This window comes from Aotus nancymaae, unplaced genomic scaffold, assembly GCF_030222135.1.
Source record: "Aotus nancymaae isolate 86718 unplaced genomic scaffold, 86718_ANA_hifiasm-v0.15.2.pri h1tg000051l, whole genome shotgun sequence".
Taxonomy (NCBI): Eukaryota; Metazoa; Chordata; class Mammalia; order Primates; family Aotidae; genus Aotus; species Aotus nancymaae.
Genome location: NW_026988465.1, coordinates 22,730,819 through 22,950,693, shown reverse-complemented (window position 1 = coordinate 22,950,693; position 219,875 = coordinate 22,730,819). Strand labels below are relative to the sequence as shown.

Genomic DNA, 219,875 nt, shown 5'->3' with positions numbered 1-219,875 from the left:
ATGAACTAAGATATAATTATATATATATGTAGGGAAATATTCTTTAGGCACACATACTATGAACTATTATATGATTATATACAGAGGATTATATAAAAGGAAATAACTGAGTAATAATACTACAAACTGAGATAATCTTCAAGCCCTAATTCTATAAACTAATTTATGATTATATAAAGGATTATATAAAAGGAAATAACTGAGTAGTGACACTATAAACTGAGATATTCTTCAGGCCTTAATTGTGCCAAGGTTCTGCTTAGCTCTCCTTCCCTGGTGCCTATATGCAGTGCTACTCACACCTTTGCTTGTGATCCATTGTAAATAAAGAAACACCTTGATAAAGGTGTAACTGCAATACATTACGTCTCAATTGCTGTTTAAGAGAGTATGGAGATCAAAGAGCCAATTAAACATCTCAAAAGGGGGAAAAACCCTCCAGAATGTGGGACATTTGAGACAATCACTTTGTTCAAAAAGCCGCCAACAAAAGACTGAAGGAGACTAAAGTAACGCAGCAACTAAACAATGTGTTCATTGCATTCTGTCTCTAAAGATGTTTCAAAGGGCATTTTGGAGACAATCAAGGAAACGTGAGTGTGGACTGGATAATAGGTCATTTTAGTAAGTTTTTTTTTTTTTTTTTTTTTAAAGACGGGGTTTCACTGTGTTGGTCAGGCTGGTCTTGAACTTCCTACCTCAGGTGATCCGCCCACCTTGGTCTCCAAAGTGCTTGGATTACAAGCATGAGCCACCATGTCCGGCCAATTTAGTAAGTTTTTTTTTTTTTTTTTTTTTTTTTTGAGATGGAGTTTTGCTCTTGTTACCCAGGCTGGAGTGCAATGGCGCAATCTCGGCCCACCGCAACCTCTACCTCCTGGGTTCAAGCAATTCTCCTGCCTCAGCCTCCCGAGTAGCTGGGACTACAGGCGTGCGCCACCATGCCCAGCTAATTTTTGTATTTTTAGTAGAGATGGAGTTTCACCTTGTTGACCAGGATGGTCTCGATCTCTTGACCTCATGATCCACCCGCCTCGGCCTTTAGTAAGTTTTTAAAGAAAAATTTGATATATTGAGATTACATGTGATTTCCCTTATTTTTAGCAATTAGATGCTGAAGTATATAGGTTTAAAGTCTCATGAGTCTGTCATTTACTCTCAGATGGTGGTAAAGAACACTGTTGAATCTAGGTGGTGGATGATTGATAAACACATCTTTTATCATGTATTTTTTCTGCATATTTTTATAAAAAAAATTCGGGATACATTAGCAGAAAACAAAACTGCTAAAAACTCTGGCATCATCAGGAGAGAGGCCTCTGAACAGGTGAGAGTAAAAGACCTATCTGCAGAAGAGGATCAAGTAGCAGGACACCCAGCTGCATGACACTTGTCATAAGCATGCACATTTATTTCTGTTGCTCTGACTCTGATCAGCAGTTAGCCAGATGGGAATGACAGGGAACCAGGGCATTTCAAGTAATGTTGGCAGTATAGGTCTCCAGTAGTGTGCAGACACGAGTGGCAATAAGTAGTTTGATGCCATGGACACTGGGAATGCATATATGAACAAAATGCAGGCCTGGCAGTTGACTGAGTGACATGGACTTCCTCTTGCAAACGGAGAAAATGAGAATTAACTTTATGCTGTTGGAAGCATGTTAACAAGGTGTGACAGAGAAATTTGCATTTAAGTTACATCAATTCTTCTGGATATAGCGGCCATAAACTTTGCGCTGTGTAGTGAAAACATTGCATTCTGTTAAGGTCAAGACCTGAAACAGTCTACTCACAGGGGATAATATGAGGAGGATTTCTTAGCAAATTGAGGGCAGGATACAGAAACCTAAAAACATAGTGTCTCCATCCAGGTATAGTAAGGATCACTTACAACCCTGAAGGGGTATGGGAAGCAGTCATTACAGCTGCACAGAGGGTGTCCCTGACAGGACATGTGGCCTGGAGAGAGGGATGCAGCAGCCTATTGTGACACCCGAAAGGGAAACTGGTGAATAAATACCCCATCTGATTTTCTTTCTTCCCTCCAGTCTCCTGCATGGGGTTTCCACTGGCTGAATCCTACCAGCAGGAGGAGGTCCAGGTAGCACAATGATAAGATGCATACAGTTAGTCTCTCAAAGCCCAGAGCTTGGAGGAGAAAGTGGAAATAAGTCTGGAGGTCTGACTGGAAGATACTTTATGAGTAAATGCCACCACTTCCATGTTTCCTAAAATAAATGTTGTGAAAAGTTCTGTGTTTCCAAAGTGCATGACACTCTGCTACCCTTATCACTTCTCTGATTCTGACCCTCCTGGCTTCTACTCTATAAGGATCCTTGTCATTACAATGGCACCACTCAGGTAATCAAGAATCATCCAATCTCTCTCTTTTTTTTATTACTTTGTATCGTCCAATCTCAAAATCCTTAATTTGGTAACATTGAACAGTTCCCTTTTATAGTTTATTTTAATTTTATTTTTTTACCATTTAAGGAAACATATTCGTATGCTTTGGGATTAAGATGTGGGCATGGGGGGGGAGGGGAGGCATTATTGTCCACCGGAAGTATAGTAAGGCCTAAGACCTTTCAATAGAGTTGTAAAACGACTCCAAATTCCTAAAATGCACAAAACTCCATTAGAAAATGGTTAAAACCCTTTTTGTTTGAAACTCTAAATTCTTAGTTGCCAGCTGACTGGTTAATCGCATGTTAACTGTTATGTTTAAAGGGATATTAGATAGATATTAGCATTCTTGGGAGGGCTATAGAATAATGCCTGATGACACTTCCAGGGACAAATCCCAAAGCTGAGCTGCAGAAAGGGCCAGGTGGTGCTGTGTCACACCTGTCACTTCTGAACCAAAACTCAACTCACCTGGAACCTATGGCTGCTGCTACTACCAAAAGTTGGGCCATCTGACATCTGTCACAGCAGAAACAGCAGCTTTAGGCAGTCTCTTCTCTCCTGTGTCCTATTTCTGAAGAGAAGTCTTTTAAACCTGTGACTGATTGGTGAAGCCTAAGGTTACACATCTGCATGCTAGCTGCAAATGAGGCTCAGCATTGAAGTTCTGAAACCTAGGGAAGTGAGACAATGTTCTAACCTGATAATTTCACAAATTTATAAGTGAAATAAATGGACCAGTATTTTTTGACATTTTTCTCCTTCAAGTGCCAAAGTAAAAGCAAAAGCACATCTATTTGAAACTAAAATTTTATGACACAATATTTTTATTTATTACATGAGATTATACTTTGATAATTGCTCCTTTTTATATTGGCTTCTACTTATGTTTTATATGCTGGTTGAGACCCATTGAATTATTTTCATTACCGTGACTGTATCTCAATCTGCATTTTAAGAAGTTCGTAATATAAACTGTTGGCAGCCATGAATACTGACATTTGTGTAAAGGCAAATAGAGAAAATGGTTCTGGGGGAGTAGAGATACTTCTTAAAGGGGAATGATTTTTATAACGGTATATTGGTGATGGCCCAAATAGCTTAATTTCATTTATTCCATCAGTCATTGCACAAACATTTATGAAGTGAATACTATGGATATTAAATGTAAGACATTATTCAAGGCCTGAAAAATCTTGGGAAGAGGGCAAGAATTATCGCCCACTATTTAAGTGTGCAGTAGCTCCTAAGTCATGTAGGGAATTCTGAAGTAGGGCTAGGGACATGTGTGGAGTGTACTTCGTGAATTAAATGGAAACCCCCATACTGATTTTGCCCATGGAATCAGGTAAAGGTCTCTTGAATGGATTCTTGAAGAGGAAACCCCAAGTTGAAGGTTTTTGTGGAGCAGTGTATGTAATGAATTACCATTGACAGATGAGGAGCCACTATTTTAGTGTGGTGAAAAAATGAAAATGTTCGGAAGCAGAATCACAGGTGATACCCGATAGGTTGACAAAGCACACGGAGAAACACTTTAGGAGGTTATAAATTATCAGTACTAGAGAAATAAAGCAGTAAGATTATCAATGACCTGTAATCAGTTAATTGCCCCCAAGAAAGAATTCGCTGAGTAAGGCAAAAACTTGAGCTTTTTTTTTTTTTTTTTTTTTTAACTGAGGCTTTGCTCTGTGCCCCAGGCTGGAGTGCCGTGGCACGACCTCGACCTCGCCTCACTGCGACCTCCGTCTCCCGGGTTCAAGCGATTCTCCTGTCTCAGCCTCCTGAGTGGCTGGGATTACAGGCGCTTGCTACCACGTAGACGGGGTTTTGCAATGTTGGCTAGGGTGGTCACGAACTCCTTGAGCCACGGAGCTCGGCGGGGAAACGGCTCTTTCCCTCCCTCCTTCCTTCCTTCTTTCTTTTCTTTCTTTCGTCTTTGAGACAGTCTCCCTGTCGCCCAGGCTGGAGCGCAGTGGCGCCATCTCGCAATCACTGAAACCTCCGCCTCCCCTGCTGAAGCGATTCTCCTGCCTCAGCCGTTGCAGAGTAGCTGCGACTGCAGGCGTGCGCCACCACGCCGGGCTAATCTTAGCATTTTCAGTAGACAGGGTTTCACCATTTTTGTGCCCAGGCTAGTCTGGAACTTCTGAACTTTAGTAATCCGCCCGCCTCTGTCTCCCAAGGTGCTGGGATTACAGGCGAGGCACGCTGCCCCGCCACAAATACTGGATTTTTAAGTTTACCAGTGATTGATCTGTCCCCAACCGATGAGATCATTCAGATACTACGGCTAATAAAATAACACGTAATGCTAGTGTAATAAAACCCAGCCACCTAGTACAGAACCAGTTAAATTTTAGAAACCCGAGAATAAAACACATCACATACGTCACAAAATTGCTGGTATTCTTAAATCATTTCCACCATCTTTTTCCGTGGAGGCTTGAGATAGAAATACCCAAGTTCCTAATGTTTTTTCGCCTTCCCTTTGTCCAGAGCACACCCGACACCCGCCATCTTGGCGGGATCGCCAAAAATGGCTTGCTTTAACTCTGCTACAACCCCAGAAAGTTTACAAAAGCAAACTCAGATCGCCTACGTCTTCGTGGTAAGCAGTTACGGCCCTTCGTGTGAGGAAGGAGGTGGCCCTGAAAAGGGCCTTTTGCGGGAGAGCTGTCAATAGCAAGCCAGAATGAGGCTCAGCCGCCGAAGCCGTAGAGGGTGCGGCCCTGGCGCTTGAGCGCGTACACCACGTCCATGGCGGTGACCGTCTTGCGCTTGGCGTGCTCCGTGTAGGTCACGGCGTCCCGGATCACGTTCTCCAGGAACACCTTGAGCACCCCGCGGGTCTCCTCATAAATAAGGCCCGAGATACGTTTCACGCCGCCGCGCCGGGCCAGGCGCCGGATGGCGGGCTTGGTAATGCCCTGGATGTTGTCGCGCAGCACCTTCCGGTGGCGCTTGGCGCCTCCTTTTCCCAAGCCTTTACCTCCTTTCCCTCTGCCAGACATGACCACAAGCAAATAGCAACCCTACCTCTGCAGCTTCAGTACTCCTTGAAGCCCCTTATATATCAACAATGCGGACCTTTTTGGAGACTGAAATGGAGGGGCGGGAACGAAACCTGTGTCTCCGCCTTTTCCCTACCTTACTAGGCGTCGCCTACACTATTGTCTAAGGAACGAAGCGGGCGGGGAAATGCAACTCGGTTTGACTCCTTTCTGTTTCCTTGCTTTGGTCTTGCGTGCAGGTTTCTGTGTCCTCCAGTCTAGTGCCTGTTGGCTCTCAAAGAACTGATTATGTTTGTCTCCTAACAGCCTTAACATTTGTAAAAAGGAGGCAGTAACGCTGCATACACTTGTCTACAAAATGGATAGACAAGAAAATAACGTAACTATTTCTTTTAAGACAGTCTCGCTCTGTTGCCCAGGTTGGAGTGCAGTGGCGGGTTCTCGGCTCACTGCAACCCCCGCCTCCCGGGTTCAAGCGATTCTTCTGCCTCAGCCCTCGGAGTAGCTGCGACTACAGGCGCGCGCCACCACGCCTGGATAAAATTTTGTATTTTTAGTAGAAACGGGGTTTCGTCATATTGACAAGGCTGGTCGGAACTGACCTCAGGTGATCGGCCCCCCCTTGGCCTCCCAAAGTGCTGGGATTACAGGCATGAGCCATCACGCCCGGCCTTAATTTTTAAACGTTAAGATTCCTTTAAAATGTATTTTTATTAATTTTAAAAATATAGCAAGCAATACTTATTAAATTTGGCAGATTATGAGACTTTGCGTTTGACAGAGAAATATACATTCCCATCGTTTCAGCATTCCTAATGAAGGATCTGTAAGAAGGGAAACCAATATTAATTGATTTTACATTCTTAGTTTCCCAATGTATAATGCAATATCTGAGGCTTGAAGATATAATCATCTAATAAGTGGTATTGTATTGTTGGGCTCGATTTTGTAGTCTCACTGTTTTGCTATCTACCACTGCTTTCCTGCCAGTAAAGCATACATGGGAAATCATGGCAAATAAAGGTTTGCAAATTAACAAAAATACTAATCCATTCTGTGAAATACTGTCCTAATAAAAGATTCCTGAATAAATGTTTACACACAGATCATAGATGAAGTGTAGTAGAAAAATTCCAACATTAACTTCTATTCTACACCTTCACATTCATTGCCTCCGATATACTGCAGTGGTAACTTAAAAATTCCTTCTCTGCTGATACCTAAAGGCGTGAGAACACTATTCATTTTGAGGTTAAGAGTCTTCTTAAATTTTAGCTTAGGTTCATTTGCCTGTAGGCATAGACACAGAGATCCCTAATGCTCTCCTTTTTGAGGTACGCACCAAAGCATCATTCATTCATTCATTCATTCATTCAGCGATTTAATGTCCTCTAAATACCAAGAATGGTGTACAAATACCAAGTTTATGAAGATGATCACATTTATTCTCTTAAAAAACTTAAAAGTTTAGAAAAGGGAAAAGTAAACTCAGGGTTAAGGGACAGACATCAAGCCGCATACTTTTTTTTTTTTTAATGAGATGGAGTTTCGCTCTTTTTGCCCAGGATATAGTGCAATGGCCTAGTCTCGGCAGAGATTAGTTAGCCCAAATACCTTTTTACTTATTGAGACCCTAAGAAGCCATGGGAGCCAGTTAGTGTTGCACAAGAATGAAATGGTGGTATCGCATCTGTTAATTCGCTATATCTAATATGGTGAACAAATCCAAAAATTATTCAACAACTATTATTAAGACTACAATAATAATCAAAATAATAAATAGTAAACAATCTGAGTATTTTTTTTTTTTTTTGAGACGGAGACTTACTCTGTTGCCCAGGCTGGAGTGCTGTGGCCTGATCTCGGCTTACTGCAACCTCTGCCTCCCGGGTTCAAGCGATTCTCCTGCTTCAGTTTCCCTAGTAGCTGGGACTACAGGCACCCACCACTATGGTCGGCTAATTGTGTGTGTATGTTCTAGTAGAGACGGGGTTTCACGGTGTTAGCCAGGATAGGCTTGATCTCTTGATGTCTTGATCTCATGATCCACCCACCTCGGCCTCCCAAAGTGCTGGGATTACAGGCGTTGAGTCACCATGTCCGGCCAGCAATTTAATTTTAATTCTATCTCTGTGTCTAGACATTATAAAGCTATGGACTGGAAAAAGAAATGCTTATGCCTGTGACTGTCACTGTTGAAAATGATATCCATAATGTTGCACAGCCCCTTCCTCCAGAAACCCATAAAATGCCTCCCTACAGGAATTACTAATTTTGACAAATCCAAGTCTATAAGTTTTCCTCTTTTATAAACCATATTTATATTTTTGTGGTATAGTATATAACATGGTCTTAAGTCCTAGAGACTTGTTTCCAATCTGTGCAAGAGAGTAAATAATTACTTAAGACAATTTAAGTAATTTTAATGAAATTAGTTGAATGAGAAGAGATGACATCTTCAAAGTTGATTATTTTATCTAGGATTTTTTTTCCTCAAATTCTTTGGGAAAGAATTTATCTAGGATTTACATGAAAAAGTCCTCTAATCACTATTGAGTGTAGGCCAGAATAACTTGATTTTCTGAAATATGAGTATTTTTGTCAGTAGAAGCAGAACATCAAATTACTCTTGTTTATTTAACAAACATAGGAGTTCATTTCAGCATCCAATTATTTGATGGAGAATATTAATTTTATGCTTAATTATCCAATAATAACCTAATTCCATCATCTGCATTGCAAACTGAAAGATAAGGAATAGTGAAGTTACTCATGTTTGCTGTGAAATGTTTGTTTAGCTCCTTAGGTGGACATATTCAACCAATTAATTTTGGGTGTGACAGCTAAGTTTATATTTTGTGAGTAAAAAGTCCAAGGAGAATGATGAAAATTTTGAAAGTGATTTTAATGATATTTTTTCTCTCTAATCCTCAATGTCCACACTTGTAATGTTGAAATTTGTATTTTATTTTAGTAAATAGTGATTTTTACCATTTATTCAACCAGGTTGCAGGGGGGAGAGAGAGAGAGAGAGAGAGAAAGAGAGAGAGAGGAAGCAAAATTTGTATTTGAAATATGATTTTAAAGTATAAAAATATGTACAAAATTCTATGGTGAATATTGCCAAAAAAATAGTGTCTTCCATTAAATTATTTACAACTTTAAAGTGATGGGACAGGAACATGTGAACTGTTAATGCTCAGAAGCTCTCGCTCTCATTGCTCATAGTTGGTAACATGATGTTGGCCTGCCATTCTATTATTTCTTGATTCAGTTTTCTTTGTGGAGATGTGGTAGTTGATCTTTAATGCCTATTTTAGGTCTGAAAAATCCAAGATCCTAACTTTTAAGAGAAGATTGGTCACTGTTCAGGACTTTTTTTTTTTTTTTTTTTTTTTTTTTTTTGAGACGGAGTTTCGCTCTTGTTACCCAGGCTGGAGTGCAATGGCGCGATCTTGGCTCACCGCAACCTCCGCCTCCTGGGTTCAAGCAATTCTCCTGCCTCAGCCTCCCGAGTAGCTGGGACTACAGGCATGCGCCACCATGCCCAGCTAATTTTTGTATTTTTAGTAGGGACGGGGTTTCACCATGTTGACCAGGATGGTCTCGATCTCTTGACCTCGTGATCCAGCCGTCTCGGCCTCCCAAAGTGCTGGGATTATAGGCGTGAGCCACCGCGCCCGGCCAGGACTTTTTTCTATAAGAATGATGTAACCTCACCCTAATCTTTCTGGAAATTTTTAAACCACGAAAATATTGAGATCAAATCCAGCTTACACACTAGTAACTTGAATGCTATTTAAAAACAAAAAACAAACAAAAAAACAAAAAAAACCCTATCTTTTCTAAAATAATCACCCCTCTTGTACATAGAACTTTCTACCCCAGTGCCAATTCCTAGAACTTGATGCAAACAGCTCACCAGAGAGCCTGTGCTATTGTTCCTGCGAAAAAAAACAATTTTCCTACACATTTGAGTAAAAATGAGTTTATCTGTATAAAGTCGAGAAGATAAGAATGCAGGGAACAATGTCCTGGAATAGACATTTGCAAATGAAAGAGAGAGAAATAGTATTTTTAAGGAAAACCTGAAAGTTGTCTCGATTTGACCGAAGTTTGAAAGAGAGTTGGGGGAATAACGAAAGTTTCAAGATGCCGGTTTTAAAACTATGCACAGAAAATAAGGCAGGAAGGAAGCCCAAAGTCTCTCGGATCAGTTTCCCCCAAATCCCTAATTATTTCCTGCCCAGATTTCTTATATTTTTACTCTTTTTTAAGGGGCAACAAACACAGCAGCGCAGTAGAGCCGAGGAGTCCTTTTCCAGCAGGGCCGCGCATGGAGCAGGGAACCAATCATCGCTTAGCGTCTCTCTATATAAACCCTCAGTCTCCGCCGGAGAGGACAAGCCGCTCTGACACTTTGAGCTTACTTTTGTCTTTGGAAAGACAACAACATGTCGGAGACTGCTCCAGTTGCTCCTGCCACTCCTGCACCCGCAGAAAAAACACCTGTGAAGAAGAAAGTGAAGAAAGCAGGCGCAGCGGCCGGAAAACGCAAGACATCGGGACCCCCAGTGTCTGAGCTCATCACCAAGGCAGTGGCAGCTTCCAAGGAGCGCAGTGGCGTTTCTCTGGCCGCGCTTAAAAAAGCACTTGCGGTTGCTGGATACGATGTAGAGAAAAACAACAGCCGCATCAAGCTTGGCCTCAAAAGCTTGGTGAGCAAAGGCACCCTGGTGCAGACTAAAGGCACCGGTGCTTCTGGCTCCTTCAAACTCAACAAGAAGGCGGCTTCCGGCGAAGCTAAGCCTAAAGCTAAGAAGGCGGGCGCTGTTAAGCCTAAGAAGCCCGCAGGGGCAGCCAAGAAACCCAAGAAGGCGATCGGTGCCGTTACCCCCAAGAAAAGCGTCAAGAAGACTCCTAAGAAAGCAAGAAAGGGGGCAACAGCTGCTGGGACCAAGAAAGTGGCCAAGAGTGCGAAAAAGGTGAAAGCATCCCAGCCGAAGAAAGCTGCCAAGAGTCCAGCCAAGGCCAAAGTTTCTAAACCCAAGGCATCCAAGCCTAAAGCGGCGAAGCCGAAAGTTACAAAGGCGAAGAAGGCGGCTCCGAAGAAAAAGTGAAACTGGCGGGACGTCCCTCTTTGAAAATTTAAACGGCTCTTTTCAGAGCCACCTAGAGATATCAGTCAAAAGAGCTGTAACTTGTTTTCTTGGAGGGAGGGGGTGGTGTGGGAATGACGGACGGGTCTATCCTGGTCAATGCAAGTTGGGGTTCAAGTAAGCTCACCGCTCCCTGCAGCTTGGGTGCGAAGATCCTGCCGCTTCAGCCACAGCCACCGGAGTAGCTAAGGCTACTTGAGCCTTCACCCCCGGGGTTTTCTTTAAGTTCCCGCCTTAGTGTGTGATTGGCTAGCTGGTTTCTCTTAAAGCGAGGCGCCTAAAAGAGGCTCTGAAACGATTTTACTCTTAGTACAGGCATATAGTTTAAAAGCTTTCCTTCAGTATGGAGATTACTTTTTGAGCTACAGCCCTTGCTGGTTTTGAGCAGGACGTTGCCTGCGAAGGGTTCCTGCGGTCCACCATCTTGTGTAACCAATCGTTGGCGATGGTCAGCTGTAGGTGCCGCGGAATGCCCGTCTTTTCGCAGGCTTTGTTACCCGCTTCGTTCTGGGGTACCGGCCGTCAGGTACATTGCTGGAAACTGGCATTTTGGGGCCGGGCGCGGTAGCTCACGCCTGTAATCACAGCACTTTGGGAAGCCAAGACAGGTAGATCATGAGATCAGGAGTTTGAGACCAGCCTGACCAACATGGTGAAACCGTCTTTAGTAAAAAATACAAAAAAATCGCCGGGGTGTGGTGACGCGCGCCTGTAATCCCAGCTACTAAGCGGAGCCTGAGGCATGAGAGTCGCTTGAACTCGGGAAACAGAGGTTGCAGTGAACCGAGATCGCGCCGCTGCATTCCAGCCTGGACAACAGAGCAAGACTTCCTCTGGTGGGGGGGAAAAATGGCAGTGTGGTTATTGTGTTTCTTTTCTGTTAGTGGCCAGCGTCTCCAGGACTTACTTGCCCAGGGTCTCTCTTGGCTGTTAACTTATTTCTGCCTACTCTAACTTTGTAGGACTGCCTCCAGGTAACACTAGCGTGCTAGCCCAACCAGCTCGAAGTAGCTGTCTTTGCGGAGGACGCGGTATATTAACCCTACTGGCAACTGTAGGCCAGCGTGGGAAGAGCAGGTCTTATTTCCCGCGCCCATATAATGTTAGGAAAAGAATGAAATTCTAGTATTAAGCCAATCGGAGGAAGAGGTCATCATAGTCTCTGTCTCAGTTTTGTAAAACATGCTTTCCCATTGGTTTGCACAGCCTGCTGAATTAACCAATCAGAACGTATTTTTAGATTTTTATTTGCGTGGTTTTTCCTAGAGGAAATTTTTCACCAGAGCGCGATATTAAAATTTGTGATACGCAAATTTAATAAGTATTGGATGTAAGTATTGCTATCACCCTGAGGCTAAGGGATAGTGAAAAGTACGAAAGGAAAAACCTTGGGGAAGGCAGCAAGGAGCCTGAAATTGGGGTTACCATGACAAAGAAAATGAGCCATAGGAAGGTGGGCTGACCTGTATGTACTACTATTTCCATTTTATCTGGGAGGATGAGGTAGTGTTTGATTTTGTTTTTGATTTTAGGAAAGCCCACTTAACTACTGAGAACTCTGGACATAATCTGATTTCTACAGATGTTTATGGGACTTTAGATGGGAAAAGATTACATCATTTTCACAAATCCTAAATGCAATTTGGTATTTCCTTTGTGAATACAGGCAGCTAATCACTGAATTTCACATCAATGATAATCATAGATATTTTTATATCACTTTGTACTTATAGTTTACACTAATTGTGAACCTTTCAAACTAACATTATTACACTTACTGCTAGATCTTATTTGATGTGTAACTAAAGTATATACAGACTTTAAGAAAAAAACTTTGTGTCACTACCTTTCTTACCCTGTATATTTTTTTAAAAAACATGGTTTTGAGAAGGTGTCTATAGATTTCCAGAATCTAGAGTACATAGCACAAAACAAGTCATAAACTGTTTTTGTTTGTTTGTTTGTGACTGAGTTTCACTCTTGTTGCCCAGGCTGGAGTGCAGTTGTGTGATCTTGGCTCACCACAACCTCCGCCTCCTGGGTTCAAGGAATTCTCCTGCCTCAGCCTCCCGAGTAGCTAATTTTTGTATTTTTTGTAGAGATGGAATTTCACCATGTTGGCCAGGATGGTCTTGATCTCTTGACTTCCCTCCTGCCTTGGCCTCCCAAAGTCCTGAGATTACAGGCGTGAACAACCGTACTCGGTCCATGTCATGAATTCTTAAATAAGTTTGCAGTGGGACAAAATATAAATCTTTATAATACCTCTTAATCTTACTTGTTTACATTATGTTTATTTGTTAATATTTTATATTTTACATTATTTGCCTCCCCCCCCCCAAAAAAAATCAGATGTAGCCTAGTTATAAGCAGGAATTTAATTTTTTTAGGAACAACAGGTACATCACACAATTTCTTATTTGTAGAGAAAGCCAAAATACCTCCCTGTATGAGAGTGGCTTGATTGAGAAGGGAATCTGAATAAATGGAAGGATGTGATCTTTTTTTTTTTTTTAGATGGAGTTTTGCTCTGTAGCCCAGACTGGAGTGCCGTGGTGCGACATTGGCTCATTGCAACCTCTGCCTCCCAGGTCCCGGTTCAAGCAATTCTGCGTCAGCCTCCCGGGTAGCTGGGATTACAGGCACGCACCACAGTGCCTAGCTAATTTTTGTATTTCTAGTACAGACAGGGTTTCACCGTGTTGGCCAGGCTCATCTTGAACTCCTGACCTCGTGATCTGCCCGCTTCGGCCACCCAAAGTACTAGGATGACAGGTGTGAGCCACTGTGCCCGCTCGTGAAATATTTATTCAAAATAATCTTTTTGAAAATAATAGATTGTGTCATCGAGTGGGAAAGACAGGAATGAGGGGTGAGCCAAACTTCTTCACCCTCTGAAAGTTCAATGAAAATCAACAGAAAAAAGACTGATTAATAGAAAAGTCATACTTCATCATAGGCTTTTATGACATGGGAATTTGCAGAATGGAGGCCCAGAAGTACAGGGGAAACTCCATTTTGATGCTTAGGTTCAACAAAGTAGCCACTGCCATGTATAACTGTGATTGGCCAGAGTGTTTCATCTAATGCTAATAGACTGGGGAAACACAGCAAGGCCTCTGTGTCTGGACTCTTCTTGGCCTCTGCTGAGATTCTTTCTGGGTATGGGGCAGGACCCTCTCTGGAATGAGGGAGGGTCTTACAACCTACAGCCGAACAACATATGTACTTCTTTATGGCTAGCTTTCCCACAGAAACAAGGGGGAAACAGTACAGTAAGATTTTTAGGTTTTATGGCTTTATGGTTTTATTAAGAAAAAGGGGTTCTGGTTTCTGTAACCACCTTGGGGAAGAGGGGTTCTAGTTTTTATGTGTAGCCTCAATGAGAAGCCAAAGGAGAGCAGGAGGTCAGAGACAAACTTCTGCTTCTGAGGGTACTTCTAAGGCCTTCATTTTGGGTTATTATTTCCCAATCCCCAATGGGGAGAAGCGATGTGGGAAGTCTTTAACACCCAAAATGACAAGATTTCGGCTTTTGATGGAAAGTGATAAGGAATAAGAGAATTAGGTGGGGAATGTAGCATTCCTTAAGAACAATCCAAATGAGTATAATATACCTCTAGTTCCTTACTTTTACAAAGCAGTTATTTAACTGCCTCACTTGGGCAGTTATAATGCATTTATATTAGGTATAGCTAAAATGCTTGTTTTACCGTTAGGAAACTTGGGGCTTAGAAAAGAGAAATGACAGGAAATGACAATTTGCTGTCAGTAAATGGTGGACGTAGGTCTCAAACAAGTTTCTTGATTCCTAGTATCATTCTTACACTGCTTCATTTCTGTTATATCGACTGGAAAAGGAGTGGTATTGAGAAAAAACCAGAATTTATGTATTTCTATTTCAAGCCCCTTGTGAAGTACCCATTTCACAATGTGTTTGAAATGCAACAGAAGCAATTAAAGATGATGATTCAATCAAGGATCTTCTAGAGTTGCTCTGATTTATATAAATTCATATTCATTTGCCACAGAGGACACACACTTGATTTCAAGGAAATCTGGAGTTATTTAAATCTTTCTCCATATCTTACATTTTGGTAGCAGTTGTAATATATATCTTGAGATTTGTAAAGAAGATTAACAATGTCTTAGCATGGAAGTTGTGGAGGGCATTTTTATATTATTTTAGCTGTTGGAGAGTATTTATGCTTATGGCATAGGTTTGACACAAAAGTAATTTTTAGTATCAGCCTGAAGTCACTACTTTCTTTTACCTGGAGGAAGCAGATTTTCATGGTGTTGTGTGTAGGTCTCAAATATCCCTGTTGCACAGTCATTAAATCTGGTTTATTTTTATTTTTTTAGAAGGAATCTTGATTTGTAGCCCAGGCTGGAGTGCAGTGGCCTGATCTCGCTCACTGCAACCTCTGCCTCCCTGGTCTCAGTTCAAGCAATTCTCTTACCTCTGCCTCCCAAGTAGTTAGGATTACAGGCGGGAGTCACCATGCCCAGCTAATTTTTGTATGTTTTAGTAGAGACAGTGTTTCACCATGTTGGTCAGTCTAGTCTCGAACTCCTGACCTTGTGATCCTCCCTCCTCAGGCTCCGAAAGTGCTGGGATTATAGGCATAAGCCACCACACCCAGCCTAAATCTGGTTGATTTTTAAAGAAGTCTCAATAATTCTAACATTTTCTCCCTTCTACATCTCTCTGCATTCTCTCATAGTTGGGGTGATTCCATTGCTCACTAACTGGTTCCCTAATTTCTCTAGCCTCCAATTTCTAAATTCTTAACCTTTTTTTTTTTTTTTTTACGACATAGGCTCACGCTGTTGACCAGGCTGAAGTGCTGTGGCACAGTCTTGGGTCCCTGTAGCCTCCACCTCCAGGGTTCCAGCGATTCCCCTGCCTCAGCCTCCCAGGTAGCTGGTCTTACAGGCAGCACACGGTACCATATCTGGCTAATTTTTTTTTTTTTGGCGTTTTTACTAGAGATGGGGTCTCTAACTCTTGATCTCAGGTGATTCATCTACCTCAGCCTCCCAAAGTGCTAGGTTGATAGGTGTGAACCAGCACGCCCAGACCATTTTCAACAACAAAAACCAAATACACCTTATTAAAAAGGTCATTGACTTCTAGGTTCAAGGGAAAGCCCTATAGCCTCTTGTCATAATACTGTCTGCTCACATTCACAGACACTAATAACAATGCAACCTTTTTATTTCTTTTTCTTTCTTTCTTTTTTTTTTTTTTTAACAACTTTGTTCAGGAGAAATTCCCTGTGACAATCTTTCCAATACTTCCAATTCTTTCTGAAATTACATCTCCATGCAAAACTTCCTTTAATTTAAAACATAAACTTATCTCTGAAAATGTGCTTTCATGACATTTAAGAGTTGAGAATAATTATTATCAGTAGAAAAATTTTAATGCATCTATTATTTTCTCCCATTAAGTAAACTGAACTCTAGAACATTTGTCTTATTTTCCACTACTCTAGGGGTGTGTGTGTGTGTGTGTGTGTGTGTGTCTGAATTAAAAAATTCAATCAAATGGGTTAATTATTGTCAGATAGTCATTAAATTCAGTGATTTTATTTTCTATTTTCCTGTGTGGGAAACCAAAGGTAACAAATTTCTCTAGCCCTTTCATGACCCTTGTTTCCATTGCCTGATTTACAGACAATCTTCCTTATCTTCTGAAGTATACCATTTTATGTATACAATTTTTAGTTGGGGCAACTACAAAATAAAAACTAAGAAACAAAAAATTTCACCTTTACAGTGCAAATTCCAGTGTGTTACATACCAGTATTTGCTGCTGACAGGTGGAGGAGGGAGGGTATGGAGAAATAATAAAATGGGATTTCTGAATTGTCTTGAGTTTTAGTTATTATTTTTGTAATATGAAGCTACTGGTTATTCAGAGATTACATACTTTTCAAAAAAATCATAAGTACTTGCAGGCAACTATGTAACTGAAATGGAGATACAATACAGTGTGCCAACAGGAACATAGAAAATACGATCTGACACATGAGTCAGACTTTTGATCTTCCCCACATAAAACCACAATTTATTTTAAAAACATCTGGTACTATTTACTACTATCTCAGTGTATGCCTTAAAAAACAGTTGTGTGTATATGTGTGGCTAAATCAAGGCTATTATTTGAATAGTATGCAGAAAGGCTAAGATTTGTCAATGTTAATGTCATATTGCAATGTATATATATCAGCTACTTTTCTGTAGTTTGCAGTATTAATTATAGTATAATAGAACTTCACAATCATATAAGACCCTGTACATTTCATTTTATTGTTATTATTATTTTTTAAGATGGAATCTTGCTTTGACACCCAGCCTAGAGTGCAGTAGCATGGTCTTGGCTCACTGCAGCCTCTGCCTCCCAGGTTTGATTCTCCTAGCCTCAGCCTCCCAAGTAGCTGGGATTACAGCGAATGCCACCACACCTGGCTAATTTTTACTTTTTTTTTTTTTTGTAGTAGAGACAAAGGTTTCACCATGTTGGCCAAGCTGCTATTGAACTCCTGACCTTAGGTGATCTGCCTGTCTAGGCCTCCGAAAGTGCTGGGATTACAGGTGTCAGCCACCATGGCTAGCTTAAGACCGTGTAAATTTTAAAACATTCATTTATTTTATTGTATAAGAAAACTTTAAACATGTTAGTATTTCTTTGGTAGCTCTTTCAGATGATAAAGCCCTCAGGATTAACTGACAAAAATTCTGGTGAGTGGGTTTATTTAAAACATTAATGCCTAGTGGGGAAAGTTTTGGCTCCAGCACTATCTGATATTTTCTTAGTTTCAGTTTCTTAATTTGTTTTAGGTAATTGATAACCATTGATAATACATTTTTGGAGGCTTCATAAATTACTCTGACATCTGGCCCATTGCAGCCACTAAGTAACTGTGGATTTTTTTTTCCTATTTAGAAAAACTACATATTAAAATTACATAAACTTTATCTTTTATTTTTGTAACCAGGAATGCACTAAATGGTAAATTCTGTTCAGTAATCTTTTACTTTAAATCTCAACTTGACTACATTTCCTGAGGCTTTGTTTTAGGTAAATGACCATGCTAGGTGTTCCGGAGGATTAAATGATATAAAAAGATGCATTCTGTGCCCACCACCTCCAAGTCCCCATGTACTGAAGTCCAACAGCTATAAGAGAAATACAGGTTAAAACTTGCTGAGCTAGGACCTTAAAGAAAGTACAGGATACAGGAAACAACATTCACATAGAGAATGCTTTTATCCAGAATAATAGCATGTGTACTATATTACAAACACCTGACTGCAGTTACCTTAATTATGGAGTTACGCTGTTTTCCTCATGCGCTGAATCCAATTCCGTAGGACCCAAGTCTTTATGTTGGACAGGCTTCCATGAACAAAGATTTCTTGCATAAACTCTCCAGGAGTTCTTACTATGGCTATCTTGGTCTGCATAGCTATTTACAGCTTCGTCACAATTAATTTTACCACATGACTAACCTCTTAGAGCTACTTAAGGGAAAACATCTCATTGAAAAAAAAAACAGAAACTTCTCAATAAAAGTTAACGATACTCCACCCCATTTCAAAACTGAAGAATTTGCTGAAATGTTTAAATAAACAAAATTCTTCCAAATGGCATGTAGTGTCTCATATAGTATATACACCCTTCTACATTTCCAAATAACAGCCTGTATGATTTCAGAAGTATTTATTTCCCTTGCCTTCAGCTACCAGTTTACAAGTTGTGAGGAAAGTTTTCATGGGAAGAAAATGTCTATTTAGTATGGTATAGTCATAACTGTACCTTTGCATGGAAAGGAATGGCAGATATTTTCTGAAAGAATTCAAGCCATCAAAGGATTTTCGTTTTGATGATTAATATGGGGTACCCTTAATGAGATTTTAGACAGGGTAATTAGCAGTTGAAGAGTTCTTTTAAGGTACCAGCTGGAAAGTTGAAAAGGCTCATGATCTCTGCATTTTCCTTTGGCACTGGCGTATATCTGAGACACACCCATCTGCGCCTTTGTTTTGACTCCTGCAGTTTATAACCTAAGCAAGGCTGCCAACTCGGCAAGAGCTTCCTGTTAATGCCACGGGCCTGGGTTCCAGCTTTGGACCACTTTGGACCACCTTTGCTTTGGACCGGTATCAGGCGCACACAGAGGGTAACCTTGACCGGCCCAAGGCGCTGGCAGTCGCTGACATGTAGCTGGGCTTCAAAACACTAGTGGAACAAGGCGGCCTGATTCAGACCAAAAGTGCCCGAAGAGGAGGAGCCGCAGGCGAAACCTGAGAAAACGCTTAAATTTGGGAATTCAAGTGAAGTAAATTGAGCGGAGTGGAGATTAGAATTTCAAAGGTCTATTTAAATTAGTACAGTCTCGGGGTCTAGTGAGTTTTAAAAAGGTTGCAGCTTTTTTCATGGATAAAGTGGTTGGCTCTGAAAAGAGCCTTTGGATTTAAGGTTGGTGCTCAAGACAATTTATGCTCTCTCACCACGAATGCGGCGGGCAAGCTGGATGTCCTTGGGCATGATGGTGACGCGTTTGGCATGGATGGCGCACAGGTTAGTGTCCTCAAAGAGCCCCACCAAGTAGGCCTCGCAGGCCTCCTGCAGCGCCATCACCGCTGAGCTCTGGAAGCGCAGGTCAGTCTTGAAGTCTTGAGCGATTTCTCGCACCAGGCGCTGAAACGGCAACTTCCGAATTAGCAGCTCGGTGGACTTCTGGTAGCGGCGGATCTCGCGCAGGGCCACGGTACCGGGGCGGTAGCGGTGGGGCTTCTTCACGCCGCCGGTGGCCGGAGCGCTCTTACGCGCCGCCTTGGTAGCCAACTGCTTGCGCGGCGCTTTGCCGCCAGTAGATTTACGGGCAGTCTGCTTAGTACGCGCCATGACTGACCCGAGAAGCAAAGCGGTTAGGAAAACTAGCTTAGCCCTCTATTTATAAAGGAACAGAATCACTCTGATTGGATTGTGGACAATCCTTGTTAGTGATAGGCTGCTAAATTCCGGAAGTGCTCGGAGCCGTTTTCCATTGGTTTATTTTTTCAGAGCAAGATTCTGATTGGTAAATTTGGGTAGAGAACTGGCTCCTTTAAACAAGTCGTTTTTGTTACAGGTTTCTTTGATATTTCACATAGAGCATAACCTGCAAACACATTGATCATTTAACTTAACAGATTGAACCTTTATCCTGTTTAGTTATAAAAAATAGAATGTATTTGAATTAGAAAGTTCTTTAGAATTTTTTTCAAAACCATGTTTTTTTCTGCTTAATTGTCCTTAAGTTTTTCCCTTCCCTATTAACTCATCTAAAATCCATTGTCTAAGTATCTCTCACTGAGTCCTGGTTTCATTATAGAGTACATAGGTAATTCACTCAAATATGGTTTTCTAAGATAAACTGTTTAAACATAAGGAACTTTGTGTTTTATTTTTGTTAGAGTAAAATTCTAACATCCCCAAATCCCTGCCCCTTTAATACCGGATTTGACTCAAAGGATTTAACGCTATTATTTTGTCTTGTGGAAATAAAAATGTCAAAGCATAATGGCAATAGCTGTCAAGAAAACTATTTTCAATATAGAATATTGAAAAAGATGGCGGCGAAGAGAGTCCCAGAAGGTTGTTTCTTTATAAGACAACCGTGGCGCAGCTTCTCCGGATTCCTCCTGGAGAGAGCTGAGTTGCGCTGAACAATTTAACAGACACCCAACAGAACTTTTGTAGGAACTGCACTCACCAAAAAAAAAAAAAAAAAAAACCTAAACAAAACAGGCCTTCTTAACTTGGTTTTCGCTTCAAAACTCAACAGTTCTCAATTACTTTGAAAATGAAAATTGGTTTACTGGAAAAGATTCTTAGGGAATGATACTATAGCCTAACATGGTATTGTAAACCCACCTATCGGATTCCCTGTAAGATGTTCTTTTCTCAGCCAATAACAAGAGCAGTTTGTGAATTCTTAAGTTACACACCTTTAAGCTATTGGCTACTTTGGTCCAGGCAGAGTTTAGATTTACAAGTTCGCGTTTGTGTAAGCGTAGTATAAATATTTCGGAAGGGGATACTGCGCGTGCGTGTCTGTTGAACGGTCTAGTTTCCTTTTGTTTTTGTTTTTCAATAGGGTTTCTTTCTTTTGGAAAGCTATTTCGTAAGGTGTCGAGGCAGGTCGGCAATGACGCTGGCATATAGACCAAGGCGATTGACGTTAAGGATTCGTTGGAGCCGTCGCCCTCTAGGGAGGGAAGACGACCAAACCAAATTCATCTCTGCCCACAAATGCCGGCGGATGTCTACAAGCTGAAGGGGGAGGAGACAAACAATGTTTTGTGCCTGCCTGCTCATTCTCTGAATTCTGTTAAAAGCCTGCCCTATTTTAGGGCATTCATAAAAATTCTGTTAACTACAGGATTGATACAATTGCATCTTTCAAATTAGTGTCGATTTAGCAAATTTGATTTATATTAGGACTCGTGGGCAAATCAAGACCGAATTTACACATTGTCATGCGTTTCAATCTCATATTTCAAATACATGAGTCCCTTGCTTTTCTCCATTTCAGAAAAGAAAATTCTGAACACTAAATCAAGGTAAAACGCTTAGACATGTTGGCAAAATGGTTTTATAGGGAGCAGGAAAAGAACTGAAATCCTTTTGTACAATATGATCACGTATCTGTGGGCTGGGCTGTTGTCAATGACAGCTATGCCCCGGTTGCTTTTCCTCTCCACACTCCCTACATTTCATCTTCCGAGGCCCAAGACCTGTTTTGTGATACTCTGTTTTCTCATGTTAATTTTAGTTTATTCATTTCTAGAATTAGAATGTTAACATCTACCTGAAAAAAAATTTCCAAAATCAAAAGATAAACTTTAGGTCAAAGGTTCAAGACAGTGTCAGTGAGAAATTCCATCTTTATGCCCCATAGTTTGATTTCTTCCCCAGTGTTCTTAAATCTGTCAATCCGGTGTTTTGCCATCTGAACCTACCTTAAGTTCCTTTCATAATCCTCATCTCTAAATATGTGTAAACCTTTGATTTTAGAAGTCACTGCAAAATTTACAAGATTACATAAGAACTTACCAGCTCACTGGCATTAATCAGTAGTTTCTATCTCTATCTCCATACCTGAACACAACTTAAGGTAAGATCTGCATTGTGTAATAAAATAGTGGAAAACTGCTTGTGGCCACTAAGCATTTGAAATGTGGCTGTTGAAGCTGAGGACTTTTTTTTTTTTTTTTTTAGAAGGAGGCTTACCTTGTCACCCAGGATGGAGTGCAGTGGCAAGATCTCAGCTCGGTGTAACCGCAACCTCTCTGGTTAAAGCGATTTCCCTGGCTCAGTCTCCACAGTAGCTGGAATTTCAGGTGCTCACCACCACACCCAGCTAATTTTTTAAAATGTATTTTTAATAGAGACAAGGTTTCACCATGTTGTCCTGGCTGGTATGCAGCTCCTCTCCTTAAATAATCTGTCTGCTCTGACCTCCCAAAGTGTTGGGATTACAGGCGTGAGCCACCTCGCCCAAACTGAATTTTTATTTTACCTAATTTTAATTAATTTAATTTAAAAGCTGATACTCCAGTTACTGAAAAATGTTAGACATGTTTTGAACAATCAGATATTAGAATTTAATTTTTTAGCAGTGAAGTTTATCAAATCAAAATGAAAATCCAGTTATTTCCCACAAAAATGTAATGCCAAATTGAATAGAATGTCAATAATATTTAGAAGACTTAAAAAGAATGTGAAATCTTGCATTAATATTGATTTTATATTGAGTATATTTTGAAATAATGATTTTGTATTTTGGGCTAAATATAATACTTATTACTTTACCTACTTCTTATTAGTTGTTTCAAATGTGCTTACTCAAAAATTCAAAATTACATATGTGGCTTGCATTATTCTTTTTTTTTTTTTTTTTTTTTTTGAGATGGAGTCTCTCTCTCTGTAGCCCAGGCTGGAGTGCAGATTTGTGATCTACGCTCACTGCAACCTCCGCCTCCTGGGTCTTGGTTCAAGCAATTCTCCTATTTTACCCTCCAAAGTAGCTGGGATTACAGGCAGGAGCCACCATGCCCAGCTAATTTTTGTATTTTTATTAGAGACGGGGTTTCACCATTTTGGCCAGGCTGATCTCGAACTCCTGACCACAGGTGATCTGCCCACCTCGGCCTCCCATAGTACTGGGATTACAAGCATGAGCCACCGAACCCGGTCGTGGCTTGCATTATTCTTTATATATAGCATTGTGCCAGGATCATCCATTTCTCTTCTCTGTTTCTTGATTCTTTACCAAATCTTGACAGCATAGGCTTTGAAATAGTGTGGACTTTCAATATATTTCTATGAACCCAGTTATAGCATCTGGACTTAGTCTACAACAAAACAATATCTTTATTTATATCTACATCTACACCTATATATTTATACAGTTGTGTTAGTGAGCTAAGGGGGCTTGTTAAACCATTACTTATTGAAGCAAGAAGAGGTGAGCAACCAGCAAAATTATTGACATTTGAATTTTTCCATGGCAACTATCAGTAAGTGGAGACTATTTGAAATTCTGTTAGCCAGGCACAGTGGCTCAGGCCTATAATGCCAGTGACCCAGGGGCTGAAGTAGGAGGGTTGCTGGAGGATAGAAATTTGACGATGCAGTGAGCCATAATTGCAACACTGCACCCCAGTTTGGGTAACAGAGCAAGACTCAAAAATGAGAAAAAAAAAAAAAAAGAAGAGGAAAGAAAGAAAGAAAGAAATAAAGAAGTGTTATAGGAATATTTTTCCTGATATTATATTTTTGAAAAAAACATGTTTTGTACAAACACCTACAACTGCTAATTCTTAAAGGAATTAGTATCCCCAAAACTTAACTTTCTATGTATGTATAATAGAATGTACATTCTGGTGTTTAAAAAAAGAAGAGGAATCACTGGGAGCACAATGCCATTTCATGAAAAGAAGAAAGTTCAGAAAATAATTTGCTATTCCTGGAAGCTACGTAAACACCAAGAAAGACTCAGATAACATCAGGTAAATTACTTTGAAGTCCAAAAATAATAAAAAAGTTAAAGTGTTGATTATTTTATAGGAGCCAAGGGGAGCTCTGAAGGTTTGCTGAAAGATTAGCTTGCAAAAGGCAGATTAATTGGAAAATAGTTACACAAATTTATTACTGTGTTCAAGGGAGCCTTCAGAATGAAGACATAAAGATACAGGAAAAATTGTCCACATTTATGCTTAGGTTCAACAAAATATGGACCTTTTAGAAATCTGATTGAACAAAAAAGGTATGATGTAACCCAGCAAGGCCTGTCTGTCTAGATTCTTCTTCATCTCTGTCAACTGAAGAATGACAAGGTTCATACATTTGGAAAGGATAGCTTTATTTCTCATAAAGGATTGCAGCCTGCAAGGTGACCATTCTGACAGGCTAGGTAGGGTAGCCTTGCTTTGCTGAGAGACAGGCACTTGGAGGGAAGGAGGGAGGGATAAAACAGTAAGTTTCGAGGAATGTGTTGGCCAAGTATACATATTGAATAGGTTAAAGGAGGAGCTATGATTATTTATGAATAAGACCCAAGCACATGGGTATTAGTTGTTTGTGTATGTAACATATGTCCTTGATCACTTTGGGGTGGAGATTTAACATGTAAATGAGCCTTAATTAGGTCCTATACATAAAACTGAAATGTAGGGCAGAAGCCCATGATCAGCCTTCTCAGGAGACTGGTCACAGCCAGTTCGGGGCCTGCAGTCATTTATCAAGAAACTCTATGGTCCTTAATACCTGTCTTGTCTGGAACACATTTGAGAAGGGTGGAAGGGTCAGATAAAGTAAGTGGGGAAGGGGCTTTCTGGCGTTTTATTCCCTCAAACCAGACTTCGAGAAAATCCAGCAGCGATTAGAAAGGGAAAGAGTAGTAGACACAAACAGAATGTGACCAGCCTCCACCTTGTCGTGGCTGGGAATTTAAACTTTTGAGGTCTTTTAGCCAAAGGAGGGTACATTATTCTGTTGAAGGGACTTAAAGAATTTTTATTTCATTCCTCATCTCTTTGAACATGCACTCCTTCCTTCTTGGTATGTGACAGCTCCACCTCTGTAATGGGGTCTTATGATCTGCAATTAAACTAGGTAGGTCATGTAATTTCTCTGTGGCCAGTTTTTACACAAAAAGGTGGAGGGGAAGTTAGAGTAATATTTTTAGTTTCTATGGATGGCTTTGAGGAAAAAGGATTCTGGTTGTGATGAGCCACACTGGGAAAGAGGAATTCTAGTTTTTATGTCTAGCCTCAGAGGAGAATGGTACTCAGACACAGGAGGGCAGGAGACACATAAAAATTTTGCTTCTGAGGTAGATTCTTTGGCCTTCATTTTTGGGTATTGTTTCCGAGCCCCAATTTGATTAATCAATAAAGGATGTCAAGGTTTTATACTGTGGGGCTTCATAGACATTAATCTTGCAATTGCTATATTTTTATCTTTTTTTAAGAGGAAATTTAGTTTAAGAAAATTTGCAAGACTTGTCAGTAAGAGAAAAGGGAGGGGCCCTAATGTGTCCTACTATAAAAAATTTAAAGTTTACACAAAGTTTGCAGGGAACTGTGCTTTCACCATCTCAAAATTTACTATTGATTAAAGGTATCAAACTTACTGAAGGTACTTCTTAGATCTTTTTGTCTGCCAATGCAAATAATTTCGGATTCAAGCGATTCTCCTGCCTTAGCCTCCTAAGTAGCTGGGACTACAGGCGCCTGCCATCACACCTGGCTAATTTTTGTATTTTTAGTAGAGATGGGTTTTTATTATGTTGGCCTTGCTGGTCTCGAACTCCAGACCTTGTGGTCCGCCCATGTTTTTAGTAAAGACATGGTTTCATCATTTTGACCAGGCTAGTCTCGAACTCCTGACCTTGTGATCCACCCGCCTTGGCCTACCAAAGTGCTGGGATCACAGCCGACAGCCACCGAGCCCAGCGAGAACGTAGTCATCTTTAAAACTTAAAAAACCCGCCCTGAAATGCTAATGGGCGGCTATCCTTTGTTCTCTCATTTCTGCATTAATATTTTAGCCTTTTCTGACAAGTGGACCTTAAGAAACAGCCTGTGTATAATAAACTTGGATATATGTGTCCAAATAAAATAATGGACTTTGTGATGCAAATAATTTGTTCAGTGGAACAGATACAATTCCAATCGTATTGTGTACCTTTATAAAACGCATTTTTGCTTCGAAGAAACATCACTAAGATAATTTCGTGTATAAAACGTGAGTAAAGATTTGAACTATGAACTGAGAAAACAGTAAATAAGAATTCATTTTTAAATAAATTTTAAGGTGTCAGTGACGTTAGAAACGTTTGTAGAATTAGCACAGCGTTAATCATTTAGGTTTCAAGAACCATGTGTATTCCAGCGCTTTACGGAAAACGTGGGTGGCTCTGAAAAGAGCCTTTGGTTTCAGGGACTCGGGATCACTGATGGATTTAACTAGTTATCATTTTACTTGCCCTTGGCCTTATGGTGACTCTCCGTTTTCTTAGGGAGCAGTACGGCTTGTATGTTGGGCAGAACACCGCCCTGTGCGATAGTCACGCGACCTAGAAGCTTATTAAGCTCCTCGTCGTTGCGGATAGCCAGCTGCAGGTGGCGCGGGATGATGCGGGTTTTCTTATTGTCGCGAGCTGCGTTGCCAGCGAGTTCCAAGATCTCTGCAGTCAGATACTCCAACACCGCCGCCAGGTACACCGGCGCGCCAGCCCCGACTCGTTCCGAATAGTTGCCCTTACGGAGCAAACGGTGCACACGGCCAACGGGAAACTGAAGCCCAGCCCTGGAAGAACGCGTTTTAGCTTTTGCCCGGGCTTTGCCGCCTTGCTTTCCACGTCCAGACATTGCGGCTTCCTAACAGAAGAGACAACAATCTACAGAATAAAGAAAAAAAATGTGCTAGATGGAGGAATAAGAAGCTAATTATAGTCATAGGTAGAATTGTAAACGGCGCAGTTTGATTGGTTAAAATTATTATTAGACAAGCCAACCAATTGGAAAGGAAATAGAGTGGAAACTACTTTAAATATTTGCATCACTAATATACTGGCCAATCAGAGCTGGATGTTTTCAATTCTTTATTTGCATAAAAGGCCTATAAAAGGAGAGCCTCTGGACACTAGTGATTACTTACAAGTTTTCTTTCTAATTGTTCTTGTTTTCTGACAGCATGCCTGAGCCAGCTAAGTCAGCTCCTGCTCCAAAAAAAGGGTCCAAGAAGGCGGTAACTAAGGCGCAGAAGAAGGACGGCAAGAAGCGCAAGCGCAGCCGCAAGGAGAGCTACTCCGTATATGTGTACAAGGTGCTGAAGCAGGTGCACCCCGACACCGGCATCTCCTCCAAAGCCATGGGCATCATGAACTCCTTCGTCAACGACATCTTCGAGCGCATCGCGGGCGAGGCTTCCCGCCTGGCGCATTACAACAAGCGCTCGACCATCACTTCCAGGGAGATCCAGACGGCCGTGCGCCTGCTGCTTCCCGGGGAGCTGGCCAAGCACGCCGTGTCGGAGGGCACCAAGGCCGTCACCAAGTATACCAGCTCCAAGTAAATGCCTGTGTAGGCACTTTCAAACCCAAAGGCTCTTTTAAGAGCCACTCAAAAATATCATATATGGAGCTTTAATACTAAATTCCACCGTTTTCTAATTTGTAATCCATGACATTTTTGCGGCCGAGGCGGGCGGATCGCCTGAAGTTAGACGTTCGAGGACATCTTGACCAACAGGTTAAAACCTCATCTCTACTACAATTACAAAAATGAGACTGGTCTGTTGATGGGCCCCTGTACTCAGAGCTACTGGTTTTGGAGGGGCTGAGGGAGGAAAAATTGATTTAACGCGGGAGGCGGAGTTTGCAGTGAGCGGGGATCTCACTATTGCATTCCATTCTGGGCCACAAGACAGATTTCGGCTAAAAAAAAAGTTGATCAGGAGATTGTGTTTGCTGGTGCAAGGTCCTGTAATCCTAGCACTTTGGGAGGCCGATGCTTGAGCTTCGCTTTAGCCCAGGAGTTACGGATTATTCGGGCAACACAGAACTCGTCTCTGCAAAAAGTAAAACTAACCTGGTGTCACGGCTTGCTTCTGTACTAGCAGTCACTTGGTAGGTAGAGGCTGCGGGAAGATGTGAACGCGCCACTGCATTCCAGTCTGCGCGACATCGGAAGGGGTAGGAAATGTGTAGTCTTTAGGTCCCTGAAGATCACCTGACAACAAGTTTGACTTTTCTGAGCACTGTTGGGGACTGTTGTGGAGGGAATACCATGAGTATTGAGCTAAAGATTCTCGTTTTGGGACGGGCACGGTGGCTCACGCCTGTAATCCCAGTACTTTGGGAGGCCAAGGCCAGTGAATCACTAGGTCAGGAAATCGAGATCATCCTGGCTAACAGTGAAACTCAGTCTCTACTAAAAAAAAAAAAAAAAAGCCGGGCGTGGTGGAAGGCGACTGTAGTCCCGGTTAGTTGGGAAGCTGAGACTACTAACTGTTAGTAGTTTAACAAGTAAGCTGAGACAGGGGAATCCCTTGAGCCCGGGAGGCAGTGGTTGCAATGATCCGAAACCGCGCCACTGCACTCCTGCCTGAGCGACAGAGCAAGACACCCGCTCAAAAACATCTCGTTCTGGCTGGGCGCAGTGTTTTACGCTTGTAATTCTAGCACTTTGGGAGACGGAGGTGGGTGGATCACTTGAGATCATGAGTTCGAAAACAGTCTGAACAACTTAGCCAGGTGTGGTGGCGTAAGCCTGTATTTCCAGCTACTGGGGAGGTGGAGGCAGGAGAATCGCTTGTACCGGGGAGGCAGAGGTTGTAATGAGCCGAGATCATGCTGTTTCACTCCAGCCTGGGCAATTAGAGCGAAATCCGTCTCAAAACCAAACAAACAAAAAGTAATAAAAGTAAGTAAAAACCCTGGGTTTATACTCATTAGCCAATTTTCTTAACTAGGACAAAAAAAAAAAAAAAAAAGTCACTATTCCATAAGCAATCTCAGGTTTCTGAAAACAACAACATAGTACTCCAAAATATGGCACCTTGACATACTGAATATTCTAAGGAATTAGTAGAACAACATAGACAGGAATGTCCTTATGACCTTCCTCTGAAACAGGTCGTAAGACCCTCACGTGAGTCTTGCAGAGTATGAGATGAATCTGAACAAACAGACCTTGCTAGAGTTCTCCTTGTTTCTTACTCATATTATTTTCGTCTTATATTTCTGCATGACGCTCTACTCTTCGTCAAACCTAGTGTAAAAACATCAGGTTTAACCCCTTCTTCAGGTCTTTATTTCCTTATGTCATGTAAAACTTTATATTAAATGTTATGGTTTTTTCTTGTTAATCTGTATTTTGTTTCAGGGCCCCAGCCAATGAACATTAAGATTGGTAAAAGGAAAAGCTCTTTCCTCCCCTACAACATACACTAGGGGTGGGTGTGCATCTGTGTTTCGTGTGTTTGTCTTTGTGGAGTATAGAAGCCATTATAACATGGAAAAGAGGTGGAGAAAAGTAATCCCAGAATGAAAATGTTTGAGAAGTGTGTTTGCTAGGCCTGCCCCCCCCCAAAAAAATCTACCAAAGACTGTGTGGCTTAAAGAAATCAATTCTGTCACATTTCTGAAGACTACAAGTTCAAGATCAACCTAGTGAGCAGGATTGATTTTTTCTGAGGCCACTCTCCTTGAGTTTTCCCCTCCCTTCTCTTTCCTCTGTGTGTGGTCTGTGTTTTAATAACCTCTCATAAGGACACCAGTCAGATTATATTAGGACCCACCCCTAAAACCTCATTTTATAGCTTTAAAGACCTTATCTCCAAAAAAAGTCACATGTTCAGGCAGTTGATATTGGACTTCAACATTCAAATTGTGGTCTGGGACAGGTAATTCAGCCCATATCAAAAATTATGGTTATTAGGCTTCTAAATAGTACATGAAATAAGTATTTCAAAGGCATCTCAAACTCAGCGCAACCAAGACAGACCTTATTATACTCTACTCAGCTTCACTTATTCATCCAAGTTTGAGATCCAGTCTTCATTCCAGAGTACTTCCTTTTCTTTTCTGCACATACTTAAAAATATACAAAGTCTTATTGATTCTATCTTCTAATTTTATGTTAATATTGTCCATATTTTTGTTTACTGTAGCTAAAAACTGGAATATTCATGTTGAAGAGTAGGACTTTGCCTAATGCTAGGTTTTATCCCTAATGAAATATTATGCAGCTGTTAAAAATAATGTTTAAAAAATAAACAACATAAAATATGCTCATGGCATTATATGGGGTAAATCCAAGTTGCCAAATAGCGTATTCTTATTTATATCACATCACTCACACACACACACACACACACACACACACACAATAAAGTTGTAAGTAAAAAGGGTGACTAGAAGGGTCAATGCCAAAACATTAACAGTGCTGTTACATTCTTTTTGGTGTAAGAGACAGCCCCTCTGAAGAGAACTGTCTCTATTTGTCTCCAAAACTCTCAATGGTGTGGTTAAGAAATAGGAAACTCCCCTTAGGCCCTTTCCTTTCCAAGTCTCCCTGCCCTATGTTAAGAAAAAGTAATTTATTCCACAAGCAATTATTGAGCACCAACTATGTACCAGCTATCATGCTATGCAATACAAATAAACGAATAGAATAAATTTTAAAATACACTTACTAAGAAAATTGAAAAACAAGAGAATATTCTATCATAAAAGGAAAAAACAGAAAAAAATAGACTAAGAATTATTTGTGAACCACCTAATAATCTGTGTGACTCTGAGCATATGTTCATGTTTGTGAAATAATATCCTAATGACTTCAAAGAGGATCAAATGGAAAAGTTAATTTAAAAACTGCAAAATGACTAAGGACCAGAGGAACAAGGGGGATTAAGGTAAGAAAGTGACATAATTTAGGGTCATGGTTACCTCTGGAGGCAGTAGCAGGAAGATGAGAGATGAGGTCAAAGCAGTTCTTGGTAATGTAACAGATGTAACAGATATATCTGATTGACAATTGTGTTCGAGTATGGCCATCATATTATTCTTTATAACTTGTATATTGATTTGATATATTTTTAAATTTATCTAGAAGTACAAACTTCAAAGCAAATAAAGAAAAAATAATGTATAAATATGTTTGTGGAAAAGTCACTTCAACTTCTATAAAAAGAACTTATATAAATTATGAAATATTGCTCATATAAATTTGGTTATGAAAAAGGAAATCTCCCCTTGTATTCCAAATGTTTGTAGACGCTCAAAAAAGAGTTGGCACTTAACAAAAATCTCTGCTACTATGTAAGCCTTTTTTAACACTTTTTTCCTTTTTTTAATTTTTTTAAGACAATCATCCAAGCTGGAGTGCAGTGGCGCAATCTTGCCTCACTGCAACCTGCACCTCCTGGGTTCAAGTGATTTTCCTGCCTCAGCCTCCTAAGTACCTGGGACTACAGGTGTGTGCCACCATGCCTGGCTAATGTTTGTATTTTTAGTAGAAATGGGGTTTCACCATGTTGGCCAGGCTGGCCTCAAACTACTTACCTGAGGTGATCCACCTGCCTCGGCCTCCCAAAGTGCTGGGATTATAGGCATGAGCCACTGTATGCCCAGACAGAAAGACTTGTTTTGTAAGGGATTCTTCACATGTACACTGAAGTATTTCATTTTATCAATTGTAAATTCATTTAGATTTTTGTTTATTTTATTCATATCCATTCATCCAGGCACTTATTCAGATAAACACATAATTTGAGTTCAATATGCTCAGTGCAAGAACTAGTTTTGTAAAAGATATGAGAATTGTTTCACATAATCGAAACAGTTGGGGGTGAGGAAAGGGATTTTGTGTGGTTCCCTGTTGTTTAGAATAAAGTCCACATTCCTTTCATTGGCCTAACAGGCTTCCAAATCTGGCACAAAGCCACTTGTCTAAGCATCAACCATCACTTTCAACACTAACATTATTTATACTCTTTTCTGACATTCTATTTTCTTTTTTGGTTTGAGATGGAGTCTTGCTCTTGCTGCCCAGGCTGGAGTGGAATGGTGTGATCTCTGTTCACTTCAGCCTCTGCCTCCTGAGTTCAGCCAATTCTCCTGCCTCAGCCTCCCAGGTAACTGGGATAACAGGCACGTGCCATCACGCCCAGCTAACTTTGTATTTTTAGTAGAGACAGGGTTTCACCATGTTGTTCAGGCTGGTCTTGAACTGCTGATTTCATGTGATCCACCCAAGCTGGCCTCCTAAATAGCTGAGATTATAGGCGTGAGCCACCATGCCCAGCTTCTTTTTTGAAATTCTGTCTAGTATTTAATTCCTGCTCTGCTTCCCATGGGGCATGTTTTCACTGCTTAAATAGACTAGAAGCTCCTCAAGGGCAGGAAAAAAATTAACAGGGAGGTAGTGAGGAAGGATTGTAATGCTAAACATTGTTGTTACGGTCAGCCTCAAGAAGACTATGATATTTGAACACAAACCTGAAGGAAGTGAGGAAACAACACCTACAGAGACCTAAAAGCTGAGTGGACCACACAAGGGGAACCATCAGTACATAATTCCTGAGAGTGATGAGTACTTCTAGCAAGTTCCAGGAACTACTGGAGTTGGCTTGGAAGTAGAGGAAGGGTAGCAGGGTTTGAGGTCAAAGATGTAATGAAGATCAGACAGTGAAGCGTGTAACCCACTGAAAGGACCTTGGGTATTTCTTTAAGTGACATGAGAGTCATTGGAGGGTTTTTAGCAGAGAAGTAACGTGATCTGAATTGCCCTTTATTGGCATTCCTCTGGGAGAACCAGGTGATAAGCGTGCTGCAATAATAAAGGTAGGAGATGGCAGTGGCTTGATCAGAGCAGTAGCAGTGGGAATGAGAAATGGTTGGATTCTCTTTGCGATTTCAAGGAAGTGTTCATAGAACTTACTGATGGATTGTTATGTAGGATGTGAAAGAAAAAGACAAAAATGGTTTCAACTAGAAGAGCAGAAATGCCATTCACCAATTTCAAGGTGGCGAGACGAGATATTTTGGCAGAAATAATGAAATTCTGTTTAAATTGGAAGTACACATTAATTGGACTTTGAATTAGCAACGTCAAGTAAATAGCAGGGTCTGAGTATGGAGTACAAGTAAATAGCAGGGTCTCTGAGTATGGAGTATGGACTGGTCATTTAGTGTTCACAACATAAATATGTGTATAGTGTCTCCACAGCAACAAGGAAACATCAGTTCAAAAGAATCAGATGGAGATTTTCATTCTCCAGGTCCATCTTCTCAGAGTGATTGGAAGTGGCAGAGCTAAGGGAAGAGAAAAGGCAGCATCAGATAGAGCTCTGAAGCCGATTCCACAAATAGGCTTCATGATGCCTGCGAACACCTAGAATTCCATCAGGGGACTCAAATGTCCCAAAATATGTGGTGAGAGGGTGTGTATTTTGGAAAAACTGAACATATGGCTCTAACGTTAATAGATTCGATTGAGGATTCCAATGTTATTGCATACTATTATTACTAAGGGCATTTTTCCACATCTGTAAAATGGGGATAATATTCATTGTTTATTCTGAAAATTACAGGAGAAAAGGAAAATTACTGAAGAAAGAACTCATAAAACTGTAAGCTAGGATTTCACATCATGAATACAAAACAAACACGCTTTACTTCTTGGACCACAAGCTCAGTCCTTGAACCATTTCTCTTTATTATTTACCTTCTTTCTTAAGAGATTTAAACTTTTCTTGTGGCTTTTTTATTCTTATGGCAATTATGCTTTGATAACTGAATTATGTTTCCATGTTTGTTTTAATCATCCATTTTGTCTGTCTTTCATACTCTACACATTCAGTAGCTCAGAAAAGAACTATCATTCTTACTTCAAAATATATATAGAATCCAACCACTCTTCACAGCCTCTACCACTAACATACTGGCCCAAGCCACCGCGATCTCAACTACATTACTGTAGTACCCTCCTAAATGGTCTCCATGCTCCTACCCTGGTACCATTACAATTTATTCTTCATAAGCATCCAGATAGCTCATTAAAAAGTATAAATCAGACTGGGCGTGGTGGCTCATGTCTGTAATCCCAGCACTTTGTAAGGCCAAGGCAGGCAGATCATGAGGTCAGGAAATCAAGACGATACTTGCTAACACGGTGAAACCCTGTCTCTACTAAAAATACAAAAAATTAGCCAGGCATGGTGGCAGGTGCCTGTAGTCCCAGCTACTCAGGAGGCTGAGGCAGGAGAATCTCTTGAACCCAGGAAGCAGAGGTTGCAGTGAGCTGAGAGTGCGCCACTGCACTCCAGCCTCGGAAACACAGTAAGACTCTGTCTCAAAAAAAAAAAAAAAAAAAGGTCTTACAAGGTGGCTCACACTTGTAATCCAAGCACTTTGGGAGCCTCAGGTGGGTGGATCACCTGAGGTCAGGAGTTCGAGACCAGCCTCACCAACATGGAGAAGCCTCCTCTCTACTAATAAAGTTCAAAAAATTAGCCAGGCATGGCGGAATGCATCTGTAGTCCCAGCTACTTGGGAGGCTGAGGCAGGAGAATTGCTTGCACCTGGGAAGCAGAGGTTGTAGTGAGCTGAGATTGTGCCACTGCACTCCAGTCTGAGCAACATGAGTGAAACTCTGAATATATGTATGTGTGTGTGTATATATATAAAATGTCAGATATGTCAGTGCTCTGCTCAAAAGCTTACAGTGGCTCCCACCTCACACAGAGTAAAGGTAGTCACATTCATCTACAAGGCCATATAGAGACTTGCCTCCATTTACCTCACAGATCTTTCCTGGTTTTCCTTTGCGCACTCTCCGATACTGGCAGTGGGTTCTTGACCCTCAGATAATAGAAATCGACCAATAATCTAAGATGGATTTGAGCAAGGCAGTTTATTAGGGCTTTCAGCTTGAGCAGAAAAGAAGACAGCAACCAGAAGAAAACTAGCAGCTGGCTCCTCAAAAGGAAGCTAGTCTACAGGTGTTATTCTCTGGGCTTCTTCCAGGTGACATCATGGCATGTTTGGGGTGGTCTGTTGGGTGCACCTTTGCAGTCCCTTGTCATGCTTCTTCCTGTGTCTCAGGTCTCACTGACATCTTAAATCTCCACTCAGGGGTGTGATTTTTACCATAACATGAAGCAAAATTAGGTTAGGATAATCTAAGATCCTATAGTGCATGTTCACTTGGGGAAGGTCTTTTGGAAAGTCCATATGCTAATGGCCAGGATGTTTGTGATTACAGTGTTCTATTTCTTTTATGTCTAATTGGTTGGTTTTATCAGTGGAAGCTTCAGTGGCTGCCAGGTTATGAAGCTGGGTGCCACTGCAGTCAGCGCAGCATATAAAGAAGTGTGGGGTGGTCCCTTGTCCTGCCTTCCCTTATCTGCCTCACCTCTCCCCCTTTTTCCAGCCAAAATACCTGCTTGTTACCTCCCAGTCTTTCCTACTTGGTCTTCTATTTGGAATACTCTCACTTTCTCAGTGTATTTTTTTCTCTCTCACTTCATGAGTAAAATTTTCCAAGACCATATCATTAAAATATCACCTCTCCCCACCACATGCAGTGACTTTTCCTGCTTCAGTGATCTTCATAGTAGATAGCACTCTGACAGACTATGCCTTACTTATTTTGTGTACCCACATCCAATAAATATAAATTCCATGAACGTAGACACATTGTTTTATTCTTTGTCATTCACTGATCTAATTCCCAGAGCACAGAAGAACAATGTGTGGCACATGCTATGTGCTCCTTTTTGTTGCTGTTGTTACATTAACATCCTCATGTAAGTTTTTCTGCTCAAACCACTGCCTTAGCTCCAATAACATGATTGTTTTCATACATATGAGTTCACACTTTTTAAAAATGACATTTAAAATACCTCCATTTGGCCGGGCGCAGTGGCTCACGCCTGTAATCCCAGCACTTTGGGAGGCCGAGGCGGGTGGATCGCGAGGTGAAGAGATCAAGACCATCCTGGTCAACATGGTGAAACCCTGTCTCTACTAAAAATACAAAAAATTAGCTGGGCATGGTGGTGTCTGCCTGTAATCCCAGCTACTCAGGAGGCTGAGGCAGGAGAATTGCCTGAACTCAAGAGGCGGAGGTTGCGGTGAGCCGAGATCGCGCCATTGCACTCCAGCGTGGGTAACAAAAGCGAAACTCCGTCTCAAAAAAAACAAACAAACAAATAAAAAAACCTCCATTTATTTTCCTGATATCAAACTATCACCCTAAAGATTAGTTGCTGGCTAGAAGAAAAATCTGATTTTCAATGGAACTATCACTGTAAACCAGCGATTTCTTTTTTTTTTTTTTTTGGCAGTGTTTCTCTGTTGCCCAGGCTGGAGTGCAGTGGTGCCACCTTGGCTCACAGACTCTGCCTCCCCAGTTCAAGCGATACTCTTGCCTCAGCCTCTCTAGTAGCTGGGATTACATGTGCTGGCCACTGTGCCCAGCTAATTTTTGTACTTTTAGTAGAGTCAGGTTTTCACCATGTTGGCCAGGCTACTCTTGAACTTCTTACCTCAGGTGATCAGCCCTCTTCCGCCTCCCAAAGTGGTGGGATTAGAGGCATGAGCCACTGTGCCCAGCCTAAACCAGTGATTTTTCTATACCTTGAATTTACATGAACCAGATATCATGCGCCTTTTAGTGCAGTAGTTTGTACATTAAATCTATAAACTGTTTCTGACAGGTATATTAACCTGATTTCAATTAAATGTATGGAAGTCTAGAAGTCACTTGTACTTAACAGGACATAAGAAAAGCCAAGCAAAATGATTAAGAATCAAGCCAATACAAAACAAACAAACAAAAACCCACAACCATTCTATAAGTCTGGTCTCCAACAAATCAATGTCCAAAAATGGTGAAGTAGGGGAGAGGAGTCTGTTTTATATAAGAAAAATGGAGACACAACCAGTTATGGCTGGATCCTTCTATGAACAAACCAGATCCCTAAGACATTCAGGGCATAACTGGGATGTTTTGAGTACATGTCTTTTGTGAGCAAAAGACCATGAGATCAAGTAGGAAGTAATAAAGCCTTTATTTTCAGAAGAGAAGCAATCCCAGGATGGGGTGAGCACTCTGTGGCAGCGAAGGGGTGCTGGAATATATATATGCCTTACAGAGTAATCTTACATGCAAGTTGAGTAGGGTTGGGAAAATTCTATGAATATTCATGAGGAAAGTCAGGCAGTTGTACTTTGGGAAAACATGTAACATACATTTCATGTTACTATGGGGAGAATATTTAGCATTAAAATGAGGTGGAATTCAGCTCTGTATCAAAAGGTGAACTGTAGGGCACAAAGGCAGTTTGAGCAGTCTCTACAAGCTGGTTGAAACTGGCTGGGGGTCTATGTCCACTTACCAACAACGAATACCGATAAAACTGGCTCTGTAATTGCAGTTGTGGCAGGAGTGCAAAGCAGGGGAAAGGGGTTTTTGGCTGGTCAATCAGAATCCGTTGGAAAATTTTTTAACTATAGTTGTTTCTATAACGCTTTCTAGCAGTTGGTTTCTGCTTACAGGAAAAAAACCATGTGGTAATTAATAACGCTAGGATAACCAATCCATTTTTTTTCTGCTAGCCATGCGACTCGATTATGTGGGAGTTTTAAGTACTGTAGACGTAGTAATTTGGAGTATAGCGTCCTGATGGCTGTATGTATGCTATAAAAACTATCTTTCCTATTGTTATGTTTCTATACTGTTCACTAAAATAACATCCTACCTACTTTTTAAATGTTCTCGTTAACTCCGGGGTTCAGTCTAGGTTCCGCTGCTCTCCAGAGAATGTCAATTACTTTAGAGGAAGTACGGCTTTAAGCCGGTGCTGCCGCTTAGGAGAGGAAATTACAAGTCCGTCTGCCCGACCAAAATTGGGTCGTTTATGTAAAACGAAGAGCGAGAAAACAGGAATCAGGGAAGCATAAGGAAGCAATCATGCAGCCAGCAATCTGCTGTTTCAGTTCCTTGCCTGAGTCAAGTACGAGTTCCTAAACTTAATATTTGGCTCATGAGACAAATGTTAAATTTCAAACTGCAAGGTTTAAAGAGGGCCAAATTTGTTTATTGAATAAACGGTAGACATTGGGACTAATAAGGGACAACTGGGCTGGCTTCAATTTAAGACCAAAATACATACTTGCAACGTCTCCTCACGAGAGCTTATTTGCCCCAGAGGCTTCTACACACCAGAAACTTGGTCGTTAAATCGAGTATTTAAGGGCTGCGCTCCTCAGCAAAACAATTCGCTGCGATAATTCGTGAGTCCAGCCCATTGCCAGGCGCGGCTTTGTTCCTCGCTGTCCGCCATTTTGAGCGGCTACGTATAAGTTTGCCAACTTTCTCTGTGGAGAACCATGGAGTTAACTACTTAAAAGCCTAAGGGAATCGTATTTGAGACACTGCTACTCTAGTCTTTTCAGTGCAGCTAAGACATCAGCAGCTCGTGAAAAGGCTACAGCTAACATAGCAACTGCAATCATGACGGACCTTAGCGCAAAAAATCCTGTTAACTTTAAATGTGTCCTAGGACACACACAGACAGAAAAACGAACTAACAGCAAACGCACACGTACCTGTTTACAAAAACAGCAACATAGGAACAAGCGATAATCGGAGAAGTCACTAGCTCTTTTACGGAGAGGTGTGGGCGGCCCTGAAAAGGGCCTTTGGTTTGGGAAGTCGCGATGTTGAGGCGTCTGACTGGGAGCCTTAGCCGCCGAAGCCGTACAGAGTGCGTCCCTGCCGCTTGAGAGCGTAGACCACGTCCATCGCTGTCACGGTCTTGCGCTTGGCGTGCTCTGTGTAAGTTACCGCGTCACGGATCACATTCTCCAGAAACACCTTCAGAACGCCGCGAGTCTCCTCATAGATGAGGCCAGAAATACGCTTGACGCCGCCGCGACGAGCAAGGCGCCGGATGGCCGGCTTAGTGATGCCCTGGATGTTATCTCGCAGGACCTTACGGTGACGCTTTGCGCCGCCTTTACCCAGGCCTTTTCCACCTTTGCCACGACCAGACATGACCGCTACAAGGAAAGAAGTTGGAAAAAAGCTGAAAGGCAAGTGAAGGCGGTACCCTTATATGCCCGGAAGGCGGACCTAATTGGAAACTGAACACGCACATACGGGAACTTTGGTACCGCCTGCTGGCCCCATCCCTCACAGCGCAGACCCGTATAACGTCACCAACGGCTACAGTCCCCGTCAGCACTCCGTGAAGGCGTCTGTGCAATTCTTGCATCCCCAAAGAGGAAATTTAGGGCTGTTTTAACAACTAAATGAGATTAAGTACATTAACATGTTTAAGTTAATATCATTTGCTGCTTGGGATCCTCTAGGACGTTTGAATCGGAGTCTCGGCTGTCACAAGCGGAACTGCAGCAATCTTCCTTGTGTTCAGCTTTGTACCCCCGGTCACATTTCTACTGCTTGCTCTCTTGGTGACCGAAACCCCCTTAGGAAGTGTTTGAAAACTACAAGACCTCACCCTCTTCACCATCAAGCCAAGGAAAATCTGACCAAAATGGTTTTCTTCCCAAAGAGAAAAGCATGGATATTTGTGATTTGATTGCGGAATTCTGGTCCTCGCTGTGGAGGCCTGTATTACATTTCTGGCTGCTTTTGCTACCTTCACTGTTTATTAGAATTTATAATTCTCATTTAAATATGTAGCTAACTCGCAAATGTAAACACAGTAACTTGTCCGGGCGCGGTGACTCTCGCCTGTAATCTCAGCACTCTGGGAGGCCAGGGCGGGCGGATCACCAGGTCAGGAGTTCGAGACCTCTGGCCAAAATGAAAAACCGTTTATACTAAAAATACAAAAAGAAACAAAAACAAAATAGCTTGGCGTGCTTCTGCTCGCCTGTAATCCTAGCTCCTCAGGAGGCTGAGGTAGGAGAATTGCATGAACCAGGGAGACGGAGGTTGCAGTCAGATAAGATCGCCCCACTGCACTGCAGCCTGGGCGACAGAGCAAGACTCTATCTCAGAAAAACAAAACAAGACAAGGAAGCAAACAACAAAACAGTAATTCACTGGTGTGTTGTTTGCTTCTTTATTCCTGCTTTTCTCTTTGATGCTGGTAGCAGCCTTTATCACAACAGAATTGGCAATGTGTAGTAGTCCTAGGTATTAAACAGTTGACTGCCCACAGGCTTTTAGAAGAAAAAGTGGTGCTGGGACTCAGAAAAGAGTACTACAAAATGAAGGCCTCAGCAGTAATTTTTTCTCTTTCTTCTGCCTTCCTGTCTCTCCCTCCCATTCTGCCCAGAAGCTAGCTGTAGGAACTGGACTCCTTCCTCCCCAAGATGGAACATATAAACCAAAGTTAGTCCCAAAGCTAGCCATAAAACATAAAAAATAATCACTCCAATTTTCCTTCTGTTTTTTTGTGTACAAACTTGCCATAAAGAAGTTATCTGGACTACCTTGGTTGACTATAAGTCATAAGACCGTGTTTCCAGAGAGGGTCCTATCCCATGCACATGGGGAGAGAATGCTGCCTACAAAGCCCAAGAATCTAGACAGACAGACCTTGCTGGGTTTCTCCACTTAGTCTAGCATTAGCTCATACCCTTTGTGTCTAAATCATATTTCTACACAGCTGTCCATACTTCGTTGAACCTAAGCATAAAAATGCATGATTTCACCTGTATCTTTCGGTCTTCAGTCTGAAGCCTCTTGTGTACATGTTAGTTAATTCGTATGCCCTTTTTGCAAATAATCTGCCTCTAGTCAGTGATTTTCAGCAAATTTTTAAAGGGCAAAAGGAAAACTTCCCCTTTATTTACGAGGTTGTGTTTTTTTTTTGGCCATCTGGATGCCATTCGGCTAGGAAAATTGGGAACATGGGAGATGCTAAAAGGAAAGAGATTACAGAACTCTGTTCCTGTCAGTATTATTCCGGCAATGGACTTTGACAGTGGCATCAGCAATTTGTTCCAGTTCCCGACTTTCCCCCTACACTCCCAGAATCATCTTCATTGCCCCACTCCTCACCCTGATCTCACAGAGTTCTGAGCCCCGTCTCCCCATGCCTGCCCTCCAAACTTCTAGGTTGTAATAGTAGCACATTTTCTTTTTGCCACCTCCTTCATTTGTCTCCTGATTCTGTTAGTTGTCTCTAGAATACCATGTGTATGCTTTTGTTTTTCAGTCTTTCAGTACCTGTGTAACTTTTGTTAACTTATCTTTATAAAAACGATACAATTGTTTTTGTCTTCTTGACTGGATATTGACTGATATGTGGCACTGAGCATCCTTTAATTTAAAGGGCCTTTTCTACTTTACATATTAATATCTTAGCTAACTGAGCTTCCTCTTTATCATCAGGGACTTTGATAATCATACAAAACATTTTCCCTGACCACAAAAAGCTAAGTCTGGGGAGGGTTTATCACTGTCTGTAATATACTCGTGATATCACTATCCCAGATAGAATAAATGTGTATGAAAAATTAATTGAGAGAGCCTGAAGTGAGGTAAATTTGACTGCACCTTATAGGCCTTCTTTTCCTCTCCTAGCCAAAGTAAGCCGCACTTTTCGACTGACTCAGTACACTTCAAGATGAATAAGGAATCCACCAGGAAAAGGGATGTAGCCTAGTGCCTAGGAAAGAAGGTAATCTGTGTAAAAGTACTGAGAAATCTGTAGTAGTGATTTTTTTTAATTCTATCAAGGCATTTTGTTTTTAATTTTTTGAGACAGAGTCTCCTTCTGTCACCCAGGCTAGAGTACAGTGGCATGATGTCATCTCACTGCAACCTCCCAGGCTCAAGAGATGCTCTTACCTCAGTCTCCCAAGTAGCTGGGACTACAAGCGCATACCACCACACCTGCCACATATTTTTTGTATTTTTATTACAGATGGGGTTTGGCTATGTTGGCCAGATTGGTCTTGGACACCTGGCCTCAAGTAATCTACCACCCTTGGCCTCCCAATGTGCTGGGATTATAGGAGTAAGCCACCATGCCCAGCCCCATCTAGACATCTTAAAAGAACTTTTTTTTAATATTTAATTTTTGTGGGTATATAGTAGGTGTTATGTATTTATGTGGTACATAGAATAGAAAAATTGTGGCGTTTGTAACTAGAGTCACAGATTATTTTTCATTTAAAAATTGGAACTTTTGCCAATTAGAATAAAAATGAACACATGATGTCCACCCTGAAGGACAAAAAGTCACAAACTTTAAAAAGTAGCAAGAAAATGTTTTAGGGTTAGAGGTGTTTATTTCCTGGACTTCCAATCACTACTCCCAAATGGCATTTTGCCAGTGGCCAAACTAAACCAAGAATAACTTTAATTGTTAGTGTTGCATCCAGGTACCGGTGTTCATATTTTCAATTTTCATGCACATCACTTGTCTTGGTTTCCTTGTATTTTGAATTTGATTATTTTAAGCAGATAAATTTACCAGTGCTGTAATGACTAAACTGGAATCAATACTTTTTTCCCCTCACACAATAGCAAAAGAAACATTACCTAATTTCCAAGGTTCTTTCCACTTCTTATAAAACCAATTTGACAAGGGACACATCACAACACAAAATAAGAAAAATGTGCAAATAGACACAATGGGCTACCCTTGTGTTCAGCACTTGGGATCAAACATGTACCACTAACCTACAATTAAGCACAGCACTTTGTGTTCAATCAGTCAATCCAGACACACACCAGCAAACCACAAGAAAGGATAAAAGCAAACCTTTTGGTAAACACAGAAACTACGCAGGTAATTACAACTCCATAGCTGAAAAAGTGGGTGGCTCTTAAAAGAGCCTTTGGGATTGTGTATGAAGACGTTAAAATTACTTAGAACTGGTGTACTTGGTGACGGCCTTGGTGCCCTCCGACACGGCGTGCTTGGCCAGCTCCCCGGGAAGCAGCAGGCGCACGGCCGTCTGGATCTCCCTGGAAGTGATGGTCGAGCGCTTGTTGTAATGCGCTAGACGGGAAGCCTCGCCCGCGATGCGCTCGAAGATGTCGTTGACGAAAGAGTTCATGATGCCCATGGCCTTGGAGGAGATGCCGGTGTCGGGGTGCACCTGCTTCAGCACCTTGTACACGTACACGGAGTAGCTCTCCTTACGGCTGCGCTTGCGCTTCTTGCCGTCCTTCTTCTGTGCCTTGGTCACCGCCTTCTTGGAGCCCTTCTTCGGGGCGGGAGCGGACTTAGCGGGTTCAGGCATAATAGACAAACACTTAGACAATCTAAGAATAAATGTGTCCTCTACTGCTGGTAATATTTGTAGAACTCTTATGCAAAACTGGTCTTTAAAAACATAGACATTGATTGGCTAAACTGTCTCTCGGTGCCCTGTGATATGCAAATTAGGTGTTTAACACCGTTCTTTGCAATTGGTTGATTGTTTTAGCCAATAAAACAGCATTATTTACAATGCGACCTACAAGTATAATAGTTTCTCACCTGCTAACAAAATTCAATTTCACATTTTTCTTTTCACTATTGAACATCTTTACTGAGGCATCAAAATGTCCGGTCGTGGAAAGCAAGGTGGAAAAGCCCGAGCTAAGGCTAAGACTCGCTCTTCTCGGGCCGGTCTGCAGTTTCCCGTGGGTCGCGTACATCGCCTGCTCCGCAAAGGGAACTACTCTGAGCGTGTCGGTGCCGGTGCGCCGGTCTACCTGGCAGCGGTGCTGGAGTACCTGACCGCCGAGATCCTGGAGCTGGCGGGCAACGCGGCCCGCGATAACAAGAAGACCCGCATCATCCCGCGCCACCTGCAGCTGGCCATCCGCAACGACGAGGAGCTCAACAAGCTGCTGGGCAAGGTCACCATCGCACAGGGCGGCGTTCTGCCCAACATCCAGGCCGTGCTGCTGCCTAAGAAGACTGAGAGCCACCACAAGGCCAAGGGCAAGTAAAACCAGAACGCCTATTGGATCTTTTCGGAGGCAGTCTTAACCAAAGGCTCTTTTCAGAGCCACTCATTTATTCGTTAAAAGGGCTCACATGTTCTGTTAAGTACCTTTCCGTTTTCTTTAGTAATTTTTTCACGTACGTAAGTGGGTGTTCTTAACACTGTCAACCATGAAGTTAACGATCCATTTTAAAGTTGCCCTTAACATGCTTAAGCCTACTGGCCTGGCTCTGTGGCTCCAGCCCCAGCACTTTGGGAGGCCTAGGCGTGCTAATCACGAGGTCAGTAGTGCGAGACTAGTCTGACCAACGTGGTGAAACCCTGTCTAGTTACTTAAAGCTACAGAAATATTCTTAATGAGACAAACTCATCTGCAGTTTGTAGTGATTTTTTGGGTCTGTTTTTTCTTTTTGTATGCCAGGTTCAGCTCACTTTAGCTAACACTAATTGTAATAATAATACAAACCTACATCCCTTGGAGTCAGATGGCCCTTAAATGGAGCTTCTTTGCACAGTGTTCAGCATGACTAAAAGCGTACACTGACCTTTTCGTGCCATTTATAAATTTGGCTGTTTTTCTTTTAACGCAGGTTACACAAATACCAACTGAACTTGTGAAAGAGTGCTTTCGTAGAAGGATGTCACAGCTTAACATCAGGTTTAAAAATTGTTACTTCTGAGTTAACAGTCTTGGTGCATTTGGGATAAATTATTGTAAAACGTCTGCACACTCCAAGTATAAATAGACAAATTGAAACATGAAATTAGCCTTTCTAAACTTAAGAGGGTAAAAAGAAATCCCTTGGCCAATCACAACTAGAGCGCGTCTTTTCAAAACATTGATCAAAGAAGCCAGTTTCAGGCGCCAACGTTTTTTAAAAATTGTCAAGATACGTCAGCCCAGTAGCTAGATAAAATTTTGCGGAGGAAAATCAAGGTACATCTTAAATAAAAGTGATAAAGATGGCACAGAGAGGAAAAGGTTGAAAACACTAGCAGTTAAAGGGAACGGACGGAGGAAAGTTAATAGTTGGTCTACAGGCAGGAGATGTTCTGTTCGGGTAGTGGGCGTCTCCACCAATCGAGCCTAAGGAGAAAGACTGCCTTGTCCAATTTGTCCAATCAGAACAGGACTGTCTTTATATATATGAGTAGAAAAGGCTAAGCTTTCGTTTTTTCGTCACTTAGACGGTTTCAGAAGTTCGCAATGGCTCGTACCAAGCAGACAGCTCGCAAGTCCACCGGCGGGAAGGCGCCGCGTAAGCAGCTGGCCACCAAGGCTGCTCGCAAGAGCGCTCCGGCCACCGGCGGCGTGAAGAAGCCGCACCGCTACCGGCCCGGCACCGTGGCTCTGCGCGAGATCCGCCGCTACCAGAAGTCGACCGAGCTACTGATTCGCAAGCTGCCATTCCAGCGTCTGGTCCGTGAAATCGCGCAGGATTTCAAGACCGACCTGCGTTTCCAGAGCTCCGCGGTGATGGCGCTTCAGGAGGCCTGCGAGGCCTACCTGGTGGGGCTCTTTGAGGACACCAACCTGTGCGCCATCCACGCCAAGCGGGTGACTATCATGCCCAAGGACATCCAGCTCGCTCGCCGCATTCGCGGAGAGAGGGCATAAATTGTCTTGCGGATGTGTGTTAACGAAAACCCAAAGGCTCTTTTCAGAGCCAACAACCTTTTCTATAAAAGATGCTGTGTACTGCTGCTGTTCGTAAACTGGAACCTCTGTTAAGTCGAGGTAAGTAGGCATTCTATCCGTTTCCCCTCCACTCACGGAATTGGTGTAAAATGCTCTATAATAATTGGGCAGCTCTTAAAATAGCCTTTAAGCTACTCTAGTTTTAATTACTTTGTTTTGGGTGGCTGCTTTCTCAGGCTTGGATGTCTCATGCTTGGGAACTTTGGATTTAGTAAGATTCTTGGCCATCTTCTATCAACTTAAACCTTTTTCTTCAGCAGCGTTCACCCGCAAAAGCCTTCTTTGGGGTCTGCTTAACACTGCGTTAAGGGTGCCCCACGCTTTCTTGAGCCTCTCGGCTGCCGGGACAGCTGTCTTGGGCATGATTGCTGCTGCTCTTTTTGCCTTGGTTTTAGTTTTCTCAGACCGCCTTGTTTAGCTGGAACGAACCCGAGGCGCTGCTCTCCTTAGCACGAAACTACCCTCGTTCATTTTCAAGGCCCACCTTTATTCAAATAATTTTAAAGTTTATTTTTAGGTATGGGGTCGCTCACTGTTATCCACATTGGTCTCAACTAGTCAGCTTGGCCGGGCGCGGTGGCTCACGCCTGTAATTCCAGCACTTTGGGATGCGGAGGCGGGTGGATCACGTAAGGTCAAGAGTTCGAGACCGGCGTGCCCAAGACACTGAACCTTCGTCTCTTCTAAGAATACAAAAATTAGCCGGGTGTGGTGGCAAGCGCCTGTAGTCCCAGCTACTCGGAATGCTAAGGCAGGAGAAGGGCTTGAACCTGGGAGGCGGAGGTTGCAGTGAACTGAGATCGTGCCACTGCACCCTAATCTGGGCAGCAGAGCTAGACTCCAACAAAACGAAAAACAAAAAACACCGCTAAAAACAATTCCTCAGCTTAAGTGATCCTCCCGCCTTGGTCTCCCAAAATGCTGGGATTACAGGCGTAGGCCACCGCGCCTGGCAAGGCCCGGTTTAATGCGGCCGCTTTTCACATTGTAACCGCCAACACCTTGAGTGAGGCCACAGACCGGCGTCTGCGCTTCTTGGAGGCAGCTAAGTCAATAGTGATGGGCTCAGATACCGGTGGCCTGGACGTCTTGCGCTTCACTGCACCTTCGGATTTGCAAACCTTTTTCTTTACTTCAGTCTTTGACTTGGGAGATAGACCAGAAATCACGGCATATATAGTTTCGGACATGATTGTAGGTTTGGATATCTAACAGTTAAAAAAAATAAAATCAGGCTGCAAGTGTGTCAGTGATTACGTGTAAGTCACACACAGACACGCTGGGCGCTGATTGGTTCCCAGCTCAGTCTTTCAGCTTGGTAGCAACGTAGCCTCAACCCTGTCTCTGAATTGTGTTTTGGAATTCAGAAAAGCAAAATAGTTTAAATTTCCTGAGGAGGAATTACACCAATTCTATTCTACAATGAACCTGGACGGCTAAGGCTTTATGATCTTTACATTTTTCTTTCTCTAGTTTTTATCAAGGCAGCCTCAGCCTTTATCGAAAGCTCTGACTTTCAGAAATTTCACAGTTCAGAGAGACAACTTACTGATTTTAATTTAAAATATAAATTCTTCCATTTGTGTCTCCAATTGCTTGCTGTCTCGTAATAGCCTACACATTTTTGACTTTTCATACATGAAACAACTGCTTGATTTTCATTGAGATTTAACCAGAAAATCTGGTTTTTATGAGAAGGGAAGTAACTGGGTTTTTTTGTTTGTTTGTTTGTTTGTTTAATTTTTGTACAACAGCAATAAGGATGCTTAGAACAACAGCTCTTTCTGATAAAATTAGTTGGGGCTGAAATGTTTTATGATGCCTTCTTATGACTATTTGGAGGTTTAGTTAATTTGGGAGGATTCAAGTGAATGTTCAACAATTCCCTGGGAAAATGGGAAATACAATGATCAGTGATTTTCCTGGCATTGGGACTGTTTGCATAGCTGCACTCAGGAGAGATCCAAGAAAGGGCATAAAAGAGAGAACTGGACTTGTTTATGAGTAAAAACACTTTAAAAAAATTTTTCTGGGGGAAATTAGTTATTGAAATGTTCTTAGGACTTTGTGTTCAGAGGTCTGTCATGCTTAAGGACAGAGGAAGATAGACTTTCGCAAAGTATTCAAGTACCAGGATCAAGAAATATACACACAAACACCACACAAAAAATTTCTTAAGAGAAATTTAAAAAACAACCATGTTTTATATTCAGTACTACATGGTTTAAAGTGAAAGAAGTACACCTTATGTTCAGTATAAGAAGAAAATGGAATGATGGCAAAAAGTGATTTAACTGATTTTTCTTCACTCCTCAGTGTCTTGAACATCTGTTGGGAGCATGTACAATTCTATGTCTTACTAAGATTATGAAGGAGAAAAATGCGGAGAACAGAGCAAAGCACAAAAGTTGAGGGTTTCGCACTTTTTTATCCCATCAAAATTAACAAATAACTTCATGTAGCAAATTCAACTAGGACATGAACAAATTAATAAATGTCAATAAAAATTAAAATCAGGTCAAATGGTTGGGATGAGATGAGAAATGAGCTAAATATGAATCACATTTACTCTGAGTGTGTATTCACTTTTTCTGGAGCCCATGTATTTCTAATCTTAAAATGACTTTGACCCACCATATTTGATTTTCCTGAGCACCAACAAAGGAAGAAGTGACTTCTAGCCTTCCAACTGCAGGAATTTTCTAAGGCACTATCCTATTTGCCTTCATGGGTTTTTGAGTTAGTTTCATGCAAGTAACTGAAGTCTCTCCTTTTCAGGCCTGTCCTCTTGCTTAAGCATCAAACTTGCATTTCAGAATGATTGCTGGATATCTGCTTGTTCATCTTCTATACCAGACTCTCAGTAGAACCATCCTCATCTAAGTAGCTTCTGTCTAAGATTGCAGAATATTGGCTTGATTGTTCACCTGTATCACACCCTGAACATATCCAACCACATAAAGGAGGCAACCTTTCAAGTGACATCCTTATACATTCTATTCATAACACTATTCTTTTGTTAACCAACACTTCAATTATTCTATTTCTTTTGTTCCCAAATCCAATCTGTTACTAATTCTTCCTAAATCCATCTTTCCTTCTTTATTTTCCTTTTCATGGTTGTAATTCTTACTCTTCTATTTCTTCTTTGGACAGGCTATTTTTATAGCCTTCTTATGGGTCATTTTCTTCTCTCATCTCTCTGTGCTGTCATTCATCCTCTTCATTGCTCTGGGTGAAATATTCTTCATATGAGCTTTAAATTTACATGCCCCATCTCCTTGTAGCTTTATGGTTTTTTTTTTTTTTTTTCACTTAAAAACTGTTTTTCTCTATTCTTATAAGCCATGAAGAAAAAGCTGGATTCATACAGCTTTAGAATTTAAGAATAACCTTAGTATGGCAATCAAACTCTTTAATATGGTCTTTAAATCAACGATCTGGCAGTGTGGTTTAGTAGAAGCATGGAATTGCAAACATTATGATGTTTATTTGAGTCATGCTTTGTCCTTAGGAGACACGTGATCTTGGTCTAATTATATTACTTTTCAGAGTATCTTTTTTTCATTTTTTATTCTTCCTTTTTCTCACTCCCCAACCCTGTTTTAAACTTCAAACTAATCTAATGGCATGCTTTGAAATGTTTCTATTTTTCATTCCCCATATCTCAAACTGGATGAGCTGTCTCCCTGTTTTGACTTCCTACATCAATTTCTTTTTTTTTCTTTTCTTTTCTTTCTTTTTTTTGAGATGTAATCTCGCTCTATTGCCCAGGCTGGAGTGCCGCGGAGCGATCTCAGCTCAGTGCAACCTCCGCCTTCCAGGTTCAAGGGATTCTTCTGCCTCAGCCTACCAAGTAGCTGGGATTACAGGCATGCGCTACCACACCCAGCCCTACATGGATTTCTTCAAAGTCCATGATAATATGTTTCATATTATCTGTATATTTGTCCACTTTCAAATTTTCCTAGTAGTTTACAAATAACTAGAAAGTATACATTGGTATTGTAGGTATGGCATACAAATATTTATGTAAAAAAAACTTGCAGAAATACATACAGGGAGTTGTGTGGAAGCACAACAGAACTCAAGTGTCCTTAACCTTCCATTTCTTTATTTTGCCTTTAGGGCCACTGCCCAAATGCTTGTTTTCTGCAGCAGTATGTCCTATGCAATACTGTTGACATGGTTTATCATTTTAAATTGAATGACTGGGTGAGGCCTTATACACCACTGAAGATGCAGAGCAATTATGAAATAGGTAACTTGTTCAAGTTTTTACCGTTTAGCTCTAAGTGGCCCATACATACTATGCCTCTCCTAAGAAGGATTTTAATACTAATTTTGATCTAGACAGAGAATTCATATTTAGCCACCATATTCCTAATTAGGATAAAACAAAGAAATGAAATCACTATGGGGCTTTTTGTTCTTTACACATGTTGTAGAAATAAAACAATTCTAGCAGTAAAATGACCTTTCTATAGCAATATAAAATAAAGAAAAAAGGGTAAGGTATGGTGGCTCACGCCTGTAATCTCAGAACTCTGGGAAGTTGAGGTATGCAGATCACTTATGGTCAGGAGTTCAAGACCAGCTTGGCCAACATGGTAAAACTCAATCTCTACAAAAAATACAGAAATTAGCCGGGCATGGTAGCAGGCCCTTGTAATCCCAGCTACTTGGGAGGCTGAGGCAGGATAATTTTTGAATCTGGAAATAGGAGGTTGCAACCAGCAGAGATAACCACGGCACTCCAGCCTGGACGTTAGAGTGAGACTCATTTTCTTAATAAATAAATAAATAGATAAAACACCAGGTATTATTGACTAAACACTAAAAGATTTACATACATGTAAATGTTTCCAAAACGAGTACAAAATTAGGACAAACTCTCACACATACAGCATAACAGAGGAAAGAGCAATAACTTATTTTGTTTTCTCAAGAGACGGGCTATATCTCAAGACAACTCCTGTATCTCTTGTGAGACTTCTAAATCAATTCCAGAAGTATATTTAATCCTACATAAAGGTTATCTGACCCTTGACCTGGGCCAGGCTGGTCTCAAACTCCTGACCTCAGGTGATCCACCCACCTCCTACTCAAAGTGCTGGGATTACAGGAGTGAACCACTTCGCTCCACCCAGAATAGTTTTAAATGCATTAGATAATATTTAGGATTATAAAGTGAAACAATTATATTAATATGCCATTATCAAATTATAAAAAATCTGAATTGGTAAAATAGTAACATGTGCTTTTAAATTTTTAATTTATTTGCTGATTGATTTTGGGACAGAGTCTCACTCTGTTGGCCAGGCTGGAATGCATTTGTGCTATCTTGGGTCAATACAGACTCTACTTCCCAGGTTCAAGCAATTAGCCACCTGAGTAGCTGGTATTACAGGCCTGCACCACCATGCCTGACAAATTTTTGTCTTTTTAGTGGAGACAGAGTTTTGCCATGTTGGCCAGGCTGGTGTCAAACTCTTGGCCTCAAGTGATCCTGACATCTGGGCCTTTCAAAAAGCTAAGATTTATAGGCAGAAGCCACAACCGGCCATGTGTGCTTTTTAAATGAATACATTAAATAATAATCTACCCAGATGAAAGACTTAATACAGTTTAGGAGGATTGAGATTTTTAAATGACATTTTGAGATATTGGCAATAGCAATGTGATACTCATAAAAGCACTTTTCTGCCAGTTCTCCCAATTACATGGTTTTTTTCTGATTTCATAAACAGAGAACTGCTAAGTTTCCTTTGGAGAATGGTTAAAAAAAAAAATTTATTTTTTTTAACTCATTCCCAGATCCCCTGAAGCCTATCTATGCATCCCAGGTTTAGAACCTTACTCTGCAAGTTGTTCCGATGTACCATGTACTAATTGTATTTTTAGTAAAGACGGGGTTTCACCCTGTTGACCAGGATGGTTTTGATCTCTTGACCTCGTGATCCACCCTCCTCGGCCTCCCAAAGTGCTGGGATTATAGGCGTGAGCCACCACACCCGGCCACCATGTACTAATTGAACAGCTGTGATACAACTTGTTCTCTTTACAAGTCATGAAGAAAAAGGCAAATATTCCACTCAAAGCACCTGGACCTTTTTATGGGGATTAATTATGAGTTAAGTCTTTAATTATTTATTTTGAGAAGTTCCCGAAATTAGATTTTAGCAAATTAGGATACTCTCCCTCATCCCTTTAGAAAGCTGAACCTTAGGATAGGAATTGAGAGCAGCTACAGTTTTGTAATATACCATAATGTTTGGAATCTAGATGTGATCCTAAGCATTTTAATAGGAGTATCTCTTTTCAACTTATCAAATACTTACAAATTCGCCTTTTAAAATACATTTAAAACAAACTAACTATAGCTTGCCCAAGGTCACCCCACAGCATGTATGTGAAGCAGGCTGTCTCAATAGTTTCACTGGATTCTGTGATGCCAATTTGCTGCCGTAATAGAATGTGGTGAATGATAGATACAATGCTAGCTACAATTTGTCCAGGATTAAAGATCTCTAAATGTGTAACTTTCATATACTTTTAGTTCCCTCAGTAGCACTATCTAGCCTGCATGCCAAAGAGTCCTACTTGGTTAACTAGGCATTGATAAATCAATAAAAATAATCTCAGATAATAAAGATACGGTTTGCTTAATATACTTTGAAAGCACCTCGTAAGGGACAACAGTGTGTACTATTTCATATTCTGGGAAAAGGGGGGGACAACTGTCAAGCATCTTTATCAAAAGTTTATGAACTGGTGACTCAATGGCTGCAAGTATAGTGTGCAAATACATACACGTATATACCTAGGAGTATTTATTAAATCCCAATCAGGCTCTACTGTTGCCTCAGGCCCCTCCCGGTCTCCTCCAGTCTCTGAGCAAGGGAGAATTGCGCAGAAGGGCGGGAACTGCCTGTGGTTCCCGCCCCTGCTCTTCAGGTTTTCAAACAGGTCCGTCATGCTATTATAAATACTGCTGAGTGGCTCTGAGAGAGTTATCCTGTTACGAGCTTAACAGCCTTGCTCTCACCATGTCTGGCCGCGGTAAGGGCGGAAAGGGCTTGGGCAAGGGTGGCGCCAAGCGCCATCGTAAGGTATTGCGTGACAACATCCAGGGAATCACCAAACCCGCCATCCGGCGCTTGGCTCGCCGCGGCGGCGTCAAGCGTATTTCTGGTCTCATCTATGAGGAGACTCGTGGAGTGCTGAAGGTTTTCCTGGAAAATGTTATCCGCGATGCTGTCACGTACACGGAACATGCCAAACGCAAGACGGTCACAGCCATGGACGTGGTCTACGCGCTCAAGCGCCAGGGACGCACTCTGTATGGCTTCGGGGGCTGAGTTTAGCGCGACAGTTTTCTACCGCAAAACCAACGGCCCTTTTCAGGGCCACCTACCCACTCAGGAGAAAGAGTAGTAGTCACTGCTTAAAACATTAATATATTTTCACCCTTAGTGGCTTCGTATTTTAAGTTTAATTGTTTTATTTCCTCTTAGTTTCATATCTTACTGGCCAGTGAGGATGATCCAAGTGTTTTCTGTTTTTTTATTTTCAGACCGTCTCGCTCTGTCGACTTGGCTGGAGTGCGATGGCGCAATCTCGTCACACTGCAGTCTTAGCCTTCCGGGTTCAAAAGATTTTTGTTGCTCAGCCACTTGGCGTAGCTGGGTCAACCAGCTTGCGACACCAACGCCGGCTAGTTTTTGTATTTTTTGTAGAGATGGGTTTTCACCACGATACCAGGCTGATCTTGAACTCAAGCTCAGATATTCCCTCGCCTTGGCCTCCGAAAGTGCTAGGATTACAGGCGTGAGCCACGGCTCTTCGCCTGTTTTCTCTGTGTAAGAAAAGGCCGGTGGATCACGAGGTCAAGAGATCGAGACCATCCTGGTCAACGTGGTGAAACCCTGTCTCTACTAAAAAATACAAAAATTAGCTGGACATAGTGGCGCGTGCCTGTAATCCCAGCTACTCAGGAGGCTGAAGCAGGAGAATTGCCTGAATCCAGGAGGCGGAGGTTGCGGTGAGCCGAGATCGCGCCATTGTACTCCAGCCTGGGTAACAAGAGCGAAACTCCGTCTCAAAAAAAAGAAAGAAAGAAAACTGACGGCAAACTGCCGTTCACATTCTGCATGGCTATCAGAAACAAAGTAGCAAAGACTAGCTGAGAAACAAGGTAGCAAAAGCTGTACCTCAGAAGGCAAGTAGTAAAAGGCTGATGATGCTGTGAATAGCGAAGAAAATGGACGTAGTTACTAGTTCCTACCAAGGTATTTATTGTTACATGAGAGGCCCCTTAATTTTGTCCTGACACTCTTTACGCTGTTCTTTTATTGGCCATCTGGGTAAATATATCTGATAAGGCCTAAGTATTTAGTGGAGGTCACCTATAAAGTCTTTAAGAATCATCTTCAATACACATTTTGAGGTTTGGGGAAACCCTGTACAAAAGAATGCTTACTTGAAATGTATAGTATCTTTGGTTAATTACCTACTTTGTGCCTCTGTTTCTTCATAATAGTACTACTACTTAACTTACAGATTTTGGGGTGAAGAAAGATCAAATGTTTGTTAAGCATTTTTGTTTTCCTTCAGAAAGTCCAGGTTCCAGGCTTATGTTAAGCATTTTTACAAGTTCATAACATGTGGCACTCTACATTTTGGCTATTTTTATTATTGCTAATACTATTATACTTATTTCTCATGACAGAGAGGCCCAGAGAAAAAGAAGGTGGTATTTGAACCATGAAAGTCTATACTTGATGATACTGCACTGCCATTTTCTGTCTTTGTGGTCTGCGGCAAGTTACTAATCACTCTTCCTTTATCTGTAATGTGTGGGAAACAATACTTTTGTGAGGACCGAGTGAGACAATGTATGATAAATGACAGTTTTATATATTCAACAAATAAAAGCTTACATGTATTTTTAAAATGTTGTGCTATAACAAGATATTTTAGAAAATAAAATAGATAATTTTTTAAAAGGTTGCAAGTGTATTACATTTTTTTTTAACATAAATATCAAAACTGAATTCCAGATAACAAAATAAAACACTGTTTTGAAAGGTCAATGACAACACTTAAAGTACTGATGAACACTCAGGCCTGTCCTCTTACTCCCCTTTCCACAACTCCTAGGAAAATGAATTTGCTTGATTCAGCTGGGCTGATTCCTGAATCAATCAAGAGTGATGGCGGAAGAGATAGCTGACAGCATAATGTGACTACTTGAGGCTCAGCCCTTAATGGGCTTTTCCCAGGAAAAAGAGAATTATCCTGCATCCAGAAGCTGTCCCGGATGGTCTCTGAGGTGCCTTCCACAACCATATTCCCAGTGATGTCCATTTGCCATATCCAAAACTCATGTTGTCTGTTCTCATTCTGCTATATAACAGACCTGGACACCACATTCTTTTTGTTTGTTTTTTTTGAGATGGAGTCTCTCTCCTGCCCAGGTTAGAGTGCAGTGGCACAATCTCTGCTTGCTGCAACCTCTGCTTCCTGGGTTCAAGCGGTTCTACTGCCTCAGCCTCCCTAGTAGCTTTCAGATTACAGGACTGCACCACAACGCCCAGCTAACTTGTATTTTTGGTAAAGATGTGGTTTTGCCATGTTGGCCAGGCTGGTCTCAAACTCCTAGCTGATTTCAAGTGATCTGCCTGCCTTGGCCTCCCAAAGTGATGGGATTACAGGTGTGAACCACCATGCCGGCCTCGACATCTTCTCTGAAACTATTTATTCTCTAGACTTCTGCTGGTTTTATTCCAAACTTACTCACCAGTATTTAGTTTGGGTGTTTGATTTTTTTTTTAGACTCAGTCTCTGTTTCCCAGGCTGGAGTGAAGTGGTGCGCTCTCGGCTCACTGCAACCTACGCCTCCTGAGTTTAAGAGATTCTATTCTTCTGCCTCAGCCTCCCAAGTAGGTGGGACTACAGGCCTGCGCCACTATACCCGGCTAATTTTTCTATTTTTAACAGAGGCGGGTTTTTGCCATGTTGGTCAGGACGGTCTTGAAATACTGACCACAGGTGATCCTCCCTTCTCGGCCTTCCAAAGTGCTGGAATTACAGGCATGAGCCACTATGCCCAATCCATTGTCTCTCTTCTTTCACTACCATATCAGCCTCAGGAGAGCAGTCTCCTCTTTCTTGCTCACTGAAGTATATCAATGCCTGGCAGAGGGAATGCAACCAGTCTCTAATTAAATACTGAATGAAATCCCTTCAAGTACTCTCTGATTTATTTTATAAAATCCATAGATTTTTTTATTTAACTATAAGAAACGAAGTTACCTTTTCATAGAGCAAAACTATCAAAAATTACTGTGGCCTCTTAGATACTATCAAGTGATACTTCATAAAATACTGAAACCAAAGTTTAATAAAGCCACCAGCCCATACAATGCCTTTTTAAGTTTCAAAACATGTCTATTTCAGCTGCAAGTTTGTAGTAACTTCATAGGTCCGTACATAGCTCTGATTGTGAAAAGGTTGAGTGGCTCTGAAAAGAGCCTTTGGGTTTCGTAAACTAACGTAGTCGGGAGGGCTACGTTTACTTGGAGCTGGTATACTTGGTGACGGCCTTGGTGCCCTCCGACACGGCGTGCTTGGCCAGCTCCCCGGGAAGCAGCAGGCGCACGGCCGTCTGGATCTCCCTGGAAGTGATGGTCGAGCGCTTGTTGTAATGCGCCAGGCGGGAAGCCTCGCCCGCGATGCGCTCGAAGATGTCGTTGACGAAGGAGTTCATGATGCCCATGGCCTTGGAGGAGATGCCGGTGTCGGGGTGCACCTGCTTCAGCACCTTGTACACGTACACGGAGTAGCTCTCCTTACGGCTGCGCTTGCGCTTCTTGCCGTCCTTCTGCGTCTTGGTCACCGCCTTCTTGGAGCCCTTCTCGGGGCGGGAGCGGACTTGGCTGGCTCAGGCATGTTAACGTCGCTGCACTGCAGCTAGGAACCAAAATGAAGCCTGCATCTCATGATCCTCGGTATTTGTAGTCAATATTATGTAAATGAAGATTGAGTTTCTCCATCTCTGATTCGTTCTTTAGTCGTGAAGTCTGCATGCAAATGAAGGAGCCTAGGTCTACTCTCCCATTGGTCATATCCTGAGAGCAGTTTTCGAGCACTGGCCACCTAGTTAGCATTTTATATAACAAGTTCCTATTATTACAAAGAATTCAGATTAGTAAACTATTCACTTTAATAACTGGAAGTTGCTATCTTCTGTGCTTTTAAATGCTAAGGAGGCAAAACTTGTGGCACAGTTACCTCTCTGAAATGTAAGGCCCCTTTAAAAGCTCCTGGAAAAGCGATGCCTTAACATTCAGATGTAGATTCTAGAGCTGAAGGGGAGACCAGAAGAAAAGCGAGCCAGGTGACAGGCAATCACCCACACAATCCCGAGAACAGTGTTTCTTTTTTACAGAGTGTACGAACACATCTTGAAAATAAAGGGCAGGCAATAAAGCTCCAGAGAGAGGCAATAACAACAAAAAAGTAAATAGCATCTCTTGAAGAGAGCTTGAACAAGACGGAAAAAATGGCATCCTTGAAGAAGAGGGGAAAGAATGTCGTAGCCAACAGGTCCACAGTCCTTAATGGAAAAGCGAGTCACACCTAGTTTAGCCTTACAGCAAGGTTTACAAATAAATATTCAGTCTAGTGAAACTATTTTTAAAAAAATATAAATGAAAGATCCTGCTATTTAACAAACAGCCCTACTTTGGTTAAAGCCCGCTGCCTAGCTAACTGTTCACTTTAAGCAACTGTCCTTCCTAAATTTCACTGTTCTTCTTAAGCCCTCCCTCCTTCACCCCATGCTCCCCAATCCCTCAGCCCCTCTCCACTCTTGCGACCGTTCCCACTTCTAGGGCCCTAAGTCTCCAGGCATGAAGGTGCTGCACAAAAAATATTGCACTCCATCGGTTAGCATCTGAAAAAAGTGTACTCTGAATTTATTGTGTTTTATCTTTGTTTCACAAAATAATTTGTTTTTCTCACTTCCTTGATGAGAAAATCTTAAGACCTGTTTAACACTGTTTAAAAATTTCCAATTTAGCTAATGTAGCAGTGTTCATAGAAATAGCTAATGTGCTCCATTTGTATTTATTTAATCCTAAAAATCTTAGGCCGGGTGCAATGACACAGGCCGGAAATCCCAGCACTTCAGGAGGCTGAGGCAGGTGGATCACGTGAAGTCAGGAGTTCGAGACCAGCCTGATCAACATGGTGAAACTCGTCTATTAAATATAAAAAAATTAGTTGGGTGTGGTGGTGCATGCCTGTAATCCCAGCTACTTGGGAGGCTGAGGCAGAAGAATGTCGTGAACCGGCAACGCAGAGGTTGCAGTGAGGAGAGATTGTGCCATTGCACTCCTCTCTAGCCTGGGCAACAAGAGCAAAACTCTGACTGAAAAGAAAAGAAAAGAAAAGAAAAAAACCATATGTGATGAAAATTTTTTTCCCATTTAAAAGAAAGGGAAATTAGAGCACCTGAGGTGCAGCATCTTCTCCCAAACCCCATCACTTGTAAGAGGTGGAACCAGAACGATGATTTAGGTAGAGTTTGGCTTGGATTTAGTCCGTTAGAAGACATTCCCGCCTACCTTGGTGGGCTGTTACCAAAAGAGAAAAATCCTTCTTGTTCTTCTCATGTTAAAAGCACGGAAAATGGAGCAGTTCTTCAATGACTAAAAGAGGTTGTTAAACAAAAAAACCAAAAACAGCTGATTCTATGGTATATCTAGTCAGTAGAGAAAGAGGAAAAAGACGAATGAGACAGAAAATTTAAACTGTATTAAAGGAAAAGTGGCAGAGGGAGAGAGAGAAAAAAAACAGACAAAATGGAAGGAGAGGCAGAGGTGAAGAGTAGCATAAAAAGATAAAGAAATTCACCTAAAGAGGATGAACTAGTATGTTGGAGAGTCACAAAATGTACATACACAAAGAAAACCACAGAGAGGAGTCCCGTGATACAATCTGCAACTACAAGAAGAAAAAGAAAGAAAAGTGCAGATGAAGCCCCTTAACTACATCTAAAATATGCCTGTTACTCAAGTGACTACATTGGATTGAGACTGTTAAATGATTTTAATGAGGAAGGTAACACTGCCATTTTCGATTTTTGAAATTCCTGCTAAAGACTACAATTTCTGAACTTTTATATGAATAAAATGGTGATGCAGCACATAAGAAAAAGATATACGAAATATTTAAAATGACAGCTGTTTATAGTGGCATTGAGATTTCTTGTTTCTGATTGAGATCTCAAGAGAGTTTTAAACTTATATATGTAGGAGGTCTAGTTAATTACTAATGACATAGATATATATATCTAACGACAAAAGATATATGTGTTTTTTTTAATTAAAAAAATTTTTACGCCAGGCACAGTGTCTCACATCTGTAATCCCAGCAATTTGGGAGGCCAAGGCAGGTGGATCACTTGAGACCAGGAGTTTGAGAGCAGAGTGGCCAATATAGTGATATATCCTGTCTTTCCTAAAAATACCAAAATACTAAAAATACCAGGCATGTTAACACATGTCTTCTACTATCAGCCACTTGGAGGTTGAGGCAGGAGAATCACTTGAACCAGGAGGTGGAAGTTGCAGTGAGCCGAGATCTCACCTCTTCACTCCTCCCTGGGAGACAGAGTGAGGACTATCTAAAAAAAAAAATGTTTTTAGAGAAGATCTCACTATATTGCCCAGGCTGGTCTCAAACTCCTGGCTGGAAGCAATCCTCCCATTTTATCCTCTGGTCAGTGAAATTATAGGTGTGAAACACCAAGCCTGGCCCTACATTTTGTTTGTCAATGTTTATTTTTGTTTTTTGTTTGGTTTTGGTTTTTCTTAAACATCTAAGAATGGATCTATAAAGTGTAAGTCATTTCATTTTGCCTATTTTTATCCTCACGTAAATGGAATCACAAACTGTATATAATTTTATGATGCTTTTTATCCAAATCAATATTTTTGAGATTCATTCATGTTCGTATGTTACTCCAATACCATCATTTTATTTTATATTGCTAAATATACAGTAACATTGGTATGCTCACTCAATTTATTGTAATAGACCTTCATATTGTGTCTATCTGGGATTATTGAGGTCATTACTTCTGTGAACTTCCTTGCACGTTTCCTGGTGTAGATGTGCACACATTTCTCTAGCATGTATGCACCAAGGTGAGAGGCTGGTTGAGACATGCACACAGGGCTGCTTAGGGTCAAGATACATCAATAGATCTAGAGCTCAAGGCTGAAGCCTGGCATAGAAAAATGGCAAGCCACCCTGCCACCCCCCCCAACACTTAATGTCTTTCCAAGGTTTAAGTAATTGTTTCTTACCATCATAAATACTGACCATAAAAACATGTGGATGGAGAGAACCATTTTCCATTTCCTATTTCTCACGAGGTAATATTTTCTTTCAATTTCTGAGTTCCTTTCTCCTTCTCCCCCTACTCTCCTCCCCTCCCCATCCCTCCCCTCCCCTTTTGTTTTCCTTCCCTTTCCTCCTTTCCATTTGTTATTTTTTGAGACAGTTTCTTGCTGTATTGCTCACACTGGAGTGCAGTGGTGTGATCATAGCTCACTGCAGCATTGAACACCTGGGGTCAAGAATCCTAGGCCTCAGCCTCCAAAATAGCTAGGACTGCAGGCATGTACCACCATGCCCTGCTTATGAGATATTTTCTTGTTAGAAATGTCTCCAGAGCTGTTGCCTGTAATCCCAGCACTTTGGGAGATGGAGACAGGCAGAACACCTCAGGTCAGCTGTTTGAGACCAGCCACTGGTCAACATGGCAAAACCCTGTCTCTACTAAAAATACAAAAATTAGCTAGGCGTGGTGGCGTGCGTCTGTAATTCCAGCTACTCAGGGGGTTGAGGCAGGAGAATCACTTGAACAATTATTTTTGAAAACACAGAGAGAGAGAGAGAGAGAGAGAGAGAGAGATCCAAGATGGCTGACCACTAGGAGCTCGGCATTGTAGCTCCCAGTGAAAGTGCAGAGAACGAGAGGACATCACACTTTCAGATGAATTTTTGTTGCTCACGGACCAGGAGATTCCCAGCAGAGGAGCCCCACGGGTCGCTAGCACGACTCTTGTGGCCGGCGCGGCGCTTTTGCTGGCGCCTCAGCGCGGCAGTTCTTGGTGCAGAGTGAGCGGGACTGGGTCCCCTTTTGGCCGATTCCCGGGCAGAAAAGCACCATCAATCTTAACACCGCTGTTTTGGCGGGCGCAGTGGATTGCTCAGATTTCGGCGCTGGGAATCAACAAGTTGGACGTACACTCAGAAACCTAATTTGAAAGTCGGAAATCACAAAGACGACAGGTGGATAAATTTACAATGATAGGAAGAAACCAGCGTAAAAAGGCTGAGAATACCCAAAATCAGAATGCCTCTCCCTCTACAGGGGATCAGAGTTCCTTATCAGCAACGGAACAAGGCCTGATGGAGAACAAGTGCGTTCCATTAACAGAAGTAGGCTTCAGAAGGTGTATAAGAAACTTCTGTTAATTAACAGAACTTGTTCTAACCCAATGCAAAGAAACTAAGAACTTTGAAAAAAGGTTTGACGAAATGCTAACGAGAATAGACAATTTGGAGAGGAATATAAGTGAATTAATGGAGCTGAAAAACAACACGAGAACTTCGCGATGTATGCACAAGTTTTAACAGTCGAATTGATCAAGCAGAAGAAAGGATATCAGAGTTCGAAGACCAACTTAACGAAATAAAACGAGAAGTCAAGATTAGAGAAAAAAGGATAAAAAAGAATGAGCAAAGTCTCCAAGAAATATGGGACTATGTCAAAAGACCTCATCTACGTTTGATAGGTGTACCTGAATGTGACGAAGAGAGTGAATCCAAGTTGGAAAATACTCTTCAGGAGATTATTCAGGAAAACTTTCCCAACCTAGTAAGACAGGACAATATTCAACTCCAGGTAATACAGAGAACACCACAAAGATATTCCTCAAGAAGACCAACCCCAAGGCACATAATCGTCAGATTCATTAGGGTTGAAATGAAGGAGAAAATACTAAGAGCAGCCAGAGATAAAGGTCAGGTTACCCACAAAGGGAAGCCTATCAGACTTACAGCAGATCTCTCAGCAGAAACCCTATAAGCCAGAAAAGAGTGGGGGGCAATATTCAACATCCTTAAAGAAAAGAACTTTCAACCCAGAATTTCATATCTAGTCAAACTGAGCTTCAAAAGCGAAGGAAAAATAAAATCTTTTGGGAACAAGCAAGTACTTAGAGACTTCACCATCACCAGGCCTGCTTTGCAGAAGCTTCTGAAAGAAGCACTATACAGATAAAGGAGCAACCAGTATCAGCCTTTCCAAAAATATATCTAGCTAGCATCAAACGGCAGTATTAAACTCATATATATTATTAACTGGATAAAAAGCCAAAACTCATCGGTACGCTGTATTCAGACCCATCTCACATGCAACGATACACAAAGACTCAAAACAAAGGGACAGAGGAAGATTTACCAACCAAACAGAGAGCAAACATAAACAAACAAATAAAAAGCAGGAGTTGCAATTCTCACCTCTGATCAAATAGACTTTAAAGCAACAAAGATCAAAAGAGGCAAAGAAGGACATTACATAATGGTAAAAGGATCAATGCAACAACAAGAGCTAACGATCCTATATATACACGCACTCAATACAGGAGCACCCAGATACATAAGACAAGTTCTTAATGACTTATAAAGAGACTTAGCCTCCCACACAATAATAATGGGAGACTGTAACATCATATTGTCAATATTAGACTGATCAATGAGATAGAAAATTAACAAGGATATCCAGGACTTGAACTCAGTCCCGGAACAAGTAAACTTAATAAACATTTATAGAACTCTCCACTTCAAATACACAAAACATACATTCTTATCAGTACCATATCACACCTATTCCAAAAGTGACTATATAATTGGAAGTAAATCACTCCTCAATAATTGCATAGCATTTCATAGGTTTAAATGAAATATTGGTTGGCTGCTTGTTATTTTCTTCCCTTATTCCTTCCTGTCTCCATTGTTAAGCACAATTATTGGCATAAAAGAGGTTTTCAATTCCCATTTTTAGACTGCATTCTAGCCTGGGCAATAAAGCAATACTCCCGTTCTCTCTCCCTCTTTCTCTTCCTTTTTCTTCCTCTTGTTCATTCTTTTTTTCTTTCTTTCTTTCTTCCTTATTTTTTCTTCAAAAAAAAAAAAAAGGTATCTGGCCAGGATGCAAGATTTCTGAATGCCTGTATCTTGTCCTACCGTTGCCTTACCTTTCCTTCCTTTCCCTTTCCTCCATCCAACCTCCAACCTACCCTCATCCTCCCTAGCCCCCGTACAAAACAAAATGCCCAAGGAATACACACACAGGGCCCAAAGCCAGGTAAATGTCCCGTTTTACCAAAAAAGAAAACACAGAGAGAGAGAGAGAAAATGTCACTGGAGCTTTATTGTGAAGCAAATTGGAATTGGAAGAGTGAACACTTATGGAGCCTGGGATGGTGAAACTTTTTTTCCCTTTTTTGTTTTCTTCTTTGAGACAGACAGAGCCTCGCTCTGTGGCCAGGCTGGAATTCAGTGGTGTGATCTCAGCTCACTGCAACCTCCTCCCGGGTTTAAGTGAGTCTCCTGCCTCAGCCTCCTGAGTAGCTGGGACTACAGGTGTGTGCCACCACACCCAGCTAATTTTTGTATTTTTAGTACAGACGGGGTTTCACCATGTTGGCCAAGATGGTCTCGATCTCTTTACTTCATGATCTGACTACTTCGGCCTCCCAAAGGGTAAACCTTTCTTATAGAAAAATCTCTGTGTTGGCTTACACCTGTAATCCTAGCACTTTGGGAGTTTAAAAAGCAACCTCTGACTCCCACGTTGAAGTGATTCTCCTGCCTCAGCCTCTCGAGTAGCTGGGATTACAGGCATGAGCCACCACGCCTGGCAGGGTTTTATTAATCTTTTAAAGTTAACTTGATTGTTATTGATTATAAGATCTTTTAAAAAATCCTATGAATTAAATCTGTTCATTTTCATGGAAATTATGTAGAGATGGATTAGTAAATTTAAAAAATCTTATTAGTTGCCTTTATTGATAAGATAAATTGCATGTAATTCTTTTTTAAATAATTAAATTAAGGCACAGATAAAGCATCAGTAATTAAAATTTTCGGCCAGGCGTGGTGGCTCATGCCTGTAATCCCAGCACTTTGGAAGGCAGAGAGACAGGTGGAGCACCTGAGGTCAGGAGTTCGACACTAGCCTGGCCAATGTGGTGAAACCCTGTCTCTACTAAAAAATCCAAAAATTAGCTGGACATGGTGGCACACGCCCATAGTCCCAGCTACTCAGGAGACTGAGGCAAGAGAATCACTTGAACCCTGGTAGCAGAGCTTGGCGGTGAGCCGAGATTGCACCACTGCACTCCAGCCTGGGTGACAGAGCGAGACTCTGTCTCTATTAAAAAAATAAATAAATTGTGCGCATTAAGGTAGGTTTTGGTTGTTTAAGAAATGAAGCAAAATGAATGACAGCCCTACAGAAATGTAAGACCTAATAGGGCAGGAATTTTTGCTTGTTTTGTCCATTGATGTATATCTAGCACTTAGCAGAGTGCCTGGCACATAGTACCTTCACATAAACAAGTAAAAGATGGCAGAATATTCCACATTAAAATATGCCATTTGGCATAAGTATTATTTTGAGCTAAAGGGACTTAAAAACAGCAGATACAAGAGGGGTGCTCTGATCTCCTGTTTTCCTTCTTAAAAGCAGGAGATAGAACCTCCCCATAGAAGATGTCTTCCCTATACCAGAAGTAAAGGAACATTCTCATTTCCAGAAATGGAGAGTCAAAGCCAAGAAAAACCTGTTTTAATAAACCTTATTAAACAAACCCTTACATTTTTAATTATTTTTCCAGCATTGACTGCCTTGGGCCAAATCCCTTTGTCTTGTCATGTTTTCATTATTTACTACTTTGTCCAATTCAGTACGTAAGTTTAATCACTTCTCTGGGTTTTTATTCTCTTTCAGTTATATACCTAAAGTAACAGAGGATGGATTTTTTATGTAATTAACACTGTGTTACCTCATCTTTCTAATTGACTAGAATCTTTCTAATATCTATTGCTATTAGTTTTTCAGCCCCCAAAGTTAGATGATAAGCACTTATTAATCTTTTGAGGGGCCCAACTCAGGCGTTTATCAGGAACCCAGTCTTGACATAATAGCATCAATTCTTTCATGACGGCAGAGCTCTCATGACTTAATCATCTCTTAAAGATCTCACCTCTCAATACTCTTGCACTGGGGATTAAGATTCCAGCACATGAACTTTTCAGACATATTTATAACATAGCAGCCTGTGTTTAGCATTGTTAGAGGTCAAAAAAGGGGAACCCATGAATCTTATTTAAATCATATATGATGGTGGGTGGTTTTTGCAGTAAGACATTTTCGGAACAAAAGAAGGTGGGAGAATTTCTTTAACCATTGCTGTTTTCTGATTACAGACCTCAGATAAAGGTCGATAAGCCATTGAACACTGCCTGTATTGGTAAAATTAAAATGAAAAACAGTAATGTCAATATTATCAGTTGCAATCAATGAGATATTATTTAAGTTTCACTAGGTCTGATGTTTAACCAAAATAAAAATGTAAAAGATTAGATACATTTGACTTTATTTTAATATAATCAGAAATAGTACTGACATATATTACTCAAAGCTGTATATATTGGATACCATAAAAATTCCCTGTGTAGTCTCACTTTCTGAATCCCAATTGCTCGAAACCTTTCTGAGGTAGTAATCATTTGATGATGAGCTGAAGGGTATTACCTGGACCACAGGATCATTAGTTTAAAAACAAAATTGGCAGCAGGGCGCAGTGGCTCACGCCTGTAATCCCAGCACTTTGGGAGGCCGAGGCGGGTGGATCACGAGGTCAAGAGATCGAGACCATCCTGGTCATCATGGTGAAACCCTGTCTCTACTAAAAATACAAAAAAAAAAAATTAGCTGGGCATGGTGGCGTGTGCCTGTAATCCCAGCTACTCAGGAGGCTGAGGCAGGAGAATTCCCTGAACCCAGGAGGCGGAGGCTGCAGTGAGCCGAGATCGCGCCATTGCACTCCAGCCTGGGTAACAAGAGTGAAACTCCGTCTCAAAAAATAAAAATAAAAAATAAATAAAAAATAAAAATAAAAAATTGGCTAATGTGCTTACAAATAAGTAATTTCCCTGATAGACATTTTACCCATAAAAATACTCTTTAGCTCCAAGAACAGTGATTTTCTTTTTCAGGTTTACATACAATAAAACTCCAAAATAATGCAAGTTATTAAATTAAATGGAATGCATTCCAAGGTATTTTGCTATATGCTTGTGATCTCATGGATGGTTTATCAGTTTTCTTTTGTCTTTCTAAAAAAAAAAAAAAAAAAAAGGGCACGTGTCAGTTTTTGAACATGAACAATATTTTATCTTTTTATAATATTTTTTTAATTGAAGCAAAGAATGTATGTAATAACATGCCTTAGAGACTGCTCCTGTTATTTGGGCCTAAAAACAAATCATATGTGGATTTTAAAAGATAATAATAATAAAAATAATAATAAAAGAAGATGAGGGACAAATATCCCTGAAAAATAAATGTTTACCAAGACAGTGCAAGTTTAGCAATATTATTATCAGACAAAATGTTAAAGTAAAGGTGTTCATAGGAATAGAGAGGGACACTGTAAGGACTTTTATGTGCAATGTGGAAAACCAGATATTCTGGAAAACTCTGCTGAAGCCAAACACCTAAGAACTAGAGCAACTACAACCAACAAACTCTTACTCAGTTAACCAATCAGCAACAAGGGGCTGGCGGGCGTGGTGGCTTATGCCTGTAATCCCAGAACTTTGGGAAATCAAGGCGGGTGAATCACTTGATGTCAAGAGTTTCAGATCGGCTTGGCCAACATGGTGAAACCCCATCCCTACTAAAAATACAAAAATTAGCCAGAGTGGTGATGTGCGCCTGTAATCTGAGCTACTCAGGAGGCTGAGGTAGGAGAATCACTTGAACCTGGGAAGTGGAGGTTGCAATGAGTCGAGATCATGCTATTGCAGTCCAGCCTGGGTGAGAGTAAGACTCTGTTTCAAACACACAGACATACACACACACACACACACACACCCCCAAAGAAAACAAAAGCAAAAACAAACAGAAAAATGAGGAATTCCCAGAAGCCCATCCAGAACAATGAAATTTAGAAGCTGAAACTAGAATGACAGCACATCTTTGATTCTCTGGAAGCAAATACCATTATCAGGATTCTGAGCTCTGGGAATTAATGTCTCCCCCTTGGGAAACAGAATTCTATGTTCTTAAACAAAAGCGAAGACACAGCATGTGGGAAGTAGAAAAATTAGCTCCTTTTTAAAGTTTTCTTTCTTGTTAAAGAGTAAGTGTGCTAATAACTTTTTAAGCCCTATCCTATGTAGCTGTTTAGCATGCCATGCTTACAGGCATGTAGTACATTCTACAGCCTTGTACTTTAACCAAGATATCTGTGCTGGACACGCTCTCAGGCATGTCCCAGTTTTCCACTGTTTTTACCTGTTTAGAAAAGTTTTAAGTTGTTAACCAATCAGGTTTTAGTTTAGATTGTGAGGTCTGGCTCCAGCGAATGGAGATCACACACAGCAGTAAGGAGAACCCCAAATGCATAAGTAATAAATTTGTGTATTCCCTTTGTTGTTTGACTCTGTTCTTTGTTCTTCCTTCCTGCAGTCCAGGAAGTAAAAATTGCGTTGCTGAAAGATCATTTGTCTCAGTGCTAATTTTTCTTTGCAGCATTGAGCATCCTTTTCCAATACAGCGTAAAGCCAGGAAGCTTTGAAAAAGGGTAGCATGGAGAAAAAAAGGAAAAAAAAAGAAAAAAACTAATAAACATCCCTGGGAAAAAAGACCTTGTTTATCTCCACAGGAATTTTGACTCTGAGGAGGTAGATGAAGAAAATTTGCCCCGAAGATTTAACCCTAAATATAAATGAAGTCTGGATTTCCAACGAAGGCGACCTGAAATTAAATTGACCAGGCTTATAGTGCCCCCTTGTGCCTGATGAAGGCAAAGACAAACCCCTTCAGGAGGAAACATCACGAATCCAAGTTCTCTACATCTACACACATTATCTATGTACAAAGCAATTATTTACTGAATACCAACTTTATGCTAAACACTGTCAGGAACTTTGAATGTTTAAGTATAAGGTCATAATAAATGTCACAAAATTAAAAAAAAATAGACACTATGGAGAGTTAGGTTTATAAGCAAACAAGAGCCTTCTATGTCCTTCTAGATCCCTAGGCAAAGGATTTCAGATATTGAAATTATTACAGACTATAAAAATCACTATTTACTAAAAGTTTAATGAAATAAAAAATAGAGTAATAAAACAATCAAGTTGCAAGGGACAATCAAAACCAGGCACATTCGAACAAAATAGAACAAAATAGAACTCTGCTAGACTCCATAATGATAAAATAAAAATCCAAAAATAAGATGTAACATTCAAAACCTTATATGCACTTGACTACAGAACCACTATTATGTCAATAAGTAACTGACAGAATTAGGAGAAGTTCAAATGTACAATTGTAGGGTAAACTTTCAATATTCTATGTGAGTGTCAAACACATATAACAAGCAAAGAAAAATGTTAACGGTTGTCTAGGATTTGAAGAAGAAAATAAGCAAATTTGATCTTTCTATGATTTCTTTCATTTGACACAAAAAGCATTCATTCTTTTTTTCAAAACACACATTGGACAATTTCAAAAAAAAAAATTAACCCTGGTTTCAGAAAAAGTCAAAATAGATACTAAAGGATAAATTTCATATACACTATGCTCTTTTATCATAACATAATTAAAAAGCAATATATAATTTCTCATACCTTAATAAGCATCAGAAACAAAAGTTTCATTCCTTTTTTAAGATAGTAAAAATAAGACAATCTCCTCATATGTTAGGAAACTATTAATCACATTCTTAAATACCACAGATTATACTGGAAATCATAAGGAAAAATATATAATATTATGAAATAAACTTGAATGATAACACATACGAAAATTTTAGGATGTACCTGAAGTGGTAATAAAAGAAAAAAATATATAATACTAAATGCATACATTAAGAAACAAAAAGGCCAGGCATGGTGGCTCACGTCTGTAATCCAAGCACTTTGGAGGCCAAGAAGGGCGGATCACCTGAGGTCGGGAGTTCAAGACCAGCCTGACCAACATGGTGAAACCCTGTTTTTAAAAAGAAAAAAAGAAACAAAAAATAAGATATATAAACTAGATATTCAACAAGAGAAGCTTAAAAGGAACAGAAGAGTAAATAAAAAGAAAGTAGAAAGTAGAGAAATTTTAAAAGAACAAAAATTAATTAAATGAACAAAGCGGAGATGACTTGTAGCCTAAAGCTCTGTGTTCTTTGAAAAAACAATTCAGAAAGACAGCACATATGTGTACAGCAAGAAGTTACAGAAATTAAGAAACATAACTACAAAAATGGAGATATAAAGAATGACAAGAGAATGCTATGTTTAACTTTTTTTTTTTTTTGCTATGTGTAACTTAAAAAAAAAATAACCGCAGTGGAAAATAATTTTTTTTTTTTTTTTAGACGTAGTCTAGCTCTGTCCCCGAGGCTGGAGTGCAGTGGCCCCATGTCAGCTCACTGCAACCTCTGCCTCCTGGGTTCAAGTGAGTCTCCTGCCTCAGCCTCCTCAGTAGCTTAGACTACAGGCACCTACCACCACACCAAGCGAATTTTTATATTTTCAGTAGAGATGGAGTTTCACATATTGGGCAGGGTGCTCTCGAACTCCTGACCTCAAGTGATCCACCCACCTTGGCCTCCCAGAGTGCTGGGCATACAAGTGTGAGCTACCGTACCCGGCCAGAAAATAATTTTTGAGAAAAAAAGAAAATTAAGTAATAGACAAGCTGAGTAAACAAATTACGATTAAGAAAATAAGGTAGGCAGTTAAAAAAAAATTCCTATGTCTTTCCACCCAAATGCTGCCAAACCCAGTCAGAGTTTTCAACTTTTAATGAATTTTAAGGAATGGATGATCTCTAATTTTTTTACTTTATTTTTTTCTGAGATGCCGTGACTATGCAGTGACTATATACAGGCATGATGGCAGCCTCCTACAGTCTCCAACTCCTGGGTTCAAGTGGTCGTTCTGCTTTACCTCCTGAGTAGCTGGGACTAAAGGGACATGCCACCTCGATTGGCATGATACCTATTTTACAGAGTCTGTTACAATAGAAAAATAGCTCTACTACTCACATTTTTCTTTGAAATTGTATAATATTATTAGCAAAACTAGAGAATACAAATTTTAAAAAGGAAGAAAGGGAGAAAGAAAGAAAAAAAGGAAAATTATAGTTTTGTGCCACTAATGAACATTCATGTTTTTAGGAAAAAAATCTCCTATTAGCAAAATGCAAACCAGGAGAAATTACAGAGACAATATTGTTAAAATAAATAGTATATGATACAGGGTTTATTCTAAGAATAGAAGGAAGTTTAGCATTATAAATCTGTCAGGTTAAGAGATTAATAAAGGAAGGCCCGGCACAGTGGCTCCTGCCTGTATTCCCAGCACTTTAGGAGGCCGATGCAGGTGGATCACTTGAGATTAGGAGTTTAAGGCCAGACTGGCCAATAGCAAAACCCCGGCTCTAATAAAAACACAAAAATTAGCCAGGCATGGTTGTGCGCACCTGTAGTGACAGCTATTTGGGAAGCTGAGACAGAAGAGTCGATTGAACCTGGAAGGTGCAGGTTGTGCTGAGCTGAGATCGGGGCACTGCACTCCAGTCTGGATGACAGAATAAGACTCCATCTGAAAAAAAAAACCAGAGAGATTAATAAAGAAAAACTACATGATCATCTCCAAAGATACCGAGAAAACACTTAACAAAATATAAAACTCTTTCATTATAAACATTTAACAGACTAGAATGAGAAGAGAACTTCATGAAGAAGTAGCTACAGTGAGTATATCACTTAATGGTGCAGTTTTGGAAGGATTCCCATAGAGTCAAAAGCCAGACAAGTGTGGTGTGGAACTACTCATATTCAATATGGCATCACAGGGTTTGGCCAATACCATTAGATAGGGACAGGTAGTCAGAAGGACAAGGATTCACTAAAAAAAGATCATTATCTTTGAAAATAACAAAATGGTTAAGGTGAAAGTCCACAGGATTCTATAAACAATTAGATCAGATAAGAACTGGAATTAGTGGGCATCGGCTGGGTACAGTGGCTCAAGCCTATAATCCCAGCACTTTTAGAGGATGCACAGTTCACGAGGTCAGGAGATCGAGACCATACTGGCTAACACAGTGAAACCCTGTCTCTACTAAAAAATACAAAAAAAATTAGCTGGCCATGGTGGCACGTGCTTGTAGTCCCAGCTACTTGGGAGGCTGAGGCAGGAGAATCACTTGAACTGGGAAGGCGGAGGTTGCAGTGAGCTGAGATCGCGCCACTGCACTCCAGCCTGGGTGATAGAGCGAATCTCTGTCTCAAAAAAAAAAAAAAACTAATTGGAATTAGTGGGCATAAGAACACCATACAGAAATTAATGGCCTTTCTATACACTAGCAACTACCTATCTGAAATCAAGATATTATAGAAAAGCCAGATATCACAACAGTACAACAGAATCTAAATCCAAGAGTAGATATCCCAGATGCATAGGATAAAAATTATGAAATATCATTGAAGTACATAAAACAAGAGCCACTTTAAAAAGAGGCAGGTATATAGTGTACTATATTTATGTTTTGTGATTATTCAATATACTAAAATGTTCATATATTCTAAAATATCCTAAAACGATAGTTTTCTAAACTATTGAAAAATTCAATGCCAAGCAAACCCTAATGAATATTTTGTAGAGCACTGTAAAATTCATATTAATGAATGAAAATTGTCAAGATGATTCTCAAAAAAGAAAAAGGAAAAGAAAGAACAGAGAGTGATGGACCTTGACTTAGTACTATATATGAAGACATACAAACCTACACTGATTAAAACAATGTGGCATTTGTTTCAGATTATAAACGGAAGGTGAGTAGAATAGTGAGGTATTTCTGCAGTTTTTTGGGAGCCTCTTTGCTGACATACTCTAACTGCCTAGAGATAGCTCTTCACTGGATGCTTTAAGTCTGAGTCTCAGCTTCTGTATCCTTGGGAATGAGGGGGTTGGAGAGGGTGAATAATGTTAGAATATTTATCTGATCCTAAACTCAACTCACAGTTTGCTATAGGAATTTGGTTGACTCAAGTTGGTGTTTTCATTGTGGAGAATGGAGACTTCATCTGCATACATGGTGTTGGGGTGCTGAAGCAAGATGAAGAGAGAAGCGTCCCTGAAGACCAGAGAGGTGTTAGTTGAGTGGGTGCATACTGTGATACGGGGATAGTATTATAAAAAAAGAGACAGATATATACTGTACTATATGTGCTGTACTATTATTGGCAGAGGGAAAAATGGAAATCTCATTGATCATTTGAAATGCAAGGTTTTGTTTTTACATGTTGTTAAATTTACTCCTTACAGTTGCCAAAAGATATTTTTAGTGTAAAGGGACCCTGTAGCTAACCTGCCTAGGTCAGAAAGCTCTCTGCCATGTATTAGATGTAGGACATTACACAAGTTATTATTATTATTTTATTTTTTTCCAGCTACATGGGGTCTGCATGGACAAGTTATTTTAAACTTCACTTGGTATATACTCATGGATAAAAGCGGGATAACAGGATATGCACAGTGGCTCACGCCGATAATCCCAGCACTTTGAAAGGCCGAGGCAGGTAGATCACGAGGTCAGTTCGAGACCAGCCTGACCATCAGAAACCCCCTCTCTACTAAAAATACAAAAATAGTCGGGTGTGCTGGCGTCCGCCTGTAATCCCAGCTACTCAGGGGGCTGAGGCAGAAGTATCACTTGAACCTTGGAGGCAGAGGTTGCGGTGAGCCGAGATCCCGCCACTGCACTCCAGCCTGGGCAGCAGAGCTAGATTCCATCTCAAAAAAAAAAAAAAAAAAAAAAAAGGTGGGTAACAGTGCACAGGTATGTATGTCTTAAGGCTGACATTAGTATCTGGAAATCACTTAGAAACGTGTGTGTAAAAAAAAGAAAAAAAACTCGTAAGAGTTGTCAGCTACGTGCACCAACGGCTGCAGTCTTTCTTGCACCTTAGGTGCTTCTGCCTCCGTAGGAACTTTTATTAAAATAGTCATAGGAAGATTAATATATAACGTCTTTTTGACTTAAATGTTCTTTTTTTTCCTTCTGACTTTAGAAGAAATTAAAATATTTTCATAAGCCTTTAAAAGTACTGTGGGCCCCAGGCACTGTGTCTGATGTTTAATGGAGGACGGCCCTGCGTGTACCCGAAGATGATTTAAAAATATATATACATATATTCAATTAGGACATAATTATTCGCACACATTCATATACACACATACCCTGATCCTCACACGAAGAGTCCTACAGGCGTGAGAACAGTAAGGGAGGTGCAAGAAAGGTCTCCTTGGAATTGGGAAGCGTTATTTTCAGCACTAAAGAAGAGGGGAAGTGGCAGCTCCCGGAGAAGAAAGCAGGAGGATGCTGAGAGACTGAAGTTGAAATTTTCTTCCTGCTTCCTCACTCTTCCCGTTGGTTTGAGCCGCCTGAAAAACCCTTGTGAGAGGGAAAGAGATCAAGGGAGGACTGCTGTCCGGCTTCTCAGTCTTTAAAATTTTCGGTCCTCAGTATTTTTGGTTTGTTTTGAGCCGGAGTCTCGCTCTGTTGCCCAGGCTGCAGTGCAGTGGGGCGATCTCGGCTCAAACGGCCGCCTCCCGGGTTCAAGCGATTCTCCTGCCTCAGCCTCCCGAGCAGTTGGGATTACAGGCGCGCGCCACCACGCCCGGCTAGTTTTTGGTATTTTTAGTAGAGACGGGGTTTCATTGTGTTAGGTAGGATGGTCTCGATTTCCTGACCTCGTGATTTGCTCGCCTCAGCCTCCCAAAGTGCTGGGATTACATGCGCGAGCCACTGCGCCCGGGCAGTCCTCTGTTTTCACACTGTAAAGGACTCAGCAGATTGTTCCAAGTCTCCAATGTCCAGCGGTCTGGTGGCTCCAGAAGAGAGCGGCCGGGTCGACTGGGACTGGGAACCACCAGTCGGCGGCCCAGAAGCAACCTTCCGGACGCGCCCGCCGCACTGACGTAAAAACTACGGGACGCCCTATGAGGGAGCCGGATGGGCGTAACGTGTGACTCTGTCGTCAGGGCACGGAGGGGCGTGGCCGGACGAGCCTACGCGGGGGCTGGCGTTTGGGGCGAGGGTGGACGAGATGACCTTAGAGGGAACCGGCGTGGAGCAGCACTACCCGTCCTAAGACTCCTTTTCGTGCCCGCGTAGCCGCACCGGGAGTAGGATGGCCGCTGCCATTTTCCAGGACCTCTCATCTTCGGTTTGAAATTCTGTGCGATCTTCCGGCTTTGTGCGGCCGTTTAGTATAAGCATTTTAGGGCAATTTCATGTCCTTTAAAATAAAGTTCTCCAAATGTGGTCTCCGGACCTGCAACATCAGCATGACCTGGATAATTTAGAAGTATAAATTATCAGGTCCTACTTCAGATCTAATACATCAGAAAAGTTTTGTGATTGCTTCAAAACATTGTTTACCTTAATAATTCAGATGCTAGAGAAGAGCTTTCAAATGGCAGCTTAGCATAAACTAACCTGTTTTTAACTTCATTACCAAAACCAAATTAGTGTTGAGTCCTTACCCACTCAGACCTTTATGCCGGAAAGTAAAGTGAAAATAGGTGGGTAGGTAGGTTGGTAGGTAAGTAGATGTCTATAAAGGGGAGGTCTTAGAAGAAAGATTGGGATCAACAATGAATGCAGAATTACAATTCGCAGATTTTATTAATTAGAACTTTTTTTTTTTTTACAAACTTACTGCCATCTTCTCATTCAGACTTTTCCTATCAAAGGTAGTCCTTGATAACTAATGAAGTCCCAGTAAACTAGGTTTGTAACTGAAGTAAATTCTATTTTTATTTTTATCAACTCAAAAAATAACATGAAGAAGTGAAAACACCTTGTTTAGTTTCTTCTCCTCGGTAATTGTTTGATGAACCAGTGTGTAGCAAACAAGGATGAGTTGGATTTGTGTAGAATATAGACACAGTCAATCATTTTCAGGTAGACAAGACTTCATAAGTTCTATTGATAGATTAGTATTGTCAGTCATTTTAAGTATTAATTTCTCTTCTGCCTTCATGTCTCTCCCCTGATTGAAGAAATAAGGAGGGTTTAGTTATCAGGTGCCATTTTGCCATCACCAGTATTTTCTATACAAAGAGGATTCTTTTTACATGTGCTTGTATAATGAACTATTGGGAATCTCTGCTTCAATTCTAGCTACACTTGAGTAGTATTAACATCTAATAAGTCATGCTTAGTCCAGAAATATTACTGACTAATGTGATCTTTGTTTCAAATTCTCCAACTATCCTTCTTGGGTGGGATTCAAATGTTCAAAAGCTCAAATTCTCTCCCTTTTATTTTTGACCTGAAAAGATTTGAACACTCTGATTTTTATTTTAACTTGGTGAAAAGGAAAATATGATAACTGTTAAATAGTGCTAAGTGCTTACTAAAGGTCCATCACTGTTTTAAGAGCTTTACATGAGCTATCTCAATCCTTAAAATAACTTTTAGAAGTGATCTACTATTATTACTCTTTGTATAGATGAGGAAAGTGAGACCCAGAAAATCTGAGTCACTCTTTCCGTTTTGTGACAACTCATTAGTGACCTCTCTTCCTGTGGTTATAGATATTTGTGCACTTTAATTACTTTAGAAATTATGTCATGCTGCAAATACTTTTTGAGAGTCTACCATGTTCCTGGAACAGCCTTAGGCATTAGGAAACCAGCAGCAAAAAAGGTAAACTCCCTGTTTTTATGGACCTTACAGTCTTCAGGATCAGAAGGGGAGGCCAACAATAAACAAATTTAAGTTAGTCAGTGCTAAATATAGTGAAGAGGAATGCAGACAGCAAGTTAAGAATGAGGATAGAAGGATGTCGTTTTATATTTGCTCGGCAGAGAAAACCTCTCAGATGTGGTGACATTTTCATCAATCTACTTAATCCAAAACCCATGAAGTGTAAGAAATATTTGAGTTATTATTTGACAGGTATTACCCACAACTGAGACACCAAGTATATGACAAGGTCTGTGTGCTCGTGGCCCCTTTTTGTTTTCTCTCTGCCTTTCTACCACATTCTGCTATAAGTTTCTGTTAGGTTTCCAAGCTCTTTTTCTCTTTTTTTGTAGCAGTCTGCTTCTTCCATTCCTTTTCTGAGTCCTTTTCAATTTCTCTCACCATTTTTCTCATGCTCTCCCCAGTCTCCTAAAAAGTAATTATAACTTGGCTGTAATATTTATAAAATATCGTTTGTATTTATAAATAATATTTTTAAATTTTAAAACAAAATAATATTTTATTTATTACTAAAAAATAGAGTATGTTTGCCTTGATGCAATGAATTTGGTAGTTCCTGTATGACCCAAGTTAATTGACTTTCTTGAATATTTCCAAAGTATGAGAAACACTTTTTTAGGCGTTAGTGAAAGAGAAAGGAAAATGAAACAATTAGCTGTAAGTCTCCTTAACTGATGGCTCCAGGAGATCAAGGGCCACCTTTTCTCTCTGTGTATCTGCAGTGCCCAAGCCAGTGCCTATGGAATGCGGCACACTTCATGAATTTCCTTACAAATCCTTCATGACCAATTTCTTCTATTTGATTTCTTTTCTTTATACCTCTCTCTGCTGAGTCTTAATCTGTTAATCTTATACATGGAACTTTTTTTTTTTTACTATTAATCATTAATCTTAAGTTTTATAAATTATTAACAACTTTAACTTCTTGTACAATTTAAATTTCATCAATTTGTTTTTTCCATTTTAAAAAATTTTTCATACTCTACAGTATTTTCTAGGATTTAAAATTTTTATTATAAGTACTAATTTTTCTGCTTTAATTTATTGTTTTGTTTTAAAAGGCCAAATCTGCTTGTTCAACATCCTAACAACAATCATGCACTAGAAAATTGCTTAACAGACTGCAGTTTAAGATTTCTCAGATGAATTAATACATTCAGTGCATATTTTTAGAAAAGTACCGGCTATGTGCTGGTCTAATATTTTATGTTTTATAATATATATTTTATATGTAATATTAGTGTCATATTTTATATACACTAATATTATATATACACTTTATCCTTTACAATATCAGGGAAAAGACCATCAGGATATTATGAGGGAATTTTATTGGGCTTTGTCTCTGTGGATAGTGGTCCATTGTAGTCTGAATTGTTGAAATTCTTAAAGGTTCTACCATTTATAAAGGTATTGGAGCCAGGTGATTGTATATTTGATTTCTATATAGTCTTTAAAGCACAAATGTTTTTTGCATTCAAGTATTTCAAACATTAAAAAAAAAAGATATAGTGGTTTTAAATTATGTTCAAAAAGTTTTTTATTTTTTCTGCCTTATCAAGTTTTTATTTTTACATACTTTTTATGTACTAAAAAGAAAAGCATAATTACCACAAATTATGAAGGACTAAAGCAGGACGAGAATAATAAATGAATCACTTAAGCCTGGAAAGCAGATACTCTCAATAATATTGTTATAACACAAGCTCCTTCAAGTATCATACCCTAGCCCATTGTAAAGATAATGTACTATGAGCGTAAGGTGGAGCATTCTCTGCAAAGCCAGATGACAAGTTTTTGTCTCTAGTGAGACATGCCTCTCAGTTATAACCTTCAGGATCAACATGCCTTAAGCAAGAGAAGGTGAGGGTTGGGGAACTCCAAGGACCATTCAGCATGGGAGGATTCCATTCAGAAGGGTGCCAGGTGATTCAGATTACTCTACCCAGGCTTTTTTAACAAAAACAATCCTCACCCTTTGTAGTCATCTTCCTTGGCCCTTCTTCTCACTTCCAGGGCCTTCTCATAAGCAACTTACTTACTTTTGTAAAATCAATCACCAGGAAACGGATTGATGGAACAAAACAAAAATGTTTAACAACTTTGACATAGGGGCTTAGCACCTCTATCTGATACCCTGGGGTCCAGGTTGGGGCAGGGCTGGATGGCCCTTCTCTAACTGATAGTGCATTTTTTTCCAGGTGCAAGACAGGGTAAAAGAGAAACCTGCCCCTTAACAGGACTGAGGCATACAGACCTTATGATGTTTAATGTCCAAATGTTGGATATGGGTGAACCTTGAATGAGATATGAGGAACAGAGGGATCAGGGCAGACTGTTGCTTTGTGTCTCAGGTCTTGGATCCCCATGGGAGGATGGTGGGTATGAAGTAGCTTAGCCCTGATGGCCCCTGCCACTTCTGGCATGCTTGTCACAGATATGTGGGTCCTAAATTCAAGTGCCTTCAGAAACTGAAGATGTAAACTACTCTTTGCAACATTAACTTCTATCATGATACAAAAAGAAAGAGAGAGAGAGAAAGAAAGAAAAAGAAAGAAGAAAGAAAGGAAAAGAAAGAAAAGAGAAAGAGAAAAAGAAAAGAAGAAGAGGCTGCGTACGTTGGCTCATGTCTGTAATCCCAGCAATAGGGTGGGAAGATCACCTGAGGTTAGGAGTTTGAGATTAGCCTGGCCAAGATGGTGAAACCCTGTCTCTACTAGAAATACAAAAATTAGCCAGGCATGGTGGCACATGCCTGTAGTCTCAAGTCTCAGCTACTTGGGGAGGCTGAGGCAAAAGAATGGCATGAACCCGGGAGGCGGAGGTTACAGTGAGCCAAAATCACACCATTGCACTCTAGCCTGGGTGACAGTGAAACGCCATTTCAAAAAAAAAAAAAAAACAGAAGTGTCTCCCTCTGCTGGCGCCAACCACCAGTCTATGTTGAGATGAAGTCCTTACCTTTCTGCCCCAAGGGGGTTCCTCTTTTGGGAATGTCTGTGGAGAAGATGGCAGCCCCCTGGCCTGTGAGTGTACTCCTGATAAGAACAGCGTTTCACCACACCCCAAGGCTTCTTTATGCCCCAGACACAGCAGAGGAAAAACGTTGAGATTTCTGTGATGCTGGATACAGTACATGGCTGCATGACCTGAAGGAAGGGAGGAATAAAGAGAAGGAGGAGGGCGTCCAGGAGTCCAATATCTGGTACAATGTGGAGCAGGCACCAGACAGGGCAGGGAAAGGCCTCAGATTCCACTGTCCTCGCAAAGACCAGATGCTTACACCTGGTTCAAGACATGGGCCACAGGAACTGAAATGGGTTTCCCACATACCAACCACTGGGAGGGCAACAGCGGGGAAGGGCACAAGCTAAAAGCAATGAGGTCCCTAAGGTAACAGGTAAGCCCTTGTTAGCCTGGGATACTGTCTCCTATTGCCAGCCTTTGGACTCAGTGGAGGAACCAGTTGAAAAGGAGGGTCAAAGGCATTGCAGTAAGTGAGCAACAAGACCACAAACTCCTCTGTGTTGCCTACATCCCACCAAGAGTGAACACAGAGTTATGACTGTACCCGACACATATCCCAGTCTGTGTGGTTCAGTCCTTCATCTTCCTCCCTAGCTTCTGATGGCAGCAGACTCCAGCCATTCCATTGCATATCATTCACAGCCAATCCAATCAGTGGCTGAAGAAAAGAAGTCATATATACTCTATGTCCACATATACTTTCCTGCCACAGGGCTTCACCAGCTGGCAGGGTTCCCCACAGCCGCCAGTTCCTTATCATCCCTTGTTATCAGTTGGAGTCAATTGGAGGGTGGGCAGGGATAGATGGTTTACAGAATGGGGATCCAAGTTGGGGAGACTCCACCAGACTCTAGGAGGAAAATGGCAACTTATTCCACTTTTTAAGAGCGGCAGTCTCCTTGAGGTCTCAGAAGATCTTTCAGGTCAACACAGGAAACATTTCCAAGCCTCAGCTGTAGGTGTTCACCTTTTCTCTCTGTGGTAGGGGAGATGTTCAAGCTGAGAACAATATGTTCCAGATGCAGGCCAAGTCTGTTCCCGCGAAGTTTGAAGCAAACTTGGCCTTGGGATTTCATGGATAGGATGAAATCATGGCAGGACAGGACCTGGCATGAGGCAATAGCAAGCAGAGCAAGGACACAACAGTGGCAGCTGTGTACAGACACAGGATGTCAGCTTCAAACATGCAACAGCGGGGAAATCTTGGGCATGGTTCTGATCCAAGCTACCTCCAACTTTTGCCTCCAGGACAGAGGCTGTGTACATATAGCAACGCAGAGAAAGATTGTAGGGAGTCTGAGACCAGGCACATCCAGAGAAGGTTGGAGTTTTTTGGTTTGGCTCCACTGAGGAAAATAGACATTTGGGTATTTCAGATTCCCGCTCCACAATAAGGCAACCTAAAAAAAAAAAAAAAATTCCAAAAACAAAAAACCCAAGGGGAGAGGATAAGACATCACTTTCTGTGGATTAGTTGGGGGGGTTTCTGATTTTTTGTTTGTTTTTTAATTGTTGATTTTTTTTTTTCATTTTCCCAGGGATGAAAACTTCAGAGGAAAATCAAATAAAAATCATCTTTCAATAGTCTTTCCTGGTATGAGCAGCATCTCTGTGGGCTGGGGAGTAAAGTATGTAGGGAGAGGGGAGTAAGGAGAGGCTAGAATCTTCCCCCGATCCTCAGTTTTAGATCCTTTGATTGCCTTCTCCCAGAAGATTGCAGAAGAGCATGGTTTGAACAGCAGGGAGAGAACATGGTGATGATAAACCCTGGAAGATCGAGGTACTGGTTCTCCTGAGGCCCAAGGGTACCACCAGAGCCTTCCATGGGATGCTGCTGGGCAATGGGCCTGCTGGGTCTCCTTGTGTGGAGGGGGAGCAGGAAGACGTCAGGTGTAGGGATGAGGGTGCAGCCTAGTGGCTACATATATATAATACATAATATATGGATTTTAAATATAAATATATAATATAGTTACAGATAATTATATATAATATATAATTATATAATATGTATCTATATATTATATATAGATTTAAAATACCTATATATTATATCTCTATATATGATATGTTAAAATCTATATATTATTTTTAATATATTTAAATAAATTATTAAATTTAAATATATTTAATATATTAATTATAACATATATATTAGATATATATATACTATATATATAAATATCCCCCTTTCTCTCCCCGCCTTAGAAGAAGCTAGGATGTAAAGAATCATGGAGATGAGGGGGAAGGGGATGTGGAGGCTCCTACCCAGGGGTACTTTGATAGCCCAAATAGTGTACATGTTGCTACTCAGCACAAAGGCCCATCCTAATAACTCCAGGCCTGTCCTTTTTTTGTCCCTTGTCCTGGGACTGAGCACCTCCATGGACTTTTGCCTACCCCATCCCTTTTCCTTGCCTCAAGCCCCAGGGCTAAAGGCCTTTTTTGTTTTGTTTTGTTTTGATGATGTAAAGGCAGACTTGCTTATAATGAATAATGTGCCAGATGCAGCGGCGCACACCAGTGGTCCCAGCTACATGGGAGTCTGAGGCAGGATTCCTTGAGCCGAGGAATTCCAAGGTACAGTGAGCTATGATCACATCACTGCATTCCAGCTTGGGTGATGCAGCAAGACACTGTCTCAAATAAATAAATAAACAAAGTTTAAAAAGTTCTTTTTTCAAATCTGTGTGGTCACTTTTGTATTTCCTTAAGACTCTCCTTTTTTCATAAAGACACTAAAGTTAGTCATTTCAAGTCTGTATCTTGTTAATCCTTTCTTTTTACTCCTTTTATTTCCATTGTCTGTTGCCTTTTTTTTTTCCAGAGGCAGGATCTCAAACTTTTGGTCTCAAGCGATCCTCCAGCCTTGGCCTCCAAAAGTGCTGGGATTACAGGCATGAGCCAGCACGCCCAGCTTCCATTGTCTGTTTCTTTTGTTTTCATTGGTCATACTTCTGGTTTAAAGGTGTTTGGTTAATTTTGATTGTGAAGCTGCTTGTGCATTTTTGGGGGGATATTTTAGTTGTGGCGATTTGTTGAGGTGTAAAATGAAGCTTGTTTTCCATAGGTGAATTGTATCTGTTTCTACCAGGTGCTCAGGGGCACAAAACCAGTCTGGAATGTGTCTAAATTAAATTATCAGCTTGTATGTTTGAATCCCTATGGTAGGAATACCAGGAACAAGTAAGCGTCAAGAATGGCTTATATTCCAAGCCTTAGTAGTGGAATCTATACTGCTTAAAACCCAGCTTCAGAGCTGACTTTGATTTGCATTCACCTGTGATGGGTTTGTGTGTTTATTTCCAGTTCATCCTCCTACCCCAAGGTGACAGATTTTGGTCTAGTGTCTCACATTCACCGAAAAAGATTTCTTTTCAGGCTCTACACCATGATCAGTTTCCATATAACACCCTACAAATGAAAGTTAAGGTTTGGGTAAAAGCCAGCTGTAGTGCTTGGGGTTTAACATGAGCCAAGTCCCTGAATTCTTTACTTTCTTAGACGCTCTTTGTTGTTTTTAAGAATTCGGAAAATATTATTCAGGCTTTTAGTTAACCGTCCAAGTACCAAGCTTGCCACACTATGGAAAACGTATCCCATAATCCATGATTTCATGTTTAGGAGGGCATGAGGTCATTAGAAATTCTAAATTCATTCCCCTTGTAGACAATGATCACCCACCACCACTCCATCTCAGCCACCACTTGACTCCAAACCTAGCCTCATCCATCTCATAATTTTGTCAGAAGTATTGTTCTTTTCCTTCTGGCCACTCCCTCCCCGTTCCCTCCTCTTTTCGGAGATCCTTTTTCTCCCACAATCATCCATTCCCAAAGCAGTGAAAACCTTTTGTCATCATCCTACCTTGTGCAGGAGAAGCTGCAGCCTTCCAGAAGGGGGTTTTCTTTCCCTGTCTACCTCCTTCAGTCCTCGGTACTCAGAGGCATCTAAAAAAGGGTAAATTGTACTGCAAAGGGGGCCGCAGTCCTGCAGTAACTTGCCTGTCTGCAGTCAGACACTTTAATGATTGACTATTTGGTTTCTCCCATTACCCAGAGGACTTTTAAGCTAATAGCTGCCAAAAGACTATAAATTAATGGCTTTCTGAAAAAGACGGTTTACCAAAAGAATTTTAAGGTGTCTCAGAAGCTACTTCCTTCCCTCCCCCGCCTCCTTCCCCCGCCCCCCCGCACCTCAGCCCCTTGGATACCCTTTCTCTCTCCGACTAGCCTAAGCTCAGACAGAAACTGCCCCAACTGCAAAGCAAGCAAACAAGAAATCTTTTTAATAGTTCCGTGTTCTTCCCAAGGGGGACTGATAAAAAAAATAAATAAAAATAAAAAGGAAAAAAAAATAGTTCCATGTTCAGCTCACATTGTCTTTAGCCTTTACTTGCAGTTATTACGTATCTGCATAGTAAAAATTTTACAAGAAAATGGGGGGCGGGGATGGTGGTGGAGAAAGCTCCAAATAGAAGGAAGTTGTCAGAGCGTGCTCTTTTGTGCTCAGGGCGGTCTGTCACCACACCAAGTCTCGGATCAACATCACGATCAACTTGGAAATCGCCACACGGAAACGAAAGGGCTGTACATTAACAATACTGTCAGTTTATGTTAGTGTTGTGTGATACTAATGACGTAATGATCTATTACATGTTCACAGTGAACACTCCATTTCTGGTAGCTATCGTTATTCCCCGTAATTTCGAAGTATTTCCTCTGCAGCGCCATTGGAAATATGGTGCTGAAAAATCGAGTAATTCCCCTTTTGAAATGAAAGCATTACAACTCATTTGTTGAAAACATGCGTGGCTCTTAAAAGAGCCTTTGGGGTTAGGTGGTAAGACGCTTACTTGGCAAAGTTACTTGGAGCTGGTGTACTTGGTGACGGCCTTGGTGCCCTCCGACACGGCGTGCTTGGCCAGCTCCCCGGGAAGCAGCAGGCGCACGGCCGTCTGGATCTCCCTGGAAGTGATGGTCGAGCGCTTGTTGTAATGCGCCAGGCGAGAAGCCTCGCCCGCGATGCGCTCGAAGATGTCGTTGACGAAGGAGTTCATGATGCCCATGGCCTTGGAGGAGATGCCGGTGTCGGGGTGCACCTGCTTCAGCACCTTGTACACGTACACGGAGTAGCTCTCCTTGCGGCTGCGCTTGCGCTTCTTGCCGTCCTTCTTCTGCGCCTTGGTCACCGCCTTCTTGGAGCCCTTCTTCGGGGCGGGAGCTGACTTGGTAGGTTCAGGCATTGTAGCATTAACTGCAACACTGTTGCAGACACCTGAGAAAATAGTCATTCCCACTGAGGCCCCGTTCATTTATAGATGCGGTATTCAAATGAGGTTAATCAGATTTCGTTTATGATTGGATTAATTTAAGTGTGTCGTCACAAATGCCAATGTAAACTACACTTAAAGGTCTACGTTTTCATTGGCTATTTCGTTACTTTACTTTTACCCAATCAGAAGGCCCATACTAGACTACCCGAGGCTACTATAAATAGACCTCTTCAGTCAAGACAGCTGTGTACTTCGCGTAGCGCAGTTATTTTGGAGAGCCGACTTTTTTTTTTTTGTTTTTTAATGTATCATTGTGGTGTCAGCGCTTACATTGGAACTACTCAGATTAGGAGAATTTACGTTGTCTCCCTCACTCCTGTAACAAATTATGGGAGTCGTTGCATACAGAAGACTTGCTAATTGGAACATCCCCCGAAGCCTGGCACAAGCCCTTTATCCAAGTACTACATTAAGGAACACATCTTTTATGTAGTGACAGCTTCTAACCTTTAGTTACATTGCAGTGGTCTCCAAGCATTTGACAAACAGCGCTTAGGCAATTGTGTCTGTACTACGCCCCTGGTGTTCTGAGACATATGCTTCTGCAGAGTGTAATACGTGGGAGTGGCATGTGTTCTACTCGTCATTTTCGGAGCAGTGGAGACCCAGTGAGGAAGCCCGAAAAACCCAAACTTACTTTTTTTAACCCATGCTATTATTTACTGGCCAGGTCCTGCTGGAGATACCGAGACGCGTTCGCTCCAGAACTCGAGAGCGCAATAAAACCACGATGACGCCACTACACTCGAGCTTGGACGACAGAACGCTCCAGACCTAGCATGCTCAAAGACTTCTCTCTCCCGACTATCTTCCCGGGAAGACCGCCCCTCCTTGGCGTCGTCTTTCTCCCAGCCACGCCCCCTAAGAGTGCAACAGCTCTTTTACTGATATGGGTGGGTGGCTCTGAAAAGAGCCTTTGGGTTGTGTTGAGCTTGAAAGCAATTGGCCAAAGTTAACTTCTTACTTTTTCTTGGCTGCCGCCTTCTTTGGCTTGGCTGCCTTAGGTTTGGCGGTCTTTGGTTTAGCCGCCTTGGGTTTCACCGCTTTGGCCTTCGCTGGGCTCTTAGGCGCCTTTTTTGGCTTGGCTGCTTTCGCCTTTTTCGGGCTTTTCGCTTTTTTGGTTCCAGCAGCCGCAGCCGGCTTCTTCGCCTTCTTTGGGGTCTTCTTGGCGCTCTTCTTAGGGGTTGCTGCACCCGTTGCCTTCTTAGGCTTCTTCGCCGCTCCCGCGGGCTTTTTGGCCTTAGCCGCGCCTGCCTTTTTAGCCTTAGGCTTGGCTTCCCCAGAGGCTGCCTTCTTGTTGAGTTTGAAAGAACCCGAAGCGCCGGTGCCCTTAGTCTGCACCAGGGTGCCCTTGCTCACCAGGCTCTTGAGACCTAGCTTGATACGGCTGTTGTTCTTCTCCACGTCATAGCCAGCTGCTGCCAGCGCTTTCTTGAGAGCGGCCAAAGACACGCCGCTGCGCTCCTTGGAGGCGGCGACAGCCTTGGTAATGAGCTCGGACACCGGGGGCCCAGAAGCTTTGCGCTTAGCCGCACCTGCGGACTTGCGGGCCTTCTTCTTGACGGGTGCCTTCTCGGCAGGGGCCGGAGCAGCGGGCGCGGCAGGCGCAGTCTCGGACATGTTGAAGGCAGGCGTGAGAGAGAGCAATTCGAGCCGGAAGCAGAGGCACTGGCCGGGACTCGGGCCGCGGCGCTGCGCCCGCCCGTTTATATAGGGCGGAGCTGCGCCGTGATTGGTGCGCTGTCCAGCCCGCCTCGCTGGCAGCCGCACAGTGTCCTCTCGGATCCCGAGTTGTGTTTGTTACACCTCAAAAAAAGCCAAAAATATAAAAATTGTCTACACCGAACTGCCAGATTTTTCTCAGATAATGATCCCCGAAGCCTCAGGCTTCGCGCAGATCTCAAATTATGAGGAAAGCACAAAGCCTTGTGCCAAAAACTTGCAATATTTCCCACCGTGCTTGGCAAATTTCAACTCAGAGAAACAAAACTTTCTATTTTCTTCGTAAATTATAAACCGATCTTTAACTGTGGAGTTTTCTGACCTCTCAAATATGATTCTCCAAGTGGTTAGCTTCTTATATGTCCAAAAAGCATGCCACTGGCATTAAGATTTTTATTACAAATCTGCACTTAAGTGAGGGAAGTAACACAGGCTCCTCGGAGAGTCCTGCCTATTGAGCCGAGGGCATTTGAGTTCATCAAACTGATTTAGTTTAATGCCAAACAAATTATTGCCCATTTGGGATTAAGTTTTGGACCCCTGGGACATCATTCTATGCAGCCATGGTTTTCTGTCCGCTATACCTGAGTTTTTAAACAATTCCTTTGGATAATTCTTTCCCTTTCTGCTCCCAAGGGTTGGGGGCGGGGCTGTTGCTTCTCTCTTCCTCTGGACAACTGCTCCATGGATTGAAATACCTTGAATTCGAGGTATTTGGGAACGAAGGGAAGTCCAAAATATACTCAGGGTACAGAGATGAAAAAGGATTAATTTTTAAATGTGATGTTCATAAAGTCACTAGAAGTGGAGGTGCACTTTAAGGAATTTGTCTGCAGCCTTGCTGAATGCTTTTGGCATATGCTTCAGAACCAAATTGCAATATAGTATTTTAGAGCTGAAATTCAAGCGTTGATGATAAGGGAAAATAAATAAGAAGAGTAGATTGAAACAGATCTACTCCCATTATTAGAGAAACCCAGCCCCTATTATTACTGAATAGTTGAGGAATGACCAGTCCACTCACCATGCATGGTTTCAATTCCCCTGAAGACTGTGTCCCAATGTTTCCCAGAGTGCCATAGAAAGAAAAATAAGTGACATGTAGTAATTAAATGACAAGTTCAAATTTCGATCTCAGAAGCAGAGCTTTGAGAACATCTAAGCTACTATAAATCATTGCCCTCTGAAAACATCCTTTGAACAATGTGTGAAAGAGTGAATTTCTTTAGGTAGTTGCCCAACCAAGAAAAGTGTCCGTACGTTGGCGATGAAAGCATCATCAAAAGAATTATTTCTGAAAAACGGTATGGCTGGAACAGTATGGGTGGAACTTCAAGCCACTTATCATGGAAACTAAATAAAATTTTGCCCACTGCTACAAGGTGATATGATACTATTCTGTGGATGTCGCTGCTTGTAACATGGTATTGGATATCACTTTGAATTTTAATTTCATTGCTCAAAATCTCCAGACACAAATTCTGCTGCTGAAATAAAGAGAATATAGAATTTTGATATAACATGAGTGAAATGTATTAAAATAGTACTGTTTAATGTTGAATTTGGTATAAAAGTGATGTAAATTATCAATGTGTTTAATATCTTAGTGTGTAAATATTTTCAATCTAATTAGTGCACAACAGTGCAAAAATAAATGTGCCCTTTGCTATTTATTTAAATAAAAAGGGAGATGGATAAATCTCTAAAACAGAATAGGGAAACTGATTATATGGGCATTTGATTACAGAATAGTAGAATTCTACCTTTTTAATGACAACAAAAACATTGTAAATGACTGAAACTTACACGTAACACACTGAAGCTTGCTTTCACTGCCTCACTTTATCCAGTGTATTCCTTATGGCTAGGAGGAAACTCTCCAAATTCTGTGGTCTTTGAGCTTTCATTGCTTGCCCCTCTAAGGTGTGGTGTGTTTTCTTTCTTTATTTTTTTTATTTTGAGATGGAGTCTCACTCTGCCTAGGCTGTAGTGCAATGACGCGATCTGCGCTTACTGCAGCCACCGCCTCCGCCTCCACATGCAAAGGCTGGGTGCGGTGGCTCACACATGCAATCCCAGCACTTTGGGAGGCTAAGGCAAATGGATTATTGGAGGTAAGGAATTTGATACCATCCTGACTAACATGGTGAAACGTCGTCTCAACTAAAAAAGAAAATAGAAAAAAAAAAAAAAAAAAAAAAAGGCTGGTGTTGTGGTGAGCGCCCGTGATCCCAGCTACTCGGGAGGCTGAGGCAGGAGAATCGCTTGAACCTGGGAGGCGAAGGTTGCAGTGAACGTGCCAGTGCCGTCGAGCCTGGGTGAGAGATTGAGGATTGGCTGCTAATTAAATCAAGCACCTATTTGACACTTTTCTGTGATGAAATAAGAGTAATACCAAAAGACCTCACTTTCTTCTTGATCAGAAGGCTGGCTATCTCAAAACTAGCCGTGTGCACATACACACATGTTCATGAGTGTCTTTATTTATTTTGAGACGGAGTTTCGTTCTTGTCGCCCAGGCTGTAGTGCAATGGCGCAATTTCGGCTCACTGCAAACTCGGCCTCCCAGATTCAAGCGATTCTCCTGTCTCAGCCTCCCAAGTATCTGGGATTACATGCGTCTGCCATCACACCCAGGTAATTCTTGTTTTTTTACCTGGTAACAGTGCAAGACTCTGTCTAAAAAAAGAAAAAAGAAAAGATATCCATGCTGAATATGACCATATATTGGGAAGATGGGGTCAGCACTAGTTCAATCTTGACTTTCTTTGATTCACACCTGGCTGGCCACTGTAGCGGGCTCAAGGAGAAAGGAGAGTAAAGTTCCGCATTCAATGAGTCATTATTTTCCAACCACAGAAGGCAGACTGGACCATGGCTGCCTGTAGACGACTGCAATCCTCTAGTACAGCATCTACATTCCTTATCCCTTTTTATCATGTTTAATCACAGTTATATTTTCCATTTTTTGGCTACTGTACTATGTACTATCTGCATCCCCCGACCCCGCCGCCACACACACACAACTGGGCTGCAGCCTGAGCTATCTGCATTCTTTAGTCAATGTAACAATCCTCTCTTATGGATAGTTATCTCCACTCTAGAAAGGAGAAAACGAGCATGCAGAGGTTAAGAAATTCTCTTGAGAAAACTGTTGCTAAGAGGCACTGTCCAGGTCGGGCTAGGTGGAGGCGGGCGGATTGCTTGAGCTCAGGAGATCACAACCAGCCTCGGTGAAACCCTGTCTCGACAAAAATACAAAAAATCGGCCGGGTATCGCGGAGTGCGCCTGTAGTCCCAGCTACTCGAGAGGCTGATGCAGGAGAATTGCTTGAATCCAGAAGGCAGAGGATTCATTGAGCCGAGATTGCGCCATTCCACTCCAGCCTGGGCAACAGAGTAAGACTCTGTCTCAAAAAAAAAAAAAAAAAAGGACATTCCAGATTCCAGTGCACATTGGTTTTATTTCAAAGCCTGTACTCTATTAAGCAGTGTTTTCTTAAGCTGCAGATCTGAACAAGCATGTAAAGTTGTGAAATCAATTTAGTTGTCAAGGCCAAAATATTTCTCTTTTCAGTGAATTAGAATCGAATATAAAATACCAGTTCTCACTGCATGTAGATTTAGTTATATACACAAATCTTTGTATTAGGCCCTTATGTAAAAGACATTTCTACTGTGCCTGTTCACATGTCCAGAGGGGTAGTATGTCTTTCTTATGCAATTTCATGAGCTTTTATGGTCATAAAATATTATCAAGTATGTTGTTCTTTAATGAGCTAAGAAAGTAACTTTTTATCATTGACATTTTTAAAGCCCCTAAGGAACCCTGAGTCGTGGAAAATGGGGGACACTCAGATCTTTTTTATTTTGAACATGATAGGAGTAATATGAAGCTACAAATATGATTATAAACTAAGGGGAAAAATGTGATTTGAGAAAAATTGAAAAAAAGAGAAGATTGTGCATGGTTGCTTTTACCTCACAGTTCTGTACTTAAAGAGTGTAATTCCGAATTTCTGTATTTTAGTATGATGTTACCATGATTGCTTTATTAAAGACAGAGTTTGGAAAAGAGGTGCTTTATACTAGATAGATATATTATCTTCAGCATTGTTTTTCTTTTTACTGAAGTCAATAATTAAAGCTCTGGGTTGCACACCCACAGTTATTCATCACAGCAATGTTTGGAATTGTAAAATATTTCAAACAACTTTAATGCTCCAACATAAGAGAATTGATGGATAAAGTAGGACACATTTACACAGTACAGTAATATGCAGCTACAAAAATGACTTTGATCTCCATAAAGTAGTATACAGTGAATTCCAGGATATACATTTAAGTGATAAGGCAAAGTACAAAAGAATATATACATAATACAATGAACTTTACATTGAAGAATCCTGGCAATCACTACCTTAACTAACTAAGGTAAACATCACAAAGTAAGGAGACATATGTGTATTATGAACTCATTGCATTGAGAAGGACATTTTATCGTTTTGGATGTATTTCCTGTGAAAAACACATAAACTCACTCCACTGGAAAAAAAGGGAAATTCATCCAGGGATATTCTTCAAAATAATTGATCAGCACTCTTCAAAAGTGTGAACATCATAAATATAAGAACAGACTGCAGAACTAATACAGACTTAAAGAGACTAAGAAACAAGTAATGACTAAATTCAATGTGAGATCCAGAATAGGATCCTGAGACAGAAAAAAAAAAATAGTGGGAAAATGTGTGATATCTGAATAGGTCTGATGTTTAGTTAATATTTTACCAACTTAGTTAATATTTTGCAACTTTTTGCAAAAAAAAAAAATTCTCTTACTATTTTACAATGTTAGAATACTTTTCATACATGGTAAAAAGAAAAAATACAAAATACCAAAATGTGATATAGATTCTCCATAGTGGTGGAAAAAAAAAACAACATAGTAACACTTAAGGGAGGGAAGAAGATAAAAGTTAAGTAATGTTGGAAAACAAAATTAATTGGATACTGGCTGGGCGGGTGCAGTGCCTCTCCTGTAATCCCAGCACTTTGGGAGGCTATGGCAGGCAGATTACCTGAGGTCAGGAGTTTGAGACCAGCCTGGCCAACATGGCGAAACCCTGTCTTTACTAAAAATACAAAAATCAGCTGGTTATGGTGGCAGGCATAAATCCTGCCTTTAAGGTCAAAACAATCTTATTATTTTAAATACATACTTACTATAATCCTGCCCTTAGGCAAATTCTCTATGGTCTTTCTGCCCTGAGGGTTGGGATGGGGTAAGGGTGAGTGGGCAGATTCACTAACTTGTCAGGAGACTTGGCTTCTGTTTATAAGTCCCTATTAAATGTTTCTTTCTGAGAAACTGGATTTGTCATCTTCCTTCTTATGCCTCTCAGTTTCCTTGGCCTTAGGAGGCAGATGTGCATAGAACTAGCAACGGAGGTACATGTTTTAAGTGTAATATACCTGTTTAATTTATGACAGTTACAATGTAAGTGTAGTGGATGACAATTAGACTATTGCAACATATTCATAAAGTTTACTATAGGCTACATTGGTTTTGGCGATATAAGCAACTTTTCTGTTCAGTTTAACATTGAACCTATAATCATTTTTAAAAACAATCTTTTCAGCATCTATTTATTCAAACTTCTGGCCACTGTCTTTGGAAGAGGTGGTTTAATGAATACATTGCATTTGGGCTTCTTGTGTATCTTCAGTTTTTCAGTTTCTCTCTTTATCTGTGATACTTACTGTTATTATTTCCTCAATATCTCTTTATTTTTCCTTCTCCATTCCCCTGATATTATATGAATTTGTTGGTTTATAAATGTAAGGATTTTTGATTTACACATAATCACTAATTTATATGCGGTAGCAGCTTTGCATAGTGTTTCAACAGATCGAATCTTGTGTAGACTCTATTGCTACATAACAAATTGTCCCAAAATTTAGTGGCTTAAAATAGTAGTAAATATTCATTACGTCACACAGCTTCGATGATTCAGGAATTTGAGGATGAGGGAACAGTAGTTTCAACATGGGATCTCTCATGAGGTTGGAGTAAAGATATTTGCTGGGACTTTAGTCATCTGCAGACTTACACTGAAGAATGGGACTGGAAGATTCCCAGATGGCTCACCTGGCTAGCAAGCTGGTGTTGGCTATCAACAGAAGACTTCCGTTCCTTGGCACATGACACCCTCTGTAGGGCTATACGAGGGCTCAGTATCTGGCAGCTGGCTGTCCCCAGAGTGATTTAAGAGAGAGCAAAACAGAAGTCAGAATACCATTTATGACTTTGGGAGTCACAGTGTTTGTTAGTTTCATAGGTCGGAGCTATCCAATTTGGGAGGGAGATACACAAGCCCGTGAATACCAGATGAGAATTTATTGAGATATCTTGGAGTCTGGGTATCAGAGTTCTGGAGACGTACTACTCCATTTCAATCTACTACTCCATTTCAATCTCAATTCTCTTTCATTTACTAGGTGACTTTAAGAAACTTACTACACTCTATTTCTCAATTTTATCATGCCTAAAATTTGGACAGGAATATTGCAGTAAATTGTACTATTGCTCCCATGTTTTTGCCTCCCTTTTTGGGAGTATTATATATTCCTGCCCATTGACATGGGTTTACAATATTCCTCTCCATATGAGGAGCACTCTGTCCTACTACCTGTATATCAGTCTTTACATGTGAGCTGCTTTGCTTCTACTCAATAAAATATGAGTAGAAGTAGAATGTGTCCACTTTCCTGCAAAATCTTTGAACATAATGAGATCCCTTTATGTCAATTTCTCTCAGCCTGGATCTCGCTATGAAGAAGATATGTTTCAGAGCCATTGCTGATCCAAACAGAAATAGAATTTGAGCCCAAAATAACCCTTCTTGTTATTATCCACCAAGATTTGAGGAGTTGTTATGTAATTTGACAAAAAACTTCATGACGACAACTATTACCTACTTTAGTAGGATTGTTGCTAGGATTAGATAATATTTTTGAAGTGCTTATAACAATGTCTGGCACATGGTAAGAATATTTATTACTATGATTATTCAAACCTAAATTCACATGAGAGAGGTTTATAAACCATACCATTACTTTATCAATTTATAATTAAAGAGACTTTTATATTAAAAATAAGTATCAGAGATGTTTTTATTGCATTACTTTCTGGTGTGGAGACAAAGATACAAATTAGAAGATAATTTCTGAGCATAGAGTTGTAATCAAAGACATTTTCATCAAGCAGTGGTCTCTGATCAGTCAGGTTTTCTATCCCGGGGACACTTGTGTACTGCATTCTGCTCTGTGGAAAAGATACAGTGAACAATTCACCATTCTATGAATTCTTCCTTTTCTAGGTGAGCTCCAGTCTTCCTTGTTCATAGTTGCTCTTACGTGAACTGTCCAAATTTGCTGTATGGAGACTAAAGTAATTCAGTCTTAGATGCTAATCTGCCATATTGACTCCTGAATAATCCCAGTTCTGGGAATGCCTCTAAGATTACTACTTTCACCTACTTACCATAAATAAAGTTTGTTAATCTGCATTGCTGTTTCATATTATGAATATGGCTCAGTGTATTTACTTATCTAGTCTAATCCTCACGGACATTCTCATGGTTGTATAACCTGGAGGAAATTTAATTTTCTTGACTCTTCAGGCTTGTGTCTCTAAACTGTCTCATAAGAAATTTGATGATTCTGAGGCCACCATGCTGTGTGAAAACCAAGATGCATGTGGAGACCATGTTTGGGCATTTCTCTCCTCACTTCTTCTCTGTTTCCCCCGCTTCTTCCCTCCCCTCTCTAATTTCAGTAAAGCTGAACACAACCTACTAACTTGACTTCATAAATAGCAATCAGAACACTGAAGAAATACTAGGTTATAGACATGATTTTTTTGTTTTGAAAAATGGTGGTGGCCAGTCACAGTGGCTCATGCCTGTAATCCCAGGACTTAGGGAGACCAAGTTGGGCAGATCACCTGAGGTCGGAGTTTAAGACCAGCCTGACCAACATGAAGAAACCTTGTCTCTACTAAAAATACAAAATTAGCCAGGCATGGTGGTGCACTCCTGTAATCCCAGCTACTCGGGAGGATGAGGCAGAATAACTTGAACATGGGAGGTGGGAGTTTGCTGTGAGCCGGGATCGCGCCACTGCACTCCAGCCTAGGCAACAAGAGTGAAATTCTGTCTCAAAAAGAAAAAAATAAACAAAAGAAAAATGGAGATAAGAGTATAAGGGTTATTATAAGGACTAAGTATTTGTCTTAATCCTTATAATAACCCTTATACTCTTATCGACATTTTTAGAGGTGGGTATGATTTTGTCTGTAGAGTACATACTATGTGCCTAGAATAGTACCTAGCTCATAGTATGTACTCCACAGACAAAATCATACACAAAGATGTTAATTGCCCATGTTCTTACAGCTAAGATAGCTGGCTCTCTTCCTGAGATTTTTCTAGTAATGAATTCTACTTTGTAAATTATTGTTATCGCAAGTACCAAAAAATTTTGTTTTCCTAATTGTTACCTTTATTCTTTTTTTTTGTCCTCTGAGACAGAGTCTCACTCCTGTTGCCCAGGCTGGTTTGCAGTGGCATAATCTCTGCTCATTGCAGCCTTTGCCCCTTGGGCTCAAGTAATCCTCCCACCCTAGGCTTCAGAGAAGCTGTGGCCACAGGTGAACGCCACCACGCCCCACTAATTTTTGTATTTTTTGAAGAGGCAGGATTTTGCTATGTTGCCCAGGCAAGAATTTTATTCCTAAGCACTCTTCCTTGATTTTGAGGTGAGGTAGAAAGCAGAGAGTGGACTAAAAAACACTAAGTGATTTGTAAGATAATGCACTTATTTTATGAAGTCATGGCATGATTCATGTCAGCTTTCCTCATAGTTTCTACCAGTGACACTCACCTTCTGGAATACGGACAATTCAGGCTTTTATGTTTTCTGTTTCTTTCTCTTCTTCCCACTTTAGTCACATAAAATGCTTCCACCACTTCCCAATCTGAATGCCGTTCCTAAACATTCCTTATGGAAAAATTCTAGAGTTCCCAATATGCAGAGATTTAAGGGACCACAGATATCACAAATCCTCCCACTTTACAAAACAAGAATCTTGAGCCCAGAGGGGTAAAGGTATATCCAGAAGAAGTGACCATCCTCTAGATTTCCAGCAGTATGAGGACCAAGTCAGATATTTAGGACTGGCAAAAACTCCCAACTGTGCTCTCTGCACATGAGTTGCTCAGGAAAGGGCAATGCTCATTCAATCCTACTATTTGTCAGGGCATAAGTACAGTCCACTCTAGAGATTTCATATAGAAGAAATTAAATCGATGTAATTTGATAAACAGGTGATGAAAGAGTGGAGAGACTCAAGAGAGGCGGTGAGGGCAACCCACAGATAAGTTGCAGCAGAAAGTCGCCACCTCTGTCCTCTAGAAACAAAGGGAAGAGGTGATGCTGGAGTCAAGCAGGAAGAGCACAGTCTGGTAAGGCAGGAACTGAGACCAACAGCAGAAAGGCTCTGTGGTAGCACTGGAGTGAAAGTACCAAGGAAGCTAGAGAAGCCTCAGGAAACAAAGAAAAAGAGATATACTCTGGCCCCACCATCATCTTTCATCAGTGCCACTCATTGGCCAATTCTACTGGAAACTAAAGAGCAAGGAAACCTGGGAAATGTAGTTTCCATTGAGGAACAGCAGCATCAGAGAGTAAATGGGCAAGTGATAGAAAAATCAGAAACTCAAACACAAATATTTCTACAATTTTCGATGTCTAGGCATGTGACCCTGTACCTGCACTTAGCAAAGTGCCCTAGAAAACACAGAGGTGCACTTCCATTTTTAAGGATATCGTGTTAAGAAGGCATTTTGCCTTGTTTTGAACAGGTTGTGATTTACCCAGTGTGGCAGGTATTCTCTAGGATGATCCCTGCCTCTGAGGGTTCATCCTCTGGCATTATCTCCTTTCCTGTGTGCTGTGCCTAGGAACTTGCTTCTAACAAATAGAATATGTCAAAAATGATGGTGTGTCATCTTTGAGATTAGGTTACACGAGGTTATGGCTTCTTTCTTGTGCCCTCCCATTTGTTCATTCTTTTGGAAGAAAGTCAGCCATGTGTGGTCCACTGTCCTATGGAGAGGCCCACATAGGGATCTGAGGCCTCTGGTCTAACAGCCCTGGAAAGAATTGAATCATGTGAAGGAGCTTAGAAATGGATCGATTACATGTAGTTTGGATAGCATAGTAAACCATAATAAATTTGGGCAACAAGGAATAGCGATCTCATCTTGAGGCACAGCTTCTGATCTAAAAGTTAGACCCAAGCAGTCTGGTTTCTAATCACAAAGACAGAGGACTGATCCACAAGTTCTGTAGCATGACACAAATGTGGGCCCACCAGAAACCAGAAGCTGAACTCTTAGGTCCTACACGACTGAGTGCCACTGTGGCATCTGTGGCATGTGGCAGTAGGGCCTCCACATATTTCAACACTACCCAGTGCAAAATAGGAAGGAAACTGTTCTAAAGTGCTCCTTTAAAAATAGCTAATGTTAAATGGAGAGGAAAGAGAGATAGTGGGCAAACAATGGATGACAGAAAGGGGGGCATAAATGGAAAATCACAGAGAGAGCTATTGGTTTGTGACTTTCATTAAGAGCATTTGAGAAGATGAGATACAAGGTGATTGGAATAATGGTTTAAAAGTTAAATCCTAGCCCCTTAATGAAAGCTTATATCCACTCATTTCCACTGTCCACCACCTTCCTCTGAATTTAATTCCTCTCATGGCTTCTGCCTGTCTTGTCAGCAGGCACAGCGTCACTTATGCCAGCTGGAAGTAGTGGGCAGAGGGTTGCAGATACACAGTGCCTGTTCTCCTGCAGCCTACGGAGCCCTGAGCCCAGGAAGTGGGTAGCCTGAAGCACAGAGGGGCTGTGCTCCAGAAAGGGACCCACACACAGCCTGGGCTGCTCCTTTTCATAGTGAAAGCATGAAAGCGGACTTGATAAAGAGAATAAACATTTTCTGTGTGGGTGTCAGCTGAGAAAGCCAGACTTCCAGCACCTGGGAACATTGGCTGATCCTCCCACGGGGAAAGAAGCATCCATTGTTCCCAGTTCATTGCCAGGCAACCCAGAGAAAGTCCCTGGGGTCATTGGTTGAAGAGCTCTGCTTGCATCTTTAGGGTGCCTTTGCTCACTGCATTCCTAGCTATGCTGTTGCTGACAGTTCACACTCCCAGCATCACCATCCATGAGACCACTTTCTCAGAAGGCCTCCCTGCCCCTCTGACAGTGGGAAAATGGTCATCCGTGGGCCTTACTGTGAAGGTGAAATTCAAACAGGTGAGTATCTGCAAAAAGAGTGTTCTAGGCTTCCTCATAAAACTGGGAGAGCAGACATGAAAACAGCTGAGGTGGGAAACAATATAGATATATATGCAGTGAGTACAGCTCCTAGGAAAGAGTATGGAAATTTAATCAGACCAGAAGCATAGGGATCACTTGAGAGAGGCCCCTTCTGGGTAGGAAAACAGCACAATAGAGAGACCCCATGTGCCTGTGCCGGATGGAGTTGGGGAGTGGGGAGACAGAGATGAGGTTATCATTACCAGGAAGAAGCAGAGAATATTTATGGCAGTGGTGTGCTGATATATGTTTACTGGTTCTCGAGGAACAAAACAAAAAAAACCCTGATATGCCATACGCTAGTTCCCATGGTACAAATACTGCCATTATGGCCAATTTGACTACCAATGTTACACTGGCCACAGAGTAGAAAGGAAGGAAAGCTTCAAAATGCCACTTAGATCTTTAATTGGAGATCAGAGAAAATGACAACGTGAAGGGCAGAAATGTAACTCGATGTGTGCATGTGGAAAAGCCACTGACTTGTTTCCGTCACCATGTCTAAGGCCAACCAATTCAGAACCCCAGCCTCTTCATCTTCAATATGAAGGAACTGTCCTAAAGGAAATGCAAGTTTCTTTCTGTGCTTTCATTGATTCTTTCCTCCTACAGGGCCAGTCTACCTAGGGCCTTCCTCATTCTTCTTTCCTATGCCAAGATTGCTCAGGGACCCAGTCAGGATGAATTCTCCATGTCCTCACTGAAGGTAGGAAGTCAAGTTGAACCAAAAGCAGAATGGGCAGAGTGGGGGGCATCCTGTTTGGAAAGCCTCTGCTTCTGGAAAGGTGGCTTAGCTGAGCTACAAACATGCATGCCCTCAACTGGGGCTGCTGCTTCCGAATCTGGAGTTTACTTGGTGGGAGGTGTGTGGTTACGTTCCACCACCATTCAACATTCCATGTGTATCAGGCTGACTCTTCTAAAAGCTTCATTTAGCCATGGGGGCAAACTGCAACCAGAAGCAGTTAGTATTTAGGCATAAGAATCCCTATTACTTCCATCTCTGCAGGTGGAAGCTAGCAAATCTCTGCCAGAAATCCCAACATCCTCTCCTGCGTTCACTTTTTCCACATTTGAAAATGATAGACAGATTAGATACTCTTTATATAAACTTGCACATATTTATGTCAGGTTTCACAAGGAACAAAGTGTTTTCTCATGTGCCATCTCATTTGATAGTTGTTCACAACTCTGGGAGGTACTATTATTTTACAGAAGAAAAATTCTGACATGGCATGTAACTAATCCCATCAGATACTTGGTGAGTGGCAGGGCTGGAACAAAAGCTCAAGTATTTTGGCTCTAGCTTCTTGTGTTTTTCCAGAACACCTGAGTGCATGTCTATGCAGGATTGTGTGTGTGTGTACACACAAAAAAACCCACTTTTTATAGGCTTATTGTATAGGCCTTTCTTGCTTTTTGAGACAATGTCTTGCTCTATTGCCCAGAGCTGGAATTTACTGCTGCAATCATGGCTCACTGCAGCCTTGACCTCCAGGGCTCAAGCAATCCTCCCATCTCAGCCCGAGTAGCTGAGACCAGAGTGCAGCCCCACCATACAGAGCTAAATTTTACATATTTTGCAGAGATGTGGTTTCGCCATGTTGTCCAGGCTGGTCTCAAACTCCTGGGGTCAAGCTATCTGCCTGCCTCAGCTTCCCCAAATGCTGGGATTACTGGCCTGAGCCACAGTGCCTGGCAAGGTATTTCTTAATAGATTGGGTGTCCCTTCTTCCAACTCAGCCCATGAGATTAAGGTGGCTGTCTGACCAGCTCCTGAAAATTCAGGGCCAGAATTGAAATTTCCATCCTGAGTGAGCCTCATGAATTCATGAGCCATTTATTGAGTGACTATTTGCCAATAAGGCATCCACTGCTGTATTCTCAGCTCTCAGCATGGGTTCTCAGCATTCAGAACCATGCTGGGAGCTGGGAATACAGCAGTGGACCATACAGGTGCCCAGCCACCAGTACACACAGATTTTTTAAGAGTAACAGAGACAGTCTTAAAACCAGACCTTGACTACAGATGAAAAAGAAGGCAAAAGAGGGCAGGCAGGTCAGGAGGATGTTTCCTAATTCCTAAGCAAGGAAGGCAGGAAATGGCAATTTAACCAGGGAGGTGTCCTAGGCAGAAAATTAATGACACATGCCTTCCTCTCCCTTTGCATTACACCTTTTATTTCCTTATGCCAGAGTGGAATTTGTGAAATCTGCTTCTATTACATATCATTGTATATATTACACATTAAGATCGTGAACATTACAAATAAAATTATTTCAAAATTAAGAAATTACACAGTACAATTAAAAGTAAATATAATTTCAAAATCAAATTATTTGTGCTAATCTTCAGAGCACCAAACAATTCATAAACATGATCTTCATTTTAGAGGTGAAGAAACTGAGGTTCGGAATAACTAAATGATGGTCATAGTTTTCTTTTTGTTTTTGTTTTTGAGACAGAGTCTCATCTAGGCTGGAACACAGTGAACTTGGCTAACTGCATCCTCCCGCTCCCAAGTTCAAGCAGTTCTCCTGCCTCAGCCTCCCAAGTAGCTGGGAATACAGGCACATGCCACCACGCCTGGCTAATTTTTTGTATTTTTAGTAGAGATGGAGATTTCACCATGTTAGTCAGGATAGTCTCCTGACCTCAAGTGAGCCGCCCACCTTGGCCTCCCAAAGTGCTGGGATTACAGAAGTAAGCCACAATGTCTGGCGCACGTAGTTTTTAGAAGAATCTTGAGCCTAACCCAAGAGTAACTGGAATTTTCAGTTCACTTACCACCATTCCAGCAGAATAGCACAGCAATTTCAATTCTGCAGTAAATCAGGGTTAATAATCCTAGAACTGTTTGATAGCAAAATACTGAAACAAATCAAGTGCCTACCAACAGGGGACAGGTTACATAAAATATAATGCATTTGCATGATGCAATACATGGAAGTTCCGCATGTTCTCATAGAGCTGGGAATACAGCAGTGGATGCCTTATTGGCAAATAGTCACTCAATAAATGGCTCATGAATTCATGAGGCTCACTCAGGATGGAAATTTCAATTCTGGCCCTGAATTTTCAGGAGCTGGTCAGACAGCCACCTTAATCTCATGGGCTGAGTTGGAAGAAGGGACACCCAATCTATTAAGAAATACCTTGCCAGGTACTGTGGCTCAGGCCAGTAATCCCAGCATTTGGGGAAGCTGAGGCAGGCAGATAGCTTGACCCCAGGAGTTTGAGACCAGCCTGGACAACATGGCGAAACCCCATCTCTGCAAAATACGTAAAATTTAGTTCTCCAAGATAGATTGTTATGAAAAGGGCTAGTGCAGAATAGTGTATGCAGTCTGCTACCTTACAAGAATGAAAAAAGTGAAGATCACACCTATCGTTCATTATTGACTGACATCAGCAGGAATGAATACCGGGCAGATACACAAGAAAAAGAAAGTAATCCCCTGGGATAAGTTGAGGTGTGGACTCTCTATATCTTTTTATTTCAAATTGTTTGAACCCTGTGGATGTACTACTTACTTTAAAAATTAAACACATTTTGTACTCAAAATAACTTTCCCTCGATAATATTCTTTCTCTATTTTACCCTCCTTATCCCCCCCAACATGATGTACAATGTTTTTAATATAAAAACTTGCAGATGCAGAATCAATCAATGATGCAGGAACATTGATGCCATCCATCCACTTATTCCTTAGAATTGGTAGGTTTCGCAGGCACTCAGGATCCTGGCATCTCTCTGAAATGAGAAGCTTTTGCAACCTAAGAAAGAAGAAAAAGTGAATATATCTGAATACTTCCTTCCTGGCCTTCCTTATACATACAGGAAATCTTACACATCCTTTTCTTCATAATGAGTTAGCTTCTTTACAGGTACCAACCCTTCTCAATTTCTCAAATAACTCCCTGTGGTGTCCTATCCTCCAGGCTAGACACTCCAATTTTGCTCTTCAAATAGGGTTGGCACATTAAAAATACTGAATGTCCAGTTAAATCTGAGTTTCAGATTAACAGCAGGTTTTTTTTTGTGTTATTTTAAAGTATAGGATGTCTCATGTAGTATCTGGGGTGGTGTAGCGAGGGGCATACTTAAACAATTATTTATTGCTTGTTTGAAATTCAAATATAATTGGGTATCCTGTATTTTATATGGCAAAGTTATACTCTGATTCCACCTGGAGGAAGCTAGTTATGTGCACTTGAACTCATTAGGCCAGAGGCACAAGAAGTACCAACCCCAGTGCAATTCAATAGAATTTTCTGTGATGATAGACATGTTCTATGCCTGCGTACCCAATACAGTAGACATAAGCAACTTTAAGTGTGGTGAGACTGAGAAACTGAATTTTTGATTTAATTATTTAAATTTAAAATGTCACATGTGGCTAATGGCTACTGTATTGGGGAGCACAGCTCTAAAAAGAATGCCCTTCAATTTAGCAACTGGGATTTAAGATCTAGTGATGGCTAAAATGACAGATAACTCAGGAATACACTCTTAAGTCTCTGCAGCTTAGATAGTGAGTACTCCATTTCTGCATGAACAGGTTTTGCTGTCAACATAATCATTCCATTTTTTTTTTCCCTGTATTTATTGAAGATCTATGGAAAGGATGTGAAGGCCCAGGGTACACGTACATGTGAAAAGCACAGGGAAGGTTAGGTAGAATTCTTCAACAGACTTATCATAGTAGATAAGAGTGTTAACTGAATAATCTCAGCATTAGAATATAAAAGCTGGGGCCAGGTGCAGTGGCTCAGTACTGTAATCCCAGCAATTTGGGAGGCCAAGGCAGGAGGATTACTTTAGGCCCGAATTTGGAGACCAGCCTGGCCAATGTTGGAAACACCATCTCTAGAAACACAAAAACTAGTCAGGCATGGCAGTACGTACCTGGAATCCTAGCTACTTGGGAGGCTGAGGCAGGAGAATCGCTTGAACCTGGGAGGCAGAGGTAGCAGTGAGCTGAGACTGTGCCACTGCACTCCAGCCTGGGCAACAGAGTGAGAATCTGTCTCAAAAAAAGAAAGAAAGAAAACATAAAAGATGGGAGGTTCCATTATCACAAAATAAACATTAAGTGGATGAAACAGCACAGATTTGATCACGCAAGCTGTGTGACCATTTTCTTTCCATGATTTTAAGTAAACATCTATTAACCCTAGACCCAGAGCATATTAAAGTGAATTATTTTCTGCATAATGCCATCTAGTAGAGAACAGGCCCTTAAAAGAATTAACAACAATCTAGATAACTTAGACTTATCAATATACATGAAGTCTGGAGAGGTTAGTGCAGAAACTAGGAAAATGGTAAGAGTGTGGAAAACAAATGGGGTATAATTCTAAACCTTACTCTGTTCCTGGTAGCTGGGTAAGGTGAGGAGGTAATGTATTAACAATGATTTATAGATATACATTTTTATATAGAAATTCAGATAATGACACTCTGGGCAGTGAAACAGCTTTCTGGGCTAAAAAATATCTATTCTCTGTTTTTTTTTTTTTTTACCAGATATTTGCGTTCCCACTAAGTGTCAGGCCCTCTGGTAGATGCTGGGACATAAAAGTGAATGAATAGACAGACCAAATCCTTAGTTACGGAGCAGAGTTTAATGGAAAGAGGCGAACAACAAAAATCTGATAAATAAAACTTCAAACTGCATTTTAAAGAATCTAAACACGATGAGTAATAGAACATAATTTGAGGTGGGAAGAGGAGAAAGCTTACTTTCTTGCATCTCTCTTTATACTTTAAGTTAAAAAAATAAATAAATATTTGGCCATGCGTGGTGGCTCACGCTTGTAATCCTAGCACTTTGGGAGGCCAAGGCAGTAGGATCACCTGAGGTCGGAAGTTCAAGACTAGCCTGACCAACATGAAGAAATCCCATCGCTACTAAAAATATAAAATTAGCTGGGTGTGGTGGTGCATGCCTGTAATCCCAGATACTTAGGAGGCTGAGGCAGGAGAATTACTTGAACCCAGGAGGCAGAGGTTGCAGTGAGCAGAGGTTGTGCCATTATACTCCAGCCTCGGCAACAAGAGCGAAACTGAAAAAAAAAAAAAAAAAAAAACTTGGTTATTTTAACAGTCCACACAGAGATGTTTATAAAGGTTAACCTCTCCTCACCCCATTCTATTAGGTTGTTGCAAAAGTAATTGCGGCTTTTGCCACTGAAAGTAATTATAAGAACCACAATTACTTTTGCACCAACTTAAGTTTCAGCTTTCTTAATTAATGTCATAGGTTTTCTTCCATACAGTTCTCTATTTACTCTTATCAGTTGTGTGTGTGATTCTGTTTCACTGGATTATTGTTTTGTGTAGCTGCATTAACATTCCATAGTGTAAATAGATGTCTCACTATGTCAATAGCATTCTTATTTATGGTTATTTAAATGTTTTACACGTACGATTAGGTTTTTTTTCCCCTCATTAGTTTTTATTTGTTTTGTTTTGAGACAGAGTCTTACTCTGTTACCCAGACTGGAGTGCAGTGGTGTGATCCTGGCTCACTGCAACCTCTGCCTCCTGAGCTCAAGATATTCTCCTGCCTCAGCCTCCTGAGTAGCTGGGATTACAGGCATGTGCCACCGTGCCTAGCTAATTTTTGTATTTTTAGTAGAGACAGGGTCTTGCCATGTTGGTCAGGCTGGTCTGGAACACCTGACCTCAAGTGATCCACCCACCTCAGACTCCCAAAATGCTAGGATTACAGGCATGATCCACCATGTGCGGTCTCTCATGACTTTCCTTACACATAACCTTACCTAGTGGGGCCTTCATTCTAGATTGTTCATTCTCCCTTTCCAAGTGTCTATTAATGAAATTTGCTAGATACTCCCAGGAAAAGTTCTCAGAAATTATATGACAATGGCAATTCTTCCTCATACTTGGCGGTCCTGAGTATTACTAGCTTTAGTGATTATCTATTCATGGGTAAGAAATAGTATCCCTTTGTTGTATTATTATGCATAATTTTGAACTACTAGGAAGGTTTTGTTTCTCGTTTTTCATTTGTAATGGCCATCTGAATTTAATACATGATATAAAATACCATTTAATCATTTTTTATATTATGTTGTTTGCCTTTTTACTAACATTTTGCAGTTCTTCTTTGTAAATTGAGGTTATTAACCCTATATATGTTTTTGAAATCCTTTATCCCACTTTATTGCTCCTTTTACAACTATCTTTATATATATTTTGCCTTAAGCTACTTTTTTGCCTACATAGTCTATGTCCTTTCCTATATGGCTTTTGTGTTTCCTTCTCACTTAGTAATGACACCCTCCCCCTGTTCCCCCCCACACACAATTAGCTATACAAAGGTTCTCCTAAAATGTCATCTGACATTTGTTATTTCATATTCTCAGATTTTTAATCCATTTATGTAGGTCCTTCTTGCTTAGTAATAACACCCTCCCACCCTCATTCCCAAATACACACACACACACACACACACACACACACACACACAATTAGGTATACATACAAAAGGTCTCCTAAAATGTCATCTGATATTTGTTATTTCATATTCTCAGATTTTTAATCCATTTTGGTGGTCTACTTTTTTTCTGAAAAAGAGCTGAGACCTGAGAGTGAAAAGGAGCTCACCAGAAGAAACATCAAAGAACAGGCATTTCAGAGACTGAGACCAAGAAGGTAAACGTCTTGAATCAGCTCAATCTGTGAAATGCCTGTTGTTGGTGGGAAGAAACCAGTGTGGCTGGAACAGCAAAGGAGAACAGCAGAAGAGATAAACAGAGGCCAGAGGTGGTCACTGAGTGGACCTTTAGGTCTTGGTAAGAAGTATGGAGAAAGAATTTAATTGCATGTATTGAACATGCAGGTGACCTGACTCACAGATACTTTGGGTTTGTAGAGATGAAGGAAATGCAGCAAGTACCACTATTAGAATGTTGATTTGAGTAAATGGTAGTGTCAGTTACTGAATTCAGACGAACTGGAAGGGATAACAGGCTTAAGGAGTACAATGTTTATTCTGATGTCTTTGAAGTATTCCGGGTAAAAGCCCTATTAGAGTTCTAAATGGAGACGTCAAGCAAAAATGTGGATACACACATTTGCATTTCAGAAAGAGACAGGCTAGAGATGTAAAATTGTAAGTTTTCTGCATATAGTCAGTCTTTGAAAAAGCCATTAATGAGACAAAACAGACTGGGGACCAGAATCAAGCTCCAAGTTTCTAAAATTTAGAGCACAGCTCAGTCTGGTCATTTTGAGGTGAATGCTTAATGACAGGATAATTTGTTGTAGTGTAAATTTAGAGCCATACACTTTTAGCTCTGATTATTAGCAAATACAACAAAAAATGGTTATGGTTATCTGCCAGTGTCTGTGAAATAATCTATAAGCCAGAAAGAAGTCCTCACCAGAAACTGAACAAGCTGGCAACTTGGATCTCAGACTTCCAGCCTGCAGAATTCTTAGAAAATAAATGTCTCTGGTTTAAGCTACCAATCTGTGGTATTTTGTTATGGCAGCCCAAGCTGTCTAACACAGATTTTAGTACCAAGGAGTGTGATGCTGCAGCAGCAAATACCTAAAAATGGGGAAGTGGCTTAGGAAATTGGTGATGTTTGGTAAAGTCTGGAAGAGTTTAAGGTTCACGATAGAAAAAGCTAGTTGTGAAGGGCCTATTGATAGAAATATGGACATTAAAGTCAATTCTGGCAAAGGCTCAGAAACGAAGCAAGCTGGAGAGAAAGCTTCCATTTTCTTAGAAACTTAGATGCATAATGATCATGAATAGAATGTTGGTTAAAATATGAACATTAAACAACTCTAGTGAGGTCTTAGATCAAAATGAGGGACAGGTTTTTGGACACTGCAGAAATTGGTCCTTGTTAGAATGTGTCAAGAACTTGGCTGAATTACAGTCTTGTGTTTACTGGATAGTAGAAATTATAAGCAATAAAACTGAATATTTAGCAGAAGAGATATGTAAGCAAAGTATTGAAGGTGTGGTTTACGTCCCCCTTATTGCTTATAGTAAAATGTGAGAGGAAAGAGACTAAATGAAGAAGCAATTTTTAAGCAAAACACAATCAGAAATTGGAGATTTGGAATAGATTTCTCAATCTATCCATATTGTAAAAATTGAGAAAGCTTTCCTTAAAGCTGTATGGTTGAACAATTATTTCTTTCTTTTTTTTTTTTTTTGGAGACAGAGTCTTGCTCTGTCATCTAGGCTGGAGTACAGTGGCACATTCTCATTTCACTGCAACCTCTGCCTCTTGGGCTCAAGCAATCCTCCCAAGTAGCTGGTACTACAGTTATGCACCATCACACCTTGGCTAATATTTTTGTTGTTGCTTAATGGGGTTTTGACACGTTGCCCAGGCAGTCTAACTCTGTCACCCAGGCTGTAGGGCAGTGGCAAAACGTCAGCTTATTGCAACCTCTGCCTTCCAGGTTCAAGTGATTCTCCTTCCTCAACCTCCTGAGTAGTGGGGATTACAGGAACCTGGCATCATGCTCAGCTAATTTTTGTATTTTTAGTAGAGACGGGTTTTCACCACGTTGGCCAGGCTAGTCTAGAACTCCTGACCTCCAGTGATCCACTGGACTCGGCCTCCCTAAGTGCTGGGATTATAGGCATGAGCCACCAGGGCTGCTACTTTCATCTTAGACTCAGAGTATGGATAGCATAGGGTGAGGGTAGAAACAGGTAGTTAAGGCTGACTCCAGCTAAGTTTCAAAGGATGCCCTGCAGAACTGTGTGGGAGAGTCCCTCACAGACAGCTGCCTGGGTGGGACCCCACCAAACTGAAAGAATGAGACCTCAGGCAGAGCAGATAGAGTAGACCACCCACAGAGTCAGAGGTGACGCTGCAACACAAGTGGGCCTGAAACTCAGGAATTCAAGCCAAAGAGGAGTTTTCTTAAAATCTAACCGAATTTGCGTTGCCAGGTTTTGGACTTGATTAGGACCCATTATGCCTTCCTTCTTTCCTATTTCTCCAATTTCAAATGGGAATGTCTATCCTATTCCTGTTTCACCACTACACCTTAGAAGCATGTTATGTTTCTGGTTTCACAGGTTCAAAGCTGGAAAAAAAATTTGTCTTCAGATGAATCACACATTGAGTAGCACCCATAACCTTATTTAGATGATTTTTAGGTAACACTTTTAACTTTAGAATTGATGCTAAAATGAGTTAAGACTTTCAGGGGGCTGTTGGGATGGAATACATTTATCTTGCATGGGAGGACACACATTTTGGCAGGCCAGGGACAGAATGTTATAGACTAAACCGTCTCCTGAAATTCATGTTAAAACCCTGAACCCCAATTTAACTGTATTTGGAGATAGGGCCTTTAGGAGGCACATGAAACCAAAGATCATAGGATAGGGCTCTAATCCCATTAGGGCTGGTGTCCTTATAGAAGATAAGGAGACATTTAGACCTCACTCTCCTCTCAGGCACCAAAGAAACACCATAAACACATAGTGAGATGGCAGCCATCTGTAAGACAGGAACTCACCAGAAACTATGTTGGCACCTTGATCTTAAACTTCCAGGCTCCAAAAGTATAAGAAAATAAATTTCTGTTCCAAGCCTCTTAGATCTGGGGGGAAAAAAAATTCTGTTGTTTAAACCATCCACTTTCTGGTATTCTGTTATGGCAGCCTAAGTAAGCTAAGACAATGAAGGATGTGGCAAAACTTTAGGTCCCAACATCATACCAAAGAGGCTGGAGTTTAACACACTTTCTTCTTTCAACTGTAGGCAATGTGTACAAGTTGTAAATTCTCAGACCTGTTGGCTACCTTACTTTACCCAAGCTACAACTCAAACAACTATAATAATAACGACCAATGAAGTTCTGACATTTCTTCCACATGACTATACTAATTCAATGGCTGATAATTCATTTTATGTTGAAATGTACATGCCATATTCCAATTTCTGTTGAAGGTGCAATGGTTATATTTACTCTTTTTAAAATAGATTTATCAGGTTAGGCAGGGTGGCTCATGCCTGTAATCCTAGCACTTTAGGAGGCTGAGGCAGGCAAATAATCTGAGGTCAGGAGATTGAGACCAGCCTGGCCAACATGGAGAAACCCTGTCTCTATCATAAATACAAAAATTAGCCAGGCGTGGTGGCACACACCTGTAGTCCTAGCTACTTGGGAGGCTGAGACAGGAGAATTGCTTGAACCTGCGAAAAGGAGGTTGCAGTGAGTGAAAATCACACCATTACACTCCAGTCTGGGTAACAGAGCAAGACTCCATCTTGAAAAAATAAATAAGGCCTGGGGTGATGACTCACGCCTATAATCCCAGCACTTTGAGAGGCCTAGACGAGTAAATCACGAGGTCAAGAGATCAAGACCTGCCTGGCCTACATGGTGAAAGCCCATCTCTACTAAAAATACAAAAGTTAGCAAGGCGTGGTGGCGCAGTCCCAGCTACTCAGGAGGCTGAGGCAGTAGAATCGCTTGAACCTTTCGTCTTTCCCTTAAATTCTTTAGAGATTAGGAAGCCATGGGTAACATTCTGGTATGTGGACAAAGTTTAGCCATTATGTATGGCTACTCATTCTAGTTTTCTGATAATAATCTCTTAGGGATATTGAAAATAGTCAGCAGTTTTAAGTACTTTTTTCCTGGCCTTGGAGCTTAAGACAGTTCTTTAAGCAGTTTTAGTTTACTCATCTCAAGATTCAGAATAAGGATAAAACCTATCTCTCAAATTGTTGCATTAAATGAATTAACACACTAGAAGCTCATTAAATGTACCTGGCACACAGTAAGTGCCTAATAAGCCATCTCTTTTATGCAGCCTGTGTTCTGATTTCAGAATCTACACTTACTGAGCCAGGCTCTTTTCATTTCAAGTAGCAAAAGTATACAAGGAAGAGATGGAGGCATGAAGAGGTTAAGCCCTAGGCCAAGGTTTCTCACCTATTGGGAGGTGGGATCAAAGGCAATTTGGCCTGGGAATAAAAATGATTCCAAGGCCCATATAAAGCAATTCCAACCTAAGGATCCAAGTTCTCAGACACACAAGAAATGCTTAGGGGAAGAATCCGGTCCTCACAGCACACTCTGGCCAACAGCCTTGTGAAACCAGACCTTCCTCAATTCTGATGATTCTTACCCCAGCTGCCCATCAGAATCCTTGTAATTTTAAATTATTCTCAGAAAATTCTAACATGTGACCATTAAAAGCGATCATTTGCTTTTATGCCACTTTGTTTTCACCCAAACGGTACCTTTTCCTTTGAGGGTAGTTGTAGGGAAAAAAGGGGGTAGAGGGAGGGAAGGGCGGAAAAGCCTGGACCCGCTCCAAACCGGTGCCAGTATCTGGGAAGTAGGAGGTCAGCAGTAAACAGCTTCTACTCGGATTATTATTAATATCATCTTCTGCCACACAGTCAGGTTTGGAGGCTGGAAACTATTTCATGCAAAACGCTTCAATGGAGTTCCAGAAGCATTTGACTAAACGACTGAGTCTGTTTGGCCAGTCTGAGCAGATGGGCGCTGAGGCATAAGTAAGACTTACCCTCCTAGACTTCCTTACCCACTTATTTCCGAACACAGTAGAAACTGGACGGGTGCAGTGGCTCACGCCTGTAATCCCAGCACTTTGGGAGGCCGAGGCAGGCTACCACTTGAGGTTAGGAGCTTGAGACCCTATCTCTACTATAAATACAAAAATTAGCCAGGTGTGGTGACATGCACCTGTAGTCCTAGCTACTCGGGAGGCTGAGACAGGAGAATTGCTTGAACTTACGAGAAGCCTGGCTAACATAGTGAAAGCCCATTTGTACTAAAAATACAAAAAATTAGCCAGGGATGATGGTGCACGACTCTAACAGGTACTCGGGAGGCTGAGGCAAGAGAATCGCTGAACCCGGGAGGCGGAGGTTGCATTGCAGTGAGGCGAGATCGCGCCACTACACTCCAGCCTAGGCAATAAGAGCAAAACTCCGTCTCAAAAATAAAGAAAAAAAGGCAGAAACCGAGATCTGGAAGAAAACCTCAGCGAGACTCACAGATTCCAGGAAAATAGGTCCCTAGAAATTTGTCTATGGTCCCTTAGAACTCCATATCCTGTGAGTGGCGCAGCTGTCACTAGATCCCTAGAAGCAAAGAGGCTTTTATGTTTTTGAGACTGTCTCACTGTCGCCTAGGCTGTTGTGCAGTAGCGCGATATCGGCTCACTGCAACCTCCGCCTCCCAGGTTCAAGCGATTCTCCTGCCTCAGCCTCCTGAGTAGCTGCAACTAGTTACGTGCTACGACGCCCAACTACTTTTTGTACATTTATTTTTTATTTTTTTTAGTTACGGGGATTTCACCATGTTGGCCAGGTTGACCTCAAATATCTCAAACTCCTGACCTCAGGCGATTCGCCCTCCTCGGTCTCCCAAAGTGCTACAGTCACAGACCTAAGCAGAAGCAAAGGTTTATTGAAAGGCCACAGGCCTCACTGTATCCCCTTTTCTGGCCGTACTGGAAATCTAGACGCTTGAGCCTCTTAAAATATTACTAACTTGATTTCGTTGAATGTCAAACGTTGTTCTAGATTAGGGACACCTTTCAACTCTCTGGTTAAGTATTTGACAGTATGCTCTGCACATTGGCAGGAACAGAACCTAGAAATCTTACAGAATTACGAAAGGCAGGCTGCCTGCAGCCTAAAATGAAAAAATAAAATGAGGACTAGTCAGAGGACCAAACAAGGTTACCATCACACTAGTGTTACCTTCAACTTTTTTTAAAAGTAATCAGAAGTTTTTAGACTACGAGGAATCTCTGCATATAAACTACAGTTAGACACTATGATCGATTTACAAAACCTTAACTAGAATATTTCGTTAGAATATGATAGTGCTTGACATTACATACATAGCTCACCTACTGTTACATACAAACAGACCAACCTTTAGTACCAGCGCTTCCCAAAAAACTTAAAAGCAGGAATACACTTCAGGGTAGGATAAATTAACTTACCTTAACACTTTTCCTAGCACCTACAAGCAGTGAGGTTAGCTCTTCCTTTGAAACGGTAGGGGGGGCTCTGAAAAGAGCCTTTGGGTTTGATAGCTTCCGGAAGCTCAGATGCCTATGAAATCACTTGCCCTTGGCCTTGTGGTGACTTTCTGTCTTCTTGGGCAGAAGCACCGCCTGGATGTTAGGAAGGACGCCGCCCTGAGCAATTGTCACCCGGCCCAGCAGTTTGTTGAGCTCCTCATCGTTGCGGATGGCCAGCTGCAGGTGGCGCGGGATGATGCGGGTCTTCTTGTTGTCGCGGGCCGCGTTGCCCGCCAGCTCCAGGATCTCAGCGGTCAGGTACTCCAGCACCGCCGCCAGGTAGACCGGCGCGCCGGCCCCGACCCGCTCGGCGTAGTTGCCCTTGCGGAGCAGGCGGTGCACGCGGCCCACGGGGAATTGTAGACCAGCGCGAGAAGAGCGGGATTTTGCTTTAGCGCGAGCTTTGCCGCCCTGCTTACCACGACCAGACATGGCAGTCAGGAAAAAAAAAAAAAAAAAAAAAAGCACCAAAACAAGAAAACTAGGCTCACGCGAAAACAAACAAGATCAGGAAATATGTAAAACATGGCTGCTTTTATAGCTATTTCCTGGGGAGTAAATACGACATTCTGATTGGCCGGTAGCAATTGCCAGTCAGGTGGCCAATAGAAAAGCAGCACTTTCATACCTTATTTGCATAGTTCGGCCCAAGGATGACAACTGTGCAGTTTGTCTTCCAATTAACTAAGAGGTGCTCTCCATCCCTCATTAGCATAAAAGCCCTATAAGTAGCAGAAATCAGCTCATTGCTTTCGACACGTTTCTGGTGTTTTAAGATGCCTGAGCCAGCGAAGTCCGCTCCCGCCCCGAAGAAAGGCTCCAAGAAGGCGGTGACCAAGGCGCAGAAGAAGGACGGCAAGAAGCGCAAGCGCAGCCGCAAGGAGAGCTACTCCGTGTACGTGTACAAGGTGCTGAAGCAGGTGCACCCCGACACCGGCATCTCCTCCAAGGCCATGGGCATCATGAACTCCTTCGTCAACGACATCTTCGAGCGCATCGCGGGCGAGGCTTCTCGCCTGGCGCATTACAACAAGCGCTCGACCATCACCTCCAGGGAGATCCAGACGGCCGTGCGCCTGCTGCTTCCCGGGGAGCTGGCCAAGCACGCCGTGTCGGAGGGCACTAAGGCCGTCACAAAGTACACCAGCTCCAAGTAAACTTACCAAGTAAGCGTCTTACCACCTAACCCCAAAGGCTCTTTTAAGAGCCACCCACCTAATCACTTAAGAGAGCTGTGGGCGGACGGTAAATTTTATTTGGCTGGGGAGGGGTATAGAAGGTACCGATTGCAGTGTGGGGTGGGGAGAAGCACTGCATCTTAGAGAGGGACAAAGGGGTCTGTACCCTGAAAAAGCCAACCGTTCAAAATGGGTTTGGGATCGGTTCGCTGCGCGTTAATTCAAAATGGTGACAAGCGGCCATTTTGCTGAACAGAGATCTCACACGTACTCCGTGTTCCCGGAAGAAACCTCAGCCTCGCGTAGGTTTGGGACCCAGCTGTCTCGCTGTTTACGACGCCAGCATCAATGGCTGTCTGAAAGTCAATTTCGCCACCGGGTTCTAGCCAATAGGCTGTGTCCTGCAGTCATTTTTTCACACTAGCCAATCGAGAGAAAGCTAGTTTGAGACCCATATTTACATAGCGGACCTGAGTGGGCACCTGGGCAGTCACTGTCTAAGGAAGGACCCCCCCACACACACACACCCAGTTTTCGTGGCGCACAACTTCGTAGTGTACCGAGGCTGTGTCTCCCGGGTTTCTTACTGCACCGGTAATAAGGTCTTTTAACCTAATACGTCTCAGTTTATTTGAATCCCAGTGCTTAGCCGTAAATAGTGTGTTGCCTGACTGGAATTTAAAATCTCCTTAGGGGGCTTGTAACCTGCACAAAAGGTTGAAAGTTGCTTTAGGGGAAGCCAACTCTAAGTGCTAGGTAAATGGACAAGCCTTCACTGAACATTGAACTGAAGGCGAGTAAGGACTAGGCGCTGAATGAGAGAATAAAGAGGAGACTCCATTAAACTTGGCATACACTGCGTCTCCTAGAGGACGTTCCCTTCCTAGACAACTGCAGGCCGCTTTATGGCCTGGGAAATTCCACATTTCCTTAAATATTTTACTCATGGTCTTTTCCAGGCAAAGATTTTAAGATGAAAGATTAGAAGTAGTTTACCTATCTGTTTTTATTCAAGTCTGGAACACATTTTTAACACCGAGAAGTGAAGTTTGCTTTCTCCATTAAAGACGCAATGGGCCGGGCGCGGTGGCTCACGCCTGTAATCCCAGCACTTTGGGAGGCTGAGGCGGGTGCATCACGAGATCAGGAGTTCGAGACCAGCCTGGCCAAGATGGTGAAACCCCTGTCTCTACTAAAAATATGAAAAGTAGTCGGGCGCAGTGGCGGACGCCTGTAATCCCAGCTACTCGGGAGGCTAAGGGAGGGTAATCGCTTGAACACGGGAGGCGGAGGTTGCAGTGAGCCAAAATCGGGCCACGGGCCACTGCACTCTACCTTGGGTGGCAGAGCAAGACTCCGTCTTATAAAAACAAAGAAACAAAAAAACCGACAATACTGAGAATATACAATAAATAAAAGTTATGTTACAGCAGATTTTTAAAAATTTAGATAAATATCAACTAATTTAGGTTACAGAGTCATTTAACATAAGGACTGTGTGATCATAAATCTGCAGTTTCTTTCACACCTGGAAAATAAACTAAGGCCAGTGTTTGGTGCCAGACAGGCCTTATAGTTGAACACTGCTGTAAGAAATCAAATTTCCAGAGTCTCTCACCAACTAAATTCTTCTATGCCTCTAACGGACCTGGTCAAAGCCTTATTTCCTTTCAGACTGACTTCTCTCCTACCTGCCGACAAACTAATCAGTGTAACCAAAATGTGCAAACAAAATTCAGTATTCCCAAACGGATTCCAAGTTCTTTCCTCGCCTTCTGCTCTTTCTCTTACATATGTTTTTGCCTTTGTTGGATGAAATAATTCTATTGCTTGTTCTGTCTTCCATACAAGAGCACAGAAAGCAAATCATTAACTCCTTGATCATTTATTTCTGAATTTTCCACCAAGACACTATATATATGAGTCACACAATAGGAAGCAACAGGAATGTGTGTCTTGGAAACATCTTATCCGGTCCTGGACCCTTTGAGTTTTCTGTTCACTTTCCTTTGGCTTTTGCATGCTGAAGGTTAACCACATTTGTTTCTTGTTTTTGTTATTCTGATTGTATTTGGCTGATTGGTTGCCTATTGGTAGCAGTGGTGGAATTTCAATTATGGTTTTCTGGTCACATCATTAAGTGATTAGTCAGTGGTGAGGACAGGAAATCTGGTTTATTTATTAATATTTTTTGAAGTGTTGGCATTGTAAGATGTTGATATTCTCTGTGAGAACACAGGGTTAGAGAGTTGGTGTTTTTCTTTCTGGCTTTTGATGGGATCCACTGTTTGATGTTTTATGCTTGCATACCTATTTCCACCTTCCAAAACTCTTTTTTGAGTCCAAATAGTTGTCAGTGTCTGCAAAACCAGCATTCCTGTGTTAAGATTATATGAATATTAAATGGCTGCCCTTTTGTAACTTTTGGCTTTAAAAAGGACTCCTTTTAAAGTCTGGGACTAACAAGAGACAGAAAGGCAATCAAGGAAACCAAATACCTGGTCTCAGTAATCGCTATGCAAAAGACTCGAAAGCTCATGATTAATATTTAGTAATATCAAATTATTGTCTCTTTGGGTACTTTAAGTAAGGGTAGAGAATAGAAGAAACATGTTATAAATTGGACTGAGTCAGGAAAAAAGAGTGCTTTCAATACCTGAATAAAACAAAGACTTAATATTTTCTAAACTTGAATGAGTTTACCAAAAAGATATAACACTGGAAACTAGAATTTTCTACTAAACTGAGAATCAGAATTATAGTCTCAGCAATGGTGCCACCTGAGGGACCGCTGATCTTAATTACATGCGTTTATTTCTTTAACTATCAACATGTTAGATAGATAACCTATGGCTCTGTTTTTACCTACTTTAAATTCGGTTCTATTCACACAGTTAGCTTTCCTAATTTGTAATAATATTGAGACTGTCTTTTTTTTTCTTTTGAGACAGAGCTCTGCTCTGTCACCCAGACTAGAGTACAGTGGCACCATCTTGGCTTATTGAAGCCTCTGCCTCCCAGGTTCAAGTGATTCTCCTGCCTCAGTCTCCCGAGTAGCTGATATTACAGGCTCACCATCACACCCGGTTAATTTTTTTATTCTTAGAAGAGATGGGGTTTTGCCATGTTGGCCAGGCTGGTCTGGAACTCCTGACCTGAAATAATCCACCTTGGCTTCCCAAGTGATGGGATTACAGGGGTGAGCCATCATGCCGGCAAAGACTGTTTTATTTTATGACTATAAATAATTGTGAGATTATCCTCCTCATCAGGGGATTAATAAGCTATAATGTAATCTTAAATTTTAGTTGGCTTTTTTTTTAAATCGGGCTGACTATATATAGCTTGTTTTTTTTTTTTAAATCAAGTTGGCTTTTAATAAGAATTAAAATACATCAATTTAAATAAAAACTCGTTTGTCTAAAAAACAATCAAAAATTTTCCTTGTGCTTTAAATGTGCTACCTCTTTAAATAGTAACTCAGAAAAAAAAACAGTTTAACTGAGTTTCATTAGTGGTCTTATTTAAACAGGTGAAAGTATTTTGTAAAAAAAAAAAAAGTACTCCACTATTTTTAAATAACTTAAAAATGTTAATACCTAGTATGCTCTTTTATAGAGAAAAACATCATATAATATTTCTAATCAAGATGATCTTTTGGACAAAGTGTCTGGCTTAATAATTACATTTTAAAGGTGGCTTTTTCTTCTTAATGTAAAAATAATGTTAGCCTAACATTATAGTTTACACAAGTCTAGGGTTCATTTTCTAAAAACAAAAACTAATTTAATTTGAATTTACTAAATTTCTTCCACTAGGTTTACTGGTTAGATGAGTTAACATCACTTGATTTATAATTTTAAAATTCTAAATTATTAATTGAACCAAATTAAATCATAATAGATAATGTCATTTTTTAAAATGGAATTAAATTTTATGTTACAAATTATAAGGATTCAATGTGTGAGCTTAAGTACTGAATTCACAATGTATGATAATTTTAAGAATTTAAGTGAACATTATTAAATTGAGTACATTAATGCTTAATCTTTGGATACCTGCACAATTTCTAAATTAGAGGGTACAAAATGCAAATCCCCAAAAACAGTTTACTTTATGCAAATAACATATTTTTACACAGTTTAGAATAACCATTGATTAACAGATGAGAGAGCATACGATTGCCTTAGAAAAGATACTCTCGCTTTTGCCACTTTAGATTTGTAAAAGGAGTATGAACTGTCTACGTGTGGGCCCAGAGGACCATGCAGGTTTTGGATGACTACCTCTGTTTTCTTCATGCCTATGAGGGAGCACAATTGCCTGCTTTGTTTAAGGGCTGTTGTTAATCCAAACAGCTCTGACTATCAAGTACTATAGCTAAGGAGAAACGTAAGGAAGCATTCAAGATAATAATGACTACCTAGAGCCTTTACTTATTTATAAAGTTGTTACTGGCTGGGTGAGGTGGCTCATACCTATAATTCCAGCAGTTTTGGTAGGCGGAGGCAGGCGGATCAGGAGGTCAGGAGATGTAGATCATTCTGGCCAACATGTTAAAACCCTGTCTCTACTGAAATCCACAAAATTATCCGGGCATGGTAGTGCGCGACTGTAGTCCCAGCTACTCGGGAGACTGAGGCAGGGGAATTGCTTGAATCCTGGAGGTTGAGGTTGCAGTGAGCCGAGATCCTGCCACTGCACTCAAGTCTGGTGATAGAGCAAGACTCAGTCTCGAAAAAAAAAAAAAAAAAGTTGTTACTATTTGTTAATGTAGCAAATTCAATTTACTATGGGTCATCACTCTAAAATAATATTTTATTTTATCAATCTTTTTTTTTCTTTAGTACCATTGTCACAGCCTTCATCATGGGTATGTGCTGTGATGGTGTAAGGTGAGTATGGGCACGTGGAAGGAGAGCTGTGGTTTCATCCAGCACAGTCCTTAAACTTGGTGCCACTTTAACAGTGTTTAAGAGAACAGAAAGCATTGTGATTACTAAGACTGCTGCATTTGAACCAACAGTGAAACTACTAAATACACTGTTGGAATATCAGAGGTCATACCTCGTCCGCAGGAAGGCCAAAGATTTGTGGAGAACATTCCCCTCATCAGCTAAACAGAGAGGACTGCCAAGTACTGCCTCTGCTGTGCCCACCCAACTACCATCAGGCAATGCTTCTAAGCAGATCTTTTTTTTTTTTTTTTTAACCCTCTGGGTTTCTGGGATAGTAGATTTTTCTTAAAACCTACCCAAATGTGACTCTGACTACTCTTGTGCAAAAGATGTACCAAAAGCCTCTTTGTTAAGTGAAACGATGGCCCTGTGTTATAGGTGTCAAGTGTGAGTCACAATTACAAACCCCTGAATTAGTCAAATGTGTGAACATCTGTCACAGAAACCCATATCTCTCTGCCAGACAAATGTGTCAGTCCACAGGTATGAAATGGGATTCCCTATTAAGCAAACCCTGAATTCATTTTTCCTCACTGGATTTAGATATGTAAAAAGCATAAAATAAGTTTTGCTTTTATTTGTCAAGAGGAAGGGGAAAATGCATTTTATAGTACTCCCAAGAAATGGACCTAGGTGTTTATTTGGGCACTTTTCTATTAGATACATTTCATTTGACTTCATTCATTTTGAAGGAAGGTGGAGGTGGGGGAGATGGGTGATGTTCTCTACCAGCAGTGCAGAGGGATGAGCCTGTGAGAGAAGGGAGGCTTCTAGAAACTGTTACAACTACCCATATGGGAATTGCCACCATGAATTCTTCAACCTGTCATTCAGTGACCTTCCATATCCCTCACTGGCAGTTCCACGGGGCTCACCATCAAGCAGATGTTCCCATCTTAGACAGTCCTCACTGCCTGGCCTTTGTCACTATGTCTTCTTTATGAAAAACACTAATTCTTTATCCTCACCGGAAAAATTCTTATCCTTCAAAGTTAGATCAAATGGAACCTCTAGGACACTAACTAGGTTACATTCATCCTTTAAGAGCATACAAAGATTCCAGGGCTAGAGGGTGCGGGTTTACCGCACAGGCTTACTATCTAACAGCTGCGCTACCTGGGAAACTCAACCCCTCTGTGCCTTAATTTCCTCATCTATAACACAGGGAGAATGACAGTAGATAACTCAAAAGGTTGTTGTAACAACTAAATGCATTGGTATCTATTATGTAAAGTTCTCAAAATACTACCTGGAACAGAGCAAACACCCAATGAACTTAAGCCATCATCATTAAATTGTTCTCAGAATCAAATACAATATTTCGTATCTGATAAATTACAGACGTGAATCAATCACTACAGACGTGAATCAATCATTCTCTCTCTTTTCTCTAGAAGAAGACAACAGCCTTTAGAAATATCTTCCAACACTCATCACTGCTGGAAACTGTTTCATCTTGCAAATAAACCAATGAAAATGAGTGATCCTAGAAGAATATAAACAGAGGTATTTTGAACAATCAAGGAAGGACCAATAAGAAAAATTAGCTTGGACCTGGCTAAGAAAAATCAGCTTGTGTTTTTCTAGGTATAAAACTATTAAACTATTCTTCATAGAAATTTATCAAATGAAAAACATAAAGACAAAATAAAAATGACTCCTAGTGTCATCTATTCTTTTTTTATGTATATCATATATATTCATATTCATATATACATATATCATGTATCATGTATGTAAAATAATTTTAGGTGTCATGCTGTGTATATGTTTAGATAATAAATATGCTTATAAACAGTTTTTATGGATGTATAATTTATGGGTATATTGATACTTATGTAATTAGTTCTTCAGTATTGACTATTTCAATTAATTCCCATTTCTATGCATTATAGATTATACAGCTCACACACCTTTGTGCATAAATCTTTGTTCAAATATTATTTCCTAAGAATAGACTTCATGGAGTGTAAATACTAAATCAAAAGTGAAAAACATTTTCTAAGGTTCTTAACATACACATTGCCAAATTGCCATTCAGGATCATGCCAATTTATATTCCCAACATAATATGGAAATTCCTGTTTTATAGCACTCATATTTACAATAAATTTTAAAAGCACTGTTGACCTAATAGGCCCCCCAAAAATTTGAAATTTCATTTCCTTATTTTAATGACTTTACTAGTGAGGGCCATTTTTCCCAATTTTTTAATTAGCCATGACCCTATAAGAAATAATTATTTGTTTTTATGGAAACTTTTTAGCTATCTAATTCAAAATATGCATCATTTTTTTTTTCTGGGTCTTAAATTATGGAATCTAACAATTTTCTAGATTCTCTAATCTTGTGTTGGTTTTAGCAATGGAATCTGTCAACTTGTAAATGTTAGGATCAACCTGATCCACAATCTGACCCCTACTCACTAACATTTAATGGTACAAACACTGAGAAATTATCAAAGGTCAGAGAAGCCAAACAGATGTAAAAACGTACAGGTGCTCAGAAAGATGCACCTGTAATCTCTCTAAAGAAAAATATCTTCCAAACTGAGTGACATGGTACTTTAGTGAGTTGTGAAATCAAACTCATGATTTCCAACCCAGTGTTCTTTTGGAAATGAACTAGTTTACAATAGAATATGTTGAAGTGCTGGCGCTCAGGATAGTACTGTTTTCTGAAAATAAATGAAATAAAAAATATATATTTTTTTTAATTTAGGCATTTGTCTAAATAAAGACATCCTCTGCAGTCTTTTGACAATTCCATTTTTTTTTGAAACAGGGTCTCACTCTGTTGCCCAGGCTGAAGTGCAGTGGCACAATCATGGTTCACTGCAGCCTTAACCTCCTGGGCCCAAGTGATTCTCCCACCTCAGCCTTTTGAGTAGGTGGGAACACAGGTACATGCCCCCATACCCAGCTAATTATTTAAATTTTTTGTAGAGACCCTGTTTTGCTATGTTGCCTAGGTTGGCCTTGAACTCCAGGGCTGTAGTGATTGACTAGCCTCAACCTTCCAAATTGCTGGGGTTATAGGCTTGAGCCACCTTACCTGGTCTGTTTTTTGAATTTTTTGCTTCAGGTGTTTGTGCATATGTGTGTGTGTATGGGTATAACACAGAGAGAGAGATTTTTCTGTCATTTTGCAATTAGAAGTTTGCAGTCTTATCTTTTGGCTTTTGCTTCAGAAATATTTCAAATGTAGACTCTCTCCTTTAACACACTGTCTCCTTAGGCAAGGTCTTTGCCATTTTTCTGAAACTACTGCAACAGACTCCCAACCTCTGACTGTGGGCCCTTCTCAATAATGATTGTTTCTGCAATAAATCTAAACCCAAGACAACTACAACAATACAACAAATTATTTGCTTAAACATTTCCAATGGTGGCCGGGCATGGGGGCTCTCACCTGTAATCTCAGCGCTTTGGAGGCAGAGGTGGGTGGATCACCTGAGGTTGGGAGTTTGAGACCAGCCTGGCCAACATGGTGAAACCCCATCTCTACTAAAAATACAAAAACTATTAGCCGGGTGTGGTGATAGGCACCTATAATCCCAGCTACTCGGGAGGCTGAGGCAGGAGAATCACCTGAATCTGGGAGGCAGAGGTTGCACTGAGCCAAGATGGCACCATTGCACTCCAGCCTGGACAATAAGAGTAAAACTCCATCTCAAAAAACAAAACAAAAAAAAACTTGCAATGTCTACCAAAATCACACTAGTATTTGTGGATCTTCACAAAACGGCCCTTACGGAGTTTTCCTTTTTCCTTTGTTGAGACCCTGTGCTATGAGCACACTTAACTCCATCAGCGTCACAGAAAGGACTTGCCCTTTGAGAGCAATCTCTTATCTCCAGACCTCTCACAAAGACCAGTTCCAGTACAAGCTCAGGGGAGCATACTTGACATTATTTCAATAACCATTTTCCCACAGCTCTGCAGCCAAATCTGCCAGCTGAGATAATTAATTAAGTAAATAATTCATAGATGGGTCTCACTTGTTGCCCAGGCTGGAATGCAATAGCTGCAACCTCAAACTTGTGGGCTCTAAGTGATCCTCTTCAGTCTGCCCTGTAGCTGGGACTGTAGGTATATGGCACCACACTATACCCAGCTATTTTTTTTTTTTTTTGAGACCAGGCCAGCCTAGTCTTGAACTCCTAGCCTCCAGCAGTCCTCTGACCTCAGCTTTTTAAAGCGCTGGGATTACAGGCATGAACCACTGCCGAATAAACCAGCCCAGTCCTGTTAGACATGAGGTCTGTAGTTTCCAGTCGGTTCTTGAGTCTAGGATTCCTACATCATGTTCTTCTGGTTTTGTTTGTTTGTTTTGAGACAGTCTTGCTCTGTTGCCAGGCTGGAGTGCAGTGGCCTGATATCTGCTCACTGCAACCTCTGCCTCCCGGGTTCAAGTGATTCTCCTGCCTTAGCCTCCAGAGTAGCTGGGATTACAGGCACGTGCCACCACACCCAGCTAATATTTGTATTTTTAGTAGAGACAGGGTTTCACCATGTTGGCCAGGATGGGCTGAATCTCTTGACCTCGTGATCCGCTCGTCTCGGCCTCACAAAGTGCTGGGATTACAGGTGAGAGCCACCGCACCCGCCCCTCTACCTCACGTTTTGAGGTAGGTGGGACCACAGGTACGTGCCACCACACCCAGCTAATTTTTTATAGTGAACGTTTTATAGGTAATTTGGGGGAGGGACTATGTCTGTTTATCTTGGGAGGTAGGAACCGGCAGGGAGATGGAGGGGAATTGAATTAATGAAACCAGAAGCAAACCTCAGTTGAGGACACCAGTCATGAGAATGGCCGGATTTTGGCCAATGTGACATAATGTGTGAGATCTTGATATAACCCCATCCTTGAGAGTCTTCTCTAAAGCTACAGGGACTTGGGAGCATCTTTAATCACAGACAACCCATGTTCCTGCGGATTATGGTTTATTAGATTGCACTTGCCTAAATAAAGACATCCTCTGCAGTCTTTGACAATTCTATAAGCATCTTCTGGGTCCGCAGTTAGACAGCTAAGAGGTCTGTGTTACTTCCTTCACATATATAAATAATTTTAAGTAAAAATCATGACGTGAATAATTTATTTCTTCTATCGATTTGAAGCTATCCATTTGGAAGATCATTCTGAAGAAATGAAATAAGTCTTCTGCCGAAAATTACTTATCAATTTACAAGGAAAGGGGGAAGTTTTGTTCTTCTCCTTAAATTTGACTGAAAATTGAGGGCTTTCTCAAATAGTTTTGGCAACCAGGGTCATTTTTCATTAAAAAGCGAAAAGTCATGTGAAATATGAATTTCCCCAGATCATTTAGTACGACACTCTGGGAGATCCTGTACAGAGGGGGTTTGTTATAGTCAACTTCTCTGGGTAAAACTAACACAAATGCTTCTCCTCCGAGGGACGGGGGCGGTGCCTAGGCGATGCACCAATCACAGCGCGCCCTGCCCTATATAAGGCCCGGAGGCCCCCTAGCGTTTTACGCTCCGGGGGTTACTACTTAGTGGCTTTGCTGTTATGTCTGAAACCGTATCTGCAGCTCCTGCCTGTTCTGTTCTAGCAGTTATGGAGACGTCTCTAGCCAAGAAGCGAGGGAAAAGGTCTGCTGCCTTGACGGTTGCAAGTCGCAAAGCGCCTAACCTCTCTGCGTCCAAGTTGATCACCGAGGCCCTTTCAATGTCAGAGGAAAGAGTAGGTATGTCACTGGTTGCGCTCAAGAGGTCATTGGCCGCTGCTGGCTACGACGTGGAGAAGAATAACAGCCGTATTAAACTGTCCCTCAAAAGCTTAGTGAACAAGGGAATCCTGGTGCAAACCAGGGGTACTGGTGCTTCCGGTTCCTTTAAGCTCGGTAAGAAGGTCGCTCCTACATCTATCAGGAGTAAGGCCAAAAAGTCTGCTTCTGCTAAGACCAGGAAGCTGGTTTTATCCAGGGATCCCAAGTCGCCAAAGACTGCTAAAACCAGTAAGCGAATCAAGAAGCCGAGGGCGACAGCTCCTAGAAAGGCTGTTAGAAACAGGGGAAAGCCTAAAGGAGTCAAGGGTAAGCAACAGCCGAAGAGCCCAGTGAATGCAAGGGCTGCAAAGCCAAAACTGACCCCACAACGTAAAACTAATATTAGAAAGGCCACATCTAAGAAGTAAAGAGCTTTTCAGGAAGCCGATTGAGAAAGAACCCAAAGGCTCTTTTAAGAGCCGCCTACATTATTTTAAGATGGCGTAACACTTAAGTTTTTAAGTTGTGATGGGCTGAGATGGAAAGTCTTGAGGTGGGAGAATTATTTCAGGCCAGACTTCGAGACCAGCCTGGGCAACACAGACCATCTATACCAGGGGTCCCCATGTCCCGGGCCACAGACCAGTACCAGTCCCTGTCCGTGGCTCGTCACGAAATGACCGCACAGCAGGAGGTGAGGGGTGAACGAGCATTATTCTGAGCTCCGCCACCTGTCGGGTTAGCAGCAGCATTAGATTCTCATAAGCGCAAACTATTCTGAACGGCACATGCAAGGGATCCAGGTTGCAGGTTCCTTGTGACAACCTCATGCCTGATCTGAGGTGGAACAGTTTTAGTCTGGAAATCACCGCCCCCAGCCCCTGCACTTTCTGGTCTGTGGTATAATTGTCCTAGACGAAACCAGTTCCTGGTGCCAAAAATGTTGGAGACTGCTGGTTTCACAAGAGTAAATTAGCTGAGCGTGGTTGGCACGCTCCTTTAGACCCTGTAACTCCGGAGGCTGAGAAGGGAAAATCACTTGAGCCCAGGAATTTGAGGATACAGTGAGCCGTGATCGTGCTACTTAACTCCAGCCTGGGTGACAGCAAATGAGACCTTGTCCAAAACTTAAAAAGTTAAAGAAAAAGGGCTTCTTGTCGGAGACGTGGTGTATACCTAAAGGTCCAAGAATTGAACAGTCTGATGTCCAATCCTGAAAAGCTTGATGGTGCACTCTATAGAGTAGGCTTTTACATATAAGAGCATCTAAGTTCTGAAAATGCCATTGTTTGCTGAGGAAGGGAGTGGAGAGCAATTCGGTATCCAAACAATGATATGCTGATTTTTTTTTTTTTTTTTTTTTTTGAGACGGAGTTTCACTCTTTGTTACCCAGGCTGGGGTGCAATGGCGCGATCTCGGCTCACCGCAACCTCTGCCTCCTCGGTTCAAGCAATTCTCCTGCCTCAGCCTCCCGAGTAGCTGAGATTACAGGCGTGCGCCACCATGCCCAGCTAATTTTTTGTATTTTAAGTAGAGACGGGGTTTCACCATGTTGACCAGGATGGTCTCGATCTCTTGACCTCGTGACCCACCCGCCTCGGCCTCCCAAAGTGCTGGGATTACAGGTGTGAGCCACCGAGCCCGGCCAATTTTTTTTTTTTTTTACACAAGTACTACATTCTAGTCTTTTCCTGTGGTGTCATTGTAACTATTGGTTCTTAATGTGTCCACCGACTTCAAGGGATCAATAAATAAGAATCAAGTTCTCCCAGAATATGGATTCAGAAGTACTACTGTTATTAGATATTTGATATATATCAACAAAAACACACATTACTGTCAAGTGGTTTGATCGTTATTTTAATATTATTGGCAAAACAATTGTAACCCTATGAATTACTTTAAGTATTTTCTTTATGAAGAGTCTGTAGGTTTCATCAGACTGCCAGAGCATTGTTCAGTCTGAAAAATTTTAAGAATCCAAAGCTTCATGGAAATGTTGGAGGCTGCCCAGTTAGGATCTGAATTCAACCTTCCTAAACCACAAAATTCTTCTAACTCTCGGGGTCTGAGCTAAAGTATCTTAGCTCACTTGCCTGACATAGCAGAGAGCTCTTTTGTCTAAATGCTGTGCCCAGCAGTGGACTGTCCCTAGATTCTCATCACAGACAGTGAGGATGAACAACTAACCTCTCCCTGCAGTTGGCCAGTCTCTCAACAATATGGGAATCCCTCTGGATGACTTCCTGCACCTTTGCTCCTCTGGCCTTCTAGTGCTTGGCATACATAAGGTTAAAAACAGTTAACCAGCTATGGTTCTTCCTCCAGTTCTGGGGACTATTAGACCACTTAGTTTTGGCCAACAGGACAATGGCCATAGAACCCAATCCTCCTGCAAATGAGAGCTTGTCCCTAAAGATGCTAGCCAAAGGGTGTTAACCTGTTCAACACGTGCCTCCAGCCACCGGGTTAAGTCCGAAGTATCATTCTTAGAATGCTTTCAAATGCATGCCTTTTGAGAGGGAGTCTCTGTCGCCCAGGCTGCAGCATAGTCGCTGCGATCTCGGCTCATTGCAACCTCTTCCTTCTGGGTTCAAGTGATTCTTCTGTCTCAGCCTCCCGAGTAGCTGGGATTAGAGACCCAGGCCACCATGCCCAGCTTTTCTGTTTTTGATAGAGATGGGGTTTCACCAAGTTGGCCAGGCTGGTCTAATTCCTGACCAAGTGATCCACCCGAATTAGCGTCTCTAAGTGCTGGGATTACAGGCATGAGACACAGCACACGAAAAAATTCTTTAGTGGAACCAATTACTGTTATTAGAGATTACCTGTCTAGACCTACTTTTTGCTTAAAAAGTGCTTGTCAAAATGTGCAGTCAGGTAAATAGACACAATACCAAATAAAACCTAATAAGCCCGTCAGCAGTCTTATGTAGGATGGCGCAGTGCACTCTGCTATCCAGACTTAAACGTTTTTGCAACGTATTTCAGCTCTTTTAAGTGACTTTGTGGGCGGCCCTGAAAAGGGCCTTTTTTGTTTAAAGTTTCCTGGAGACCGTCTCAGCCGCCGAAACCATAGAGAGTGCGCCCCTGACGTTTTAGAGCATATACGACATCCATGGCAGTGACAGTCTTGCGTTTCGCGTGCTCCGTGTAAGTGACAGCATCTCGAATAACGTTTTCCAAGAAAACCTTAAGCACACCTCGAGTCTCCTCATAGATGAGACCAGATATGCGCTTGACGCCACCGCGCCGCGCCAAACGGCGAATAGCCGGCTTTGTGATGCCCTGGATGTTGTCCCGAAGAACCTTACGATGGCGCTTAGCGCCACCCTTCCCCAAACCTTTACCGCCTTTGCCGCGACCAGACATGATTCTTATCGCAATGGAAAACCTGAACTGACCCAGTCCCTTAAATACAAACTCGGCGGACCTGATTGAAAACAACGAGTTGGCGCGGATTTTTTTCAAATTAGGTTACAGAGTGGGTGGAGCAAGAAAACTATTTCATTACGAGTTCATTGTTTTGATTGGCCAGTGAGACTTCGCTCTTCGTGGGAGGGGAAGGGTGTCACCAAGTTGAATGCACTGTATTCCTGTCAGCCTAATGACGCTAAACACAGCTCTATTCCACGTTTATTTTTATTTCCACGTAGTAACTAATAAATTAGGGACTAGTTTATTGGGGAAAGTACAAATAATGTTTAAAGGAGGTCAGATTTATAGGTCAAGGGACTTACCCTCTCAATCATTTTAATATTTTTATTTAAACGGTGACATTTTGATGGCCTTCTCTGTACTGAACAAAGTATAAGTTTAGTTATGAAGTTTCGCTCCTAAAGACCCGAGGTTTGGGAGGGCAAAAATGTAGCCAAAATAATTGCAAATTAAAACCTCATAAGTGCAAACTTCCTCCTCTTCACCTTCCCTATCTAGATTCAAATATTTATTGAATGGCTCATTTTTTAGCAAAAGTCTGTGAGAGAGGCAGGGAACATAAACATAAGTCTGGATAATGTTTTCTCTGGACACTCTTCCTGGCCTGCTGCGCCTCTCTGCTATACCTGCAATTCCACTCTTCCCTTCTGTCCATTATTAATCCCCTTTCAACTTGCTCCAGCTTCAGAGAAAAGAACATACGTTTTGTATAGTTGGGGATTAATTGAAGTGTAGGGCTAATACTTGATTAAGGTCATTACAGAGTCTACAGGTTCTTCCTCTGGGAGGTTTTGTGATAAGATTATTGGTGTTAAAATAAGACTAATCTTCTTTAAAAATAAACATAAATAGAATAGCAGAATTGGGTCTGAATGTGGTTTGAAGAGATCTCTCAATTCAAAATTTTCTTCTTAGCTTCCTGCTGCAGCTTTTGAAAATGCCCATAAGAATCACTTTTGTTTAAAAAATAAAAACTTACCCCCACCCACCACCCTCATTTTAATAAATAAATATCTATTGTGAATATTTAGAATAAGACTGTGGCCTGTGAGAGGCAATATATAGTAATCTCAGACTTGCTCACATGAAGATAAGAAATCCAGGAATGGAGGAAAAAGACTCAGGAAAGGCCAGAATGCTCTAAATGTCATTTGGTTTGTATCACTTCTGACATAATTGATTACATTCTTCTGCCCCAAATTGAGTTCTTAGGTATTTTTAACTGTCACTATCCACATGTGGCAACACATACCTTGTAAGTGGAGGCTTAGCTAGGAAGAAATGTCAAACTACAGAGAAAAAGTTCAGAGTCTGAGATCATAAGTAAAACTCTGAAATCTCAACATGCCTTTTAATTCATGAAAATTAAAAATATAGCAGCATATGCAATATGGTAATTCTCTGAAAACATAAATCATGTGAACTCCCCTGGAACACACCTCACCAAACGCCATCTTCATTTAAACCAGAGGTCTAGGATGCCTTTCCTTTATTTTGCCTATTATATCATTTATAAAACCCCATTTTTATTTTGATATTTTATTTACTTTCTATTTTCTACTCCTAATATCTCCTTTCTAAAATTTTCTCAATGACAGTGACTCAAAAACAATGAATGTCAGAACAGAAATATTTAAAGGATTTACACACACACACACACACACACACACACACACCCCTAAAATCGATTCCTCTACTCTGGGAAGAATTCAGGCATACTCAGTCTTATGGTTTGGGAAAGGGGAAGCTCACCTGCCTAATCTGTATGGCTTCCTGTTCACTTTCCATTTCACCTTTCTCTCACCCTTCAGGTGAACCTCATTCATTCAACATGAGACCCAAGCCCTTCAGATTAAAACTCTGCCAACAACTTGTGGTTAAGACGATATGTGAAAGTTTCCAACAAATAAACCTAGGATATTAATCAGAGGTCTTGCCCTGATGCAGTGGCTCACGCCTGTAATCTCAGCACTTTGGAGGGTGAGTTGGGAGAATTACTTGAGCTCAGAAGTTCCAGACCATTTTGGGCAACATAGCAATATTTCATGTATACTTAAAAAAAATAACCAGAGGTCTTTGAAAATATAAATTGGCCAGAAATACCCTCCACTAACTCTGTCAGAATATCCCAGTTGAGGAATGGAATATGGTGTGTGTGTGTGTGTGTGTGTGTGTGTGTGTGTGTGTGTGTGTGTGTACGCACCTATGTACAGCACCTGTATATTCAATAAATAATTCTGATATTTGGCCAGAGTTGAGAATGACCAGCAGTTCAGCATACACCGTCAATTTTAAGTATATAATTGCTCTTTAGTAAAACGTAAGGAAATTCCAGGTGAGAAAATGCATAAGTATAGTCTCACCCAACTTAGACTATGGGGGCTTTACAACATCACAACAGTTATTTCCAGATACTTGGGGACATCACCCCTGGTCTTGGGCAAACCGCTCCTTTAGCCAGTGGCTGATTTATCTCACTTCCATCTAAGGCTTCACTGCTTCTCTTTTTCAGAAACCTAAACTATTTATACATACCCATTTTGTTTCTGTATTAAATTATCATTGCCATTGATTCATTTTTTTCTGTATTAAACTATCAATGCCATTGGCACATCTTTGGTTCCGTAGCATAACCTATGTCTCTGCTGGTTTTCCTTACCTCCACTCCTTACTCTTCTAGGAAAATATCTCTGCTTTTTCTTTTCAGTTTAAATTATTTTACTAAAAGGTCTCTTATCTTGTACTTCGTAGGATTGCTGTACTTGCGTGGACACTCTCCCATGAACACTGTTAATACACTTTGACTTATTAAAAATAAACTTATTTGGACAGGAAACTCCTTTTCTTTTGTTTTTTTTTTTTTTTTTTTTTTTTTTTGAGACAGAGTGTGGCTCTGACGCGAAGGCTGGAGTGCAGTGTTACGATCTTGGCGGCTTACTGCAACCTCTACCTCCCCGGTTCAAGCAATTCTCTTGCCTCAGCCTCCTGAGTAGCTGGGACTACAGGCACCTACCACTACACCCAGCTAATTTTTGTATTTTTAGTAGAGATGAGGTTTCACATTGACCAGGCTGGTCTCGAACTCCCTACCTCAAGTGATTCACTGACTTATCCTCCCAAAGTGCTGGGATTGTGGGTGTGAGCCACCAAGCCCAGCCTTCTTTTTCTTTTCTGGTTCCTATTTTTTTTTGGCCCAGGCTGAAGTGCAGTAGCACCATGATGGCTCATGGTAGCCTCCACTTCTCAGACTCAAGTGATCCTCCCACCTCAGCCTCCCAAGTAGCTTGGACTACAGGTGCACACAACCACACCTAACTAATTTTGTATATTTTGTAGAGATGAGGCTTCCCTCTGTTGTCCAGACTGGTCTTAAACTCCTGGGCTTAAGCAATCTACCCACCGTGTCCTCCCAAAATGCTAGGATTATTGGTGTGAGCCACCAGGTCTGGCTGGAAAGAGAATTTCTAACAGTATCCTCTCTTAAACATTTGTTTCAAAAATTTTACAAACTTGATAGTAATTAAATTTGATTTTCAAAATTCCCTTGAATACTTTCTTAATAGCACACAGAAAGCACAAAGTATTTTACATTTGTTGTAATTATTAAATTGTGAATCCAAACTTACACAAAGAAAAACATGTAACATTACACCCATACTTATAACAGATGCCCTCATATACACAGTAAAGCTCTTGGGCAGTAATGAAATTGGTTATTCACTGTTTTATGAAAGTGCTGTTATGGCGACTCAGTTTAAGGAATAAATCAAGGATAATTAATAGACTAAAGTTAGCTAACGTGACTTCCACTGAAAGTTATACAATTATTGGTACTTATTCCCCTGCCCACAAATAATGAATTAAGACTCCAAAATTCTTTTTAGAATCTTCAGACCAAAATCCAGAATTTGATTTTTTAAAAAATAATTTAAAAATACTTTGCATCTAAAGCTGGTGGATAAAATAACTTGGTGGATGATGCTTCAGGGCTACCTATTCCAAAATTTCTCCCTGAATGAAAAAGAGAATAAATGAATATGTGAATTCAAAAGTTAGAAATTTGGCCAGGTACCATGGCTCATGCCTGATAATCCTTTTGAAGGCTGAGGCAGGTGGATTGCCTGAGCTCCAGAGTTCAAGACCAGCCTGGGCAACATAGCAAGAACCCGTTTCAACAAATAATCGAAAAAATGAGCAAGATTTGGTGGTTCAAGCTACTCGGGAGGCTGAGGTGGGAGGATTATCTGAGCTCAGAAGTTCAAGACTGCAGTAAGCCGTAATCACACTACTGCACACCAGCCTGGGTGTCAGAGTGAGACCCTGTTTTAACAATAAAAAACAAGTTAGAAATTTGGCCAGCTGCAGTGGCTCACGCCTGTGATCCCAGCACTTTGGGAGGCAGAGTGGGGCGGATCATTTGAGGTCAGGAGTTCAAGACCAGCCTCGAAAACATGGAGCAACTCCTTCTCTACTCAAAATACAAAAAAATTAGCCAGGCATGGTGGCATGCACCTTTAGTCCCAGCTACTTGGGAAGGCGAGGCAGGAAAATCACTTGAACCCAGGAGGTGGAGGTTGCAGTGAGTGGAGATCACGCCACTGCACTCCAGCCTAAGTAACAGTGTGAGACTCTGTCTCAAGAAGAAAAAAATATTCTGTATGAACAGAACAAAATATTCTTAAATTTTAAAATACACCTGAAAGATGTTTCAAAATATTTAGGAAAAAAGTTATAGGGATCAGGCAAATTCTGAGATTCCTTTTTCCCTGCAACAAACATCAGGGGTGCTGCTGTTCCCAAAAAGATGGTAACAACTGCCACACCATGTTTCCTTGGCTCAGACATAAGGTTATGTCATGGTTGTTCAAGAATGGCTGGAATAAAAATCCAGGACAATCATTTTCTTCACCAAGTTAACTAACCTCTCCGTGCCTTGGTTTCATAACAGCAACATAAGGATAACAGAATAGCAGCAATAGCTCCCACCTATCTCATAAGATACTTTGGAGGAATTAAATTAAGATTCAGAACAGAGCCTAATATCTAGTAAGTAATAATAATTGGCTGAAAAAATAGTTTTTTTAAAAAAATTATACATATTCATGAGGTAAAAGTACAATTTTGCTGCACTGATACATTGCATTGTGGTAAAAATCAGGGCCTTCAATCAATCTTGGAAAAAATTAGTTTTAGGAAAAAAATTATGTCATGAAAAACTTTTAATATACAAATTCATCCAGTCAAGAATTAAAAACTATAGAAGTATCAATTCTAAATCTGCCACATCTATCTCTTCTATACCTTGAACAATTACTCAGAAATAAAATGCTTGAGATGCCAAAATTCGTGCATATGAAGTAAGAAATATATGCAAGGTGTCAAGGCATTCCAGGTTTTCAAATAAAATTGTCACACAAAATAATACTGTATTAATGTTCTACATGTTAGAGTGGAAAAGTTAATCACTGATGCAAAAAAGGAAAAGAACACATTATCCAAAACGTCTATAGAGAGAATCACAATTACAAATATCAGCCTGCATGGGAAAATCTTTAATTGCAAAGTTAGAAATATTTGAGTGCTAGTCATCATTAAATCAGATTGTGGTTAGAAAAAAACGGTAGTTTAAAACCAATAGCTGTTAAGAAATTTGGGAATTTTAGAGACAGTGTTTTGTTTTTAAATATGTGTGTTTGTGAAGAATGTTTTATAAAATATAGACAGTACTATAAGTACTATATTTTAATTTTTCTGGCTTTATTAATAAATTCTTTATGGAATTAATTTGATGAATTTCTATATTCAGAATTTTCCATGGCATAATTTTTTTCTAAAACTAATTTTTTCCAGGATGGATTGAAGGCCCTGATTTCACCACAATGCAATGTTTCAATGTAGCAAAATTGAAATTTTACTCCCTGAATATACATAATTAAAAAAATTTTTTTCAGACAATTATTATGACTTGGCTGAAGAACTGAATACAACATAAGAATTTTGGCCTGTACCTCCCAGCCATCCTCAATCACCTGCTGTACTTGACTCAATGATTATCAGAGTTGTTTGTTTTCCTTCTGTTGAATTCCCAGTTCAGGCAACTCAGCAGTGGCCTGTGATTCCAGCAATTGAAATAGCTAGTAAGTAGTCTCTGGTTTGCTTTCTCAAATTTTTAGGGGCCTTCTCTACAAGTTATTTTCAGTGCATGCCCCTCCACCCATTGTTTATTCCTTTACCCTCAGGAAAACCCTCAGCCCTGCGTCTCTGGTCACCGGACCCCCGTGGTACGTTTACCTATGGCCACCAGGTGTCACCCTTCTCTCTACCACCATGCTTTGTGAATGGTTTTACCAGAGGTGAATGATGAAACACTGTCTCTACTAAAAATACACAAATTAACCGGGCGTGGTGGCGGGCACCTGTAATCCCAGCTACTCGGGAGGCTGACGCAGAGAATTGTTTGAACCCGGAAGGCAGAGGTTACAGTGAGCCGAGATCGCGTCACTAAACTCCAGCCTGGGAAACAGCAAGACTCCGTCTAAAAAAAAAAAAGGGAATTTAAAATGTAGGTCTTTGATTTTTCAAATGTAGTGGACCTTAAGAATTTATGAATAGGCAGGGTGCAGTGGCTCACGTCGTAATCCCAACACTTTGGGAGGCCGAGGAGGGCAGGTCACCTGAGGTCACAGTTCGAGATGAGCCTGACCAACTTGGAGAAACTCTGTCTCTACTAAAAATACAAAATTATCCGGACAAGGTGGCACATGCCTGTAATCCCAGCCACTTGGGAGACTGAGGCAGGAGAATCGCTTGAACCCAGGAGGCAGAGGTTGCTGGGAGCCAAGATCCTGCCATTGTACTCCAGCCTGGGCAACAAGAGGGAAACTCCATCTCAAAGAAAAAAAAAAAAAAAAAAGAATTTATGAATAAAACCAGAAAAATTGAGCTAAGAAAAAAAGAAAACAAAAATGAAGACTCATAATTTCTGTTAAAAAAAAATTAACAGGCCATAGTTTGTGATGCTTAGTAAATGTGTTACTGAAATGTGTTACTGTGAAGACTTGGGGGTTTCTTGAAATCTCACCTCATGTGAAATGAAACCAATATAAAACAAGTGATTACCTAATGAATTGTAACATATTATTTATGAAACAGAAGAGTAAGTGAAGCCTTACAGCAGTCTGCTTTGAGTATAGGACAATATTAAGAGACAAAGAATTTGTCCTATGCTTCCAGAATGGTTTGTTGGTAAAATAACTAATGTCTTACAACTTAGATGATAATGTCCCCAGAGTGAAGAAAAATAATTAATTTGGCTACCACAGTTTAATGAAAATATCTCATAAAAACAAAATGTAAAAAAAAAAATAGAAAAATAAATTCCTCCAAAATGATAAAGCAATTAAATATATACACAAAAGGAACAAGAACATCAATAAAATCATGCAGTATACAATATACATTTATTAAAATACATGCATTTTTAATGCAACAACAATACTAAGAGGTAACACACAAGTTGTTAATAATTTATCACTGGCTAATTAAATAACAGCATTATTTTATTCATTTTTCAGCTTTTCTACAATGAGCATAAATCACATTAACTTTTTTTTCTTCTTTTCCTTTTTTTGGAGACAGAGTCTCGCTCAGATGTTCAGGCTGGAGTGCAGTGGTAAGATCTCCCTCAATGCAACCACCGCCTCCTGGGTTCAAGTGATTCTCCCGTCTCAGCCTCTCAAGTAGCTGGGATTAGAGGCACCCACCATCATGATTGGCTAATTTTGGTATTTTAGTAGAGACATGGTTTCACCATGTCAGCCAGGCTGGTCTTGAACTCCTGACCTCAGGTGATCTGCCCGCCTCCACCTCCCAAAGAGCTAGGATTACAGGCATGAGCCACTGCACCTGGCCAACATTTACCATTTTCTACATAACTTTTCTAACCAGAAAAAAAGAAAATGGCTTAAAATAAGAGACAAGATATCCTTGCTAAAACATAATGCCTACAAAATAAACTTTTGAGCTATACATGGTATCCTGAAGCACCTGCCCTCCAAGACAGAATGCTTGTACCACATTTATGCAGCCAAATGCATGTGGCAACATAAACACATGCCATCTGGCTATCTATATTAAGACTCTTTTGAACATGGTCAGGTGAATTGATTTCCCAAAATCTAGCAATTCCTGAGTGTCCTGGTTAGATTTTTTTTTAATGTGCACCAGAACCCCAGTGACCCCAGGACAGGTCCTGGGCATCCTCTACACTGCTTGGTGGCTTCCATTGTGCCATCTCAAAATGAAATCGCTTACTACAGTTCATCAAGGGAAATACCACCAGGGTTCTGACTCCAGAGGCACTGGCCTAGGGAAGACACTGTGTATGAAGGCCCAGCAGGGCTATTAGCTGTCCCCACCAATCACAGTCCTTGTATAGGAGCCAAAGAAATGAATACCACAGAGAGCAAAAGAGGAGCAAGGGAGTTACATTCCAGCTCCTTCCCACAGGGATTTTGAAAGGAAACATGACAGCTGAGGATCAACTGGTTGTTTTCTGCTGTTTCCCTTCAATTTGATTTACGCTCACACAATGAGGTCGGGCATGGTGACTCGTGCCTGTAATCCCAGCACTTTGGGAGGCCGAGGTGGATGGATCACGATGTCAGGAGTTCAAGACCAGCCTGGCCAACGTGGTGAAACCTTGCCTCTTTCAAAAATACCAAATATTAGCCAGGCGTGGTAGCGGGCGCTTGTAATCCCAGCTATTCAGGAGGCTGAGGCAGGAGAATCGCTTGAACCCGGGAGGCAGAGGTTGTAGTGAGTGGAGATCGTGACACTGCACTTCAGCCTGGGCAACAGTGAGAGGCTCCATTTCAAAAAAAAAAAAAGAAAGAAACACAATGAGACAAGAGAAGAGCCATCTCCTTCCTTCTCTATTTACTACAGGCATCTACCTGAATGTAGTGGTGTATGAGATGTATCAAATAGTCAGATTGACTGAGTTTGAAACATGTTTCCATCACTGGCTAGCTATGAGATAACTCTATACTTCACTTTCTTTGTCTAAAAAAGAAATGTGGTAAATAAATAGTACCTATCTCATAGAATTATCATAAGAACTGCATGCAATAATGCATGTAAGTAGGTGCTCAGAAGAGTCAGACACCAAGTAAGTGCTTTTATCATCATCATCACCCTTATGATAATTTTCATTATCAGAACAAGGAGAGACAAGGTAGAAAATTATTTTGATACTTCAGGTCTGGAATACTAGAGTAGCATCCCAAATGCAGGCACCAATACACTTTGAACACCTGTAGGACGCCTTCATGCAAACTAGAAAAAGACACCTCTTCACAACCCCTTTAAAGGTATTTGCCTCCTACCTGCTAAAAACACCCATTGTAATACCCACAGACATCCATGATGCTTTTTCTGGGAAAGGTGCCTCTTCCAGTTGTGCAGTGTGCAGCCTTCATAGCTGTCCAACCCACAGCACAATCAGATGGAAGAGTCCCCATGGCTTGGTGACAGATGAGTTCCTGGGTAACACACAAAGGAAAAGTCGAGCGGGTCCAGAAAATACCTAGATACATATGTAAAATTCTGGTAAGATTATGACATCTATGTCCCAGGGTTCAAAGGTTTTCTCAGATGTTAAAATGAATCATGTAAGTCCCCAAAATTAAGCAGTCCTCTTCCAAAAATAGGAAATGAGATGACATAGGTGTATGTGCCTGAGGTGATGGAGAAAATGAGAAAGCCTCTAGATGCAGCTTGAGGTTCATGAGAGGCAGTTCCAGGGGAGAAGTAGTCACAGTGAGGGATCACTGGCATACAGAAACTCAAAAACCTAAATGGGGAAATCTTTTGGAGGAAATGAACAGAGAAGGCTAAAGCAAAGAGTTCTTCAGGCAGTTTCTATTTTTAGGTTCAACTCTGTCCTGAAACACGAAGAGCTCCATAAGTGCACTTCCTTTTTGAGTCTCTAGTTCTGTCTCCTTCCCACAATGAGTCTACAGGCTGTGTGTCACTCACATTCGGCTAAGACGTATTGCCCCATGGCTCCTCCTGTGGAGACAAGAGACCCAGGAGAGAGGCATCACAAACCTAGGCATCATCTTGACTCTTTTCTGTTCCTTACTTTCCTCATTCACCCAACTGAATTGAGACGACCCTTGTCCTGGGCACTGTTGGATTTCGAGAATCATTATCCCTCGTCTGGAATTGCTTAATTACTTTCTAACTGGCGTCCTCACCTCCCATCTAACTTCGTAACAACTCATTCACCATATAAGGGAGATTGTGGCTCTCCTTTCTTAGGATCTTTCAATGACACCCCAGTGATCATAACCCAGTGTCTCAAAAGACACTAGGACTCTGTATGAACTGGCTTCTATCTGCCTCTCTTTTCCCCACACCACACATGTTCGGGGGTAGAAATGCATAATTGGTGACTGACAGTTATGCAAACTCAGGGTCAAGGTACAGTCATTATTTCTAACCTCCCAGGATGCCTTACAGTCCTCCACTTGGCATGGTTGCTCCGTCTGTGTAGACCTTCCATCATCTTCAACCTCACCTAATGGAATCTCACTTCTTAAAGATCCAGAAGGCTTTCTCTATCCCCAGCTGAATGTGATTATTCTTTCCTTTGACACCCTAAGCATTTGCTCCCTGCCTGCGTTAGGACCTCATGGGGTCTCCTTTAGCTACATTTACTTGCCATCAATTTCACACCCTACCAGATTTGGGTTCTGAGAATAGCCACAGTCACTTCTCAACCTCAAAGCCCCTGCACTACCTTAAACAGCACTTGCAAAATAGTAGGTGTACTGAAGATGTTTGTTGAAAGTTGAGACTTTCATTCTGGGGAGAACCATTAATTTCTGTCTCCCAGGGAAGTGCTGGTGTTCCCAAAGACTATAAAAGAGAAGCCGGGCGCAGTGGCTTACGCCTGTAAACCCAGCACTTTGGGAGGCCAAGGCGGGTGGATCATGAGGTCAGGAGTTCGGGACCAGCCTGGCCAAAAAATTAGCTGGGTGTGGTAGCGTGTGCCTGTAATCCCAGCTACTCAGGAGGCTGAGGCAGGATAATTGCTTGCACCGGGAAGGCGGAGGTTGCAGTGAGCGGAGATTGCGCCACTTCACTACAGCCTGGACAAAAGAGTAAAATTCAGTCTCACCAAAAAAAAAAAAAGAATATAAAAGAGAAAAATGCTTCCCATGGATGCCAGATCCCCTCTGCCTTCCCTCTGCCCCTCTTCCTACTGTGCCCTGGGCAGATGCACTAAGAGACTTCCTCTTTGTTCCTACTCACTTGAAGCCTGCCTCTTCCTTAAGATTATGAACAAAATTCCAATTAACAAGATGATGACACAAACAGCAATTCCACTGATGACTCCAATGACGAGGGTGCCAGAGTGCGAGGGCTCTAAAACATATAAAGCAATTTAAAGCCTTTGAGAGCCACCCCCAGCCCACCCCCTAACAAAGAGCAGATCCTCATTTCACTCCCGTAATTATCACCTCGGGCATTCCTCCCAACACCCAACAGATTTTCTAAGCTCCTGGTTCTCGTCAGTCACATACCCCAGATGACAAGGAGGGGCTGATCCAGGCCTGGGTGCTCCACCTGGCATGTATATCTCTGCTCTTCCCCAGCGGGTACAGCCAAGGCTATCCAGCCCTGGTAGGTCCCATCTCCATTGGGCAATACGTCTTTGGGTTCAACCTCCTCAGCATTCAGTGGCTGCCTATCCTTTAGCCACTTCATGGTGATATTCCGGGGGTAGAAGTTCAGGGCCCGACATCGTAGAGTGGTCACTGAAGAGGTCACGTGATGTGTCACCTTCACCAAAGGAGGCACTTAACAGGAAAAAGGAAGGATAAGCAGAGGGGATCTTTTTACCCTTGCCAGGAAGGCCAGAACTTTCATTTCCTTTTCTAGGTTTGAGTAAGGAAATGCCCTTCTTAGGAAAAAAACAAGCTGCAGGAGAGACACCATTTTGTCCTACGACTGGGCTCTTACGCAGTGTCAGTTGGAGCACAGTCAGATAAGTCTGTTCTCTTGTCCAACACGTAAATATACATACCTGTTACCCATGTTCTCTGTTCTGACAAACAAAATTCCCCTTTATATGCATTGAAAATGATTGAATACGGATGGTCATTTTCACCTGAATAAACCTACTAGGCATATTTTAAAGAAGGGGTCTTGAGGCCGGGTGTGGTAACTCATGCCAGTAATCCCAGCACTTTGGGAGGCCGAGGTGGTCAGATCACTTGAGGTCAGGAGTTTGAGAAAAGCCTGGCCAACATGGTGAAACCCTGTCTATACTAAAAATACCAAAAAAAAACCCCACAAAAACAGAAAAAAATTAAACAGGCATGGTGGTGGGTGCCTGTAATCCCAGCTACTTGGGAGCCTGAGGCAGGAGAATTGCTTGAACCCAGGAGGTGGAGGTTGCAGTGAGCCAAGATTGCGCCACTGCACTCCAGCCTGGGTGACAGAGCGAGACTCTGTCTCAAAAAAAAAAAAAGAAAAAAGCAGGGTCTTGTAAAACAGACAGATAGCTTCAGTGATTATTGCTATGTTCTGTGAAAGAAACTTTTAACCTAAAGGATTCTGCTACTCTGATAGGTGGCCTCACTTAGTATTTTTTTGTCATGGTATTCATATGAGAGTTGACATCTCTAAATTCTTTTGTGTGTGTGTGTGTGTGTGTGTGTGTGTGTGTGTGTGTGTGTGTGTTTATTTTTGACATCTCTGAATTCTTAACAGGTAAAAATATACAAAGGATCATTGGTTAAATAAAAACAAGGGCTGCAGATACTTCCCTTTGAGCCATATGCATGGAAAAAAGAAATTAAATCCATTACTCGTAGCTGTCTCATACATCTCAATTATAAGGTAGAGACTCTAGGATTGGGAAAGTCCCTTCCCAGAACTTAGAGAGGCATATAACGTCAGCCACCTCTGAAACCCCAGCCAGGGATTCCATGCCCTGCATCCTCTTCCACTCTGCCACTAGAGTATGGGGGCAGATGGCTGTTTCCACCATACCTTGCTGGTCCAGAACACCTCTCCCCAGTTCTAGCAACTGCTGCAACTGTGCAGGGCAGTCCCTCTTGAGGTAGGCCCTGTTCTGCCTGGCCCGAATCTTGTGCGCTTCCCACTCCAGCTTGGTGGGCCAGGCTCCGGGCTCTGCTGCTCTCCAATCCAGCGTGTCAGAGCAGAATTCAAGGTGGTTCTGCCCATCATACCCATACTTCCAGAAGCCCTTGGTGCTGTTGTCCTCTTTCATTTCGCAGCCCAGGATCACCTGCAGGGTGTGGGACTCTGGAAAAACCCCCAGCCTTGTTACTACAACCAAAGGAGTAGGTCCCTATTTCCACCATCCCCAATGACCAAATGATCTCAGGAAGAAAATTCCTTCCCTCTTCCCTGCTCCCACAACACCTCAGACTTCCAGCTGTTTCCCTCAAGATGCATGAAAAGATGAAACACTCTGACAACCTCAGAAAGATGAGGCCACCTCTCCACATACCCTTGCTGTGGTTGTGATTGTCCATAATAGTCCAGAAGTCAACAGTGAACATGTGATCCCACCCTTTCAGACTTTGACTCAGCTGTAGCCACATCTGGCTTGAAGTTCTACTGGAAACCCATGGAGTCCGGGGCTCCACACGGCGACTCTCATGATCATAGAACACGAACAGCCGGTCATCCACGTAGCCCAAAGCTTCAAACAATGAAAGACCAAGGTCCTGCTCTGAGGCACCCATGAAGAGGTAGTGCAGAGAGTGTGAACCTGGAGACAGAGCAACAGGCCTTCACCATGTGCAGCAGGAGGTGGCCGGGAGGTTGAGGCTCCACACACCTGAATCAACTCATACCATCAGCTGTGTCTGGTTCTCATTTTGTGAAGGGTGAGATGCAGTCCTGTCTTTCCAGTCCTGGCTGCTCTCTCCTTGTGCACCTTTCTCTGCCACATGTGGCTGCCTCCCCTCACTGTCCCCAGACCCTTTGCCATTACTCATAATTGGACAGCCTCCACTAGAGCTGGTGGATTCTAGAAAATGCTAAGGTGTCTCTGGCCATGGAAATTGAACTAAGGAGTTGGTGTTCAGAGCAAATTTGACCCAAATCCTGAGGAATTCATTCATGTAGGTTTTTTTTTGTGTGTGTTTGTTTGTTTTTTTTAACCACCTTCATAGCTAAACCTTCTCATGTGCAAGTCTTTTCCTTGAAATGCTATAAGGATGTGCTGATAAATAGCTCAGAGTAACTTTTCAGGATCACAATGGGGCAAAATCAAATACAGAAGGAGTCCCCCAGAAAGATGAAAGGACAAGACCTCTCGGCAAGTGAGAGTTTCCCAACACCTTTCCTCAGTTACAGAACGAGGGGTTCTGGAATGTATCCCCAGTGCCTAGAGGGGCACCTGGCATGTAGTGGGTGCTTCAGAAATACTACCTAGAAGAATAAATGATGACACCTCGATTTTAAGATTTTAATCTTTTTTTTTTTTTTTGAGATGGAGTCTCTCTCTGTCACCCAGGCTGGAGTGCAGTGGCACAGTCTCAGTTCACTGTAACCTCCGCCTCCTGGGTTCAAGGGATTCTCCTGCCTAAGCCTTCTGAATAGCAGGGACTACAGGCACGCACCACCATGCTCAGCTAATTTTTATATTTTTAGTAGAGACGGAGTTTCACCATGTTGCCCAAGCTGGTCTCAAACTCATGACCTCAAGTGATCCACCTGCCTCGGCCTCCCAAAGTGCTGGGATTACAGGAGTGAGCCACCGCGCCCACCCTTGGCCCTGAACTCTTACACTGAACTGCCTGTATGGCCTCACCACCGGGAATACCTGACTGGAATCTCAAACTTAACATGTCCAAATCCAGATCCTTGATTTACCCTAAACTGCTCATTCCAGTGCATTCATCACCTCAAAAATGGCATTGCCAGTTACCCCACTGCTCAGGCCAATACAATTAAAATAAACAAAGTCAACTTTAACTCCTCTTTTTTTGGGGGGTCAGGGGAGAGAGGGTCTTGTTCCGTCACCCAGACTAGAGTACAGCGGCCTGGCTCACTGCAGCCCCAACTTCCTGGATTCAAGCAATCCCCCCACCTCAGCAACCCAAGTAGCTAGGACTACAGGTGCATGCCACCACACCTGGCTAATTTTTCTATTTTTTGTAGAGAAGGGGTTTCGCCATGTTGCCCAGGCTGGTCTTGAACTCCTGAGCTCAAGAATCTACCCTCCTTGGCCTCCCAAAGTGCAGGGATTATAGGCGTAAGCTACCAAACCCAGTCAATTCTTCTCTTTCTCTCACACAACATAGAACCCTTCTGCAATCCGTCTCTTGCCTGAACTGTGTCACAGCTTCCTGGCTGGGCTCCCTGCTTTTACCATTGCTCTCTTCATTTTGCTTTCCACGTATAAGCCAGAGCAGTCTTTGCAAAGCCTATGACGGATCACTGCTACTCCTCACTAGCATTCACACCACAGCCTACAGGCCCTGTACAAGTCATTAGTGGCTCCTCTTCTGATCCCATTACCTACTTCTTGGCCTCTAGCCCCCCGTATGCCTTATGATTCTTTCAACCCTAGCCTCCTAACTAGGAGATTGTCTCATAGGTGACATGTGGCAAAGATTACAGACATTTTTGGTTGTCAGGACTGGGGGAGGTTGGGTGCGGTGGCTCATGCCTGTAATCCCAGCACTTTGGGAGGCCGAGGTGGGCAGATCACAAGGTCAAGAGATCGAGACCAACCTGGCCAGCCTGGTGAAACCCCATCTCTACTAAAAATACAAAAATTAGCCGGGCATGGTGGCACGCGCCTGTGGTCCCAGCTACTTGGGAGGCTGAGGCGGAAGAGTCGCTTGAACCCAGGGGGCGGAAGTTTCAGTGAGCCGAGATCGCGCCACTGCACTCCAGCCTGGTGACAGAGCAAGACTCCGTCTCAAAAAAAAAAAAAAAAGACTGGGGAAGTGCCTAGCACCTAGTGAATAGGGAGGATGAATATCCCCAGCACTCAGTGAGTAGGGAGGATGAGTGCTCCTAGCACCTAGTGAGTAGGGAGGACAGGATGCTGCTAGACATGCTGCATGCAGATGGCAGTCCCCCCTCCCACCACACACACACACACACACCACATACACGTGAGTAGTGCTGAGAAAACCTGCTTTTCAATCCAACTTGCCAGGCCCACTCAGTTTGCCTGGGAAATACTGCTGGCAGTCAATATTCTAATTTCCTTCGTGTCTCTGCTCAAGTGTCAGAGTGACTTGCCCTGACTTCTCTGCTTCTCACCACACCCATCGTTTCCTGATATATATCTTTCTGCTCATTTGCTTATTGTCATCTCTCCCACTAGAATGTGAAATATCAAAGGATAAAGGCTTGTTTTCCTGCCCTCTCCCTTGGGCCTAGAACAGTGCAACACATGGTTGGGACTCATTTACACTTGTAAACAATGAATATTTCTGCTCAACAGCAAATTTTATTATTCAACCTCTAACGCAGTGTGATGTTTAAGAATCCTAGTTATGAAGTGGAGACATTAGCTCTGCCACCAAAGCCCAGTGTACCATTAAGCAAATGTGCCAGGAAGCAGGCCGTGCATGCCTTATTCTTGTCATGTGTAAAATGTGGATACATAGTACCAACCCTCAAAAAGTGCTGTGCTGAGGCCGGCACGTGACCCACAGAACACTGTGCCAGACTGCAGGGCAAAATCACCAGTAACTAAGCTTAGAAGCAGCTGTAGTACCTGAAATAACATCAGAAAACCGGATTACTTATGTTCTTGGTAACCTGAAAAGAGTTATTTAATCTCAAGTCCAATTAACTTCTAGTAAATTAAACTTATTAATAGCTCCTACCTCCCTATGCCTAGTGAACGTCAAATAAGATCAGATATGAATATGACTTACAACTGAGTGCATTGCTTACATGGTCACTATCAGTACTTTGATATTCTTTAGAGAAGGCCTCTTAATTACACAGCACATTGCAAATCAATAAAGCCTAGCTGGAAAGGAAACTGTTCGTTCAAACGTTCAAAACTAACATATACTTAATTTTCCAGGCTCAAGAACCATTGCCAAGAGTGGGGAAAGGCCCGAGGTAGGCCTCTCTCAGGAGCCTCCCACCCCAGAGACCTCCACCAGGTCTCACCAAAAGTGGGTGGAATGGGGACGAATTCAGAACCCCAACCCCACTCCTCCGCGCCCCCACCGCCCAGCGCCTTCGTTCTGAGGTGGAAACCCCGCGCGATCCCCTCTGTGGGTTCGCTCGGCCTTCTAGGCAGGCACGCAAGGAAGAACTTCCTGTTTGGAGAAGACTGGGGGAAAACCCCGCACAGCTGACACGAGAAACAATAAACCCGATATCCAGGTGCAAGGAGCCCCAGGCTTAGCTCAGCTCAAGTGAGAAACTACGAGATTGATTTAAAAGTATTCTGGTCTTGGGGAAGGGAGTGGGCGGTTCCGAAAGTCACTCCGAGGAGCCTGGACTGCCAGGGGAGGGGCAGTTCCCAGGACGAGGGACCCCCCATCTGCCCCTCAGGGGCAGGCATTCCCTCCCGGGATCTGGACGCAGAAAGTAGGGAGGGGGACGGCGGATAGGGCTGAGCAGGTCCCCCAAAGTGAGCAAACTCCCTAGCGCAAAGAAATTACACTTTCGATTTTTCCACCCCCGCCGCGCCCCCAGTTCGCCCGCCGCGCCCCCGGTTCGCCCGCAGCCCTCGGACTCACGCAGCAGGCGCCCCTGCGGGACCGCTGTCTGCAAAAGCATCAGGAGGAGAAGCTCCGGCCTGGCTCGCGGACTCATTTCTGCGGCTCTGACCGCGCGTCGCCGTAAATCTCCGCTTCTTTGCTGGGGCGGGGAAACGGCTGGCTCCAGAAGTCGCCCTATGGCTATTGCCTACGCTCAGGAGATGCCCTGTGAAACCTCCTAGTGAAAAGCAAGAGGTCTTCAGAACGTTAATTCCCTCTCCTACAGCAGAAGGTACCTGCCTGTGAAACACTCGGTGATCCAGCGGCCCCTTGGTTTTTAAATCCTGAAGGGGTGTTGCTGACTGGGGAAAGTATCTTCGCAATCTTCTCATGTGAACTTTCGATATTTAAATATTTAATAATTTCAAATTTCAATTACACATTTAAAAATATTATCTCAACCTCAGACCAACTTGTATATCTTGCCTGATTTACAAATATAAAGCTTTTTCATTGTTTTTTGATTCGAATTAATTAAATCGTAATATTAACCAATTAGATCCTACTGAAATACCTTCCACGGCCTTCATAATTGAATTATCTGACAAGTGTTTCACAAACTTGACAGCATTGGGATTACCTGGAGAATGATTAAACATACTGAGGCCTGATTTAATGGGTATTGTTAGGTAGTTAAACACTAGCATCTGGGAGGAGATGAGAGCCGAGAGTGGAAAAGCTGTCACGAAGACAGCCACTGGCCCACCTCAGTTCAGCCCCAAGACTGCCCGAATTCCACCCCAAGGGTTGGAGTTTGTGGTAGAGTCTGTGGCTAACACATCCTGGAGAAGGAAAAAGGAGGGCACAGGCAGAAATTCCCTAAAGTGGCACATGCAACAATAACATAAAACCCTGTCCTCACGTTCACCCCAAAGTTCATCCTACCATCATTTTAACAGAATTTATATACGGTTTTGCTCCCCATCCCTGGGAGGCTTTTCTTAACGAATTATAGGTAAGAACATGCACAGTTTAATTTTAGTTTACATAGCTATAAACTGCCAATCAAATAACATCATCCTGTCACTCAGACACAGCCAAAACCTCAACTCCTCCCACAAACCCCATAAAGGCACTTTGAGCTCCGTAAAGAGGTGCTGCTTTCACTTTGCAGAAATCAGCCCTCTGTCTCTCTGAGGGTGCATTACTGTGCTTCAGTAAAGTTTGCTTTAAGCTTGCATTTTGGTGTTAGTTTGCAATTCTTTCCTCACTAGACAATAACCAAGACTGCTGGTCCAGAGCTCTGGCTTTATTAATCTCCTCAGTTAAAGGATCCATCCCAAGGCAGAATTCTCAGTAACAGTATGGGATGCCACCTGGGCACTGGGATTTTAAAAGCTTTCCTCCTCCCTCAGCGAAGTTTGGGAATTATTACCTTAGACATTTCAAACCATATTAATAAATTTAATACACTCGATTTGCTCAAAACTTTACATACGTAGCAAATTCAACAGGCATTATTTTTATAAGCATGTGTGCAAATTTTGACAAGTTAAGAAAATCAAACTTAGGATATCAGGGTCTCAACGGTAGGTAAATAGATAAAATAACAAGGGAAAAACGTAGGATATTGATGGTGGGCACATTGGGGCTGATAGTACTGTTACTTTTTTCAATTTTTGGTAACATAATTTATATATCATATAATTCATCTATTTCAAATGCAAAAACTAATGGATTTTAGTATATTTACAGAGATATGCAACCATTACCAAAATTTTACATTTTTCTATCTCCCTGAAGAGAAATCATGTACCCTGAATTCGTCACGTCCCTGATTCCGCCATTCTCCCCTCCCCCTCTGCCAGTCCTAGGCAATCATTAATCTACTGTCTTTCTATTTGGACCATTTAGTATACATAGACCCATATACTATATTGCTTTGTTGTGACTGGCTTCTTTAATTTAGCATATGGTTTTTATGTATGTTTTTCATGGACCAATAATATCTATTATAAGGACATACCACAACATTTTATTTATTCATTCGTCGGCTGATGGACATTTGTTTCCACTTTGTGGCTATTGGGAATAGTGCTGCTATGAACATTTATGTACAAGTTTTTGTGTGGACTTATGTATTGATTTCTCTTGGTTATATATCTAGGAGTGGGTTGCTGGGTCCTATGGGAACTCTGTTTAACCTTTTGAGGAATCACCACACTGTTTTCCGAAGTAAGCATTTTATCCTCCCATCAGCAGTGTATGCAAGTCCTGATTTCTCTCCATCTTTGCCTGGGTCTTTGAATCAGGACCCCGGATAGAACAAAAATGTGGTTATTCAGTTGTTCCACCATCATTTGTTGAGAAAATTCTTTCTTAATTGAAGTGTTTGTCGGGCTGGTCTCGAACTCCCGACCTCAGATGATCCGCCTGCTCGGCCTCCGAAAGTGCTCTGATTACCGGAGTGAGCCACTGCACCAAGCTGACATACTGAACTTTTAAAGTATCCAATTAACTAATGAACAAAACTGCTCCAAGTTTTTCAATTCTTAAAAATCTTAAGACAATACTTAATATGGCTAATCTCAACTTCATAAACTTTGTAGGAATGCTTATCAGCTTAGATTGGTATGAAGTTGAGTTAAAAATTAGAATATACATCATCTCAGCTATAAGTTTTCATCAGTTGAATTCTTGCAATCATTTGAAATGCTTAGAATAGGAAATATGTATAAATTCTTTAACATAAAATATTGTTACAAGACCTCTGGGATGTCAGTTTTTCTGGCCAGGGTTGATGCTGCAGCACCTCTCCCCGAGTTCTTGTCCTGCATCTAGGAAGAACGAGGTACCAGGCAAGAGTCAAGAAGTTCCAATAGTTGCAGTAAGTTCCAAGAAGTTTCAGTAGTTCAGCTCACCTTGTCAACTCCTATTCGCAATCTTCAAAATTATCTGAAACCTGCAATCCTTTGAAGAGTCTTAAAACAAGACATTTGTCTATGAATGTTAAAATGTCCTAGGGTAGTCACAGTCAAAAACACAACTGGCAAAGAAATTTGGTCACCTCTGTGATTTACAATAAGCTAACACAATAACCCTAATTATGACTGATTACACAAACTCAGACATCAGAACTCTAGAAATTCCATATAATTTTGGGACACATATTAACATTTCTCACTAAAATATAACCTGAAGATCAAACACTGCCTTAGTTTGACAATGCTGTATAACCACATATGTCAAATGATCCTGTTTACCTCTCCTTTGGACACTCCAGGGGCTGCTACTCCTCTGTAGCATCCAAAAGTTAGGGGTTAGCAAAGATAATTTTGAAGCTGTATAGGCTCAAAACACTCAGCGGGTCTCTACTCATCTCTGGCCTCTACTCGCTAAATGCTAGTAGCAACTCTCATTTGTGGCTAAGGTGGGAGGATCTCATAAGCCTAGAAGTTTGGGGATGCAGTAAGCTATGATGATGCCACTGCACTCCAGCCTGGGCAACAAATCAAAATCCTGTCTCAAAAAACAAAAGCAAAAAACAAATCACCTACGCTGTGTTTATCTCACAATTAAAATTAATAAAAAAGAAAAAAAAAGTATGCAGTCTCTGTAGATCCCTGGGGTTTGTTGTAATTCAGAAAACGATACCCCAAAATAAAGGCCTCAGAAGCCAAAGTTTTTTTCTGACCCTCTCCTGCCCTCCTGCTTCTCAGTCCCATTCTCCCCGGAGTCTAGCCATAGAAATGAGAATTCCTATTCCTCAAGTTAGGCCATAGAAATCAAAACACCTTTTTCCCAGAGCCACCCATAAAACCTAAAAATATTACTCTACCTCTCCCTCTGTTGTTGTGTGTAAACTGGCCATAAAGAAATGATCTGAACTACCTTATTTGACCATAGATCCTAAGACTCCGTTCCAGAGAGGATCCAGAAGGAAGCAGTGCTGCATAGAGGGGCCAAGAGGAATCTAGACAGGCCCTGCTGGGTTTCCCTACTCGGTTTAGTAGCAATCCTGTTTCGACATGGCTGCCCATAGTTTGCTGAATCTAAAAAATAAAAATGGACAAATTCCCCTGTATCTGGGAGCCTTCACAATGAAGCTCCCGTGTACACATTAATAAATTGGATGCATTTTATCTGATTAATCTCCCTCTTGGTGGTGGTTTTCCACGAATCTGCAGAAGCCAAAGAGTAAGTTTCCCCTTGGCCCCTACAGGTTCTTCTGCTTAATTTGTTACTCTTATTTAAGACATAATTAAAGTGTTTTCTCCATAACATTATTTCTACATCCACTGTTTGGCGAGACAGGCCATTTTCTCCTTTGATCTCTACTTGGTACTGACACACATAAAACATCACTGCCTGTTTTTTCCCCATGTCTTTTCCCTTTTACCGTAAACTGTCAGCAATACCAGTGTAGTTATCATTTCTACTGCTTAATAATTGTTTTGGGCAAGTGAGTGAATCAACTCACATGAGTTTCTTGTCTATTTGATAATTCATTCTCTTTAGGAATAGTATTAAGTCCTAAGGTCCTGGGAGCCAGCCTCTGTACTTGACTGCTCCGGGGTCCTACTTCAGTTTCCTAGCTTCTCAGTGCTATCACTGTCAGTCGTGGGTAATAAATATTTTTGCCCATCAAAAGACTCTGTATGTGAATGAGTTTTTAGATCTGCTGAGTAATACAATGTCAACCCAGTTAATGATTTGCCAGGCGGCTGGATCAGCAGCTGTCCCTTTACCAGCATTTTCATTTGGAGAGTTATCCAGTATCTGCAAGCACAAACATCCTACATTGTAAATGCCTTTGGACACAGAGAGACTGAAGCCAAAGCAAACCTATTTTTTCCTTCCCATGTTCTTGCCAGGCTGTGCAATCCATGCAGTCTCATGGCCTGCCAGTTCCTCAGAATTATACTCTGTCAAACAAATATAGTAATTTCTCTGTCCACTGAAAGACACAGAAAACTAAGTGCATAGCTAGAGGTTAAAAATTTCTGGTCATGTGCTATGGCTCACACTTGTTAATCCAACACTTTGGGAGGCTGAGGCGGGCGGATACTCTGAGGTCAGGAATTCTAGACCAGACTGGCCAACACGGCGACCCCATCTCTATGAAATATTAGCCAGGTGTGGTGGCTCGCACCTGTTGCCCCAGCTACTCAGGAGGCTGAGGCAGGAGGATCGCTTGAGCTGGGGGAGATTGAGGCTGCAGAAAAAGGATTTACCCTCTTTCAAGAGTTCCTGGTTTAGGCTGCCACCTAGTGTCCATCAGAAAAACAGCATGACATTACAAATACCTGTGACTGAGGGGTAAGGTGAGAGGTTGGTGAAGAATGTATTTGGAGAGGACTTCCCTCTACTTACTAAATGTGTTAGTTAAGCAGTGGGGCATATTTTAATTTGTGCATTTTATAGCTAGACAAAATTTTTATTGTTTTATTTCAGTTGATACTTTAATATGTGTGTATTGATGCATGATTTGTAATCAGTCTACAGCACTTCTTAGAGAAGTCTGAATTCTCATTCTCCATTTCCTTATTGACGAAGTGCTAATGATTACAGTGGTGGTTGTCTCATACGATGTAGGGAGCCAGAATGAAAATAGTGCATATAATGCTTGGTGCAGAGGAAGTTTCCGTTAATTAACTGTATTAGTATTATTGACAACAGTCATGACAGCCCGATAATTTTTAGGAGTGTGCCCGATAATTTTTAGGAGTGTAAAGCAGTACTGAAATCTAAATGTTTAAGAATCACTGTTTTAGGCTGTTGTCTTATGTCTTATTTTCCCAAATGCATTGGTAAATACTTGAAGGCAAAGGTTTAACCAGAACATCAACATTTCTGTGTTTTTATTCTTTTGTTCTCTCAGTGGCTGTCTTTCGTATCAGATTTCTCACACCATATGATGGTTATATTTGTCTGTGTCTGTCCCATCAGGTGCAGTCCTGGAGAGGACACACTGCTTATCTGATCTTTGTTTTTATTATTTTTCTTGGTGTCCTGTGCTTAACAAGTGCTCATGAAGTATGTAAACACAGCACAGTGAAAAACTATACATTAAAAAATAATGCCAACCAATCTACTGAAATTTGAAGTTCCATGTTTCCTCCAAAATAGTCGTTGTGTCAGATTATGTACTTATTCTGATGAAGACTATTGCCTAATATATGTTTGCATCTTGTGCTTTATAATTGCCTTCATTATGGCCACAGATCAAGAAGGTGTAAAAATGTGCATATTCTCACAATTGACAAATTCTTATCCTTTAAGGGTAGGTTTGACTTTCTGAAATGTTTTGGCGTCATTTGAAAGAAGCTTGAAGAATAACTTACCTGTTAATGACCCAGTTTCCTACTCACTTATACAATTATAATGGCAATTTCAAAATGTTAGGTAAGTATATTTTGGAATGCATTGTTCCTTTTGTAATACTTTCTAAGTATTTATTTATATTTTTAAATTTTATATGGATTTATTTATTTTTCTGTGATGGAGTCTTGCTCTGTCGCCTAGGCTGGAGTGAAGTGGTGCGATCACAGCCCTCTGTAACCTCAAACTGCTGGGTACAAGCAATCCTCCTGCTTCGGCCTCATGAATAGAGTAGCTGGAACTACAGGCACATACCGTCACCCACTAAGCTATGTATTTATTATGCTCCCAATGGTGTGCTTTCGTGTATTTTCTTTTGGTTTCCCCAACCCATTTCGATGGCATGTTAGGGAATACAGATGCAGTAACTGTGCTCTCAACCCTTGAGATGACGAAGTATTTAGCCTCAGGTTTAATCTTTTAATTGTTGGCCATTTGCCTTCAAAAACTGAAAAACGAACAAAACTGTGGCTCTGGGTTATACGTTTAAAAAAGTTTGTTTCGCTGAAGCAAGGCAACAGACTAGAGCCCCTACAATCTTATTTAGGCTAAAAATATCCTGGAAGCCCTGTATTGTTGGTCTCAAGCAGACAGCAGCACTTACACTTACTCTTTGACGCATGCACTGCCAGTGGGGTGGCTGTTATGATTAGCCTCATTCAGTTGGTGATTCAGGAAAAAGCATATTTTAATTATTGAAAGTTCTGGCCTATACAGGATATATTAATATTAGGTTAGCTACATCCAAAAACTGACAGAACCCTACTCTAAGGCTAGGCTTGGTGGCTCACATCTGTAATGTCAAAACTTTGAGAGGCTGAGGCCAAGAGTTAGCCCATTCTTGATGCCAAAAGTTTCAGACCAGCCTGCGCAACATAGCGAGACCCCTGTCTCAACCAAAAACAAAGAACCCTAATTGGTAGAGTAGAAGGAGAAAGTTAAAAAGAAAACCAGCAGTTGGCCTCATTCCTTATACCTGTCCCAGCAACGTGTGTTACTCTCCTTTGAACGTATCTTGGCTATGTGAGTCGCTCTCTAGCCCCATTACTATTTTTGGACTTGACATTTTGCTCTGCATTTTTAACTTTGTCTACCATGTTCTCCAGAGCCTGAAGAGTGTGGCATGAAAGAAAACTAGTCAACTTATAATATTTATGATGTGTGTGTAAAGACAAGAATACACAATATATTGCATTACGGTAGTTTAACTCTGTCCTCAATTTGTTGGTGGCTTTCTTGAAGACATCAGTTTCGACTGGGATAACCACATCCTTAATCTGAACTTTCCCTTAGAGATCATTTCAATAGACTTTTTTTGTTGCCCACAGGCTTGTTCAATCTTATTTCAAAATTTGAGAAAAAAAATTTCCATGGAAAACCAACCAGATATCAGGTTGCTTTGGAGTTGACAGTCAAAAGCTTTGTATCTTCCAATTTTTCAGAATGGCTTCTAAAGGTTTTAATTCAGAACTCTTAGGCCAAATTGAACAACCAAGTGTCAAAGTACAATATTCAAGAAGTTAAAAATATGATGGACATACATGTACTATATGTAGTGAGCTTATGTATGGTCAAAGAATGATTTAACTCATTAACAAGGGAGGAAGCAGAATCACAATTAGGTCAAAGGAAGATACAGGAGAATAAAATATGTATTTAGTCAGAGAAAAAATGAAGACTGGAAAATCAGATACAAAGTTGGTTAATGTCTTTTTTTTTTTTTTTTTTTTTTGAGATGGAGTCTCCCTCTGTTGCTCAGGCTGGAATGCAGTGGTGCGATTCCGGCTCACTGCAACCTCCACCTCCCAGGTTCAAGCAATTCTACTGCCTCAGCCTCCCCAGTAGCTGAGACTACAGGCAGGCGCACCACCACGCCCAGCTAATTTTTGTATTTTTAGTAGAGACGAGGTTTCACCATGTTGGTCAGGATGATCTTGATCTTTTGACTTCGTGATCTGCCCACCTTGGCCTCCCAAAGTGCTGGGATTACAGGAGTGAGCCACAGCTCCTTACCAAAGTTGGTTAATGTCTTATTAGGCAATACAATAACAACTTTTGGGGTCATTTTTTTCTATATTAAAAATTCATTTCCATCTCCATGACAAAATCTGTAGTAATTTATTAAACTTCTACAACTAAATGTCTGGTTTTAAATAATCTGGGCTCAATAAAAAGTAAACATTAAGTCAGAGTTACTTTCACATAGAGCAGAGTTGTCCAATACAGTAGCACTAGCTACATGTGATCACTGACCTTTTGGACTGGAGCTAGTCTGATTTCAAATGTTCTAAAAATGTAAAATACACACCACATTCTGAAGATTTATTATATAAAAAAATATAAACTATCTCTTTTTTTAGAATATTGATTATATGAAGTCATCATAGTTTAGATACATTAAGTTAAATAAAATATATTATTAACATTAATTTTCCTTGTTTCTTTTCATTCTTTCAATGTGACCACTAGAAACTTAGAAAGTATGTATGTGATTCACATTCTAGTTTACTGTCTAGTATTGCCTTACATCATCAAATAACCCACAGGTAGGCTTTTTACAGAATTCTCTAATATAGCTTAGAAGGACATGGAGAAATATTTTTGTCCTGTTTTTAAGTTTTGCATAACTTTTTCAACACACTTTACAAGGTATCTAGTGAAAGATTGGTTACATGTTTCTCTGCCTTCTGGCCTCCAACATGTTGCCAGGAGGTTGGGGACAAGATTCTTGGTGGCTGGATGTCCTAATGGCTTGAGGTCTGGACTTCGGATTTGAATGTAAAGAGATGTGATTTGATTTAGTCAACTAGAATAATCATATTAGAAAACTGATTCACAGTGATCAAATTTACATGTTGATTTATAAACCAGGACACCAATTTACAGTGAAAGGAGGTCCAGTAACCCAATAATCAAGACTCCTCACAGTTATTTTCATGGTGGATACACTTAGCTGAGTTTTAAATGAGAAGTGGGCTCACTGCACATAGAATAAGATCTAAGTGATATGTACTTATTATTATTATTATTTTTGAGAGAGAGTTTTGCTTTTGTTGCCCAGGCTGAAGTGCAATGGTGTGATCTTGGCTCACTGCAACCTCTACCTCCTTCAAGTGATTCTCCTGCCTCAGCTTCCTGCATAGGTGGGATTGCAGGCATGTGCCACCACGCCCAGCTAATGTATTTTTAGTAGAGACGGGTTTTTCCGTATTGTTCAGGCTGGTCTCGAAATCCTGACCTCATGATCCTTCCGCCTCAGCCTCCCAAAGTGCTAGGATTACAGGCATGAGCCACCGCACTCAGCCTATTTCTTTCTCTTTTTTTTTGTTGACAGAGTCTTACTCTGTTGCCCAGGCTGGATTGTAGCGGTGCCATCTCCACTCATTGCAACCTCCACTTCCTGCGTTCAAGTGATTCTGTTGCCTCAGCCTCCCGAGTGCCACCACCCCAGCTAATTTTTGTATTTGTAATAGAGACGGAGTTTCACCATGTTGGCCAGGCTGATCTTGAACTCCTGGCCTTAGGTGATCCGTCCGCCTGTATTACAGGCATGATCCATGGGACCAGCTTTATATTATTTCTTTTACTACCATATATTAGTGTGATGCAGGTGCTTCAATTGTTTATATACTTTCCATAATTTTGTATGATTCCTATACCCTGTCACTCTGAGGAATGGCAGGTCTAAAGTGTTTTTCCACCACTGCTAATTCATCTGTCAGTAATCTCATCAGACTGTTAATTCCCAGAGGACATAAGCACACAAGTATACAATGTTTCCAAATGTTGGACAAATGTTATATAGGAAAACAATGGGGTCATCCTTAATCTAAAAGATGTTTCAGTTGTCATTTCTCACCGAACTCAATTTGTAGAATCCCTTTTGACTTTCCCACAATCTAAGGCTGTTGTCTTTAACACATATTTTCATGAAAACATGTATTTGAGCAGAAAATTTTGGTGAATTGTAATATTCCTTTTGTCCCTAAATAAAAATCTATAATTATACCAAATATATGGTCCAACAATTTATCTTGCCTTTAATCTCAAGAAAATAAAATAGCAATTACTTGGAGCCAAAGAGTAAAATACGAAGTAGTGACCCTCAAAGCAGCAAATTTTAGAACAGAATAGTTTCAGAGGGGTTGATGAGAAGAGGTGATTTTCAGCTCATCAACAACAGATCTTATAACAAATGTTACATGTTCTGGTGCTTTTCCTATCATACTGTGTAAAACTTTGCTATTTTTAAAAAATTTCAAATCTATTGTTCATCTTAAAACTCAAGACTGTGTTTTACTAAAGTCAGTTGCTTTATTTTCAACTCAAAGATATATTTGAGTTCCCAACTAGAGATTGTCCTATAAGCTGACTTGTCTAAGGTATGGTTACTGAAAGTAACCTAAAATTTTCATGGGTTGAAATTCATCTCTATATTGCAGCCTACGAAAATAAATAAATAAATAAATACATGTTTGTTTTCTTTGAAAACAGATTATCTCAGTGCCTCTGCCAAGTCTATTGGCTGTTCTTTGCAGGCTTAAGGGGTCTCCCTTCTTCCTTTATTATCTGTATCTTGAGGGCCAGACCTCCTGCTTTACACAACTCAGAGGGGGACCTCAGAGCTTTTTAAAAAGAGCCCAATTTCTCGCCTGTAGAGAAGTGAAAAGGATGCCCCGCCTCCATCTATGAAAAGAGGGATTTGATAGTTTCAATGTCTTCAAATCAAAGATTTAAGTCTCTATCCCCTCACCACCCCAGACCCCCCCAAGGCTTATGCACCCCCTCCCATCCCGCCCTAATTGCTTTAGACTGGCCCTGGAATCCTTGTCCCAGTCCACAGTTCCTGTGCGTCTGCACGAAGAATTCACAGAGGACCTGTGTTACTTCCCTTGTGAAGAAACAGAATTATCATGAAAATTTAGGTGGAAACCATTTCGTTTTTTCTTTCAAAAATAAGGGAAGCATGTGCCCAACCATCCCTGGGAAAAAGAACTTTCAGGGGCAAAGGAGTGAACAGGTAATTTATAAGAAAAACAGAAAGTGGTCTCTGACTGCCCCAGACTTCCTTCGGAGTTGGGAGAATTGGGGACTCCTGGACGCGTTGTCTTTGTGGCTGTGGAAAAAATAAATGAAGAACATGAGACCTGAGGCTTCTGCGATCCTTTCCTGACCAAACCCCGGTGATTTGGTGAGGGTAATTTTAATATTTTTCCCCTTTTGTGAGGTGGAACAAACACAACTTGGGAGCAGCGCAGCGGCTCAGAGCCTGCCAGCCAGGCGGGCGACCAGAGCACCAATCAGCGCGCGCCTGCGCTCTATATATACAGCGGCCCTGCCCAGGCGCTGCTCCATCGGCGTTTCGCCACTTGTCCCCGAGTTGTTGGTTCTCAATATGTCCGAGACTGCTCCTGCCGCTCCCGCCGCCGCACCCCCGGCGGAGAAGACCCCCGTAAAGAAGAAGGCGGCCAAGAAGTCTGGGGGAGCGCCTCGTAAGGCGTCTGGTCCTCCGGTGTCAGAGCTTATCACCAAGGCTGTGGCCGCTTCTAAAGAGCGCAGCGGGGTTTCTCTGGCTGCGCTGAAAAAAGCACTGGCCGCCGCCGGCTACGATGTGGAGAAGAACAACAGCCGCATCAAGCTTGGTCTCAAGAGCCTGGTGAGCAAGGGCACCCTGGTGCAGACCAAGGGCACCGGCGCTTCTGGCTCTTTCAAGCTCAACAAGAAGGCGGCCTCCGGGGAAGCCAAGCCCAAGGCCAAGAAGGCGGGCGCCGCCAAGCCTAAAAAGCCGGCGGGCGCAGCCAAGAAGCCCAAGAAGGCGACTGGCGGCGCTACCCCGAAGAAGAGCGCTAAGAAAACCCCGAAGAAGGCGAAGAAGCCGGCCGTGGCTTCTGTGACCAAGAAGGTGGCCAAGAGCCCAAAGAAAGCCAAGGTTGCCAAGCCCAAGAAAGCCGCTAAAAGCGCTGCTAAGGCCGTGAAGCCCAAGGCTGCCAAGCCTAAGGTTGTCAAGCCTAAGAAGGCGGCACCCAAGAAGAAATAGGTGAACGCCTGCTTCTAAAACCAAAAGGCTCTTTTCAGAGCCACCACTGATCTCAATTAAAGAGCTGGATATTTGTCTTTCCTACTGCCTTGTTTCGGTTTTTGTTCTGCTTTGCAACCATTTAAGGTTAGTCGTATGGGAGTTATTTAAGATTACCAAAGAGGAATTGGGGAACGGGGGTTGGAGAGTGGCGGTGGTGACGTTACAGCACTCAGACCTGTACTGTGGCTCCCGGTCTCCTGTTGTGAGGCATTTTCCGCTGGCGGATGTTTTCGGGATGGCAGTCGGCTCCGCCCCAGGCCTGTGAACGGCAGAAAATACCGCAAAACAAGAACCAGCTTCCTAAGTCAGAAGGGATGTCCGGTTTGGACTGAAAATAATTCAAAAGTCCCGCCCTGCCACCGGGTTGGTCCGTTCTTCCAGTCCATGACTTTCAATCTGCACTTAATTGGGTGGTGGCAGGCGTTGCTTACTGTATTTTGTTTTGCTTTACTGTGATTTAAAATTTCGCCCTCATTCTCTTGATAGAAGTGTCCGGGATTTCGAATGGGTTCCGTGTTGTCGGTAGGCAAGTTGTGTCCTGGAGGTAGTGGCAACATCCAGCCATGGGAGGAGAGTGTGTGCAGGTGACTTTGTCCTGCTTAAAAAATAACTACAATAGCCCTTTCCTCCACCCAAGGCAATCGGGGACCTAGGGAGCTTTTTGTTCCTCATGTAGAGTTCCGCTAAACTGATAGATTTGAGCGTATCGAAAGCGTAACTTTTAACCAAGCCATTTTGTCCTCGCATGACGCTTACTGATTTTCAGTTTAGACGGACAATCGAACTTCCTTTAAACGCATTTTGTTTTGCAGTCCAAATGTTTCTACGCGGAGAATAAAGTGTTTATACTATTAACTAAATTACTGTATGTATAAATGGGAGACATTTCTAATAAAGGCCTTCGTTAATGGTTCCCTCTATTTGACATGCATGGTGCTTCTGAACACAGAAAGCCTGGAGTCCTATATTCGCTTCTTTTAAAATCTGGTGGCCACATTTTCGTGAGACCTAAGTTACGGGGACCAGGGCTTCTGGAGATAAGCTGCTCAATTAGTCTACCATCTCCCGAATGATGAATGTAGTGAGTTAATTTCTCTATTGATGATGAGCACAGATTCATCCCAGGGAAGGGAGAAAGGCGAGGGAGGCAGACAGACAGCGAGGCAGAAGCAGGGAAGAAGGAAAAAACATTCTCCCGTGGTTTAAGTGATTTTGTGTTATTAATTTTACATTACAACATGGTTTACATGATAAACCCTCTTTTAGTGTAAGATTTAATATGTGGACATATTTTCTCCCAAGACCATTTATGAACTCATTTCTGCTTCCCCTTCTCGCTCCCGCACCACTGCCCCCGCCCCCCAACACACACACCTATCAATTTTGGCAATTTTTGTCACAGGATAATAGGATATAATGCCATGGACAGTTGGACTGTCTCTGGTTTCTCAGATTTCTATTTTGTTCCTTTGGTCATTCCTGCCATTCTTAAGGTAGGATTGTACTGTTTTAAATATCGTTTGCAGTGACATCCTCAGTGCTGGGACAAATACGTGACACATGGCAGGTGTTCAAATAGTACCAAAATATGTAGCACCTTATGGAGCCTAATCCTACTTCACAGTGCCTACTCCATTTGCCTTACTTCATCTGATCACAGACATTCACATTCTGTCGTCAAACATCATCACAAGTAGAACAGTAAGATATTTTGAGAGACATCACAGTCAAATAACTTTATTCACAAGACGGAGTTTCTGTCACCCAGGCTGCAGGGCAATGGCATGGTCTCGGCTCACTGCAATCTCCACTTCCTGAGTTCAAGCAATTATCCTGCCTCAGCCTCCCGCATAGCTGGGATTACAAGCGCCCATCAGCATGCCTGGCTAATTTTTGTAGTTTTAGTAGAGATGGGGTTTTACCATGTGGGCCAAGCTGGTCTCGAACTCCTGACTTCAGGTCATCTGCCCGCCTTGGCCTGCCAAAGTGCTGGGATTACAGGCATGAACCACTGCTCCCAGACTCATATAATTTTTATTACACTATATTGCTATAATTGTTATATTTTATTATCAGTTACTGTTAATCTCTTACTGTGCCTAATTCATAAATTAAATCCATCATTGCTATGTATGTATAGAAAACAAATGTTTATAGGGTTCAGTACTATCTGTGGTTTCAGGCATCCACTGGAGGTAGAGTTTATGAAACATGCTTTTACATTAAATTCTCCTTATATTTATCCCCAGGGGAGACTAATGTAAATGCAAGTTTAATAAACTGAGACGCTATAACATGGCTTTAATAGATGATAGAGCTTATTTCCTCTCATTACTCTTTTTCAGAATTCTTCCTGGTTATTCCATTTTTAATTTTTCCATATGTACATTAAGATCCTTTCTACCTCCTGTACCTCCATCTCACATCACACATTAAAAAACAAAACAAAACAAAAACGCTGAAAGCGGTGGCTCACGCCTGTAATCCCAGCACTTAGGGAGGCTGAGGCTGGCAGATCACCTGAGGTCAGGAGTTTGAGACCAGCCTGACCAAATTAGATGGGAGTGGTGGTGCACTTCTCTAATCCCAGCTACTCCGGAGGCTGAGACAGGAGAATCACTTGAACCCGGGAGTCAGAGGTTGCAGTGAGACAAGTTGATGCCACTGCACTTCAGCCTGGGTAACAGAGACTCCGTCTCAAATAAATAAATAAATAAAAATAAAGTGATGGTACATTGAACTTCTGTGTTTCTTTCTCTCTCAGATACTTTCATGGCTGCCCATTTAGTTGATTTTCACAACGCCAAGAGTTAGGAATGGAATCAACCCAAGCAAAAAGAGTTGATTTTCTAATTTTCCTTCAATGCCCTTTGTGGTCTTAATCTATTGGATTTATATACTTTTAATCCTAACTGCAAATGTCTTCTACAAACATGTTTCCACAGATGAAAGCCATAAAATGAAACACATTGCTTTAATTTACAGAGTTAAAAATTACAAAAATTTTCAGTTCAACCTGGATTTTTAGATTCAGTCTTCCACGTATTTTCTCAATTTTCTTCATGTTCTTTAGTTTTGTTTTATTCCATCACAATTGTTCACAGAGCTGTCTTCGGTCTAATGAACCATTCCTTTGTATCTAAAAATTGGCCATTTTAAGACGAGAAAGATTCTTTCTCATTTAGTTTTTGAAACTGTCAATGAGGAAACATTTTTTTCCTGAACTCTCAGGTTCACTAACTAGGGTCCTGCAAATTTAACTGATAAAGGACAGATTAACAAGGGGAAAAAAGCATACAATCTTATTAGTATATTACATGCACAAAATTCATGAAGAAAAAAAGTGAAACCTTAAAAGGGCAGTTAGACTCAGGGACTTATATACCATTCCAACAAAGGAAAGGGAGTTTGGGCTTCACAGGATGACAAATTGTGGGAATGTGACTAGGAAATACATGGGAAAAAAAAAAAACATGGAAGGTAAAATGAAAGAAGTTATTGTAGTAACGTTTGTTTTTGCAGATTCATCTCAGTGCCAACCTTCCATATCTAGTGATAAAAGAGTCGCTCTTTTTTTTCCTGGTGTAGAAGTTGGGGACACTTTTACAAGGGAAATTTCTGTCACCTTCACAAAGGGAAATACATGCCCTACTTTATTTAGGTAAGGAGAAGACAGAGAACTCTTTCTATATCTGTTGATTCTCAATTGCCTTCAGCTGAAAATAACTTACACCAAAGTGAAATCATTTTCGGTGATATTATGATATTCTTAAAAACATATACTCAATTTCACATTATTATATCATTTTTATTTTTAAATTAGTTTTATAAAATCATTTTGAAAAACAGTAATAATATTTAAATAATTCCAAGAACACTGCTGATTAGCCAAAAATGTCAATGAATACTGCCTAAAGAACTGACTGATAATTCAATCATGAATATTTATGACATTGTTCATGTATGATAAAAGTGTGAGTAACATAAAAACTAGACGCTAACTTCTTTTTTTTGTTTCAGACGGAGTCTAGCTCTGTCGCCCAGGTGTGAGTGCAATGGCTCAATCTCGGCTCACTGCAATCTCCACCTCCTGGGTTCTAGCGATTCTCCTGCTTCACACACACACTGACCCCATCCCCTTGGGTGGGTGGTGGTGCCCGGCACCACGCCTGGCTAATTTTTTGTATTTTAAGTAGAGATGGGGTTTTGCCACATTGGCCAGGCTAGTCTGGAATTCCTGACCTCAGGTGATCCACCTACCTCAGCCTCCCAAAGTGCTGAGATTACAGGTGTGGGCCACCGAGCCCAGCGCTTTATATCCCAATCATACACAGTCCTCTCCTGGCTAAAAATTTAAATATGATATTATACACCCCTAGGCAAAGCTCTGGATATTTTGGCTATATAAGCCTGAGAGAAATGTAGAAGGGGCCTTGTGGTTGAAATTCCTGCTAGAGATGAACAGGCCCAGGACAAGACAGAATTACATTGCTAAAGGATTTCAGAAGAGAATAGGGATTGAGGGTTCAGTGGCAACAACAGCTTTGGGAACTAGCATTACTTGTGCACTTATTTACAATATGCCAAGCACTGTTGCTGTTTATATTTATTTTCTTTCTTTTTCTTTTTTTTACAAGGCATTCATCCATTAGTACACAGTTGATATTTATTTTCAAACACATTCTTGTCACAGCACTTTGAGGTTGGTGCCTTTGTCATTCCCACTTCAGAGATGAAGAATTAAAGCTTGGTGGCATTCAAGATGTAGCTAGTTAGCTGTGTGTATGTGAACGGTTTTTGTTGTTGTTGTTTTTGTTTTTAAGTCAATAAATTTTTATTTATGGAATTTCACATCAAGGTCACCTTAGTTCCTCTAAAGAGCTGGAGTCAAAATACATCTTCAAAAGATTCATCGTCAAGTTAGCCCTCCTTGATACAACTGATGCTTAATCCACAGTTATCAGCCCACAATTCTTTTACTTTGCCTCTTTTATCTCCATTTGAAATTGAATGTACTGATGAAAATTTCAATATTCTTCACCAAGAATCTTTGAGATATAATTTCTTCAATCACTTTACCCTGGGGTCATTTTAAAATTAGGTGTATCTGCCTGGTTCTCAATTTGACACACTTTCTCTCTAAACATAAATGAGTTCAAATCATATTTATTCCTAAGCTATCATACTCAAGTATACTACAAAGCAGTGGAATATGCCAAAAGTTAAGGTAAAAAATTAAAATATTAGTTATTTACACTTTTGGCTAGTTTTTGATCTGTGAGTGAAGATAACTTATACTCTATGTTCTGGCACTGTTCCTCGGAAACATAGGGACCACATATTTAATTTTAAATGTTCTAGTAGCCACATTTTAAAAAGTTTTTTTAAAAAAACTGAAATGTACTTTAATGATTTTAATCTAGTGTAATCAAAAATTGTTTAAACAAGTTATCTAATATTAAAATATTGAGTTTTTACTTTGTTTTTTTGCTAAGTCTTTGAAATCTGGTGTGTATTTTACACGTAAAGCACATCTCGGTTTGGACTAGCCACAATTCAATGCTTAATAGCCACATATGGCTAGTGGCTGTCATCTTGGACAGGACAGCGTTTATACTCTGGGAAGACACAAGCAAATACTTGCTCTACAGCAGAATACAGATGTTTGCCAAGAAAAGAATTTTTCTGACCCATTTCTGAAACCCAGAGAGTGTCTCTAATACTTTGTATTTTATTGACTTTCCTATTGTAACTGCACAACGGGCTCTCCCTGTCCACTGCCTAGACACAGCCGAGTTATCAAGACAGGGCAATTGCGAGTAATTCACACGGAGCTGGCAGTATGGGAGACGAAAGTTTTATTATTACTCAAATCAGTCTCTTTGAGAATCTGGGAACCAGAGGTTTTTTTGTTGTTGTTGTTTGTTTTTGTTTGTTTTTTAGACAAAGTTTCACTCTTCTTGCCCAGGTTGGAGTGCAATGGTGCCATCTGGGCTCACCTCAACCTCTGCCTCCGGGGTTGAAGAGACTCTCCTGCCTCAGTCTCCCAAATAGCTGGGATTATAGGTGCGTGCCACCACACCCACCTAATTTTGTACTTTTGGTAGAGAATATGTTTCTCCATGTTGGTCAGGCTGGTGGTCTTCAACTCCTGGCCTCAAGTGATCTACCCACCTTGGCCTCCCAAAGTGCTGGGATTACAGGCGTGAGCAACCGTGCCTAGCGGGGACCACATTTTTACAGATAATTTGGTTGGAAGGAGACCAGTGAGTCAGGAGTGCTGGTGCGATCAGAGATGAAATCATAGGGAGTGTAAGCTGTCCTCGTGTTCTAAATCAGTTCCTGGGAGTGGTGGGGTGGGGGACATAAGACCAGATAATCCAGTTTATGTATCTGGGTGATGTCAGCTGATCCATTGAGTCCAGGGTCTGCAAAATAGCTCAAGCATTGATCTTAGGTTTTAAAATAGTGATTTTATCCCCAGGAGCAATTTGAGGAGGTTTAGAGTCTTGTAGCCTCCAGCCGTATGACTCCTAAATCATATTTATAATCTTGTGGCTAATTTGTTAGTCCTGCAAAAGCAGTCTGGTCGCCAGGCAGGAAGGGGATTTGCTTTTAAAAGGGCTGTAATCATTTTTGTTTCAAAGCTAAACTGAGTTCCTCCCAAAGTTAGTTAATCCCAAGCTCAGGAATCAACAAGGACAGCTTAAAGGTAAGAAGCAAGATGGAGTCGGTTAGATCAGATCACTGTAATAATTTTCTCAGTTACGGTTTTTGTAAAGGCAGTTTCACTATCCAAGCAAGATGGAGTCGGTTAGATCAGATCACTGAAATAATTTTCTCAGTTACGGTTTTTGTAAAGGCAGTTTCACTATCCACTTCACCTCACATCAGGCCTCTGACTAGAGGATTCCAACAAAACTTAGGCCAGGCCACCACCATGTCTCCCTGTCCACCCTGAAGCAGTCCACTTTCTGAAACAAAGGAAACTATATATGATAGTATAAAACTATATATGAGGAGGCAATTATATATGATAATCCATTCTAAGGTTATCTTATTGATTAGAAGATATTAAAGTATGGGTTGACACTGCCTGGCAAAATCTGCTGGTAGTATGAATTTGGTCAGTTCCTGAGACTGTAATTCCTGAGACTGAGCCTCTATTTCTATAATGGAGATAGTAAGACAATTTACATTACAGTGCTGAAGTAAGAATTTTACATAAATGATAAATTAAAAAATAAAAATAAAAAGAATTTTAAATAATAATTCAGATCAACCACTTCACGTGGTACTTGACCCATGGAAAACTCAGTACTTCTCAATTCATAGGGTCCTCCTGCAGAGATGTATTTGAATAGAGTAGTAGTATGATGAAGAAGGCCACATCACGGCCAGTGATCTGAGGCAGATTTATCATGAAACTAATGAAACTCAAGTGTCTGCACCTGTACTTCCAACATGCTCAGAGGGACCCTACAAATGTGTTACTTTCTCTTTTTAAAATCAGTGTTAACATATTTTAATCACAGATCGTTACGACTGTTATTTATTTCTGCTCAATCCTCCTTTGTTAAAATTCACCGTTGTCTGATTATGTTGGAATGCTGATGAAAATATTTGAAATTTGAGTAAGAGAAAATTCAGCTGAAGATGTATCCAGTATGGGGATAAGTTATGTGATTTGCATATGTGTTCATGTGTGGTTCAATCCTTACTGGTTAACACGATGTAAGAATGCCTTCAAGGAATGTTCCTACTGCTCACTGGAATAACTCACCTAAATTCCTGGCAAGATGCAGGTCTAGATAACATGTTATGACGTCTAAGTATTCAAAACACCTTCCCAGCACTGAGCGTGAGTATCTAGGGGAGAGTACAAATGTATGGAGCCAGAAGCTTGTCTGGAAATAATTCTTACAAAGTTTACAACTTATATATGAAAGGAGCTTGACAGAAGATTTTCCAAATTTGAAAACAATCCTAAAAACTTACTTGACATTACCAATGTGTTTTGAAATTGAAAATCTTCTAAGTTATCAGGAAAACAAATTATCAGCTACCCTGGAGGAACAATGGAATTCTCTATTACCTATAGACAATATTACAAAATAATTTCGATCTGAAGATGGAATCAGTATTCAGTCAAAACTACAGGAAAATACACATTGTAGTGTCATATTCAGAAGTTAATAAAATATGCTATTTTCAGAAATTTGTGATGGCTATTATTCCATCTGCTTTTACAAAATTGGAATTTGATTTTTTAAATTATAAATTAATATTTACTGTCTACAGTACTTTTGCATTTTTAGTTTTATATTATAGTTTTTAATAGTTAACAAGTTGTAAAGGCTTTGAGCACCAGGAAACCTTGATCTATCCCATCAGTTAAGTATACTAATATTTGGAAAATTTAAGAAATTAGCATTTAAATAAATTTTTAAGTATTAAAAGAGTACATTGGTAAGAGTTTTGCGGTTGCTTACACTTCATTATCTCAAGGCCCCCGGATTTTATAATCTTTGGTTGACTATAGGCAAATCTTGTGTATTTCTTGTTATATAAACCTATTTGGTGGACTTCGGGCAGTGTGTACTGAGGCCTCCGCCTGAGCTGACTCCACTTCTAGCATACCAATTCCAATAGTGGACATTGGAGTCAGACGTGGAAAAGGCTGTAAACTTGCCTGCACTGTTACTTAAAACTTCTGTAGTTTTCACTAATACTCCTTTAAAACCTTTACATGTCCTGGACATTGAGAGGGACAACCGAATTGGTTACAACTGTTTAAGTGAAATTTTAAGTGGCTCTGAAAAGAGCCTTTTCAATTAGATGGAAATGGGCAGATTTACGCCCTCTCCCCACGGATGCGACGTGCCAGTTGGATGTCTTTGGGCATGATGGTGACGCGTTTAGCGTGAATAGCACACAGGTTGGTGTCTTCGAAGAGCCCCACCAGGTAGGCCTCGCAGGCCTCCTGCAGCGCCATCACCGCAGAGCTCTGGAAGCGTAGGTCGGTCTTGAAATCCTGGGCGATTTCTCTCACGAGGCGCTGGAACGGCAGCTTCCGGATTAGCAGCTCGGTGGATTTCTGGTAGCGGCGAATTTCGCGCAGAGCAACGGTGCCGGGCCGGTAGCGGTGCGGCTTCTTCACTCCCCCGGTTGCCGGAGCGCTCTTGCGGGCCGCTTTGGTGGCAAGCTGCTTGCGCGGCGCTTTGCCGCCAGTGGATTTGCGAGCTGTCTGCTTCGTACGAGCCATTTGCAACGTAAGCCGGCTCAAAAATGCAGTGAGAGAAGAAAAAGTTGCCTTTAAATAGAGTTAGAAACATTCTGATTGGTCCTGTGATATTTCAAAATTCCCGCGATAAAATCATTGGCTGAAGAGTGGCCCTCACTGATTGGTTCATTAGTAGACAATCTTATTGGATGAATTGTGCACAGCCCGTCTGGTCCTTTTTCAGTTATCTGAAGCGATATTACCTTAAATTCTAGTTCATCCAGTACCCAAGAACAGTGTGCATAACAAAGCATCTAAGGATTGTTAAAATGTAAATTCCGACTCGGTAAGTTTGAGTCGGACTTGAAATTCTGCATTTCTGACTGTCTCGCAAGTTATCAATGCTGGTGAATACTCACTGCACTACCAGAAACGTTTACTGACTCACGTTTGAAAATGCTTCAATTCAGAGAATGAAAATTCTACGTTACTTAGTTACTAACCAACAGCAAGTGTCCTTGCCCTTTGTTATGTAAATCCAAGTCAAACATTCCCACCCTGCCTGTCCTCAAAATGTCTTCTTTTGGTTCGCCCTGAGTTTCACTTTGTATACTCTACACTGTAGTTTCTATGGTATTATTTTCTCGAAACTTTTTAATACCAGTAGGCTGGGGACGGAGGCTCACGCCTGTAATCCCAACATTTTTGGAGGGCCATGGGACAATGGGAGGAGTTCAAGACACCCTGGCATAGTGAAACCCCGTCTCTAAAAATGCAAAATTTAGCTAGGCGTGATAGCAGGCGCCTGTAATCCTAGCTACACAATGAGGGTAAGGCAGGAGAATCGCCTCCAGGAGGCGGAAATTGCAGAGCCGATTTCGCGCCGCTACATTCCAGCCTGGGTAACAGAGCGAAACTGTCTCAAAATAAATCAAACCCAAAAAATACCCACAAGATACCATCCTTTTTCGTGAAACTGCGGATGGCTCTGAAAAAAATCCGTTTCAAGTGTAAGGTTACGTTTTCTGGTTTGAGAGAACTTTACTTGTCCTCATCCTTCGTAGCAGTGTTTTTTGGAGCAACAGCAAGGCCTGAAAATTGGCCAGGACACAGCCCTGAGCGATAATGACTCTGCCCAACAGCTTGTTAAGCTCCCGGTCGCTGCAGATGGCCACCTGCAGGTAGCGCGAGATGATGCGGGTCTGGTTTTCACGTACGGCGTTGCCCGCCAGCTCCAGGATCTCGGCGGCCAGGTACTCCAGGTACACCGGCGCGCCGGCTCCTAGGAACTGCCCTTTCGAAAAAGACGACGGATTCTGCCTTACTGGAAACTGCAAGCTCGCTGGCGGGGAACAACATTCTGCTTTAGCTCAAGTTTTATCTCCCTGTTTTCCACGTCCGAATATAGCAACCTATGCAAACAGTGCAAAACTGTGAAAAACAAGCAAAATAATGTTAGCTCCTGAACAAATCCTTTTATATAAAGTAGAAGGCTGCAATAGGAAGCTATCCTATTGGTCAGTTACGTTCGTTTCTGTGTCCGTTAGAAAAAGAGAACGTAATTTCCGTATTTGCATAAACCCCACCCCTCTGTGAAATTGTTTCTTTATGTCCAATCAGACGTGACAAGTCTTAAACCATCATTTGAATTTCAGGACTATAAATACATGGGCTGAACCGTTCTCTCTACTATTCCGTCCGGGAGCGTGCTGTTTACGTTTTCTCTTCTACTTAAGGAAAGCAATGCCCGAGCCCTCTAAATCTGCTCCAGCTCCTAAAAAGGGCTCTAAGAAAGCCATCACCAAGGCGCAGAAGAAGGATGGTAAGAAGCGCAAGCGCAGCCGCAAGGAGAGCTACTCCATCTACGTGTACAAGGTGCTGAAGCAGGTGCACCCCGACACCGGCATCTCCTCCAAGGCCATGGGCATCATGAACTCCTTCGTCAACGACATCTTCGAGCGCATCGCCGGCGAGGCTTCCCGCCTGGCGCATTACAACAAGCGCTCCACCATCACCTCCAGGGAGATCCAGACGGCCGTGCGTCTGCTGCTTCCAGGGGAGCTGGCCAAGCACGCCGTGTCCGAGGGCACTAAGGCCGTCACCAAGTACACCAGCTCCAAATAAGTGCTTGTGTAGGCACCTCCAAATTCAAAGGCTCTTTTCAGAGCCACCTACTTTGTCGAAAAGAGAGCTATAACCATAACCCCTGTTAGAGTGATGCTGCTGCTGTTCTGTTTCAGTTCTACAGGATCAACTGGAAAGTTAGCGAAGGCAAGTTGTAGAGCCAAGGTTAAATTAGACAGGATCAGGCACGGAGGCACAACCCTTTAACTCCAGCACTTGAGGTCAGGAGTTTGAAACCAGCCTGACCAACATGGTAAATCTCCGTCTCTACTAAAAACACAAACGTTAGCCAGGCGTGATGGCGTACGCCTGTAATCCCAGCTATTCGGGAGGCTGAGGCAGGAGAATCGCTTGAACCCAGGAGGCGGAGATTGCAGTAAACCAAGATCGAGCTACTGCACTCTAGTCTGGGAAAGAGACACTTGGAGGATCCTTCGGCTTTAAGGAATACGCACGCCGAATAAGGCTTTCTCATCTTCATTTAACAAACTTTGTTCCCCCTCGGTAAGCCTTCGGGTAGACTAATTCCTTTCATACGGTCACTACTCCCTGCCTGTACTAGCACAGGAAACTAATTTCCTTCCTGAATAATGAAGCAGATAATGGAATTCAGGGTACAGTGTTTCTGTGAAGGTCATTAGTCGTTAACCCCTTGTGAGATACGGTGGGGGGGGGCAGAAAAGTCTAAGCAATAAGAGGGCATATAGGGATATTTGCTCCTGCAGCTTGCCTACGCTGTAAATTCTTAATCGAAGTCTGATTTCCCGACGTCCTTTATGAGGTATATTTCCAGCTCTACAAAATGAAATTGCAGTGGTTTTCCGTTATTATTGTTTTTTTGTTTGCTTATTTTGATACGGAGTCTCGCTCTCTCTTCAGGCTGGAGTGCAATGGCGCGTTCTCGGCTCACTGCAACCTCTGCCTCCCGGATTCAAGCGATTCTCCTTCCTCAGCCTCCCGAGTAGCTGGGACTACAGACTCGCGCAACCACGCCCAGCTAAATTTTTAGCAGAGAAGGGGTTTCACCATGTGGGCCAGACTGGTCTCCATCTCCTGACCTCGTGCCGCCCACCTCGGCCTCCCAAAGTGCTGAGATTACAGGCGTGAGCCACTGCGCCCGGCCCTTCCTTATAATTGTTTATCAATGACAACGGCTTATGTAGTGTGCGTATTTCATGCATCCCAGAAATCAAGATTTCCATTTCCTAAGCCGCTTAACTTTCAAATTTTCAGCTCTACGAGAGACAAAGGGGTTTAAATTTTGTGCCCTTCCACATCTGGCGCCCCTGCAAATCTTACTAGGAGGGCCCTACTTGGAGAGGCAAACTTTTTTCGAGGAATCTGGGATGCCAAAAACAAAATAGCTACAGAAAGGTAGGAAGGGCACTGGTTGAGGAGGAGGAGTCAATGGGCCCTGAATCTGGGGCTTGGAGAAGAAATGCAAGAAGAAAAGACACCTGTTGACTGCTCACTAAGTAGGAGTGGGTGGGGGAATCAGAGGGGAGTATTCTGAGGGAATTTATGGGCATTATATGTAGGTAACATTCAGCAGTGTCTTTGGAAGAAGAAAGAAAGTTTCTCAAACAGTTTTTGTTTTTGTTTTGAGACAGGATCTTGCTCTGTTGTCCAGGCGCCATCAGAGCTCACTGCAGCCTCGACTTCCCCAGCTCAAGCGATCCTCTTACCTCAGTCCCTTGAGTAGCAGGAACTATGGAAACGCACCACCACACCTGGTTAATTTTTTAACCTTTTGTGGAGACAGTGGGTCTTCCTATGTTGCCCAGGCTGGTCTTGAACTACTGGACTCAAGATATCCTCTGGCCTTAGCCTCCCAAAGTGCTGGGATGACAGGAATGAGTCACAACGCCTGGCCCAGATTTAATTTTTAAGAATGTTTTAGGGCCAGGCGCGGTGACTCACGCCTGTAATCCCAGCACTTTGGGAGGCTGGGGGCGGGAGGATGTGGATCACAAGATCAGGAGTTCAAGACCAGCCTGGCCAACACTGTGAAATCCCGTCTGTAGTACAAAAAAATACAAAAATTAGCTTGGCTTGGTGGCAGGCGCCTGCAATCCCAGCTACTTGGGAGGCTGAAGCAGAGAACTGCTTATACCCTGGAGGCAGACGTTGCAGAGAGCTGAGATCATGTCACTGCACTCCAGCCTGAGCTACAAAGCGAGACTCCGTCTCAAAAAAAAAAAAAAAAAGAATGTTTTAAAACAGGTTCTCAGCCGAGCGTGGTGCAGCTCATGCCTGTAATCCCTGCACCTTAGGAGGCCAAGGTGGGAGGACTGCTTGAGCCTAGGAGGCCAAGACCAGTCTAGGCTACTAAGTGAGACCTCGTCTCCACAAAAAATTTAAAAGTTAACCCAAGCATGGTGGCATGTTTCTGTAGTCCCAGCTACTGGGGAGACTGAGGTGGGAGGATCATTTGAGGCTGGAAGGCAGAGATTGCAGTGAGCTGTGATGGCGCTACTGCACTCCAGCCTGGGTGAGGAGCTAGACCCTGTCTCAAAAAAAAAAAAAAAAAAAAATCTGGATGTCACACAAACTCTCAGTGAACAACTGTATGTGAAGCACATCCTAGTACTGTATATGCAAACTATCATTGTGAAAGAGACAGACGCTTGGCTTAAATATCAATAATTTTTTTTTAAATTATAAAACAAACACCTTCCCCCAAAATATTAATAAGGAATTGAGACTGCATTTTAAGAAACTGATATTTAGGATCTTTCCCTGGAGGAGTGAGACCTGATAATATTAGCATTTTGAAAATGAACTTTTGGGCTAGGTGTGGTGCCTCACAGTGTCATCCCAGCACTTTGGGAGGCTGAAGCAGGCGGATCACTTGCGCTCAGCAGTTCAAGACCAGCGTGGGAAACAGGGCAAAAATCCCGTCTCTACAAAAAGATAAAAAAATTAGCTGGGCGTGGTGGCGTATGCCTATGGTTGTAGCTACTAAGGAGGCCGAGGTAGGATAATCGGTTGAGCCTGGGAGGCAGAGGTTGCAGCAAGCCAAGACAGTGCCACTGCACTCCAGCCTGAGCAACAGAATGAGAAAAAACCACCCCCCACAAAAAAAAACCCAGCATGACTCATTTAAAAAAAATAAATTTAAAAACTATGAACTTTTGAAGTCAAAATTGTTTTGTCATATGGTCTTTCATAAATTTTCTTGCCTGCCTGCCTTCTTCCTTTGTTACAGAACTCCAACACTTACCCAAAGGTAGCTATTGGGTCAGGATTTCTGCACTGCAGTCCCTTCTATGGTCACCAGAAATATGTTAGAGGAAAGAAGTCCCAATCCAGACCCCAAGAGAGGGTTCTTGGATCTCGCCCAAGAAAGAGTTCAGGACCTGTCTGCGATGCACTGTAAAAACAAGTTTACTAAGAGAGTAAAGTGGTGAAAGGACAGCTACTCCATAGATAGAGTAGGATGTTCCAGAAAGTAAGAGGAGGAAGGCATCCACCCTCAGTGCAATGCCTATATGTGTGCAGAGATGTGTTCTGCTACAAGCATTTGTGATAAAGGATTAATTTTCTTGGTTACTATATTTTGCAAGAATCGACATTATTATCTTTAAACAAAATTAGGAATGCCTTTGTTCTCCAGATATCAGGATATCCGGACACTCCCAAGTCTGGGTCTGTTTAGTAAACATTATTAATTTGTTCCCTTAACCATAAACATCTAGAGGCAAAGAATGCCTGACTTTCTGGGAATGCAGCCCAGCAAGGCCCAGCCTCGTTTTCCTAGCCCTCACCCAAAATGGAGTTGCTCTTGCTGGAATACCTCTGACACCCTTCTCCTCTTTTTTTCTTCTTTCTTTCCTTCTTTCCTTTTCTCTTTGAAATAAGAAATCAAGAATACTTTGTGTTTTATCTAAAACAGTACCTATAAATGACAACCAAAAACAAAAACCTAGGTCTTCTAAACTCAAAGCTAGGATGTTTTGCTATCTCTGCTAATACTTGGCTGATCTTTAATAAGTGAATAGGTACTTTAACAAAATCAGATTCTTGGACTCCATGGGGAGAGAAAATAAGGCAGAAATGCTCAAAAACCTTCCCAGTTGATTCTGAGAAGGCTCCAGCTTTCAACACAGCAAGACCGGGGGCAAGCCCATCACCCTGAGTGAAGCGAGAAGGGTTTATACACACCTTCCCTAATAAACTCCAACTTTTTCCCCAGAGCTGCAGTCTCTGGGTTACAAAGCAAAAGAGAGAAAAGAAACCTGTACTCTTCCCCAGTTCTCCATATAGTCATGGAAAGATTTATTTTTTTCTCCCCACTCAACAAGGGAGAAAGATCTGAAAACAGAGAGTTGAATTTGTAAAGACAGGAAGAAAAGTAGCTATCCTTGGCTAAATTCTGGACAAATGGAACTATAGGGAAGGGTCTTGGGAGAATTTTAATTTGAAAATAGGTTAACTGAGAATTAGTGAAAAATAAAGGCCCACGAGGAGACAGATAACAGAAGGCCCAGCAACTGTTCATAATTTGGGAAAGAAAGGAGACAGGAGATAAGGAATATGGAATATAAGAATAAGATGTCACAGACATCTCAGTTCTGCCTTCAGCATCTGTTAGCTATATTTGATATGTTTTTCTTGCTCTTTCACATTCATTAAATGATATATATGTTTAAATGAAGTGTTTTTTTATCTTCCTGGAAAAATAATTCCTGCCCATTATTTTAAAATCATAACTACTAAAATACTTTTAAATAAATATTTTGTTGGGGTTCAGCACATACTAAGCCAAAATATGACACCTTCACATCTGAGAAGCAGGAAGGTCATTCTCACCTTCCTCTTACCCTTCTTCCCTGAAGCAGGCCATAAAAACTGAAATAAGAATTCTCTGACCTTGTCCTGAAGCAGGTCATAATAACTTCATGTCAGAGATGCCCTCTATATATTTGAAGGAAAGAAATGATCTCTTAAGACATAGGGACACAAAGAAGAATCTGAACAAAGAGGCCTTGCTATGTCCTCCTCAGTTTATTACCATTAGATCATATGCCTATCCTCAATCATATTAATCCACAACTATACATTTCACCAAACTTACCATAAAAATACAAAGATTTCCCTCTCCGTCAAGTTTTCCGTTATTTCTTCTTTCTTTCTTTTTTTTTGAGACAGAATCTCTGTTGCCAGGCTGGAGTGCAGTGGTGCGTTCTCGGCTCACTGCAACCTTCGCCTCCCGGATTCAAATGATTCTCCTGCTTCAGCCTCCCTAGTAGCTGGGACTACAGGCGTGCACCACCATGCTCAGCTAATTTTTGTATTTTTAGTATAGACAGGGTTTCACAATGTTAGTCAGGATGGTCTTGATCTCTTGACCTCATGATCCACCTGCCTCAGCCCCTCAAAGTGCTGGGATTACAGGCGTGAGCTATTGCACCGGGCCTCAAGTTTTCATTCCTAAAGGGTCCCATGTAATAAAAAACGTATATTAAATACATTTGTATGCTTTTCTTTTGCTAATCTATATTTTTTAATAGGGGCCTTAAGCATGAACTTACTGATGGGTGAGAAAAAAAGAATTTTTTTTCCCCCTGCAATATAAACATCAATTGTAATTTTATCATTGAGGCTATTTTGGTGGCCAAGCTTACAGAAATTTTACCTTGTGCAAGTCTATTCAAACCAATATGTAAATATTCTATAAGTGAGAGTATATTTCACTTTTCTAGTATCAAAAGAGATTCTAATGATTATTATTTTTTTTCCCCTTCCTACATTGGCTCAGAAACAAAGTGATTATTTTCATAATGGCATTTCATTGCGGGGAAGTAGGTAATTGCCCTTGATTGATTGATGTTACCTTTTTAAAAATTATGAGGCTGGGTGAGGTGGATCACGATTATAATCCCAGCACTTCGGGAGGCCAAGGTGGGTGGATCACCTGAGGTTGGGAGTTGAAGACCAGCCTGACCAACATGGAGAAACCCTGTCTCTACTAAAAATACAAAATTAGCCGAGGTGTTGGCTCATGCCTGTAATCCCAGCTACTTGGGAGGCTGAGGCAGGAGAATTGCTTGAACCTAGGAGGTGGAGGTTGCGGTGAGCCAAGATTATGCCATTGCAATCCAGCCTGGGCAACAAGAGCAAAACTCCGTTTCAAAAAAATAAAAATAAAAATTATGAACCATGTTATCATGAAAATGCTTTTCAGTACTTCTCTACACACAAGCTTGCTGTAACGCCAAAAACAGAGGTAGGAATCATGCATCCAATGATATACATATTAGGGTTTTAATATACGTGCCAAGTTGTCTCCTCAAAGTCTGTTTACACTCTCCCCTGAAGGGTGTTGTTTCCTTACTTCCACAAATGCTCTTTAACAGTGAGTGTGTTAGTCTGTTCAAATTTCAGACATGAACGATTAAATCTCGTTGTTTTTAAGACAATTATTATTTGAGACTGTACATTTTTATAATAACATTTCTTCTATTATGGTTTCATTACTCCTGATTCTTGCCCATTTCCTTTTGGAATGTTGCCTTATGTACATTATTTTAAATAGATAGCTCCATGTATTGATAGATTACTATATCTGAGGGCTTATGATATATCAGTTACATTTCTAAGTTCTTTACAAGTATAAATTCATTCAATCGTCTCCAAAACTCCGTGATGTATAAATACTATTATCATTGTTTAACAGATTAAAATAAGTAATATAGTCATTTATTGAGTTCTATACATTCGATAATTTTTTTGTTTCATTGTTCTATCAATTATTGGGGGATGAGTGTTGAAATCTCTACCTTTAAATCATGTGTGTGTCTATTTCTCCTTTCGGTTCTATCAGTTTTTTGCGACACGTATTTTGCAGTTCTGTTATTTAGCGTATATATATTTAGAATTGCTTGGTTTTCGAGTTAGATTGACTCTGTTATCATTATGTAACATCCCAGTCTGTCCCTAGTAATTTGTTGTGCTCTGAAGTATTCTTACCTGATATATCATCCAAAAGACCACCAGGATGGCTAACTAGTAGAAAGCAGAGAATTCCTGGCAATACTAACTTGCAAGCCAGGAAGAGACGGTCCCAGAACATGCCAAAATTACTCTACCTTTGGAAAGATAAAGAGCAGGTTGGGTATTTTTATGCCTCATAGGACCTGTATCAAGCAAAAGAGTCATATATATTCAGCAGGTTTAGGGGGACAGCTAGCTATATATATTATGAAGGGTGCTGAGTGCATTTACAATAGATAAACACATGTGTAACATACCTCCCATGTTCACTTTGAGGTGGGGTTTTAGGTTAAAATAAGGTGGAATTTAGCTCTTTACATCAACTGTAGGAACAAAGTTCACAGCTGCCTCTACAAGCTGGCTGAAACTGGCTTAAGGTCTACAGTTACTTGTAAGAAAAGAATGTATATCAAGTTGGTCCTCTGTTCAATCAGAGTTGTAGTGATCTGGACTATAAATCAGAGTTACAAGTGCATCTGATAGCTCCTATAGTTAAGGAATTTAGCAAATGTTGTTTTTTGTAGTCTTTGGAATTTAAGAATTTGCCATGCCAGGCAGGCCGTGAACCCTCAACCAGTAGATAACATTCTTTCCTTAATCTTGGTCTTAATTGGTATAGGAGCACCTAATTTGGTCTCCCAGATCACAGATATTAATACCGATACTCTTGCAGTTTTTGCCTGATAAACGTTTATATGGTATATCGTTTTGCAACTTTTAATTTTAACCTGCATTATGTTTATATTTGAAGTGAGATTCGTGCAGACAGTGTACAGTTGGGGCCTTCATTATTACCCACTGGGCCAAACTGTCTCTTTAATTCGTGTATTTACATTATACACATTCAATGCTATTATTGATATCTTAGGGCTTAAATTAATGAAGGGTAGTGTGGGGGACATAGGCTCTTGGCCCACTAAATGTTTGTCAGAAATCACTGACAAGGCACATTGATTAATAGGTGAAAAGGTGGGCCAGGTGTAGTGGCTCATGCCTGTAATCCTAGCACTTTGGGAGGCCAAGGCAGGTGCATCACGAGGTCAGGAGATGAAGCTCATCCTGGCTAATGCAGTGAAACCCCATCTCTATTAAAAAATATCAAAAATTAGCCAGGCATGGTAGCACGTGCCAGTATTCCCAGCTACTCAAGAGGCTGAGGCAGGAGAATTGCTTGAACCTGGGAGGCGGAAGTTGCAGTGAGCCCAAATGGCGCCACTGCACTCCAGCCTGGGTGACAGTGAGACTGTCTCACACAAAAAAAAAAAGTAGGTGAAAAGGCATACGAATTTATTCAACGTATATATATGGGAGCCTTCAGAATTAATTACCTAACTTCCAAATGAGTTACAGATGCTTATGAGGTCAAAGAAAGAATTAGGGCTTAGATTCTGGTAAAACAGGTTATGGGAGGCAGAAGAGGTCTGGCTTGCAAAGGTGTTCTTGTTATGTAGGTAAAGCCTCCCTTAGAGAGAATAGATAGTAAATGTTCCTTTTGAGATTTTTAAGTGTTAGATTCTCAGTCTCTCTGGATCTGGGAAAGGCACAGAAAGGAGAGGAGGAGAAGCTGCATGAAAGGAGATTATCTACAGATGTAAATTTTTCCCATTTAAGACAGCTTTGCAACCCATTTCTGCTTGATGGACAAGCAGCAGCCATTTCAAAATATGTCAAAGAAATATATTTTGTGGTAAAATATTTTGATTTCCTTTACACTGACTGGTGGCTTTATAAGAAGAGGAAGAGACACCTGAGCTGACACACACACTCTTGCTCTCTCAGTATGCTATGATGCAGTAAGAAGGCCCTCACCAGGCATTACCATGATATTTGCTTCCCAGGTTTGAGAACGGTAGGAAATAAATTTCTTTTCTTTAGAAGTTTGCCAGTCTGTGGTATTCTTACAATATCACAAAATGGAGAAAGTAACTATATTATGAAAACCTTACATGACTGATCCCTCCCATGTCACACACAAATACAGGCCACATTTAGAACACTGTTGGAGGCTCCACTGTCCAATAGAAATATACTACAACTTATATATGTAATTTTTAATTTTCAATATCTTCAATAGTATATTTTCTTTAACTTTTATAATCAAAATATCATAATATATATTCAATATGAATAAATATTAATGTGATGTTTTACACTCTGTCTTCATACTAAGTTATATGGTTTGTATATTTGTCCCTCTAATGCTCATGTTGAAATGTAATCTCCAATGTTGGAAGTGAAGCCTGGTGAAAGGTATTGAGATAATGAGGGTGAATCCCTCATGAATGGATTGGTGCACTCTTCATGGTAATGAGTGGGTTCTCACTTTGAGTTTACAAGAGATCTGGTTGTTTAAAGGAGTGTGGCACCTCCACCCTCTCTCGCTCAGCTCGCACCATATGATATGCCTGCTCCTCCTCACATTCCGCCATGATTGGAAGTTTCCTGAGGCCTTGCCAGTAGCAGATGCCTGCACCACACCTCCCATACAGCCTGCAGAACTGTGAGCCAAAAAATTACTTTTCTTTATAAATTACTCAGTCTCAGGGATTCCTTCATAGTAATGTAAGAACAAACTAACACACTAAGACTATCTCATACTTACTCAATTTGAATACCCTTTTTCCACTTCTCAGTAGCTACTTGTAGCTAGTGGGCACTGGTTTGGAGAGTGTTGAATGGTGAATTGTATTATGCAAATAATCGATTTTTTTTAAGTTCTTTTTGCAAACTATGAGGCATCAGATTGTCTTGCTTTCACTTCTCCTGGAATTGGAGTTGCTACTAGGAAACAACTTATTTTCCTTTTATATTCATAAGGAATAAATAACCCCCAATATCTCCTTCCCCAGTATCTGCCTTTTGTATGTTATTCAAAGGCAAGTGCCTAGAATTTACTGTTTTTGAGGCACTTACTGAAAGGATTCCCATCAAGTTGTTTTCTAATAGCTCATGCCAGGCACTTGTAGCTTTGCTTAATTCAAGGTAACTTGGATGAGGTGAACAGCTTTTCCCATTCACGGCCCAATGGAGTATAGATTACTGATATTGTGACTGCATGTACTCCTGCTTTCTAGCCTGTTTTTAAAGCTACCCTTAATCATGGTTTCAATTTTATCTAGCCCTGTACATAACGAGGGCTCTTTCCAGAATGAGCTACAATTTGTTTAGGAAGTTAGAATTGCTATACCTTCTGACCCTTGGTTCCTGACATTTTCTGGACTTCCAATACATCCAGCATTTTATTGAGGTATTTATTCTTCCTACTTGGCTGGCTTCTTCACTGCTTTCAGGTGTGAATTCAAGTGGCATTCTCCTGATGAAGCTTTCCCTCCTTATCCCTATTCTTGTTTCTTATCCTCTTTCTTTCTTTTTCTCCATAGCACTCATCACTTATCTCCACATTTTTACTATGTATTTACCTTATTGTGCACCTCCCCCTACAAGAAAAGTAGCACCCTAAGGAAACAGGTTGCTGTCTGCTTTTTCACTGCTATGCTCCCTGCACCTAGAACGCTCTCTGGCACTTAGCAGGTTTTCAGTAAATATATGCTGAACTAATGCTGGATGCACATCTCCCTCCTGAACTCCTTCTAATTTACAGTGATCAATATTCTTTTCTATGTGCTTTTGTATTATTTAGTCCTCAAAACCTTGAATTTGTATGCAGAATGTGCACTGCTATTTAATCTTTAGGTATCCAAGTCCTCCCTTCTCAGAGTATAAACTCTTTGGTGCAGTATCTAACTTTTTAACATCTCCATCATGAGTCTTGCACGTTTTTAAAGAAAATGAGCTGGTCGTTACTGATATTTACTGCTATTGTTGAGGGCAAAGATCATTACAATTTTGGAAAGGGAGGTTGAATATTGTGAGGGGAAAAATATCATCAGAGTCAGAAGACTTGGAAAAATGCAAAAAAATAAACTAAAAATGAGCACTTTCAGTCTCCTGACAGTTTCTCTGAATCAAATCCATTATTCTGTGACAGCGTTGGCTTAGGAGCAGATTTTCTTTTTTTAATTTTTATTTTTTGCCCTTCTGATTGTAAGGGGCAGATTTTCTTTCTTTCTTTCTTTCTTTCTTTCTTTCTTTCTTTCTTTCTTTTTTTTGAGATGGAGTTTCACTCTAGCCCAGGCTGGAGTGCAGAGGCACAATCTCGGCTCACTGCAATCTCCACCTCTAGGGTTCAAGCGATTCTCCTGCCTCAGTCTCCGGAGTAGCTGGGATTACAGGCACCCGCCACTACGCCCGGCTAATTTTTTGTATTTCTAGTAGAGACCGGGGTTTCACCATGTTGGCCAGACTGATTATGAACTCCTGACCTCAAGTGATCCGCCTGCCTTGGCCTCCCAAAGTGCTGGGATTACAGGCGTGAGCCACTGCGCCCAGCCAGAAGCAGATTTTCCTACATCCATGGCTCTTTTTGCTTCTGACATCCTGTTTGAGTGTAAGGAGACCAAAGATAGAAGTAGTAGATACCTCAGAAATTCCTGGAATAAGTAATCCACCTTCATCCGGACCCCATCTGCTCCTGTCTCATGGAATATAAAAGGAAAACAGCAAGATTTCTCTAGTCAATCCTGCTTTATTTTACTTTCCTCAACAAGAGAGCCAGGTAATGACTGTAATAATACTGACTGGGCCAAGGGAGAATTTCCCCTTTGCCCTCCCAAGGTTCACTGAAAATTATTGAAAACACGGATTAATTGGAGAAAATGTGTATACATTTATTTCATCACAACTTTACAGGCACTTTTAGAATGAAGACTGAGAAACATAGGGGCAACTGCCCATTTATATGCTTGGGTTCAACAGAATAAACAGCTGTATAGGATATGATCTAATGCTAACAGACTGAGTGGGGAAGCCCGGCAAGGCTTGTCTGTCAAGATTCTTCTTGACCTCTCAGTGCAGCATTCTTTCTTTCTTGTTATGGGACAAGACCCTCTTTTAGAATGGGTGGTGGTGGAGGGGGTGTCTTATGACCTACAGGCAAACAAGGTGCGTCAGAGTGGTATTTTTAGGTTTTATAGCTGACTCTGGGGAAAAGGAGTTCTAGTTTGCATGGCCCACCTTGAGGAGGAATCCTAGTTTCTATGGTTAGCCTCTGGGGAGAATGGGACTTAGAGACAGGAAGGCAGAAGTTCAGAGAAACACTTCTATGATAATAATCCCATTTTGAGTATTTCTGCATTATGAAATGTTTGTTCCGTCATTTCCTGAAAGATTCCAGACTCCTCATTCAGTGTTACAAAAGAGTTCAGGAAATGCAACTCTAAAATAGGCCACTTTGGTATGCTGATGTGAACAGACAGCACCTAGGAAACAGTAGGAAACAGTACATTCAGGGAGGGGCTATTCTTTGAAACACCCATTTATTTTGCTTCCAAATCATATATATATATTTTTTTTCCCTGGTTTTCCTACATCCCCCTTCTCTCTCCCTTATGAAGAGAGCTTATAAACTTCTGCAATTCACTAGGATTTGGAGTATTGGCTTTTCTTCCCTCCCACCCCCACCCCCACCCCCATCCCAACTTCCATCCCTCGCTTTTTTTTCCAGAGTCTCCTGGCTCCGTCTCTCAGGTTGGAGTGCCATGGCTCTATCTTAGCTCGCTGCAACCTCCGCCTCTCAGGTTGAAGGGATCCTCCTCTCCAGTAGCTGGAACTACAGGCGCGCACCATCAAGGTCGACTCCCCCCAACCCCCCGGCCTTTTTTGGTATTTTAGTGGAGACAAGGTTTCTCTATGTGGTCCACGCTGGTCTCGAACGCCTGACCCGCCACCCACGGCCTCCCAAAGTGCTGGGATTACGGGCAAGAGCCACCGCGCCCGGTTTGAAGGACTTGTTAAATATTATCTATTTAGAAATTGGTTGGAGTCCACTCCTTTCCAAAAGCATGAGTCACACTCCCGGAAAACTACGAGCGGCTAAAAGTCAAAATAGCCAGTACAAAACCTCCACAAAAAGGTATTTTGAGAAAATCCCAATCGGGTCAGTATTAGTATTCCAGTCGAAGTCTCGTCAAGCCAGACTTGTCATTGGGTCAGACATAAACCTTTCACCAGATGGAAGAATTACATGCAAATGAAGGATGCAGATTCTGATTTCCCATTGGGTATTTGACATTAGCCAATGGAAGCATTCCCCACAGGCTACCTCCAGTCAGTATAAATATTTCTCTGCCTTCTCTCATAAGGTATTCTCATTACGTTTGTTTGTGGGGGACTTTCTTTTTTCGCGGAGGAAACCATGTCTGGACGCGGCAAGCAAGGCGGCAAAGCCCGCGCCAAGGCCAAGACCCGCTCTTCTCGTGCTGGCCTGCAGTTCCCCGTGGGCCGCGTGCATCGCCTGCTCCGCAAGGGTAATTACTCTGAGCGGGTCGGGGCGGGCGCGCCGGTCTACCTGGCGGCGGTGCTGGAGTACCTGACCGCCGAGATCCTGGAGCTGGCGGGCAACGCGGCCCGCGACAACAAGAAGACCCGCATCATCCCGCGCCACCTGCAGCTGGCCATCCGCAACGACGAGGAGCTCAACAAGCTCTTAGGACGTGTGACCATCGCGCAGGGCGGCGTTCTGCCTAATATTCAGGCGGTGCTGCTGCCGAAGAAGACCGAGAGCCACCACAAGGCCAAGGGAAAGTGAAATAGTAGCGCTCCAAGCACTGCTTTTTCTCTGAGCAGACGAAATCTGCCTAACAACAAAGGCTCTTTTCAGAGCCACCTACGACTTCCGTTAAACGAGCTGTTGTGCTTTGGATTATGCTGCTCATACAGATGTTTTTGAGGTAAAATAAGGTTCTCTAACGCTGTAATTGGCACTGCAAAAATCTGGCTCCCTAGAAATCTCTTCAGGAGATCTAGGTATGTGGGAGAAAAGCCACGCAGCACGCAAAACCACACATACAGGGATGATTCTTGTTAACCTTCATACCAAGCATTTAACTGCATTTTGGAAAAAAAATTATACCCGTGAGTGTACCTCCTAAATTAGCATTTTTAATGAGTGTTAAAACCCCCATGCCCCATGTGAGAAAACATCATAAAATTCTCTGCAGCAATTGAGAGAATACACATTACCACTGAACGTTTTAACATGTATTTACCAAAATGAGCTTTCTTCCGGTTTTGGGGGTACTTTGTTTTTAGATGGAGTCTCCCGTCTCTCAAGCTGGAGTGTAGTGGCCTGATAATAGCTCACTGTAACCTCAAACTCGACCTCTAGCGATCCTCAGCCGTCGGAGTAGCTGGGATTACAGGCGGGAGCCGCCACGCCCGGCTAAGAGAATTTTTCTAATTGTCCACACTACTCATGCCACACCCAGAAAAAATCTATCATTTTAAATAAAGCACATATGCAAATTTCCCGACTCGCCTCCAGTATTGATTCCTTTTCTTCTTTAACTAGAAAATATTGGAGGTTTCCGCGTTGCTTTCTGTGGTGGTAAATTTAAGACTTTAGAAAGCATTTTCATTTCAAGACTTTTGTCCACGGTGGATCTAGCAGCTAAGGGGTTAACAAAATGACGTCAGTGCAGTCACAGTAATGGGCAGGACATTGAATTCTTTCCTCAACCTGAAAGCCTCTCTTAATCTGCAACCAGGCACAGAGGTGGGCCAATCCAAGAAAGGCGCGGGGATTTTTGAATTTTCTTGTGGCCAATAGTTGGTGTTCTGATGCTATAAAAGAAGAGTAGTAGCTCTTTTTCCTCCACAGACGTCTCTGAAGGCGGGCTTTTCTCTGGCTGTTTTTTTTTTTATTCTTTTTGTCATGGCTCGTACGAAACAGACAGCTCGCAAGTCCACCGGCGGCAAGGCGCCGCGCAAGCAGTTAGCTACTAAGGCGGCTCGCAAGAGCGCTCCGGCCACAGGCGGCGTGAAGAAGCCGCACCGCTACCGGCCCGGCACCGTGGCCCTGCGCGAGATCCGCCGCTACCAGAAGTCCACCGAGCTGCTGATCAGAAAGCTGCCTTTTCAGCGCCTGGTGCGCGAGATCGCGCAGGACTTCAAGACCGACCTGCGCTTCCAGAGCTCCGCGGTGATGGCGCTGCAGGAGGCCTGCGAGGCCTACCTGGTGGGGCTCTTTGAGGACACCAACCTGTGCGCCATCCACGCCAAGCGCGTGACTATCATGCCCAAGGACATCCAGCTCGCTCGCCGCATTCGGGGAGAGAGAGCGTGAACGTACAACTAACTTTTGATCAGTCTAAAACCCAAAGGCTCTTTTCAGAGCCACCCAATTATTCCAACGGGAGTAGCTGTGATAACTGTCTTTTCTCGTTGACAAAAATACGGTTGTGAGTCCTCAAAACATACTTGTAAGGATTTTCTTAGCCTAATATATAGTCTTCTAGGTTTCATTATATATATGTATGTACATAAGTATTTAAAACGTTGGATGTTCACATTAACCTGGAATTCTGGTGCAATATGTGAGGCAGGGGTCTAACTGCTCTCCCCTTTTATCCATAGCTAGCTATTAACTTTCTTTCACTGTTGATCCAGCATAATTTAATCCTTTATTAGTTACTTTATATGTATGGCTTTGCTCGTAAATAGTCTAGTTGGTTGTATTGCTTTTTCTCCTCCAGGACTGTATGCACCATGACATGCCACTTTTTTTGTTTTCTCTCTTGCCTGTAGTTACTCAAATCTAGAATCTACAAATTTTAACCATTTTTTTCTGTTGATTTTATTTTTTCAGAGGTTGGGGGCTGAGTATGGAAGATAAATTATGGAGATGGAAATACTGAAAAGTAACGTTTACTGTAAAATTTTAATATTTTATGTGATTGTAGTTTTTATCATATAGCTGTCACATTTTACAAACCAACTTTAGAACAACCACATCGTCTCAAACATTAAAACTATTAATTCCAAAGACTTTGCCTCACATTCTTTTTTACACTATATTTTTTACACCTAACATTTTTTCTTGGCCCACATCGAGATTGTGAATTGATATACCATGCTAAAGTCACCTGGCCAACTATCAACAAACCACACACAAAAAAGATTACATTTGAATTTCATTATTTATTTAAATTCATGTGTGTCCCTGGTTTTAATAAAGCAGTTTTTGGTTTACCAAATAATATTTGCATTTTAAAAAATATGAAAATGAATGTCTTTGTGTGTTTCACATTTCACTTTTCTTGATTCTTGTACAAGCGACCCTACCTGGCATAGACATTTGTTATCCATAGACAGGGTATGTTAGACATGCCAATGGACAGGGTCTATGCCAAGGTGACTGCCCCCAAGCCCTGGGCCCAGCTGAAGGTCAAGTATTTTGTTTCTTCCAGTTATAGGTGTGGTGAATCTGATGTACAGTGCTTGATTTTTTTCTCTTTACATTTTCTTTATAAGAAAAAAAAGGTGTTGGTGGTACAGGGTCTGACGAATAACATAAAAGAATAAAGTGACATTACTATCTAAGGATAAGATGGACGGGGTTGGTAGCGCAGTCCAGCTGTTCTCCCCTCCCCCACTTACATTCTTTGCACCCTCCTCAACAGAGCAAGGATTCTGCTGTAACTCTTCATTTATAGGTGATTTTAAAAATTAAAGAATGGATGAAATTCTCATTTGTGAAAGAAAATTTATTAAGCATTTTGTATTGGGGAGTAGTGCAACAAACATTTTAATATCATTGCATTAAGAATCTATTGTTTTGTATTAGAGGAGTAATTAAGGTGAGAATGAAGATGAGGGGGGGTGTTTGCAGAATATGCCACCCAAAAATAGGCCACTGTGGCATGAGAATTCTTTTGAGCTAAAGGCACTTCAAAAATGGCAAATTCAAGAAGGCAATTCTTCTAACCCTTTCTTTCTAAAAACAGGAGATACAAATTCAAATGTGAAAAATGCTCTCCCTGTACCAGGAGAAAAGAAATATTCTTCAGCAGAATCATAGATGAGATAATTCTGCACAAACACAGCAGGGAGTCATAGCTGAGAGACTGCTATTTACAAACCTTGTTAAAATAATGCTATTTTCCTTTAATCTACCCATATGGTTTGGTTACTTTCCCACAATTGCCTCTCTTTAACTTAATGTGAAAGCATTTAGCTTTTGTCATTTCTTTGGGTCTTCACTTTCTTATAAGTGTTTTCCTGTCCCATAAAATTTATATTAAATAAATTTGTATGTTTTTGTTCTGTTAATCTGTTTTATGGCAAATTAATTCTCAGGTCCAGTTGGAGAACATAACAGAGTAGAGGTAAAGTTTTGCCTCCCTACAACATAGAGATTGTTTGCCTTAAATGCTGATTGTTCCCGGTTCTTCGGTTAAACAGAGTTTTTCCTCCCCAGTCACCACAAAGTGAATATTATACCGTAGGCTGAAGTTTACAGCTAATGCTGTTGGGAGTGTAAAAGCAGTTTTGGTTTGTTAGATTTGGGTGAAAAGGCTAAGATTCTCGAGTAAGAAGTCAATCAAGTTCGGGGTGCATTTTTCAGACTTAAAAATTTAGCAGTAGCCGTTCCAGTTCTTCCAACAGAAATGATTTACGAGTGTTTTCAGGAAATAAAACAACAGTTTATGGAGATTTGAACTGCACTCCATGCTTGGCTATGGGAAAGCACAAAGGCTGCTATTGTTATCCACCTTGGAAAAGAGGACAAAGTAATATTTTTGGACAATTTTAACATGTCACATATGACAAAACAATGTGTCAACACCTTGTAAGTTATTACAGGCTGTGATTTTTAAAAACAGTCCCTACTAAGACATATATATTTGCTGCTAGCAACATAGTGTTGGGAGTAAACACCTGAAAATGAGACTTCAGGGCAATATCCCAAAGTCTGGGCAGACTGTTTAAGTAGTAACATCTAAATTTAAACCATATTATATAATATCTCTTTTCCAGTCTCTGTTCTCATGCCTTGTTCACATTAGGCAGTTAAAAGTCCCCTGAGTATCATCAGTAACACCAGTTTTTGATGAAAAAACTGGTGTTTTACAGATGACGGCATGGTTGCAATGTTACATAGCTGACAATCACCCTCTTCTGAGACAGTACAGTGTGAAGGGACAGCAAAACTCCGCCCCCATCCTCTTAGGGCTCTGGCTGGACCAGCAAATGAAACTAATATAAAATAGATTAACAGGAGGAAGATATATGCATTTATTTAACACAAGTTTTACGGGGCACAGGTGCTCTCATAAAGAAATGAAGGCCCAAAAATGCAGTTAGTTGTTTGTATAATGAATTGGACAAAGAACAGTAAACTGCGAAAAATCGCTAAAGCAAAGGGATTTAGGCTAGGCTATATAACTGGGTAGAGAAGCGGCCAGGAAAGACTCATTTAGCAAAGTTTGTACAGAATTCTCTTAGCTTCAGCCTCCCATCCTTGAGAAGAATGTTGCATTCTTTAAAGCATAGTGAGAACATCTCTTTTTGAGAATTTCACCTACTGATTTTAAGAAACAAAAGGTCAGCTCTCAAAACAGAAGGCTGAGCGATCCTTTCACACCTGCCCTTTTTTAAATTTCTTTTCATTTAAATAGTCAATATGTCTTCAAGCACTTGAAGGACTTAAAAAGTTTACCACTCTGGCATATTAATGAAAGCCCCTAATATAAGCCCTTATTAAAATTTACACTCGACGGTATAGCTTTATGTTCAAACAGTAGTGTTGTAAATGGGAAGGGAAAAACTCTTAAAAAGTGAAACTATCTATTGTATCTCTCACAGTCCTTCGGTCAGTGCCCTGAGAGGGGCGGAGCAAAGGGTGAGGAAGCAACGCCTTCTTACCCTCGCTACTGCTTTCAGTTCTCAATAAGGTCCGATGGTCGCATATAAATGCTCCTGGTTTGCTCTGTTTTCGCATTTTCTTTCTTCGGTCTAGAATCATTAAAACATGTCTGGTCGTGGCAAAGGCGGCAAAGGCTTGGGTAAAGGGGGCGCCAAGCGTCACCGTAAAGTGCTGCGGGATAATATCCAAGGCATTACCAAGCCGGCTATCCGACGCCTGGCCAGGCGTGGGGGGGTTAAGCGAATCTCGGGTTTGATTTACGAGGAGACTCGCGGGGTACTCAAGGTCTTCCTGGAGAATGTGATCCGAGATGCAGTGACCTATACCGAGCACGCCAAGCGGAAGACTGTCACTGCCATGGATGTGGTTTACGCGCTGAAGCGTCAAGGCCGCACTCTGTACGGCTTCGGCGGTTAATTTTTTCTTTTTCTTCCCACTGGCCCTTTTCAGGGCCGCCCACTTCATCTCAAAAGAAAGCTGTGACTTGTTTTTGAGAACAACGTTTTGGCTTCCTCACCCACTCTACCTAGTGTACACCGTTTATATATGCCAGTTGGGAAATAAGTACTTAAATCTGGATGACTGCTCAAGCAGTCGGACTTAAGCTAACGAGATGTCGCTGGGATTCCCCAGGCTACTGAGGTTTTCTCCAGGGGAGGAGAATGTGAAGGGTGTAGACCCCTGGCATATGGCAGCATTAGTGGTCCATATTGTCCTACATTTCCTATAAGTGAACTAATCAACTTTAATGCTATGCTTTTGACACATCAAACAACTGTACCGTATAGCGCCAGTCCAATAAATTGTTCAGCTTTTTAGTTTTAAAAATAAGCTTTTAAGTATTTCAACAAGAGCTTAGGTGCCAGCCGCCTGCAAGTGGGTAGGTCGATTAAAATAGAAGTCATTTGTTTCCCAGGCATATCTGACTTGAGCAACATCAGCTAAGGTCTGCACTTCTAGCCTCCCTGGTAACACCTGCCCTCCTTAACCACCCCCCAGACTGCCCTCCTTAATCCCCCTACCTGTCCGTTGCGCCAGAAGCCTTCACCTCCATTTCTAGTTCAGCTTGGCGTCCTGCTGAGTGACGTCATCTACCTCTTCCCCCTCCCTCCCCCAGTAGTCTATTGGTTAAAGCAGCTTTGCTATTTTCAGTCCTCAGGCTGGAGGTTCTGCTAATCAGGCTGCCTAGGCAGTTTAATTTTCACTTAGTAGACTAAAGGAGTCTTTTATAATAAGGACTCATAATTTCCTCTCGATACCGAGGTCCGTGACAGTAGCTGTAAGATGGAAGCCTCCTCTGATACAGGGTCTTAGATGACTTGCATCTTCACTGTACCTGTCAACCCAACAGTCTTCTATCCCTGCCTTAAATTGGAATTGCCTTAAATTACGAAAGTGATTTTTTTTAATTGTGAAAATTTCAAACTGTACAGCGTAGTTAGGAAAACTGTTTCAAAGTTAGGTGACCAAATTTAGAAGTCAGCCAAATATTCAGCATCTTTGATTTAGTAACAAATATATTGATGACTACTTCAACAAAAAAAAAAACTTCGTTGCCTGGTTACTTTCCTAACAAGCCTCTCTTGACAGGAAGACATAGTGCATAGGCAGTTGAATCAGTGAGTTCAGGTGAGAGGTCTGGGCTGGAGATAAAAATGGGAGATTCATCAGCAAATAAATAAATGCTGAGACAAAATGAGATGGCTAAAAACTGAAATATAGCCTGTAATCCCAGCACTTTGGGAGGCTGAGGCGGGTGGATCACGAGGTCAAGAGATTGAGACCATCCTGGCCAACATGCTGAAACCCCGTCTCTACTAAAAAGTACAAAAACTTAGCCGGGCGTGGTGGTGTGTGCCTGTAGTCCCAGCTACTCGGGAGGCTGAGGCAGGAGAATTGCTTGAACCCGGGAGGCGGAGGTTGCAGTGAGCCGAGGTCGCACCACTGCACTCCAGCCTGCTGGCGTCTGGTGACGCAGTGAGACTCTGTCTCAAACAACAACAACAACAACAACAACAACAACAAAAACAAATACAATGTAGTGCAGCATTGTTTTTAATAGTAACTGAATGAGAACTGTAAAGTTTCAGCAGAAGGAACTGGATAGAATGTGATCTATATATCTATAAAATAGACTATTTCTACACAGCCCTACTAAAAAAGGAGAAAGCTTACTCCACTACATACATACTCTGGTGTATTTTGGCTCAGTTCTTGAACTCTTTTTTTCTTGGTGAACTCACCTAGCCTCACCACTTACATGCTCAGTGTTCCATGAAAGTTTATGTTCAACAGGAAAACACCAAAGCCTAGCTGTAAGTGTCACATTAACTTCTAGCAATGCCAAAGCTTGTGATAGTGTCAGCTTCTGGCTGTTCCTCATTCCCAGGATGCCTAACCACCTCTCCAAATTCTATCAGTTTGCTTCCACCCACTTAAAGCTTCAGAATGAAACATTGTTTCAGAAAAATCGGCCCATTGTGGTGGCTGAGACCTGTAATCCCAGCACTTTGGAAGGCCGAGATGGGTAAGGTCAGGGGTTCGAGACCAGCCTGGTCAACACTGTAAAACCCCAATCTCTACTAAAAATATAAAAAATAACTGGGCGAGATTACGGGCGCCTCTAATCCCAGCTACCCTGGAGGGTGAGACAGAAAAGTCTCTTGAACCCAGGAGGTGGACGTTGCAGTAAGCTGAGATCACACTACTGCTCTCCAGCCTGGATGACAAGAGTGAAACTCTCAAAAAAGTGTTTGCAGTTATAAATCATCTTCCTGACCTTTACTCTCTAGACTCATATACAACTGCGTATTTATCCACATGAATATCTAATGGGCATCTCAAACTTGTCCAATATAAATATGTTTATACGTAAACACCAAGTCTGTTCTTCCTCTGATATTCCTCACATCAATCAATAGGACTCCATTCTTCAAGCAGCTTGCACCAGGAATTGTGCAATCTTGTTTGTTCTGAGCTTCTTACAACTTTCATCCAATGCAGTTCACTCTGTTGAAAATCAATCAAAATACCTTTCACTGCTTTCTCTGCTGCTGCTTTAGGAGCAAGCTGCCATGGCGGTTTGTCTGAATGAACACAGTGACCCCTAACTGGTCTTTGTTTTCACTGTTAATCTCCTTATACAGTTTTTAATCTATCCAACAGCAACAGTGATCCTTTCTAAAGGTATTATGTCCACTGTCTGCTGAAAACATTCTAGTGGCTTTCCATCACCTTCATAATAAAAACCAGCATCTTTATCATAGCCTAGAAGTCAGATGACCAACAATTTCAGTTTGCCTGATTCTCAGGTGTTTCTCAGGGTATAGGACTTTCAGTGCTGAAACTTAGAAAGTCCCAAGCAAACTAGGATGATTTGCTCAACCTACTTAGGAGGGCCTACTACATCTGTACCCTGGCTACCCTCTGACCTCAATCTCTTCACAGTTCTTTCTCTTCACTGACCTCCTTGCTGTTTCTGGAATGGACCAAGCATTTCCAACATCAGCATCTTTATGTTTATTCTTTCTCCCTAGAAATGTCTTATCCTGGAAATCTGAAAAGCTCTAGATCTCATTTCATTCAAGCCTCTGCTCAAATACCAACCTTAAGAGACCTCCTATGATCATCCTTTGTAAAATATTAAGCTTTTCTGCTCATTTGACATGTATATAGCTGACTATGCTCAAATAGCATATATAAGTACACACATATATAACAATATATTTAACAAAAATACATATAACAATATATATATGTACATATATTATTTTGTGTTTGTTCTCTCTTCCCCAACTGGAATATATTTTTTGAAGGTAGGGACTTTGTTTTGTCACAGAAGTATGCCTAGCACCTAGAACAGGCCTAACATTTAATAGGCAGTTTATGGAGGTTTGTTGAATGAATGCATGCATGAATCTTCTATTAAGCCTCCGGCTCCCACTAAGCCCATTAGAATGCTACCACAATCAATTCCCCATCTCTCATTCCTTGACCTGCCACTGCCTGAAGCAATCAGCATGTAGTTTCTCTCTAGAAACTCTGGGGGGATAGTGCAGGGCTTGCTAATTAAGCAACATTAACTTTGTTCTGAACAAGGACTGCATGAGTGTTAGGATTGAAGAAGGCTAAAGGTGGTGGTGAGAATGTCTAAGATGACTATGATCTATCAGCAATGCTATGAACTAAAAAGGCCAGGGAAAACATAACAGGAGCTAGTTATGGATATTGTTATAGCAACCATACCTCCCATATGGGAAATCTATATCCACACACCTCTCTACATTGACTCTGGAATTCAGGAAAGGGAATTATAATTTGCTAACTTATGTACCCTAATGTCTATAACAATATCTGGCATATAAGATCAATAAATTTCTCTACAGTAACAGCTAAAAAAGACATAAAATGACCCACCTTCTGTACCCAGGCTCATTTTTGCTCTTCTGACTCTTCGATTCATGAAACCATCCAGGATGCAGCTACTAATTCTCTTCATTGTCAGTTTTAAATTAAACTAAGCTGTGTACATATGTAAATTCCCCAAGAAATCCTGGATGAAAACTGTCAGGTGGAAAACAGGACCCCAAAATAAAAAGACATCCATCACTGAAGCCAACATAGTGAGGCCAAAATCAGTCCTCTGTAACAATGGCACAAAGAGGAGCACAATGACAGAAGCATTTGTGAATATCTATTCAGATGAGAGTAAGATTTTTCCCTATTAGCTAACTTCAAATAAGTTCCCATCCCTTTTCCTGCTGAGTTCTGAAGCTTGATGAGAACCTGGAACACATAACTGGATCAAGAACATCCTTTAATACTATGGCTATAATGACTTGACTGGACAAAGCCCAGGCTTCCAAGTTTAGCCCAAGAGGCCCTTCACAGACCAACAGTGCCTATGCTAACAACCTCATGTCCTGCCACCCTGCCTGCATCATTTCTCTCTCTCTCTCTGTATATAGAAATACATACGTGTATGTATATAAAATCAGCTTTACTGATATTTTACATACTGTAAGGTTTACCCACTTTACGTACAATTCAATGAATTTTAGCATGTTACTTAGCTGTACAACCATCGTCACAATCTAATTCCAGAATATTTCTATCACCCAAATTTCCATTTCTACGTAAAGGGGGAAGAAAAAAACCATGGCTAACTGCTGAAGGCTGCATTAACACTGAAATAGGCGCTTTTCTCTCTAAACCAGTTTTAATCTCCCCTACATTTAGTGTCCTGGATATTCCAGGAGTCTGAATCCGGCTTCAATTTTCAGGGTTTTTTTAAATCGAGGCAAATCGTATTGGTGGCAATAAATTTAGTACTGCTCTCTGTGCATGATTGAAGGATATTTAAAAATCTCTGATTTTCTTTCATAATCTCTAAAAAAGATTTTTTTCCTGAAAAGGTTTTGTCGTTTCTCAATAAACTTACTAGCTTCCCCTTGCGCTCTCTGGATTGCCTCAGGAAGTATTAGCTCATCAGCTGTGATTGGTTGACAGCTATTAATGAGGCTCACTGATTGGGCAGCGCTTCTCTTTATTCCTTGGAAACTAATACAAATTCCTATCCCTACTTGGGTTTTTCCATTCATTTTTCAGAGTAAGAGTGTCATTGCTCCCCTACCCATATCTAGTGAGTAAAGGGGACTAAATTCCCATATTCTTTGCTGTTTGGGTTGTCAGCTCAGTATCATTCATGTTAATCATACACTGAGCTTCTTGGGTTAATGGATACAGCTCTTCTTTTGTTTAGTTGGGCGGCCCTGAAAAGGGCCTTTTGTCTAGAAATGCAAGCTGTGAAGAAATCGGCAACCTTAGCCGCCAAAGCCGTAAAGGGTGCGTCCCTGGCGCTTGAGCGCGTAGACCACGTCCATGGCAGTGACCGTCTTACGCTTGGCGTGTTCCGTATAGGTGACAGCGTCACGGATCACGTTCTCCAAGAATACCTTGAGCACCCCTCGAGTCTCCTCGTATATCAGACCAGATATTCGCTTGACCCCGCCACGCCGGGCAAGGCGCCGGATGGCCGGCTTGGTGATGCCCTGGATGTTGTCACGCAACACCTTGCGGTGGCGCTTGGCACCCCCCTTACCCAAACCCTTCCCGCCCTTACCACGTCCAGACATGATTTCCCAAAAAGTGAGCCAAGAGCAAGTGAGAGAATAGAGGAACTGATCTTTATATATCTACCTTCCCCCAACCCCAAGTAGACACACACTAAAAAGTGCGCAGGCGGGAAATGTGACGTCTACAGACCCCTCCCTTAACCCCTCCTCCAAGCCTGGAGGGAGCAGTGGGTGGGGAAGGGTGGGGAAACGAGGGTGGAACCAAACTGGTTTGACCAATGGCCTTTATTTTCTTAGCAGAGTTACATCGTTACGCTTTGAGGCACAAAGTGTTAAATGTAAACCCATTCTCATTCCAAATCTATTTTAAGCCGAATACTTTGAGACAAAGTATCGCTCTGCCGCCCAGGCTACAGTGCATCGGTGCGATCTCGACTCAGTGGAACCGCAGCCTGCAAGGTGCAAAGCGATTCTCCTGCCTCAGCCTCCTGAGTGTAACTGAGATTACAGGCGCTCGCCATCACGCCCAGCTTATTTTTGTATTTTTATTGGAGACCGGGTTTAGCTACGTCGGCCAGGCTGATCCCTATCTCCTGACCTTGGGTCATCGGCCCACCTCAGCCCCCTAAAAGTGCTGGGATTACAGACGCGAGCCCCCGTGACCAGCCAAAACGGGATGGTTTTTAACCTTTGGTGGCAAGCCGAAAAGAAGTGGCCCCAGTGCATTTCCCTTCCTCTACGTTGGTTACTTACAGCTGCTTTACTTGACCATGTGGTGGCTCTGAAAAGAGCCTTTGCTTGGGCAGTGAGAGATGCCAGAGTAATCACGCCCGCTCTCCACGGATGCGGCGAGCGAGCTGGATGTCCTTGGGCATAATAGTAACGCGCTTGGCGTGGATGGCGCACAGATTGGTGTCCTCAAACAGCCCCACCAAGTAGGCCTCACACGCCTCCTGCAGAGCCATCACAGCGGAACTCTGGAAACGCAGGTCCGTTTTAAAGTCCTGCGCAATCTCGCGCACCAGGCGCTGGAAAGGGAGTTTACGAATCAGCAGCTCTGTGGACTTCTGATAACGGCGGATCTCGCGCAAAGCCACGGTGCCGGGGCGGTACCGATGAGGCTTTTTCACGCCACCGGTAGCCGGAGCGCTCTTGCGGGCCGCCTTGGTGGCCAGCTGTTTGCGCGGAGCCTTGCCGCCCGTAGACTTCCGAGCAGTTTGCTTAGTGCGAGCCATGACAGAAATGAAACACACACCACAAAAGCAAACGTAATGCAAAGACAGCCTCGAGCGGCTCTGCTATTTATAGTATGTAAAGTGCTGTGATTGGATGATAGAAGACGCTAACTATGACGTTGCAAGCTCTGATTGGTCTATCTTTAAGCCATCAACAAATCTGCAGTTTCACTAGCTACTATATTCTACTCCAAATCTACAGATTATTATTTTTTAAGTGGCATTTTATTATTATTTTAGTTTAGTTTTACTTTGTTCCCTGAGCTGGCCTCAACTCTTGGGCTCAGAGGATCCTCCCGCCTCAGCGTCCGGAGTAGCTAGGATTACAAGCCAAGCCACTGTCCCGGCTTGGACTTTAACTTTTGTTCCCTTCTTCTACACGTCGTTTTCATAACCTGAAGGCACTTTTAAATAAAACAAGACATTGATCCCAGAGATATTATAGTTCTCCAGTTCTGTATAACCTTCAGCTTTTTAGGAGAGAACAAAAGAGAATATTGCTCACCTCCTCTCCGGAAATGTACCCTTTCCAGGAATTTCTGAACCCTTTCAGAAGTAGATTCCTTTGTAACGCCGACTTAGAAGCGTTAATGAAATCTGCAAAGCATCTCAAACATAGGATTACACTATCACTCATAGAAGCATTGTCTATGAAACGTCTTTCTCTTGTTTATGCTCTCTGAATCCTAAACTTGCAGCGTTCTGCAGCTTTTGTTTTCTAAAGCCTAGGTGTATTCTGCTGGTCGCAAAATGGCCGTTCTCCTTCACCGCCGCCAGGTACCACCAGCTGGGAATTGTTCCTTTTGCGAGCAGGAGGTGGACTTGGCCCAAGAGAAACTGGATGGTATTCCGCAAGGAACATAATTTAACACTGCCAAAAGCTAATGCAATCATTTTAAAAGTCTCAAAACACAAAAACATGAATTGTGACCGCTTTTATATTAACAGGAGGCAGGCCATATTCTAACTTTTGATTGGTTTATGCTATTTTGTCTAACAGCCACTTAGAAAACAGATCTAGCATCCTTTATTTGCATGGAGCATTCCCATTTTATTTGAAGCCAGTTAAACCCAATAGAAACAAAGGAGACAGAACCCATTATTTGAAACGGAAACTCCTGAATAAGATAATTCGGAGTATTTAATTTTTAAAGGTTGCGTTTTTTTAAGTTACCTCGCTTATTACACTAAGAAAGATTAATATATTTCAAAAAGGATTAGTTGCAAAAATATTCCAAGCATGTATACCTGCGTTTCATAACTGACTAGCCGTCAAACCAAGATGCATAGTTTCCAACTATTATCTTCCAAATTCTTAGAAATTACGTGAAGCATTTGAAAGCTTGGCTTCTCAAGAAAATGGGACGTAGGAAGTACTGCTGCAGAAGATGGACACAATATTTATCTGGGACTCATACATTATTTGGTTGGCGCGTTGTTTAAAGGAAAAGGGGAGAAGCTCAGGTTACTTAGCACAGTACGGACTTATTTGAAAACTACAACAGCACGAGCGGTAATAAGACCTCATTACCTCACTCTCCACTGTGCTAGGGGGTTAAACAGAATAGGATTGTGGAAGTGGATGTCGATTTAATAGCTGTTTATTCTCCCGTTACCTGAGTCTCTGACTGGGAATGTGAGATCGTTTAGCTTATTGATACTCCGAAATGCTTTAACAGCCACAAACAAGTTAAAAGGAGGTTATCATAAAATCTTATCCCCAGGGTGTGCTGTTTGTTTTCACACTAAGGGGACTTAAACTCCCAGGAGAATGCCTGTCAGGGTACCGATTTCGTCTACCCAGCATTTATTTAACGCCTTTCGCAGGCTTGTGAGGCCCATAAGGCTTTGTTGAGTAAAAGAATGAGTTGACCATACCATGATAGGCTGATCGTATGTGCTGAGATGAAACACAGGTTGTAAACCTTAGCACCCATCTGGGGCATGCTGTATGGGTGAAAAGGGTATTGGAAATTCCTGAAGTGCATTGGACTGTGGAAATAAGTTGCCATTGCAGAAACTTATCCACACTTTTGCAGCGTTAGTGAATCCTGGTGTTGTTTACGATTCATTCTTCTTTGACGTGAAAGGTATTCGCCAGACACATCGCTCTAAAACATTGCCAGAAAATGTAAGAGTTGGTGACAACTAGCCCTAACGCGACCTAAAACCGGCGCTTTTCTCTCTTCCTCCCCAGTTATTCAAAACATTGAATTTTGCATTTCTTGCAATTTAAAAATGAACATCTCTGGCAACGGACCTTTAATAATTTCTAATAAAACTCCTCGGATGCTTATGGGGCTGCATTTACAAACTACTCCCCCTCAACCTGCTCCCTAAAAAAGAGCTTCTTTTTGATGAGAAGCTGCACCCTCTGATGTTACTGGGCGGCAGTCTGCCTACAATTTCCTTCACAACGAGGAAACCGGGCGGCTTTTTCGGTGTGTTTGCTTGCGATGAGCGAAGCAAGACCATAGGCCCTAGAGGCCCCCAGCTGCCTTCTGAGACTGGACGAAACCCTCGGCACTGCAAGGGGCGGGGCACTAAGGGGCACCAATCACCGCGCAGTCCCACCCTATAAATATGCCGCGTCGAGGGCGTTTTTTTTTTTTTTTGCATCCTGCTTTGTCAGGTTTTACCCGTTTACTTAGTGTACCTCGTCACCATGTCGGAAACGGCGCCTCCCGCTTCCGCCGCTTCAGCTGATCCTGAGAAATCTTCAGCTGGCAAGAAGGCCAAGAAACCAGCTAAGGTTGCAGCAGCCACTAAGAAGAAACTCGCGGGCCCCTCTGTGTCGGAGCTGATCGTGCAGGCTGCTGCTTCTTCCGGGGACCGTGGGGGTGTGTCATTGGCTGCCCTTAAAAAGGCGCTGGCGGCCACCGGCTACGACGTGGGAAAGAATAACAGCCGTATTAAGCTGGGCGTTAAGAGCCTGGTAAGCAAGGGCACATTGGTGCAGACGAAAGGCACCGGCGCCTCGGGTTCCTTCAAGCTCAACAAGAAAGCATCCTCTGTGGAGGCCAAGCCCAGCGCCTCAAAGGTGGCGGCGAAAACCAAGGCAACGAGCGCATCTAGAAAGGTCACGGGGGCTGTTATCAAAAAAAGCGTGAAGACTCCGAAAAATGCTAAAAAGCCTGCGGCCACAAGAAAACCTTCGAAGAGTCCCAAAACTGTAAAGCCCAAAAAAGTAACTAAAAGCCCTGCTAAAACCAAGGCTATAAAAGCCAAGGCGGCCAAGGCTAAAGTGACGAAGCCAAAGACTGCCAAATCCAAGAAAGCAGCACCCAACAAAAAGTAAATTCCAGTTGGAAGCTTCTTACAGTAACCCAACGGCTCTTTTAAGAGCCACCTACATATTTCAGGAAAAGAGCTGTAGTACACAGATAGAATCCCCCAGTCAAATGCAATACGCCCGCAATTGTATTAGAATCATTTTGGGAGTCAACAGAAACTTTAACAGGTCGAGTAAAGCTAATTGCTACCAGATGGGCTATCAAAGATAGCAAGGTAACTTCAAATGCACCGAATAAAGAAAATCGGTGTTTTAAAGTTACCTGGGGCTTTTTCTGTAAGTAGACCGAAGTCCCGCGTCTCTCGACCCCAAGCTAATTAGTCATAACCGTGTAAAACCAAGATCGAATCCCCGTCTCAGGCTTGAGGCTTTTTATTATGTGCAAGGTTAAAGTGGGGACATCGCCTTCTTGGGTCAGTATTGCTAAAGGTACCTTTTTCTGAAATTGGGAAATGCTTATTAGTTGGCTTAGTTGGTAAAATTCATAGTTTAACCATTCCCTCTCCGCAGAAGTGTTTAGCGAGTTATCTGTCCTTGGGAATGACAGTGACTCTGCTGTCGTGGCTGGCGCCCACGTTGACATCCTCTAAAAGCCCCACCAGGTAGGCTTAGCTCGCTTGCTTTCTGCAGCGCCATCATGACAGAACTTTGAAATGCAAGAAGCTCTTGCTTTGCGCAGCGTCGTCTTATCCTGGGTGCATTTGAGGGCTATCGATTTGGTTTAGGCCCTCCTCAGGACAAAGGATCTTAGTTGCAGTGGAGTTTTACAGCTGAAATCCAAAAGCCCTTGTTCGGTTTCTGTTTCTAGAAACAGGAGCGCCCTGATTGCATATTTGAAAATTACTGTGCTTAACTGGATCGTGTTTCACAGGATTTTCAACCCTGGTGGAGTCCATACATTAAATACTGAAGATCCTTTTCTCAGAACTGCCCCTTTAAGCTTTTGCAATTTTAATTCTGGGGTTCAGATTTTAATAACTGGATTTTTGTTTACATCTGACAAAAACAGTGGTATATGATCAGGCAAGTTTACTCACTTTTTCTTAATGCAGCTCAATTAGTTCTAAAAGTTTATTTTTGCATGAGTTAATAATCAGTTGTATTTTTCAAATGGTCTTTTTTCAATTGCTTTGCTTAGCTACTTCCATCGTCTAAAGTCAGCAATACAGGCACATCACATCCCTGTTCCCCGTCCCTCAACCCAATATGTAGTAGCTACCTATGTATTCCTTTAAAAAAAAAAAAAAATGGTTTCTCACCTATTTTTGTGAGAAATATATGTTTTTCTTTGAACTGTCTTTTACATACACCTATCTATATACATGCATGGTTTTGGTTTTTCAGTTTTGTTTTTTAATGTTTTGAGACAGGGTCTCACTGTGTTGTCCAGGTTAGACTGCAGTGGCATAATCGTAGCTCACTGTAATCTCCAACTTCTGGGCTCAAGCTACCCTGCCATCTCAGCATTCAGAGTAGCTGGAATTGCATGCCCACATTACCATGCCAGGATAATGTTTTATTTTTTGTGGAGACGGTCTCACCATATTACCCAGACTGGTCTAGAAACTGGTCTCAAACAATCCTCGGCCTTCCAAAGTGTTGAGATTATAGTCACTGTGCCTGGCCTCGTATACATAGTTGGTTTGTCTTTTGATTAGGATCATTAACTTAAAAAACAAAGGCTGGGCGCAGTGGCTCACACCTGTAATCCCCAGCACTTTGGGAAGCTGGGTGGGTAGATTGCTTGAGCTCAGGAGTTCGAGATCAGCCTAGGCAACATGGTGAAACCCTGTCTTTACAAAAAAAATACAAAAATTAGCCAGGCTCGGTGGCATGCACCTGTACTCCCAGCTCCTTGGGAGGCTGAAGTGGGAGGATGATTGGAACCCGGGAGGTAGAGGCTGCAGTAAGCAGAGATTGTGCCACTGCACTCAAGCCTGGGTAACAGAGTGAGATCCAGTCTCAAAACAAAAATAATAATTTTTTACAATGATGTTATATACACTTCTGCATATTGCTTTTCTCTTATCCAGACTTTTCTAAAACTCTATCATTAAAAAGAAATCCTTCATACGGAGTAGCATAAGTTATTCACCCATTTCTTTTTGATAAGTGTTGATGTTTCCAGTTACCACTTCTGAACTTGGTGCCATTGAATAGAATTCCAGGGTTGAGACTGCTAGATTTTAGGTTGTATTTTATATTTTTTTAGACAGAGTCTCGCTCTGTCCCCCACACTGGAGTACAGTGGCATGACCTTGGCTGCAACCTTTGCCTCCCAAGTTCAAGAGATTCTCATGCCTCCAGCCTCCCAAGTAGCTGAGATTACAGGCACTGGCCACCACACCTGGCTAATTTTTGTATTTTTAGTAGACATGGGGTTTTACCATGTTGGCCAGGCTGGTCTCAAACCCTGGCCTCAAGTGATCCACCCACCTTACCTCCCAAAATGCTGGGATTACAAGTGCGAGCCATGGCACCAGGCCTGGACTTTGTCTTCTGTTTCATCGGTCCTTCTGTCTATTCAAGCACCAGTATCATGCTGTTCGATGATTCTATATAAAATACTGTAAAGGCTGTCCACCCTTACTGCTCTTATTTTTTAATTTTAAGGCAATTGTAGATTCCAGCTTTCCAAAGAATTGTGCAATGCTTAGAGCTAGAGACGCCTTGGAGGTCATTTAGTTTTTATTTTTGTCAGAGAAAACTCTGTAGAGACTCTGTCCTGCTCTCACTGAGTACCATCCCATAACACCCCCCATCAGCTTTAAAGGGCAATAATACCTTATGGACAGTATGCTTTTCCTCAAATATAGTCTAAGCCATGGTCAATGCAAAAGAGTGAGAAGGAGAGTGGAATAAGTTATTATCTATGAATCCATGGGTGCTGTCTTTAAACTGATTTATCACTCCCTCTTCCAAACTCTCTTGAAGGTCACCCTGCTTTCCTTTCTACATAAGAACTCCTAACTCCACGGGAGGAGGGTAAGTTATTTATATTCCATGCTTAGGAAAAGAAAAAATAGGTTTGGTAAATGTCCACTTTCTGCTACCATTCTCTGTGTTTCTGTGTTTTTCATAGGATCATTCACTTATCAGTTTACTCTTGAGAGAGAATGCAAGGTTCAAGGATACGAACCTAAATCCAGCCTGTATAGACCTTATGATTTTCTACTTCTCTAAAATGAGGCCTCGAGACATGTTGAAAGTGACACATAAATATGCAGTATCTCATATCCCTCCATGGGGAGAAGGAGCACCATGGGAAATAGCATTAGGTCAATGACAGTAACAACTCCCTGGTGGCTTCATTTTATTCTTTTATTTATAAAACTATTAATACACTACATAGTCCTTAACTGTGCCACAAAGAGTCATTATTTTAATTTCATTAATTTCTTATTTCAATATTGATAAATGAAGAAAAAAATGAGTAGCAGGTAAGCAGTATCTAGATACAAAGCAAATTGAAGATTTTAAATTCATTGTGAATGCTTAAAATCCTTCTCACTGAAAAAAATTTTATTAGATTTCAACATTCTTTAAACTGAGAAGCATAATATATAAACAGCAAATCATAGCAAAACAAAAATGCAAAGTTTAATAAATGAACGCAAAATGAGCACCATAGTAATTGCCACACAAGTAAAAAAAAAAAACAGAAAATCAGCCAACCCTCCCAGAGCCACCTCACGCTTGCTTCCAGTCGCAGATGACTCCATCTACCCTAAACATAACCCCTATTTTGATCTCTAACGCTGTAATTTAGTGTGCCTGTTTTTGAAACATATAAAATGGAAATAAAACACAGGTAATCCTTTGTACCTGGTATCTTTCACCCAGAACATTAAGTTTGAACAGATTCATCTGTGTTGCTGTGTATAACTTTAATTCATTTTTATTTTTATGTAATATTTCTTTTTATCGTTGTGCCACAGTTTAGGTATCTACTCCACTGTTGATGCATATTTGTTTCCCTTTTTCAGCTACTATAAACAATACTGTGAATATTCCTGTGTATGTGTCTTGGTAGATACAGGAATACATATCTGTTGTTTGTACACCTAGGAAAGAAATTGTTGGGCCAAATGCTAAACTCTTTCTGAAAGTGGTGATATAGGTTTATATACATGAAATGAAAATTAAAACCACAGTTATAAACAAACGGATGAACCACACAAACCTCATGTTGAGTGGAGTCTAGCTGGGAATTCCTGTTCTTCCATATACTTCTCAACACTTTTTTTCCAATTAAAATTTTGTCTTTTAAAAATGTTATCCATTGTGGCAGATGTGCAGCAGTAGCTCATTATGGTTTTATTTTATATCGTTTGCCCATTTTTTTCTTAATTAGATTGTATATCCGTCTGCTTGGGCTGCCATAACAAAAATACCAGACTAGGTAGCTTAAACAAAAGAAATTTATTATCTCACAGTTCTAGAGGCCAGGCCAGAAATCCTAAATTGAGGTGCCAAGAGATTCAGTTTCTAGTGAGGGCTCTCTTCTTGACCTGAAAATAGTTGCTGTCTTAGACTGATGCTGAATAGAATACCTGAGACCAAGTAATTTATAAAGAGATTTATTTCTTAAAATTCTGGAGGGTGTAAAACCCATGGTCAAGGGGCCCACCTCTGGCAAAGGCTTTCTTGCTGTGTTATCTCACAGCAGATGTGAGATGTCATCTCACATTCAAACCATAGCAGTCGCCTTATGCGTCCTCATGTGGCCTCTTCGTATGCACATAAAATGATCTCATGTCTCTTCCTTTACTTAGAAGGACACCACATCGATCAGATTACTAATCCATTCTTATGACCTCATTTAACCTTAATTATCTCCATAAAGCACCTATCTCCAAATATAGTCACATTGGGTGTTAGAGTTTCAACATCAATTTTGGGAGAATACAATTCAGTCCATAACAGATTGTGTTTTTTCTTGCTGGTTTAACATAGCTGTGCTTTGTTTTGTCTTGTTTTTTGAGACGGAGTCTTGCTGTGTCACCCAAACTGGAGTGCAGTGGCGCTGTCTCAGGTTACTGCCACCTCTGCCTCCTGGGTTCAAGCAATTCTCCTCCTCCCAAGTAACTGGGATTATAGGCATGTGCTACCACACCCTGCTAATTTTTGTATTTTTGGTAGAGACAGGGTTTCACCATGTTGGCCAGGCTGGTCTCAAACTCTGAACTCAGGTGATCCGCCCGCCTCGGCCTCCCAAAGTGCTGGCATTACAGGTGTGAGCCACAGAACCTGGCCTGTCTTTTCTTTTTTAAATTTTGGGCACAAGTCCTTTGTCCATTTTATGTGTTGCCAGTATTTTCTCTTACTCTATAACATGTCTTCACTGTCACTGAGGCTGGAGTGCAGTGGCACAATCATGGCTCACTGCAGCTTCCACCTCCCAGGATCAAGCGATCCTCCCACCTCATCCTCCCAAGTAGCTGGGACTACATGTGCAGGCCACCATGCCCAGTTAATCTTTGTATTTTTTTGTAGAGATGGTGCTGTTGTCCAAGCTGATTTCGAACACCTGGGCTCAAGCAACCCACTGACCTTGGCCTCCCAAAGTGCTGGGACTACAGACGTGAGCCACCACTGCACCCAGCCGAGGGTATTTCACGATGCATCAAAGTTGTTAATTTAATGTATTCAAATTAATCACACTGCCCTTTTATGCTCGAGCTTTTGTTAGTTTCAAGGAACTCTAACCCCTGTTGACCGCTTTTCCTCCCTTAAGTGAGGCAGAAAGCTTAGAGGAGGCTGCAGTGGGAAGAATTATCTTCTAGCTGGGATAAGACTCTGGCAAAGTGTTTTCCCCTTGAGAGTAGGCATTTGTTTTGAAGAAGGTTCTGGGTGTATTTCAAAATGATTCTTCTCTCCCTGCCAGAGCCACAAGAGGACCCTTCTCAGATCTTTACTGCAAGAAAATGGTGGGCTTTAAAACCCACACAACTGTGGGAGCATCTCACTCTCATGGGAGTCCACAGTTGGCCTCCAGCTTTTTGTCAGAGTTACCATTTAAGTCTCAAACATGATACTGTCTCAACTTCTAGGACATCACACACTCATGGTTTTCTACTATCCTGACATTGGCAGTCTTGCAGTCTTTTTAGCAGATCTCCCTTCCTCTACCTGCACCATGGATCTTGGTCATCTCAGGATCTGTCCCAGGCTTTCTACTCTTCATGCCCTTTGAGACAACATGTGATCTGACCTGCCCTTTCAGTGTTCCCCCATTCTTCAGGAAGAAACGTTCCATCCACCTACTTGCTCCAGTTAAAAACCCTGGTGTCATCCTTGACCTTTCTCATCCCTACATCTAAGCTGTTGATTCTACCTCCTAATTTTCTCTTAAACACATCTATGTTTCTGCAATTTCACTGCTACTCTCTTCCTCTAATTGTCCACTATCTTTTTTAGAATTACTGTGACATTTTCTTGCCTCCAGTTCTGCCTCACTCAGTCCATTCACTCCACAGCTAAATTTTGGAAGTACACTTCTGAACCATTACTGTAGCAAAAGTAACATGTAATAACTAATAGAGAAATATAAAATATGCAACATAAAAGAAATACATATATAAATGATCCCAGCACTAAGGAAACAATATAGATCAATAGTGAAATAATTGGTAGATAGTGAATGACAACATAGAGCAGAGTGTTCAGTGGGTTTTAAAAGCTGTGGGTTCAGTAAGTACTCATGAAATTTGTTCAGGGGCTTGAAAAGTATGCATGTTTCCATGTTAATAGAACCAATATTTAATCAGCAGATTTCTATTGTGGCTAGATTTGTAAACTAAATATTAAAAGTCCCAAAGCAAATGTATTTTTCTCTTGTATTTTACTGACTTTTATCCAAAGAAAGTATAAGAGTTTTCTATCATAACGTGTATTTCTTGCTGTTGTTATTAAATATGACACATTTAGACTTAAACTGATTTGAAGGTTTATGACATTGTTTAAATTATTACCTAACTGATTCATAAAGATAATGACGAGTCTGAACTACTGACAGTTCACACATCATCGAGTGAACAGCAGAAAACTTATTAAGCTACTTCCTTATTACTAAAAGAAACGAAATCCTTCCAGGTGTGAAGGCCAAACTTTCCTCCCCTCGTCTTCCATAAATCTGATTCCATGTTAGTGAAATTTCTACTGAGGGCCTTGGTTTCCTCTACAGTAGGATAGATGTCCTGTGGCAAAAGTCATGTCTGACATGGTGGCAAATAGAAATGGGGAAGAGGAAGGTCTAATAAGCCAATGTGGGAAATAGGGGGAGGACTGACTACAAAAACCTAGTGGGAATTCCAGAAGAAAATTCCTCAGGCCAGGTATAGTACCTCCAGCCTGTAATCCCAGCACTTTAGGAGGCCGAGGTGGGCAGATTGCTTGAGTCCAGGAGTTCGAGACCAGCCTGGTCAACATGGTGAAACCCTGTCTCTACAAAAAATTAAAAAATTATCCAGGTGTGGTGGTAGCTGAGATTGCGCCATGGCATTCAGGATCGCACCACTGCATTCCAGCCTGGGAGACAAAGCAAGAAGACCCTAGCTCAATAAATAAATAAATAAATCTCCTTAAAACGCAACACTATGGAGACACAGGATTCCATCAAGGCCTAGCGCACACAGGAAGAGATAAAGGCAGGAGAGAGTTTCTTTCCCATACTACACTGTGTCCCACAGGCACTGTGGATGTGCACAGGGAAGAGGGGTTGATCCCAAGAATTTAGAGTCACAGAGGAGGAGGCACTACGCAGACCGTGGAGAAATCGTGACCAGAAAGGAACAAAATGTAAAGCTTCACCTGATTATCTGGCCTCAGGGTTTTCAGAGGAACTGGTCTCAATGGTCTCCTGGTAATATAGCATCATAGGTTTCTTTTACACATGTTTTCTGGGAGAATTTTGAGCCAGTTAGCATTCAAGCAACTTCCACCCTGCACTTTTATTCTTTCCCCTTCACCTGCCTTAGGTTTTATCTGTCCAGGCAATAATAATAAAATTATTGAGCCCTGGACATGGACCTGTAAATCTCCTTAAAGATAATGCCTTCTAACTCCTCATTGAACAGATACAAAAACATTACAATAGAAGGACTCATGCAAGATGCCCAGGCAGTTTATAGCAGCTAGTAAAAACAGAGTAACTATAGACTATGACAAGTTTATAAAAGCTACATTGAGTATATTTTATAAGCACTGAATACTGAGTTTGCCTAATAACCAATAATAATGTGTATATATGTATGTATTTAAATATGTGTAAATGTGTGTAACACAAACTTGTAAACAGTGTATCAGAGTACAACCCTGTTCTCTTTGGTCAGCTTTTCTAGCTCATTATGTAAGTGGCATAGCTGCCTAAGGACTTATGCTTATAAATGTTTAAAAACTCAAAAAAAAATACAGAGGACATATGTGGATAGATAATGGAAGAAATAAGATAGGTAGGTGATAGCCGGAAGGACACAGCAGAGGACAAAACAAAGCAGTGTTGGGAATAAGCTCTGTTTCAAAGGGGACTTGTGAACAGCAGAGTAAAAGGGTTCTCTTAGAACTGAAGCCCACAGGAGACAGAAGGAAGACAAACGTGTGAACTGAGTGAATTTTAAGGCAATAGGAGTCGTGGGACCTAGGGTACACCAGAGAGCATATTAAGTTTCAAACTTTTAAAAACAACATATCTGCTGGGCACAGTGGCTCACACCTGTAATCTTACAACTTTGGGAGGCCGAGGCAGGTGGATAGCTTGAGCCCAGGAGTTCAAGACCAGCCTGGGCAACATGGGAAAATCCCATCCTTACAAAAAAAAAAAAAGAAGATTAGTTAGGCATGGTGTGCACACCTGTGGTCCCAGCTACTCAGGAGACTGAGGTGGGAGGATCACTTGAGCCCAGGAGGTTGAGGCTACAGTGAGCCATGATAATGCCACTGCATCTCAGCCTGGGCAAGAGAGGGAGAACCTGTCTCAAAACAAAAACAAAAATACACAATACCCAACCACAATATGTCTATCTTAAGTACCAGTACCGTACCCCTCTACTCACTACTAAATAGGTGAGTTCCCAATCCCTGGTAGCAGGTTTAAGCATGTTATGTTAAAGATCTTAGGCTAGTGACCCATTCACTTATTAAATACTTATTGTGCGTATACTATGAATTAAGTACTGTGCTGGGTACAAAAGCAAATAATCTAAGCTCTATAAACTTTCTTCATCATCAGAATGGAAATGTTTTATGCATTTACTCATCATTCTGAATCCCATCTTTTGTGACTGTAGTTGGCAGAGCTTTTTATCCGTTTTTCTAAATAGCTCTGCCAATCCCTGGTGGATGCTGGCATGCCGCGAGGATCTGTCCTGATGGCCCTGTCCACTTACCTCAGCCACCTGCCTTTGCAACACCGCTCTGCTCTTCTGCAGGACTTTCCTTACCCTTTGGGGTCTTGCTGCTCTCAGGGTGCTCTGCTTGTTTTGATCGGCTTTGCATCACATGTATGTAAAGGCACTTTCCTTATTTTCCCATGACCAAGATATTGTGAGATTCTGGAATTTCCCCCAAATTACACTGCTGGGAGAATAAAAGAAGTAGATTACAAGTGGAACGTAGAAGGGGTGTATTAGAGAAGACTTCTCTCCAAGTCCATTTAGAGAGACCTTTCTTCAGTGGTGACTCAAAAATGCAGCTCCTTTCATCCTGTGGCTTGGCCATCTTCAGCACATGGCTCCCAAGGATGTCCTCAGGATGGTCTCTAATTCAAGGAGCCTGAAGAGAAAAAAGGGACAGTGTATTGTGAGTGGTAGGTGTTTATGGACCAGGTATGGAAGAATACCCAACACTTTTGCCCACCTTCTACTAACCAGAATTCAATCACACAGCCACAGACACTGACAAGTTGAATTAAACAAGAATCTAATTTTGAGTCCAGGAATAGGAATGTAACAAATATCTAACAGCTTCTGACACAGGAGCATTGCTACCACCGTGCCTGGCCTAGGCCTGTCTCCCTTTCCTGCCATGTCATAGGGGCCAGCATTTATCTCTACACTGGGTTGGTTGGTTGGAATATTAAGACAATAATGAACGGATGCAATATCTTGAGCATAAAACCAATTGATAAAATGATACAAAAGTCAGATGATTCTGATGATTATGAATCATGTCAATAAAAGAAATGTGATAACTAAGGTAATTTTTGTTTTTACAAATTTTTCTTTGTTCATGACAGAATGAAATCTGTCATTTGTAGAAACATGGATGGAATTGGAGGACACTACATTAAGTGAAATAAGCCAGAAACAGAAAGTTAAATACCACATGTTCTCACTTGTATTCAGAAGCTAACTTACTAAATAAGTTTATCTCATTAAAGTAAAAAGTACAACAGAGATTACTAGAGGCTAGGAATGATAGGGGGAAGAGGGGATAAAGAGACATTTGTTCAAGAAAATAAATCACAGCTAGATAAGAGGAATCAATTCTAGTTTTCTATTTGTACTCCAGAATGGCAATACTTAACAGTAATATATATTTTCAAATAGCTAGAAAAGAGGACATTGAATATTCCCAACACAAAGAAATGACAGATGCTTGAAATAATGGATATGCTAATTAATTACCCCGATCTGATCACTATACACTGTATGTATCAAGAACACCACTATGGGCTAGGCGCAGTGTCTCATGCCTGTAATCCCAACACTTTGGGAGGCCAAGGCAGGCAGATCACTTGAGGTCAGGAGTTAGAGACCAGTCTGGCCAACGTGGTGAAACCCCATCTCTACTAAAAACACAAAAATTAGCCAGGCATGGTGGCATGTGCCTGTAATCCCACCTACCCCAGAAGGTTGGGGCAAGAAAATTACTTGAACCTGGGAAGCAGAGGTTGCAGTGAGCTGAGCTCACGCCACTGCACTCCAGCCTGGGCTCTGTCTCAAAAATAAATAAAAAAATAAAAATTTTAAAAAAAAGACCACCACTATGCAAGTCATAGATACATATAATTATTATGTCAATTTAAAACATAATTCTGAAAAATTAAAAAATGAAACAAAAAAAAGATATCAATCGTTTCCAAGTTGATATATTTAAAAGCAAAAAAGTCCAAGGGCTTAAACTATTCAATTTCAAAATTTTATTAAAATGCTATAGTAATCTGGAAAGTATTTCAGAATGAATTGGTATAAGATTAGACAGAAAGATCAATGAAACAAAATAGAGAACACAGAAACAGATTCACACATCTATGGGCAACTGTTTTGACAAGGCTGTCAAGGCTATTCAATAGGGAGAAAATCATCTATTCAATAAATGTTTCTTTAACAACTAGATATCCTGGTGTGGGGGAGAGGAGCAGGAGCTTTGCCTCAAACTTTACACAAAAATTAACTCAAAATAAACTATAGACTTAAATGTAAAAGCTAAAATTATAAAACTTCTTTAAAAAATAAGAGAAAATTGACAATACCCTAGGATAAGCAAAGATTTCTTTAAAACAAAACAAGTTTATCATTTATAAAATATAAACAACAAAATGATAAATTTCATTAAAAGTGAAAATTTGCTTTTTAAAAAACATTATAAACTGAAAAGCAGGAAAGCTTAGGTATGAGAATCACTTGAAGCCAGAAGCAGAGGTTGCAGTAAGCTGAGACGGCACCACTGCACTCCAGCCTGGGTGACAAAGCAAGATTCTTTCTAAAAAATAAATAATAGAAAAGAAAAATTAAAATCACAGGCTGAGAGAAAATATTTATAATACAGGTATCTGATAAAGGGCTCCCACCTAGAAAATATAAGGAACCGTATAACTTAGTGAGATGACAAGCCAAAACAAAGGAGTAAAACTTTTCAGCAGACATTTCACAAAAGAAAACACAAATGGCTGGTATGCACACGGAAAGATTTTAAACATCATTAGTTACTAGGGAAATGCAAGTCAAAACCACAGTGAGGTACTTCACACTCAACTGAACAGCTAATGTTAAAAAGACTGACAATACCCAGGGTGAGCAAGAGTGTGGAGGAAACTACTTTCATATATTGTGGATGTAAGGGGAAGATGTTACAACTACTTTGAAAAAAGTTTGGCTGTTTCTAACATAAAATTAAATAAACATTTATACAGCCTAACAGTATTTCTGGGTCATTTCTCCCAGAAGAAATAAACACGTGTCCACAGTATGACTTATGTACAAATGTTCATACCAGCTTTGTTTCACAATGCTGTAAACTAGAAACAACCCACGTGTCCATCAACAGGTGAATGGGTAAATCAATTGTAATATATCTATATCATGGCATACTATGAAGCAATAAAAGGGAATAAACTACTGATACATACAGCAAAATAGATGAATCTCAAAAATATGGAGGAAATTTAAAAATACATATGATATAAATTCCATTCACATGAATTTTAGGAATGGGAAAACTGTAATTATAGAAAGCACATCAGTGGCTGCCTGCGGCCAAGCGTATGGAAGAGAGGGCACAGGTGATACTACAAAGAGAAACTATCTAGGTTGATGGAAATGTTCTGTAACTTGATTACAGTAGTAACTGTTTGGTTATATAAAAGTCATCGAATTGTATAATTAATACAGGTGTGTTTTATTGTTTATAAATTATTCCTGAATAAAGTTGATTTTTCATTAAATATATTATTTACTAAAATGAGGAGAGACAACTATTATCTTAAAATAGTTAAGCACAATAAAAATTAATACTACAATCAACTCATCATCATATATGGAAATTAAAGGAGAAAAACAATGGTATGATTAATTAAAATTTTTAAAAATTTCTAAATTTTATCTTAGCTCATAGTTTTAAAAGCTGCTATCCCTAACCAAGGCTACCCTTGACTCTTTCTAATGTTCCATCATTCTGTTTGTTTCATAGTTTATGTGTCACCAAAATCTATCAGATAAACTTATTCATATGAAGATGTAAACACATTAGCTGTTAAGCCTTAGTTAATACTTCAATATCTAAAGAAGATACAAACAAAACAAAGCAAAAACAATGATAAGGGTAGACCTAAAGAATAGCCCCTTTCTGGATCCTCCCTTCACCCCATTCCCAGCCCTCCTCTCCAATCCCTCATACACTGGGCTTTCATACAAATAAGACCATCAGCTCTGGATATCTGTACTAATGTTCCTGCTAACTAGCTGCTGAACAACTTCAACGTAAGGACAGCACTACCTGAACCCTGGATTATGCCATATCAATATCTCCTGTCTATCTCTCACTATGCCATAGTGGCCTTCCATGCTGACGGTATGTTTATATGAGGATCCAGAGGGGTCTATGATTGGCAGGATTGTTTTATTTCCCCAAGAGGAGAGCCTTGATGCAAAAATAGGTGAAGATGTCAGTACAACAAAACAGAAAGTCTAGAAACTACCATGCACACAATAGAGTAGAAGTAGCCTTAAAAATTAGTGGAGAAAGGATTCAATTACTCGGGCTGAGAAACTGGCTTTCATGTGGAATAAAAATAAAATTATAGCTATACCCCATACCATACACAAAAGTTTCCGGATTTAATAAAGACACAGATAGAAAATCTTTTAAAATTTTAGAAGCAAATAAGGACTGCACTCAGAGAAGTGCAGAATTTCTTAAACCAGAAACAAAACCAAAAATGATTAAGGTGCTCAGTCACGGTGGCTTACACCTATATTCTCAGCACATTGGGAGGCCAAGGTAGGCGGATCACTGGAGGACATGAGTTCAAGACCAGCCTGGACAACATGGTGAAAACCCATCTCTACTAAAAATACAAAAATTAATAGGGTGTGGTGGCTCACATTTTTAATCACAGCTATTTGGGAATCTGAGGCCGGAGAATCACTTCAACCAGGGAGGCAAAGGTTGCAGTGAAGGGAGATATTGCCACTGCACTCCAGCCTGGGCAACAGAGAGTGACTGTCTTAAATAAATAAATAAATAAATAAAAAGATTATTTAAAAAAAGATAAAATATTTTAAATGAAAAAAATCGTTTAAATGATGTCATACTACATCTGATATTTGCAAAAGTAATACTTTTAATAAAAACAGGCCCTGAGCGCATACAAGCTATCTTCAGAAGTGTGTTTGCCTCTAGGGGGACGCGAGAGAGTTCTTCCTTCATTTTAACTTGTCATTTTCATTTATTTCAACAACATCTGGAGTAAATACAGTCACACATTAACCTTTACAAATCTAGGAGGCGCGCTGGGCGCGGTGGCTCACGCCTGTAATCCCAACACTTTGGGAGACCGAGGCTTGCGGATCACCTGAGGTCGGGAGTTCGCGACCAGCCTGGTCAACATGGAGAAACCCCATCTCTACTAAAAGTACAAAATTAGCCAGGCATGGTGGTGCACGCCTGTAATCCCAGCTACTCGGCAGGCTGAGGTAGGAAAATCGTTTGAACCTGGGAGGGGGAGGTTGTGGTGAGCCGAGATCGCGCCACTGCATTCCAGCCTGAGCAACAAGAATGAAACTCCGTCTCAAAAAAACAAACAAAAAAAAAACTAGGAGGTGCGTACGCACAGTTCCATTACTTCAGTTTTTGTACTTTTAAAGTATCACAGGGAAGCTAGCTCAGTACAGCTTCAAGGTTAGGAGGGGTGGCTCGCTCTTAAGCCCCGTCCTCACCAGCCCCAGACCTCTCGCCCCGCCTCCGTTGCCCAGTCCCCACCCCCACTTCCCCATGCCCCGCTCCCACGGTCTCTTACCCACCTAGCTTTTCCTCCAGTGGACCCAGACCTGTGGTCTTCCACTAGGATCCCCTCCTTTCCCCGAGCTCGCGCCCTTGGAGGAAACTGAGAGGAGCATCGGCGGAGATCCATCAGTGGCTCTCCTGAGGGCGCGGCATTCAGACCTCAGACGCAGCTGTGAGAAGGGAGACCAGGCTCGCACCAGGCCTGGAGGAGCCGGCCCCTTAGAAGCGCTGGAAAACAAGCCTCTCGGGGAGGCGCGCAGGGCGACTACAGGCCGCAGGTGGCGCGGCGCCGGCACAGATCGGGGGCAGGGCGGGCGCTGCGGGCGGGCTCGCTCCTGCGGCGCGAGGGGCGGCCCTAGTTCAGCCGCGGCGCCCTGGCGGGGAGTCCTGGAGCGTTCGCAGCTCTGCTGGCCCCGAGTCCGGCGGCGGGCGGCCTCCTCCCGCCCCTCAGCCCCCTGCTCCAGCTCTCTCTGCTGCGTCTGGCCTTGGGCTGAGACCCAGCGAATCATCTCCCACGTCGGAACCCTTTTCGAACACGTGTCACGTGTCTCTCGTATAACTGAATTGTGGATGTGAGAATCACAAATGAGGACGAGTGGTTTTTAGGCACAAAACATGAGTCACAGCTCTGTAAGAAATAAAGTCGTGACCACGTCCTTTCAGAACCTTAACCTGTTTTCTGAACTACATCAGTGACTATGGCAGAGAAAGGGTATCTTAAATTTCCCCACAGCCTCAAAGAGGCCAGTTCGCGGATCCCGCGGCGGCCGGAAGTCGGCCTTCCCACCGCGAGACCAGCTGCCGTGAAAGAAAAACCGCGGTTCCGGGCGTCCTCGCGGGTCGCGCTGCCCGCCCTGCTCCAGCTAGGACACCGGTGGTCCGGGCGCTTTCCAGCCGCAGATCCAGGCGGCAGCCCGAGACCAGGTCCAGCAGCCAAAGGGCGGCTCGCGTAACTAACGGTCCTTGAACGCTTCCAGCACCCACGTCAGGAGAGGGAGGTGGCGATGAGGTGCTGAAGTCATTCTTGGGGCCCCTGGGTGTAGGTGTAAACCTGGGTAAGGCCAGAGAAATTGACACCGTAAGGTTTAAATGAGAGGCAACGGAGACCAGTTATCGAAACGAAGAAATTTAATCCGCTCACCGGTGAACATACACAACCCAACAGAACAGGCCAGAGAAACCGCGGGTACTCCGCGCAGACGTGGGGATTTTTATAGGGAATGGAGGCGTTTGATTGGTTGTGGGAGAGCAGGACGTGGACGTAGCAAGCTGCTATTGGCAGGTAGGCGGGATTTCCGGCGAGCGGGCCGCCCAGGGGAAGTGACAAAATGCTACTGGGCAGGTTCTGGCGGGGCTTTTTTACATTTTGGCGGGATTCTTCAACGGCTGGCTAGGTGCTCAGTGCAGAGCCTAGTGTCGAAGTGGGCGCGGGATGATGACGTGTTTCTAGGCGCGGAGGGGGGCGTGTCTGAGCTCCCGGAGGGGGAGTGGGCGTGTCCGAGCTCCCTGTGAGGCAACCGGCCTTACACCTTGTGACATCCTGGGAAGAGAAGTCCGTTCAGTGCCACTCCAGAGCTGAAAGGTATCACCTTCTGGCTGGCCCCTCCTCACCTACATACTTTTCTAATTTGTCTGGAGCAGGCCGGGCATATGTATTATCTGGGTATTTAAAAGCTCTCTATTAAATTCACACACAAAAAAAGCAAAATTTAAAAAAAGTTTTAAAAAGCAAAAGCTCTCCAATGACCAGAATGTGCTGTGGGGTGAAGTCCTGCACAATAGTGAATACATTTTTTGTGTGGTTCCTAAAATGGAGTTAACACCTTTTCTGAAGTAATAGAAGCCAGAGAAGGAACTGACTTACCCATCATGCCACAAAGATTAAGTGATGGTGGCCCCAGAATTCCTTAGCGGACTGTACATATGAACATCCTCTGAAATCTTATAAAGTAACGGGAGAAAAGCTCATTTATTATGTTACATGCCTAGCATTTTGTGCCTGAGCACCTCACAGGAACCAGGCACTACTGCCCCAATATTATACTGGAGGAAAGGAAAGCCCAGACAGGTGGTGTCACTGGTCCACTTTCACCCAGCTGGTAAGTGAAACCAGAAATTATAGCTGTACCACAGAAAGGTGAAAGGTTTCTTTTAAAATTTCACATACGATCTTTAATGGACCCAGTGCCCAGCACATTAAAGCAAGTGCTCAGGAGTGGCATAAAGAAGTAAAAAACAGTCCGGTCCTCAGGGAGTTTAGGTCTTGGAGAAAAGAGACATGAGGAGACACAAGATGAAGGGGAAAGAGAAGGAGGCTGAAGACTGAGGACCCTGCCTGTGGACTGGAGTGAGGATAGTGACACCTGATACCCAGAATATGACAGTTTGGAGGGGCCTGAAGGACTCTCCCATTCTTTATCAGAAAAACAGAATTACTCTCCTAACCAGAAAGGGTATTTCAATTATATTTTCCATCACAGCGCTTTTCTGGTGATATTTAATGTGTTTTAAAAAATGTATCACAGTGATGGCCTGGCATGAAATAAATAAGTAAATAAAATTTTAAAAATTAAAACAAATGTAAAAATCTTCGATATAGACATTAGGAGTTACAAGGATAATTATATGAATTACAATTAGTAATTAAATTGAAATACTGATTATTTTCATTTTATTTATTTAATAAAACCTATTTAGCATTTTATATTTATCATTAATTAAATCTAATTGTTTGGGGTGGGCACGGTGGCTCACACCTGTAATCCCAGCACTTTGGGAGGCCGAGGCAGGCGGATCACCTAATATTGGGAGTTTGAGACCAGCCTGACCAACATGGAGAAACTCCATCTCTACTAAAAATACAAAATTAGCCTGGCATGGTGGTGCATACCTATAATCCGAGCTACTCCAGAGACTGAAGCAGGAAAATAGCTTGAACCCAGGAGGGGGAGGTTGTGGTGAGCTGAGATGGAGCCATTGCACTCCAGCCTGAACAACAAAAGCGAAACTTTGTGTGAAAAAAAAAAATTAATTGTTAATATTTATAATTATAAATTATTTTATAATTAAAAATAAATGTGGAAGCCAGGCATAGTGGCCTAAGCCTGTAATTCCAGCACTTTGGAAGGATGAAGTGGGAGGATTGCTTAAGCCCAGTAGTTCAAAACCAGCCTGGGCAACATGGAGAAACCCTGTCTCAATACAAAAAAATTAGCCTGGTGTGGTGGCGAGTGCCTGTAGTCTCAGTCACTCTGGAGGCTGAGGTGGGAGGATCACTTGAGCCTGGGCAGTCAAGGCTGCAGTGAGCTCTGATCTTGCCACTGTACTACAGCCTGGGCAACAGAGCAAGATCCTGTCTCAGCATACATATAGACACACTTAAAATTTAAAATGAAAGCATACTACTGATGCAAAATTGAGTAGAGATGCAAAGCTAGTATTATAACCAGAACAATAAAGACAAAAGGAGAGTGAAAGAAGGTATGGCATGAATTTCATGATGATGGCAATTGCAAATATCCTGTAGCAGAACAAAACAACAAAGTTGTAGATGAAACATGTCCAACACTTTGGAAGGCCAAGGCGAGAGGATTGCTTGAGCCCAGAAATTGGAGACCAGCCTGGGCAACATAGTGAGACCCTGTATCTAAAAGGAAAGAAAGAAAGAAAAAAAGAAGGATGATAAAGTAGACAATATTAAAAGCCATTTTCTGCAAATTATATAGTGAATTTGATCAGTAATTTTCTTCCAACAGTGCAAAAATGAATAGCTATTAGTTGCCTGAAATAAAAATCAAATATCCACAAAAAATGTTGACTATTTAATAGGATCTAAGCTAGTAACATAAAATGTCTTAGATTTTTCTATAAAAAAGAAAACTATAAGAAGAGATGATAAAGAGAAATTATTTCAGTTATGAAGCTTTTGTTAGAAAACGAGAAAAAAACTAATTTTTTTTTTTTTGAAAAAGTGAAAGATTAAGTTACCAAGCAATCGCTAAAGAATACCAGATGGCTGAGCATGGTGGCTCATGCCTGTACTCCCAGTACTTTGGAAGGCCAAGGCAAGAGAATCACTTTAGGCCAGGAGTTTGAGACCAGCCTGGGCAATGTAGTGAGACCCCTGTCTCTATGAGAAAAAAAAAAAAAAAAAGACCTTGCTAACAATAGTAAAGATCAATTGATTCAAAATTTGAAAAATTGTAATTTATTTAGCTTTAGAGTACTTTTGTGATATGAGACTGCCAAATTAATACTTTGCATACATTTCTTTCCCAAAGGCCTTGCAAATTTACAAAGAAGTGTTGCGGAAAACCCATACATTGACAGATAATGTTTGCAAAAGACATATCTGATGAAGGACAATATTTTTAATATATAGAAAGAATACTTAAAACTCAACAATAAAAAAACAAACCGATTTAAAGCAGGCCAATTACCTGAGTCTCTTCACCAAAAAAGATACACAGATGCAAGTATGCATATGAAAAGATGCTTGACATGATGTCATTAGGGAATTGCAAATTAAAACAGCAAGTAGATACCACTACATACCTAGTAGAATGACCAAAATTTAGAACATTATTAGCACCAAATGTTGGCAAAGATATGGAGCAATAGGAACTTGTTCATTACTGGTGAGAATGCAACATGTGCAATCACTTTGGAAGACAGCTTGGTGCTTTCTTACAAGAGTAACCATACTTTTACCATAAGATCCACCAGTCATGCTCCTTAGTATTTATCCAAAAAAGTTGAAAACTTATCTCCACACGAAAACCTGCACACAGATGTTTATATCAGTTTCATTCATAACTTATCCAAAACTTGGGAACAAGATGTCTTTCAGTAGATAAGTGGATGACTGTGGTACATCTGAATAATGGAATGTTATTTAGCATTAAAAAGAAATGCATGCACTTTGGGAGACTGAGGTGGGTTGATTGCTTGAGGCCAGGACTTTGAGACTAGCCTAGTCAACATGGGGAATCCCCAATTAGAGGGGTATGGTGGTGTGCACCTGTAATCCCAGCTACACGGGGAAGGCTGAGATACCAGAATCGCTTCAACCTGCCAGGAGGAGGTTACAGTGAGCCGGCGCCATTGCACTTCAGCCTGGCCAACAGAGCAGGACTCCTCTGTCTCAAAAAAAGAAAAATAGAAAAGAAAAAGAAAGAATATGATCAAGCCATGAGAAGGTATGAAGGATCCTTAAATGCCTGTTACTAAGAAGCCAACCTGAAAAGACTACATACTGTATGATTCCAACTGATGCAGGGCAAGCAAGCCAAAAATCGGCTTAGACCAGGCAAGAATTAAAGGGTGTTAGCAACTTTTATAGAAGCGGCGGTGTACAGCCGCAGCACAGGTACTGTTCCTTGCTGAGCCGGGCTAACCCACAAGTAGTGTGCCTAAAGTAGCAGCTCAGGGGCAGTTCTGCAATCACATACCTACTTTTAATTACATGCCCATTAAGGGGACTTATGCAGGACTTTCTAGAAAAAGCGTTGTAACTTCGGAGTAAGGGCAGAGGAAAGGGGTCGGTAATGTCCTGTTGTTGCCATGGCAACGAAAAACTGACTCGGCTCTGGTGGGCATGCCTTATGGAGAGGTGCTTTAATCCCGTCCCTGTTTCAGCTAGTCTTCAATCTGGTCCGGAGTAAAGTCCCTGCCTCCTGAGTTCACTCCCGTTTCCTGCCTCACAACTGTATGAGGCTCTGGAAAAGTCAGCATATATGGACACAGTCAAAAGATTAGCAGTTGTTAGAAATTGGGTGGCAGGGAGAGTTGAAAAGGCAGAGCACAGAGGATTTTTAGGACAGTGAAACTTCTGTGATACTATAATGGTGGATACATGACACTATACATTTGTCAAAGCCCATAGAATGCACAACACCAGGAATAAATGCTAATGTAAATTATAGACTTTCATTGATAATGACGTGTCAATGTAAGCTTAATTGTAATAAATGTATTACTGTGGTGCTGGATGTCTATAGTGGGGGGACTATTTTTGCTTCAGTAGTTACAGTTGAACTAAATGTGTTTCCCACAGTTCATATGTTTAAACTCTCACTCTCGATGTGATGGTCTTTGGAGATGGGGTCTTTGGGAGATAATTAGGTTTAGATGAGATTCTAGTAGATGGAGTCTTCATGACAGGCATTATGGGACTGATCCCTTATAAGAAAAGACCAGAGAGCTAGCTCTCTCTTTGCCATGTGAGGACATAGCAGGAAGGTTGCCATCTGCAAACTAGGAAAGGGCCTTCACAAAGAATCCAAGCTAAGACTTGGATTGTTTCAGCAGCCCAAGCTAAGACTATTAATTAGATTAGAAATTTCCTTTTTGGGATGGTGTGTTGGGGGAGTATCTTTGTCAAGTTTTTATATTGGTGAGTTTGTAGGCTTTTCTTTTTTGGTCATTGACTAGAACAGTTTAAATAGTATCTGAGTGTGAAGGAGTTGTTGGTCATCCATTCAAAGTCCATTCTGTTTTTTAATATGACGACTCCTGATTTACAGCCGACTAACCTGGAAAAGAAGCTAATATTTCTGACTTCTTAGGTGTGGCCATGGGCTAAATTTTGGTGAATGCAAGGCAAGCCAAAGGTTGCATGATAGGATTTAGAACACTAGGGTAAAAGAGAGCTGTTGCACACATGCCCTTTACCCTTCTTTTGTGTCCTTTTTTTCATCCTACAACTTGGGTTGTGAGTGTGATGGCTGGAACTTTAGTGGCTCTCTTGGATCCCAGGGGTAATTGAGGGAATTTGGTGATTTTCTGGAGTTTCCACATACTAACAAGACTTGGATTTTCTGCATTTCCCAGACTTCCACATCTAAACTTCCTTTACATGGGAGAGAAATCAACTTGTTTCAGCCACTGTCATTTTGGGCTTTCTATTGCATAGAACTTAATACCATCTTCAAGGGTACATGAATTGCTTTTCCTTAAAAAAAAAATTAGCCATAAAACTATTTTATTTCTTTCCCCACATTATTTAGTTGGAGCTCTGTAACTTTTATTGCTTTTATGAGAAAAGGTCTTGCTCTGTCACTTAGGCTGGAGATCACTGGCATGACCATGCCTCACTGCTGCCTTCATCTCCTAGGCTCAAGCAATCCTCTTGCCTCAGCCTCCTGAGCAGCTGAAACTAAGGCACATCCCACCATGCCCAGCTATTTTTTTTTTTTTTTTCAGAGATGGGAGTCTCACTCTGTTGCCCAAGCTTGTCTCAAACTCCTAGCCTCAAATGATCCTCCCCTCTCAGCCTCCCAAAGTGCCAGGATTACAAGTGTGAGCCACTATGCCTGGCCACTCTGTTTCTGAATTTCATTTTGTATATATCAGTCTGTTTAGATTTTCTTTCCCTTCTTGGGTCAGTTAGGCCATTTGTTTCTTTTTAAAAAGTATTTTCATCAAGGTTTTCAAATTTATTTGCATCCAATTATTCAAATTGCTCTTAAAATCATTATTCCAGTATATATTATTTTGTTCCTACCTTTTTCTGTATTCTTTAATCATTAGAATAGCTAATGATTTATCTAATTTAATAGCATTTTCCTTTACAGGGACTAGCAAGACTTACATTCTTTCCCTAACTTTCCTGCACCCCAATTAATCTCCAATTTTATCTTTATTCTGGACTTCCTTAGGGTTTCCAAAGGTTTATTCATTTTTTAAAACATTTATTTAATTAAATGTTTATTTTGTTATTATTCTTTCTTCTTCAGCAACCTAACTGCTTAGGGATATAGAATTTCCTCTGAGCAGCATATGCTAGGCTTTGCCAATGTTAGGGAGGCCTCTGCTTTTTGGGGAAGACCACACTTGGATAACACAGGACTGTGAGAAGCCAAGAGGTAGAGAAGAGCTCA

The 219,875-nt window shown here is 41.5% G+C and overlaps 21 protein-coding genes and 2 pseudogenes across 27 annotated transcripts; 13 read left to right on the top strand and 10 right to left on the bottom strand.

Annotated features, from left to right (window-relative positions):
• Window positions 1-5,079: 5,079 nt before the first annotated feature.
• LOC105721514 (uncharacterized) lies at window positions 5,080-38,738 on the bottom strand (annotated as a pseudogene).
• On the top strand, window positions 9,827-10,593 carry H1-3 (H1.3 linker histone, cluster member). The gene has a single exon (XM_012458563.2). It carries the CDS (start codon window positions 9,875-9,877, stop codon window positions 10,538-10,540), a length of 666 nt encoding a protein of 221 aa, XP_012313986.2. The 5' UTR covers window positions 9,827-9,874; the 3' UTR covers window positions 10,541-10,593.
• Window positions 24,062-38,341, bottom strand: LOC105721503 (histone H2A type 1-B). The gene is made up of 2 exons (XM_012458579.2): window positions 38,266-38,341; window positions 24,062-26,544 (listed from the first exon to the last, which is right to left on the bottom strand). Exon 2 carries the CDS (start codon window positions 26,513-26,515, stop codon window positions 26,123-26,125), a length of 393 nt encoding a protein of 130 aa, XP_012314002.1. The 5' UTR covers window positions 26,516-26,544; window positions 38,266-38,341; the 3' UTR covers window positions 24,062-26,122.
• Window positions 26,818-27,302, top strand: LOC105721509 (histone H2B type 1-C/E/F/G/I). Its single transcript, XM_012458585.3, has one exon. It carries the CDS (start codon window positions 26,841-26,843, stop codon window positions 27,219-27,221), a length of 381 nt encoding a protein of 126 aa, XP_012314008.1. The 5' UTR covers window positions 26,818-26,840; the 3' UTR covers window positions 27,222-27,302.
• A 3,679-nt stretch (window positions 38,739-42,417) lies between the features above and the next one.
• On the bottom strand, window positions 42,418-43,266 carry LOC105721508 (histone H2B type 1-C/E/F/G/I). Its single transcript, XM_012458584.3, has one exon. The coding sequence runs from the start codon at window positions 42,886-42,888 to the stop codon at window positions 42,508-42,510; it is 381 nt and encodes a 126-aa protein (XP_012314007.1). The 5' UTR covers window positions 42,889-43,266; the 3' UTR covers window positions 42,418-42,507.
• On the top strand, window positions 43,145-45,253 carry LOC105721499 (histone H3.1). Its single transcript, XM_012458576.2, has 2 exons — window positions 43,145-43,577; window positions 44,770-45,253. Exon 2 carries the CDS (start codon window positions 44,789-44,791, stop codon window positions 45,197-45,199), a length of 411 nt encoding a protein of 136 aa, XP_012313999.1. The 5' UTR covers window positions 43,145-43,577; window positions 44,770-44,788; the 3' UTR covers window positions 45,200-45,253.
• LOC105721502 (histone H2A type 1-D) lies at window positions 43,193-43,585 on the top strand. Its single transcript, XM_012458578.3, has one exon. It carries the CDS (start codon window positions 43,193-43,195, stop codon window positions 43,583-43,585), a length of 393 nt encoding a protein of 130 aa, XP_012314001.1.
• Window positions 45,254-46,947: 1,694 nt separating the features above from the next.
• Window positions 46,948-53,070, top strand: LOC135269230 (histone H4). Its single transcript, XM_064363072.1, has one exon. The coding sequence runs from the start codon at window positions 52,330-52,332 to the stop codon at window positions 52,639-52,641; it is 312 nt and encodes a 103-aa protein (XP_064219142.1). The 5' UTR covers window positions 46,948-52,329; the 3' UTR covers window positions 52,642-53,070.
• A 2,786-nt stretch (window positions 53,071-55,856) lies between these two features.
• LOC105721510 (histone H2B type 1-C/E/F/G/I-like) lies at window positions 55,857-56,233 on the bottom strand (annotated as a pseudogene).
• Window positions 56,234-74,270: 18,037 nt separating this feature from the next.
• On the bottom strand, window positions 74,271-83,752 carry LOC105721497 (histone H2B type 1-M). Of its 2 annotated transcripts, XR_010337554.1 has the most exons (4): window positions 83,320-83,752; window positions 82,332-82,414; window positions 78,399-79,864; window positions 74,271-74,718 (listed from the first exon to the last, which is right to left on the bottom strand). XR_010337554.1 is itself a non-coding variant. In XM_064363071.1 (2 exons), the coding sequence occupies exon 1, from the start codon at window positions 83,707-83,709 to the stop codon at window positions 83,329-83,331; it is 381 nt and encodes a 126-aa protein (XP_064219141.1). In that variant the 5' UTR covers window positions 83,710-83,752; the 3' UTR covers window positions 79,849-79,864; window positions 83,320-83,328. The 2 variants fall into 2 exon arrangements, 1 of the variants encoding a protein (XP_064219141.1); XM_064363071.1 differs by lacking the exons at window positions 74,271-74,718; window positions 82,332-82,414 and having other exon boundaries at window positions 79,849-79,864.
• Window positions 83,753-84,332: 580 nt separating this feature from the next.
• Window positions 84,333-85,481, bottom strand: H1-4 (H1.4 linker histone, cluster member). Its single transcript, XM_012458564.2, has one exon. The coding sequence runs from the start codon at window positions 85,417-85,419 to the stop codon at window positions 84,760-84,762; it is 660 nt and encodes a 219-aa protein (XP_012313987.1). The 5' UTR covers window positions 85,420-85,481; the 3' UTR covers window positions 84,333-84,759.
• Window positions 85,482-99,128: 13,647 nt separating this feature from the next.
• LOC105721501 (histone H2A type 1-C) lies at window positions 99,129-111,633 on the bottom strand. Of its 3 annotated transcripts, none has more exons than XM_064363067.1 (5): window positions 110,979-111,633; window positions 107,501-107,584; window positions 102,922-103,038; window positions 101,879-101,996; window positions 99,129-100,746 (listed from the first exon to the last, which is right to left on the bottom strand). In XM_064363067.1, exon 1 carries the CDS (start codon window positions 111,489-111,491, stop codon window positions 111,099-111,101), a length of 393 nt encoding a protein of 130 aa, XP_064219137.1. In that variant the 5' UTR covers window positions 111,492-111,633; the 3' UTR covers window positions 99,129-100,746; window positions 101,879-101,996; window positions 102,922-103,038; window positions 107,501-107,584; window positions 110,979-111,098. The 3 variants fall into 3 exon arrangements, with proteins under 3 accessions (XP_064219137.1, XP_064219138.1, XP_064219139.1); XM_064363068.1 differs by having other exon boundaries at window positions 102,964-103,038; XM_064363069.1 differs by lacking the exon at window positions 107,501-107,584.
• Window positions 111,634-111,696: 63 nt separating this feature from the next.
• On the top strand, window positions 111,697-118,680 carry LOC105721505 (histone H2B type 1-C/E/F/G/I). Of its 2 annotated transcripts, none has more exons than XM_064363070.1 (2): window positions 111,697-112,225; window positions 117,085-117,103. In XM_064363070.1, the coding sequence occupies exon 1, from the start codon at window positions 111,836-111,838 to the stop codon at window positions 112,214-112,216; it is 381 nt and encodes a 126-aa protein (XP_064219140.1). In that variant the 5' UTR covers window positions 111,697-111,835; the 3' UTR covers window positions 112,217-112,225; window positions 117,085-117,103. The 2 variants fall into 2 exon arrangements, with proteins under 2 accessions (XP_064219140.1, XP_012314004.1); XM_012458581.3 differs by lacking the exon at window positions 117,085-117,103 and adding an exon at window positions 118,590-118,680 and having other exon boundaries at window positions 111,701-112,225.
• A 4,053-nt stretch (window positions 118,681-122,733) lies between these two features.
• Window positions 122,734-123,360, top strand: H1-6 (H1.6 linker histone, cluster member). Its single transcript, XM_012458568.2, has one exon. It carries the CDS (start codon window positions 122,734-122,736, stop codon window positions 123,358-123,360), a length of 627 nt encoding a protein of 208 aa, XP_012313991.2.
• Window positions 123,361-125,968: 2,608 nt separating this feature from the next.
• On the bottom strand, window positions 125,969-192,860 carry LOC105721487 (histone H3.1). 2 transcript variants are annotated; one of them, XM_012458561.2, is made up of 6 exons: window positions 192,519-192,860; window positions 181,465-181,487; window positions 181,210-181,223; window positions 165,498-165,844; window positions 129,673-129,682; window positions 125,969-126,309 (listed from the first exon to the last, which is right to left on the bottom strand). In XM_012458561.2, exons 1-6 carry the CDS (start codon window positions 192,802-192,804, stop codon window positions 125,994-125,996), a joined length of 996 nt encoding a protein of 331 aa, XP_012313984.1. In that variant the 5' UTR covers window positions 192,805-192,860; the 3' UTR covers window positions 125,969-125,993. The 2 variants fall into 2 exon arrangements, with proteins under 2 accessions (XP_012313984.1, XP_064219136.1); XM_064363066.1 differs by lacking the exons at window positions 125,969-126,309; window positions 129,673-129,682; window positions 181,210-181,223; window positions 181,465-181,487; window positions 192,519-192,860 and adding an exon at window positions 167,847-167,864 and having other exon boundaries at window positions 165,418-165,828.
• Window positions 136,277-144,364, bottom strand: HFE (homeostatic iron regulator). 2 transcript variants are annotated; one of them, XM_012458559.2, is made up of 6 exons: window positions 144,143-144,364; window positions 139,921-140,184; window positions 139,437-139,712; window positions 137,963-138,238; window positions 137,691-137,804; window positions 136,277-136,442 (listed from the first exon to the last, which is right to left on the bottom strand). In XM_012458559.2, exons 1-6 carry the CDS (start codon window positions 144,216-144,218, stop codon window positions 136,402-136,404), a joined length of 1,047 nt encoding a protein of 348 aa, XP_012313982.2. In that variant the 5' UTR covers window positions 144,219-144,364; the 3' UTR covers window positions 136,277-136,401. The 2 variants fall into 2 exon arrangements, with proteins under 2 accessions (XP_012313982.2, XP_012313983.2); XM_012458560.2 differs by lacking the exon at window positions 137,691-137,804.
• Window positions 155,838-156,602, top strand: H1-2 (H1.2 linker histone, cluster member). Its single transcript, XM_012458565.3, has one exon. It carries the CDS (start codon window positions 155,880-155,882, stop codon window positions 156,519-156,521), a length of 642 nt encoding a protein of 213 aa, XP_012313988.1. The 5' UTR covers window positions 155,838-155,879; the 3' UTR covers window positions 156,522-156,602.
• Window positions 167,474-167,960, top strand: LOC105721507 (histone H2B type 1-B). Its single transcript, XM_012458583.2, has one exon. It carries the CDS (start codon window positions 167,530-167,532, stop codon window positions 167,908-167,910), a length of 381 nt encoding a protein of 126 aa, XP_012314006.1. The 5' UTR covers window positions 167,474-167,529; the 3' UTR covers window positions 167,911-167,960.
• On the top strand, window positions 181,160-181,552 carry LOC105721504 (histone H2A type 1-B). The gene has a single exon (XM_012458580.2). It carries the CDS (start codon window positions 181,160-181,162, stop codon window positions 181,550-181,552), a length of 393 nt encoding a protein of 130 aa, XP_012314003.1.
• On the top strand, window positions 182,672-183,151 carry LOC105721488 (histone H3.1). The gene has a single exon (XM_021667620.2). The coding sequence runs from the start codon at window positions 182,678-182,680 to the stop codon at window positions 183,086-183,088; it is 411 nt and encodes a 136-aa protein (XP_021523295.2). The 5' UTR covers window positions 182,672-182,677; the 3' UTR covers window positions 183,089-183,151.
• Window positions 186,770-187,269, top strand: LOC135269231 (histone H4). The gene has a single exon (XM_064363073.1). The coding sequence runs from the start codon at window positions 186,776-186,778 to the stop codon at window positions 187,085-187,087; it is 312 nt and encodes a 103-aa protein (XP_064219143.1). The 5' UTR covers window positions 186,770-186,775; the 3' UTR covers window positions 187,088-187,269.
• Window positions 192,861-193,516: 656 nt separating the features above from the next.
• LOC105721498 (histone H3.1) lies at window positions 193,517-193,987 on the bottom strand. Its single transcript, XM_021667633.2, has one exon. It carries the CDS (start codon window positions 193,977-193,979, stop codon window positions 193,569-193,571), a length of 411 nt encoding a protein of 136 aa, XP_021523308.1. The 5' UTR covers window positions 193,980-193,987; the 3' UTR covers window positions 193,517-193,568.
• Window positions 193,988-196,644: 2,657 nt separating this feature from the next.
• Window positions 196,645-197,277, top strand: H1-1 (H1.1 linker histone, cluster member). Its single transcript, XM_012458566.2, has one exon. It carries the CDS (start codon window positions 196,645-196,647, stop codon window positions 197,275-197,277), a length of 633 nt encoding a protein of 210 aa, XP_012313989.2.
• The last annotated feature ends 22,598 nt before the right edge of the window (window positions 197,278-219,875 follow it).

Excerpts from the sequence above, each read along its gene's own strand:
- LOC135269231 (XM_064363073.1), top strand. The coding sequence starts at position 186,776 with ATGTCTGGTCGTGGCAAAGGCGGCAAAGGCTTGGGTAAAGGGGGCGCC.
- H1-6 (XM_012458568.2), top strand. The coding sequence starts at position 122,734 with ATGTCTGAAACCGTATCTGCAGCTCCTGCCTGTTCTGTTCTAGCAGTT.
- LOC105721497 (XM_064363071.1), bottom strand. The coding sequence starts at position 83,709 with ATGCCTGAACCTACCAAGTCAGCTCCCGCCCCGAAGAAGGGCTCCAAG.
- HFE (XM_012458559.2), bottom strand. The coding sequence starts at position 144,218 with ATGAGTCCGCGAGCCAGGCCGGAGCTTCTCCTCCTGATGCTTTTGCAG. Across the intron at positions 139,713-139,920 it reads CAATCACAACCACAGCAAGG|AGTCCCACACCCTGCAGGTG; the intron begins GTATGTGGAGAG and ends GGGTTTTTCCAG. Across the intron at positions 137,805-137,962 it reads GCCCCTCCTTGTCATCTGGG|AGCCCTCGCACTCTGGCACC; the intron begins GTATGTGACTGA and ends TATATGTTTTAG.
- H1-2 (XM_012458565.3), top strand. The coding sequence starts at position 155,880 with ATGTCCGAGACTGCTCCTGCCGCTCCCGCCGCCGCACCCCCGGCGGAG.
- LOC105721501 (XM_064363067.1), bottom strand. The coding sequence starts at position 111,491 with ATGTCTGGTCGTGGTAAGCAGGGCGGCAAAGCTCGCGCTAAAGCAAAA.
- H1-4 (XM_012458564.2), bottom strand. The coding sequence starts at position 85,419 with ATGTCCGAGACTGCGCCTGCCGCGCCCGCTGCTCCGGCCCCTGCCGAG.
- LOC105721503 (XM_012458579.2), bottom strand. The coding sequence starts at position 26,515 with ATGTCTGGACGTGGAAAGCAAGGCGGCAAAGCCCGGGCAAAAGCTAAA.
- LOC105721499 (XM_012458576.2), top strand. The coding sequence starts at position 44,789 with ATGGCTCGTACCAAGCAGACAGCTCGCAAGTCCACCGGCGGGAAGGCG.
- LOC105721507 (XM_012458583.2), top strand. The coding sequence starts at position 167,530 with ATGCCCGAGCCCTCTAAATCTGCTCCAGCTCCTAAAAAGGGCTCTAAG.
- H1-3 (XM_012458563.2), top strand. The coding sequence starts at position 9,875 with ATGTCGGAGACTGCTCCAGTTGCTCCTGCCACTCCTGCACCCGCAGAA.
- LOC105721504 (XM_012458580.2), top strand. The coding sequence starts at position 181,160 with ATGTCTGGACGCGGCAAGCAAGGCGGCAAAGCCCGCGCCAAGGCCAAG.
- LOC105721509 (XM_012458585.3), top strand. The coding sequence starts at position 26,841 with ATGCCTGAGCCAGCTAAGTCAGCTCCTGCTCCAAAAAAAGGGTCCAAG.
- LOC135269230 (XM_064363072.1), top strand. The coding sequence starts at position 52,330 with ATGTCTGGCCGCGGTAAGGGCGGAAAGGGCTTGGGCAAGGGTGGCGCC.
- LOC105721502 (XM_012458578.3), top strand. The coding sequence starts at position 43,193 with ATGTCCGGTCGTGGAAAGCAAGGTGGAAAAGCCCGAGCTAAGGCTAAG.
- LOC105721498 (XM_021667633.2), bottom strand. The coding sequence starts at position 193,979 with ATGGCTCGCACTAAGCAAACTGCTCGGAAGTCTACGGGCGGCAAGGCT.
- LOC105721505 (XM_012458581.3), top strand. The coding sequence starts at position 111,836 with ATGCCTGAGCCAGCGAAGTCCGCTCCCGCCCCGAAGAAAGGCTCCAAG.
- LOC105721488 (XM_021667620.2), top strand. The coding sequence starts at position 182,678 with ATGGCTCGTACGAAACAGACAGCTCGCAAGTCCACCGGCGGCAAGGCG.
- H1-1 (XM_012458566.2), top strand. The coding sequence starts at position 196,645 with ATGTCGGAAACGGCGCCTCCCGCTTCCGCCGCTTCAGCTGATCCTGAG.
- LOC105721508 (XM_012458584.3), bottom strand. The coding sequence starts at position 42,888 with ATGCCTGAACCCGCTAAGTCCGCTCCCGCCCCGAAGAAGGGCTCCAAG.
- LOC105721487 (XM_012458561.2), bottom strand. The coding sequence starts at position 192,804 with ATGTCTGGACGTGGTAAGGGCGGGAAGGGTTTGGGTAAGGGGGGTGCC. Across the intron at positions 181,488-192,518 it reads CGCGCTCAAGCGCCAGGGAC|GCAGAACGCCGCCCTGCGCG; the intron begins GCACCCTTTACG and ends CCTGAATATTAG.